The following is a 288,358-nucleotide window of genomic DNA, read 5'->3' as shown; positions in this document are numbered from 1 at the left end:
TAGTAGTGAACTTTACTAAATGAAGTGTGTGCTGCTCTGTGAGTAATTCAGATTAAATCAGCCTAACTTCCATATAAGTTAAAGATATGCTAGATAGAGGCTTTACACTAATTGAAGGCATTACCTGATGCTGGTAATTAAGATGTGAGAGGAAAGAAGGATCTGTAAGTTTCGACCAAAGCCAGATATGAGGAAATGATTGAATGCTATCATGTGTTATCTGGCAGATCTGCAAAGAGCTTGTTTTGCCTGGAGCTGGGTCGAGAAAAAAATGTATGACATCTTAGTCAATGGCTAAAATGAAGTGATGGTCCAGTCTTACCCCAGAGTTGACTGTCCCAACACAGTCATTTAACTCTAAATGGAACAGAGAAAGTTAGGCAACTTGTGACAAGTATTGAGTTAACACCGCAGAAGTGTGTTTCCTCTTTTGCCAGCAGATGAAGAAGGAGCCCAGAGTAGCTGAGATAAGGTACCCTCACTGGGCGTATCAAGCAAGGTGGAGGGTGTCAAACTCTGATGGCACACAATGTGCCAAACAGACCTTGCAGCAAGGCCAGAGTGCAAAACATTTAACAATCCAGGCATTGTTTTGGCATCAAACAGACCAGAAAACCTGAATGGGAATGGTGATACCAGGAAAGTGAAACTGGTAACACCACTTCGTGGCAGCAGCTGGGCAGTACCCACACTACCCACTCCAGCAAGGGAGTGAATTGTTTCTCTTTTGTACATTGTTTCTCAAGATCACAACAGTGAACTGCTTGGCCGAAAAGGACATTTTCAGAATCGGTGAGTTTTTGAGGCGCATATTAGGAAAACATGCTTTCAGAGTTTGTAAAGGTATCCATTTACAGTGTAAACCACACCTTAAGTTAGGTCAGCTGTCTTCATAGAATGTAGTGGCAGTATTATCCCCATCAAAACCAGACAGCACTGCTTGTACTCTAAAAGAGATGAGCATAGAAAGTACCACTCTTCATGAAACATAGAGTATGACACATCTCTTACCATGAGCAGTTTATGAAGAAAGGCTTTGACCTTCCAAATAAGTGAGCATGTATTCAACCTCTATCACTTTGAGCAAGGTGAGCCAGTGGGGTTTTCGAATATGCCAAATGTAGATGTGTACTCTACCAAGACTGGGGTTTAAAGCCCTAGTCCTCCAAATACTTCCCTGTATGTGAGGACACAGTGAAACCAGTGACACTCTTCATACTGCCAGAGATGAAGAGCTGAACAAAACAGCCTTTGCTACATGCCAGGGAGGGCTAGATTAACTACGTGGAGCCTCTGACAGACTTTTTGCTCTCCTGATTGAGCTTACTTATTGAAAGTTTGGCTATCTTCACTTAAGATATTTCTCAGCTTTTCAGACTGACCTGTTGATCTGTATTTTCTGCAAGCAAGTGGCTGTAATAGTGTCCACCTTTCACTGCAGTATCTTTCTAAATATTTTTAATAGTCATTGGATCAAATGGATAACCAAAAGTATGCACCATGTGGAGGCTGTTGATTTCCACCTGGCACTATGTTGTAATCCTGAAACACTGTGTACCTCCCCCACTAAGACTTCGAATGTGTAGCAAACAGAGCATGCATGCGAGAGCTGCATGCAAGAGTAGCTGGAGTTTGGCAGAAGAAACTGAGACAGCCTCCCAAAGAACAGTCCATAACACACTCAATAGAGTATTCACTAGGGACACAGGAGATGCCAGTCCATGCTGCTTTTGTGAGTGATGCTTCATTTCTAGATGTTCATTCATGCTCCCTCATTAGAAATTTGTTAAGTGAGAGTGAGATATATGTTTTGGGTCAGAATTTTTTTTCTTTTCTTTTTTTTTCTTTCCTTGACCTGTAAGAGGCATTTTTGGGGTTTTCATTTACACAAGAAAACAAAAATGCAATTTCACTTTGGGTCAGTCTTGAGTTTCTCTGGCAATTTGATAATCAAACCAAAAAGTCAAATATTCAGACACACTTTCTACTAGAAAACTATAGGTCTCAAATAGAAAGAAAATAAATTATAAAGATAACTGTTTTAAGGAAGTTTACTGAATATCTACTTAGATGCCATTATGTTCCCATAAAGTATGTAATTAATTTCTTGTTTACCTTCCCGTGGAGTATGTGGCATTGGGATGGTTGCTCTTCCCACCAGCACAAAGTCTCAAGTCCAGGAAGTGAACAGTTAAGCTTCTGCAAAACAGGAGTCTGAGCAGCTGTGTACGTATCATATTGACTTATGAAGTGCTTCACTTACTTATTGCGCTCATTCTTCATACTATAATGAAAATAAGACCCATTGTCTCTCCTCAGCCATTTTTTTTCCTTTGTTGTCTTTCCTTTTATCTAAACACAACTTTTAAAGGTCACCTTCACCCCTTCTGGGCCAAGCTGACCTTCTGCAAACGAGTCAACGTGTAGGGACCGATGGACACACATCTGGAGTTGTGTCCATTCCCTGCTACACCCATAGACGCCGGAGAGGAAGCCTAAGCAATTAACCCACTCCTAGCTCCAGTAATAGGCCAGGTTCCTGTGCCTGGGACTTGTGCTTGTGGGTGACTTAAATGGATGTTGAAGGCTTCCGGTCCGCCTTCCCTTCAGCAGGCTTTTGGCACTGTCAGGATGCCTGGAGGGGGAGGTGACTGTAGGTATGACTCAATGCCTGCCACAGTCACTGGGAGCTTTTCCAAGTTGACTTTAATTGGGATTATGCTTGAAGACACTTGCCCAGACAGTATATGCCCAAAAAGCCACCACAAGTGAATCTAGATGGGTGTGTAATATCCGAAACTAGCTGGTGGGCAAGTTTCCATCGACACTGAGGGCTAAATCCCACAGACAGCTGGCATGCCCTGCCAGACCCCCTCAAGGCAGGGGTCTTCCTGGGGACTTTTGTCTGTGTCACCTGCCACCGCTGCTGTGCCAGCAGCACAGGGACGATGTGGCAGCAGCCAGGCTGGCAGGCAGAAGGGACAGCCTTCACCCCCTCCTCCATCAGCATGCCCCAGCCCCTCTGCTGGAGTTACGAAGAGCTGTAAAGAGGTCAGATGCATCATGCCCTGTGGGTTACAAGTAAAGGCACTAATTAATGCTTGGGATATGTATAAGATCTTGAATTTAGCAGAAGACACACAATAGACCTAGTCCCACTGCAAGCAGACTCTAAAGAGAAGAAATGGGTTGTTTCTCAGTGAAGTCCTTGGTGGAAATGCAGTTGGCCTCACCCTCAAGCTACTTTAGTAGCACCAGGCAATCCTTTTCACAAAGCAAAAGCCCAGCCCTTGCATGTGCTGGAAAGGGCAGTCTTGAGCATTCATGCAAGAGGCTAAAAGACTGCCTAAGCTCCCAGGAGGACTGGGACACCATGAGGAGCTGAGGGGGGAAAAGAGAAACACACATGGCTCTGAAGCTAATGCCCAGTGCTTGCGTGGCACCCTCTTCCATGCAGCTGGGGTGCCATGACAGGATAGCCCAGCGGCGGCACAGGGAAGGAGCAGGGGGCACTTGGGGGCTGCCCCAGCCTCAGCTGCCACACAGGGAGCCAGGACCTTATGCAAATAGGGCTCTATTCCCCTTGCACTGAGCCCTCGCTCACCTTGTTTTGTGTCCACACTTGACACAAGTCCTTTACAGCGACTTCCAAATGCTGCTGTAAATATATTATTAGAAGCAAGTAGACTTGGATCTCTTTATGGAGTGTGCAATTGCAGGCTGCCCAAGCCTGAGGGCCCTGGATTGGCTGGCACCAGCCAGGGACCACAGGCAGGTCCGGGTGTGAGGGATGATGCTGTGCAGCACTCTGCCCTCTCCATGGGGCTGACATTGGCCCCACATGGCCAACCCTGGTTTGGCTCCATGTCGCTCATAGCTTTTCAGCCAGCAGGCACACCTGTGTGTCCAGGTCCCCCGGCCAGCCCTCTGTCCACCCCTGACACCACCAGCTGCTGCAGGCTGCATCCAAAAAGTGTTTGCACCAGTGTGCTGTTGAGCAATGTTTCATGGCCACGGGTCTGGCTGCAGTGTACCTGAGGTGACACATCCTTCTGAATACATTTCAAAGCAGCGGGGACAGAATTTCAGCCTTTCTTTTTTTTTTTTTAATTGTTTTAATTTCTGTCTGTAAAATAAGATGATCTCAGTGAAATCTAGACACCAAACCTGTCTCTTCTGGAAATATCAGGGTTACGCTCTGTGTTCTGGTGGATCTTTTTGAAATGCAAGTTTTTGAAATACAAACTACGGGAGGTATTGTTTTAAGTACGGCCAAGGAAATCACAAAGCAAGATAAAGCTGATAGGAGATATAGTTACATTCATAACAGTAAATTTGACAAGGAGAGGAGGAAGGTTTGCATCCTGACACTTCTAATACAAGCAGAAAATTGTTAGGAAGTATTTACTATGCATCTCTGGCTCAAACAGCTTCTGGACACCAATGAGTGTGAACCTCTGTATGTGCTTTACTGTTGAGCTGTTTGGCCATCACATCTCAGACACCCATTTGAAGGCAAGTTCCTCAGGAAAAGCAGCCAGGGTTGAAATAACAACACTGAGGAGGAGAAACTGGCAGCTCTCCATAAAGCTTGCTTCAGCTTACCACTTGTTGCAAGATGCCAGCCTGATGACTGATGGCAGGAATGTTGAGGACGTGTGGTCCAAACGGAGCCGCCAGTGACTCTTTGGCCAAGGGACAGAAAAAATAACTTAGCTACCAGCCCGGCTTTGCTCTAATATGTATTTATGATCAGCTAGGGGGATGGCAGTCAGCTAAATAATTGCAGACTTTGTTTGCACATTGTTCTGCTCGTGTGACTGCACAGATCTAGCTCTTTTATTCCTGAAAAAGGAACCGCTCTGCTCTCACTGCAGTGTCTGCCACTGACATGCATGCCTACTTGTGCAAGGGGTTTGCCGCTGCTGCACGGAGAGGGGACCTCGGCTGGGGTCTCTTTGGGGAAGCTCCCCTGGGGGAATGGAGCAGGTCTGCACTCCCCAGCAGACAACATGCTTGGAGAAGTCAGCCTGCATGTGGAAACGTGTTCCTGCTTGTCCCACAGAAAATACCAGCAGGAAGCAGGAAAAAGGAGGGAGCCTCTCCAGAGTATCGCTTTCCACATCCCACCCTTTTTCACCTCTGACCCAAAGATGGGTCAACACTGACACAACAACGAGGCTGAAAAGCCAGTTAACTGTTGCATCATAAATTCTTCCTTTGGCACCTGCTTCTGCATGCTTACAACCTGCAAATGATCAGCTTTAGGTCTGTGCACCACTTTAAAGGCTATTAAACAATTGTTTTGAAGAGTTTAATCAGAATGCAAATTGCAAATAGACTGCAATTGGCCACCTGAACAGAATCAATCTCACCTTTAAGACACAATCCTTTATTTTCTTTTAAGCCTCACAGTCTCAGCATTACAATATTACTCATATTAGTGCATAGGCTCAAGCAGTATGAAGTAGGACACATAGGCCAGTACTGCACAGAAATCTGTTTTCTGACCCTCCTGCCAGCAGGGATTTTCTCACATGCCTGCCAGCATGCAAGCACTGTCACGTCATACTTCTGTATGTGCCATTCTTGCTCTTGGGATTATGAACAGAGAGAGAGAAAAGTCACTGAACAGTGCTGGAGATCTAGAAATGAAAGCTGCAGAGTTTCCAGCATGACATGCTGCTCTAGAAACCTGAGGACTTTTTGACAAGGAAATATGGGAGTGAGGGGTCATACAAGGATACAGCCTGAAGTCCTGTAGCTCACTATAAACCAAACAGCAGACAAATCCATAGACATCCAGCAGCAGTGAGCAAAATGCCAAAGCCCGTCACAGAGGAAAAACATTAAAACCATTATTTTGCGGTGGTTTTGTTCTGCCCTACAGATATGTTCTTCACAGAGCTGACCAGATTGCATTTTATCATCACCAAAGTCTGTTGCAAGTTTAGCAGTTTGCCCTGTTAATGAATTTAACTTATCTTCTTGCAACATCTTAATAATTCAGAAGTATTTGGTAAAGGGTTCATGTGACCAAGCCTTTGCCTTTCTTTGGTTCATGGATTATTTACATAAACTATTTATTATTGCAAATAGTTGCTTCAAACGCATGGGCTGTCTTTCTTCTGTGATTACACAACTGCTAATTTTTAAAGAAGATAAACAGAACCACAGACAATAATGCAGCACCTGACCAAAGAATCACAGATGCAGGGAGAACACTGCAAGACACGCATGCATCTGGCTGACATTTGAGAACTACAGATACTTGTTGTGAACTATGTCAAAATACTCATGGACAAATAATATGTCTGTGAGTTTATTCACAAAAATATTTACAAATCACGTTTTGTTATTTGGCTGGTTCTATCACAGCTAGGTATGTCTTGCTGCTGAAAAAGTGAGTAATCTGAGCTCATTTTTCACTAACTACCTACAAATAAGTGTAGATCAGTACAATTGAGACTAGTGTTGTAATAAGCCAAAATAAAACTGCTGTAATGGACCGGTGTGATTTGAGAAGGCAACGTGTGTTTTCCCACAGAAGGCAATATATGGAGCAGCTTTTGAGTGCGTCTTGGGAACTCCCGGTCTACAGCATGTAACATGAACATCACTGCACTGTCCAGGACTGACACCATCCACGAAAATTTAGAAACATTGAGGAGTAAGGCATGTCTTTCTGCATTGTACAAGAGGGGAAAGAGAAAGAAAGGTGGGACCAGGGCATTGCCAAAACTCTGTGTCTGCAGTTGCAGGGGCTCTGCCAAGTGAAGTGAGTCCTGGAGCCAGACAAGAATTGGCAGGAGCCAGCATCAGGGGACAATGGTGAGGCAGAGAAGAGAAAGCCATCAGCAAAACAGTGTCAAGTTAATACAGGTTTCTTGTGAGGCTAAGATGCCTTCAGTCTGGAGGGAATGCTGAGGGGACAAACTGGGGAGGCAGGAGTGGGATGGAGTCCTCCCTGCACATCTGCAGACCAGCCACTGCAGGCTCCTCACCAGAAACACCCTCCAGTCACCCATCAGGTGAGAGCAACCTGGGCCAGGGGAAGTCTGTCCTTCATGGATACACGCTTTAAATAGTTTTTCAAATGCATGGCCACCTACTTCCATCAGCAGGCTCAACTTAACACACTTAGGGATGCTGAGGGCTGATTTGTGTTTCTCTGGCCTTAAATCTGTCATTACCAGACAGCTGAGAACTCAGGTGTGAAAGGATGAATTAACTCATTGCAGCCACAGGAGATGGGTCAAAGAGGGTGCGATCTAATGATGCTTTCCTCCTCCATCCACTCCATCCAGTGGCCATCACGCAGTTTAGTCTCCTTTGAAGATCAAGGCCCAGGAATAAGCACAGCCTGAGAGCACCTGCAGAACAGGAAGGGGCCACAGGATAATCTAGATTGGAAAAAATGGCTGGAAACCATCCAGTGCACCCTCCTGCTCAAAACAGGGCTAACTAACTGCAAAGTGAGACCAGGACCATTTTCTGTCAGGCTTTGAGTATCGTGAGGGACGCAGACACCCAGCTTGCCCCTGTGTCCAACACCCTCATGGACAAACCATTTTTCTTTACATCTTGTTTCAATCTTCCATGCCAAAATTTGCCGCAGTTTGCCTCTCATCCTCTTTCTATGCAAGACCCAGCAGGTCATGTCTCCCACCTTTACTACAGCCACCCATTAAGGAGTTGACAACAATGACAGAGCAAGTGCTTCAGCCCCCTCAAACACCTGGAGTCACTCCAAGTTATCAATGTCTTTCTTGTGCTGGATGCAGGACTACAGCTGCAGCCTCACCAGTGCTGTGAAGAAAGAAAAAAACAGGTCTCTTGGCACAGATCAGGGAGCATTTTGCTTGCTGGCTGGTATGCTCAAGACGCCAGCCACCAGGACCCTCACCACACTTTCTTCACCGATGTTGCTTTGTCTGGGCATAGTGTTGCTGAGGGGATCCTTAGTGCCAGCACTGCCTTCCTGGGTAGAAGCCACTCCTCAACAAGTCCATCCTCAGACTTTGTCAGGATGCTCTCGTACCAGCATACAATGCATTACCAAGACTGGGACAAATAGCCAAATCCTTGGATGGCGGGAATTAGACCAGCCACACTTAGCCCATTGGCTTTGTGTGTCACTTCAATACGTAGTAACTACAGACTAGCCCTTCCTTCGAAGGCAAAGGAGGGGGAAATTCATGCATAATAAAGCTACTTTTCTCACTCACAGGAAATGCTTTATGGAGTATTTTCCTAAACACAGAGTGGGGTTCTCAAATGAACATTTCCAGACCCATTTCTGGTAAGTTCCCAATGCTTTCAACTTTCATGGTTAGTGGTTTTATTATTTATGCATTTTTTACTATCAAACAATTTCTAGAAAATATTTGTTGTCAGTTTTATAAATTGACTTCATATCCTCTGAGAATTTTTGCTACACACAGAATTAAAATCTTCCTTTAAAAGTTCTTCGCAGTCAAGTGCAAATCAATTGTTTACTGCTCTTCTTTCCTTGGAGGCACAGCATCCCAAGAGCAGAAGTAGTTTTCTATTGACTGATTTCCTTCAATATTGCACTGTTAGTTTTATCATTTCTCATTTTTAGGCATTAGTTTCTCTTTAGCTGTGCCCTCATATTTTCAACTTATTTTCACAATGAAATTTTAAATAAATATTATAGATACTATAACCCTGTAGTGTTATGGGCAGGCATTCTGAATTAAACTTGGCTTTGTTACTAAAGTGAAGTGAACTCATAAACAAAATTCATGTCTAACTACACTTCATAGTCTTTTTTTCCCACAAACTAGTTTAAAACCTTAACATGTAATGCACCTCAACATGTTAAAAGAGAGAGCACTAAGTTGTTTTCCTCATTTCTCTTTCATTAAGGTGAAATATTGAATCAGGGTCATTGTTTATATAACTGCAGACCCACCACTTTAAGGCAAAAGTTTTAATTCTTTTTCACTGAGTGTAGTTACTGAAGAGTATCAGGCTCTGCAAGCGTGCTTTTTCTCTGAAATGTTGTTTCCAGTTAAACTGATGCAGGGCTTCAAACCCAGAGCTGAAAAAAATTACAGTGAGCTCCAGACCCTGACCTGCAGGCAACATCCACTAAACAGACTGTTTTGTAAGAAAGGTCACCTTGCCTTTGGCTTCAGCTTAGCCTAAAGAGAATACAGCCTGTGGTTTTGGCCTGCGGGACTCCATTTCTGCAGAAAAGGTTGTAGTGACCCAGGGATTTGTTAGGAATGCTCAGAAAGCCAAGTCAGCCTGGGTGCAGAAGCTCTCTTCACGGCATCCACAGTCTTTGGGCAAGCCAGATACAAGTGTCATTTACTACAGTTCTTCTCCAGTGAACTAGAGAAACATATGTTATCCAGTGTTTCCTCAGAAAACAACACCAAACAAACAAACAAAAAAACACAACGCACACACACAAACCCACCGAACAAACAAGAAACAACAAAAAATATCCTTAGCAAAACACAATGTTGGAATTAAAATTATCTACATTTTATTAAGACTTGCCAGGACATTGCGCCCTTGCCAGGTCCTATAAAACCTTTGGAGAACAAAGTCCTTTCTGTGTGGGTTAAATATCCCTCTGTACACAGCTAATAAGTAACACTAGGACCAGATTCTGGGTGCAGGGCACGAATAATAATAATAAACTCTGCAAGCCTTCCCAGCATGTCCCAATTTAGAGATCTAAACAAAGAGCATCACCTCGCAGCCAAGTGGTTCACCCCAGCTGCCAAGCCCCACTGGCTGTGCTTGGCATCCGTCACAGCCCGAGCTCATCCTCAGCCCATGGACCTCATGCTGCATGCAGCATACGGGGCAGGTCTGCATGAAGAGTCAACAGTCCCTAAGTTTGTAGATAAATAGCTTCCCAAACTCAGTGGTTGTTTTAGTAACAGTGAGTCTTGTATGGCGTTATATCTACTAAAGAACTTGCAAGCCCTTTGAAGACAATCGTGAACTGCAGTCACCTACACAATGGTTACATTTCAGTTTTATGTCTCTTCCCTGCTTCATTTTTAATTGCGGCCACATTACTGCCATGCCAGCAAAACATGCCTTTGTCTTTTTCAGCCTGCATGACTATGTGTGTGGGTGAGTGTGCATAGTTGGAGCAACAATCCACATGCTTGCAAGACAGATACGCTTGTTGGCTAATCACCCTCACTGAGGAGAGAGGACAGCAGCTGAGGTAACTCTCTAGGAATGCAGAGTACCCAGCACTGGTGCCATGCTCAGTTTCAGTCCCCCACACATGTTTAAAAAACTGTAAGGGCTCACAGTGCAATCCTCATTAAGGTAGAAAGAGCAAACCAGACATCTTCGAAGAGCAGTATTCCTTTCCCTACAAAAAAGGTGTGTGTGAGTCCAGATGTAGAATCAGAAACCCACTTTCCCCTTTCCTCTTTCACACATCATGTAGAAAAATCTGCAGGTGCCAATGAAGGTGGGTTTTCTAGTTCTGCTTTGCTTTATTAAGTGAGCTGCACAGAGTGCATAAGGGAACCTACCATTTCAACATTAAGACATGGGTGTTGCCTCTGATTAAATCTACATACCAAAGGTAAACACAGAAACAGTTTCCAGGAGGGATGGAAGCTAAATAAAACTGAAGATAACTAAACCATAAGGTAACATAATGTAAGACTTTTTATCCCACCAAATAAACAGGGACGTATCTTTACTACACCATGACCACACCTTGCAAAAGGGTATCCAGCTAAGCATGGGCACTGAGTGTTTCAAATCCTTCAGTGTCATGGACTGCACTGCCCTGATACTTGTAAAGCAGCCTGGAGGCCACAGTTCTTATTATCACACAAATGACAGGGGAAGTTAAAGATGGGAGAAATCTCTCAGGAGTTCAAAACCTCCATGCAGCCTCCAAAAGGAGACAGTTGCAAAATGTCAAATTTAGCTCTCATCTAATTCCATTGAACTGGATAGAGCTACCACCAAGGTAATTTGGCCCAATGTTTACAGCTTCCTATTAAAGTTAAGCACAGCATCACTCCATTTTCAGCAGCAGCACATTCTCTGTGAATCACGTAGAGGTGGCAGTTTGCAAAGTTGCTTTCAGTGGCTGCACTTTCCTTCCAAGTTTTCACTCTGTAACTGCCTCTTGCTATATAAATACATCCACAAACAGAGGGCCTATGCTTGTTTCAGCATCTGCAAAGTTCACTGTTTCTCCAGTGTCATTGCATCTACCTGATAATGAGCAGCACCATATGCAGAAGGAAGGTTCTTCTAACCTGTAGTGGATTTTCCTCTCCTCCCAGGGGAATGCAAAAATCAGTGGTTCCAATGTCCAGACCTGTTCTGTTTATACCTGAAAAATAAAGGTCAAATAACAAAATCTACCTGGAGAAAGGGCAAGACTGCCTCTGTCTTGGAGAATTTGCGACAACAAAAGACTCACACAAGGGGCCAACTTAAAGTTAACTCTTGTGCAGTTTCATCCACATCTCTCTTCAAGCCACATAATGATGACTAATATGACCCATGTTCATGTACATGTAAAGTGACAAGCCCTAAAATAACCTTGTCCCTGTTGTATGATTTGTGTAGGAGGAAAAACCTTTCAGGTTCACTCAGGTTTATTTGACTTTATTTGACAAAATGTTGTCAGCTGTTGCCTCTTCAGCTTGGGACTCCTGATACTCAGGGCTCCCTGCTTACTTACCAGCACCTGGGCTGTATAAAATAATATTGTCTTAGCCAAACACCTAAAGATGAAAGCATTTCTTGGGAACCAATAGAGATGACACTTTGCTACAGGTAACCCTTAATTTTGGTTTCAGACAATGGTTGCCTACTCCCATCTTTGCTCAGTTCCACAGGTTCAGTTCAGAAATTAGGGAACAAGTTGCAGCCTTTGCCTTTAAAGTCTCCCTGACCTCCATCAGAGGCCCTAGTGCTTGTCTGGATACAACCATATTGAGACAGTTCACTAGGCAAAGTTGGCTGAGAGCCAGTCTGGTTGTACACCTTGCCAAAGTGACTTCTAGGTAGTGTAAACCCTGCATCTCTGGGGCTTTCCAGCCCCTATAAGTTAGAACAAGCCTCCAGCCAATGCAATGACATGACACTGAAAAACACCTGGACATATCGCTGTGTTGAACATAAGGGAGAGCATGAGGGACCACTTTTGCAGGAAGAGAAGCAAATTTGCCCCCTCAAGAACGAGCATCTCTTATTTTTGTTCAGTTTTCAAACTGCAAGGAATTCATATCTCTTCTCTCAACATGCCCACATCCTGGTCATAGTATACAGCTTTTCACGGAGACCTCTCCCTGCTCGGTCATATGGTGGTGGACTTGGTGGTCTCCGGTTAGCAGTTGGACTCGATGATCTTAAGGGTCTTTTCCAACCTAAGTGATTCTATGATTCTATAAATAACTTCTTTCTGACTCACACATAGAACTTCACTTCTGGTGTCTGTAAAGAGTTGCTTACTGTAATTTCTACTTTAATGGAAGATAATCCTCCAAATAAAGTTAATTTGTCTCTTTTCCTGTATTCTGAGTTACAATAAAGTGTTCCTGCATTAACCAGATAGCACCAAACCTTGTTACCTATCTTTGGCAGTAATAAGGCTGTTATGTTTGACTTTTTTGGCTTCTGTGGCAATAACAGGCATTAAATAATTATCAAAGTACAACTCTCAAATGCATACATTGAACTGCAATAATTTTTCCTTAATAGGTACTATAGCCCTCCCTGAGTTCTAAAATATTACTTAATCAGAATAAAAGACCTCCCTTCCAGACAAAATTAGCACTCAGATCTTGAGCTCCCCTCCTGGAAAAGGGGATAGGCATGATCATTGGAGCCTTACAACAATATCTCTGCCTTTAAAAGCAAACAGAATACGTAGATTTCCCTTCCACTCTTCTAGTGAAGAGAGGATCTATGGAAGCAGAATGCAGGGAGCTGAACAGCCCCCTTGTTGGACATCTCTATGCACTTCACCTCTGTACTCTTGGGAACTCTCTTTTTCTGTACTTCTGGGGGTATAGTCCCTCTTCAGGGAACTTTTTTGTTGTGCTTTTGACCTGCCTGTGCACTTGCCATGTAGCAGCTGCCAGTGCCTGAATTTTAAGTGTATGGCCTCTAAGCACTATGTATTGAAAATATATGCTGGTCCCACAGTTTTAGGCACAGGAAGTCCCAGGACTGTAAGTTTTTTAAGAGTAGCAGATAGAGGAAGGATCCCTATGTGCTTGCCCTTTCCTAGTACTCTTCTCCAGACATCTGCTCTTGGCTACTGTCAGAAAAAAAGATTTTAGGCTGGCTGGATCTTTGTTCTGAACCTGTATAGTTGTGTATTTTGATGAACTTCGTCCAAAAATCAAGCTACATTGCTCACTGTTCACATATGTGAATACTGTAAAACATATTTTTGAATGATACTGTATTGCTGCAACATTATCTGCTAAGGAAAAAAAAAAAGGGGGCAGGGGGGGAGTGGGGAGGGCACTGATAACCTGGAAATGAAGCCACAAAAGTCAGTAGTGACAAAGATGTGTTATATTATCTAATCTGTTCTGCCAATGTACAGTTTAGCCAATGACTTTTTTGTGTTTTTTCCAATTTAATCTTAAAAATTGTTGTAATACGGCACAGAGAGTCTAGCATTGGTACATCTAACTGGTATCTTAGGAAAACAATGAACACAATGAACTATTTAAAAATAAGAATACACACAAAACAACTGTAAGTAACTGGGAGAGCAATAAGACTTTTAGGAATAGGTCACATTTCAGAAACAAAACTGTCTCTTTTTCTCTTTTTTTAAAATTATTTTTCTTAATAACTTCTTAGTCACCAATAACAGCATCAATGAAGGTCTTCAGATAGTAAAATCCTGCGTTCTTCAACATTACTTGTGTTTTCTAAATGTGTGGAGCCCAGCTCTGGTACTTGGAAGCAGAAAGTTGGTAAGGAGACAAGCTGCAAAAATGAGAAGGGCTGGAATTAGCACACTTTTAACAGGGATGATTATTACAGGCAATTAGGCTAGATAAGTGCCCTAGGAGAGGAAATCATCTGCTGCTAAGAAACAAAGAAACCTTAGTTTCTAGTAGCAGCCCCTACCAGCTGATGCGCTGTTGCTCTGAAAGGCTTTATATAAGCGTATTTGGTAATCTCAGTTGTGGGCTATATTCAGTTTTCATTTCAGTAAACAATATGCCTGCAGCAGATCAGAATATTACTGTGAAAGAGAAATCAGGTGGCTGCTTTTCTTCTGCACTTACCAGGAAAAAGAAATTTTTTTCCAGCTTGTGGAAAGAATTACAGCTTCTTAGGTTTTCCCCTAGTCTTGTGTTGTTCCCTGTAGTGTCAGACAGCTGTAGGGAACCTGTCCGTGCTATACTTTCAGCAGATAAGTGGTTGGCTCAGTGTAGCTAAATCCCTTGAGTGACATAGAGCTCTGTGAAGCTGAGGCAGGGAGGAAGCCCCTTCCCCTGAGGCAGGAGAGTAGGTGGGCTTGGTGGCTTGGCCACCTCAGGATCCCTGGGGCCAAAACACCTCTGCAGGCACTGCACCTTGGGCATCTCAGGAAGCAGCAGCCAGTGACATATTTCCAACCTTGTACTGCTTTTGCTTCAGCTCCTGTCAAAGAGGCACTGAGGAAACATAAAGAAGATAACCAAATCTTATAGAGAGTCCCCCTAAAAGCCTGGAGCAGCCTGCTCCTGCATAGAGAAGCTGCACAGATATGTCTGCAGCTGAGGGCTCTGTGGAGGGCAGACATGCAGGATGTAGGCCTAAGGGGGAGAAATGCAGGTTTGGGAAGTGAGGAACCAGTTATTGCAAAATGTCCTTAGCCAGCCGAGGCTTGAGGGGTAATGTCAGCGCTTCTTGGAGCAGAGCGCACTCCAGCATTTTCTCTGCAGGGTCCTCCTGGATCTGGCCTGCATGGGCCTATTATCATAATTAACACTGCAATTTGTTTTAAATGACACACCATGGTAAGTTATTAGTAATTCAGGTGAAGGTACGGAGAGGCCAGTCAAATGTTTACCTTGTAAACAAAGCACCATATTAGTCTTCAGTTCCACACGGATGATCACCTGTAACTTACGTGATGCAGCAGAGCTGTTACAATGTCCACGAGCTCTGGAACCTGTTTTCCTCTGGAGGTGTGCCTTAATGGCTGATTGTGCATGCTGCTTGGCACGGTTTCTACAGCTGAAGCATGTAGAAATGCTTTTTCCAAAGAGGATTTTCTGGAGTCTGTAATAAGTTATGAGCACACATGGCAGGCTTGACATCATGCAGGGTACTATTGCTCTGATCTATCTGATCAACAATTTTTAGATCTTGATGACTTAGTTATTTTCAAGATCTCTGGTGCTATGGCCTGCTGGTTCAAAAATTCAGTGTGGACCTCTAAGGGCTTCAGTGCTGCAGTCGTAGGTATAGGACACCTCCTCCTGCCACCAAACTCCAGCGACCACGTCCATATCTGCTGCCTTCCACTCAACCATATGTCTCTGGTTGTGCTTCCTCAAGAGGCATTTTCTAATTCTTCCACATTCAGGCTAGGAAAACCATCACTGATCTCCTCTGGCAAACCAGGTACAGAGCAGCATGTCCTTCTTATTGGTCAGATATGGAATAATTAGGATGTCAAAACTATTGCTTTAAAAAGCACCAAGCTGTGTTGCCTTTAGCTTCTTTGCAAGACAATCTCTCGCACAACTCATTCCATTCCTGCTTGAATAGATTAATTGCTACCTCATCAGCTCCTCTCCTGCACCTCAAATCCAAAGTCATGAGCCCTCCATACCAGTGAATTGACAATTATTGAGAAGTGTAACATGAGACAAATATTTATTTGAAAATGCAGCCCAGAGCCCATGGGAGAAGTAGGGGTAGAGAAGGTGCAAGAGTTCAGAAACCCTTCGCATAGTTTTCCAAGTGCTGTTGTTGTTTTTCCACTAAGGGACCTGCCCCATGGGAAATGTGTAAAACAGCCAGGCCTTCATAGCACAATATCAAGTTTGTTTGTTGGATTTCTTTTTCTATTAAAAAAGGCAAGCTTGCAGAAAGTGGTAAGCCAGGGAATTCCATTCTGCAGCAGTGTTCCAGTAGTAATTTATCCTCCGACAAAGGATGGTGCAGTGCACACAGAGACAAAATACAACCCTATTTATATACTGTCGGATCTGAATCATTCTCTATCTCCTTCCTGTATACATATATATGCAGCGATGCTTAAGGGTGAGACACTCTTTTGTATACGCACTACAAGGATACGTGTACTTTGTTTAGATAGATTTATTGTATCTCTTCTAGAAATATGTCTGAATTATTTTACAAGTACAATTATCATGTTTCATTCCTAGTATATTTGTCTATCTATTTAATTTAGCTGTCCAGGTCCTCTAGTGCTTCTCAGGACTGAGCTCTAAATTAGGAATATTTTCATATATTGCACATAGCCTGAAGTGAAGGTAACTTTATAAATTTCAAAAGCTACCTTACCATAGGAATACAAACATCACATCCTTCCAAATTAAACAATATTTTCACATGTGCTTATGCACCTGAAAGCTGGCTTAGACATTACAAAAGCAAACAAACAGCACTTTAAAAAAAAGAAATATTTAAATCAAGAAAGTAGGTTCTGGATTGAAAAATGCCTCTTTCTGGAGAGCCACACAGTCTACCTTTGCTTTAAATTGCTAGCCAGATGCTAGCCAGATGGTTAGAGACAACTGGAACAACTTTTGTTGTCGTGTTTACTAGGCAGAGAGCATGCTTCTGTTACCCATGGCCCCAAAGCACAAACAAGTACCTGTTTTTAAACTTGCACAATTCAGTCCAACTCGGTGAGGCAGCGGTCAATGCAAGGTTGGGCCTGGCATCCCTGGGAGTGAGCAGTTCCCACCCCAAACAGGACAGGCTGTGCAGAGCCCATCTGTTGTTCCCCTGCAGCACTCCAGGAGTGGTAGTGTTCAAATGACACAGTCATTTAGTACAAACCGTGCAGTGCCTGTTATTGCTTTCTTCTTCAGCAGTTTATTTGAAGGACTTTATAGTGCTACATAAACAGAGCAGTATGTAAAACAGAGAACATCTGTATTAGTGAAGGATACAATTGATACTTTGGAAGAAGTTATGTGCTTTACCATCCTATTTTACACTGCATCGACTAGCTTGCACTTCATTTCTCACTTTCCGCAAGCATGCCTTCAACAGCATGAAACCACCTATAGAAACCATTTGTAATGACAGTATGCATTTTTTTGATCCAGAAAAACAGCTTACAGTAAGTAGTTTGCTTTTAACATAGGCAAGCTTAAAGCACAGAAATGTTGTACGACAGCAATAGACATTGGCACTGGTGTAAGATTTCATAGTCTACCGTTCAGTAGCTGTCTCCTACCATGAAAGAGGATGCATCACCTTGAGCTTATCTATATTTTAAAAAATGTTTTGTGACATTGTAACAATTTAATCCAGTGATTCATATATTGATGTATATCTTTCTCTTGGGGCACCATCCTATTCATCCTTACATCATCTGGAAATCATCCGCAAGTATTGCATACCATTGTACCTACAAAGAAGGTCCGGCTCTATAATGAGTGGCAACTGAAGAGGACAGGTTCCACAATGCGGACAGTCCCTGCTGTGGCTGGCACAGGGCTCACAAGGTGCCCTGGCTATCCTATGGGGTGGCATAGCAGTGGGGCAAGATCACCACTCATGTCCCATTGAGCCACCTGCTCCTCAGGCACAAAGGCAATGGGCCAGGCAAAGCTGTTCCAATGCTGCCAGTTGGGCAGTGCTGGCCTATTACAAAAAATAAAAAAAAACAACTTTGGCAACCACTTCTAGAAATAGTCCCATTCATCGTTCTTGCCTCAGAAACAATTAAGTTCAGCAAGTTGCTGCCAAAGCAGATTTTTAACCCTGTTAGTTCAAGAGCATGCAATTGTTTAAAACACATCAGTATGTGTATTACACTAAAATATCTTCTTTTGTGGAAAGTAGGCCAACGTATTTCTCTTCTTTTATTGCCAAAACCTGCCTATTTATTCTTAATCAGCAAATAATTGTGCTGTGTGTACCTCAAGTGTGGTCCCATGAACTGAATGCTCGGTAGCAGCTGGAAAGCATTGGACAATCACTTAGAGCAGAGGTGTCAAACTCATTTTTACTGGGGGCCACATCAGCCTCTCAGTTGCCTTCAAAGGGCCGAATGTAATGTTAGGCCTGTGTAAATGGAGGAGTAGGTACTTAGTAGGTACTTAGAGAACATCTTCTGGCTTGGTTTCTCCCAAGTGAAATCCTGTTTGCATGTTTCATCTCTGTTCTGCCATGTGAACCAAAGCAGGTTAGCAGGCAGAGATCCACAGACCCATTTCAGCCACTCAGCTGACCCAAGCTTAAAACATTCACGCAGCTGTGCCCTATGCTACACATTCTCAAACGGAAGAGTAAAGCCTGAAGTCTGGTACGTAAGTTTATGGTTATACAGGTAAATAACCCGATGGTTTTGAGCTGTAGCTAGTACCTGCTAGGTGTCTAACAGAAGTGCCATGTTTCTGGAAGACAAATTTGAAACTTTGGGACGTAGTTACTTTTTTAGGCATTTAAATAGACATTACTAAGCACCATTGCTTCCTGCTGACTTCAGCTGGATGTGAAAGCTAGGCTGCTATAGCTCAGGTGCCCTGAAACAGAGAGTAGGAAGCAAATGGTAGATTCACCATCCTAAAAATTCATAACTTCATGGTGGGGACAGTCAAAATGGCTTCTGATACTGAAATTGATCTTGGGTGTTCTTTGTTAAATTTTAGCCCTATTCTGCAATGGATTATAACATGTGGGACTTTCTACACAGAGTCACAACAGTTTGTCTTGGAAAAAGAGTAGGATTTTCTCATCAGTTGTAGTAAAAAGGAAATATTCATTCAGTCAGTAAACCTCCCATTATATCGCTATAGCTAACTTTTCAAAGCGGAAAAAAAAAAAAGTTGCACAAACTAGTTTTGAATCAGCAGCATGCATTCATAATAACTTTTCAAAGTCATGATTTCAAAGTAAAGTCAGCTCTACAGAGAGGATTAGACATACAGTAGAACATAATTTTGTTTTCCTTCCTTGCATTAAAATCAGAAAATACGCATGGCAAACTAATCATATGCCAGTGCAGTGGGAGATTGGAGGAGACTTTGTAGCCACTACAACTGTTATGTCTGGAATCTGATTATACTTTTAAAGATACCAATATATTCAAATCAATACTTCACACACTGCAGTATTCTGAGTACCATGTATAAGGGTATCTTACTGCAGCACAATAAAGAACAATAGGAGTTTTCACTCATTCAATATGAAATAATTACACACAAAGTATTAACTCAGCTTTTCCAATGTCCTATCATTGCATGTTCAGACTTCACAAAGTGAGCAAATCACACCTGCCATGATGAAATGGATAAGGAATGAGCAGGAATGAGAGGCAGTTTTCATAAAACCCTGTAGAAAGACCGGCTCTGGTGAGGCGCCTGTACTATCTGTACAGCTCCATTCCTCCGCCAAATTCAGTTTCTGCCACTGCTGCTTTGCAATGAATGAGGCCCTGTGGATGCACAGGCATGAGCACAGCTGTCCACAATGTGAGTCAATACAAGGAACACTATATTCACACATCCTTCTCCACACATCTTTCTTGCTCACACGTGTGATGACATTCACTCCACTAGTCATATACTGTCTGTATACTTGCCATGGTCTAACCTGGGCACACACTGCTCTTTGCTACTGATGACAGGAAATTTGAGAGCCAGAGTTAATAGATTTGCTGACATGAACCGAGTCTCCCTTATGTGTCAGACAGTGGTGCTAGAGCACGTTTCTGCCACTAGTATTTTTTCAAAGATTTTCTCCTTGCAGAACATGCAGTAATTCAAACAGCCTTCACCTAAGACTGAAACTCCTTCAGTTTGCAGAACTCCAAGGCTCAAAAAGGGCACGTCAGTGCTCCTTCCCTGAGCAACCAGTGCTACAAATGCTGCTCAAGCCGATCATCCAGCATACACACAGATTTTATGCAAACATTATTCTGTGCAGCAGTTTGCCTGACTTTCTAATATACTCTATTAGCCTCCTTTTTGTATTTCCCACTCAATAGCAAAGAGGAAGCATATACTACACCCTGTGTGCCAATATACGCATATATCCTGATAAGACGATAAGACACTTGACTCAATATAGCACATACTAAAAGCATCAGGCATCTAAAGAGATCACCATCTATAACCACAAGAGAGAGAAAAGTAAAGTGATGCGCAGAAGTGTAATAGGAAGAAAACACCACTAAGAGAAGGAAGCAGCATACAAGGGGAAATTCCTGTCAGCCAGCGCCGTTAGATGGTGAAACAGATAACCAGGCAGAGAAACATAAACCTATTTCTCAAAAAATTTTAAATGAAAATTTACACCTCACTTCATTAAAAAAAAGTACTTAGTATAGACAACACAACACGTCTATGTTTATAATATTTAAATACACATTTTTGATCACCTATTGGCACACAAGTGAAGGGCTTGATGGAAAGGAGACCCTCAGAATCAGAACCAGAAGCACCACCTCTCTGTGACTCTGTCCCATGTCCTGCACCTCCTGGTCTGTCGCTACGCTACTTCATGTCCTGGAGAACCACCTTTATTATTAATAACTACTAACCTAAATCTCTTCCCCAGAGTGCCTTGATGTGTCCCACCACAACACAAAGCAACCCAGCCTGTGAGACCACACGGTATGGTTGGGTTGGAAGCACCTCGCAGAGGTCCCAGCAGTCCTTGTCAGCCCTGCAAACCCGCAGTGCCCCTGTCCCAGGCACTTCTGTTTGCTGGGAAGGTGAGGTACCTGGGCGCACTGCTTGCAGACACCAGAGGTTACTGTCCATGCCATCTAGATCCCCCCAATACCTGACAAAACACTCCGGACATCTGGTGAGCCAACCACCACCTCCCAACCAACTGTCCTCACCACAGCCAGTAACGGCCAAGTCTGTTGCCTGTCTTTAATAACTATATAGTTGCTCTTTGCATAGTTATATATCTGAGCACTTAAAGAGTTAAGTCTACTTGTATCAGTAGATACCAGCTGCTGAATTTTTCCTACATTAAGTAGTGTTGATTGTTGCATATATTTGCAGAAGCACATAATTTGCAAGTTACAGCTGCCTTTAGTTGCAATGCCGTATTAATAACATTTGCAGACTAACTCAGTTTAATACTATTTGTGTTACAGTGTATCTACATTGAGCCAGAAGGGATTTCACGAGAATTGTATGGATCCCTAAAATAAGAAATCGTGAACCTCTCATGAGGCACAGCTTACAGCTTCACAAGTCTACTGAGGAGGTGAAGGTCAGGTTGCTGTCTTCTATGGGACTAGAGGCAACAGCATTTTGGTGTTGCCTCATTAATTTCATTGTTTGCTGCATAATACATTTCTTCCATAAAAGCTGGAAAGTTAAACTTCCTACCAGGTACAACTATCTAGCATAGCGTACTAATATAGCCTACTGTCTCAGCCAAAAAATCAGCCACACTTCTCCTCTGCTATAGTTTAATTATATATGCGTTTGAGGACTTACTTCAATCTTCTCAGGCTTTTGTTTAAACCACTCAAGGCTGTGAAGTACTCCTTACCCTTTATGTAAAAGTTGATTTCAGGACAGTTCACTTTAATCTGTTCTTGGCTCTGAGTACATATTAGGCCTGAAGCAAAGAACAGAAATGTGTTTCTTAGCTGTAAAACCATTGAAAATTAAGAAACCTGCAGTTGCTAAGGGAAAACTATAAAAATTTATAATGAAACATCCAGGCTTGATATTCTCTGTGTATCAAGGCAATTACCTTCAAGGCAGTTTCTGTTATGACAGCTGCCAAAGTTGTTTATTCCCTTAGCTCCTGCATGTGACTTTTCTCAAAGTCCTAGAGCAGACACCAGTTGATGAGTGCAGGTTAAGTAGAAAAACAGGCTGTGCAGCAACTCCTGTATCTTAAGCAGGAACGGTTAATCCTTAAGAAGGAACAGTTGCAGAGGTCTGAGGCTCCTATAGTTTTTGCTTCAGCCTAAATTCTGGTGAAGTGGCCATCCTACAGCCTCTCACGACAGTAACAGAGGCCAAGCAGAGCTCAGTAAGTCCTGTACAAGGGAGCATATTCCAGGAATGCTGGAGCTGCATTTGAACTTCCCTTATCAGGAACAACGAAACCGAGAGCAAGCAGCTTCCCAGAAACCACAACTGCTCAAGATACCCCATGCAGAAATGACCACTTTTCAGCAAATGCTACTGTCAATCACTGCAAGCCAGCTTAGAGGAAATGTAGTTGTGAAAACTTAGTATTTTTAATGTCTACAGAGGAAGTGAGTAGTTCAGCTTTCTTGCTTTCTGGAGAGCAGACCATTACTATGCCATTTTAATGTCAAGTACTGAAGCACACATACATAGCTTGTGCACACAAATGGGATGGTGTTTTCCGTCTTAACATAGGGCCAAATCAGCCCACCCATATTAACTTTCCATGACAGGACCTCTAAAAAAAAAAAAGAAAAAAAAAAAAAGCCACAATCCTCAAATTGTTTTGGACTTAATTTGGAGTTGTCATGCAATTAGGTTTTGCAAAATTGGCTTCTGAAGTGACAGCTTCTATTGTCACAGCATATGGCAATCAGAGATCAGCTTGTGGCAGATGTGATGTTTATTCACTATTAGTGAATTAGTTTTAGATTTAACAATGTCATTCTAATCAAAGTAAATGTTAGATGTATTTGACATCTAAGGAGTTTTGCAGCCCGCCATCATGTTTAATATGCTTCTGTCAAGTGGGAACACTGCAGCTCTGAATGTATCTTACCAAGTCATATTGAAGAACTAATGATGCAATTTACTGAAGGTCTGTATTTCAAAAATCCATGTTTCTAACATGTGTTGTGTTCCTTCAGTAGACTACAAAGACCACCTATTACAATAAGTGAGCTCATTAAGCATGCAGCTCCTTAGTCTTGCAAGCTGTTGCGATAAGCAGCTGTTGCAGGAGGGTGAAAGGTTGAATTATCAACTTGGACAGCATAGCTCTTCATTCAGCTGGCCCAGGAGAGAAAGTATTTGAACAATAGCTCCATTACCATGGAGCGTACCTTTGATTACAGCACATAAGCAAAACATCAGTGGTATTTCAGTAACATGCCTCCCCACCCAGTAATCGAGACACTCCCAGGTATTAATTGTCAAAAATTTATTATGAAAGCTTCAATAGCAGCAAATATTTCAATAGAAATTATTGCATTATTAAAACAGTTCTGCAGAGTGACCCAAGAGGCCTGTTGAAGTCTGCCTGCTTTGGAGTCTCAGTAACCAGTCCCTAGTAGTCCATAAAATATTGAAACTTAGTCTTCTCTGTGTTTTGTAGACAGAACCAACAGTTCCTAGTTACAGTACTCTGTCCAGTCCTCCTGGAAAGTTTTGGCCCACTTCCCCCAACCTTCTCTCTGCCTTCTGAAACAGCTCCACTTAACCAGGAAACTTGCAGTACTTCTTTCAGTTCCATGGTATGCCAGCCTCTCCACGGTTGCAGCCTACTGGGGCTCACTGGTGAGGCGAGCTGTTCTCCTCTTTCTCCTCTGTAAGAGCCCACTGCATGCCAGTCTGAGTGACTTTAATCCAGTCTCTTGACCAGGCTAATCCATGGAATCAGCAGCTTGTTGCACATTTCAGTGAACCTATGCCACGCTGAGAATGCAACAAAGATTTCAGCCTCCTTAATGCACTGGGTCACCATCACTCAGGCAGGGTGATTGTTGGCACCCAGTCATTTACATTTCGGCTCTCTTCACAGAAAAAGTTCAGCTTTTCTAGAGCTGGGTCCTTCCAGCCATCCTCATTTGGATTCTGCCAGAAAGAAAAAAGGTTGCACATCATTAGTGCTGCCGGCCAGCTGAGGTCATCACAATATTTACAGAAGCATTATACTAGGAAGCAAGGCATTTGTCCTGACACAGACAAAGCAGTGAGCAGAGACATGACCCTTGTGGACAACAGAGGAAATCCACATTTACGAGAAGTGTTGCCTACTACTACTCAGCTGACTTGCTGTACAGCATGTGCCAAGCCCCCTCTCTTTGCCCAGAAGAGGATCTGACCACCAGGGGAAGATGGGTCCACCCTGAAAGGCTCTGACTGTCCCATGCAGAGAGGCCAGCAGCAAAAGCACAGCCCCGGCAGCCAGAGCCCCGATCAGCACCCTTGTCCCGCAGGACACTCACCGTGATGAGGATGCAGTGGAGGTCCCGTGGCTCCCCAGATTCCTCGCTGGGCCCCACGATGGCCGCCAACTTGGCCACGTCGTTCACCCGCACAATGTCAATGTCGTTCTCGCAGCAGAAGGCCTGAATGAGGGTGAAGTGGATCTGCAGGGCGATGTCCCCCTCGTCCTCCTCGTCCGCGGCCAGCACGCAGAACGCGACGTTGTCGGGATCGCTGCAGGAGAGGAGCGGCACGTTGAGCCCGGTGTACGGCGTCACACGGCCCCGCAGCCCCCGCCAGGCGCCCCCCGGCCCCCGCCCGCCGTACTTACACATTCATCAGCTTGGCCGACTCGTAGACGCCGGCGGTGAGGCAGCCGCGGCGCTGCGCCGACACCAGCAGTTCGTGGAGGGCCTTGCCGGCGCCCTGCATCCTGCGCCGGGAGAGAGCGGAGAGTCAGCCCGGCGCCGCAACCGTTCCCGGCGGCCTCGCGCTTCCCTGCACCTTCCCCCGTCACACACCGCATCCCCGGCCCACCCGCCGCCCGGACGTACCAGTCGTGGCCCGCAGGCACAGGCTCCTGTCCGTGGATCTCCTCCAGAGTCATAGCAGCGAGTCCCCACAGCACGGCAGGCAGAAAAGCTCCAACAACACCCTTTCCACACAGCTCTCCAGCCTTATGAGGCAGAAGCTCCCCGGCCGCTGTATTTATAGACCGCGCGGCTGCGGCTCCGGCAGCTGGCGGAGGCTCCTGGACTCTCATTGGCCGGCAGGAGAGAAAGGGGGGGGACCATTATTATGCTAATCAGCGCGCGCCGGCGAGGAAGCGTGTGGGGGGGGGAAGGAGGAGCGGGTGGCTCGTGCCCGGAGGCCACGTGGGGAGGGCGCGCGGTGGGGGCGGGGCGCAGGCACACGCCGGTCCGGCCGCTGGAGCCAGCGGTGCCAGTGGGGCTTCACCCACGGAGCAGTGACGGGGAGATGCTGTTCGGGGCTTGGAGCTGACAGTCCAAGCAGTGCAGTGGGGGGAATTAGAAAAGGAAAAAAACGTTTATAAAAGTTTTATCGATACGGTTTCAGTAAATGCAGATTCCCTGCTCCTGGGAAGGGACGTCCCTTGCAGCAGCCCAGGCTGGGGAGCAGCTCTGTGGGGAAGGTCCTGGGGCCACTGTGGGCAGCGAGCTGTGCACGGCCAGCAGTGGCCCTGGCTGCAGGGAAGGGCCCCCATGTACTGGGCTGTATGAACAGCAGCGTGGCCAGTCAGGTGAGGGAGGTGATAATGCCCCTCTGCTCAGCACTCGTGAGACAACAGCTATGTAGTTTGTCTGGTTTTGCCACCCCCAGTAGAGAACACACATCAATAAACTGGAGCAGGTTCAGATGAGGGCACGGAGGTGTCCAGGGCTGCAGCACGGTCCTGCCCTGCAGGCAGAGGGACCGGGGCTGGTTCAGTGCGGAGGAGGTACAGTGCAGAGAACACCAAACAGCAGCCCCCAAAAACCTACAGGAAAGCCGTGGAGAAGACAGGGATAGCGTCTCCATAGCAATGCCTAGTGGGGACGAAAGAGACACGAGGCACGAACATAACTGAGAGGCTCAGACAGGCTATAAGGAAAACCCTTTTCCCCCTGAGGACAGTCAAGCAGTGGAGGAGGCTGCCCAGGGAGGCTGTGCAGAGTCCATCCTTGCAGGCCCCACTGGGACAGAGTTCTGAGAGGCCTGGTCTGAGCTCTCTGGTGACCTGCTGCAAGCAGGAGATCTCCTAAGGTCCCTTCTGGGCTGTATTGTCTTATGATTCTACCTTTTTTTGTTGTTGTTGTTCCAGCAAGTAGGGTTTTTTTTTCAGTTAAACCTTAGGTTTCAGTTAAACTTAATTTGGATAGTAACATGAGCTTGAGTGTACCTTTAAAAATTGTGTGAAATGTGTATGATTGCTGAACTTAGATCTGAACCTATTTCTCAGCAAACCAAGCAATAGCAAAACAAATTTTCCCACTATGAAGGAATAGGCTCTGAATATTAAAGAAAATATCACTTCCCAAGTCCTTTTAGTGTCTGACATCTCAGCTTAGGCTGCCAGTTACTACTTGCCCACCAAGTCACTGCTTCAGACCAGCACCAAGTCACTTCTCAGAGGTCGTGGAGAGCCACCTTGAGGTGGACCCATGTCCATTGCAAACCTGTGCTGGACAGAGTCCAGCAGGTTGCACAGAAAGAGCTCTGTCACCTGTCTCCCTTGCTAATGTTTTGCCCCTGGTCACATCATCCCCTTTCAAATGCCCAGACCCCTGTGATGTCTTCCCAGTACTTCACTGGGGGTTCTGGATCAAGCACAGCTCATCTGTGACTCTGTGGATGGTGTACACTTGTCTGCTCAATAGTTTCATCCTCTTTGAGCAGTGTAATTTCAGAAGTGCTCCTCAAACTGAGCCACTTCCATGGCTTGCTATGTTTCTGGTTATTTCTAATTAGTGTCTGCGCCTTACTACAGGTGACAGCTTTGGACCATGCAGCAATCTCTCAGTAAGCTTCCATTTTAAACTGATGGCAACAGCAGGGTCTGCAAGATGCATCTGACTTCTCTGAGAACATTTCTCAGGTGATATCTACACAGCTCTGAAGACAGCAGAGACAATTCTTTGTCGTAACCACCAATTCTCAAGCCTACTGATCATTTTCACCCTACTAATGTGCAAAGGCATTCTTGACTTGAACCTCTGCCAGAGACCTCACACAGTGAATTTACTTGAGCAGGACAGAAATTCTTCATTTGTTTTCTCTAAAAATATGGGAGATGTTTCAGAATATTATCTCCTAGCCTGTATTCATGAAATGGCAACTGTGTCTGCTTGTTGGAAGGAGCACGGTGTACTCAGCCCGCACTGTTCATTCTCAAAAGGTAAAAATCTTTCATACATCTGTCTTTTCTTTAAATATAAAAATGGGGAGAAATGAAGAAGAATAGCTTGAGTGGTAGATGGTAGCTTCAGGTTTTCTCTTGAAATTGGGTGAGACATGCTAAATGGTACATGTCTAAGAAGTCTTGAAGGGTCTATTTCTGATGTACTACAGCTTCAGTGCATGATGAAATAGGTGGAAAATCTAGGAATGACTCAGAGCTTTGAAAGATGCTGATATTAGCTATGCCTTTGATGAGTTTCCCATTACAGAGGAAATGAAAATTACTCAAAATGGATTGAAATCAGTAGGCCAAAGTAACTCGTAGTGTATAATAGTGCATATGTAGCAGCATAATGTATATAAGCACCTAAATAATAAACTGATGTACAGAACCATATTAACACATTAATCCTTTCACATGCAAGCTTCCAGTTTTGGCTTAATGACACAGCACCCTGGAGCTAAGACTTCTTGTCATACACTTTTCAGTTTGCCCCATTATTCCTGGGTTTCCTAGCACAGATGGTACTGAAAGCCACAAAGCATTACCAGACACCTGATCCAGCTTATTTTGAACCATGGTAACTTCATAAATCCCCCAGTGCAGGAGAGGAGGCGCAGGACGGGAAGCTGTGGAGAGCTGTGCTTGCCCCAGTTCCTGTCCCCGTTTTGAAGGTGACAGCTTCAGAGATGTGATATCTTTGATGTCTAATAAGCAAAGTGAACTTCAGTAGAGGCTGGGCTCCAATGGTTGCTTTCTTGGTCTTTTCATCCCATGTCCTTAATACATCCATGACAAAAGAGAAAAAAAAAAATCATTTTGATTTTTCAGTATCCCTGGCCATGAACACCAGAGTAGGGGTGCTGAATGTTTCCATCTGAATGTGGAAGTTATGTTTTCCATTGTCACAGGACATTTCAGCACCCTTACATGTACTTAAGTGTTCTTAATACACTTATGTGGCCAAATAGTGAACAACAAAATTCACTTCTGTAAATGCAGTTCAATATAATCTACACATCTGATGGAAAACTGGCAGGCGCCAGCCTGCTGATGGATCACCTGTTGCATGTTTGAAGCCATCCTGTAGATCAGAGTTGGAACGCCACACAGCAACAATACTCAGACATGATTATGTGGGTTTTGATATTATATTTGACAGCAGTAGTATAATGCCAGTCCCACTTACCCGTGCTTTCCATAGCATGGAAAGGCTCGCCTGCAAACCTTTTTTTTTTTTATACTGGCCCCTTCGGCACAGGACCAAACGTGCCCCTGCCAAACTGGTGCTGCGTTCACAGTAAAGCTGTGACATCTGGTGGACATTTGAAGTATTACTGCTACAAAAGTTAGCAACCCACTGGCAAACGGTACCTACATTCCACTCCTGTTTTCATATCCTTAATGTTTTTAGCGAAAATTTAGGGAAGAAGGAAAAAAAAAAAAAAAAAAAAAAAAGTCAGTTAGATGTTGGTGCTTCCTACGTGAAGAAAACCTCTAAAACAGCCCCCTAATCTCATAAGAAGTCAGATGCAGAGTAACAGGGAAATAAGAGTATATACAATCACAATGAAGGCAAGTAACCTAGCAGAAAATAACAGATAAATCTGCAGATAGATTACAGCCTTGTACAGCTGGTAATAAACATGATTTTGTCATTTTGTGAGGAAAATAATAGTGTTTCTCCAACTGAAGAGCAGCAGATACAGACATCATCATCTGCCATAAGGAGATTGAAGCCTTCCCCATCAAAAGAGGCACACAAGCAGTGGTAACAGCCAGCCCAGTCATGGGGCTCTTACATTGCCTCAGCCTCCCTGGTGTTTTCCCAGCTTGTGCTGCATTCCTGCACCTCCCATCAAAAACATTCTTTTTACCAAGATACACCAGTCCTTTCAGCTTAGATGGAGTACCGCCAACCTCAAGTCTTTCCAAATCTGTCAGAACTTCTCCTCATCCCATCCCATTCCAGTCCTCCATCCAGTCATCTGCCCTTGCAGCTCTATTGTCCTCACCCAGCAAGCTTCTTTCTCAAGATATAGCACCTCAAAACAAACAAAAAAACAAATTAAAACCAAGCAAACAAACAAAACAAACAAACAAACAAAAAACACTCTTAACAAAACCTGTAAGTCTTAGGAAGCAAAGCTGCAATCCCAGCTTCTTCTACAAATCCTCTGGCTATAATCAAGCTGGTTTTGTGCTTCCAACAGACCAACAGGTCACCCAGTCTTTGTATTATTTCCTTCTACCGAACCTGACACAGGCGCTGCTGATGCCCATGCCTAGTAAACCACACAGCTCCCTCTGTTCATACACTTTGTTCTGTGGCACTCTTGTCACAGAATTGCCACCTGCCAAATATCGACATTCTATAGGCAGCAGGGATATTTCACTTCCTCCTGCTCTAAGGGAAGAAAGGATTGCTTTAGAATCATAAAACCATAGAATAGTTTAGGTTGGAAGGGGCCTTTAATCTAGGGATCTAATCCAACCCCCCCTGCAATAAGCAGGGACATCTTGAACTAGATCAGGTTTCTCAGAGCCCCATCCAACCTGAGTTTGAGTGTTTCCAGGGATGGGGCATCTACCACCTCTCTGGGCAACCTGTTCCAATGTTTCACCACCCTCATTGTAAAGAATTTCTTCCTCATGTCCAAACTAAATTTATTCTCTTTATTTTAAAACCATTAGCCCTTTTCCTACTGTAACAGGCCTAATATTGTTCCCATCTTTCTTATAAGCCCACTTTAAGTACTGAAAGGTCACAATAAGGTCTCCCCAGAGCCTTCTCTTCTCCAGGCTGAACAATCCCAACTCTCTCAGCCTGTCCTCATAGGAGAGGTGTTCCAGGCCTTTGATTATTTTTGTGGCCTCCTCTGTCCCCTCTCCAACAGGTCCATATCTTTCTGTGCTGAGGGCTCCAGAGCTGGACACAAGACTCCAGGTCAAGTCTCGCCAGAGCAGAGCAGAGGGGCAGAATCACCTCCCTCGACCTGCTGGCCATGCTTCTTTTGATGCAGCCCAGGATGTGGTTGGCCTTCTGGGCGGCAAGTACACATTGCCAAATCATGTCTAGCTTTTCATCCACCAGTACCCCCAAGTCCTTCTCTGCAGGGCTGCTCTCAATCCCTTCACTCCCCAGCCTGTATTGATACTGAGGGCTGCCCCGACCCATGGGCAGGACCTTCTACTTGGCCTTGTTGAACCTCATGAGGTTCATATGGGCCCACTTCTCGAGCTTGTCCAGGTTTCTCAAACCTTTAGAGGTTTTACAGAGATGGCTATTTTTAGTCAACACTTTTCTTTTATACAGGTGAGAGGCTGAAAGAGGTAATTTTGAAAACACACACCTGGAGTGGACAAGAGCTATCATTACAGAAGAGCCAAGTATAGCAGAGATAAAGGGAAGTGGAGAAATCTGCACCCAGCAACTCGTACTGGAGCAACTCTACATATTCTGCCTTGCTTTTCTTCAGTAGATGGTAGCCCCTACCTGATAATGTACATCACTATCCACAATACTTTGTAATCTGGCATCAGCTAAAAGCATAAGCCAGCCAATGCAACTGAGTGTTTGGGATCAGAACACAACCGACCGTTCTTGAAACCGGCTGTCTGAAGTAGCTTCTTTATCCTGTTTCTCACCTCAAAACACAGTGTTGTTTTCCCCAGTAGGTTTGCTTTCATTGATCCACTTAAACGGAAGTACTCAGCAAGTTTAAGCACTTTTTCATCTCCACAAATGTTTTATTTACATAGCCGCTTAGATTCCTGTACTGCATTTATCTAGCCATGCAATGCCTCAGTTAAAAATAGTCACGTATCTTGTCTTCAACATGGTGTTGCATATTTGGATTTCGTATTTTAAACAAGAAATACATCTCCTGCCTGTCTCCGTCCACCAAGAGTGACTAATAGACTTACAGATAAATTTTTCTTTTCATGCTTATCTTCAACATGACAGTACTACACCAAGTTATGTCCCACAGAGATCCATCATAGTGTACATGACCAAAAATAAAAGAAAAAAAAAGGGCAAAAATCGGCAAACCTGCATTACCCATTCTGTATTTAGACTGTGGTGTGCAGCCTGCAAGTGTGCAAAGCATATGTGTCTGGGATCACTAGTGTCCCCAGCCCCATGCCAAAATCTGCATAATTCACATCCTAATGGGAGCTAAGAAGGGCAGTCTGAAGCAGTTTATGGGGAGGCATCTAATAACATGTCAGGGAACCTTCTGGTACACTCCAGCTCAGGAGTCCCTCACAAGCACTGGGAGGCATCATTATTTTTTTTTCTTTATTTGTTTTTTCGGGGGGGGAGTGTTTGTGGTTTTGGAGGTTTGTTGTTGTTCTTGTTTTTGCTTTTAATTAAAACCTGCTGAAAGACAAGTTTTCTTGGCAATGCTTTCTTTCAGATCAGAATTTTATCAGGGCAAATTTTTCAGGATCCTCTCCTGGGATTTCTGTGTGTCTTTAGGTCCAGCCACTGGAACCTTATTATGCATTCACAGCAGCTCTGACTGGCTGGTGCGCGACTGGAAATCCTAGACACATTCACAGCCCATATGCACCACGGCTGCACAGCACCCAGCTCAGTAAATCCTAGGTTTTCAGGCCAAATTAGACAGATTGTGCATGCATGTTCAATTGAAGTCTGTGTGCCAGGAAGTCTGCGGTGTCAGATTTACTATCCTTGAGCACACACCTTTGTTCAGGAATGCCTGGAAACCTTACTCATGAGTATGACTTCAGACAAACACTCAAGGATATAAAATTACATAAGTGACACTAAAAAGTTTATTTGCTAATAATTCAAGCCGGAAGAATGGGGAAAAACCAATACTAAAAAATCCCAGGTTCTGATTCTCCATTGACTCAGCACTGCAGCCCTCTGGCTGCTGCCAGTAATAGTCTCGAGTGAGGCTCAGTTACAAATAGAGCTAGCAATTTCCTGTCATATAGCTGGTTTTCATCCCCACCTACCTTAGCTGCTTCACATAATTTTTCTGCCATATCTGTTAATGCACGGCATGGGGGGTCCTCTCCTCCAATAGAATAAAACTTCTGAAAAAACAATGTTGTTTTGCTAGATCTCCAGTCCAGCTAGATGACATTAAAGACTGCTTCGAATTATGATGTTGCCTTTCCCAATGTTGATGGCTCCATATGATGCCAAAGGGAATTTTTGAACAGCTGAACATAACTTGAACAGCATAATGTTAAAGAATCTGATTTTCGTTTTGTTTTTTATTGAACTTTCTTAGAGATGCTAATGAAAGCTAAAAATCCAATGCTTAAGAAAATTACTAAACAACTGCCTGTGTGTTATAATGAAAGAAGAATATAGTTTTAGGCCAGATGCTGTCAGAATTATTAATTTCTTTCTGCAGCATGAAGAAATGTAATTCACAAAGAAGGCCGATGAGTTGCCCTATGTCAAGTGCCTCTTGTATCTCAACAGAAGACTGTCTAATGGAACTTTCATTGGAGAGGTGTGCCTAGCTGAGTGAAATAATCTGATTCTTCATTAGTTCTGTGGTGTCTTCTGCCATAGGTGTAACAGAACAGACAACCAGAGAATGAAAACTCCAATGGTCAACTTAGACCTTAAATATGTAATTCTGAGTTTTTCCATGTGCATTTTCTTCCCTTTAACAAAAAATTCTATGACACTGGCTTATATCTAAACAGGTTAGACATGAGATCTGATGGGGATAGGGTTACTTTATCCTTACTCTTTAAAACAAACTGAAAGGTAAGAAAAGCAAAAATCTTTATCAGCCTCGGGTATTTTCCAAGACACCTCTGTACATGCCATTTTTCCTTGATCACAAGCAACATTAAATAAAAACGTGTATAATTCCATCTTTATGATAGTAAAAAAAGAATCAGCTTGAAGCTAGAAAATAGACACAATTTCTCTTTCTTTTTCACCCACTCAAGACAAACGAAGACATCTTCTTTGGATATATATAAGTATATTAATTAAGCTACTACCTAATGGTAGCTAGAAGTTCAGATTTCCTCTTTGAAGTCTTGCTGATCAAATGCTTCAAACATCATAGTGAGAAGTGAGCCAGGAATGACCCCCATAAAGTTAAATCCAGTTGCACTCTTTGATGCATAAGTTTACAAAAAGCAAGGGATGACAGCTGATATATTTGCAGAAACATAATGTAATTTTTAGGTGCAGTTTAGCACTCTATAGGATAAGATCAAGTGGGAGCTATTGATGAGGAAATTACTGCAGTAGGACTATTATTCCTGGTTATCACAATTTACTAGCAAAGAGTTTTAGTCAGTGAATCTTGAAATTCACTGAGATAGTTTTAACTAATTTCAATAAAATATGCATGTGCCAGCTGTCTAAGTTGTTTCTCTTTTGCTTTTTACTTTCTAGCATTCTCCTGTTCCTATCTGTAATTACTTGTCCTTTCTGCACCTAGCCCTATACCTCTGGTCACAGATTATGGGATTTGGGACCAAACACAAAAATAACAGGTTTCACCCTACACATTAGGTGTTCATCTGGCAGGGGAAGGGGGTGGGTAGGGACACAGGTGGGTGTACATAAGAAGAGGGGTGGCAGGTAGCCTTCCTTTGAAGCATGTGTTGTGATTAGTTGCTATTTGGGACATGGGTATGATCCTGTTTTCAGAAAAATGTGGGTACCTAAAACCTCTCTAATTTCAGTCAGTTTATGTATTATGTCAGAGAGGATGCATGGTAGTACTGGTAAATGCTCTTACTGGTGATTAAAAATTCCATATCCAAACCAACAGCATAAGCTCCATTAGCTGAGATTTATGCCTGGTCCCTGACACCTGCTCTGAGGATCACATATGTTGTTTGTAATAAACAAGCCTGAAGTGAAAGAGGCAGTGGTTATCCATATGGGCACCAGAATGTAGTTCTTCCCCCATCCCAGCTACAACCCCCCTAAACAGCAGACAGCAGCATGTCTGAGCAGGACTCTCTCAAGCCCAACATATACTGGGGTTTGGTGAGCCTGCCCGCTGCCCACTTATGCTGGCTGAACAGGGAAAGCCCCAGGTGCTGCCTATGCCCATGTAGCATGTAGCTCTAACCAAAGACACCGAAGGATTGCTTCTGGCAGCCCCCAGGAATGGAAACAGGGATGTATGAGGCCATCAAGCAAAGCTTTTTCTTCCTGGCTGAATAAACGGGTAGCAGCAGCTCCACCACCAGCCCCATTTTGCCTGGGTAGAACAGGTACATTTGGTGTTGGGTCCAGTTTTAAAGATACAGACTCTGTACCCTGGTCTCTCAGAGTTTAGTAGTAGGAGGTGGATTTGGCATCACTGAAAGTCTGAAATTGCTCTAGACATTCTTGTAGACAAGAATTCGGTTTTAGGAACATCTCTAGCAAAAGCTGAGGCATGCACACACAGAGGCTGGAAGAGTAAGAACTTTGCCCTTCAACTTGCCCAGACCCAGTCCCTTATCCTTAGGAGTCTTTCTGTAATTGTGTACCCAAAGCTGTGCCTAACATCTTTAACTGGAAAGGCAGTGGTTCTTCAAAGTCCCAGATGAGTTTATTAAACAGTGGCTCCTCTCCTCATGACTCCACATTTGATAATTCATTTTAGGTCTGAGTATCTCATTTCCCAGTGTGCATCTCTGCCTCTGTAATTTGTCTAATATCGATAAAAGAAGCCATTAGCAAGCTCCTTCAGCTTGTGCCTCCAACATTTTTGAGAAAAAGATGAGGATGCTAAAGTAGGCTTTCATGAACTATCTTGCACAGTGACTTCATCCTCTGTATTTAGGTGTGAGGAATGAGTAGAATTACCAGCAGACACAGACTCATCTAGTCTCTCACTTAGTATTCTTCAGTAATCTGCTGAACAGACAACCAGAAACCAAAACAGTGCATTTAATTATTTAAGATGACATTCTCATACTAGTCACTTAAAGCAAAAGAGATTAGATATTACCTTATTCAAGAGCCAACAATTTTGGTACTAATACTCCGTCCATTCTATACTCTGTGAAGGACTTGTGCAAAACGGACCTCTAGTGGTTAAACTGCATATTTCGTCAAATCCTTACTGCCCAGTGGAGGCCTGCATCCCACAGTTTTGGATAAATCCTCTATTCAGGATCCCACTGAGTACTTCAGACTCTAAGAATGACATAAGATTTTTAGAAACATAATTCCCCTTGGCTCTAGTTTGTGTGGATACACTAGGAGGAAAATGGGACTATCACTTAATAGTTATTCAGCTTAACTCTGTTTCTATTCAGCATTTAGAACACAAATCTGGAGATGTGGCTCACTCAAGGCTGATTAAGGAAGTCTAGAGACATTGGTACCAACATTTATATAACAATAAGAAGACTGAATTTGCAATAGAGATCTTCTTCCACTGCACAGTGCTGTGCAATGAGCAGTCATCATTCAGAAAAAAAAAACAACTGTAAAACATGTCCCCTGAAAAAAGGCAATTACTGAAGGAGGGAAGCCCAGAAATTACACATGTATGCTATCAAGGGTTAGAAAGAGTGCTGGCAAAGTGACCTTGTACGGTGGTTCGAAATGGGGAATTGGCTGTAGAATTCAATCATCTCTGTTCTTCAGAAGAAGAAGACTTGTTTCATAATCTGGGCATCAGGGCATCCAACTCTGTCCAAGATGATATGTAACCCTGCGCAAAATGGTAAATCTCTCTGTGTCTGGCCTACTTCCACATGTGCAAAACAGGATCAGCAGACTGGCTGAATCTCGGCAGGCTTTCTGTCACTTTAAATCTCTCCAGTTCTTGGATTCATGCTAGCGAGAGGAAGATTTTTGGTTTTAATTAAAGGTTTCTGACTCTTAGAGCCTGACAGAAAAGCTAGAAGTCAGTGAACAACAGAGACTGACATTAAAATTTAAAAAAAAAAAAAAAAAGAAAAAATCTGCTGATTTAAAAGTCTTCTAAGCAGCCATCATGACTTTTTGTGGGCCTGACTCATGATTTATTTATTGCTTTTATCACTTGAGGTTGAAAGAGTCTGCAATAGTGTTGCCTTTCTAAAACTCTTTCTTGGCCTTGTCTAGTTTGTTTGTCATACCGTTGGACGGAGACAGTCTCTTACAGTATAAGCACAGTTTCACTTGTACTGTGGTGCCCTGCTATTAACTGGTGCCTTGAGATGCGACCATAATGCAAAACTTTAAAGCAAGAAAATCAATTTAAAGGATTTTTTTTTTTTTTTTCAGTAATAAGGTTATAATGTAACAGTGGCTGTCAAGTTCGGGGTAAATCTCAGCCTTCAATTGCTAAGCTCAGTTGCTCAACTTCTACATAAAAAGAAGCAGCCCACGAAATTCAGTTTTCCTTTGAAAAAATCTTTCAAAAATAAATTTTAAAAAATCCTAAATATGTCCTCACACTGTGTCTAATTATTCTCATCATAATCCCATATTAAAAGCTACTCAGTTTTCAAGTAGATAAGGCTTTGGTTTTGATTTTGCTTTTCTTGCACTAGGCCTTGAAACCAAGCCAAGTAATATATTTTTTCTTTTTCAGATATTATCAATAATAAGAAAAAATCAGGTTTCTTGGTTGCTCTACTGCGACCATGTTGTCAACGGAAAAATAGCAGAACCTCAAAGCAACCTCTATAACCTCACAAGTTAAATCCAATTAGGATCATTGCATACCACCAGCAGCAGTGACTGTTCCTTGTATCCTTTTTGCAGAAACAGAATCACAGGGTGGCTGTGGTTGGAATGGACCTCTGGAGGCCACCTGGCCCAACACCCTGCACGAACAGGCTACCCAGAACCATGGTGAGTTAGCTTTTGAATATCTCCCAAGGATGGAGACTTCTGCAGCTCTCTGAGTAACCTGTGCCAGTACCCTGTCACCCTCACAGCCCGAAAGTATTTCCTGATGTTCAGGAGGAACCTCCCATCATTCTGAACTGTGCCCACTGTCTCTGGTCCTGTCACTGGGCACCACTGGGAAGAGCCTGGCTCCATCCTTGTCACACCATACTTTCAGGATTTTGTATACATGGACGAGATCCCCCAAGCCTTCTCCAGGCTTAACAGTCCCAGCTTGCTCAGCCTTTCCTCATATGTTCTACCAAAAGGGATGTGCTGTCTGATAAAAATGGCTGAACATGTAAAGCTTTTTCCAGCAGTGGGAAACGCTGGACACCAGAGCCCAACAGTGATGTGCTGTTGCTGGGCAGCACAGCAGCGTCTTCCTCTTCACACCCGTGCTACAGGGCAGTGCCACGGTCTCCTTTTTTCTACACATGCCTTAATTTTCCCCAGCGGTATTTTCCCCCCAACTCGTGACAGGTTGGGCAATTAAGAAAAGAGGCAGGGTTGCTCTCGCAATAATTGCTCCACACGCTCTAGGTTACATGGGAGCAAGTAATTGCAGAGTAGTGACTCCAACAGCACTGCTCACAAGGTGTCACCCACGGATCACACTCTTGCAGATCTGCTGAACACAGCTGCTTAAGCGGCTTCTGGAAACCCATGGAAACCCTTCCATTAGCGTTGGGTTTTTTTCTTACGGCCGCAGCTGGTCAGGTCATCCATGTCTCACAGTGAAACAAGACAGAACCTGCACTATTGGTCATCACTACACTGAGCACACCCAAAGTTTTCCATTGTAATCACTTTTTGAAATTAAATATGTATTATATACCTTTCTCTTTCATGCTTATTAATTTAGCTTCTGCATACAAAGTGGTCAAAATAGGATAGATTTTGCATACCTGAGCCTAGTAGGATGTTTCACAGAACCAGGAAGAAATAGGCAAACAGATTCCTTGTTTCGCCTATAAATCCCCTGACTTTAAGAGAGCAAAGCCTGTGCTGAGGACACCTCTGGCGGCCACCTACTGAAAGTATTACTTTTGAAAGTTTAAGATAGTCAGGACGTCAGAAGCATGAAAGTGACCATGACTTGGAATGAAAGACCAAAGAGCAGTTAGGGCAGCAAATCAGGCACGAGACTGCATCAGCCTGGTTTTATACAGTATCCTACTATAATATCACAATTTATAATTGAATGTAGTTAGTATTCCAGTATGTGAAGGCACATGTGTATTGTAATGAGGTGTATTAAGGTTATCCTTACTTTTTGGGTTAGTGCTTCTTTAATCATTTCTGTTCATGGTTTAGGTTATATAATACATGACAGTAACTTGAAAATACTGTTGCAACAGGTTGCAAACGCATCAGCCTAAGTTTGGATTAAATTCTTGCAGACTCAGGACCTAAATGTTTGTTCCATCACACAGGTCTGGAGTGTGCTTAGCACTGTTCTCACAATTTTCTGACACAACCATGACAGACAGAAAGAGGTTAACAGCATCTCATCTGTAGTCAGACAGTCTCAGATCCCTGCAATTAAATGCTTTCATTGCATTTGTGCTTGTAAAATGTCTGAAGTATCCTATAATTTCATTCATTTGCAAACCCACAAGTCTGGTTGAAACTATACCAGGGTAAAAGCTGAATACATATTTGTAATTTTACACAACAGTTAGATGATGATGATTATGATTATATAAGTAATAATTAATAAAGATGAAGGTTTTACACATTGCTCTTTTTCCCAGAGTCGAAAGCCAGGAAAAGAACATCTGTAACACTCGAAGTGAAAGCAGAAAAAATAAGTTTCACATTATAATACTTGTGCACCTTCCCCCCAGCAACACACATGCTCCCTTGGGTCTCCCACTCTTCCTTCCGCCTCTGCTTGCACCAGTTCCCCCAGCACACACAGAGGCACCAGCCTCTTCCAGGGGTCACAGAGCTCTTACTGGAGTCACTCCTCTCCCTAGAGAAACATTGCAATACCCTTCCCCCTAACTTCCTTGGTAAACTCATTGCCTGCACGTCCCTACTCCTGCCTGCACAGCTGGCTGACACACTGTAAATACTCCACTTGCAAGACACAGACCTCACATCAGCATTCAGGAAATTGAGAATGAAGTTTGTGGCTTGACCAGAAAAAAAAAAAAAAAAGGAAAGAAGGCATTTGGCGTGAATAATGTGAAGGCTTGTGTTCTGCTTTCTCATTCAGGCCTCTCAGGCAGCAAAACAGAAACAAAATGGTTTAGGCTTTCTTTTTGCAGTCTTGAGGCCAGTTTTGACAGCATAGCCCTATCTGCACAACAGAACATGTGCTGGCTCCTGTCATTTGTTCAACAAATAGTACATCCCAGAGTCCACACAGAGCCCTGCTGGCTGCGTGCAGGTTCTATGGAGCATCTCTGGCATATGGCAGATGACCACAACTCAGTGCCACTAATGCACCTCAAAATTTCACACAATTATTTCAAAAAGAATTGTCCAGAAGTCTGCGGGAAGTCACTATTAATTCCTCAGATCAAGTCTGCTGCCATACCAAAAGCTGTAATGCTTTTGCACCACATTTCTGGTGCAAAAGGAACAAAACCTCACAACAATTTGGGGATCCTTCAAGGGTGCTAGTGATGTGCAAAACCCCCCTGCCTGGCCAGGCTGCGAGAGGGAGTTGCTTTGCCTCCATTCCTCCTGCCAGAGTCCTAGGCAGTGCTGGGCATCAAGGAGACATTTTGGGAGAAGACTGGAGCTGTCTGTGCCCTACTCTGCACCCCTGTGTCACGGGGGGGCCACAAGCCTGTTCTGCAGAGTCCTCTGCTGACAAAAAGCAAGAGACAATTCTTCAGTCACCCATACAACTCCACATCTGCAGCTGGACAATACAGAATGGACACTGCATGCACACAGACTGGTTTGCCTGTTGGGGGGCGGTTTGGGGCCATTCGATGGGAATGTAGGAGATGTTGAGTTTATTTTAGGGAACCTGGGACTGGAAGTCTGGTCCCTTGTGTCATTTAACAAGGAGCAGTGCTCACAGTCTCTCAGATGTAACAGCCTTCACGGAACATTTCAGCTCATCTTCTTATAATGAATTCAGATAATTTTGTTAAACTAGAATTGCAGACAGCCCAAGGACATACACTAAACCTGAAAATAATTTGCAAGAGCCTGATTTAACCATTTTGTAGCTGCTTAGGCAGGCTCAAGACAAGGAAAACATGCACATGAAAAAGGGAGAAAGACAGTTTCTGAGGAAGATACATATAACCAAATTTTCTGGAACCCTAACTGAGCACTACCCCTTGAAATGAGTGTTCATCTTTTGATAATATAGCAAAAGGCAAATAAAAAGTAATCCACTAGCAGCCTCAGCCATACTTTGTCTGAGGCATAACAGGCAGGGTTGTTCAGCTTTGATTTTTTAATTTGCTGTTGCTCTTGAATCTACAGCAGGAGTAGCATCATGGGAATAAACAAATTACTCTCCTAGCTCAATTTAAAACAGTTTGGGCTGATTCTCACAGTCTAGAGAGTAATATTTAACACATACTAGCAGCTATGTAGTTCTAAAAATGCACGAGATACATGCTTACGTATGGAGCAGCGGAGGGCAGGACCCAATTGCACTGGTTTTCTGCTTAATGCGTAAGACCAGACAGGCTTGTATATACAAATATAATGCCTTATATCACTGACGAACATATCCTAAGCAATGCATGGCATAGGGAGCCTATGTAAAAATACGTTTATTCACAGAGCTCCACTGTTATTTTAGGAATCACAGCTCTCTGTAACGTTCAGCCCCGCTGATGGCCTATATTCTTGTTTCCAGATATGCCAGTTAGCTGCTTTGTAAGGTGTTTCACTGATGGATAAACAGCCTAGCTCAGTGTATTTAACTGACCTGTTCCCATCACAGCTTAGCTTTACACCAGGTGGTGAAGTCAGCCCCACACATGATTCACGATGATTTCAAGTTTCATTTCAGAGAAAGACCCTGTTAAAGGGCACCATGCATACAGCAGATTTTCCTCAGGTTCAGCTGTAAAACACTGTCAGTGGACAACAGCTTCCCATATATGGTTGCTTTTGCACTCCCCAGTAATCCAGTTCTTAATTCGTTCAGTAGGGGACTGCAGTCATTTGTATAATGCCAATTACTATTGGGTTTTAATCAGCATGTGGTGGAGGCTAAGATCCTTCCCTCTGCCAATTGCACCCTGTATCAGCTGCTCTGTTCCCTCCCATGATGGATGTCAGGTTCAGGAGCATTTAGTGCTTCATTCATCCCATTTACTCTTATAAAAGATTGGCTTTTTTCCAACCCTTTTCAATTTCTTCACTGCTCCACCTTTTATTTTTCATTGTGCCGACACTAATGGTTCAGAGAGCTCTTTGGCCAGTTCCTGGAAGTGATCCAATCCTGGAGACTTTTAAATGTTTAAGTTTAATATCTGTCATTTAGTATCCTCCCTAGTCACTCGCTAATGGAATAGAAGGTAATCATCACTGTATTCTTATACCTTTCACACATCCATCAAAGACTAAAACATCTTTTCCACAGAAAAGCTGCTTCACATCCCTTGTCTTTGCTAGCGGCCCTCCCCATCACAGTCAGGTGCCACAGGGCCTCTTTGTCATCTAAGGAAAGCAGCCCAGGGAGCAAGCGAAGACCCTCACAGTCTCTCATGCACTGCTGGGATTTTCCCCAATGCCTTGCCATCTATCCCAGGAGCCCACTCATGGATTTAGGAAGCACTGCATTAAGCACGGGATTAGGAGTGTGATCCCTTCCCCAAAGGAGAGCAGCGGATCCCAGCTGGGTCTGGTTGAGCAGCCTTGTTAGCATGGTCCTCTGCAGCCAAGAGGAACAGCTCCAAGGAGCTCATCAAGCCTCATCTCAATGCAGGTACCTCAGTCAGCCTGGTCAAAAAGTGTTCTGGGGACAGTGAGGGACAACACCAGGGACTCCCAGAAAGCAGCAAGTCAAAATCACATGGCATGCAGGGCAGTAGTCTCCATAAACCCACAGCCTGAAGTGGCATTTGATACTTCTTCCTCCTTTCTTGCATGGCTGTGGTCTCTACTCCCCCCAAAATGCTGATGCCCCAAGAAACTCTTTTTTTAAAAACATGAACTTGGATTAGACATGGGCTGAAACTAGACATGCCCTCAAATTCACCCTGGTTTCTGTCACGAGGATGTAGACATGCTTTGAAAAAGTGTCAGAAACAAAGCAATGTCTACTTGGAGCTGATTCTCCAAAGCTACAACTATGCTGATTCTCTGAAGCTATAAAGAAATACCATTGCTCTCAGACAATAAGAAACAATTATCTCTAACTAGTAGTGGTTTTCATCAGTAGATCTAAATGGCCTTTACAAAGGAGAGAAGCATTATCCTTGTTCTTATTTTACAGAAGGATAAACTACAGTATAGAGAGGCTGAGAGGCTTATACTCACTCGTTTGGCCCATGACGGGGACAGGTAGTCATCTGATTTCCAGTCACATGTCCTGGCCACTAACCTACCTACAGAAGTAATGGTTATTTACAGAATCTTGTTTCCTGGTTGACGGTTAATGACCACACGAATGGGTAACTAACGAACAGAGGAAATTACGATTGCTTTTTTTAGTGCAGTCCATTTTTGTCTTTCTCTCTGTGCAAAGGTCTATGACATCAGTGTTCTTGCATGCAGACAATCTAACAGAGAGGATTTAAACAACCAAAGATCCCCATGGAAATCTATGTATTTTCAAATAATGCTAGACTATCCATTTAATTCAGCTTACTTGTGAAAGAGAGATAAGGTTTTACTGTTAGTTACACTAACTTCAGGCCTGCTGACACATTTTCAAAGCTGTTTGTAGCAGAAAAATCCTGAGACTGGGTCTGATAACAGAAAGGCAGCATATAGCTAACACACAGTATGAGGGGGTGACGATGGTAAAATGCACTCAGTTCCACAGAGCAGCTTCAAGATTGCACATTGTCCTTATGGTACAAGAGCTGGTTAGGAAATCGCTTGCTGCTGACACTTCTGATGACGGGATGTCCATCAGCATCACTATTCTTGCTCTCACAAAGCAGATGGAGTACTCCAGCTCTGCACACTACCTATCTCTGCAGTCCCTGGAAATGGCAGCAGTGATCATAATCAGCTCTGCCAGTGACTTCAGCAAAAAAATTGGTCTCCCCATTCTTAAACATGGATTAAGGAAACCTTCAATTTCTACACTGAGGCCAGACTTTTCTAGAAAACACCTGAAATGAAGTAACAGAGGAAAGAAAAGTTTCCTCCAAATGCCTGAAACATTTAAGCAGGACACAGAAGTACAAATCTGTAAGGTAAGGAGCACTCAGCTTTGAGGGCAAATTTGCCCTTTCATACTTTGATACAAATTAAAAACAATGTTCTTGATATCCATTTATGCTTCAGTGGTGTAACTAGGAGCAAACTTAGTGGACTATTAAGAATTATACATCAACCTTTATAAACACTTTTTGGTTGAAACTGTCTGAATGGGCCGCATTCTTATCCCTGTGGCACAGCTGCACAGCACTGCACTCCAGCAGAGCTATATCACCCAAAATACACCTAATCTGCATGCTTTGTGATTACCTAATCCTATGCAAACTGGAAAACTGGCACCTACAGAAAAGTGAGAGTTTTCCCAAGTGCATTTCAATTCAGGTTTGTTTACCAAATGGCTTTAACTGTAGGAATCATATCAGGTTGCATTTAATAGTTTACGTAACAAATGAAGTTGTTCCCTGCAAACCATACATTTACCGAGATGAGGCTGTGGGCTAGATTCAGCAAAGACATGCACAGAACTTAAGTGCTGCAATGATTTTTAAATAGTCAATCCTTGCAAAAGGACCTACAGGTTTATGCTATATCTCATGGCTACTGATAGAATATACTGGAAGTCCTTGGTGCCTCAGACTGGCAATGTAAAATACGTGCATCATGGAGTCACAAAAAGCAAGACCTGAAGACTGAAAACATGTGAAATGTCATCCCACTCCAGAGGCTGAATCTGGGTCAGGATTGCCAGAATCTACCATCCTGAATCCTATTCCGAAAAACAGTTCAACCTGGTGCCTCTTGGTGCAATACTGAGATCATGTACAGTATAGAAAACAATGCAGGAGCTAACCCTTGGAATAAAACCTGGGAGACTGAAAACCTGACCTTTAGACCTTGCTCCAGAGGTTGTTTCTGTGTATGACATCAGAGACATTAAAGCACAAGACTGGGATATGGAGCTGCCTGGTTCCCTCACCTGTTGGCTACTGTTCTGCCCCCTCTTGAATTCCTTCCGTCTCATTCTTGTTCTGGTTTAGATATGTATCCTTGGTACATAGAAACACTTTTTAATCCTGGTCAGAGTCAATTCATTGCAAGAGTCTAAGCAGACCAGAAAACCACTGCATGTAGAAAAAAACACAGCCCTGTGGCTGACGGACCTGGACATGCTTGAGGGAGAAACTATAGCCTGCTTTTGACTCTGAAGCTGCAGATTGTTCTTCAGGTGTATGCAATTGCTCTTGTGCAGACAGCAGGGATGCCTCAGAGAGTCAGGTGGCTCTGTCTGCTGACACATCCCATGAAACGCCTGGGATGTCAGCTGAATGCAGAACTGCAGTGGGAGAAGCTAATTTCACAGAAGCAGAGCATTCAGTAATTACAAATAATACAGGATTAGCTACATATGTTTGTTTCAGAACATGAAAAGGGCATGGTCTGGAGAAAAGAAGAGGAGAATAAATCAGATTTCACAAATAGGCCTTGCATTTTACAAAGCAGCAAGCAGACCAATCATGGGACTCACCATATTTAATAGGTAAAACGAAAGAGACCTGTTTAGTGAGACTTTCTACAGTAGTGCTCTCAAATAATTATGCAGTGCTTCTGGCAGCCAGAAAGATGTGTTTTAACTTGTACTTTGGCCTCTCTCACATGGCATGTCGGTGTGCTTTTGTCTTGACAAGCTCCCATGCTTTACCATCTTGGAGCCAAACCAATGTCTGGTGCAAGCAGGCTAAATTCCAGATCAGCCACTGCAGAGATGGATTTGGCATCCAGCACTTGAAATTGTTCTTTTCTCAAGCCTGCTCTTGCACAGCCCTTAGCACTGATTTCTCAGTGATTGTAATGCAAGCTGAAAATCCTCAACCATTTTTAGGATTGGACTTAAAGTAATTAAGATGATCTTGAAACCACCAACCTGACCTGACAAGTAGGTTTCCTCCTTCTGATTTCAGGCTTGGATATTAACTTTTTTGCTGATGATCAGATTATTGACTATGTTAGTAAGGCTTCCACAATCCTGAGTATACAAACAAACCAGTTACACTTTTGGAAGACATAGTTCAACATTGTCACGGTTGTTATAAAACTAAATATCTTTGCAGTTTAGACATAAGTGAGATAAGTATATAATAACATGTTTTACTACAGGGAAGGTTGTAGAAAAGGATTTATTATAGGAAAGAGTTCCCATAATAATGCAATACTGGGTGCAATCAGCTTCTGGCAGTTCTTGCATCCATCTGCTAGTCCAAAATGTCTGAAAAGTGTGGAGACACTTAGAGAATTAAGTGTTCCTATAACACAGTAGTCACGTCAAGCTGTCTTTCCCAATGCATTAGCTGACTTCATTTTTGCTAGTCATAGAACTGGAAGTATAAAAATGTACCTGTAAGAGAAACCAGTCTGCTTACACTACATTAAGTACATTTTGAGTGCATGTGGACAACTGCTTTCCTGAGAAGAGATCTGGCACCTCACACCGAGCCAGGAAACAAGCAAGTATACTGCTAAACATTTAGCTTTGGTCGACAAATGATTTAATGTATAGTAATAAAAGTATTAAATGTATACTTTTTTTCTACTGTGTAACTTTCTTAGTTTTCATGCAATTGTTCAGTGATAAGAACATAACTGAACAAATAGTTACCTGGCCAATATTTTTCTCTCTACTTCTCTGGCAATCTACAAGTTACTGAGGGTAAATAGTACACTAACACAAACCACAAATTATGCCAATGGGACACCGCTATAGGTACCAACAGTAACTAACAGGGGTGTGGGAAAAAGTGTCTGGGATTCTCTATTTAACCATATCAGGGATCTGGATAAATTAAAGTGAGATTTGCTGCAGGTTAACATACATACCATCAAAACAAACAAAAAAAATCTTCAAAATAGAGAGGAAAGATCACTTCGCATTATTCTCACGGTACTAAAACCTTGGAAGGCTGCCGTAAAAGAAAAAGCAGGGAAATTCTGGGGAGTGTACAACCAGCACAATGACTCTGTGCTACCCGCCTCTCTGGACTTTCTTCTGCTAGGGGGCACATTAGAATAGGGGAAGAGATGAGAGGAGGTATTTCCAAATTTTCAGCTGCATTGCATTACAGGCAATTGGCTTCTGTGTGAAACGGCTATTTTGAAGTACTGAATGGAAATGTCTGCATGTGACATTTTGAGGCATCTCTTCAGGTTATTCGTAAACCAGAGAGGTCTTTGCAAACTGGAATCCGCTGTGCTGGGAAGAGCTCCGGGTGGTGAGAACTGAAGCGGCTCTGCAGAACTCCCTGCAGTCACGGGTCAGACCTGCACCAGCACTGTGCAGCTAAACCACACCCCAGCGCAGTGGCCCACTGCTCACTTGCCTTATTACTCACAAACTTAAATGTCAAGGCCATAAGTGGGCCAGAAGGAGCAGCACATTTCTCAGCGCTGCAGATGAGAATCTGTCCACCCCAGAGGCAGAAAAAGGATGTAGTTAAGCGTGTCCTGACAGCCGAGGCCACAGTGAGAGGGAAGGAAATCCTGGTGAAAGCACCAGGACCTGAAAAGCAATACAGGAAGGAACACAGCCGTAGGTGCAGTGGCTGCATCCTGGGCTGGTGATGGACAACTCTCCCAGGCACCCTGCGGCTGAAGCAGCTGTCAGATGCTGAGCCAGACCATCAAGCCCCGACCTGCCGCTGCTGCAGCGCTGCCCATCAGCCTCACCACACTATGCCCTGTCAGGGCAGGCGTGCCCTGACAGCCTGCCGGCCGCAGAAAGCCCTGCCGCCACGCACCCTAAATCAGCACAGCGCCGGGGGAGAAACCTCTGCCCCACCACACACTTTGCCCAGCTGCAGCAGGGGTCAGGTCCAGCCAGTGGCGACAACCACCCTGCATGGACTTCAGCACTGCCACCCTCAGCCCTGTGGGACAGCTGGGACACAGCCAGCTGCAAAAAACACGATGGAAAAGCTGTCTGAAGGCTGTGTGAGTCCTGTGCCCTTGGCACACTCTCCCTGCAGGGCAAAGAGCAGGTTTTCTGTGATGGTTAACCGAGCTGTGGGCACTGTGTTAGTCTTTCAAAGTCATCATGATGGTCCATTACTTAAATTTGGATGTTGACATGCAGGACAAACATTGCGTGTGAACAAAATCACACCCTTTCCCTGGCAGCTAAATACCCAAATATGTAATATGCTCAGGTATAAATATGTATGTCACTGTGTGCCTCATAAATATGTTGAAAACAGGTTGGAACTATGAGATTTTCAAATTTGTTTTCTGCATTACAAGCCTTTAACAAGTGATAATTCAGCACTGAAATTGTGCAAAAACTTGCTTTTTTTACTTTGTCACTTACAAAATAAGAACACAGAACAGGTACAGCCAGAACATAGACTCCGAGGTCTGAATCCCACTTCTTGCTAGCAGACCATGTTACTAATCACCGTTATCAACTCAGGTAACCATGGGAGGGACAGAACAAGATAGGACTGCTGTCCTCATGCAACTCAGTCTCCTTTGGGATGCTCCAGTGGCAGGCATATGTTTCTTTTAGAAAACTAACCACTTGTGACAGAGTGGGCGTGTGACGATGATAGATTCTCTTATCACTGTAATTATTATCTTCAAGAGAGATGGATCAGTATCAGACCTAACTAAAATAAAGAGGCATATTTTATCCTGACAGACACCGCTTTGGCTGGGCCGGCGGTCTTTGAAGTCACTAGAAGGACTGGGGACCGGCTGGGGATCCTGCTCTGGCCCCTTTGATCTCAGCAGCTCTGTCACATGATAAGGCTGTGTACGATTCTTGTCTCCAGAAATTTTCAGCACCTTCTGTGGCCGCTGGCATGCAGTAAGGTGCACGGGTGGCCTCCCCCATGCCGGGGAGCTGGGAGTGGCTCAGCAGTGAGGATGCAGCTCCACACCATCCTTGCGAGGACCAGGAGAGACACCGTCCTTCAAAAAGCAAAATTCACCTCTAGGGTGGCAGGGTCTACCACCCTCCTGGATGCTTTCTGGGAGGTGATCTGGCTGGCATCCACAGCTGCTGCTTTGCAAACTATTTTTATGTTCCCGGTCCTCACGCTCCTCTTATCTTCACAGACTGTCCTCTGCCACCTTCCGTCTTTTCAGCTGGTGTTTCTGTTTTCTGTGGCCATTTCCCAGCCTGGGAGGTCTTGGCAGCTTAGATGGACCTGAGCTAAAGCCCTGCCCTGGAAGGGGGACGGCAGCAGGGAGAGGGGGAGGAGGAGGGAGTGGATGTGTGTTGCGATGGTTTCAGGAAGGGTCGATCAGGAGCGATGAGATCTGTGAGGAAGGGCTGCCAGAGGGGCCACCGAGCGAGAATGCCTGCACATCCTCCTCATCCATGCCCTGAGCCTGGTCTGGGCCCCATACCCCTCCCCTGAGACCACTGTGCCTGCCCCCTCCCACAAGTTCTGGTCCCCCATCCACAGCAGGATGGGTCCCACCCAGAAAACATTGCTGTCAAGTGGTTTTCTGAGGCCATTCCTCCTTTCAGGAGGCCATGGCCCCTTTTACAGTGATTATGCAGCACTGCAGCGAAGGCTGCTGAACTTTTCACCTCCCTGGTCACTCATTTTTACAAATCGTGGCACCACTGCAATTCTGCATATTGCACAACCAGAGTTCTGACCAAGGGGCTTGCTTCCAGCATCAGGGAGAACAGAAAGAGAAATCAATATTCTAAAGGCTAAAACAGTCCTCAAAGGCCAAGCACTCAGCAGCTACAAATCAATGCAGCAGTACTCACTATGGGAAAGCTTACATCGGTGTACGATCTGGCCAGAAAACAATTCAAATCATAGAATCACAGCAACAAGATGGAAAAGAACGATTAGATCATCTCCTCTGTCCCTCCAGGCAAGGCCATCAGGCTATACTGAGTGCTTTGTGCTGCGGTCAGTAAAGCTGTAGCTGGTTCAGCCTCTGCTAAGGCTTTCTACTTCTGTTTTCCTAGTGCTTCTGTTCTTTGACAAGTGTGTTTTGAGTGAATAATTTATGCTTGGGATATTTAAAGAACAGAAACCTAAATCCTCTATTTACTGAATTCAAGCAGAGCTAGCCTAGAAGGAAACAGCTGCAATGCCTCATTTCCCATAGCCTCCTCTCCGCTGACCTGCTCAGGACCTTCACCCCAACCCAGAGACAGCATCCACTTCAGGGGAAGCAGCTATTAGAAAAGTAACCAAAATAATTCACAAATGACTGTATTAAAAATGGCTTGCTTAACATGCTAGGGGTCCATGTGGACTACAATATGTTTTGGTTCCTTGCATGTTTTACAACAGAGATTAAAGACATGCCATATCCTCAAAAAAAAAGATCAGAACTGTTGTAGTGAGTTCACATTATCCATTCCTGCAGCTCAAGCCTTGCCTCCCTTTCGAGCACGGACTCCAAATTATTCTGTCTGATGCCATCTGGTGAATCCACAGGGGATGAGTAAACAATACCAAACTGATTTCCCTGTGCACCAAAGGAACTTGGCTTACATTCACATTCCCTTGGAGGTAAATCATTATTATTCTGATTGCTAACTCCGATTCCACTAAGAGAAGGAAAGGAAGGGAAGTGATAAAGAGACCTTCTTTTGCTGCATGGATGCAGTGGAGATCATCAAGACAAGGTGCAATAATAAAAGCAACATGATAGGGGCTGCTCTTTTGATGTGCCAGTGAATTTCAAGCCTCGATTTAAGCAAATAGGTCTGCACGTTCTTTGCAGATAAGCAAAGGGAGAAAAGTGTGGGTGAAAAATTTACTGATTTTTAATAAGGATAGGCAGCGTGATACATTTTGTTCTCAGTTAAATTGTCACATAGTAAAGAAAAAAATACAACAAAAAAGACAAACTTGAAAATTAGGTGAAGTAGATATAGAAATTTATCAAATTGGGGAGGGGGGAGGGATTTCATTTTATACATACTATATAGTAAAATTATTTCCTTTTGTAATTAGATCTTTGTGAACTATATTTTCCAGTCTACCAAAACTGTGCAATAATTTTATAGTGAGAGAGAGGGAGAGTTTTAGCTATACAGTGACCTAATGGTGAATAAAGACAGGCACGTCCATAGGTGTCCTATCATGTAATTGGGCAGCTGTAGCATTTTCAGAAGGTAACACAAAGCACAGGTATTGGAGCACAGTCATGCAAGAAGTAATGGAGTTCGAAAGATGGGCAGAAATGAATTCTTTATACCATACTCATTTTCAGGTGAGGTCACATTTGATTTTCACTCATTCCATGGTTTAAGACGTCAGTGCCACGCTCAGGGATGAGGTTCCCACTGAGTGCCTGCTGCAGACCTCCTGAGCAGTTTGGCTCGTCACTTGGCTCCTGCACCTCATTTCCTGTCCATACTAATTGCATCTCCCTGACAGACCTACTGGTGCTGGCAAGGTGGAGAGCAGTAGCTCCAGCACGCCCCACACCCGACTAGCTGCATCTCCCCAGCAAGGCCAGCACATCCCAGACAGACCAGAAACAGTGCAGGTGCGAAGGGGCTCTGCACCACACAACAGAAACAGATTCTGTGTAGGATACAGCCCAACAGTTGCACACCACGGGCTTTGCTCTCAGCATGTCCAAGAGCACTTCTCCAGGATGGCTGCCCAAAGCAGCAGACGACAGATTGCTGCTTAGCACAGTGCTCTGTTGTCAGAAGGAGAAGGGTTGTCAGACATGTCCTACTTAGGGTATGAAAAATGCACCGTCTATAGACACAAGGATTATATGAGTCATTATGACAGATGTAGGAAACAAAACAATGTTCCTTCTTATTGCCATATTATGGGAAAAATGTAGAGAGAAAAAACTAAAAAGGTCGCTATGTCCTTGTAGGGATCATGCAAGCATCTACAGGACTATTTTGGGGAGAAAGGACAACTGCCATCGTCCTGGAGAGCAAACTCCAGGTGGTTGTAGGGACAGCAAGTAAACTGTTGGGCCCCTAACTACAGCAAAGATATTGAGGTGCTGGAGCGAGTTCAGAGAAGAGCAATGAAGCTGGTGAGGGGCCTGGAGCACAAGTCTGATGAAGAGAGGTTGAGGGAACTGGGGCTGTTTAAAAAAGGAGGCTGAGGGGAGAACTTGTTGCTCTGTACAACTACCTGAAAGGAGGCTGTAGCATGGAGAGTGTTGGTCTCTTCTCTCAAGTAGCAAGTGATAATCAAGAGGAAATGGCCTCAAGATGCACCAGGGGAGGTTTAGATTGGATATTAGGAAAAAATTCTTAATGGAAAGGGTTGTCAGGCATTGGAACAGGCTGCCCAAGGAAGTGGTTGAGTCACCATCCCTGGAGGTGTTTAAAACACGAGTAGATGACGTTCCTAGGAACATAGTATAGCGCCAGTGTCAGGTTAATGGTTCAACTTGTTGATCTTGAGGGCCTCTTCCAACCAAAATGATTCTATGATTCCATGAAAGGGGTGTTTCCTCAGTGTACCAAAAGAAAGCACTCAGAATGTGCGAGTTTTTCAGCTAACCCAGGTGATAGCAGTAATAACATGGATGGGGGAAAAAAAAAGAGTGTTTGGAGGCAGGAATGAAGAAGGTCCCTTACAAGACAGCAGAGCTAACATTCAGGAAGGACATGAAAAATGGATGTCCTGAATCACCCAGGCAGCAGATACCAGGGAAAGAAAAAGAACCCTTGGTGTTCCCTCCAGCACTCACCTGCATCTCAGGTGGTGGCAGAGGGAACCAGTGAAGACAGGCCAGGGAAGGAGAAGAGGGGCCAGGATCGGACTCCCTCCCCTCTACCATCCCGGGGAGAGCTGCTGCAGGCAGGGGTTTGGCAGCCTGTCCAGACAGGTCCTGCGAAAGGAGAGTTCTCCTGTTTCACTCCGGCTTTCTGTTTGTTTTTCAACACCAGCAGTATTTCCCAGTGATTATACTCATGTTTGCACTCATTAGCAGCAGTTAGAGCAGTATCTTTGACTTGATACTTGTGGATTCGTAACTCATCAGTACACCAGAAGCTTCCTTAGCCGTAGGGTGTTTGGTTTGCGCAATTTGGTTTAGGAAATCTCCCTGGATTTTCCCAGGTTTTGTATACGTTCAGTTTTATTGGTGGTTGCACCCAGCACTTCAAACCCCTCTTTGCTTTTGATATGTTTTCGTGGCTCTGCTCTACGGCACTCAAAGGCCAGCTGGGAAACAAAAGGAACCTCTGACATCAAAAAGCTTTCAGCTGACAAACCACCTAACATGTGACTCAGCTCTGCAATAGACTTAGAGAGGAAAAATAAAACCAAAAAAAAAACCACAACAACAAAAAACCCCCAACAACCTACCTGTTTCCGAAATATTTTACAGAGAATTAAGTGATTAAGAATGTAACCTATATTTGCCTCTTTTTTTCCCCCGCGCGTTGATGCCCTTATTTTTATAATGGCTCCTCCAATTAGAAGAACATGTGTGAGCTATGTGTAAAGTTAATCACTTTACACTCTGGACATCACCAAGGCCTGCTAACGTCTTCTAAAGCATTACTGTCCTCGGTTACACTTGTGGATTCGCATCTCATTATCAGTTAGGTCATGTTTTACATTTTCATGTTAGTTAAAACATTTAATAGATTATTGAGACCACACGTTTTCTAGCGCAATGCTTCCCCACATCTCCTCCCCAATATGCCATGTATACAGTTTGGGAGGCTTTTCAGCTAATTCTCCCGTACAGAGAACAAGCAAAGCCCACACTTCTGCCAGGGCTGTATCGGCGCGGTCTGGCTGCCTGCACAACAAAGGCAGGCAGCGGGCTGCTATGTAAAAACAAATTGCAGGCAGGCATGGCTCAAATGCAGAAATGGCTTCCTCCCTTCGCTGTGGCTCACCCGGCCTCCCCGCCGCCCGCTCCGCCGTGTCCCCGCGGGCTCCGGCCGCCGGCGGGGCGGGGGGCGGCGGGGACAAGGGCCGAGGTTTCACCGACCTGCCCCAGCGCTGCAGGCCAAAGGATATCCCCTCCTCCATTGTAACGTGCTCCGGGAGTGCTGGCTGTACCTGAAAATGTCCGTAAACTGGTGCCTGATTTCAAAGGGAGGAATTTGTTGAGGAATATGCATAACCATTAACCTTAAAGGCTAGGGGAAACTGCCTTTTCACATGCAAGGAGACCGGTAACAGACAGTTCCACGTACATGCCGATGCTGTCCCAAAGAGGAGAGGATGTCACTATTATCAGCCTATCCTCTCTTTTTTTTTGTAGATGAGAGTTAAGCTTTGATGCTTTTATGAGCCAGAGCCGCGGAAGATTTTTGGCCATCGGATTCCCGACAGCATTGTTGCCTAGACTAAAAGCTTCATTGAAATTCAGACTCTCAGTTCTACCTGACTGTTCCAGCAGCAACCAGCAGAAGGTCTAACAAGAGCCAGGCAGGGGGCAGCCCCTGTTACTACCAGGTTAACACCTTTGTGTTTCCATGCTGCCGTTTTGGAAAGTGGCCAAGACCAGAACCAAAAGCACCAACATTCAGAAAATAGCAAATGTAACAAAGGTATTTTGGGAAAATAAAAAAGCAGAAGCACCAACATTCAGACAATGCAGAAGTTCACAAAAGCAACTCTGAGGTGCCTTCTGGGCAATCCACATGCTGGAAGTTCCACAAATATTGTTTGTCCCGACAGCTTGATGTCTTTCAGAGATTAAGTTCTTGGAGGAAGAAAGGAAATCTTCCTACCCTTCTCCACAGACTACATATACATCCGAATGGCAGCCAGACCGACAACAGGACAACGTAATGCACATCTGTCTTGGAGATGTTTCTTTCTCATTGTGGCTAAAAAAGAAACATGTTTTGCAAATGAAAGGGCACTTCACCAGGCAGGCAGAACATCTCTGTGGAAATTCAAGGTTTCTATGTTGAACCACTATTCCAAAAAGAAAACTCCCCAAACCAAAATGTCATACTTTTTAAATGGTAGGAAAAGCTACTTTTTGCCACATCCTTCCTTCATGAAAATGGCAAAGCTGAGAGCAGTATCTTCTGCATGTTGCAGTGCCTCCTTCTTTAACAGTCTAAGCTTCATGTAAAAAACACTTTGTCCTCTGTAACTGACACTAGACTCATTTAGCATGTAAGAAATAAAAAATACAATTATTTATTAATGAATAATCATATTAATTCATAAGGAATACTGCTACAGACCTCCTCTGCAAGAGTTAAAGTGCTTTTTTGGCTGCTTACCACTTACCAGCAATTGATGTAGTTAACCCAGTGGGGACTGAGAAGTCTGGCTGGGGGCTGTGGTATGTTTGCAGTGCACATGTAGGATGGAAGCCTGGCATTGTATAAAGAAAATGAAGATGGAGTAATGCAGAATGCTTATTTTAAGTAAGAACTTTATCCCTTTTGAGCAAAAAGGATGAAGAATGTTTATAAATGAACTAGGAAAGCAAGTATTTTAGACTCCACCATAACAGGCTAGCAATAAACAGAGATTTCTGTAATGTTAATTTCTGGTTCAGGAAGTAATTATACACATATGGATGCTGAGGACAATTAAATTATACCAAAATACTTCGTGTGGGGGCAAGTCATTCTTACCATTTTATGGTGGTGCATAAATAGTAAGTAATATCATAATGTAATGGCTTTCTACAAAACCTGATCACACATTGTCTCCCTCAATTTATCATCATGCTGGTTCATACCAATAAGTTCCCAAAGGACCAGCATGGTTATCTGCAGCCATTGATTTCTGAGCTCAGTCTGCATCTTCCTACTATAACATTTCACTTGAGCAATGAGTTTCTGGAAACTGGCAGTGGGGTGACACTCCAGCTTCCTGGGAAGGCAACATTATAAGGCATTCACTGCTGTCAGCACCAATTCCATTTACAAGGCTGTAGCACATGGGAAACTTTTCTGCATTACAAATGAATAACAACTTCTGAAAGATGGGAAATTAGTTTGATAAGCCACCCAAGCCCTTGCAGAGCAGGATAAAGTTACCCAGGAATGCATAAACAGGACAGCTGAATTGGCAAGGTGAAGCAGGAGGGCTGTCAGAGGAACGTAGTCTCACAGGAACAGCCTTTGATTTTCTGAGAAGCTCCTCAGGGAGCAGGTTTCCTGGGCCCTGCATGCCACAACATCAGCAGGGCACTGATTTCACATCCAGCTTCACCTTCTCCACACAGCCCTGCTTGCATCCCTACAGTAGCAGTACGTCTGACAAGAGCCAGGAAGGAACCCAGAGCTTCAGACCTCCCTAATTAACTCCTTAGTCATCAGAGCCCTTGATCTTTCTAGCATGGCCTGTCTTCCTTGTGCTAATCCATGAAATCAAGGGAAGTGCTGACAAAAGTATAACTACTTGGGCTGTCATTTCACGATAGGGAGCATTTGGCAGCAATACTGCCCAGAGGTGTTTCTGTTCCCCTTGCCCGCCCACTGCCTGCTCCTGGTGAGAAGACCACTCCAGCAGCCTTGCTGCAAGCTGCCTGAGGAAATGGTCCAGCGCTAAAACACCCAAAACCTGAAAAAAAACAGACACCACACCTCGGAGAGAGTGTTGTCTATGGGAGAGACTGGGAATGAAGAGCTGATTTCAAGAGAGAGAGCCAGGAGCAGAGCTATCTCAAGCTTGGATTGTCACCAGGCTCTTGGTAGCCTCGTAACATGTGAATGTTCAAGAAAGTTTCTCCTCCAGGAGGAACACCCTGTATTTTATGTGCTAGGAGATAGTCAGCATGGCTTAGCAATAAAACAGCTACCAAGTGTGATAATATTTCCATTAAGGACGACGTGTTTGCATCTGGGTTCAGCAAGTGACCAAGTGCCTATGATAGCTTCATACCTAAAGAGTTATCAGTACTCCTTGCTTTTTATTCTGCGCTCCTGAGTTTGATTGATATTTTTATCTGTGAAGTTAGAGCCAAAATTATTGTTCTTTCTTTCTGATACCATGAAAGCATTGACATTTTTGATGCTTTATTTAATGAAAAAGGAAAATAAGGCATTTTATTACTACAAAGTCTGGCAGGAGGCAAGAACTGATATTACCAAGCTTTGAGAACAATTGCTTTCAGGAAAATCATTCTGCAAATGGAGACTGAGGGCACTGACCACGGTGAACTGATCTGCGACATGTAATTTCATTACTTTGACTGGACTAAGATGCATAAGCTTATTGCTGCCTTCCGCAGCAGAGCACGCTGGTGCGCGGTACTGCAGTTCTGCAGTGGAGGGATGTGAGAGGCCGTGAGAGGCTGTGAGGATTGCTACAATTTTCTCAAGTGCTGTAAAAAAGTGGCCAGTTGGTCATTAGCAGATCACCTTGCAGTTTAAACAGATCACATGCTACTGAGATCTGCGAAATACGCTGGTTGGCACTCAAGGCAGCACTGCTGTCGGGCTTGCTCTTGCAGAATTACCATGCATATAGGAAATCGGTTTGATTCCCACATGTGTTTGGTTTTCAGACTTACAGGCTCCATGGCAGGGTGGGGGGAAAACCAACAATCTAAACCATCATTCCCTTGAGCTCTGTGCTGCATTATTTTACTGTATGTGATCCTTTTTTGTTTATGAGGCTGTGTATACTAGTACAGCATTTCTTGTCCTTTCTGGTGCTTTGAAAGTAAGAGAGTAAGATGAATAGCAATGTTGCACAGTGGGTATGTATATCTGTCTGTATACATTTATATGTGACTTTCATGTCTGTGAATTGTGCTGGACAGATAATCATGAAAACTTGAAGGTCCCTCCTTCAAAGCAGTACTGTGAGAAGCAATTACATGCACTTTGAATACCAGCCAGATAAGCTTCCCACAACATAAAACACGGTATTTCATTTTGAACCTGGAGGAGAGAGTCACATCCTGCCATCTATACTCTGTCTTCAAATAAGATTACCTGTGCTGTGCTCCAGGAAAAAAAAATGCTGCTTATCACTTGCACTAGCTGCAGGAAACCCCAGCTGAAATTCGCTGACCTCTGAGATACAAAGGGTGAGACTGAATGATCAATCATCTTTAATCCCTAAAATCTGCGAACAGAAAGAGGCAAGTGAGCAGCTCCCTGCAATATGAGCTGTTCTGTTATCTATGGCACAAGCCCTAGTACATGAGGCTCTGCACTTTCTAAACTTCCTCATAAAATCCTGCGTTTATAGTGGATGTCAGTACTGGGTATAACTAAACCAGTATGGAGAGTGGTTTAACAACATGTATAAACAAGACCAAGCAATGCAAATCACAATTCCTGTAACTCCTTTTGAGCTGTTCTTAGAACAGGGAGGAGCAATGTAGAATAAAGGGTGAAAAATCATGTTGTTTTTCCCCTTCTTTAGCTTTTACTTCTCATTAATTAATTCATACTGTGAATTAGTTCTGGTTGGTGGATACATTTAGGTGTTTTGTGAGTCTGAGGGCATGTCTTACCTCCATTCAGATTACAAAATAAGCACAACAAGCATGTCTATTGACTGGGTATCCATATTGCATTCAGTCGTTTGAGAAATCTGGCCCCATAAAGGTCAAATGGATGTCTGAGGACAGGAGGAAGGTGGAACTATAGAGGCTCACATATTGCACGGGGGTTGTCAGGGGACAGGAGGTGTGGATGGCCTGGTTTGGCTCTTCTGTCAATCTAGTGACAGAAATGTATTTACCTATATTTATATACATACATATATATATATGTGTGTGTGTGTGTATATATATGTGTGTGTATACATATATATATATATATTTTTTTTTTTTTTTTAAATCAAGGGATATACCTGAATTCAATCAGATTCAAGTTATCATTAATTGGCACTCCAAAACTACCTTTAAGTCTCCATGGACTACTTGCTGTAAGCTAGTCACCAGGGCTGTCTGAAGAACACAGGAAAAACTTGTGTGATTTCTTGATGTAATTTCCTGGGTCTCAAACATCAAAAGGAGTGTTAATTACATGGACAAAAATCCTATTTTGATTTCTCAGGGTGTTAAAACAGGTTATTAAATGGTTATTTGTATTTTTCCGTAAGTATATTTCTAGCTGGAACTGGCAACCCTTAAAATTATGGCATTGTCCTGTGCTGCTTCCTTCTGTGCGAAACCTCAGTGAAGAAGGCTGTCTTTGCTGAGATTTTTGCAAATTCTGCTGAGAAGGGAGGGGTCACCCAGGAGGAACAGGTTGTCCTCTACATCTGTGATTTTTGCCAGGGATGAAGCAATCTGCTCTGAGAGTTTGTTCCTTAGGCTCGGGTCAGGATTTTGTTCAGCTTGCTCTGGTGCAGACGTCCCAGGAAAAGGGTAGAGGGGCTGTGATGCCCTGAAACCCAGGGAAAAGGGGAGAGGGGTGATGACGCCGAGAGGTGGAGGGGTCTCCCTTGCACCTGTAAGGCTCAGCACAGCAAGGGCAGGTTGTCTTGCACTGCCCCCTAATCTAATTCAGTTGATGCTCAGAGACCTAGGAGCAGATGAGACCCTCCTACAGAAATTTTTCGCCTGGCTAATGTGTGAAGACCGCAAAGAGGAAGGTCTTTCCCTTTTGATGAGATCAGCAAATGCCATCACAAGGCCCAGAAATGGCTCTTCTATAATACTGTTACTATTTGCAAGACCCAACAAGGACACAATAAAAGACAATGACGCCCCACAATTAAGACACAGTATTAATAGGCTTAAAATCTGAGGAAGAGCTGTTGGTTACCCCTTTTTTTTTTTTTTTTTTCTTTTAGTGTGTTAAATAATTAGATCACATTAAGCTTTAACAAAACCACGGTAGAACTGGCTATTGTGCCACTAGTCCATGGCACTGACGTTGGAGATAATGTGACTTCTCATCTTGGTCTCTTCCAACACAAACTATTCTATGACTCTATGTTTTGATCAGCTGAGAGGTCAAAGGAAAGCTGGGCATGGAAAGCAATAAATACCATTTTCTTATGTTTTGTTATAGGGTCATGTACTTTTTTTCCAATAAAGGAGTGTATACAATAGAAACAAACTGAATACACAATGCAAGAAGACTATGAGTTGTTCTGAAAAGCATTCCTTTAAAATGCACGACCCTAGGCATATCACGCAACAAATCCAAAAAGGTGGAAACTCCAGGCCTGCCCTAACACTGAAGATGGATATAATAACCAGAAACAACAGGCCCTGAAAGCAACTTCAAAACCCTAGAAAGTCTGGGAGTGAATTTTCTTTATTGCTCCTAAGTACAGACTATTTCTTATCTTCTGCTACATCCCAATGTAAAAATGTATTTTATATGTGAGAAACATATAGAAACCAGGCACAGCCAAGTCATTACATTTTTCTAATGTTTTTCTCTGATAATTTTTTCTCTACCTCTTTTTTTTTTTTCCCATTTTTCTTGGTTATTTTTTAGTAAAGATGCTTGCTTTCTGCTAGATTATTTTTTCTCCAGCTATTTTCATTCCTAAAGCCAAAACAAACAACAGTGATTATCAGCTGATAATGTCCTTCATGATCCCTTTGTTGACATTTTCATAAGCCTTTTTCTTATCTCTGTTGTCCTGAAATAATTAGAAATTAAAAACATTAATCAAATAAAAAGAAAGAGTAAATATTATGTCACCTGTCCTTCGGGGTTAGTCCTGAGGTAACTGTAGTAAGAGCACCTGATTGAATTTAAAAGAGGCAAGGTGTCTCAGCAGTGAGGTTTGAGGCAGCAGTTTCATTTTTGTCCAGCAAATAAGCCCAAAGGTGCAGTAAAGCTCTCCCATGCTCCTTCCTGCCTCCTCCTCTACAACAACACTACAGCAGCTCTGCAGCACAGCAGGTACCAGGACTGGTCCACCTGGCAACAAACCTACATCTTCATCCAAGGAGATTTTCTACCAGATCAGTTCCTTGACCTGAGCTGCCTGTCAGTGCCACCACGAGAGAGGTGTCAGGAGAACGCTGCGGAGGGAAGAAGGAACCAGCTGTTTGGGTCACAGACCATTTTAATGGCATAAAAAGGGGATGGACAATGTTGAACCAAAATCGCTGTCACAAAATCATGAGATGAAAATGTGAGTGATGAACAGACTTTTATTATTTGCTGTCTATCATTCTGTATTACCCAGAAGACTACTATGAACTTTGGACATCTACCGTTTTGCCATAGAAAAGCTTCATTGATTTCAAAGCATTACCAACTCAAAACAAAACAAAACCTAAACAGAAGTAATTCCCAGACAAATGTTTAATCAATTTGCTTCATCTTTGATTGAGGATTATTTTTTTAGTGTTAATTAACAACAAAAAAAATCAAAATATTAAGTCCTCCAGGATAAAAACAGAGGGGAGGGAGAAAGGAGAGAGGAGAGGGAAGGGGAGGGGAGGTGAGTGGAGCGGAAGTGGAGGCGAGGTCCCTTCCAACCCAAACTGTTCTATGACCCTATGATTTTATGAATAATTGAAACTGCTTCTTTGTAAACAGTTTTGATGTTAACCAATGGAGAATTTCCAGGATTATATTAAAAAAAAAATCTGAACTTGTGCTACAATAAAACTTTTGCTTCCTCTTCTTCTAGTACCTTTTTTCTTTTTTTTTTTTAATTTCTCCATATAGTCGGGCAGTTCTGCAGAAACATGAATAAATAACTTCTAAGGGGGATGATGTTTCAGACAGACAAAAGATGTTTTTTGCAGATAGCCAGACTGCTCAGTACACATTAAATGTAGTACCTTTAGGTTTTCACCTTTGTTGTCTTTCTGGGGGGGATGGAAACATACAGATGTGAATTTTGATATTGTGCACTTCTACTGACTGGGATTGTTATGCAAGGCCTAGCGAAGTTAGAAAATGTTCCCAATTTCTGCACGCTTAAAGTAATCTTTTCTGTAAGTCTCTTGTCAAAGACTGTCCTTGGGCCCTTCCACCCAATCTTTTATTTGCCTTTTTGTTACTCCCTGGAACAGAGAGCTGTGTTCCCAAGGGGGTTTTGTTAGTTGCAAATTGCTCATATCAGCTCAGAAAATCCCATCCTGTCCTGTACTGTGTGTCCTTTTATTTAATTTAGAATAGGGAAGCAATTGGATATTTGCTTTTGTTCTCCATACAAAATAAGAGAAACCTAATATGAGCAACTGGTGGTATGGAAAACCTTACTGTAGGGCAGGAAAGAAATGTCCCTGTAACATCACACTGGGGAATCATGACCTCATTTAGCTTCAGCGAAGGAGTGGTTATTAGGGCAACTTAGTTCAAGCAGCAAGTTACATCAGGTTTTTGCATTCTTTTGGAGTAAGAAGGACACAGGATGCCAGCACAAAAAACCCCCCAAAAACATACAAACCAACAAAACCAAAACACTACAAACAACAACACACTGAAAAAAATAAGAGAGCATGCAAGGAGAGGAGTCTGCTTTCACCTTTTACTCATAGTATATTTCCATTGTTGTCTTCTCATTTTGTGGGTTCATGGTTGACTAAGCGTTGACAGGAATTAATTGGCTTGTGCATTAGTTGAAGCAGATGCCCACAACAAGAACAGCAGCAACTACAGGATTTTTTTGTAAAGCTAATATTATTTTCTTATCAAGGTCCAAACTTGGAGTCTACAGGATTTAACTGGATAATTCAGCTGAAGTTACAGGCATTTGTATAACTCCAAGAATCTCACCAGTCTTGTGATCCTCTTTGAGTAGTAAACTGAGATGTGTGGAAAGAAATTGGATTAACATGCTATGCTACATGATAAAAAAGTCAAATTCCTTGCTCATTACATAAAGGAAACAGGTCTGTGGCTATTAACTTTTACAGTCAAGTTTATCACCAGACAAATCCCTTATAATTCTATTTCTGAATTTGTATTTGTGAAGTATGATATGAAGTTACTTGTCTATAAAACTGATGCTGGAAAATGTGAAAAAGTCATAAGGTCTTGTAATGGTGAGGGCAATAAAAATGTAGGGCTCATATAGGAAGACTGCGAGCTTAGTATGAAGTTCATAAAAGTCTCAATCCATTACTGTCAAACCGTACATTTGCTTTTTCTGCATTCACAACAAAACACTTTTGTTACCTCTCTGGTTTCATACTTCTTCATGACTAGCACAGTTACCTCAGATCAATAGTTTGATATTGACTTGCATGAAAAACATGTGATCAGAAATAATTCCTGTGATTAGTGATGACTCCATTTCAAATTTTTCATTAACATTGATCTTTATGGAAATGTAATTGCATTTTTAAAAAATATGAAAAACAATATATTGAGTTTTATTTTCTTCATTATTCTTCATGTACTACATTATTAATGTTGCCTTATTGACCTTGTCCCTTGAGGCAGGCACTGCTGACACATTTTTTATTATTTTTCTCATTAATAAACATGTTGTGCCTCCTCCACTAGCCCATGCACTTCTTCTGCTTTGTGGAGTGGATAGTGTCTTTTATCATTCATTGATTGTTGATCCTATGTCCTTCCATCCCAACTTCTGATGAAAAGACCACTGAAGTGGTTATGGTCTTTATTTTACACCCACACACATAACTTGGCTGTTTCAATAAGAACTATAGGCTCCAAGCTGGGACACCAATAAGTGAAAACTATTAACACAAAATACTTGTTTCAGTTGTTGGTATTTTGTCCAGGACTAAAGCATGTAGTAATGTAATCTGCTAGCGAGTTCTTGTTGCAAATGTGAATCCTCACACAGAACAAGAATGAGGGTAACTCCTACCAGTTTTGCCATCCTTCCCTAAATTCACCCTGTCTCGCATCCCTTTAGCCCTTTTAATAGCTTTTGTTGGGAGATTTTATGGAGACTGGACTACAGATACCTCTTTTGTCCAGTGGTTAGATACTAGCCTACAGTGTAGCTCCACTAATCTTTATTCCAGATTAGGAAAAATATAGAAAAGAAAAAAACAATAAAAAAACCAAAACAGAACATAGAAGAAAAACATTCTCTGTGGCCTTTACATGGTGAATAGATCCACCAAAAGAGGAGGAAGAGATCCTGCTCTCCCACGACATCCAGCCATGCACTTCCTCTGCAGTACATCATCCAAATCCAGATGTCTGTGCAGCACCTATTTAGCTCTCTCTCCTTCTGTCTTAGACATACAAACAGACACATGGTAAATACAGGGAGAGTTTTAAACTCTTGGAGTGAATCTTCTACGTAATTGCCATGTTTATCCATAATAATAGAGGAAGAGTTCAGACAAAAAAAAAAAAAAAAAGCAAAAAAATCACAAAGTTAGGAGATAACGCCCCTTGACTATTATAATTTAGTTCCATTGCCTCTGTAATTGCAAAAGTGAAGGCAATGCTTTTTCTCTGCCTGATGGGGATGTTACAGAAGTAAAAGGTCAAGGTTTTATCTGTCTGTGGTTCTGCCACTGACTTACTGTATAATCTTGCACAAATCACTTTGAGCTGTTGCGTATTATGTTTCTAGCTAGGATAAAAAGTTAATAATATTTTCCTACTCTGAAAATAATTTTAGGTCTATGTAATTTCAGTAGTTTAATAATGTTAATCAACATTAATTTATGGGGCATGGCTTTTAAATGCCTTTCATATGCTTATTTTACTATATTAAGGTTTCAAAATATGTTTTTCATTGTCATGACTGTAAAGTCCATTTAAAATTTGTATTTTTATCATGCAGTTTTCCTCAGATTGTTAGTTGAAAGAGGTTGGCTGTTTTATTTGTTTGTTTTTTCAGGAACGCATGTTGTTTTCCTCTAGCACAGGTTGATACCCATGACAAATGATCTGAACAGTTATACCATCATAGGAGTATAGCAAAAGAATAGTTATAGCTTGAAACTTTGACTCTGTTTAGAATTGCTTACATAGTCACATTCATTCAAGTGAACTGGTTTTTTTTTTTTATGCTCTCATCCATTCATTCTCTCATGTATTCTGCTACTGACGTATTCATTGCATTATATATTGGTCTGCCAACCTCCGAGCACGTTCACTGCCCTTTTCACCGGCTTACTAAATACCTACCACCTGTTCACTCACTCACTCTTGGACTGATCTGCCCTCAGCCTCAGACCGGCTTCCGGGCCAGCTTCAGTCTTATTCTCATTCCCTACTATCCTCCGGTGTCTTCTGCCCTGCAGCTTATTTCTTCTTGAATTTAATTAAGGACTTGAGGTTTAAGAACACAGTTAGTTGTTATAGCTTTCACTTTTCCTTGCTTAATTCCCTTTATCTTTTTTTTTTTTTTTTTCCTGGCACAGATTTAACACAGCTTGCCTAAGCTTAAAATACCCATGTGTATATTCATCCCTCAACATGATTTCTGAACACGGTATATTATGACTGAGGCAGCCTTTACATATTATTACTTCACAGAATGCATTAGGTGTACTTCCGAAGATTATACTTTATTATGCTTATGATGGAGGTTTTCAAAAGTATGTTTCATGCATGTCTTTGGAATGAATACCCATTATAGAGTTGGTGTGGACATGTATCAATAGTTGTTCACTATATGATCTCATTGCCACAGCATGTAGTATTTGAAAGATTATAATAATTTTTAACAAAACAAATTCAGTTGTAATTACTGTGAGGACCAGTGTCTTTAGCCCTACACCACTAGTTCACATACACTCCAGGCTAATGTTACAGAGCTTTGGAAAACCTCCCAAATTTGTTTCTGTCATGCCTCGGAGGACATTTGTTTTTAAATCCTGTAGAAGATCTTGCTTATAATGAGAACTGATAGGAATCTTCAGTTGTGCAATTTATGCTCCTTGCTACGTGCTCCCAACACCATCACTACGAGGGTATTTCTTTTTCTCGACAAATCCCCATGGGTAACCCATTTTACTGGAAAGAGGATCCTGAATGGGACTGAGAATCTGGTATTTGACAAGGTCCACATATCAGTTCCTTGTTTTACCTCTGACCTTTCAGTCTGCAATACTCCACAGGTTTTACTGAGAATGGAGATTGAAAACTACCCTATACAAATGAACACTGTAATTCTTAAAGGTTACAAAATCTACCCCAGATAGAGACAGTAGAAATAATGGAAATTCCGTCTTGGTGCTAGCCTTTGCCCCAGGTCCTTTGTGCCGCTCTGGGCTTTTGGAAGCTTGTGCAGACCACAGGCTCCCTAGGGAAACCTGACAAAACTCCTGTGATTTTCCTATTCCAAGCTAAGAACTGCACTAGCCTAGAATTCGTACAATGCAAAAGAGATTAAAAAAACACCTTTGTTTCTTCCCTTGGAATATAATTTCATAGCTGTATCCCTCAGGAGACGCTTAAAGCCTTTTCTATGCCAGGAAGGTTTTGCTGGTATATTAATACCAGCAGCTAGCCCCAGAGGAGATGCAGCTTATTCTTCTGCTGTAAAAAAATTACAGCAATTCCCCAAATAAAATATGATAAGGATTTTTTTTATCCTGCTTCTGTATTTGCACTAGGGATTTTCTGGCATTAGTTCAGCTTGTGATCCATTTTCATGCTCCTGGCAGACATAGGTAAATCGTTATAAGTGGTTCTCCCCCGTCCCAGCAGACCCTGGATCCTCAGCTCCTCCTGCTCTGCCTTGCTGTTGCTTCCCAGACCCACTTGCTTGTGTGACTACTTGCTTCTCCATGCCTCAGATCTAAAGTTTTGATGGTGTGTGACCCTATTCTGTGTTAACTGTGTGATGGACACTGGTGGCACAGTGTTAAGCCGGCCTAAGTTAAATCACCATTTTGAAAATGAAATGAGAGGACGTGGATTTCCCAGTGTTTTCCACACAACAACAAACTTCACTGGCTCTGCTAATATTCTCCTTCAAACCTTGCAGTCTCAAATACCCTGAAATATCAAGGTAGCCAGGTCTTGCCTTGCATGTAAACTTTCTTCACCTGATGTTATCATCATGACTCTATGTCTCTAAGAGACTCTATTTCCTCAATATTTGCATTTTTACAGTAGTTATTAGCTATAGCAAACATGAATTACAGATATTAGAAATTGACTGTCATGTTATTGTTACAATACATACATGTTGTGTAATGCTGGAATTAGAAGGTCAGCCAATAAAGCAAATGCCAGCATCTGATAAACTAAATATGTTCAGTCTTGCTTAAATGGGTCCTGTTAACTGAGGTATAGCAATTAAACGACATTGGATATAACCTGTTCCACAGTAATAAGAAAACCCACAGTCATGCATGTGCTGGTTCATATTCATCAGAACAGTCACCACAGGCATGCACAGACATGATGGTAATCAATAACTCATCAGTGACTCAGCAGAAGCATCCTGGGTGAGATCTGTACACTCACTGACCTACTTTCTTTCCTATGCCAAGCTGTTCCTCCTTTGATATTTCCAAGCAGTCACCTACGCGGGCCTCTGCTTTCAGGTAACGTTTGCTTCCAGTATAAATCATTCCTATTTCCGTGGTGCCCAGAGGCTGCATCCCGGATGCAATACGTGCTGTGGTCTGCAGCGAGTGGGTCCGTCCTGCCCGGGATGAGACAGAGCAGAGGAGCGTGGCAGACGGCACTGGGTGCGTGGTGAGACTGCTATTGTGCGGCCTGCTTGAATTGCGGGGGCATCGCGTCTGCTTTCGGCAGAAGTGCCTCAACACCCCTCCAAGCCACACAGCCCTAAATCACTAGGGAGAAGCCATTTGCTGGTGCCATTTCTAGAGGTGCCATCGAGTGGGCAACATCGAACTGCTGCATCTCCGGGTAGACCCTGGAAGGATGCTGCCGCCGCTAAACGGGGATGCGCTAGGCTAAGGGGCAGAAAACATGAGTTTGTTGAAAAGAGTGCTGAGCAACCCGCTCCGCCGAGCCCTGCCCGTGTGGGGGCAGCCGCCCCGGGCCCCCCCGCAGAGCCAGGGCCGGGTCCGCCCCTCGGCGCCCCGCTGCGGGCGGGCACCACGGTCCTGCACGCCCGCCCCCGCCGGCCGCCATACTGCGGGGCAACCCAAACTTGTTACACGGGCACCAACTCCTCCTCCTCCTCCTGCCGCCGCCGCCCTGCCCCCGCCGGCGCAGGGAGGAGGGGGCTGCGCCGGCCCAGCCTGCCGCGGGGAAGGCGCCGAGGCGGGTGGGGGCTGGGGCGGGGGGATTGCCGGCAGAACCCTTGCAGGTAGGAGCGCCCGGCAGGGCGGGCTGCGCGCCGCCCGGCGCCGGGGGTGGAGACGGGGGGAGGAGGAGGCGGTGGCGCCCGCCACCGTGGTGGTGGAGGCGGAGGCAGAGTCAGGGCGGTCGCCGCTGGGGTGAGCGTCTGGCCGTGCCCGCCGTGCCTCCTCCCGCCGAGGTGGGTGCAGGGGCTACCGGAGCGGCGGCGGGGCTGGGGTCTGCAGCGGGGCCGGGCCGGGCAGTGCCGCACACCTGCGGAGCGGGGCCTCCCGCCCGGCGGGGCCGGGCCCGCCGCCGGCTTCAGGGAGGGGGGGCGGCGAGGTGGGAGCCGGCGCGGGTGCTGGCAGCCCCCAGCGGCGGCGCGGCCGGAGCGGGGCGGAGAGGAGGAGCCTCCCGCAGCAAATGAGCGAGGGCTGGCAGGTTTATAAATCTGCTTTTCTCCCACCGCCCCCAAGCACTGCTGACCGCGGCGGCAGCTCCCTGCGAGCCTCCCCAACCGCCCTCTGCGGCTTCCCCAGGTGTGTCCCGGGGCGGCGGGCGGGAGCCCGGGCCCCCGCTGCTAGTACTGGCTGCACCTGCCGCAGCGGCGGGGCTGGGCGGGGGCTGGGGGCACCTCTTGGGGGGTGGTGAATTCGAATGCGAGGCGACTTCGCCCAGCCGGGAAGCGGCCGGGTCGTTGCCAAGTGCCAGCCCAGGTTGCCATTGGTGCGTCCGGGCACCTCAGGCATGGCTGCTGCCCGCTGGGAACCGCGGCCTCTGGCTGCACGGGTAGCAGGACGCTGCGCCGGCTGCTTGCTGTTGGGAAACGGGCTGCGTATGTTTTGAAGAGCTATTATATGCTGGTTTATTTTTTCAGCTGTCAGGGGAGTTTAAATCAGGTCTGCACGGAGGTTTGCAAGGGATGGGTGAAGTGACATAAGAGTTGCCTGTCTATTCCTGTCTGCCTTCCAGCTAATTGTAAGGGGGTGTCTTTACTGCTTCATGGAGGTGTGGGCCGTTTGGCGGTGTTTTCTGCATACACGAAACCACGCAGCATCGGTGTTTAAGGGAAACTGAGTGGATGAATGCAGCGATTGTAACTTTATTGTTGCAGCTCGTTTCTATTATGTGACTGCCATTAGCAGGGAGGGCAACAGGAGCTTGTTCATGCACTGGTGTGGGTGGGAACGTGATGGATCTGTACGTTGAAGGGCCTTTTCATGTTTGCTCTTAGGTTTCATGCTGGAACATTTTCCTGCCTCCCTCTGTTTTTTATCATGTACCTTTTGCAATGAGATACTTCAGCTGAAAAATGTGAAACATCACTGTCATGTCTATGGCACCCAAGTATTTCTAGTTTGCTCTGGAAATCAATGTAGTAGTAAAGATACTTTTGTTTTTCTTTTTTAATTAAAGTTCTTACAGTAATTAGCCATAGGCTCTGGACTGCTTTATGACTGTCAGGCTCAGAAATAGCTACTGATCTCATACTCTTTCTGATACCTGTACGGAGGTTTTGTTAGAGAAATGTTTAAAGACTTACTTTATTAGAAAGAGTGCGAGCTTAGCAGTTATGCAAGTGCACCTAAAGGAAGCTGTGCTGCCTGCGTGGCTGTGCGGATGGTGTATGTGGAAGCAGTGCTGGAGCGGGAGTATCATTTACAAACTGGGTTAGGAAGGGGCATTGTAAGAAAGAGAACCAAGTAGCTGGCATAGGGTGAAACACTCTACATATCGTGTTCACTGCTGTGCAGGGAGATGTGTAAGTACAGTGTGCTGTCTGGGTTGAGCATGCTATGGACAGGCATTCGTAATTCTTTGAGGTATCAGACATGAGGAGCAGGCAGCTCTTTGCCAGTGAGAGCAAATGAGCAGCAAGGGAATAGGTTTCTACATGGATGTTCATCAAGTGAAAGAAAAAAAGAGGCTTTGCAAATGTGGAGCTGCATTGACAGATGAAATCTCTCCCTGCTGTGATTTCTTGGCCTAGAGAGGAAATAATTCACACACACCCCCCTCTCCAAAAGCAATTACTCTCTGTACACTTAGTGATGGTCACAGATTGCTACAGAGTCTGCTGATGAAAGCTGCTTGCATTCGTACCTACCAAAACAGGTCTATAGCCTCTTTTTTTTTTTTTTTTTTTTTGGAAACAAAAGCCATTGTAGTTGGTAGGGAGGGTGGTAGCTCCTTCCACAGCAAATGAAGCATTTTATGTGAGTGGCTTAATTTCAAAAACTGGAAGACTGATTCATAGATTTTTCTGGACACTGTAGGTACAAGTGTGCCTGGAGACTTCGTTTAATGTGCCGTGTTGCTTTCTCTTTGCTGGTGTTATGATTCAGTCCCTCTCCTCCCCCAATATAAACAGCTATTACATTAAACACTTGATAACCTTTTGTTCACCTGCTTGCGTGGACACAGCTGTGCTCTGCCAAAAGCGTGTGGCTTTATACTCCCCAGAGGTCCTGGAAGAAGGACAGATGATCTGGATGCCCTGACACTTCCCACGCTGTTCTGCCTCCTGAGCCACTGAGCTTCAGAGTTACCCACTTTGTGCAGCCTCTTGCTGGGGAGGAGCTGGAGACATCTCCAGAGGATCCATGATCTGTCCAGGACCTCTTGGCTGGAATTGGAGACAACACTGTGCTTGTTCTGCTGTGTGCACTCATGCTTCCTCCCAGCTGTCTCAAGGGGTGCATGCCGAATGAACATTATAATGTTAAAATATGTTGGCTTAGATGTTTTCTTTCAGTGAAGTAAGTGGAGGTCTCTCTTAGTCGTGCCAAGATTACTTCTTGGTCTGGCTGCTGTCACTTCATCTAACACTTGCATATACCACCTAGTTTGCAGAAGGTGTTGGATAAATTAGTAGGTGGTAGTGCCTTACTCTCATTCTGAGCATGATGATCCAAAGTGGGACTCTTATTTAAATAAGCAGAAATAGCTATGATAGAAATGTGCCAAGATTTTGTTATCACCAAACATCTCAAGTGTTGAGCTTTTCACTGGAAAAAAATGGAAGCTCAAGCCACAGTTGTTGCAATTTTGTACAGCATAAGAAAATCAAGTATTTCCCCTGAACGTGCAGGGATGTGGTTCTTTATCCCAGTTTTTGCTGTGTAGAGAACTTGAAATGAGTAGTGACAGAGAAGGAAAGATGTAATTGCGAAGGTTGACTAACATTTCTTGTAAGCCTTAAGTGCTTCCAAGTGTTGGATCTTGTAAATATTCATGTTATTCTATGATTTAAATGAGTTGAAAAGGAGATTCTGTGAGTGCATGACCATGAAAGTGTTATTCGTGAAAGGATGCTGATCTACAATGCTTCCCAGTAAACTGAGGTTTAATTACGTGTAGACATGACTGAGAGAATTTTTCATAATGTTTTAATTTTAGATAAATGCATGAAGCAGTAATACATTCCAGGTAGCATGTGACAAGAAGGATGGATACTTAAAGGTGACAACAGAAAGAAGCAAAGCAGGTCATAAACTTCCCTGAATTATCCTTTAAAGTTTTTTTTTTTTTTTTGCACTTGTATGTAAGTTACTCTGTTGGAAGTTTAAAATGAGAATTCAGATTTTCATTGTTGTGGTGATATTAAACAGTTTTGGGGTGTCTTATGTTGTGCCTGGTACTCAGGTACTCTGTGCTGTGTTTAGTTAGCTGAAGAAATGTGTGTCCAGTTGTGAGGCTGTATAATAAATAAAGGAGTTGGGAAGTGCTTTTGGCTGTTTTGATATTTTTTTTTTTTCTTTCCTCTGAAACTTTCCACCTCCTCCTGTCTGACATGTCTAGGTGGATAGGTAGAAAGTATTGAAAAGAGTGAGGGAAGTCCCACTTGTATTACAGGAGTCTTGAGTTTTGGGATGATGAAGTAGCTGCGGAGTTTCTTTTCAGTGTTAGCATCGTGTACCAAGAGGAGCCTGTGAACGCAGAAGGGATGCTGCTGCAGCTGCCGTTTGAAAAGCTAACTGTGTGTTGATATAACAGGCTCGGTGGAAGCTGTTTTAACTGTTCTCCCTCTGATATGTATCTTTGTTTCTCGGATGAGTTAATAAAAGGAAAGAAGATGACTTGTGTTCCCACAACTGCTCAGTTAGAAACCAAACGTCGCACCTCATGTTTCAGGCTCGCGTGTGTCATCATCCTGGATGGGGAAGTTGCAGGTCTTGCTGTCCAGAACTCGACTAACATCTTGCATTTAATTGCATCCTGGCCAAAAGGCTTTTATGTTCTGTTTATCTACCTGTAAATTTCCAGGAATGCAAAGGGCTGCCCAGCTTCCCAGCTGGAGGCAGTGCTGCAGCCTGTAGTTGCTGCCTGTAGCATGAAGGGTGTTGTGCCTCACTTATTCTAAATTTGGGTGTCCAGGAGCTGCTCTTTTCCCTCCTGCTCCTTGTTTTGGTAGTGTTTGTGCTTTCCTATGATGGGATGCAGAGAGAAGAAAGAAAAGACTTCTTTTCAGTTTCAGGGGGCGTGCATGTTATTTGTAGTATGGTGGCTCAGATTTTTGACAAGCAAGTGTTTTAAAGCACCAGACGGCAGACTTTACTTCGAGAGTATGTTCTAACACTGCCTGAGCGGGAAACAAAGCAGATGGCAAATTAATAAAAACATGGACTATAGATGCGAACGGCTAAGGGAACTTTGCTAAGGACAATGAATAAAGCGAAGTCCATGTATCAAGTTTAGAACAAGTTTGTTAGTAATCCAGTAAGAACATCCATTTTCCTGTATTTCCCTCCTCTTCCACCTACGTCTTTTTCTCCCTGATCATCTACAGCAGTGAACTCATAATCCACCAGGCATTTTCTACATTGATCCTCTTAAAAAATTAGTATTAGTCTATATATGAGGCAGGCCAAAGAGGATTGACCACTGTGCTGGAAAATTAGTACCTGTTGGCCTTGTTGCAAGGACAAGCAGGTTGCATTTTATTTGTTCCCTCTCTCTGAAGAATGCTTCTGGTGCTGTGGTGCAGCACAGGCTTGCGAGGAGAACAGGTGATTGTGCATTGCGAGGAGCTAGGTTTGTATGTTCCTGTGCATGACTGTGCATGCCGAGCAGATGGGTATGTGATTGAGCACTTACATGAAATGTATGGAATTAGCAGACTGGGAAATCACGACGTCCTTAATGCACCCGATTACTCAGCTGAGCTGGGAGACAGAAAAGGATATGCAAAGCAGGGGAAAATTCATGGAGGCAGGCATTTCTGCTGGGAAAGCAGGCAGGGGAGCAGAAGCTTCTGCAAACTTTATTAGCTCTCTGCTGGTATGCAACAGAGACCAAGTGGTGTGAGGAAGGTAAAGCAGGTCTGACACGACTGCAGTGAGAGAGCTGGTGTTGCCCTGTGCTTGAATAGGGCTGGACAGGCCCAGCTGGATTTGCATGCATTGCAAATGGCAGAGGGGGAGGAAAAGGGGGAAAAAATGCATGAAACATGATTATAGTTCTTGTTCAAGAGTAGCTTTTGAGGGCAGGCTTTAACTGTGCTTCTGCTGAGTTTTTCCTCCTTTCCCAATATAAAGCAGGCGTTCTTCTTACCCCAAATGATTGTGTTTTGTAAGTGTATGCTTGGTTGTGCTTGTGTGTTGTTTTGTGGGTTTTTTTCTTCAGAAACAAATAATGCTGTATGAACTTTGTCATTGTATATACAAAGAGATGCATAGAGAAGTGGAGGCTATTTTTTTTTTAATAATGTCTTTATTCTCATTTCCACTGAAAGAGAGAATAAGTTATGGTTGGTTGTTACTGGAAAAACAATGCAGGATATAGGGAAGAGATCTAGAGACGTGAAAGTTCTTGGATTTGTGTTTGAATTATCTCAGTCTAAATTTGATGTGTTTTGGGGAGAATGGAACAATATAGACTTTTTTTAAACAAAATGCACTATGAATTTATGTCTTAAATCAGGTTGTTGAGGTTGTGTTTGGCTTTGTTTAGGATTGTTGTTAAAATCCCAACTTTGAAATACTTCAGAAGGAGGTATCTGTCTTTTACACTGTTTAGCATCAAATAGGTTGGTCAAAGTTTGTGTGAGGACACAGAAAATTTGGTAATTTATCGCTGTAAAATGCATTATTGTAACTTCCCAGTTTGCAAATTGTCAGTAGGAAAAAATAAGCCTGCATACATGTTGTGGTGTTTGAGGCTGTCATATGCACGTGGGTAACACCGATGTGTTCTCTGGAGTTATAGCAAGTTTTGAGTATCAATATAGTATTTTACAGATACCTTTCTCTGCGCTTTTACTTCATCCAGTAATGCTTGAATTTATTCAGAAGCCATTTATTAAATCATGTTTAAGAAGTAAAATCCTAGTTGTTAATGCAAGCAGAACACTTGCTCTTTGGTGAAACCAGATGAGGTTCTTCTCTCTCACTGGAGGACAACAGAAAATGGAGTTTGTGGAAAGAGGCCATACCTATCATTGAACCAACTGATGTAATTGGGAAAGTGATGGGGATATAGACAGGCTTTTGGACAGTCAATCTTTTCTTGACCTAATCTAATAAAATATTTATCACCCTTCCTTCTAAGTCCCATCTTGGATGTCCTTGGTGGGCTCTTTATTTCTTGCCAGACATTGTAGTGTGGGCCCTCAGATATTTCTGTGTGTAAATCTCTATTTAATTTGAGTGTGGTAAGAATGGTCTGCCAAGCATTTACAAGAAGAGGAGTGTTCTGCACACAGAAGTCTGTAGTGAAATCCCTGACTTTGCTAGCAGGTTTGTGTGGATGGGGCGTAGCTGAGATTGGGGATGTGCCTGCAGAGGTTTACCTGTAGGACAGGGGGCCTGCACAAGCATACTGGCCTGGCTTCTCAAAAAAACAACAAAAAAATTAGTTGCTCTAGTAACAGGGCAGTAGTGCTTTAATTTGTCATTTTGCATATAGAAATTTGCTGGAGCAATGTTGTGCTCATAGTTTTTTCCCTCTCCCACATTTCTGTTGTTTCTTTTAACAAAAAGTGGGTAAAATGACCCGAGGCAAGAAATTATGCGGTCCTGTTTTCACTCAGCAATTGCATAATTACTCAGGATTTGCTAGAGATGCATATGTATGTGCACACAGATCACCTGCCTTATATTTGTCAGAAAATTAGTCATCCATCAGAACTGTAGGTGTAAAGAAAATAAGTACCTTTGCTATATCCTGCCCCAGCCCCCACAATAACTGAACAACACCAAAAATCCACAAAGCCACTAAAAGTATCTGTCCTTTGCTCAGAAGTAAGATTATTATTATTTTTTAACGAGTTAAAATCTAGTCTTATATAGATGAGAGAATGTCTGCCTTTTTCTTCTTGGAATTATTGGAGTTGTTAAAAATCCGCGGTTACATGTTTAGATGGCGAATTTGCCATATTGAAATAAGTTCACTATTCAGTTGAATCTGACTAGATGTTTACACTAAGTGTCAGGGTAATTGATAGACTGCCTTGGAAAGTCATCCTGATTATTTCCTAGGTGAAACATAAAACAGCCTTTTCATTTTACTTCTTTTGCACAGAATGTAGTTGTGAGGACTTGTGCAGTAGTTATGTAAGACAGACCTTTCATAGACTTAAGAGCTTTTCTCTCTGTGCAGTTCTATCTCCCCAAATAGATATATCAATGCAACCCCAATCCATATGTATACATTCACAGAATACTAGTAGTTTGGAATATTTGACTAGCTATTTTCAGTGATGGTAGATACTGGTGAAATAGTGTTGTCTTCAAATATGCAAATAAGTGTATCTTGAATCTCGTACTTTATACATCAAAGGGATTTTTTTATTGCAATGGCAGAGGGTGTGTTACAAATCTATTTCATATGAACACATATGGCTGTGTAAATTAAATATGTGTATTTTAAAACTAAAATTAGCATTTGCTCACAGATTTAAGATTCTTGGTAAGGAGACATTCTCCAGTGGTTGAATTTGCCTATTTGGAGTGGATTTTTTTTTTTTTTCCCTAAATAAAGGCTTTGCTCGCATTTGCCTTGAAATGGGCCTCCTATGTGCATAAATTCATTGTGCATCAAATGGTGCATGCTGATATTCAGGAATTCCACTGAGGTTTTTAAGAACTTCTTTTTCCTGCTTTAGTACTGACAGCCACCAGGGGAAAAAGTGACCATTATTCAGAGCCTGTCTTCTGTTCTCTAATTGAATTGTTGGCTTTTGTGAGTGTTCTGTTCCTGTCGCTGCATGTCTGCCTCTGTTTTTCTTCCTAGCAGTGCCTTCATCATCTGGAATAGCATGCAGATTTATTATGTCAGTTGCTTTGGAAAAATGTATTTCTCAACAGATGATGAAATGATGCTTTTGATCAGGTGAATCATCTGATGGCCTTTGCACTCTCTGGTTTCTGCTTAGTGTTTGCCGAGAAGGTTGTGGGCATTGACGACCAATTTGCTGCTGTATGGTGCCGAAATAGGTCTGGGAGCGTGTCCAGGGAAAGGGGTAAGTACAGGAGAAACTGGGTTGAGCAGGAGTAGTTAATGTTTGTCTGTGGAAGGTGAATGGAGTCAGCTGTGCTAATTTCGATGCAATAAATGGGCTTTGGGAGTCAAAGGTGTTAACGTGACCCTGTAATTACATGATGCTGGGTAGTGAAGGGAGCTTTGAGGTTCCCACAGAGAGATCTGGGCCTGCGTATTTCCATGGCAACTGCCATGACTTAAACACTTATAACCTTGGATTAAAGATACAAAAAGGAGGGGAAAACCTTTTAAACATTACAAATGTAAAGCTTTAACTAGGTCTTTCATTTTAGCAATATCCCTTATTTACATTCCTTGGAGTGTGGAGGTTTTATAAGGAACACAGCTGTCCCTTCCCTTTTTGGTAGACTTTGAGATGACATTTCAGGGTAAATGCAAGGTTCTGGAGATAGCTATTTGACTTTGATCATAGCTGCACTGACATCACTCTACCAATTTAGTTGCTATTTATTGACATTAGTGTATTTTTTACTAAAATTGTACTTGAAGTCTATTATGCAAGGAAATCTGTGTCTCTGATAAAATGGTTTGAGTAAAATAATTAATTCTGTGTTGAATAAAACTTATTTTTAAAGAGGAGGAACATGAGATATACACAAAATTATAGTCTCAAGTGATATAATGGCTGGTACCCAGAAGCCGTACGCTAGTGGGGAGAGCAAGCCATTCCTGCAGAAACCAAGGTTTGCTGCTGGCTCGCAAACTGTGTGGAAGGGCACGTTTATGCTTCGTGCATCTTCTCATCCCTCCTTCCTCTCCCTCATGTGTGTGTTCTTTAAAGTATTTTACGTGATGCTATGGTGACCAGGTAGCAGTGCTACGAAATAGAAGCTCTCAATTCATGTCAGGTATTTTCACGTCTAATGCTCAGGTGCAGTGTGTTGTGCTTTTGGGGAGTTTCTCACTACTGAAAAGCAGTGGGATTTTGGAAGCAAGTTGAATAATTTTCCATTGTATTTTTCTACTTTCTTTTTAATATATCTTTTTTTTTTTTTTTCCTTCCACTTGCCACTCTTTCTGAGTCATCCTTGGGGAGACAGAAGAGATGCTGAATATGCTTGTGGATGTCATGGTTATGTTACCAAAAGTTAATCTGTAATTTCAGGACTAGCACAGTGGGAGCTCTGAAGAGGGGTGAAATAAAGCTGTGTTTCTTCTGTTCCTCTACTTCAGGCAGCTGAAATTGGGTTTTGCTTTTTACTAACCCGTACTGTCTGTAGGTGAAGGCAGAAGTGGTACAACTGGATCAGTGAAAGAACATCATGAATGTAAAAGTCTGTTTTGCTGGGGCTGTATGCTTCAACATTTTACCATCACTACTTTTCTTTCCAATGAGATGTATAGATGCTACTAAGCTGGTAGCTGGTGATTGGTGGTTTAAATGGACAGGGCTGGCTATGGTTGCCAAAGCAGAGAGTTTTACTGCTGCAGATATATTGTTCCATCTGAATTTCTACAGCTGAGCGGATTGTATGGTTGTTAGCAGTCTCGGGTGTTGCTTCTGACTGTGAAGGGCCCTTCATGCTGCTCTGGAGCAAGTCCTTGACATTCCTCAAGGAAGTTTTTAGCACTGGAAGACCTGGTTGGTTACTGTGGAAAGTCCATAAGGACTATGCAAACACAACTGGAAGGTTCATCACACTGAGATATTTGAAAGCATGTCCTCCATTACAGAAGAGACCGAGAGGAAAAGAAAACTTGGAGGAAAGATGAAAAGGCATTGTGTAATACTCTTTTTTTAATCCAGGCTATCTGTGGATATCAATGCTCTTACTAATCCAGACAATTTTAGGTTTGGAATGGTTTTCAGTAGCTGTTGTGATAGGAGTAAGTACTTCTGGCTACCCTGTGGAATAAGAGAAATAACTTTCCTGGTGACATGTTGCCTGCTTGGGATCTAAATATGCTTTTGAAAAGCAGCAGCCTACAGAGGTCATTGTGATATTGGGGCTGTATGCCAAATGGACTTCTTGGCATAGTTACAGCATTTCCCACTGTTTCCATGAATGAGAAAGGTGGGATTTGTGAATAGTCAATTTTTTGAGTAGTCAGAGGATGAAGGCTATGCAGCCCAGTCTCTGGAAACAGCCCAGAGAGCCCTGTGTGTTGAAGTGTGCATGCACTAGCTTGATATTACATATTCTTGCATTGCATTTTGTATACTTCCTTTCAGTAGACTGAAATGTTTAGATCTAGTGCACATTTTGTAACAGCGATGTCATTGTGAAATGGGTTGGCTCAGTTATGAGGATTGTGAATGCACAGGTGTTACTAGTGTTAAGAAAACTCAGAGCTGTGTTTTTACATGATCTACAAAAAAAAGATGCTGTGCTTCAAAGTGATATATTTTCCTTTAATTCCTTCTTGTCCGATTCCTTTATTCCACTTTTCCCTTCCTACCATTAAAACAACTACCCATTTATAATTTTTTTTTTTTACATACCACCAGCCATTCTACAGCTCGGGTGTCTTTTTGTGAAAGTGGCCATTTGTCTTCAGATGGAAGAATTCTCTCAGTGAAACACTCAAGTGCCAAACCCCGTTCTGAAGATGGTTTTGTAGTAATGGTTACTCACCAGAGAAGGAAAACCATGAGGTTTCCATCTTTCCACTCACACACATGTCCTGTGGTGCAGAGAGTGGATCGGGTCGGTCCTCGAGGAAAGACAACCGTACTTGTCAGCTTGCTTCTGTGTCATTTGCAACTAAGACTTTAACCACTACTTTAGGGTCCTGAAAACTTGTTTACGAGTTTGTGAGTGTTTGTCAGGTTTCATCACTGCCAGAATAACAACAAGCAAGGTCCAGATAAATAATACTATTTGAAACTTCCCAAAAGGCGAATAGAGATCTTTAGGCGTGGGGAACTGAGTTGTTGCAAATTAAAGATCTCTAAAGTGCACGTTGAAGTTTGAAAATGGATACATGAAATATGGGACAGACTCTCAGCATGTGCCTCGGTTTGAGAAGGTGCTGCAGCAGCTCTGAACTTCTGTGTTCAGACCGTGATATTTGGGGAGTCGTGGTGATCCAGATAATGAACGCTGTGTCTGGAGTAGATATGTATGTAGGAGATAATATTGTAGCCTTTGTTAAGAATGTGCATGTTTTATGTTAACTTTCAAAAAATGTTTCAATGGTCTCACTAGAAAGAGCAGTGTGCATTTTTAATGCAGTACTTTCGTTACAACCAGTAGCACCATGAAACTGTTTAGGTGTCTGTGGAGGGTTGTGATTGCTGCAGTGACTTTGAGTTCCTCACGTGTGATCGACTGACTTCAGTAGGCTTTTTTGAGATCCTCTTGCGGTATTGAAAGCCCTTTGTGATTACCTGGGTGCAAGACAGTCAAGCCTTGAGTTCTAAGATTTTGTACCCTTGAAAACTTTAAATGTGGCAGTAATACTGAGGTGCTGTACTTAGTTATCTGAGCAAGATGCTGTATTTAGTTATCCAGGCAATATTCTGTTACTTTTTTTTCATTACACATTGCCACCTGTGAGTGTTCCTCCCCTTCACAGACAGACAAACCTTTGGTTAGGGTTAGAATTAATCAAATAAGGTTAAACTGCCACCATACTAGCAATAATGATGCCTGTTGATTTCGGCATTCAAAGAGGAAAAATATGGAGTCTTGAGGCACTGCATTCACTTCAGCAAACCATTTTTTGAAAATGTAGTGATGGAGCTATTTGTACTGTTGTGAGCCAGAACAATGTCATGTGGGTACTGCCTGTACTGGAACAAGCAACTTTATTGTTTCCTGAATCATCCTGAGTATAGGAATGTGAAGGCCAAAACTGTAATAAACCCGGCTGATTACTTCTTTTCACTCAAAGCAAAAAGCTGTAGCTGAAATTCAGTTCCATTTTAATTCTTGATGTTTCATTTCCTTTGCTTCCAAGCAGTTGATAGAAACATAGTCAATATTCTGCTTTTAAATGTTCCATGGGACTTAGAATTCAGGCTTCATTAAAGTTAAAACCACTTTAGTCTAAATTTTAATATCAAACTGCTTAGAAATTGTTTTAATCTAAAGTTTAATATTAAACAGCTTAAATGTTTACATGGGTAGGGCAAAGTTGATTAATTATTTTAGTGACTAGCATGTTTAGGTTGTGTAACTCAGGTCATATCTGTAGCATTTCTAATACTTAGGACGAAGAAGAATTTCCAATAAAGTTTGCTTTTCGGCAGCCTATAGTTCATAATGTACAACGAATATATACATAGCCGTCTGTTCTCTTTGCAAATTACGTGCTACAGATAGCCACATTGGCACAGATTTTTCCAGACTCATCATGCTGAACCAACAGTGGGATGTGTGCCAAAGGGTTAAGTGTGTAGAATAAGCGGCATGGCATGCAATATCCAGCACACCACCAAGCAGTGTTATCATTGTCTTCTGTGGGCTCTGTTGTGATCCATAAAGTTTGTGCAACAATCCTTCAAAACCTTGCGTTACTACTTTCAGTGCTTGGGTTTGTGGCAGAGGCAGGGAGTGGTGGGAGGGTGAAGGCTGTTCATTTTCGTGAAATGCACAGCAAACCACAAAATTCGGCTGAGGCTCTTTCTTGTTAGCCCAGCTGCCAGCCAGTAGGTACTCGCAGGGGTAAAGTACTTGTGCTGGTTTGGGAGCCAGCTTTGTGGCAGGTGGGAACTGGATTTTGCTGAGATGGCCGAGTGTTTGCTGCAGCAGTTGTGGAATGCTTCTGGACTTTGGCTGCAGCCCCCTGCTCAGCTCTTTGGCAGGAGGACAGAGCGATCTGGTCCAGAGCCTGAGGTCAGCTTACTCAGGCTTTTCACATCTAAGAGCTGTGTGGAACAGCCAAGCCCTGAAATCGGTAAAGGGGAAGAAACCATGATAGCAGTGAATATGGGTGATGAAGCTTTATACTTCTTGTTGTGGCCATCTGCAGAGTTGAGAACATGTTTGTGAGCCTCAGTGCGTGTTAACAGCTACCTTCGTATGTGGGGGGGTCGTGTAGACGTGCATCATAAAGCAGCACATGGATTAATCCAGGAAGCGTTCCGGTGTGAGCAGGAAGCTGTTAAACCCGTGGCTTTTCAGTAGCGCTTCCCCTTCTCTGTCTCAGGTCTGGCTGCTGAACTAGTGCAGTTCATTTGCTTCTCAACTCGAATGTTTCAAGCACTCAGCAAAACTTGCTTGTAGTCACGCTTTTTGCATCTGCTTACCTTGCTGCTGTGTTTTTTCCCACATGTTAAGTTTCTTAACATCCCTATGATAATTTTAAGGATATAAAGCACTTCTTATTTCAGATGTCCCAAAGCAAGGCTTGCTTTCTCAATTTTCAAAACTCCCTGATTTACTTCTAATACCTAATTACACTTCCTTGTCAAAGTTTGTCTGAAGAAGTTTAAAGGTTTCTGTGTAGCTGTGATGTAGGATTATCTATATATAATTAGTGAAAATATGAGCTTTTAAAGATGTTTGGGGAGCAGAGACAAAATCAATCTGAAATTTAATTTAACTGAATCTTTGAAAGGTTATGGAGGAGGATATGAAGTTTCCTGAAACTTTCATCTGAGCAATCAAATGCTATCTTAATATAACCAAGTCAGGTAGTTCCCTTTGCGTGGAGAGGAGGAACTTTGGGGTCGGGAAAGTTTGTCACTTCTCAATTAAAGATTTTGATTTCCCGCAAAATCTTGAAGCTGCTAGATGCAAGGGTTATTGATGGTCTTGCAGTACTACCAGGGCTGTTTGTATGCTCGTGGCATTCAAGGGCCCCAAGCAGAGCTTTGGTGTGTTAAGAGTTTATGGTATAAACATGCATGGGAGACATAGTCACTTCCTTGGGAAGTTTGCAGCATAATTTGAAACCAGAAGAAAGTGGGTCTTATGGAAGGAAGAGAAGCAGAATTTGGAAGAGCTGGTTGAAGATAACTTGCATGGTCCTGCTGCATCCAGTCCTTGAGCTGTGTCTTTGCCTGTTGCATTGGAAGATGATTTCCTTGAAGTCTTGCTGCAAACGTGGATCTTAAACACGTGGAGGAGAAAAGAGGGGCAGTACCCGTTAGCTTATTCATTAAGTTACAGAATGAAATGGATGTGAGACAGAGAATACGGAAGTCTGCCATGGATCTGAGCTGTGGCTACGTGTCAAACTTTTAAGAGTGTATAAATAGCAAGGAGGAAGAATTGGGAAGGATGGAAAACTGGATAAAAAGAAAAAAATACGGGATTTAAGTGTCCTTACGTGAAAGGTGATTTTTGGTTGCTCTTTGAGGATGATGAGGATCACATTTAGATTTTCTTTTTCAAGTAAATGTATGATGTGGGGAAGAGGAGGTGGATTGTTCTGAAGAAACCTACCCGTGCAGTTTCCAGATGCTGACGTTTCATTCTGGAGTGGAACTACAGCATGTGTTACTGATCTTATAAATGCTTAAGTTTGTATTATTCTGATTCACACATCTGCTTCTTGGTCTACGACCTGCAAGTGTATCAGAAAAGCCTACGAGAATGTTTTTTCTCCCCATCTCTCCAATTTATTGAGAAATGGAGATCTAGTTTTATTTTCCAAGATATTTCTGCAGAGGGGTAAATTCATCCCATTTTGTAAATCTAGTGTAACTTTACTGGCATTCTTCCTCTGCCAAGGCATGAGAACTTGCAAAGCCACTGCTCCTTGTTATTATACTGTGTTCACATTGGTAAGAATTTAAAGAGAACACAATTGATTATTGCTTGCATACATGTATCTAGGTATACCAAAAGTGCTGTGAGTTCATGTCAACAAATGGATTTTCCCCGAGGTTTGCATGCAGGCTGTACTGATTGATCTGTGGTCATAGCTGTATTGATAAGCTAGGTCCTAACAGGCAGCTGGTGTAATAGCATGAGGTGGGTTTTTGGAGGGTGACCTTATTGGAATATGGTTCTCATTAGGGGAGAGCACCTCATTTAAAGTCATTTTAGTTCTTGATGTTGCAGTACTGCCTTGTGGAGCTGGTGCGATTACTCCAGGGAGAAGGTGGAAATGCCTCACATCACTCAGCTGTCCTCCAGCTGATTAAGGAGTGACACTGTCCGAGATGCCTTTTGGAAACAGGCAATTATTTTCAGACGAAGAGATGTTAACCAGGAACTGAAGCCTTAGGGGAGGAAAGCGTGAGCAGTGCTGAAGAGGGAGGGGGACACTCACGAAATATGTAGCATTTAAAACATGCTTCTAAATATTGGGCTCTCTTTAGAAAGCTTTCACCATTTGCATGGTGAGGCTTTTAGTGCTTGCGGCTGACTCTGCAGAGCTGTGTTCTCTTATTCTCACACTTTCTTAAATATACAACAGCTTAGTGCTGATTTGCATCCTGCAGTGTAGTTAGTGAGACCAGTACAGATGCTTGTTATTCTTTCTAATATTTTCAGATAATATTGGGCTTTTTGTTATTTTGTTTTGTTTTAATATTGATCCAAAATCTAGTTGTAAGCAGCAAAGAGATTTGTATCCAGCAGGCTGCTGCCATGCAGTCATTCTTTTTGTGGCAGACTCATTACGTGATAACAAGATTCAGGCCATTGCCTACTGCTCAAGGCAACCTTTTGCTGTGGCCTTTGTAAGAGAGCTGTGAGAACAGCCATGCAGCTTGGCTTACAGGTAAGAAATTATTTTTGTAGCTATCTTGAAAGGGAATGTAAGTTAAAAGCTCATTTGAAGGTTCTTTATCAAGTAAATTAGTTGTCACAATAAGGAATAACTTTGTAGCAGCAGAAACTAATTTTCTTAACTTGTAAGGTACTGTAATCTAGGCTCCACACGAGAGAGGTTTGTATAGTGTTCTCGCTGTTGACTGATTTAATTACATCATAACCAATGATGAAGACGTATGAATTACTCAGCAGATTGAGATTTCTTGAACTGACTGTGAGTCATATTGCCTATGTGGAGATTCATGGTAAATGACCTTATTTTTATGTATACATTGCAGAGGGATCTCTTTCTCTGACTCGTCTTAATTTCTGTAATAGCCTTGGTCCAGCTTGAGCGTACTCGGATGCACACATGTAGGTGTAGCTGCTGCAAAGAGCAGTGCCTGAACAAGTGCCTTGGTGGTCGTGTGATACAAGCTATTGGGAAGATGCTTTTTATTTGATGGTACATTGTATATAGATACCGTGTGTTTTCTCTTGCCCTCCAGCTGAAATATGGAGAATTTACAAAAAAAGTCTTTGATGGGTATATTGTATAAATTGTAGATGAACAGGCATCCACTTTGTTTACATTGTGAGTGTGCAAAACTGTAGTCTGAATCTTGAGATCTGTTTTGAAGACACTAGGTTTTGAAGTGGTCTGTATTAATGCATACAGGCACTTGAATATCAGTATTTTCCTCCCAAAGAACAGCTGTGCTGAAGTTAGAGGAATAATGGTGTGTGGGGGGATGGGGACAGGAACAGACCTCAATTGTGTTTGTGCTCTCGAAGGTATTATTAGGTATTCTGGTTATTGCTATTAAATCATGCTGATGCTTTTGTTTTTTAATAAAACTTAGTGGTTGTATTGCATAACTAGTAAATGCTTTTTTCTTTTTTTTTTCTCTTTTTAAATTTAACTGTACCTTGGATTATCAGCATCACTGAAGCTCACTTGAATAAATGAATGAAACTCACTCCATGCAAATCCAAAATCAGTAGGGTGTTGTTCACAAATATGTGCAAAACAAAAGGCAAACCAAGAATAAAATCTGACTTTTAGGAGACGTAAGAATGATCTTTCATGCTTCTAAAAGTTCTGTTTTCCTTAGTAACAACAAGCTATTAAATATTGGAAGTTTGCTGTTATATTTTAATGACATTGATGCTTTGTCTAAAGAGAAACAGAGAAAACAAAAGGGGAGGGGAAGTTTGTGAGCATTTGAGAAGCCAAGTAGAAGCTTGCTGTACGTTCAATTAACAGTTTTTTTAATCTGAGGGAACATTTTATTACTTCGGTTAACAGCTAAGGGAACCTATTAATTCTTAATGTTTTCTTTTGTTGGATTTGATCAGGAAAAGAATGTCAGAACTGTCACACTGGGAAAAAATAAGTGGATCAGGAGAAATGAACCTTTGTCACTTGAAGTTGTTTTGTACCTGTTCATGTAGTGCTGTCTGAGGCTTGATGCGTTGAAATGTCTTTTCACCTCCTACTATTAAAAAAACAAACAAACAAAACAAAATCCCAAACAAACAACAACATATGTATATAAATATTTGTATCTGGGGAGATGAGCAGGTAGACAAAATAAGAGCTGAGCATGTAGAGTGCAAAATGGGGAAGGCTTTGTAGTAAGCAGGACCATGGTGCAGCCAAAGAATGGGATACCTCTCTCAAGGAATTCCACCCTTGTTGAGAAGGGAAGTTTTCCTGAAGAACTTCGTGACTGATGGTGGCCATGGGTTAGGGTGCAGCGAGCTCAAATGGGTGCTGGTGGGAAAGCAGCGTTTGGCCCTGGAGGTGATAGGTCCTTCAGAAAGAGTTTGCAGCAGCAGGCTTTCTTTGGTTTTGGTTTGGCTTTTGGGGCTGCCGGGAGATGAGGTTTATTTTCCTGGGTGCAGGTAGCTCTTCTCTGTGCTCAGCCTAAGTGACTCAAGAGGGTAGTCCCATCTATTGGTAGGAGAAATGTTATGATACAGACTTGCTTTTTTTGTGGAAGGCTGAAAACTGACAAGTGGCTTAATTTTGGGGAATGGTAAACCTTATACGTCTGATCCAGAGTAGCTGTCTTTGGTGTCTTACTCTGCAGTTGGTGCTGCTCCACCTGTTTTCTGTCTGGGTATGTGGCTGTGTCTGCTTTTTTTTCTTCTTTCTTTCTTTCTGTTTTTAAGCTAATCTGATGCCATGTGACTGGTGTCTTGTGTAACTTGTTCTTTGTAGGCCTGCTTTATTAATACACTTCAGTACAGACTATTCTGCCTTTGCTTTTATACCTGTCCCTTAGGCTGTGGTAAGTTTTCCCATGAGCTTTGCAGGCACTGGAAGCCAGGGGCAAAGGTGCCAGTGCTGGAGAAGTGGCTCAGTGGCTCCTCCGCTAACCTGGTGGCAGCGGCTGCTGCCGTGGGAGCCTCGGCAGGGCTGCCTGCTCTGTGCGCACGAGCACACAAATGTGATGTTTTGGAGGCTTCAGAGAGCCCAGGCTGTTGAGGAGTGAACCTCAAGGAGTGGTGGTAAGGAGAATCGAGAGCATTCTCTCTTCTCATGCAAAGCACATCTGCTGGGGCATTTTGTTTGTTTTAAACCTGCAAGCCCTTGTATTTGAAAAGTATTTTTCATTATGCAATTTTTAGTTGTGTACTGAGACTTAGTGCTTTTTAGTGGCAAAGTTGAGCTGTAAGCTGAAAAAGTGTAGTTTGAGATTTGGAGTGGGCAGCGTTCAAATTTCCTTTTTCATTATTCTGTCTAGAGCTAAATGGTTAAAACAATGAAGAGAAGTTTCCAGTGGCCATATTTGTATCGGTTGGCTACATATTTTTCTTATTAACGAAATGTGGTTAGTTGGCATCTACCATGAGAGAGTTGGCATCTACCATGAGAGAGGGTGAAAAGGAGAGGGAAATATCAAAGATCGGGTTTATGACTTTGCCCTGTAGACCAGCGATTTAACATAGTGCAGTAAAACTTAGCAATTCCAGCCATTCAGAATGATCCTTGTGTTTCCACGTTGTTTTATCATGTCAACAAGTAGCTCTTGTTCTCCTGGTTGTTGCTGTTTGCCTTCATCAGTACAAAACAGGGTCCACAAGAACTGCTGTGAAACTAAGGATCTCTTCTGAAAAAATCACAGACCTTTGGGGTTAGTCCAGCATTGCTTCAGCAGCGTGAACAAGGACCAGATGGGGGTGTGTAGCACGGTGTGCCGGAGCAGGAGCCAGTGGTGCATGCTGGCTTTCGCAGTTAAAATGGCTTGTAAACATAACACTGACGAAGTCATCCCATTGCATTAGCTCCCAGAGATGCAAACTGAGGCATGGGGAGGGCTGCAAGGGCTGAAGTAGCACATTTTGTTTGACCTTTGAGAAGGCTGTGGCATAACCAAACATGAAATGTAGAAGTGTGTGTGGGGGTGGTGTTGGTTTTTGTTTGTGTGTGTGGTGTGGGTTTTGTTTTGTTTTGTGGGTTTTTTTTTTTTAAGATTTACGGGACTTTGGGTGATAGCCTCGTGATCGTGAAATTAAGTTAGGTGGACAACATAAATCTGCAGTTTGAATCCTACAGCTGTGAGGAAAATTTTCAAAAACTCTATGAAGTAAGGTGCTTAAAATTTGCATGAAAGACCAAAGTAGAATGAGTGCATAACCTGACTTCTACTCCTGTTACATTTTCTCCTTTTGAATTAGATGTTGCTTTAAACTTTAAAGACATTGGTCAATTAAAAATGTCTGTACCTTTCTAAATGTTTTATATTACCTTATTAATATATAAATTATACTACCCAACATAGAAATATGCTCATATACATTATTATAGATAATTATAGTAATTACATTAATCATACAAATACAAATTCTCTTGCCTGGAAATGTAGTGGAGGACAGGATCCCTATTTGCTTGAAGCTCAGATGCTGTTCTGAGGATGCATGAGGAACTTCAAGAAGAAATAACAAGTTATACCTGTTTCTTTGGTTTGAAAAGCTACTAGTTACAAGCTCAGAAAGCTAACAGTTCTTATTATAATATCTGCCTCTTGCTTTGGATTTGTGGGTGACAGAAGCAGACGAGATATTTCAGGAAGTCGTCAAGGATGGAACAGAGTGGCTGCTTGAGCTCAGTGCCAACTGATCAGGTTTTGTGCATCTTTGTAGGTGGTGGGGATTAATTATTTCCTGAAGGGACTACCTGTGCCCATAAGGCTTGAGGCTCGCAGGGCTCCTGAGGAGTATGTTTAACTGTACGTCAGGAGTAGCACTTCTGCATCGGGCTCAAGATCAGCGGTCCTGCTCTGCTTGAGAATTTGTAGTGTTGTGGAGGGGGACAGACTGGCAGTGGAGGAAGGATTCTTACGTTGTCCTGGCACATACTGTTGGCTTCAGTCTGGCAGATGGTTTCCAGAGCAGTGGGTTCTGCTCGTGTATTTTCAGTAATCCTTCAGCCTGTGTGTCTTCATCAGAGTAGTAACAGTGGCAGTGCAGATGCTTTGGTTGAATGATAATTTGGGCAGAAATGCGCAGTACCTGCAAGTCACATTGCTACTGTTGGCAAAACACTCACATACAGCTGCTCTCCTTTTGCTCCAGACCATCCCAGATGGTGTCAAGTTTTACAAGAAAGTTTCCTGAGATCTGACATGAATGCAGAACACAGTGTCTTGAGGCTGAAATCTACCTTCCCATTAATTTGATTTTACAGTCTATCGCTTTCGTGGCCTATGATAAGATTTTTCTCCACATGGAATTTCTCATGAAGGTTCTTAATTATCATGTGCAATTTGGGGAGTTCCCTTTGCATTACCTTCAGCTGAAGTTCTGTCAGTGTACTCAGGTTGCATAATAATTTATATTGCATTAGAATTGCTGTTTATGAATTGCCCCTGGACTGTGCTAGAGGTTATCTAGAAACTGAGAAGTAAATGGTATAGCAAAATGTAAACATACCATATGAAGTAGATGTGTACTGAGACATTTCCTTTGCATTAGAACAAACTGTGTCTCATTAAATATGCAAAGATATGCAGAAAGAACATTTGTAATGAAGCCATGCAAGGCTGAGAGAGAATATACAAGGTTGATGTAGAACTTGGATTGAAATGATTTCATAGCAAATAAGAGCAGATTTAGAGGAGTGTGGCTTTGGGAAGGAGACTTTTTGAGATCTAGGTGGGATTTTTCAAAGCTGTGTATACAACTAAGGAGAAATGGAAAAGATTTTTTTTTTCCAAATAAATTTCAGATAGGTGACTGACTGGAGCTTTCCTCTATAATGACTAGACATTTTGTTTCCAAAGTGTGTATGTACTGATGCTTGGCTTTAGCTTCCAGCTTGATAACGGATTGGGCAGAGTCATGATGAGAAAAATCTGTGCTGTAGAGCTGAATCTTTTCAGTACTTCATTAAATGAAAGACCATGGTATTCAGTATCACCTTCTCCTATAAACTTAAAAAGCTCCAAGTTGCTTGCATGTTGCTTAGACTGTAATTAGCTGTTTTTTTTCCTTAAGCAAATGGTTTACTGTTTGGAAGCATTGATCTCTGTGTTCAGAGGAGTATATAAATGTCTATTGTTTGCAGTGTTAAAATTCTGGAATATAGTGTTGCAAAGCTGGAAGTCTTCAAATATTGTAAAATGAGATTATAGGAAAGAATAAATGAGCAAAATCAGTAATAAATCTTGGTGGTGGTTGGTGGTGTTTGTGTGTGTTGTGTGGTTTTTTTGTCTCTGACTCATGAAATGTTTTAAATACAATGCTGAGTGGCTCACCACGTAACTAATATTAATGCCAAATAACTCTGGGAATGAATTTGTTTTTACTTAGTGTGAATAAAGAGCTGTAGTAGTTACATGCTATATTAAACATGAAAACAGTGTTTAAATACAGGTGGAGTAGGAATTTCTGAACCAGCAAGTGCAGCAAAACTTGAATCAAGCTTCCTGTTCAGTTAATTGTATGTTGGTACGTGTATACTAACCTGTGAGCTGGAGCAGCATGCTCTGCTGCCTCTCCTCACTGTGAAAATAAAAGCAACGTGTACCTTCTGCAAACTCAGCCCATGTCTGATTTAAGCCTTACTTTTGCTAGCAAGGGGGAGGGAGGTGTTTTAAAGAAAACCAAGCTCCAAAGAGGGCGGCAGTTGACCTGTGATAGGGTAGCACACTGCAGCTGGCAAGCGTATGTGGTGGCTGGAGTCAGGATTAGGGTCCCTGAAGATGTGAAGTGGTGCAAAATGAGTGTGGTTTGCTGTTGGTTTGCCTTGCAATGAAGTACACCCAGCAACAAAAGTCATAATTATGGAGCCACAACCTTTCATTTAGTTTTTCTATGATTATTTTAGTATAGGGAACAGTTCCTCTGTTAGCGATTACTCTTTTTTTTTTTTTTAATAGATCTTAAAGTGTGTTTCTGAATCTGGAACCAACCTTTGTTAGTTCATGAAAGCTTTGCAGAGAAGTATGTATAAAATCAGTTTAGGAGGAGGAAACCATTGCTAGCAGGTGATGCTGACTTGCAATGAAAACGTGCAGTCCTGTATGTATGCTCTTAACTTCATGATGCTGACATTCTTAAGGGGCGATTCTCATTATATGTATGTTTCAGCCTCAAGTGTCCCCCTTCACAGTAGCTTTTAGTGAGGTACAGTCTGTTTTTCAGTGCAATTTACCTTGATGTTTAGTCAAGGGTAGGCACCCTTGAGTAGGGTTTTCTGTTGAAAAGGGTATTTTCACTATCTTATCGTAAGGTTTACAAAAGAATTGCATTTAATTGCTCACACTGAAGTGCTTGCCCCTCCCCACTTGCACACACTCTGCCCATGAAACGTGTTAATCCCTTCCCGCCCTCCCCCCATTGAAGAAGCCTGATACGTTTCCTTTTGCATTAGTTAGGTCTTCTGGGAAATACGTGCAGAAATAAAAGGCTTTTCTATAGCCCTTTCTCCCTCAGGAATGCATAGAAACCAGCTCTTTGGATCTGGTCCACAAACTTGAAACTTGATTTTAAGGGGGGGGGGGGGGGGGATCTATAATCCTGTGCACATGTTACTGAGAGAGTCCTAATTACAAATTGAGGTAGAGGTATAGGATCTCATGGTACTTAAACAAAAAAAACCAAACAAAACAAAAAACCCCCCAAAAAAACCCCAAAACGATGCTCCCCTCCCTCCAAAAAAACCCCCCCAAACCAAACGACCAACCAACATGTACGTTATTTTGCAATCTCTATGTTGTACTGAGGTTTCTCTCCAAAGCAGGTATTTGAACCTCTCTTGGTTTTGTGACCTTTTTTGTCCTTCATCTTTATTAGCAGTGTGTACCCAGACAGTCTACATTACGATGCTTTTTTTGTTTGCAAAGTTTACTCAAGTTATGATGATGGTTTCTGAACTACCAGTGGTACTCAGACATTTCACCTTAACTAGAACAAGAAGCGTGCCCTTTGCCTTGGTGTGACTCTTAGTGCATAGTAGTTACATGCACACAGAAACCCATGAGAAAAAGTGCTGCATGTTTTTACAGTGTTACTTCTGTGTTGATAATTTGTATGAGTACTGCACCACAAGGAGAAAGACCAGGCTGAGCCCAGTGTAGTTGCTACCCCGCTGTGCATTGGGACGTACAGGAATGCCTGCAGCTTGGGGTGGACTGACCATCATGTAATGAAGGACCCTGAGCTTTGGGCTAACTATTTGCGTTAGAGGCTCTCGGGGCACGTAGGTGCTGCACACTCCTGAGAAAGACCTTGTGAGGAGCTAAGCTGGGGTTAGGCATGATGTTGCTGCCAGGGTAGGGAGAATACACTGCGGCTTGGACGCATGGCCTGTCCGTGTCATTAGGGATGTGCTGGTGTCTGTGCTCTCCTCCTCTGGGCTAAGTCAGATGTCAGTGTGGCATAAGGCTTGTGAAGCATGAACACAAGCCCTTACTGGAAGGATAGTGTAGTTGTTCCAAGCATAGGCTTACCTGTGAGTTCATCTTTATCATGGGCAAAACCAGAATTGGTCTTTTCTCCACCGTGATTATATGTATTGTTTGAATGTAGCTGGGAAATCACACAATAAAACTGTTTTATTGTGAACACACATGCATATATTTAATGTCTCTGCTTGCTCTTTAGACTGACTAGGGTGCAGCAGTGGTGGTGTTCTACATGATTCAGATGGTCATCCCATTCATGGAGGCCTGTGCTTCTCAGTGTTGGTGTGCCACTGTCATTGCATACGCCAGGAAAGCCAGCCTAAACTTCTTTTGCCAGTTCTCACTCCCTCCTCTTGCTCACATGCAGCCCCTTGGGAAGCAGTGGTGCAGTTGCTCGACTGTGCCACGTCACTGCTGATGGTGTAGCCCCACAGCGATGGAGTAGCCCTGCTGATGGGGGCAGGAGCTGTTTCAGCTGGTTTTGCCAGCAAGAGGAGTCTTGGTGAAACCGCGGTGTGATCTGCGCTGTGGTGAGCTGGGGCATGCAAATGGGCATCCACAAATTAGGGGTGAATCCAACTTGACTGAAGTGACAGTTTCTTTCAGCTGATAAAAATATTTCATAAACACTGGCTTTATTTCAGTTATTATCTAGTGTGGAATTGTAGGTCATGTTCCTTGGCAGCCACCAAAGGAGAAAATGATTTTAATTCCCCACCTCACCTTGAAGCAAGAAATTATGATCTCTGTGATGACAAATTGTAAGGTTATCTCCTCCCTCCCCCCAAGTTTTAGGATGGAATTGCAGAGGACGGGGTGTAAGAGACCCGTTGCACAATGTCGTCTTCCTTTCATGCCAGTGTCCCTGCCTCATGGTTTGGTGATCTCTGCTCCTTGGCTTCTGTTACGGCTCCGTTTAATAGCAGCAACAAGCACCCTAATGTCTTTTGCTGACAGTTTCTTAAAGCAGGCTGTGTATTTTGTTTTCCCTCTTATTTTCATTTCAGGTTAGCAATCGATCTTGTTTGTTCAGGCACAGATTTTCACCCTCTGGTTTGCTCTCAGTAGGTGGCATTTTGTTCTGGAAGCTGTCTTGTTTTAAAAATGGGCTTTCGTCCTAGAGGAGGGCTCTCCATAAAGTGGGCAAAGATGGTGTAATCTGGCCTGTAGGCTTTTGGGTATGCTTTCCAACACTGACCAGGTCCCTGCGATTAATCGCTTTACTACCAGTGAGCTGGGGGGCTTATTCTGTGTTTGCGTGCTTGTCGGCGGGTGGTGCTTTTTCACCGCTCACATTCTGCTGCTTAAGTAGTTTCCCCGAGATCTAATATGCTGCTTCCAACCTATATTCTTTTTAATTATGTTGAGGAAGTTGCTGATTTTAATAGGGAATAGTCATTCAGTAATGACTTTGCAGACAGTAGGCAGTGGTTTGCTACAAAACTATCTTGCTTTAGCTCACCCTTATGTGACAGTTGCCATGAAATTTGTTGGTCTAGTTGACTTAATACTGGGCTACTTACTAGGTAAGTAGGCTAAAAACAGAAGTTTTTGTATTATTATAATTTTTACTTTCTGTGGATTGATATGCTTTTCATGTAGTACATAAATATAGCATGATAGGTCTTATTTGAGAGCAGTGGTTGCTTTTGGATAGTGGAAAATTTCTAAGAAAAATGTGTTAGAAACCACAGCGGTTTAATTACAAGGGTCTTAATTTACTCCTTGGTTTGACATGTTTATTTTTAGGTATACAGAAACCTTTTTGTATCAAAACTTGCATCATAGGGCCAGAATGGTGTACAGCTTCTTCTCTGTAATCATCTTCCTGAAGGAAGGGATGCTATAGGCATCACGAGTCTTGAATCTATGTGTTGAAATGTGCCTGAAGAACAAAATGTACTTGAGTATGTTTATCTAGCACTTTAAACTTCTAATTTGTTGTCTTTGTATTCTTTGGACTGTTTTTATTTCAAATGATATGTTTGTGGAATAAACCTTATTTTTTGGGATTTTTTTTTTTGATTCTTAGTTCAAAACGTGTTTGTTAGTCAGGTTCTAGGTGAAAGGCAGGAGTTTGGAGGTATAAAATGTGAACTGGGAAGAGCTGTCTTTGTCTCTTAGGAAAAGAAAGCTGATCCTGATGAGTTAATGTATTCAGTATGGATAAGATGTCCTTTAAGGGTCCAATAAATCAGTTGCATGGTTTAATATTGAAGAAAGCCTTTTTTTTTTGAATTATAAAACTGTCTGATACTGTGCCTAAATCAATGATAGATAACTGCTGCAGACCTCCTTCTTCTGCGAGGTATTTCAGTGTCTGTTGCGTGGAGACTCTGATTGTTGCAGTAGTGTTGGCCAGCAGCTGGTGGTTCAGTGTGGCCAGAGTCCTCTGTATCAGACAGAGGCTGATCATGGATGTGAGATGTTGTGAGGACTTGGGGTGGCTTTGACCCAAAGTCTTCATCAAACAGAAACACGACAGGGCATCCATTAAGGAGGGAGTAATTACTGATGTGATGGCAGGCTCTTCAAGTTTGTATCATCTGAGGAATTTTTTTTTAAGAGCATGGATTTAATTTTCCTTCTAAATTAGATGTGGAGTTACTTAACTGTCTTGCATTCGACAGTGATGACACTTTGGTATCGTGATGCTAATCTTTTGTCCCTCCTTGTAAGTGTGTGGATTTGGATGTAGCAAAGTCAGCCCGGTGGCAGCAGGGCTGGCCTCTGTGGCCTCTGTGCCCTTCTTGCAGTCATTGAGGGACAGGGAGGAATGGCCACTGGAGAAGAGTGGCCCTTCCCTGCTTGCGGGTGGTATGACAGGAGAGCTGTGCCCCCGCAGCTGTCTCCCTAGCACGGAGCTCTGACCTTTTGAGGGGCTGATGGAGCTGAACCGGGCTGGCAAGACCCTCTCTGATCTGATCTGACTGATGGGCGGGAAGCATGTTGTTTTCCTTCCCCCTCAGTTAATGATTGAGAGAGGTGCAATGCTGCTGCAGCTCCTTTCAGCACCACTACAGAAATGGCCTCTGTTTCTAGTAATTTATGCCTCTTAACAAGTTTTTACGCGACACGGTGTTTTCTGTCTCGAGTGCCGGCTCGATGAGCGTGTGTCCGCACGCCCCTCTGCTCCCTCCCAGCTCCTGCTGGCTGCCAGAGGGAGCAGCCCCTGAGCCTCTGGGAGGTGGGAACTCCATCTTTTGCCCTCCCTGTGTTTTCTGGGGGAAGGGTGTTGCGTGACATGGTTTGGCTTGTGTAGCAAGCAGCTGACGTGGTGGTTTGTGAGAATGTGGATGAGGGTTGGCCTGTGATCCAGCACGGAGGAGGGAGAGTGAAGCAAAACCTCTGGCGTAGGGCTTGGCCCAGGAAGGTGGGACTGTGTCCCTCACAACAGCTTTGGTGGCCTGTCTCCCCTCAGTGAAGAGCTGTGAATTGCCTCTTTGTGTCTGTAGAAACAGGATTCATCTGACGTGGCATCAAAAAGCAGGTTAACAAGTAAGATGCCTTCTTGGAGGAGTCAGATGTGGTAGCAGCTGATGACAAGACCTGTTGTGAGAGCTGGGCTCTCTTGCTTTTGGGTAACGATGCCATCAATAAGGTTTTCTTCTGTGTTGTTTGGGAGTAGTCTTTGTCCAAACTGATGGTTTTTTTCTGAATGCTGACTTGTGCAATTTGCTGGGCTCTCCTACAATACAGTATTGTGTAGGATTTTATTTCTGCTTTTTGCATTTTGGTATTGCTGAGCTCTTCCCTGAAATCCTTTGGGTTCCGCAGCCTATTTTTTTAGTAGATATTTTAACCTGTATTACTGAGGAGCTTTCTAAAGCAGACATGGTAGCCGCTACCTTAAATCCCTGTGGCCTCTGCCTTCCTGTGCCACTGGAGTACTGAACTGAGATGACATCAGTTACTTCTTAAATAAGCCATATTCTAAACAAAAGTGGTCCCCCAAACCAGGAAAACACAACACTCTCTGCTCAGCTGAGAGGAAGGTGCTGGGATTTGTGCTACCTGAAGACGGTAAGTGCAGGTGGTAATTAAGCAGAGTGATTTCTGCTGAGCGATGAAGGCAAGAGGTTTGGCTTGTAATGGACGAAAAGGGAAGAAGGAAATGAGTCAGAAAATTTAATTTTTGTTTTTCTTGATCCTGTTTGCTTCCCTTCCTCTTGGAAACTTTTGTATGTGTTGTAAATGATGGGAATAGGAGGATGAAGGACTTTTTGTTTGTCTTTTAGCAATATGAGGATTGGACTCAGCTTGAAGAGAAGTATGTGTAGTCATGGTATGGTCAGAATTGTGTCATGAGAAAAATCTGTTGTAACTGTCTCAGTAGCTTGTCCCATGGCAGTACTTAAACAGAAGTGCCCTAGAACTTACTTTTTGCTTCCTACCTTAGGAATGCTCGTTCTGTGCTGATCTGGCTAAAGTTACATTACTTAATGAGAAAGTGGGATAAAAACCACCACCAAAAACAAACAAACAAAACAAACCCACAAAAAAAACCCCAAACAACACCACCACAGTAACAACAACAGCAAAACACAAAAAACCTCAAATCAACAACAACAAAAACCAACAGAACAAACAAAAAACTCAAGATGTGGCCTTACTTAGGCTCCAAGAGCATCTGCGTCTTACAGATTCTGGAGAGTAAATGCTTGCTGGAGGCTTCTTACTTTCAGTTATTCTAGAGTTACTTAAATTGCTTGACATCGGAGGAGCCCAGGACTGACAGGACTGGAGGCTGCTGGTCTGAATCACAACTTTTGGCTCTGAACCTGTTTCCTTTGGGAAGACGAGGTCTTGGACAGCCATTATCTGAATGTCTCAAAAAAATTAAAAGCCATTGCCAAGGACACAATTGAAAGTTCAGGGTGTTTTGTTTTGTTTTTATTTTTTTGTAGTGTCTTAATCATTGTGAACCGTCTCTATGTATCTTTTTATTTTGTCGTGCTTATAAGACATATCAGTTTAGCTGAACTCATAAACAACCTGGTTTAGTCTCTGGCTATTATCTTGTTTGTCTGTGGACAAGTACAGGGTATTACCCAAGTCCTGGAGGGTTGGTAAGTGCTAGAAAATGTAGTGGGACAAACTCAGGAAGCACTACCCATATAATTTAGCCATAAATTGATAAATACAAATGATGGGGAGGAGAAATTTAGGTGACTCCTCAGAGTGAGGTACATAGGACCCTGATATTTGGAAGCTGAAGGCAGGCATTTCAGACCAGTAAGAAAACCACCCTTATGTAGCAGAAAATTGGTGATGGATTCTACCTCTGCTAGGGGCTGTGTGCTAGGGACTGTCTCCTTTCCCAAGAACAGATTTTCACTTCAGCTGGTTTGTGGAGGAATTTAGACTCTGTTACTGAGTAGAGCAAGCTGATTTTTCAGTGGTGGGTTTTGGCTGTATAGCTACATGTTTCTTCCATCTGTATTTTCCATCCTGCAAATGCTTGACAGGTATAATTGTCCTTTTGTGTCTTTGTCTCATTGGTTACAGGTTTCTTCCCCTCTAATTCAGGGCCATTTTTTTACCTACCTCTGTGTTTCAGCTTTGTACATTATTTCATCTGTACTCTAATATAGAAGCGGATATGAGAGAGAGATACTTGAGAGAATTACAGCTTACATCTATTCTTCTGACTTCTTTTGGTTTGTTTTGAAGACAACATTAAAGCACACCTCCATAAACTTAGGGTCATAAAACATAATGAATTTTAAGTCATTGTTTAAAGTCTTCATCTGTCATTTTCCCCTCTTAACAGGCACTTGACATCAGCCAGCCTAGATCCATATTGCTAACTGGAAAACATTTTCTCCCCACATGAATTCCTAAACCATGTGGGCTCATTACATAAACTGACACTAACAGTCTGTGATAGAATAAATCACTATCATTAGAGACCCTTTACTTGTCTTACCCTGTTATTTATTTTTCTTCAGAGATTTCTTTCTTTGCTCATTTCTGAAGCTTTGGAGGTTCTTTGATCTGTTTTGGTTTTCTCAGGGAAAGTGGGATGAAAGTATTTCTTTTGCTCTTCTGAGTTGGTCCCCATGTTATGGCAGCGGTGATTGCTGTTTGTTGTTAGTGTGGTTGATAAAACTTCAGGGTTTAGAAACAATGTTGATAGAAGTATGAATTGTTTTTTGTTTATAAATGTGTTGCACAAATTCATGGAACACCACCACAAGTCTGAAATCCCCCATACGTTTCTTTACACAAGGAATCTTCTCCTGGTGTTTTCCAACTTGTGATGTCTATTTTTTGTTACAGAATAACTGTTGTATCACGACTGTTTTGGAAGGAGTGGATATCTCATTTCTTGAGACATTTGTCTCATATTAAAATGTCAAAATGTTGTATTTTATTCATATGTTAGAGAGCTTGCGAAAGAACACTAAATGTGACAATGTGGGAGGAGGGAAGGAGGGTAAACTGTCCTTCCTTGGGAGGCATTTTGTGCCATCTTTCCTGATAATGATAGTAGCTAAGTGGTATGATGTCGAACTTAAAAAACTGACAATGCTTTTAAAAGGGTGCTATTCAGTAAAAAATCATAATAGAAAACTCTTTTTTCCTTCTTCTTCTAAGGTTTTCACCTCATCTTTCAGTGCAAGATTTTTTTTTTTTTTCCGGGTGAGTTAGTTGTTGAGAAGCAATGTCACCTGCAGAAGTTCAAGTCCTTGTTGACCGTACAACCATCACCTTTTGTTCTGCAGTTGAATATATAAAGGAAAGACTAACAATGGTTTCATTATATGATGGCTCCTGAATGGCTGTTGCCTGATGGGCAGAGAACCGTCAGCTTTAATTAATGGAAAGTCTGTTAGTACAGTGGAAATGTTAGTACAGTTTGTTCATTTGAACTGTGCTAGCAGGCCCGTTGCTCAGTGATACACTAACCTACAGGAATATTTAGTCCTCTGCCTTAGAAACCTTTCGGACTACTGTATGAATTGCAACATCAGAAATCCACTAATAGCAGAAAAGTTAGACTTATGCCAGAAGCTGTGAATGATGATCTCTCTGCTCTCAAACTCCCCTTTTGAGTGACAGGCTTAGCTTCCAGCTCTTGTGACAGGGAAGTGAATGGGTACTCTCTACCCTTAGACAGGCTTTTAATCACGGACCTCCTGTTTCTACTTCTCAAGATGGTAATACCCCACCTAAATTGACTTAATGACTGTAATGTTTCCCTTTGGGAACCCCTGATGGTGTACATTTGTAGTGAGGTAGACATACCTTTTGAAATGAAGTATCACATATCCGTTACTCAGAGGTGCATAGCATGAAAAGGAAAGGTTAATGAATTGCCTGTGTGTGAAGATCTGAAGTTGTATGTTAACTTTGGCAGCTCTAAGCTTTCGTGACTGTGACTTTGGGTAGGAAGCAGTGCTGTCGTCTGCAGCTGCTGTGGCTGTACCATACGTCTTGGTCAGTCCGCCACTGTTCGTTGATTACACATTGCACTACCTGTGTCTGGCTTTTAGGATCTTCTGATGAGAATACCAGCCCAGCTTTGTGTGACTGAGATGGAAGTAGTGGATTAAACATTCGTTTATTTCAAAATAGGTTTGTTTGTTTTTTTTCTTCAAGGAATTGTTTCTCAGATAGATTTCTTTGTTTGTTTGTTCTTGCACTCTGTACTTGCTCCCTCAAGTTGCATCAAGGTGAGGGCTGTGAGACTTGTGTAATTATAATGCAGATCATTTGTGTGTTTGCCATGCCAATTGCCTTGGCTTTGTAAATCATGCTGTATGGTACGTTCTTGGTCTTCGACAGGTGGCGAGTAAAGTTAAAACATGCAAACAGTGCTTGTTAATATTTCTTATGATGATATCTGAGCAGCAAAACCAACTTGTGGTAGGAATTGTACTTGTAGACTTGTGGTTCAGGGGTTTATCTGCTCCATCTCACAGCACTCAAATGGCTTTCAGCATTCCAAAGTCAGTGAAGTTGGAAGACAAATAGAAGTAAGTAAACAGGCTTCAGCTCAGGAGACTTATCACTTTCTCTTTCTCTTCAATGGTCATTTTTGGGTCCTGCTGCTGTCCATTTTGAAGCAGTAGGTCTCTGCCACAGGCTGCTAACCTTCACCAGTATGGGAACTGAAGGGGGCTGTGGAGAGACCTGGTGTTCAATGGTATGTAATCCTTTGTGAGCAGCTCATGTTGAGGCTGGAAGTGGGAATGGAGTAACAGTCTGGGCATCCCCTGTGCGCTGCTGCAGAGACAGGCTTTGGAGGCACCTAAAGCCCACACTGTCTGTCTGTTTAAGGGACCAAAACAAGGTCTGGGGTGGGAAGAGAGCAGATACGGCATGATCTGTGTTATAGTGTTGCTGTCTGAACTCCAGATCTGCTTTTTAGTACATCTGCGGTACAGGCTTTGACGTGTTGTCGATACTGTTGTAGATTAGAAGCCTTTTAGCTGTGGGTGACGAGTGTGTTTCAGTGATGCTCAGGTTGGTGTTTTTGAAGTAGACTCTTACCTGTGTGTCACAGAAGCACAGCTCCTGCATTTGCACTTGTGTTTATTCAGTCCTCTGGCATTAGCATGGGACTTTCAGAGCCTGCGTAGTCCACCCTTTCTGTATGCTTTTCACCTTCCCTGGAGCTCAAACACAACTTTATACAGAGTTCAAATAAAATAAGTTGGTGTTTGGCAGCACTTTCTCACTTGCTTAGCAAGAGCGCCCTGGGAGCTGATTAACCCCATGTGGGCTGTGAGCTGAAGAACTGTGCTTCAGAGTTCATGTCAAGTTTCTTGTGCAAGTGCCAGAAGGAAAATTGTATACAGGAGACTGAAAAGGTACCCTTATGCAAGTACAAATTAAAGAGTCTGGTGGATCAATGGAAACCCCATCTTGTGAGGAACGCATTAAAGATGCTTTGTTCTATGGCAGCAACTGGTCTGGTAGCTTCCAATCTATTTTCTCTGGTTGGCAGAATTTCAGTCAAAACCTTAACACTTTCCAAAACTGTAATTCTACACAGTGAAGGAAATAGAGCATATTTTTCTTGAAAATCTGCAGTTAAATGAGTTCTTAGTTGTTTCCTCACACTAGCATTAAAACTTGTCTGGCTGTACAGTGGCTACATTCAGAAACTAATCTGGCAGAAAAATGATATGCTACAACCTCTGTTTCTCCCCGCAACAGCAGATGGCTTAGTTTTTCAGTTGGCTAAATTTCTTAAACCAACAGAAAACTTTAAATTTACTATTTTCATTTGTCTCTAAGAACAAGGGGGAAAAAAAAACCCTGCACACACTTAGTTTTCTACATCTCTCATACTAGCATCTAAGTTTTCTGCATCTCTCATACGAGCATCTAAGGTATGTAGTTTCTGCTGTTGAAATGTCATTCCAAGCATTATCGGCCTGGTGACTGTATACAGTCTCCTATGAATTTTTCTGCTTGTATACCTGGTCCTTTTCTTTCGGTCCCTTGGGTGATGACATTCTGTCCCAGGCTGTGGAGATGGAAAGGTGATTGAGTCTTTTGTTGGCAAATCTCTGCATTGCCATTAATACTTTGTTAATATTTATTCAAATTCTCTTCACTCTCCTGCCTGACACACTTTGAACAAGAGAGCTTTGGGGTTTTTCTGACTGAGCAAACTTCAAGCAGTTGGTAGTTTACAAACTCTTTAATCCTTGATAAATAACACTGATCAGACAGCAAGGGAGGGGAGGAATTTGCGTATGCAGATGTGATTCTAACGCTAACCTGGAAAATCTGTTTTTTTAATAACTTGTTTTTATATATCCCAGAACATATCAGGTGTGAGGATGGCTAAAAAAAAAGTAGCAGTATGGGTTCCTGCCTTAATCCTTTTAGCTAGGATGCCTGGTTAGAAAGGAGGTGTGTGAGGGGCAGCACTCTTTCTCTTTCTGCTGTGTTTGTAGAGAAAGCCACCTTTTCCCCCATGTAGCTGACACTGGCACAGTATGTGACAGGGGATGATGCTGGGAATTTCCTTTCTATGTGAGGAGAGGAAGAGGAGTTTAATGAAGGTGCTGTTTGAGCATAGTTTGCTAAGTAGCCACCATCTACCAAGCACAGACTCCCATGGTACCTTTGGGAACATCTCTTGCTTCCGTTCTGCACAGTGATGAGGTGTGTGTTTTTGAATGCCTGTTGTCTGGCCTGAAACCAAGAGTGTTTAGGGAATGTCACAGAAATGAAGGGCACAGCGTGTTGGATGTATCCACAGTTCTGGTGTCCTGATGATATGCAGCAAGGCCCATCCTGCTGTCTGTCTGACAGATGCGCCTTAACGCATAGAGGGTGAGGCTGAAGCAGGTCAGTAGGTAAAGCTTTTACCATCAGAACACGATTTCTCAGGCTACTGTAGAGGAAGAGAGCTGCACATTTGTGTGTAGCAAACACTACTCAGACCATTTCCTGCTGATTTTTGGGGTGGTCTTGCTGCTTGGAACAGGTGATGCTGTGCATCTTCAACATCCATGGTGCTTTCTGCTTTGTTTTTCACAAACCTCTTGTTTCAGGCACTTAACGTGCAGGATGAGGAAATGGCACTGTTTGCAGTAGGGCGAACTGACTTCTCATAGAAGTTGAGTTTTGAGCTTACAAAGTCTCTTTAGCAGCTTTGGCCTAGTTTAGGAGCTGTGTGTGTCAGAGACATTATTTCAGCTGAGTTAGCTATGCCTGTGACAGTAGCAGCACGCTTGCTTTTGGAGAATCCGGGTGCTGGGGGGGCAGGGGGAAAAGATGTCTTAGTCACTGCAGTACCATTTCTACTTTGCTTCTCCCTTCTATGAAATCTAAAGATGACAGCCTTGCTTTCATTGCTCTATGAATGTAGAAAGGCCAAAACTGGAAGGCACACCTTTTTAATAAACACAAGCCAAGGACTGTTTTTTATTACTGAGAAATCTGGGAGAAAAAAATGTAAATTGAGATCATTGTTTGGTTTTCTTCATGCTCCAAGAGGCTTGGCTCTGTGAAGAAGCAGCTATTTGACAAAATGTTCTGAAGTGTGAGCACAGAACTGGGATTTTGTCACCCAGTGCTGCAAGAGCAGAGCAACTGTTCACACTCAAGTTTTGGTGTGGAATTTTGCTGAAATTTTTACGGCAGCTTTACTCCAATTTTTGCCTGTCTCATGCTACTGCCATAACTGTCCTGGGCACCAGATGATTACTGAAGTTTTTAATATGTAGTCTTAGTATGTTAGGTGTAACTCCTACTGAGAAACTATGCCTTTTCAAAACTACTATTAAAAACAAAAGTTTAGAGGAGAGGTTCTTCCCATTTCTTGTTCCTTGCCTCCCAGAAAGTCTTGCTGTGGAAAAAATGTAACCCAAAACATGCGTGTTGTGTATTCAGGCTCTTGTTCTTGGTTGGTGACTGTATGCTCCGCTGCCCTACAGATAGAGTTCTCTCTGGTTTCTTTATGCCCTTCATGGCGGGGTTTTGTGTATTTTTTGGTGATGTGTTGTTTGTAACTGAACACAACAATTAATTGTGTTGGAAAGTGATCAGGAAGCCCCAGGCAAAATTGAAGGCTCCATTGTGCTTGGTGCTGTGATGAATGTGTTTTCTGTTCCTAGATGACTTACAGCACTATTAATTTCAGAGTTGTCTTGGAAACACAATGGAACAGGTTTTTACCTTTTTGAACTTGCATTGTGAGTAAAGGGTGTATTTTTTCAGTTGGAAAAGCACGCTTGCACTTATTTATACTGCCAGGTGCAGCAGAAGTTAATCCTGTGCTGCAATATATCTCCTTGAAAAATTGCGTTTTAAGTCTGCTGCCAGAGGGGTGCTAACAGATGGGAAGATGAAAGTATGGAAGTGTTAAAAGTCAATACATGTTACATATCTGTGCTCTGTGTAAAAGCAGTAACTTAACGTAGGAGACCTACCTGTGCTCAGGGTTTGTTCTCACCTGGGTGTACCTCTTCAGTACCCTGATCCTGTACATCCCTGTATTTCAGGCAATATCTGGACAGCTGGAACTGGTCATCACAGGTGTGTGGCAGATAAGTTACATGAAAGCCCTTTCCCATAGCCTGTACAGCAGTTGTTTTAAATGTCTCTCCTGGTTGGTGTTTTGCAGAGGGGTTGGACAGAGATTTTGGAAACTAGATGAACATAAGTTCTTAATTTCTTGGTTGTGCTTATACGAGGCTGTAGCACTGAGGTAATTTAGAAATATGGATCAGTTAGATATCTTCCTTCATTTGACATTTGTTTACTTTACCAAATAGCATATTCAAATACTTAAAAACAAGCGTTTCAAGATTCAGTTTCATATGCACATTGCAATTTACGATTCTGTTGTGTTTCTTCAAAATACACATATTGCCAAAATGTTGTCAATAATTAGATACCTGCATGTGATATATGCTGACACTGAGGCATTTGAACGTACATAAGAGCAAAATGTTTTCAGTGATGTTTCTTTCTGCTTCTTGCTTTGCTTTTTGCAAAGGTTGTAGCTTGGGATGCTAGCCAGGATTTGAACTGTAAAAGGGAGCATGAAGAATGCAGGATGTTTTTAGAATAGCCTCTGCCACGAGCAGATGGCTTCATTAAATTCGCTTTAGGAGCAAGGAGAGCAGTTGCTGCTTTTGAGTGAAAATTGGCTTGAGCAACTGCTTTTACACTGCCATCCTGAACGTGTGGCAGGTATCAAGAATATTTGCACAACAATTTTATTTAAAACAATTGGTCTGTGTGCCTTCAAACAATAGGTGCAAGAGAGTAGTGCCTCTGTTCTTTAAACCGATCGGCATGAATTAAAGCAAAAGACTGAAGATTTAATAGTTAAACTTCCTGCACGACTTAAATCTTGGGAAGCTCTGCTAGCTGCTTTGCTCTTTTGCTCCTCAACCGTGAACATTTCATATAGTTCTGTTCTTTGCCACAAAATCTTCTGGTTTCTGTTGCTTTTTTGCCTTCTTTTCTGGAGAACACTGAGGGAAACTACATTTATAACTAAATGTAGTTATAAATGCCTAGTGAAGGATAGTGGTATACATAAGGTAGCTTTCTTCCTGTAAAATACAGACTTGTGGCAGAAGCCTGTAAAGAGTCTGGTTGCTCAGAATTTCAGTATTTCTGTGTGGATCAAAGTTAAGCATGGACAGTGTGAGCAATTTTTTTCTTTGCTTGGACCTAAGCTGTATTTAGGTACTTTATGTTCAATGTCTTCCCTAGCCTTCCACCCCCCAAGTTAAAAACCAAATTTCTGAGGAGGTTTGGGTCAAGGCAAATACTCTTGAGTGGGTTAATAGCCTACTAAAAGCAGAATAATGTCTGTTAGGCTTTAAAGATGGGAATAGATTTAAGGAGGAGAAATTGAAGCTGGCTTTTGTTCTTGTAGGTGAGAAATCAGAGATGTGGAAAAAATTCTTTATCTGTTGAAGTCCTTTCAGAGTTGTGTGTTTCCTTTAATTTGTTATTTTAAAAATTAAATTTGGAAGCAATAGACCTGGCAGCAGGGAAGGCAGTATCCTGCTGAAATTATAAATTTTATCAGTATTGATAATAATCAATTCATTGTTTTGCCCCTTTATTACAAATTAGGTATTAGCCTGTCTTAGTAGCAGAAGAGGACTGGTGAGTCTGCTGCTGGTATGTCTGAACTCCTGTGTAGGGGCTTGTCTGTTGGTATATGGTATATCATGGCAAAGACCTGGGCTGTGACTGAGCTGCTTGTCTGATTTCAGCTCGTTAGTCTGTTAAGATGCCTCTGGCAGGTAATCTGGGACAGTGACATTGAGACGTGTTATTTGTTTGACATCACTGAGTGAGGGGAATGCCTTTATTTATGAAAGTGGTTGTGGATCGATTTGGTTTACCATATTGAACCAAATACTTCTGTGTGATAGCTGTGCAGGAGTTTGTATGCGCATGTTTACATGTTTGCGTGATAGAGCAAGTTCATGTTTTTTTTGCCCAAGTTGCATTTTAGGGTAAATTCGTAGTGTACACATGTGTTGCAGAAACTGTCTGAACCAGACAACATATTAACCACTGTCGCTGCAGGAAAATTTGTACTTAATTAGAATCAATACATCGCACAATGAGAGAAGAAAATGACCTTGTATTTGGAAGGATGAATTACAGATGTGTTATTGACCACGTTCAGAGGTTTTCACTGCATTATTCTCACCCCGACTTCTGTTTATGGTTGGACTCGATGATCCTGAGGGTCTCTTCCAACTGAAATGATTCTATGATTCTGTGAAGTTTTGTATGTCTATGATACTTTCTTTTAAAAGGCTATTTTTTGGTGTGTGTTCTCCGGAACTGTGTGGTACTAAGAGGAGCTGGATGGTACTATTATTTTAATAGAATTATGTGAGCAGAACCACTGTAAATGCAATTCTGGCCATAGTTATCTCAATACTTTTTGGACTTATCCTCTTACACGTTTATCAAACCTGACGGTCTGTATCAAGGCTCTAAGTGGAACACTTATCCCCACCCCGTGGTGTATCGTGTGCTTTCCAAGGCTCTTGGAATTGGCAGCGTTTTTCATATGTCATTTCTGTGCTCCATCTACTTGTTGCTGAGAGGTGCAGCAGTGCTGCACAGAGGCAAGGGAACCCCGATAGACAGGTCTTTCACAGCCCAGACTGTATCGCATGGTCCCCTTTCCTTTGAATAAGAACTGAATGTTGTGTAACTACAGTTATTGTACATCAACAAGTTTAGCAATATGTGCCACCACAAATAGTCTTGTTAAACTACAGGCCTTGCACGTCTGCTGGACAGGAACTCGGTCATGTATTTGTGTTTGTCTTTTTGTTTTGTTGTTTTTCAAACATCTCACAACAAAGACTTTTAAGCCATTTGGACATCTGGACTGAATCACTTTTAACCAGCTTATGTGAGTGAATGTTTCTACCTGTTCACATAGTGAAATGTTAGCTGTGGAGCCTGGGACGCTCTGCCACAGAGATGAACAGCTTAATGCGGTTATGATTAGCTAAATTCACTCAGCTTATCCTGACTCTGGCTTTTCCCCATGAAGGCAGAAATTATTACCGTTCTGCAGTCTGTTTTTCTTTGAGTTTTAGAGTCATGGACATACTCTATTTTTGCGCTTGCTCAGTTTAGCTTTTGTCAGCTGTAGAACCTTAATAAGCAGAAGAAAAGGGGTGACTGTCTGCAGACGTGTCACAGATCAGGCGCCTCCTGTGTCAAGTCAGCCTTGGTTTGGACCAAATAATAACAACATCTGAAGACATCTTTTGTTGGTGATAATGATGTTTTTCTGTGCTGGTAAATTATCAGCTTCCTTGAGACTGGTATAATAAAAAGATAAAATGTACACTGAGACTGGAGTATAAATAATCCTTACTTGGAGTTAGTTTGTCTTGTTTCCAGAGCTTTCATAACATGCAGCAAAAGGACTGACATTTTCACGTTCACTTCTGCAGCTCTGGAGCTCACAGGTAGGAACAGCTTCACAGCTGCTGTGGGAAGCGACCCCAGAGCCAGGCAGAAGGAAGGCCAGCTCTTCAAGAATACAGCCTTAACTTGTAGCTTCAGGTTGTGCCTCATTCAGTAACTGCAATTGCCTGTTCCTTGTCTTGTTCCTTCTGTGCTGCTTCCCTTGAATGAGATCTTAATGATGATGAGATTGTAGGGTGTGCCAGTTAAAAATGTATTCTTTATCTTATTCTCCTGAAATAGCTTTCCACTGAAACAGCTTGCTGATTTAGTTTTTATTTCCCTTTCTATCCTCACTGTACTCTTTGTCTATCACTGTGTGGTGGATTACTTGCCCAAGCAAGCTATGCTTATTCTGTTCTTGTATTGCAGTGTCTTCTTTAGTGCTGAATGCAAAGTCTGCTGATAAGCAAGAAGTTGTTTACTGTCCAGGTAAAAAAAAAAAAAAAGAGGGATTTTTCTCTCACTTTCTTGAGTCTGGGTTGATGGGCAGCATGCACTGTGTAGGTTGAGAGTCTGAACTGAGGTCTGTGCTCCCTGTCCGGGATGCTGTCTAAACCCTATCCTGGCTCGAATCTTTCTCTGCAAGAGTTGACTCATACTTGACTTTCCAGCCTGTATACTTGCCTTACCCTCCCTCTGCTGGTGGTCAGCCCTTTGCAGTTTTGTGGATATAATTGTCACAGCCAGGCTTTTTGAAAACTGACCTGTGACCCTTACTAATCCAAGTGAGTTTCATCTTTTGGACTATGAACAACTAACATTATTGAAATGGGGTTTGACAATAATAGGCATACTGTAAGCATTTTTATTTGCAATCTTCCATTTAAATTTGGCAAACCAACAGCAGAAACAACCTCCCACGCTCTTCTGCTGTACTCTGCACCTGTGGATTTGAGTAACAGGATTTGTGTTTTGGTCATGTCTTCCAGTTTGCTTCAGTGTCCTCACACATTGAAGTGTTTGCTTTGTCTGCTTTAACAGATAAATTTAAGATCTTGTGATCTTATTTATCTCAGTTTCATGGCTGTCGAGGACAAGGAGTGGAGGACAACAGGATTTTTATGTTACGAGCCTTTCACCTGAGAAACGTGGTCCAGCTCTAGATGTTGTAGTGGCTTTGTCCTGCCTGGACAGTGAAGTGATCCAAATGATAGTGTGTTTTTCTTGAAAACACGTACCTTTGCCTGTTGATGACAGCAGGTGTCCCAGAATAGGCTATGCGCTTTGCTGTCTGAGAGATGGCTCATCTTGTTGCTTGTCAGTCTTAAAATTTATCACCCATCCAGGAGTCAAAATGGTGAAACAGGACCCTGTGTCGCAGCGGAAGAGAGTTGCCCACCTGGCTCTTGGCTCTTTGGTCAGCGTGGGAGCCAGTGGAGGAGCTGGCGTGGGGCCCTGGCTTGCACCTGCACCTCTTACCAGAAGTATGTGGAAATGAGTTTATTTAGGGCACAGGGGAAGTCTGAGGTTGCTGTTTTAGCCACAGCTCCTTAGGAAGCAGACACCCTGCTGTTTCAGCCACTTCTCTTTTATGTGTGTTATCCTGATGAGTTCAGAAGGTAGGCGATACCCACTCTTGTAAGGTGGTGGCAGAACTTGATTGCTGCTGCTGCTGTGGTATTTGTATGCAGTGCACTGTTAGTCTGCTTGTTTTCCATGTGCAAGCTGTTAAAGACCAGCCTGTGAGAACAGGCACCTTTTCAAACCTGCTTGTATTCATATGGATAAGACTGCAACGTCTTGATGGTGTTTTTTAACCTTGCTGGTAAATACTGAAAGTATGGTGACCCAGCCCCATGGCAGGCATGAGGTGCTGGTTGCAGCTGGCAGAGTCCTGTGGTGGTGAAGGAGCAGCTGCTGGGACAAGACAGCTCTAGGAAGCATGGAGGATGGTGGCCAGCTAGGAGATCCTTGCAGGCTATGCTGCCAACTTCTTAGCCTGTTAAGGAGCCAGAAAAATCATGTTTATTAAACTTGTTTTCCTCCCTGAAACCTTAGGAAGTAGTTTACATGTCAGAGAAAATTGTGTGGTGATTGAAACACTGAAGTGTTTAAGCTGAAAGTGGTGCAAACTGTGTGTGATGCAGACTTTCACTGAAAGGTGCAAATTGTAATTTTTACAGGAGACACAAAAATCCTTGTTACGGTGCTGTGGATGTCAGTAGACAGTCCTCTCACCTTCTTTTTAATGGAGTTACTGAAGACTTTTCAAGTCTTCCTCGTAAGTGAAATTTTTCGTGTTTGAACTGTTGCTCCTGTGCTCTACCAAGAAGAGCCGTTTTGAGTCCGCTGTAACACTTCTCTTGGCTTCCTGAGCCTGGCTTTCACCAGGAGCCTCTGGTGGGGCTTTTTGCTGAGCAGCTGTTTTCCCAAGCATGGTCGCCTTTTCGTGGTTTTGCAGTTACCATGCTTTTGCACTTTCTCAGGCATGGAACTGACAACTGCACTGGCATGTGTAAGGGAAGGTTAAACCTGACATGTGTCTGTGAGAGCTGGAAACCAAAGCGTGGGACGGGAGATAAATACCATTGAGGAGTTCTGGACCTTGAATGGAAAGACCCATCACCCACAGGGAGATTTAGTCAGCAGCTCATCTGGGTCAGGATCTGACCAGATTGTCTTTAAGATGTGCTTTCTCAAGAAGTGTCCTGTGAAACCTCACTCAGGTCAGGAAGGACTCGTGTAGGAAATCCTGCAAAAAAAATCCTGTAGTAGAGGGAAGGAAGCAACCCATTCTCCTACCCTGACAAGCAGCAGGAGGTAGGAGATCTTTGGATCCCTGTGCATCAGGAGTGGTGTAGTGAACCTAGGAGAATGTCAACAAGGTGAACCATCTCACGTATGTTACAGCAATGACATAAGTAAACTTAAACCTTCTACAAGACAAACTAGTGGAAAGCTAAAAAATTATCTCAAGCAGTACTTTCAAATGTTAACATTTGTGTTACTTGTTTCATGCTAACAAAAAGATAAGTAAGCAAGGGTTTTTTTCCTGCTGAAGGGTGATGTCAGTTCATATCATCCGAGATGACCCACAGTGTGACAGTGTTTTGCTAGAAGTCTGGAGGGATGGGTCAGCTGTAGTGAAATTGTATAACCGTAGGCTGTCACTTAAATGTTGGATGTGCCACCAGTCTTTCAAAGCCTGTTAGAATTTTAAAAACTTTAACCTATTCAGATATATTTGAAGTGCCGTGGCTGAAAAGAGCTAGCAGTAAAACGCACAATACCATGTTAGAAAGAGAAGCTGTTGAGCATAGATACTCAGGTGTTTATTTTTTCTTTTTTCTGCAGATTAACTGTTAGTTTCAGAAGAGAGTCATGGAAGTTTTGGGGTCAGTAAGGAGCAGCTTGTGTCGTGTCTTGAGGTGTGCAGTCGGCCGACCTTGCCAGTGGCCTTCTCAGGCCATTGCACGCAAACTGTAGCTCACTTTCTTGTGTGTCACTAAACAGTGAATCTGTTGTTACAGACGACAAGCATTTTTGCCAAGCAGAAATATGTCCGCAGCCTTTAAGAACAAGGAAGCTTCGATGAAGCTTGCTATTCAAGATCTGTTGCAGTAAGTGAGAACCATAAGCAAACGGTCCAACAGGAGATGGGTAGTGCAACAAAAATAATGAAAACTGTCATTCAGTCTTTAATTATAGAAGAACAGTAGCAAAACAGTTAATAAAATGGTTGTTAATCTGGAGTACTGATGTTCATCTAGTAGTCTATGTACTCCTGGGTACTGTGGATTACTTCTAAGAGATCTGCAAAAGCTACTTAAGAAAAGCAAGCTGATTGTTAGAAGGCTTAAGTTCTCAATGCTAGTCTGCACATCCTGTAGCAAACTTGAAGATTAGTGTTTTTCAATTTCTAAGAAAAAAAATTTCTAGACTTCAAGAAGTCCAGGTAATAACTTGCTGGAAAGAAGATGGTGTGTGAGAAGTTCCTCTGTTCATAAATAACATTACATAGTTAAGCTCAAGTTTTAATACTCGGGTGTTGGTTTGCTTTGAAGTTACATAATACTCTTGCAGTAGTTTAAAGCTAGTATTCCAGTTAGAGAAATTTGGAGGAAGCATCATGGGAGAGTGAGAAGATAAGTCATGCTTAGTAAGAATCATTATTTTGTTTACTGTATTAACTCTGAACTTTTTTAAAAAGGGGGCAAACAAAACAAAAGCAAACCAGCAAACTTTTAGCAAATGAGCTCTGTAGCAGTTTAAATTTAGGAAATTAATATATCTACTGATAGCTTTGAATGTAAAAGTTTAGTTGATTTGAATTAGTATGGAGTGATGATTTTTTTGTTATAGAAAAGGCCCATTTATTTTACAGGCTGTAAGGGGACTTTGATTTCTTACTTGCTTCATTAAGTGCGCTTTGGAAGAGAAAGGTATTTAGCAATGCAGAATGACTCTCAGAGTAGAGATGATGACAATTTCTTCTTGAGTCCTGTCTCTGCCTATTCTGGCTCATGCAGCAGGAAGGAGTATAACTGGATGTTGTCTTTCTTTTTTCTTTTCTTTGTATATGTTTTGGTGATGTGATATCTGCAGCTGCCAACGACAGAAGGTTATAAAGGGATATGGGGAAGCAGCTTGAGCACCTCTGCAAAATCTGGCTCACAAGTAACATTAGTTGCCACTGAATTCTCTGACGTATCTTTCTAGGTTGGGATTATTTTCTTTGCATGTGGGTGAGTTTAACCTAATTTTTCCACCATGACATTTGAAATGCGAAAGCTGTGAGAGGTCTGGGGTGGGGATTTCTGTTTCGAGATGAGATGTGGATGGGTGCTGCTGCATTTAGAGGTCAGCTTTGCTGAGGAAGGCTTCGGGTTTCACTTTTGAACCCTGAGACTTGAAAGAAGCACATAAATCTTGTCTTGCCTGTAATGCTTTAGTATCATTTTACAGTTCTGCTTTTCTGTAATAGTAAAATACTCAAATTGAGCATTCAGGGGCTAGAAACTTGCAGTAGTTACATGTTTTGTCAAAAATCTTTGAGGCAGAACCTCTGTACTGTGCAGCTGTCACATCTTAGTTTCATAATGTCCTTAATGATAGAACAAACAAGATTCTTAGAAATTAATTATCAAGTGTAATAAAGACTCTGTCTGCTACATTTCATTTGGCATAAGAAAAAGCTCATTTTAGGCTTGGCAGGAGTTAAAATCCCAGTAATGCTCATGAGAATGTTCTGCAAGCAAAGCTTCTGTTAATCCTGTTCCTGACATGCTCACACAGAATTTGATGTGAAATCTGAAGCATTTATACTGAAAGATCTGCACCTGTGTTCTCATACAGAAAGTGGTCACAAACTGATACCCAGTTACTAGCTAAAGGTCAAAGTGACCTTTGCTTTATTAATATCAACACAAGGGTTGTATTGAGGCAGGAGCAGCTATGATTGATGCTCTACAACCTCATAGAGTGGATGTAGCAGCATGTGATAAATTGCTCACTTCATTTGTGTAAGTTCTCCCAGAGTCAGTTGTTTTTTCATATGGCAGAGTTAGTGAGCACACTCACTCCATTGTTGCTAACCAAATTCTGCCAAAAACTCTCATGCATAACAAGTTCTGTTATGCACAAACTTTTTTGTAGTTACTGGTATGTATAATTTATTTGTGTCTCATACAGAAGTGTGCAGACTCACTGGCTGTACACAGTTAGTTTAAAATATAGCAAAGAATAGGGAGTGGCAGTATAATAATTTAATGATGTTAACTAAAATCTGTGTCTGTGCTGTCTGTAGAAAGGACTAGCAGATCTTTTAAGTATGGTTGTTTTACTTTTCAGAATAAAAAAATGCCGGAGTTGCTTCGAAGGTTATAACATGGGAAAAAAAGGAAAACTGTTTTCTGAGCTAGCATAACCTTAAACACAGCAAAACCCTGAACCTTTTAAAATGCTTGACACTGAAGCTGTTTGCATTAGGTGTTTTCGTTATGGTGAAATGATTTTTTTGAAAAAAATTTCAAGGCTATTTTACTGCATTTCCATGGTGCTTGCCAAGAAAACATGAGTTGCAGTCTGCTGTTGGAGATTAATCTCCTGTTGAGATCTTGGGTATTTAAAATGACGTTTGCAGTGTGGTGTGAATTCTGGATTTTGACCCTAAATGTGGTATATCCTGATTTATGTGGGATTTGCTGGGGCAGTCAGTTGTCTCATGGTACATACTCTTTGCCAGTCCTTCAGAGGTGGCTGAGTATCCTGAATATGCAAGTAAATGTAAGGGTAACACCCTTGTGGCCAGGGTTTAGCTGATGAGAAGGAGCTGTAGTTGGTTACTCACTGCTGGCAGAATAAAATAAATTGTTTTCATAGTGATGCTGCAGCAGGAAAAGAGCAGTGTTTACTGTTGGGGACATAGCCTTACCCTTGGGTGGTTCTGACTTTTGTCTTTCCAAGATCTCGTCCAACAAGCAGTCCTGCAGAAGGTGCTGTCCCCCAGTGTGTGCTGTGCTGCATTGTGTCCATCACAGGCTTAATCCCAGACAGCCCTCAGTCCTCCAGGTGGCTGGTTTTTTTTGTGGTTTTTTTTTTTTTCAGGCCACAATCCCTCAACTCTTCCTTACCTTTTCTTTTTTTGGCCCTGAGATGAGGCTGAGGACACTCAAAATGAGTGTAGCACTTACTGGGCCTTCCACTCAATTTTTTTTTCCAACAAAGGCTCAGGCTTAATGTCTCCAATGGTGCTACACATACGTTTCATCCAATGCAATCTAACACTGCTACTGAAAGAGATGTTATGGATGGATTTAAGATACCCTGACCTTTCCCCTCCCCAAAGTAGGCTTTAGCCTGTGAAAGTCGATCAGTTGACTTCCCTAACTGGTTCCACAGTGGCAGAAGTTAGGTCTGGTGGGGATGGGTGGAGACCAAGGGACACAGAAGCGGTAAGAGGTGGCAGGTAGACAGGACAACTTAAGTAAGCAGGCTGGCCTCCTCATAACTATAACAGCCCTGTTTTGGGGATGCAGGAAATGATTTTTTAAGCCATTCACCCTGGCACATAGCTAAATTTCTGATGTGTGTCTTAAAACTAAGATTTCTTATTAGTGTACAGTTGCTGTCTAGGACCTATGAAGCCTAAGTGTGCTGTAATTAAATAAGAGTATGGATAGAAAAGTGGGTTACTGCATACTACAAGTGCGATACTGCAGGAGAAAGCAGAAAACAGCAGTGACCTGGTGACAGGCCAGGTGTGACAGCCAAGCATGTCAATCTCTGCTCGTGTCAGTGCAGGGAAAAGTGTGTTGCTGCTTGGCACCTGAAAATAAAACTTGTTGTTTGCTGTCCGATGGTCAGATAACAAAGAGTGGGAAGGAAAAGTAAAAATAAGATGTTTCTAAATTTTTTTTCCGTTAGTACGGGATGAGAAGACCTGAGGGAAATTACAAGTTTTAGTGGTGATGGTGTTGTTAATCTTTAACCTGTAGCAGGTTCTTAGTGGAAGTAAATTTGGAAACTTAACTGGTTTTAGTTTGAGAAGTTTCCCTGTGCAGCTTCCATCCCATGACTTGTTGACAGGGAAGAAGAAATTGATGCTCTGTGTAACTCAAAATGCCTTATCTCTCTCTCATGCAGAAACATGGGTGTTGAAACTTGCTGTAGAAAAAGTGGATTACAAAACAACAGCACCTGTATGAAGGCACTGCCTTCAGCTCAGTACTCACAGAAGAGAATTGACAGCGCTTGATGGTGACTCTTCAAGCAGCTGTCATACAAACAATATTTTTCTTAATCGGGGAATAAAAACCTGATATTAAAAAGCAAGGCTTTACTGCACCATCTTCAACATATGTACACACCCAGTGTAGGAAAAACTGTGCAGCTTTTACTGTTTAGTTGGTATGATTCACATCAAATGCAAAGCTGGTTGCGTGTAGTGGGCAGCAGAAGCAGCTTCATGGAGTGACAGGTGACGCTTTGGGAGCAGCGATGCTGCCATCTCACAGCAACTGAAAAAAAATTATCGTCTCGCTTCATCCGAAACTGAGAACTTGAAATTATTATTGCAGATCCAGTTGTCAGTTCCATGTTGTCTCTGTCCCAAATGAAACTGGAAATGTGAGATGGTAGGATTCAAGAATGTATGCATTTCCTGCGGTCCATTCTCATGGCTTTGCTTTCGAGTGGGCATGTTTTTAACATGATACGAAGTATCACCCTAACCAGTCTAATGACATTCTCATTGTGTTATGACTTTGGGCAATTGGACATAAGAGAGAGAAAGATAGCTTTAGAAGGGGTGTGTGTGATAAGGGAGTTGTAGTGCATGATCAGTAAGATAAGCATATTCAGAAGCACAGCAAATTTTACCTGTATTCGTAAGTCAGAGATGGCTTTACATAACATGTAAAGCTTGAGGAAATCCCTTTTATTAGCTTTTTGGGAGTTTTTTTTGGACATGAACAATATTGTTGTATTTTTACAAAAAATGGACAAATTCCATCTGTGAATTTTAATTGTTTTTTAATAGCAAATACCGCTGCAAGGTTCAAATTCTGAATTTCATATATCCAAACACAGTGAAGTTTTGTTTTTATTATTTGTCCACTGTTTTGAATAACTTGGTTCAAATCCCTTATTTCAGCAACCTCGCACTTCTCCCTCAGGGGCTGTGCTGTGACTTACACAACCAGGGAACTGACTCTCTGGCTCCTTGAACTGAAGTCGCCTGTTTTCTCAGCACAGAACCCTTTTCTTGGTATGAACAGGTAACCTCTACCAGCACTACTCTTGTTGGAGAGTGTTTTGTTGTGCAGGCTGTTTCTTTAACTTGTGTGCTAAGATGAAGATTTGCTCTTCTTCTTCTTCCACCTAAAATTAATTCATTTTAGGAAAAATAAGTAAGAGGAAGGCAGTGGTTTGGACATACTTTTAAAGTTTCTTTAAAACCCATCTTTGCTTTATGCCTTCTCACTGGGAGTGCCCCTGAGTACTGCATGCTATTCACAGTGCATGTAGTACGGACAACTTAGTAAGTGGGGTGTTTTCAGTGGGCAAACTGGCTGAGGATGTTTTGGTACCAAAAATATCTGCTGTGTGGCCAAGGGGGCTTTTGCATTTGCCTCCTCTGAGAGTCAAGGAACTTCAGAGTCTGGCACCTGTCAGTGAAAGGCATAATTTGTTAAACTGTCTTGAAAGTCTAGAAAACTTGAACCTGTTACTGAATAACAGAAGTTTTCTACACTGTCATGTGAGTTAAAGGTTCTGTGCTTTATGTGTTAAAGACTCACTTCCATGTTTTCTCATTGCTTGCGTTTTTTGTGCATTTCTCAAGACCAGAGTGAGAAAGAAAAATACAAAGTATGGAAAAATGCTGAATATGGAACACTGTGACATGTTGGAACACTTTATGGAACACCTTGGAACACCTATGGAACAATGTAACACCTTGGTGTTTTGCAATCTCAGTGTTCAGGCAACTCTCTTGCACCTGTCACCTGTAAACAGTGATAAGTGCAGTTTATGTAAAGAATCAGAGAAAGTAAAAAAAGGATATACTGGGGGGTACTAAATATTTGAAAACTGACTAAAGATGTGATCTAAACTCTTAAGAAGTCAGGTGGTATGATGCAGCATATTGATTTTAGCTTTAGCTTTTCAAGGTTACTCTGTTGTCATAGCCAATATGGAAATACGTGACATTCATTCACTTATCTTTTTAACATTGAGGCAATTCCACTTAACTGGCAGCTTACAGACTTACGGGTAAGACACAGAGCTTGTAGTACAGACTTCCTGGTGGTTGTTGTGTGGTGTTTGTTTTTTGTTGTTGTTGTTGTGGGTGTTGTTCTTTTTTTTAGAAACTATTTTCTTATAGTGTGCTTCGTTCATTCTGTTAAAGAACATTAACCAACAAAAGAGGCAGAAATTGAGCTTTTTTTTCTGTTATTTTCCATTGAATGCTTTGGGTAAGGTTTGGATGCTCGTCTGCTGTTTCTTCTTTAGGTTTTAGCACCGGCAGGTTGTTTTCTGGATTGCTCCTTTCTGATAGAAGAACAGGGAGATCTTGTAGAATAATAAGGGATGAAGCTTGTATGGTGAGAGGAGACTTAATTTCATCCTTCATACTGACCTCGTTGAAGTAAAAATGTGTTGAATATGAGGATCCTCCCAGTTACCTCTGCTCTTCAACAATTGTTATTTATTGACCAAAATATTTTAATGCTGCCTCTGAAAGAACATTTGCTTCCCTAAGCAAATACACCCAGTTGTGAGTACGTGCATATTCTACATGTCCTTAAAGTGGTGTTTTAAAAAGTTCAATCTGAAGCCAAAGTGCTGGTATTTGCTTTTTTCTTTCTGCAGTTGTGCATCTTCCTGTCCTTTCTCTAGTGCTCTGTAGCTTTTGGTCTCACACAGTTATAGTGCTGGTGGCCTCCATCTTGATTGGGATTTGATTCAGAACCACTACCATGTTTTGCTTAATTTTATTCAAATAATCTTGTCTTGATATTTGTGTAATACTGTAACTGTAGGAAAGATAGAATTCTGAAATACACTCAAATAGTTTCCAGCTGGGCCAACCTCATTATTCGTGTTTTGTCAGTGCAATGCAGGAAGGCTTTGTAGCAGTCCTTTGCTCTCTGCCTGCATGATAGTATCCATGCTCTTGGCTTTTTTAAGGGTGCTTGAGATCTGAGAAGTGTCAGGGTGACTGGGGAATTGGAAGCTGAGGAGTCTCCAGTACAGTTTATGCTAAACTAAAATCTGACAGTTTGAGACACAAGAGGGCTTTTGTGCTGCTTGTTCCAAAACCTGGTTTAACAGGGGAGTCTGTTGCAGCTTAAAGCTCATGCATACAAAGTCAAGCCCAAGGCAAATGTGTCTTTCCTTAACATGACGTTTAAAAAAAGTTGGGGAATGTTGGTAGGCAAAATAAAGATGTTTCTATGAAGAGTGAAGCTTCATGAGTGGGAAAGGGGAAAAACATGTAAAGTTTTGCGCTGTAGAGTGCTTGTTAGTTGTTTTAGGTGATCAATAGATATCAACACCAGTGCCATCGAGGGAGGATGGGAGCCATGGAAATAGTCTGCAGTCAGCAACAGTTATTTTGATATGGAAAATATCCAGTTATCAAAATAAAGTGCTGATAATACAGTTCTGGAATTTTGTAGTCTAGCTTGCCTTTTAGTGTAATTATTTTAAAACCGCACATAGGATTCGTGGGAACATTTTCAGTTTGCTGTCTCTGGGCAGCATACGCAGCCTCAGTTATTCATAGATATGTATTTCCTTTACCTGTGGCTTCTGTCCGAGCATTTAGAATAGTTTTTCTAAGAAAACTAGCACACAGAGATTGTGGCTACCTTGAGGTATGAGTAGCAAATACACCTCTATTTGAAGTCATCAAGGTATTGATCTGGAAATGGTGTTTTGGTGAGGTCAGTGAATAATGGTGTAATTCTACAAATATTCTCAAACTTGTAATTTACCCTGTGGTCTCCCAAAGGGTTCTCTGAGTAATGAAAATTTGATTATAAGATAGTTGTGTTCTGTATTTCCTTTCTCCTCCTTGTTTAGAATCCCTGGGACCTGGTTACAGCAAGCATATGCTTGAATAGAGGATTAAAGAAATGCTTCTGGATGATAATTGATATGCAGAAGGAAGTAGTACACATTGTGCTGGGTTTTAATGTGGTGTTTTTTTCTTTTGTTTTTTATGCAAGTAGGCTATGACAGTCAGAAGTACCTTGTAATAAAGTAATATGTTTTGGAATTTGACAGATTAGAAGAAAATCCTCAAATAAATAATTATATGCAAACACATACATATGAAGGATTGTGGCTCTTTTATGAAAAATTTCCTTAAGGTGACTATCATGTTATTCTACCTAATATATTCCAGACTGCCTTTCATTTATAATCTAGTAGGTGTTCTCTTTAATCTTTGAGGACTTAGTCACAGTTGTCAAAATAATGAGCTTTTCATAGTGTAATTTTTCTGTTGTCCCTGTACCTTCCCCCGAAGCTTAATTAATTGTTACCAGAAGAAACAGGCTTTTTTTCCCTTGAGTTTACCCTGAAATACAACTTCCATTCTTAAAACGCAACAGTGTTTAAGGTTCTTTAGGGAGCTCCTGCAGTGCCAGCTTTAAAGGATCACCTGCAAGGGCTGGGTTGAACAAGAGGACCCAAAGGGTGCCTGCAAACCTGCAGTGCTTACACAGGAGTTAATTTCATACTTAAGTCCTCCTTGGATTAAAGGGTTTAATTATGTCATAGCTTTTGGCAAGCTGTGAGTAGTTACTCATGTGCATAGCGTGACTACAGGCGTTGTCCAGACAGGCAGCCAGTGGCAGCATGATCAAAGCAGAAGAATCAGCCCCTGCTTGCAAACATCCTTCACCTGAGCCCAGCCTCCCTCGCACCCAGCCCTGTGCTCTGCCCGAAACACGAAAGGTTAGTAGCCCCTTCACGAGAGGCTGACCAGGGAGGGATACGCTGCTCTTGGGAGCCAAGTTCTTGAGCTGTGGTGCTATGACTTTGAAGTCCTTGTGGCTCTTCTGCCTCTTCCCACCTCCATGAGATCCAGGGACTGGCTGAAAACTGGCCTGGGCTCCAACCACCTGGTTTTAGGGTCCTCAGAGGCCTCAGACCTCGGCTCATGAACCTGGAACCACTTCTTGGGCTGTCGATATCTCCATGACAGGCCATTTTGGCAGCTAGTGAAGCAGGTCAGCTAGTTTGCTGCAGGGGTTTTCATGAGCAGTTTGACACCTGCTGCACCTATTTATTTAGATGCAAGTGCTTTGTTATAATGAAAGTGCTTGTACAAGCCACAGGCTGCTATAAGTCCTTTCTCAGCAGAGGCAAAAGAGAATTTTCTTTCCCCCTTAAGGTACTTGCTGCTAAAATGGATTATTATACCTTTGTTCTGCAAGCAGTAAGCCATCAGGAAGCACGCTGGGATCTGAAAACTCCAGTTAACAATAGTGACTGTGGTTAACGATAGTGACTGTTGGTGATCGATGGCCTTTTATGGCAAGCAGCAATTTTTGTAGATTCTAACTCTCTGCTTAAATATTGCGTAGCTACAGCCATAGAGATGATCAGGTATAAACTGGTTCATAGAGAGCTTCATAACCTATGGGATGATTCACAGTTCTCCTGTTCTGTTTTCTCCAGCAGAATGAAAAATATATAGTTGTTTTATACAGCAAAAATCAGTCAGTTCTATCCTGTGCTTTTGAAAAATATCAGGCAGGTAGTAGCTTAGATAGGCAACAGATTTCCAAGAGCTATCTTGTTGAGAAAACATTGTGGGGACCATTAGACTAGGCTCTCCCCTTTATAACGCAGAAGGACCAAAATACTTCGAAAATGGTTTTTTTGTAGGCAAAAGTAGGTTTGATGTAGCTGTTTGATACCTACTACCACACAGACAACCACAAAACGTGCACTGTTGAAGGACGAGGCAGACACAGTGCCTTAGTAGACCCTGTATAGGCTCTCCCTTTCGTTAGAGACCTGCAATATTGAGCTGTTTCTCGTGATTTTGTCTGACCTGTGTCTTTTGAGGCCTTCTGTCCTGTGAGCCTTTCATTATAATCGTCTAGATCAAGAATGACGCCTTCAGACGTGCACTGAGAATTTTTTTTTAGGTGCACTTTCTTTCCATTTGCATCTGTGGGATGTTGACTTCAGTAAAATCCAAATCAGACCTGCGCTCACTTGCAACTAAAAACCACTTTCCCTTCAGGTAGCCCACACCCTTCTAAAAGCAGCTGGGTGAACAGTAGGAAGTATATATGCTAAACGCAATGTGATGTAACAGTATTGTAAGTCTGCATATTCAGAAATATGTTACGTAGAATAGTGTTGGGATTAATGCATTGTGTGCCCTGTTGTGATTGCTTCCGAGTGGCCCACTGTTCTCCTTTGATTACACCAAGATAAACACAAACACACAAGGTTTCATTGCAAATATCCAGATATTCTTGTTCTAAGCTTGTTTGTAATGCAGTTGTTCAGCAATGCAGGAGAGTATTGGGACTACTTTATACAGATTTAGTAAAGGTAATTGTTTGTGGGGCTAGATGATGTCCAAACTGAGCTTTCTTTGTACGTCCCATACCTGCATAAGAGGGATCCCAGACTCTTAGCAGGGTCAATAATTGCTACTGCAGTGCAAAGGATGAACAATTTTGTACAGAGTAACTACCAGCCAGCGTGGGATAGAGGAATCAAATTGAGTTTAAAAAGGGCTGATGTGTATGTTTTTTATCAGGACTGCTTAATAGTTTTTTGTGTTAAGTGCAGCATCAGGACCTTGGCTTTGTTGACTGCAAATGTTTCTGGTTTCTGTCAGGAACAGTCTGCCCTGGTAATCTGGGAAACAAGAGCCAGACTATTGGGGGAGGATTTATTATAATTCCCGTATCAAAATTTGCCCTTCAGTTTTATGTGGTAATGATGTCAAACCACATTTCTTATCTCTTTGCAGAAAGGACGCGTTTCTTGTGGCTCCGCAGCTCCAAGGGTGTGCGGGCGGCTCCAAGGGGAGGCAGGTACGTACAGTGAAACCAGGGGTGTCCTCCTGCAGCAAGGGGGCTGTGGTGGATCCGTGGTGGCTGTGTTACAGGTGTCTTGTTAGTAAAATAAATACACTTCAAGAATACTAGAGACTTAATTCATATGGGAAAACGAAGTAAGGATGTAATGATAAGCTTGATTTATTACTTTGTTTTGCTTCAAGACCACAATACTTCTCAAGAAACTTAATGAGAAAAGGGTCTTTTTTCACTTGGGGTCGTATTTTATGTTTACCTGCGCTTTAGTTACCACTGAAAGGTCCTGTTCAGATTTGCAGCTCTCCGGTGTTATGCAGTTTATCTGTGTGAGTGGATACTGGGCTTGCTTTTGGAGTTTATATCTTTGAAAGTGTTGCTGGACACCTAGGATAGTTTGGTGGTGGTAGTGGTTTTTTGATTGTTTGTTTGTTTGGAGTTTTTCTGGTGTGGGTGTGTGTGGTTTTTTTTTTTTTTTTTAAAAAAGTGTGCTTGTTAATTTAGACACACAGGTACTTTTGCAAATGCCATTAGTTGGGAGTGGGCATTTTCAAATAACTTTGAATGACTAACTCAGTCCTATGAGCACAAGAAGAAATCAAGAAGAAGCCGAGCAGTACTTTTTCTTGTGAGAATATGTGTAAATGGTAGGGGAAGATGGACTTGGAATTTCAGGGACTTTATTTCTTGGTCATTTGAACAGTTTTCACTGCAGTACTGACACTCTCATAACCCAGGTTCTGTATCTGGGAAAACTTGGTGAGACAGAAAAGGATTTTGAAACACATCTCTCCTCTGAGCAGCTCTTGAATTCTGAATTTGGGATAACTCAATGTCTATGTTAACAGGAGGTGCTGACATGGGAGCTGTGGTTGGGTCCTACTGACTATCCGTGTGGTTTTACATTAAAAATTTCTGTTTAGTTTGTTTCTATGCAGCCCGGCTAAGGATCCAGGACAGTTCCTACAACCTCTGGTAGCTCAGAGGTCAACTTGTTCAAGGCCAGAGTTGGCTTTCTTTTTCTTAAAGGAAGACAAAGCAAACAGAAGCAAACCCAACTGCTCTTTCATGCTGCTCTTTGGAATTGAAGGCTAACGTGATATTTCTAACAATCCACCCATAATAAACTGAAAAATAAATTTTTAATCTCCTATTTGTCTTCTTGTAATTTTTGCTCTTTTTTTGTCATAAAACTTTGTCATCTTGTAATCTTTGCCCTTGAAAAAAGTGCATGGTAGTAAAGAAAAGAACAGGAATGTGAGGTTAAAAAAAAAGGATCTCTTCAAGTATTCTACTGACGATTATAAATATTCTCTGCTTTAAGGTCAAGCATTAGTTTCCTGAGTACTGCTTGATGGCATATTTATCATGCAGAATCAGGAAATTATCAAATATATGTCTTCACAGGAGATTTTAGACTAAAACTGAGACTCTCATTTTGCTCCGAATTTTTATCCTCTTTTAGCACTTGTACATCTCCTCCAGCAAGCTTTGTGATTTAGGTAAAGACCACATCAAATTATCTTAAAAAGCTTAAGTCTAATTTGTAAGCACCGAGCAACTGCAAAGTATTTTTATTACAGTGTGAAATGTAAATAATCCCATGCTCTACCTGTATGTTAGTCATAAAAGGCTACTGGTCTGCTAGTTTGCGGTTTTAACTAACCTCAGCAGAAGATGAGTCCGTACATGATGTATAGTAAGAAAAAGATTGTAAAGATGATGTTTTACGTGAAACAGTCTAAAAATTGCACTGTGCTTGAGGTTTTGAAAGGGTGAGAACTAAAGCAAATAATATATCCAGCCTGGTCTTACCAGGCTAAAGTAAATAAACTGTGTAAATAAAACTCAGCTGTCAAATTGTACACTTCTTACCGTGTAATTTTGCTTACTTAAAATACAAGGATTGCTAGCTTTTTCCTCTGTTTTTGGACACAAAGCTTTGAGCAAATTGGAAAAAAAAATCAGGTTTAAGCAAAATTTCGCACTGGGAGTTCTGTGGTTTGGGTTTTTTTTTGTATGTGAAGCCTTAAAATCTTTGCTATTAAATAGGCATCAGTAAATATTGAAGAGGGTCTGTATTCTGTTAAAGCTTTCAAAAGCCTTTGAAGAAAGTTATTTTGGGAGAACTTGCAATTTATGCCCTCTGACAGACAAATCTTTTAAACCCCCTCACCCCCCTTTTCTGCTGGAGGAAGTAATTTGCTTGTAAATTTTCGTGTCTCCGCATATTGACCTTCATATCTCTCATTATAGTAGCTTACAAGTTTTACAAGTGCCTCCCCACCCCCCTTTTTTATTTTCTGTTAAATCTAAAAATAGCAGGGAAGGCTGCCTGGGAAACCCGCTATATTTTATTGCTCCTGGTGGCAGGAAGGGAGGGTGCCTTGTGTTGGTTGACACACACTGTGAGGCCCTTGTTTGTTGTGCCTGGACAGTGTGAGTGGTGTGAAAGTGATACCATGGGGTGGAAGGGAAGTATACACATTAGGTCTTCCTTCTAGCCCAGAACAACGTGATCTTTTGTTGGGCAGCCTCACCGGGGCTTGCATCACCTGTGCTCATGTAGTTGTGCGCTACTTGTGCTGGGGAGGAGGGGGCGGTGGCGGCAGCATAAGCACTGGGTAGGTGGGGGATTGCAAGACAGGGTGACCCTGGGGAGGAGAATAAAGTGCCATATAAAAGGGGAGGAAAATGATGTGGACACTTGGTATGCCTGAAGAGTCGTGAAAAGAGTGACTGGATTAGGCCAGGAGGGCCAGTGCCCTTCTGGCTTTCTGCAGGGAACAGCTGGATACTCTGATGCGAATGATCACTTATTGGGAATCACAACGATCCCAGCAATAATGCTGACTGCTGTGGGCATGTCAGCAAATTCTCATATGATTTTGACTTTTGTAGAGAAGATAAAGATAGATGCATTTGGTAATTTGTGTAATACTGAGCAGAATTCCAAAGTTACACAATGCAGCTAAGTATTTATTAGCGGGAGAAAAAAAAAAAAAAACAGATTTCAAAACCAGGGTTGCAAAACTGGGCATTTCCTAACTTTGAAATTCCAGAATCTAGATAACTTGTGCAAGTATCGTGCGTACAAGATGCCCACTTGAATCCAGCTTTACCATGCTGGCTGGGGTAGGAGACACTCACCTCTGAGTTTTTCGTGTTGTGTTTCATTACTTCACAAAACACTAATTTGGTACTGATAAGGGCTGCTGAGTTGACATCTGTGAAATATGACATTTTATGTTCACAAATACCTCTTTGTGCTTACTTTGCCTCTGTGTCCTGCCCAATGGGAAGGATGCAGTCTTCTTCCAGTTAGTTTTTCAGCTTCTCCCATGGCAGGGCTAGTGTTTTTTCACATTTTTCCAGTAGGTGGACCAGAGCACTGTTAATGTGGTGCCCACTGACACAGGCCATGTGACAGCCAGATGTTTTCCAGTCTTGCTAAACAGTCAAGATATGCCATCATAGCTCCCTGCTTTCATAATTTGTGGTAGTATCCTGTATCAGCACTTAGGCACCCTGAAATTTTTCTTTCTAACAGTTTTGATTTTCTGTCCTTTGAGAACAGAAGAACTTAACTATTCCCCATTTCTCTGCTTATGTGCTAAAATTATGCGTGTCAGTGGGAACATTCACAGCTCTGAATTTCCAGCTGTGCTCTGTGGAACTGATGGGAGTGGTGTTGATTATTCAGTCTTCTCCAGTTGCCCTGTTTTTAGTCACCATAAACACAAGCATTATGGAAAACTCATTCAAGTAGTGTACATGTTATTTTACTTCAGTTTGTCATGAGACATTGATTTAAAATCAACAGAAGTAGAGTGCCTAAATTAAAATTACTGGTTTAAATTTACCTCAGAAAATTTTCAGCAGTTTTACAGAAAGCAGAACAGTAGACTTATGGTCATGTTTTACAGTTTACTTAACTAAGTGCAACTAAGTTTCTTTCTACTTTACTTCTTAAATATTCTTGTTTTCAAGCAAATTGTGGTTCATTTTCACTAGTGAAAATTAAAACATTAGGAGACCTAACTTTTCAGAAATGCAAAGCACTCAAATGTAATCCAAACCAGTGAACACTGGAGCTGAGCTAATTTGGAAATCAGGCCATTGTCTGGGCTTTTGGTTTTGGTTTGTTTGGGTTTGTTTTTTTGTTTTTTCGTTGTTGTTTTTGTTTGTTTGTTTTTCTCCTTCTACCCCTTGTGTTATATGAAATCAGGTTCTTATTAGATTATGGATCACTTCCAAGTGGATGTCAGTGAAGGAGTTATTCCAGATAATTTTCAGCACAGGAAAGAGAGGGCAGGGAGAGAGTAATTAAGTTGAAGGCTAAATTAAAGGACAAGGTCCTGAGTGCATTTTCTTCTCTATTTAGACTAATAAGAATGAGAACAAAGTGGATCTTGCATGATTGGGCATGTAACGTTCACTATAGTCTGCCTCACTCCCTTTTTGAACATGCAAAATTTTACCTTAGATCAACAAATAATGTCAGACAAGTCAAACTTACTAATGTGAAAAAGGGCAGGTCTTGCAAATCTGTACAATGGGAATGAAATTACAGGTTTCTGCTTTGCGTGACCAGAGCAATCCTCTGGCCACGTAGCAAAGTAGACACTAACTAACCTCACCAGATCTTTTGTCTTCTTCAGAAGGTAATGTGATTTGTTTCAGGATGTGTTTTTGTTTTACATTTTCTGAGGTAGCTGAGCTGGGACAGGACTGTAACTGTGGCTGTATGGAGATTCAGGAGTTTCCTTGGTGAGGACATAGATTTGCTAATCCTATTTTAAAGTTCAGAATATTTACAGGACTTCAGAAGTCTTCTCTGGACACACGTGGTATTATACATAAACAGTTGTTGTTGGGACTGTTACTGAGCAGTTCAAGATTTAATGGAGAATTGATTATTACATGGAGTTTTTTCAGTAACAATAGGTGGCGGGAAAAAAAGGAATTAGCAATGTGTAGATACAAAGGCTCAAAGGTCTTTCTACACACTGCTGGTTTTCACCTTATATTTCCTTTAAAATAAAATTGCTAAAATATTTTGAACTTCATCGTTGAACTACTGTTTGCTCTATGAATACTTTACATGTAAAGCTGTTTGCCTCATAGTATATTTATGTGATACCTTGCAACCCTGAAGAGTAGGCATTTTAGTGTGTTGGAGGGCAAAATGTGGAATTGCTTCTGCGTGGTAATAAGCAGGAAGGGTACAAGGCGGACAAGCAATCCTAATAAGCCTAACGGAAACTATAATGGTTTAAAAACCAAAATGATTTATATACTCCATTACAAACAGTTGGATCTGATCCAAAGTGCTTATCAAAACTAAAAGAAAAAGAATCTAAGTCATAGGTTCAGTTTGAGCAAGTTGTGGTTTTGTGTGTGTGTGTTTTTTTTCCAGTAGACAACAGATTTGTAGGAATAAAAGAGAGATTTTTTGTTTTTAAATTTGCATGTGATCATGTAGTGAAGCAAGTGTAAAAGCTTTTAGTCTGTTTGTCCATCTTCTACTCAGCCATGTTACTCTGTGTTTGTAGCAGATGTGTTGGCTGCACTTCCCAGCGGTTCCTTGAGGCTTCTCTCCCCCGCCAAGAGCATCACATTTGTCCTTGGAGACATTGTTGCTGCATCTTCACTTTAGGTTTTTACTTCTGTCCTCCTCAAGTGCTCCCTCCTTCCCCTTGAACACTACTATGGATTTTGCAACCCTCCCTTGCTCTCATGAGGGTAGTATGGTGATCTTGGATTGTGGCATGTCACTTAGTGTCACACTGGCATCTCAGTCTGTGGCATGGTGTAAATCTAGCACCTCCTGAGCCCTGCTGCAAAGGACAGTGTGCTCTTCTCGCACCGCCCACCCCTACTGAGTGCACAGCCCTCAGAATTTATCCATCTGCAGTAACAGAGTCATTGGTTAATGTGCTCACTTCTGGTAAATACTTGCATGAGTCTTGACTTGGGAGTGATTGTAGGAAGATGGTAGCAGTGGAGACACAGTGGAAGATGGTGTAGAAAGCAGTGGATGGTTTTGTTGATTGCTGAGGGCAGAGCCCTTTCTGGACCCAAGAGTAATGGGTGACTCAGGCATAGAAACTTTCATAGGACTAGCAGTTTTAAGATTTAAGCATTTTCTCCCTTTAGTTTTGCATGCAGTGCATTAGCTCTTTGTTTCCGTAGCTGTATTTCTTTCTAACTCTGCACACCATGAGTGCATTAGTAGCACGAAAACACTTGGCTTGAAATGACACTTATGTTTGTAAGAACCTGAGGATGGGAGGTGCAGCAGGTTTGTATAACTGCTGCTTAAGATTAATGCTGCACTTCTCATGTCCTTTGCTCTCTGAACTTAGCCATAGTGATTTTTGTTATCTTGGTTTATCATTTATCAGAGAGGTGGTATTTTCTTTGACTCTCTTGTAAACTTAAGTTTAATGCACAAAATTTGAATTAAGTGACAGTTCAAAATATTTATACTTGGCATTCTAAATTGAAATGATTGCTTTCAGTTATTGCCTATTTGATATTTAATGTGTGGCTTGTTTTTAAGAATCGTATTTTCACCAATTAATGTACTCTTTATCCAATTAAGCTATGCAAACAGCTGTGGAAGTGTTGCAAGATCAGCTCTTACAATGTGCTATTTGTGGCAGTACTTGATTTGCTTTCCCTTCTACTATTTGCTCCCCTCCTCTCTCCGCAGCATCATTTATTTCTGCAACAAAACAGAAGAATGTGCTCAGTTGTGCTTCTAAGCAGCTCTACAGCTTGTGGAGAGTGTGGGCAGTTTCTATGTGCAGCATCCTGGAAAATGTGCGTTCTCTTGAAGAAGTGACCTGCTGAAAAGCGTGTGCTTGCACAGTTGTTCCAGCCCGCCTTGTTGCACTGCTGTGGAGGCCTGGAATGCCTGGTCTCTAATATACTCCCTGGGATTTGCATTTCTCCTGCCGAAGAAACACTACCTGCTGCGATTACCCAAGGAGCCTCGAAGAACAAGGACGCTGAAGATGGCTCTGTGGGCTTTTTATGCAGTTTGGGGTTTGTTACTGGAAGTAGCAGTAGCATTCGGTCCAGTACCAAGGATCACTTGGGAACACAGAGGTAAGAAAAGAAACTTCAGTGGTGTGATATGGGACATTGCCACAACATCTGTGTTTCTGTGGGATCTAAAACGCATTGGGGCTGTGTTCTTCCAGCCTGCTTGCTGCAAACTTCGTCAAGTGTTGCTGTCTTTGCTCAGTTTATGGCGTTCGTGGGAACAGAATATTCAAAGCTGACTCAGGCACTGGGTTAACTGATTTCTGAAAACATAGCTCTTTAAAGGAGGAATTTTGAATTTGGCTTTCTCAGATGAAGGATCTTGCAGGTGAAGCTTCCTTCAAGAGAATAACCCAATGCATATATTTTGCTTTAATGAAATTAAAATATTAAAATGCAACTCTCCGGCTAACAATTTTTTTTATACTTTCTCAGGCTGAGATGTATTTTGGACACTAAGCCATAGTGGGCACCAAGTAAATCATGAGGTGAAGTAAAGATGAGCATTTGTTCCTCTTCTGACAGCATTATATGATGCCTAGAGTTGAAACAGTCTTTTTTACAGAATACCACTTGCCTTGTGTTTGAAATTGGAGCAAATATTCATAACCCCCCAATACAATTAGCAGAGTCAGCAGATGTGGCACAAAGAGAAGTAATAGGGATCAGAGCAATCATAGTGGAGGAAAAGGCAGATGAAGAATATAGTAGCAATAAGCTGATTAGAGATAACCGCAGTAAGTGTTTTTCTTGTTTATTGATACAGCAATTAGAGGGTTGCTCATGTACTCGTGTAACTTTTCAGAAAGGATGGTCTAGACAAGGCTTATAGTTCCTGCTTATTCTCCTTGATGCTCCTATCTTTTATAATAGTTAAAAAGTGGCAAGTTCGTGTTTAATGGTATTATGGTAATACCCTGCAGACCCACATCCAAATTACTCAAAATAAATGAAATTTATTTTTATTATTGCTCTTTCTCCCTGTATTTTTTTTCCCTAAAGATTGTTGCGTTTAAATATGGAACCCTACTTTGAGTAGGAAGGGGAAATTTAGGCCAGTGGAGGAATTAATGTGCGGAGTTCTGTGAACTGGTTCATCCATTTGGGGAAAATTTTCTTGCCAAGTAGAGGACTTTAAAATCACATGCTCGAGAATCTAGTTCAAATGAATGTTTCTGCAATGTTATAGTTGAAAATGTGCAGTTTCTAACATTAGAATTTTGAGCAATAATACATTGCTGCCTGTATGGTAGAAAGCCGTTAATCTTGTGGTAGTCCCTTGCACAAAATATGGTCTCCCAACCTTTCAGTCATTTTTCCATTATGATTGTACATGCAGAAGACATTCTTGCATATTAGTCATTTTGTGTCATCTTTCTCCAAGCCATTCTGTTCCAGTCTGCATGCTTCCTCATTCCACTGGCATTTTCCCTGTTTCTCCCTCTTTCCCTCTGCTTCCTTTTAATGTCGATTTTTCCTCATGTTATTTCTTTCTGTTTTGTGCGTTTCATCTGTGTTCTCTGTTCAAAATCAGCTTATTGACTCTCTGTAAATGGTTCCTTTTTAGCTTCTCTATCTCCCTTCTGCTATGGTTATATACTAAGGTGTTGTCTTTTAAAGTGCAGGGTTTTTTATGTGATTTGTTTGAGGTGGTTGTAAGGGACATGATGATTGATCTGATTCCGATGGGTAGGTACATGGAAGGGAAGAAGTGAGGAAGGACCTGACTGACAATGGACGTGTAAAATGGAAGATTAGAAAAAATGGAATTAACAGGTAGAAAAAGAAATGAAGGAAGATAGGAGTTACAGGTGTCACTACAAGAGGAAATATTTAAGCGTTTGAATCAGACAGTGGGGACCAGTGATTTTGATGTTGATGATAGAAGCTGCTGCTTCTGCTGAACCAAGCTCCTGAGGGGTCTGTTGTCTGTTACATGGCTTGTCTGAACTAACCTTTCCTGTTTTCAGGATATCCAACAGCTCTTAGGCAACTTAGACCCATAAACTTGACCCTAAGTGATTGTGTTTCCTCACGTGGTGCTATTTTTCTTTAATTTCAACAGAGGTCCAGCTAATACATTTTCATGAATCAGAAGTGTCGAACTATTCAACCTTGCTCTTAAGTGGAGACAAAGATGTCCTGTATGTAGGAGCCAGAGAAGTGATCTTTGCCCTGAATGCAGTCAATATTGCTGAAAAGCAGCACGAGGTATGCATTTGAATACACTATCACCCTCCATCTAAAAATCGTACTCCAAATTTGACTTAATTTCCTCATATGAATAGCACTGCACTTCAGGTGGTATGTCCATATACTATAAATTGGTAGGTAAGTTTTCTTTGGTGTGGTGGTTCTGTGGTGGTGGCTTTTTTTTTTTATTCTCCCTCTACATCCCCCCCCCAGTGTTTTTCTTTCAAGTGTGGATGAAATTGAGAAGTACTTAAAATTGAGAAGCACTTAAACCAGTTACAGTTGCATTTCCCTAATGTGTATGGTAATGGGAGCTTCATTAGCAACTGAAGGGGGAAACATCATGGTAAACCCAAAAGATAACAGCAGATGTTTAGCCCCGCCTAAGGCACAGGGAAGTGCCACTTCCCCAGGAAAGAATGGCTTTAAACTTTTGAAAACTACTTGTGAAATGGCTTGCATATGCTCTAGATGGTTTTAGGATTGTCTATTTGTGTGTGTTATTGTGAGACTTTTAGACCTCGACGTGAATTAAAGTGCTTTGAATGTGGCTGTTTGTTGCTTTGTTTTTTAACTTAGTTACACTGGGAGGTCACCGAAGATAAAAGGACTAAATGTGCAGTCAAGGGCAAATCAGAACAGGTATGTATGTTCATTGAACTTTGAGAACGATGTTGTATGTTTCACTTCAAGAGGAGAGATGTTAAAAGAAAGGCTCCAACTGTTTGAAATTAAATTTTTCAAATAATTACCTGAATTCTTAACTTGAGCTTTAGAAACTTCAGCATACTTAATCTTTTTTTTTTTTTTTTTTTTTTTTTTTAATTCTTAGTTCATTATTTTTTGCTGGTGAATATTATTTGAATGTTTGAAAATGTGAACACACCCTGATGTGCTCAATGTTACAAGTTTTTCCATTAAAATGATTAAACAGTATTACTTTGACTGAAGGAAGTGATACCAACTGTTGTGTTTGGTTATTGCAATGATTCCTTCCCGGCATTTGATTTTACAAAACGGCTGATAATTCTGTTTGCTTTACTTTTAGGGCATCGGGTTCATTTATTAGGCCAGTGCTGTACCACCGCTGTATTTTTCACTGACCAGAATGTATCCTAATTGTGGTGCGCTTAAGGTGGTCGACTGTGCATGGTTGTACCTTTCACCTTCTGTCGTGCCACTTAGTTCAGTGATACGGTAAAGTGAGGGTTTACTGGGCAAGACCGGTGGTCAGGCTTTTAGCACAGGTTTGAAATTGGAAGTCTGCAAGCCCTGTGAATACAAAAAGCGATCCTACTCTATACTTGCAGGGCGTTAACATCCGCACCCCCGAACCTGCAAGCTCTTTTGTTCACATGGAAGTCCGGGTGTAGCATCCAGGGCTGATAGACATCTTGCATTTGTGGGGCTCCTCGAGGTGGGAATGAGGGCTCTCTCTTGTTTCAGCTCTCTGCCTTTCCTTCTCCTTCAACTGACGATCATCAGTACTTCATGCTAACAGCAGTTGTGATGGGTATTTAAGGGCCATTTCCTCTTTGCCTCGCCTCTTCAGGATGCACTCAGAGGGCATTCATTTTCTTCAGGTTCAATTGAGGTTACTAGTGATAGTAACGCAACCACGATGAATATGAGAGATGTGAATTTCTCGCATGCGAATGCAGTTTGACAGGTGCTGTGTGCATTTCCATTAGTCCTCTGCAGTCATTATTGGTGTCAGATAGATGTTAGACCCCACAAATAGGTACTTTGCCAGAGCTCCAAATTTCTCTTTTTTCCCTGCCTCCAGTTCAGCAAGTCACACTTGGCACCAGCCATGCTTTTTCCTCACCATGCTCAAAGCTTTTACTAGTAACTTTTATATTGTAGCAGTGATGTTTTGCATACTGCAATAGTTTCAAAAGTGTCAAGGTGTTAAACCACTACTGCTATTTCTTACATTAAAATGGTCAGTCCTCTCCTCCACTCATCACCAGTATGCTGTTTACTACCAGCAAAAAATATTTGTGCAGCTGTTCAAGGACTTAATTTGACAGAAAGCTGGTTTGTTGTTCTCCTCTCCTCCCCTAGTTTTCTGCCATACAGAACTCAGCACACAGTCACAGAAATACCTGCTTTGGCTCATAAGAGTGAAGAGTAAGGACAGTGTGTATAGTTGGTTAAGTAGTTTATAGAACTGCAGTACAGTGGTGATATCTGGCTGTGTACCAGCAAGAATTAAGAGGTCATGTTGATACTGATTTTTTTCCCTCTCTCACGGTGGATGTTGAGAGGTGTTTTTCCTGGTTGTTATTCTGAAACTTTGTCATATTCTTTATGAAGGCTTTGCTCAAATTCCTTGTTCCATTTCAAAGCCAAAGGAATTAAGAAGCTTCCTTGGATGAAAGAGCAGTTGGTATCAACGACTGAAAAAACAGAACAAACAAACAAACAAGACAGAAGTGACACAGCTATGTAGCTAATTTAGTGGTAAAACAACAACTATCAACACTTAACTGTCTTTACTATCTGAATAGAGGCTATCACTTACTGTTTCATTTAGGTTTACAAGGCGTGGCAAAGTCTAAAACTTAATCCATTTCTAACTAGGTGTTCCCATGGATTGGATGTGTCTTTGGAGTTTATACTTTTGTGGAACAGCTTAGGATGCACTCTGCTGACTGTATGGTATTTGGTCTTGCCACCCTGATAGGTATTCTGAGGCACCTGCACACTACTGGCTGTAGGAAACCAGATGCTGCAGGACTAGAGCTCCTGGAGATGGTGGGGCCATGGTGTTCCAGTGGTGATTGTGTCCCCCAGCCTTAGTGGTGTGGTGTGGCATAAGTAGCGGCAACAGGCAAACTGATAGCACAACTTTAATTGTTTATCTTGGAATGTGAAAATTGTGGTTTATCAGACTGGTCCTTTTCTCATCCTCTACTACAGACGGAGTGTCGTAATTATGTGCGTGTCTTGCAACAGCTGAACGATACTTTCCTCTACGTGTGTGGAACTCATGCATTTCAGCCAACATGCGATTACCTGGTAAGAATGTACATACATTTTGACTCAATAGCAACTACAGCTTAAGAGCAGCTCATTTAAACAATGAGTTAGTCTCTGTTCCCAAAGACTGTTGAAATTTCAGTGCTGGTTGTAATGTTTGGAGCATTTATTACACTATCCCACAGTAATGATGGAGTATGGAAATAAACCATGTTGTTTCATTTTCAGAGTGCTTACTGAATTATTGATTCGTCTTGTTTAATTGTGGATTTGCCTCTTAGCTTTCACAATTGTGTATTGTGTGTTTGCATAAAAAGCAATTTCTGAAATTGAAATAACATTCTTTGCAGTTTTCCTTCATTGCTGAATCTCCCTGAAATTTCTCACATTCCGATTTCTGTTTGTCTCGTCTCTGCTCCTGGATGTGCCATAGCTTCATAGTACTGAGTGCTTCAGAGTGAGATCTTGGCACAAAATCAAAACTCCCTTTTCTCACTGACCACTCTTGTGTCGTTCTCGGCTCTTAACAATTCTGAAATGGAGAAGTCTTGTAATTGTTCTTCTTTGCCTCCCCCGCCTGCAAGGCTGCCTGCCATCTCCTCTGGAACATTGCCAGAAGTCGTTGCCCTTGGCCTCCAATGTCTTCATTGCACAGTATAACCAGTCACTTCCCCAGTGCTGTGGCTGCAGTTCTCCGTCGTCTTCCTGATCCTCACTCCCTCGGCTTTTAAGGGATTTATAAAGTAGCAGCCAAAGTACTCTGTGGCTTTTTAAAGTTGTAGTTGTATTATGCCTCACCTCACAAATTTGACATAATCTCAAAAATTACTAAAATCAACTTAAGAAAGCCTTCTGAATTTCTAAAACTCTCACTTTTTCAATAATTGTCAGCTTTTTCCATATATCAGTCAACTTCTCTGCCTTTCCTTCTGCCTGGCGTTTTGGATGTTCTTTCTTGAGGTCTGTCTGGATTTAACTTTTTGTTTTCTGTTCTCTTCTCCTCCCGCTTTCACAAATCATAGGATCAGATTTTCTTTGTCTGCTGAAGTCGACAAGATTTTCTGAAAACACATACGCCTTTTATAATCTTACCAAAAATGCCTTTGATGCTGGAAGTTGATGATGTGTAGTCCATTATTTAGTGTTGGTTTTTCAGTTACCTTTGCACAGGTAGGAAAAAGTGCTAACAGTTGTTTTGTGGTTTTCAACTTAATTTTTTTTCAGAATTTAATTTCGTTTGAGCTTGGAGGTAAAAATGAAGATGGTAAGGGCAGATGTCCGTTTGATCCTGCTCAAAGCTACACATCAGTTATGGTTGGTAAGTTCAGACCTTGCATATCTCATTGTTATGTATAAAAATGTTCTCCTGCTGTCAGTCTCCAGTCTTTCAATATCGAAATAGTAGATTGCATCCATATTTTTACATCTTTACTATGTATATAGGTAGATACTAAAATACTTACATAGTCAGCCTTAGGAGAACTTAAAACTATGTTGTTTTGGAAGCAACTTTTAAAATACAATTTTTAAAATTGTATTTTCAGGTCTGTGACGTATTTAGTCCAGGTTGTCTAAACATACTTTGGCTGCCTCTGTAGTACCAATTACTGTCATTTCAGTAAATCTACAAGTAGATTTTTTTTTAGCTGTCCTGAAGACATATCCATGAGATAGAATAGGGATGCAAGAAGTTTATGGTAATTATATTACTGCATGATTGGACTCCACTGAATCTTGATTCAGTGAAACCAGAGTTCATGTGTGTACCCTGGCGTCACAAGATCAGAAAAGAGAAGCTCAAAGTAACATGAAAGAGGAAATGAGGAAGAAAAGAACACACTCCCTCAATGTTGCATACATTCTTAAAAGTGGAGTTTCAGTAGTGGTGGCATAGAGAGTAAAGTAATTACTTCCAAAACTCTTGTGGCATTTCTTAAATAAATTTGAATGATTGTGCATGAACTGTAGGTTTACACGTTAAGTGTTGAAGTGCCACAAAAACAGTGGTGACTTTGGCCAGTTGCTTGTGTTACAGCAATAATAAACCCGAGTGTGGAAGTGTTAGCTTTGAGAATGGTCAGCAGAAATGTAAATATAGAAGATGTGTGTGGGGCAACTTAGAGGAAATCCGTGTTTATAATTTCTTGTGGGAAGTTTAAATTTACGTAGTCTCCCGAAATATTTATGTACCCTTTTTGGTATCCAGTGCATAAAAAAGTCTGAAATATTTGTTTTTGTGTTAAAGATGAGGAGCTTTATTCCGGGACTTCTTACAATTTCTTGGGAAGTGAACCTATCATTTCACGGCACTCTCATCAGAGCCCTCTGAGAACAGAGTATGCAATACCTTGGCTTAATGGTAAGTGGGCGTGAGAACTGACCCAAACAAATTATTTTTTCTTCTTCAACATCACACAGACACAGGGTTTAAGTGCCTTACCTCGGATAAGGGGCAATTGTCTTAATATCACAAAGAGAATTGATTTTGTTATACTGGCATACACTGACATGTGAGTGTGTGCCCTCCTGTATGCTATCAAGAGATTTTATTTTGAAGCTTCAGAATTTTTATCAGCTTTGAGGATGTAAACATCTTCAAGACATACAGGCTTCAACTTGGTGCTAAAGGGCTACAGTTTATCTTATATATACTTGTTCATCCTTGCAATAAAGCAGCATAGTTATATCATATCGTTTTGGTTTTCAAATTGAGCTCATCATGATTCCTGATTATTTCAGTTCCTGAATTTCAAAATTCAGGTTCTGTGAATGCTCAGATGTCTGTTGCTTCCTGCTGAAAAGGACCGAAGTTAGCGTATTCGAAAAGATGCATTATGTCCAAACCCTACAGGATACTGAGTTTTGTAGTACATGTTGTAATGATACTGTCATTTTTAGTGTTTCAGCTAATTACTGAAATAGAGGAGAGGCAGGCAAGGGAGGGTACATCTCCAGGTCCATCAGAAAGCTACACTTGAGTGTGAAGGATGTTGAAATAACAAGATATCAGACTATTGAGATGTCTCAGATATCTTAGTGCTTTTGCATAGGGTTTGTGGTTTTGGTTTTTTCCTCTATTTCTGTATTTTTAGAAATGCTGTTCATACTTTGTACAGTGGACTGTGTAGGCAGGTCAGTGACTGGAGAGCAGATAAATGCAGTGTGAAATTTGGGTGAAAGAGGACTCCTAGGGGCACTTAGAAGAAATCAGGTTATTAGTCATATATAATATAACATTCTTCTTTTTGTATCTGTAGAGCCCAATTTTGTTTTTGCTGATGTGATAAGAGCAGATCAAAACAGCACAGATGGAGAAGATGACAAGATATACTTCTTTTTCACTGAAGTGTCTGTGGAGTATGAATTTGTTGGAAAACTGATGATTCCAAGAATAGCTAGAGTGTGCAAGGTGGGACATATTTCAATTTACTTTTACTAATTCAACTGGAATTTTGTGTGTGTGTGTTTAAAAAGGGTTTATTATTGTGGACTTATTGCCAGTTAAATGGAAGTGGTCAAACTTGGAGAATCTTAGTGAATCATCAGTTTCAATCAATTCTTCAGAACTGGGAAAGCCTAATTGTTACTTTGGGAAAAAATACTAGATTTAATTTTTCGCAGTGGTGAAATATCAGTATATCTAGGTGTCCTGCCCACCCCTGGGGGGAAAACACCAACCACCACAAAACACAGCAACAGAAAAAGTGTCTCCTCTGGCTTTCCTTTTTATATATATATATAAAATAAATTGAAGTTCAGCTCCTTGGGAAGAATTGACTTTGGTTGGAACTGAGCAGATAGGGTGTTTGTCAAGTTACTTTGGAGGAGCTGTATACAAGCTGAACTGTAGCTGTGTCCACAGCAGAACAGCTCTTGATGGTGGTGCAGCAGATGGGGCTTCCATGAAGCTGTTAGGGCTGCCAGAGCCTGAAGGAAGAAAATGGTCACCAGGAGCCTGATTCTGTCACACTCGCTGTGTTTAAGCCTCAATGTGTTAGGCTGGTTCGTGCACACACTCAGGAGTGTTGGTTAAAAGTCTTGCTGATGAAGGAGGTTTTTTTTCCAGTAGAAAATGTTGATTTAACAAAAACCTTGTCAGTGGAATGCATCAATTTCCTCAGGGTTGTTTTTTTTGTTGTTGTTGTTTGTTTCCAGCAGGAAATTTATCTAGCTCTTTCATTTTGATGGGGTTGAAATATTCTATTTTGACTTTACTGTTTTATATTTAAACACGGGAGTCAAAACATCAATAACAAGTTAGTGCCCTTGAGATTTCTGTTAAACAAGCAGTTGGAGGCAGGTTTACATGGCTCTTATTATTATGGCACTCTGCCCACTGACAGCTTGTGCACGCTTTGGAAGGGAAGTATTGCAGAGTATGAGAGCTTTCTCACTGCTGTTTGTTTGAAATAGGAATCAGTGGCAGGCTGCAAATATATGAGTATTTATACTTAATTGTTTAAAAAAATTCTGCAGATTCCCTTTAATATTTTGCATAACAGCATTGGTAATGAAATATTAACAGTGTTCAAATATACCTGTGTCTTGAAGAGAAATAACAGAGCTATAGCTTGAGTACCAAATATTTTGAAACATTCCTAGTCAATGTATCTTAACTTCTTTAAGCCATGGTACTGTGAATCTTTAATAAAGGTGGCAACTGCTTGCAAGTAGGCCATTGCTGCATTTCTTCTAATGAAACTAACTTATTTTCCTGTGGCTTCCTTACTTTTCTGTTTGCGAATGTGTTAATACTTATTGGTGTTGCTGTAGATGAAATGTTAGAAAATAACAGGGTTCAGTAATTTCATGCTGTGTAATAGTGGTTTTTAAATGCTGCTAATTCTCCTCACAAACAACTTGTTATTTTTCTCATATCAAAAGAGGGACCAAGGAGGATTAAGGACCTTGCAGAAAAAATGGACTTCCTTTCTCAAGGCCAGATTGATCTGTACCATCCCTGATAAGAATCTGATTTTCAATATTATCAATGATGTTTTTATTCTCAAGTCTCCAACTTTGAAGGAACCAGTGATATATGGAGTCTTCACCCCACAACTGTAAGTTTGGTAGAGCCTTCATCTGGATACTTTTAATCTCAGTTACCTCAACAAGTAACAATTACTCCTGGGTTTGTGTTTGTTTTTTCCTTCCTGAACTTTTAGGAATAACGTGGGACTGTCAGCAGTGTGTGCATACAATCTGTCTACTGTAGAAGAGGTTTTCTCGAAAGGAAAATATATGCAGAGTGCCACAGTTGAACAGTCTCATACAAAATGGGTACGATATAATGGGGAAATTCCTAATCCTCGACCCGGTGCGGTAAGTTTCTGTAATCTTGGGTCTGATTACTAGTCATCTTTTTTAGTGCTCAGGAGTACATAAACTAGAAAATACTAGATAACCTACTAAAGCTTAATTTTTGTTTGTCCTGCATACTTTCTGTTTTAACGACTTTGTAGAAAAACACTTAAGTGATCTATTCTGAACTTGGTATCCCAGAATAAAAGTGGGATTTTAAAATTTGTAATTGAGTTATTTGCTGATTTTGTATTTTTTTAGTGCTGAAATAGATGTCAGTATACACTAAACAACATCAAATACTTTTTAGTTCAGATGAACAGAAGCATAGCAATTGTTGCACGTCAGTAGGTTCAGCAGGTTTATCCAATGCAGTGCATGGCTCTGCAAGCCAAAATGTTCGTAGTACTAAGTGTTTTTCCTTCCGTCCTTCCTTCCTTCCTTCCTTCCTTCCTTCCTTCCTTCCTTCCTTCCTTCCTTCCTTCCTTCCTTCCTTCCTTCCTTCCTTCCTTCCTTCCTTCCTTCCTTCCTTCCTTCCTTCCTTCCTTCCTTCCTTCCGACCAGAAATAATATTTTCCTGGAATGTGTTTCAGGTTCAAAGAAAAATGTAGTCTGAAGTGAAGGGATTAGTACATTGCAGAAGCCGAAGTGCTACAAGACTTGAACCTTTTATGTTAGAATTAATGTAATGTAAAGGTGTCCTTACTGGCCAGATTAATGCAGGGGAAAAAATGCATGTAGCTGCTGTTAATTATCTCTGTTTCATACAAGTAAATGATATAAATTGGTTGTCTTCTTTTGGTTTGTTCCCCCCACCCCCCCAGTGTATAAACAATGAAGCCAGAGCATCGAACTACATGAGTTCTCTGAATTTACCAGACAAAACATTGCAGTTTGTTAAAGATCATCCTCTAATGGATGACTCAGTGACTCCAATGGGAGACAGACCTCGACTAGTAAAACGAGATGTGAAGTACACACAGATTGTGGTGGACAGAGTCAGAGCACTCAATGGCACCGTATATGATGTTATGTTCATCAGTACAGGTGAGTTCTGCAAACCTTTTTTAAGTGATACTCTGATTCTTCAGGCTGAAGTGTGTCCTAAGAGAAATTCTGGACTTTTCCATATTTACAATACTTTTACTCCAGCTAATGTTTTTGTTAAAAATTAAGGGACCATGTTAAGTGGAGAATCTTACATGCTTTGAAAAGGTATTGCAGGAAAAGAACCACAACACTGCATGTGTACAGCAAAAACACAAATGAGATAATCTCTCAGTCATTTTTCTTTGAAAATGTTATTTCTTGCTCAGAATTCCTTATGATGGTGGGTTTAATGGTTGCCATTGACACAGAGTTGTGTGATGTCTTCAGTTGAACAGCAAGCAGATTAGTGAGATAGTTTATAGGAATAGTGCAATATTTTTCCATGCCTTTTTCTTTTAAGGATCTTATTTAATATATTGCTTTGTTGTTTCAGATCGAGGAGCCCTGCACAAAGCCATCAGCTATGAAAATGGAATGCATATTATTGAAGAAACACAACTTTTCCCAAACTTTGAGCCAGTCCAAACTCTCTTGCTTTCATCCAAAAAAGTAAGTGCTAGGCAGCACTCATCTCATTTTGCATTTCCACAAAACGTTTTAGTGCCCCTTGTAACTTGTGTCAGTGGCGAAAGAAGATGTCACTGCGCATGGAGCCAAGGGCTGCATCTTACTCCTCACACTGCAGTAATATTGCCTATTGGCTGCTGCATTTCAGTGGGTTTGGTAGGTGACAAGCTTCTGAAGGTATGTAGATGTGGGGAAGGTGGTGTTGTGGGGCACAGGTTTGCAGGTCTTCGTGTGGATTTCATGCACAGGAGAATGCTGCATAGTTTCTAAGGTACTCCTTTTCATATTAGGAGTCATGTAAAAATCCTGACCCCTTGTGGCCATTGCAAATCCATGTAGAAAAATTCTTGTGGGTTTAGCAGGGAAGTCCTGCATCTTTCTGAGGAAATAGACCTAGAAACAGAGAGAACAGTCTTGTCTAGCAGAGAGGCTCATAATTGTGTAACTAATTGGTTTCTGCTGTCCCAAATCTCGCAGGCTTTTGTGTGCTAGGTATATTGTGGGAGCTGTCATGTTGGTGCACCTGGGGGTGAGGACCTCTGAGGTCCTGTCTGCCTGACGGGCCACCACCTGCAGTTGCAGCTTGGGCACACGAGCCTTGCTGCAGGCTTCAAACCCAGCGGTCGTTTTGTGCTATTAATCAGTCGCTGGGTTTAATCCTGGCGTGATTTTGTGACAGTGGGAGGATAATCAGTGTGTTTGCTTTGTATGCTAGTTAGGCTGTTGAACCTAGTTATGTTGACCTGCAGATCCATGAGTGTCCATGAAATTATTACCCTGAGCAGTAGCTCGTAGCATCAAACCACTCAACTGGTGAAATTTTGGGATCTCTTAAGGAAAGAGTGACACTCTTGAAGTGTCTGTTAGGTAGTACTGGCATTCAGTAGCAATGGATAAATGCTCTGCAGCTAGGGATTTAGGAATACTGCCAGGATATCTTAGACACAGCTTTTATTTTTGTGTGCTATTTAACAAACTGCATACCAACACAGTCAGCTCAGTGGAGGAGAACTTTACACCATAAATCTTTCAAGCTCATCTTGCACGCTTATTTGTCCTTTCATGCTCCTAATTGGAAAAAGTCTTGAGACCAGAGTATGCCTCTGATAGTCAAATGAAAATCAGTGATTAAAAGCTTCCAAGCTCATAGATTTCACTGGAGACGTTTGCATTATTTTTGTATGATGCACTACACTGGCAACTTAGTATATATATGTGTGTGGGTGCATCCCATTGGGCCCATGGATTTGTGGATGTCCAGTTTGCCTAAATGATCTCTACCCTGATCCTCTTCAACCAAGGGAAAGTCTTCCTTTTTCCAGACTTTTCTGTCTCCATGGTCTGGAATACCTGAGGACTGGCCTTGGCAGTAAAGATGGAATTGAGCGAGGAAGGCATTTGGTAGCTCTGCCTTCTCTGTGCCGTCCATCACCAGGGATCCCACCTCATTTACCCGCAGACCTATGTTTCTCTGACCTTCCATTTGCTGCTGATGTACTTGAAGAAGCCCTTCTTGTACTTTACACCACTGGCCAGATTTAATTCCAAGTGGAGCTTGGCCTTCCTCACTACATCCTTACATACTCTGACAACATTCCTATATTCCTCCCAACTGGCCTGTCCCTTTTCCCACCTCTGTAAACTTCTTTCTTCCACTTGAGTTTTGTCAGAAGTTCCTTGATCATCCTTGCAGGTCTCCTGCTCCCTTTGATTTATTTCGTGCTGATCTTAAGCTTGGAGGAAGTGATGTTTGAATATTAACCAGATCCCTTGGACCTCCCTACCTTCTAGAATCCCATGGAATTCTTCCAGACAGGACCTTGAAGAGGTCAGAGTTCACCCTGCTGAAGTCCAGGGTTGTAATTCTACTTATTGTCCTGCTTCCTCCACGCAGGATCCTGAACTCCACCATCTCGTGGGCACTGCAGCTGAGGCTGTCCCCAGCCCTCACGTCTCCAACCAGTTCTTCTTGGTTTGTTAGGACAAGGTCCAGCAGCACGCCTCTCCTTGTTGGCTCCTCCACCACCTGTGTTAAGAAATTGTTATCAGTGATCTGTAGGAGCCTCCCAGACTGTGTGTTTCTAGCTGTGTTGTCTTCCCAGCAGATGTCAGGGTGATTAAAGTCTCCCATTGAGTCTCCCAGGGCATGTGATCGTGAGGCTACTTCCAGCTGTCCATAGAAAGCCATATTGACTTGTCCCTCCTGATCAGGTGGCCTGTAGTAAACACCCATGACAGGGTCCCCCTTGCTGGCTTGTCCCTTAGTTTTTACCCATAAGGACTCAACTCATTCGTTATCCCCTGCTAGGCAGAATTCAATACATTTGAGTTGCTCTCTCACACAAAGTGCAACTCCTCCACCTCATCTTGCTGGCCTGTCTTCTCTGAAAAGCATATAGCCAGTTCTTTAAACCTTGACACCCTCCATGACAACATTCCAGTCATGTGAGCTGTCCCACCATGTCTCTGTAATAGCAATGAGATCATGGCCCTGTGAACATGCACAGATCTCTAATTCTTCCTGTTCATTCTCCATGCTACATCTGTTGGTGTACAGACACTTCAGAGAAGTAATTGAGCCTGTGGATTTCCCAGAAGCTGTGTAAGAGGATCTACCGTAGCCATATAGTTACATTCATGAGGCTTGTTTCTGATGTTGAGACTAGAAGTCCATACCACAAACATGAGGTTTTTAAAGAATGTTTCTCTACTAGAAATCTTCCTTGGTTGTCTGCTGGTCACTTTGTGACCATAACCATCCTGCCAGCGTCAAGCATTCTCACTGCAGACGCTATCCCTGAGTACATTTCTACATACTGAGATCTGTATTGCTGCCATACAGACCAAGTCACTCTGTGCTTGGATCCGGCTCATTTGCTATGACAACTGCAGTAGGGTGCTGATAAATCCACTCGGTATTCGGCTCAGGATGAAGCCGACGCACTGCCAAGGTGGGATGTGCTGTTCAGCTTCGTGTGCACAGCCTCTCGAAAGGACTAGAGGCTGTCACTGGTGGTTTTGGGTTGCAGTGCAAGCCCCTTTCTTGAAGGCTTTGTATAATAATATATAAGTTCACAATTTACCTTTAGCTGTCGATTTCCCTGACCTTTGAAACAGATGAGTGAAATAAGGCAGCTGCCCACCTTTTGTGAGAAGGATGTTTGGGATGAGTGTGGTCTTTTCCTGCTGTGCTCAGAGTCAGACTTGTTTGGGATTCCCCAGCAACAGCCAGTCAGACAGCCCTTCTGTTTACATCCCCCTTTTCCTAGGTGCAGTGCTGGTGCTCCTTCCTTTGGATACTATCCAGTGCTCCTCCTTGACTAGTGAGCAGGCAGCTGCACTTGACTCTTGGAAGGCTGATGCTGATGTGGTGGCAGAGACCTGACTGGTGGAAGAGCTGACGGCTGTAGGGCTGGTTTGGCTTAACAGGAGCAGGTCCTGCACACAGCAAGCATTGCCTGTTCAGGCTTGCCTGTGCCTACTGCAGCCATGCTGCCAGCACAGGCTTGCCTCACCTTCTACGAGGATTGCTGGTGAATTGTTATTTGTGGAAAAAAATGTGTGCCAAAGCTACAGTTAGACATGGTTATTTTTCGCTCTCACAAACTGTTTCAGGTTTTTTGTTCTTTTGTCCTTTTACACTTCCAGGATTGCTGAATATTTTCAAGATAAGTTTCCTTTCCAGAAACAAAAACTAATCAAAATGCTTATTCCCTCATGCTCCAGTTTTTACAAACATGGCTGTATGCATGCAGCTCTTCTAATAATTTTTAAGTTGTTTCATGGATTGGATTGTTCAGCTTCGAGAAAGTGACTGGCTGTGTTTTTTTGTTGTGTGTTTTTTTTTTCTAGGGCAGAAGATACCTCTATGCTGGTTCAAATTCTGGTGTGGTTCAGTCTCCAGTGGCATTCTGTGACAAGTACACCACTTGTGTTGACTGTGTTTTAGCAAGGGATCCTTACTGTGCTTGGAAACCCCTTGAAGCTTCCTGTGTTTATATTTTTAAAGAAAGTGAAGTTGAAAGGTAATGGTAGCCTTCGATTACCTTACAATTACAATTGATGTTGCATCAGTCTTGCCCGTTACCAATAGCTGGCATATCTTTAACTGAATGTTTTCAAATGCAGACTTTTTCCTATCCATCTGTGCCTGCTTATGCTACTTAGATGAGTCTGTCTTAGTACAAGAGCATGGTCAGGCTGTAGGAAACAAGATTTGAAGTTGTAATACTTGGACTTCCTTTTACAGGAACTGGATTCAGAACATAGGTGGAGATGCATCATCTTGTTCTGGTGAGTTGGTCTTTGAAGAGCTATTTCCATGTCTAGGTGAAGTAATGAAAGAGCTGCGTTTAGTTCAACTTGGGTTTTGTGAATATCTGGACGCTCATTTATATTTTAATAGGTATGAGATTCTGCTTTTGAGTATTTGAGCATCCGTACAGCCTGCACGTTGTCTTAAGATGTCTGTTTGTGTACATTGCAGTGTGCAGTGCACAAACCTGTGAAATGAAGGTGGGTCCCTCAACAGCGACTTCTGAATGAAAGCAATATTTACCATAAGTACTTCTAGGGCAGAGGCTTCTGTCTCTGTGATGTAGCATTTGACACTCTACTGTGAGCCTTGTTAAGTGCTTGGTTATTGCTGCCGGATCACATGAAATTATCCTGAAAAAAGCTGGTTTTATGGTGAGAGGGGCGGGAGACTCAGGACGTGATACAGAGCAGCTGAAGTACCCTCCATAGTGCTTTAAAGCAAGTAATCACAGGTCCCTTCTTTGTAGTCTGTGCTGCTACCATGAGATCAAGGAGATCTTAAAAAAGAACAGTGTAACAGGAGATTTGTAGTGCAGTAAACAAAGCTTAAGACTTTGAGTTTTCTCTATTTTGGATCCGTTTTGGATCACTGTGAGAGTTTTGCGTGTTCGTTGTTTAATTAATTTATGGATTTACATTGTGGGTGTTCCGTAAGTGCTCGTATTTTTTTAGGAGAGTTTAGGTTGAGTAACAGCACTTTGTTTCCTTCTTGGATATTTTGGAGTTGCTGATTTGCTTAATGCACTAATTGCATATAAAGTGATACCCAATACAGCATCTTTTCTCAAACAATGACTCATCTCAGGTGCATGCTCAGTTGCGAGTCAGCAAGTTCTCATCTTTACCTAAAGGTGGAGGCTGTCTTACAGTTCGAGCTGTCCTGTTTCTTAGTCTGTCTTGATATCTCGCATGCAGCTGTAGCTTGGTATTTCACCAAGATTCTTGCATGCTGTCATCTTGGTCTTGTGAGGTAATCTGAATGCCATAATCTTTACATTTCTGTTAAGCCTATAGCACAGTCTCATGCAACTGTATGGATTAGACAGGAATCATTGCTGATACTCTGCACATTTATTTTGATGTTCCAGATAAAGTAAGAGAGAATTCCCTACAGCATACGTTCAAGCATGGGAGCACAGCAGAACTCAAGTGTTCTCAAAAGTCCAATCTGGCACAGGTAGTTTGGAAGTTCAAAGATGACGTGCTGAGAGTGGAGAGCCCCAAGTACCGTCTGCTGGAAAAGGCACTGCTCATCTTCAATTTATCAGAAGGAGACAGCGGTGTTTACCAGTGTCTGTCAGAAGAAAAAGTGAAGAATAAGAAATTTTCTCAAGTGCTGGCTAAGCATGTTTTGGAACTGAAAAAGATCCAGCATACCACGCTGGGCCCCACTGTGGCAGCCGCACCAACAGAAGGTAATAGTGATGTGCCAAAAGTATCAGCTGTGTCAACCGAGGGGTCTGCTGCTCACACCTCAACCACTCAGATGGTGCCGGTAACGACAGCAAGGATAGTGACCAAGCCCATTGGCCCTGTCCTAACAAGTGCAGCCTCCAACACTGAGCTCTTCAACTCGATGCCTGATGCGGTCCCGGAAAAGACGATGTTCCTCAAGTCAAATGATAACTTCCTGTTGATGTTCCTCTTCCTCTTCTTTTTTATTCTGTTTTTGTGCCTGCTCTCCTACAACTGTTACAAAGGGTACTTGCCAGGGCAGTGCTTGAAATTTCGGTCTATCATGCTGCTTGGTAAGAAGAAAAAGTCAGATTTTTCTGATTGCGAGCAGAGCGTGAAGGAGACGCTGGTGGAGCAAGGCAGCATCAGCCACCAGAGCGGGGAGCAGCCGAAGCCGGCACACGACACCGGCTACGAGACTGAGCCCGACTGCGGGAACGGGCAGCTGCAGCCTGGGGACCTGCCCGCGCCCCGAGAGGCCAAGGACAAGCCCTTCGATGTCAAGTGCGAGCTCAAGTACGCCGACTCGGATGCGGAGGGAGACTGAAGGACCTCATTGCCCATTTCAGTGGTGGAAACCGGCTGCGGTCCTGCAGCAAGCTGGGCACGGAGAGCATGGGGATGACAGCTGAGCCATAGTGGGGTTTACATGCTTAAGCTGTACAGCAAGCCACTTTGTGTTCAGATCTCACCAGATTAGAGCAGCGGTGTTCTTGTCTGCAGAACATAGCATCTTGTGTTGTACTGTCCTTTTTTTTTTTTTTTTTTAGAAATGGCCAGTTTCAGATCACCATTTGTTTGTTCCCAATTTTTCTCCCAGTGAGCGCTTTGCTCTGAAGTTACTTGCTTGTTCTTCAGCCCTGTTCTTCTAGAGGATAAAAGTAACTTTCTAATTCGGTTGGCTTTAAAAAGTACTTCAGTCTACACAGGTTTTAGCCACCATTAAAAAAAGACCTAGTTTCATTTTAATTCCAAATTGGAAATTAAGTTTAGTTTATCAGATTGGTAAATTATAGACTTTTGTCCAGATTGGGACATTTTTTTTCTTTTTTCTTCTTCTAGTGATTAATGTTACACTTTTGTTTTGACACACCTAGGTCTCTTTAGTTGGTTAAAGTTAATTTTAACTGCATTTTAAGTATCTTAGACTTTAAGGTATAATGGGGATAGCATTGGCTTGATTTGTGTAAGACTCTCAGGGATAATCTTGTTTAAAGGCTTTGTTCTTTGCTGCTTTCTTAGAAGTTTAGATACAACAATATCAATACAAAACATGCAGTAAGCGTAGAGGGAGGGAGGAAATAATAGATTTAGGAATGCTTTTTTTTTTTTTTTTATTTCCCCCTTAATCAGCAAGCTGGACATAGTTGTGTTCTGTTTTCTATACAAAACTGGATTTTTTTTTAATTTTTTTTTTTAATGAAACAGTACAGGCAAGCAGCTGTCAGTTAGCAGTGATGTGGAGAGAGGTTTTTTGCACTGTGGAAGCAAAACAGGAATCAAGAAGAATTAACTACAATAATTCAGCTAGTGACTCGCTGGAATGGACTGTTAGGAATACAGCCTGATGACAAAGCATTGCTGATTTTTTTTTTCCCCTTTTTTTCAGATTCAGAAATAACTCAGCTTCTTTTTGTGACAAATCTTTGCAGTGTCACCCTTTCTGGATGACACCTTCCAGTCTCTGGTGCAACTGGAGACTGAAACTGGAGCTGCTCAATCAGTTGTTTGAACTGTTTATTGTGAATCATGCCTGCAAACGTGAAAGTGTGCATTTGTTCTCAACCTGGTTCACAGCAGCGCTGTTTGTCTGTAAAAGCATTTTGTGCGGTACAGTCCTGAAGAATTGTTCCTCTCACGGCATCTTTCTGTAAATATTGCTAGAAGTAGAGTACATTTTAACAGTACATAGCGGTGTGCCTGGGCTGCTTTTCTATGTTGAACTTTCATGTGAACATAATTTTAGACCATCTTAGTGTAAACAGTTTATATTTTATAAGATTCAGTTTGGTTTTATTTTTCTATTTTTAATTATGTACATATAACAGAATAAATATTAAAATAAATTGTATTATATCTTGACTTTTATGAAACTTGACACAAAGACGCTGCTTTCCATATTGCAAGTACTAATGTTCCTTGTGGTTTTGTTTAAGGGGGAAAAGTGAAAACTTTTGTAATTAATTTGAAGTAGATCCTTTTCTCAGCTTTATTTGAATGGGTTATTACCAGGGGCGAGGGGATGGGAAGGGTGGAGAAAGAAATGCCAGTGAAGGAGGAAAGCTTTCTTCTCTAGGGGCCTAGGGACACTTCCTCTTATCACCCTCCTAAAATTCATTGTCTTTTTGCATTATTTCTTCAGTGTGTGATGTATTTCTTACAACTTTTTTCCTTAGTACCCTCTTTATTTTTCTTTTCTGTCCTCTTCTGTCACACAGCCTCATCTCCTATACCTTTCCCTCCTACTGGTACCTCCTTTTTGTCCTGTGTGGGAAGTGGTTCACGTTCACCCACCAGTACCCAGCCTGACGCGTGGTCTGGCACAGACCCTGTAAAGGTCATGTTGTTGCCACCTTTCCTAAGTGACCAGGCACAGCATGTTAGTGTCCGGGGACCCTTTCACCTCTTCTGCCAAGCCACAGGTAAGCTGGAGGACCCCTGTATAAACAGCATTTTCTGCATTACAGGTTTAGATATATGTGGACGTGTACTCTGTATGTTTTACCTTTTTTTCTTTGAGATTTCGGGGTGTATGGTGAACATGCTGTTACCGATAATCTGTCACTGTGAATTCTGTACTGTAAAATGCCTGCCCTGATTTAGCAGCCTGCTTTAGTATATTAGTAGTCAATCAGCTTTAATAGGCCCGCTCACATGCTGAAGGAGTTCGCTGAATGACAATTGCATATGGATGTGTAGCAGGTGAACATTTTCACTGTCAGTATTTGTGCCATTTAAAAAATACACTTCAGTTGGATTTGAATTCAGTGTACTTTTCTGGACCAGGTCAGTTACTCCTTTTTAGTCTTGACTTATTTCAAATGGTAAAGTACTTACAGTAATGACAACTTCCATTTTATGAAGAACATGTTGTCTGAGGTGTACAGGAGAAAGACAAAGTTTGTTTGTTTTTTTTACTAGAGAAATTCAACATTTGTCTTTCAGCTTTTGTTTGGATTGTAGTTGCCTCTTTAAGCTAGGTGAGATTCAAAGGATCTAAACAGATCTTAAAATGTAACTTTATTCCTTGAAAGAACAGACTGCAGATACAGATTAATTCTAAGAAGTAGCATTGTTTCATATTGGTCTGTGAGTCAGTGTGTGTTAGTATTACGTGGAATCAGATCAAAATGCATAAAACATTACTAAAGTAGATGTTAGCGAAGGCACGATTTGTATTTCCATTACTAAAAAGAACAACAGCTGGATCAAGATTCTTTCAGCAATAATTTGTTCACTGCTGCTATAGACAGTTCAGAAACATTTTGTTGCCCATCCTGAAAAAAATAATAAGAATAGCATGAGTGCTACGGATCTGAAGTTTGTTTTAACATTTTCACCTAGCAATGTCTGTTTTAACATGATACTCACATGCTGCTTTTTGAAAGCTGTCAGTGTTGTAAGTTCTCTCCCAGACCTGTGAAGGACTGGACTTGGTATTGTGGATGGAGGTTTTACTCTGTTTGGAAAAACAAGGCATTTGGCTGATGCCTCACACCCTTCTCTTACGCAGAATTACAACTTTATTCCATTGATTAAAAGAAAAAGCTAACCAGCATACCAAACTGACATAGATCTTTTGCATCTTTCTAGGACCTGCATGTCAGGATGTATAAATTTACCCTGGTGGGTCCTGGCTAAGCGAATGCTTTTTCTAGGAAGCTCTCTACTTGGGTTTGTTCACATTTCTTCAGTACCTGTTGATATTTCTTTATATAAATACAACTGTAGTGGAACTGTTTTTCTCTTAGCTGTGAATGCAAGGTAAAATGTGTTTGCAAGGAGTGGCAGGGCAAAATAAGACTGACGGAGTTAAATGTTGTACCTCTCCTTCTGCTGAAGGATATGGTATCAGCAGATGTATGATGCAAATACCTAGATTGCCACATCATCCAGTCAAAAACCTGCAGCTTGTTTATAAATGATTTCTAATGCTATTTTTATGAGAATTACTGAATCTCTTCATTTTCTATAATTGTAAATGTCTGCTTCAAGCTGTCTGGAAACTCAGCAGGAGTTGGTGAGTTCTCTTACTCCTCTCTTACTCATCCCACATGTTTTAATCTGAAAGCTCTCCTAAGGATAATATTTACAACTTTGTAACTGGCCCATTTCAAGGATGTGAAGTTAAAGTGGATACAGCACAAACAACCACTTGTCACGTATTGTTATTTTTTTTCTGCAAAATTAGTTTTTCAGGAACAGAGTACTCCTGCCCTTCCTGAAAAGAAAGGGATACATTTCCCCTCACTAATTGCCTCCCAGTTCCTCTACTACCCTGACCCTGAAGAGTCTCACTTCTTCCACAGGTCTCCAGAGACGTGTCTGCAAGATACACACTGGCAAACATTAGGTTCCCTGTATGCTTTCTCTAATAGAATGTGTTTCTCTCCCATTACAGAATTTTAAACTCCTTTAAAGACATTTGAGGCAGGCTTCAAATAATATGAAGAAAATACTACACAATCCGGTGCAGGGGGGAGGCAATGAGTTGATGTGTGCACTTGCTTCTCTGGGATGCTCTATTAAATTTAAGTGTAGTAGAAACAGGCTTTTCCTAGCAGTTTTGGTTCTGCTTAAAGATGTTTTTCTGACACCTCCTGCCCCAGCTGTAGGGTGGTAACATCCTTGGCCATCACTTCACAGACAGTGACACACTAGAATATCCTCAGTATGCTGAGCAACAATTTAAGTGCATTTATAATCAGAATCGGTGCAAAACATTATACTTTACATTAGTATTTCTGACCTGCAGATTCAGACTCTCCCTGTGTCCATGGCATCAAGAACTCTTACCTCCTCCCTTAGTCCATCTTGAAACTGGAGTTTTTCTTAACTTTTCAGTCTCATTAAAATAACCCTGGGAGTGTGAATGTAAAAGTTCTGCAAACTCAGCAATGTAGTTTAAAGGAGTTCGCTGTTTCGTGGAGATACCGAGATGGGTACCTGATACCACCCACGTACCATGCCTGTTCCATGTGGTCATGCTGTTTTAAAGGAAGAGCAAGAAAGCTTCCCCATATCCATGCAGGAAAAGATCTGTAACTCGCAAAAATCAGAATCGCAAGTGATTCACTACAGGTTTTCTCTCTTTGAGGAGGAGGAGCTTGTCCGACAGAGATTGACTTGCCTGTAGAAATGAGTGAGCTTTTTCTCTGGAAGTGGCTTTGCAAAGTCATTCTCGGGCAAGGTTTTTTAGGTCGATTGCATCACCTGTGATGCCCTGGGGGAATCTGATTGTTTGATGCGGTGCAGCGCGCGAAGAGCTGGGTCTGGAGAGGCATGGAGGTCTGCAACACCCAGAGCAGAACAAGCCTGCCTAGGAAAGTGCTTTGTGACAGACAACAAACCGTTCGTCTAGGACTGCAAATTACAGTGTTTAAGTTAGAGCGTGTCAGTGTCTTAAAATGGAGCTTACTTCAGCTGTTACTTTGTTCTACCTGCAGAAGAACACAAATATCAAAGAGCCGTTTTCCATGGACATACACTTGTGTTTTTATAATCAGTTGCAGTTTTCCAGCTTTTCTTTCTTTTTGTGGACTGTTGTATAAAATAATGCCCAGAACATTGCCTCATCCCACCTTTGTTAGTATTTCTTAATAATTATGCCTGTGGACAGATGTATCATTAGTTTTTGAAACCTGAAAGCGGTTTAAATGGTAGCCTAGAGAGAAAAAACTGCATCTCCCACAACAGTTCAATCCACTGCACAAACATTGTAGAACTTCATAAAATAATTTTAAAATTTGTATGCAGTATATTTCGAGATCTACCTGGTGATGCTTTGTTGAAGTAATACTCCTGACTTTTAATCCGTATGGTTGCTTAGTAACCCGTGGTTGTTTTATCCTCACATGGAGATGCTCAGTTCGTACCTTGTTAAACCGTTCCACATCCCACTTTATAAATTATCGCATGCTGTCTGCATCCAACTCATTTCAGCATCTTTGGCTACAGTAATCTGATAGTAGCTGTTTTGTAATTTTGTACCACGTCTCTCGGGGATTTCTGCACTGATTTAAAGGCATCTTGGTACGATTAAACCATTCCTTTCTGTAGATCTGTGGTATGCCACCTGTTTTTTATTATTTTGAGATGCACCTAGAAGATAACTTGAAAAATGAAGATTGTTCCTTTGGTACATAGACACGAAGCTTTGACTTCAGGTTACAGAATCAAGTAAATACTGCAGACCCTTTTTGCATAAAAATCACAGACATCAAAAGTATCCTTCTTGTTACTTTAGATCGCAATATCCTGGGGCCGTAATTATCTTACTAGAACATTGGCACTTCTTTTTTCAGACATCAGAGCCTGCTGTGGCCCTCTGAGATCCAACTCTGTGCAGGAACAGTGGCGTCAAACACCTTTTTGAGAGTATGGGTGTTTCCCTGGCTCTGATGGCTTTCTCCATGGTGACTTCTGTAAGACAATTGGAAATTAATCCCTGTCAGGACTAAGATATAGATGCTGCATTCTGAAATTCTGGCATCAGCCGCAGATTTTGAAAAATCTCTGTAGAAATTTATTTTGCTGTCTACTTTTATATGTAAAGGCTATGGTCAAGCTAAGAAATACATGGAAAGGCATGCAGGAAGAACACCTTTTTTTTTTTTTTAGTACATTGTTATCTTGTAAGGACTGTAATAAGCTCAGGGTAAACACATGTCAAGCTTAAGGCACATCAAGGTAAAAAGGGGAGAGTAAGGAGGATGAGTAGAACCAAAAATGTCATCTTAATTCTTCAAAATATTTCCTCTTTTTTTTTTTTCGTCTCCTGCTGGATAGAAACTTACCTTGCACAGCGTGCAATTGATACAAGCATTGATACAAGCGTTTCCTGTGCCGCAAATAACAAGATGCAGTTTGGAAACCTCTTCTTGTGGCTTTTGATAATTTATAAATGCTTAAAACACAAGAAGAGACACTAAGGTGTCTTCCTCCCCATGAGGAAATCAGTCCAGTTAGGACTGGTAGTTGTAGCTTGCACGTAATTATTAGCATTGTAGTGTATTTAAAGCACTTCAGACTACATAGTTTGTCCCACATGCACCAGTTAGTAAATGTTTTTGTACACCCATTGGTGAATTTTATCAGCTGCATCTCATGTCAGCAGAGGCCTTGGGTAAATTAAGCCTGTTGCACGGTTTTAGAAGTTTTTGATTGGTATCTGCACAGTTTGAGTAAGTCATTCTTTTGAGAAAACACTTTGTCAAGAAGCCTCTTGAGACGAAGGAAGATGGGTGGTACACACATCAAGGAGCAGCTTTGCTGCTCAGTTGTTCAGTTCAGCCCTTCAGCTGACTTCTGGAATCAGGTGCTTCATGGACCATTCGGAGAGACAAACGGAAGTAAGTCACAGAACAGGCATTACTCCCAATGGGAATTTAAGACACCCATGATTAAGGGAGGATTACAAGAGAGCAAGAAAAATAAGTATTGCAGAACCCGTGGCAGCTTTTATAGAATATATAAAAAGTTTGCTTCACATTGGGTCTTTGAGAACCAAGTGTAATTTCTAAATTACTTTTGGCATGTGTCTTCTCTCAGAAGAGAGGTTCACCTTGCTGTATGTTTGCTTCTATGCAGCGTTTGACTGCAAGGTTTTACTCCAAATTTAGCCTTTATTCTTTTGCAATGCAACATAAATATTTACGCTGTTTTTCTCCTCACTGATACACAACACTGATTCAGTGATGTCTCAGCTTGGAGCAGTACACTGGTACTAACTCCTAGACCCTGGCTGTGATTGAGAAGCTGGATTTCCCAGTCCTGCCTGGTGAGATGTGATGAGTTTACTGGTGCCGGCGTGTCTGGAGCATAAACTCATATTTATGCTTTTTTCCTCAGAGCTCCTTGTTGCCCCCACCAGCCCTGTTTGCACACTGACTACCTGTACATTTATTTTTCTTGTCTTCCCCATGAGAGCTACAACCTGTAGACTTGTAATAATTATTCCCTCGGTGTGATGGCTGATTAACTGGTACTGATTTGGAACATAGGTGTCACCATTTTTTTTAACCGTTTCAGCAGAAGTTTCTTGCCAGAGCTTTAAAATTCCATCCTGAGAAGGCAGATGCTGTGTCCTACTTTCGTCTGCACACACAGTGCATCGTCTCCGGCTGCTGCTTCCAGCTTTTACGTGGTTCGCATCTCACAGGAGGCAGTTCCTGCTTTTAATCTGCCTCGATAAGGCTGCATCAGTTTGCGTTGTAGATGTTGCACAAAAGGACTAGGAATTCAACAAAGGCACCCAGGTTCTTGAAGGAGCATGTCATGCATTCTTCAGTATGAATTATTTGGTGTTTGAAGTAATGCTCTTTGGCATTTCAGAGACATCTGTTTTCCTTGACTTTTAAAGTTTTTTCTTTTCATTGTTGTCAAGCTTTTTCCAGTTAGTTTTCTAGAATGTATTGCCCCTACAATGGAAAAAAAAAAAGACCAAACCAGTTTTCTTTCTGTAGGGTTTTTGGTTTTTTTGTTTGGTGTTTTTTTTTTTTTTTTTTTTGGTGCTTGGTTTGGGGTTTTTGGTGTCTGAGATACAGGTTACCTACACTGTACGGTATTTTCAGAAAACTGTGAAGAAGCTTGTCTAAGTTTGAAGATTCTTACTTCTACGATCTGTTGCCCTCCCCTTTGCTTCATTTACTATTTATTTGTTATTTCACTAGCTTGTCAGCAACAGTGGCTCAGACTCTTTTAAGAAACTGTGATGAGCCTTAAATGTAACTTTTATTCATGGAGTGGGTAATACTGGGGGTTGTCTTCCATATTAATGATTGACTAAGCTTTTCCTGTGCTAACTTTGATCTCCGATTTCAAATAATCTTCCTGCGCCCAGATTATACTGTCTTTTTAAAACTTAATCCCTGCTCTGCATGAGAGGGCATCCTATATGATCTCGGTTTTCTGAAATCTGGGATGTTTAGTTCAGTAGCATTCAGTACAAGCCATAGCTGCAAGCTAGATAGCAAGCATTAAATCCAGATGACACTTTTAATCTACTGTATGTTGTGAGTTTTGGAAGGGGTTTTGGTATTGAGGAATACAAGGGGGTTTCTTCCCAAACCTAAACCTCCTGTCACCGAGGGTAGCCTCTGTTAGCACAGTTCTGTGTCCGGAGGACAGGAATCTGTGACAGAGACTGTTTCTGACCCTGCTAGAATTTCTCTGTGGGATACCTGTCAGTTATCTTCACTGGCTCTCCATTTGCTGCCAACCTTCAGAGATCAGAAAAGTTTTAAGAGGTTTAGCCTTGCTGATGGATCATGCTCACCTGCCTCTATCTTGAAGTGCTTCTCTGAACAATCTATAGGGAAGCCTTGCTTTAACATAACCCTTCAAGAACCATGATAAAAACTAGGGAAAACAGTGTGCTATAGCAACAGCAATGGGTTAGCGCTTCTGAGCGTCGCAGGGCACAGGTTAGCGGGGTTGCTTTTGAAATGGCAGGTTGCAGCATTTGGAGCTGGCTTGGCTGGGACTCCCCTCGCCCCACGCCCAGCCCTATGTCACTCAGCTCTACTCAGTCCCTAATCTCTTGCTTTTAAATACGTATCTCAAAGCTCTCTTGAATGCTGTGTGTTACAATTTGACGGGTATATGGCAAACGTGTGATTTTGTACAGTTTAGCAGGGGACATCAGCACGCTGCCTGGAATCTGTAGCTGTATACTAGAATTCTTACAGCTGGATTTGTTGATTGATTTTAACCTAAAATCAAATTTATACCAACACAAGTAGACTGTGGATAGAAATTTACAAGCAGCTGCAGTGTTTTTTTAACTCTATCTGTAGCGGCTGAAATTTTTCCCTGTGGAATATCTGGAGGTGAAATCATCTGTTATTAAATATATGGTTTGTACAAACCTGCCCAACTTGATGTAGGTCAGAAAACCCATTTTGCCAGCAGAAACTACCTGTATAGTACCTGAGCTGTTAGTACCTAGGCAGTACCATTTCACTCAATTGCTGAAAGCAGAGCTATAGAAAATGAAATCTATATGGAAAAATCAGAAAACACTTCCACAGACACTGGAAATTATGAAGGGCTTATGCAGAGAAAAGGGGGTAGTTCAGGCAACGCAGCAAGGCTTTTTTATTTTGTATTATAATTGCTGAACTTCCTCCTTCTAAAATCATTAAGGTAGTGAAGTTGATTAGTAATATCATATTTATTGAAACTGAAGCAATGTTTTGAAAGTTAACTGTTTGTAATATCTTTCATTGTTGCTTAAATGTAGCTGCTTGCATATCTAGACTGACTTGCTGTTTCTCCGCTTGAATATTGTGTTTTAATAACTTCTTTTAAATCTTTCAAGCATTCTTAAATCGGATGGCTAAGTAAGTAGACCAAGTATGGTTGAAATTCATATTTAAATCTTGCACTAGAGATGTAATTAATTTGTAGTGTAGTAAATGCAGAGTGTATGTTCATAATAATTTCCTTCGTCTTAAATTCAGACTCAGATGTAATGGTTAGAGAATTTTTTTATCTTACTCTAGAGTTGTACAAAATCCGCATTTAGCAAATGTGATTCAAAGTTTTTGCAGACTAAACTGTTTCACAGTGTATTTTTTTTTCTGTTGCTCCATCCTGAAAAGGAAATCAAAGTAGAGAATAGCACAGTGCCTGAAAATCAGGAATAAACTGCAGTAAAACAGTGCCCGACTAGTGCTTGAACCCAGATTTTGCTGTCAGATAACTTGTGTGAGTGTTACTCTGTGGGGATTTCCACTGCCTCTGACTGCACAGGAAACATAAGGTAGGGTAAAATCGCCCAGTTGAAACTTGTTTGGGCGCCAACCTTAAACACCACAGCTTGCAAAATTTCCCAGATGAGGAAATTGTTGGATTTTAATCTTTTGGTGTAATGTGTGTTTAAACTGAGCTGTTGGCAGATTTCCAGAGCAATTGTTGTCTTTAGCACCAGAAAACAGAGCAGGTTCTCTGATGTGAATAATAACATCTGTAGTAAGCTAAAGGAAGTGGCCTGCACTGAACTTCCTCGCATGGCCCCAAAATCATGTTTTTCAAGCTCCTGGTTTCAGGTAACGGCCGTACATGAAGGAGCTTGAACTACCGCAAGTAAAACTTGTGAGCTTGTGGGTTTACTCAAAGCTTCTAGCTTTACAATGCTACAGCAGTAACTCTGCCAGGCTTGGAAAGTTCATCCCGAGGCTTCTGCTGCAGTGATTCCCTCTTCTCGTTGGTCTTCACTGTGGTCAAGTTGGTCTTAACTTCTGTGAGACAGCTTGAAATCTGCAAATGCTGTTGCTTAATTTTATTGCTGTGTTAATGCTGTGTCAGACTTCAGGCATCTTTTAGGAAGTATAATACAAGGTGGGAGAGTGGGTTTGAAGGTAGGTTTCTATTCTTCAAAGCCCCTTTTTTTTTTAGAAATTACTATTTAACAATTTCTGTCTTTCTGCTGTGCATGTATTTCCTTACCATTCCTCCTGTTTGTCCCAATTCCAACTTCAGCGTTAGTTTACTGAAATAATTTGTCCCTGGTTCCAGACTTCCCATGACTTTAGCAACATGTAACCTACCTACAGGTAGTGGTAGGGTAAGTACAATCATTTCTAGAACACTTCTTTTTTTTTTTTTTTTTTTTAATGAGTTTGTGCTTGCCCTCCCCACTTGCTAGAGCTGTTGTCAGCCTTTCTTGAGAGATGGTGCCACTTCCCTCTCTCTTTTTCCTTCATGTTCTCTATCATTCACCCTTACTAATGTCTCCATATTTGTAGTATATTATTTCCAAACGATTTAATAATTCAACACAATATACCGAAGAAATGCACAGATGTAAAAGCTACCTTTTTTTTTTTGGCCTGCCTGCATGATTATCTAAAATGTAATGAATTGCAGGACACTGACCAGGAATCAAGTCTTTTTCTAGAGGAAAATGCCACATTGATTTGCAATCTGAAATGCTCACAGTAAAAGCTGACTTCTGTAGTAGGTTACCTGTTCTCTCAAGACATACTTGCAAAAATATTTTCTTTTTACCCTGAATTTCTCTTTACATCTTCTCTTGCTAAGGCTAGTTTGGATCCTAGCCTGAGGGAGAAATAGGCATATTTTAAACATCAGAATTATTGCAAAGTACTGCTTGGCCTGGATGTCTTTCTTTCAAATGAAAAGCCTCTGATACTGCCAAGTACACGCTAACCAACCTTGCTAATTTTCTGGGAACAGCTGTTCTGTCCTCTGGGCTACTGTCAGTCTCTGATTTATTCAAATTCTGTCCTCACAGGTTAAGATGAATAATATAATAGCAACGAGGCTAAAAGATTAGATGCTTCTTTGTTGTTGATCCAAACTTCTTCCACGTTCTGTCTTGCCTTATTGCCTGCTGTGACTAATGTTTCTGTGCTTTTCCCCATTCTGCTTCTTTCATAATTAATTCTATGATCTTTGACACACTGAGTTCTTGAGCTTTCTCCCCTCCTGACCTTTATTTCAGATTTTGCAAGGCATGTCTCAGACAGTTCCAGCTTTGTACCAGAAGTTAGCTTGATCAGCAGTAGGTAACGTAGCCTAGTTCTAATTGTATAGGCAGATGGTGGTGCTGCTGTTCCTCATCTGCTTTATCATGTTTGTGAGGTAGAAGTTCCCCCTTGTGAGGATCCAGACAGAATTCCTTTATATAATATACCTAAGTTCATTTATAACTTTGGCTTGAACCGAAATGAACAGCACTAGCTCCGTTTTATCCCACGTTTTTGGTACCCAGAATTTCAGCTGAAGAAACCTAAGAAACATTGCAATCAACTATTTATGCTTTTGAGCCTAATCTTGAAGCCTTAAGCTTTTGTTTTCTTTTCAAAACCTCATATTTTCTTATGAAATAAGCTGACATTTTTACAGGTCCCAGTGGCTCCTATTTTGTTTGGAAGAAGAATGGAGAGAGGATGAAGGCTTGCATCACCGAGCAATCTCATATGCTGTTTGATGGCAGAGTGCATGTTCTGAGTTGGGTGAAAGATTTGGTATCAGAAAATACAGAATATAAATGTTCATTCACCTCCAAAGCTGGGAACATAACATCCGAAGTGCGCATCACAGTGGAAGAAAAAGGTAGGTTGGTTTTCAATGTGTGCCATGTTTGGCCTGACCCTGGTTATGAGAAAAGCTCTGCAATTGTCACCCATAAAAGGTGCATATCTGAAGACTGTAACTCTTGCTTACCATATTCAGTTGTTTATGAAAAGATTTTAGAGCCATAAAATTTCCTCCTTCCACCCACTCCCACAAAGGACTAATGTATGGTGTGGAAATTAAACGAAACCTGCTAAACTAATGGACACAAATTGGAAGTCAGATGAGTACTGGAGAGCTAAAAACAGGTACCCTGCCAGAACTCTACGGTGCAATGTAGAAAAATTCTTTAATGCCAAGGTAAAGGGAAATCCCCACCACCCAGGATTTTAAAAAAATCTGATGATTTGTAGATTTCCTGTAGCTGGGTGAGGTCAGTTCCTACCTCTTCAATCAGACACTAACTGGGCAGGATGTCAGTTAGCAAATCTCAGCAGCAGTGCAAGGTCTGCAGGTACCAAGGACTGACCAATGCAACTTGAGTGTCATTCACAACTAGATTTTGAGAACTTATCCAGGCACGGAGAAGGTCTGAATAGTCTTTAAAAAGACAGCAGAGCCAATGAAGGTAACAGTATGGATTTTCTTAGCAGGGTGAAGGAAAAAGTGAAATATTTTTAATTACCTGGTTAGTAACAGCTCTGAATTTTTTTCAGTGACAAAAGCAGTAGGAGTTACACAAGTTGTCTTGCCATCACTCAGTTACTTTGAAGTCTGTTTCAGGAGTAGAATAAACAGCATCTCCATGAAACTACTGTAAATATAAAACAGGGAGGTTTTCGCTGTGCTCTGAAAGCATTATATGCTGTTGCTAGTGTCCTGAAGGATAACCACAAAATATAAGGATAACCACAAAGTATTACATTTGTGTATGTCATCACCACAGTGTTACACTCTGTGAGGAAAAACTGGCAAACAGTATTAGACTTTTATCAAGATGCAGTAGAATAGCCCTTCTTAAGTTCTCAATGGAATGAGGAATAAATACATAACTTTACTGGAAAATGGGGAAATTGCAAATTGGACAGTCAGCTGTGTCCTATCGTTCTTCTCCCCAGACTTGGTATTATCAAACTGTAGTGTTCCTGTGCTTCTTAGACAGGTTTAAACTCTTAACTTGTAGGTTGTATCTTCTAGACCTTGAATCACAGATAAAGGCACTGAAACTGTTTAGTCTGGAGGCTACAAAGTTTGCTGCAGAGGAGAAGCAGCATGACCATTTGAATAGAACTTATTTCCAAGTAACATGAAAGGAGTTAGAGCAAAATGAAGGACGAGAGGGTGGCTTTGGTCCTTCTAGCCCAGTCCTCCACAGGAAGTGCTGCAACTGAATAGACACCAACTTACTTCTTATTACATACTTATGTAATCATTCCGTGTACAATTCTCAGATAGTGCTGGTCAGGATGGATGGACCAAAGAATTTGATGCCTGGAGAAGTGCCATCAGTGAGCATGACAAGATGATGCAAAACTGGCAGAGAACATGGGTAAGAATTTTTTGGAAAAGGTATCTCCTACAGTGTTTGCTAGATGATGCACTATGGTCCCAATTTTATAAACAGCCCATGGCACTTCTGCAACCTGGTGGTTTAACCTGCCAGGCAGCTGAACACCACAAGCTGTTTGCTCACCATCCCCACCCCCCTCAGTGGAATAGGTGAGAGAACTGGGGAAGAAGTAAACCTCATGCATTAAGACAGTTTAATAAGGCAGAAAAGGAAAATAATGTGGTGATATTAATATGTAAGTAAGAATATGTAAATAAGTGATGCACAATGCAATTCTCACCACTTGTTAAACTGATATGCAGCCCCTGCCTAAGCAGTGATCCTACAGCTGACTTTTCCCTAGTTTATATGTTGAGTATGATGTCACATAGTATGGAATATCCCTTTGGGCAGTTGGGGTCTCCTGTCCTGGCTGTGCCCAGTCCCAGCTTCTTGTGCCTCTCCAGCCTCCAGGCCCAAAAGTCCCTGATGCGGTATAAACATTGCTCAGCAACAACCAGAACATCAGTGTATTATCAACATTCTTCTCATACTAAATCAAAAACACAGCACTGTACCAGCTCCTAGAAAGACAACTAACCCTATTGAAGCTGAAACCAGGACACAACCCAATCTATTTATATAAGAGTGTTATGTGTTCCTGTACACATTGTCATTCTTGACCTTATCAGCAGTAAAATCTATTTTATCAATGACATATGTCAGCTTGCTCCTTCACCCCACTAACCAAGTGCTAATCAGTCAGTAGTTTTCATCCTGCCCCAAACTTTAAGTCTGTGTACGCTGAATATAGTAGATTAATTTAATCATGTCTATAGACTAATCGGATTGCAGAGATTACTGGACTTCATAAACGGTACTGTCAATCAAAGCTGGCCTTCCTTTAAAAATAGTCCATACTTAGCTTTTAATGTTTTTCTCCAATAGTTATGAAAAGTAATATTGGTTCTAACTTTTGGATACGACAGATGCTGCTTTCATGTGGAACTGTTAGTATAGGCAGCCTTTAAACCCCAGTTTAATTTTAAAAGTAACATTAACACCATTCTGAACTTTTTCTTCTTCAGGAGAGCTGCAACAAGAAAAACAGGCTCTAGTGGACAAAGGAAGAAACAGGCCTGAAGCAGAAATGTATGCAAGTTAGAGTACCCAGTACTCTTAATATCACAGCATTTGAAGAGGTATTTACAAGCACTGCTGCTGGCATTAAAATTGATGTTGAAGAGAATCACCTGAAGCTTGAGGTGGAAGAGGATATCCACAGTGCACCAAAGAATAACTAACTTACATGCTACAAGAGAGGCCACCCATCCAGTGCTGGAACTCTCCCTGGTTTCCTGATCAGTTTGGTTTTTTTTTTTCAGCTTAATAAGGAACAAAAGTGGTCTCAGTAAGACTTGTGCTGTTTAAACAATGTAATATGATGTCTGGCTTCTGTTTTGAGTTAATTAAGCAAAGTTAATTTGGGGCTTGAGGATCTTGGCATATGATTTATAGATTAATAATAAGGTGTGGATCACATTTATTTGAAGGCACTTCAACTGGCCCATTTATTTTCTTTTAATGTGTTTGCCCTTACACTCTGTTTCCAGTGTTTTAAAGAGCATTCCTTTCTGGTGTCAGCAAGTTCATTTGTTAAAACACATTTCCCTTGGTAATAAAGTTTTCATACTTCTGACTAATGCTCAAAACACAGACAGGTAACAAAGCCCTTCAGTTAAAGCAGAGTCCTGATTTTTTGCAGATTGTTCTTCTATATTTGAGCTAACAGTCTTAGCTTTAAAAAATTCTATGTTGAATGAATTCTTCTTAGAAGTTGCATCAAGTTCACATACTCCTAGTGAACAAGTGCAGACTGAAAATGTGAGGACCTACTAAATCCACAGTGACACTGTTTTACTGCATTGCTGTTCAGTTTTGTCCTTCTGCATCTAATAAACAAGTCTGAGGTGTAATTCAAGTTCTCTGTCTTAATTGTCTCAGTGGTTTTAAACAACCTGTAAGCAAGTAAGATGCCACCTAAGACTCACTGTAGCTTGTGTCCATGGGGACAGCTGCTCCTAGCAATAGCAGAAACCTTCATACTTACCTATAAGTTATCCCCTAACTGGTAAGATTTAAATTTTTCACATTAAAGAAAGAATTCTCCTCCCTCTAAAACTTTTCTGAAATTTTTTTTTTTTTTTTAAATTAATACCAGACCACCTTGTGGTCAACACATGAAGGGTGATAATTCTGTTACACAAACCATTTCCCCTATATTTCACATTGGCTATCATAATTCCATGCTGATGCAGACTTCTGACACCAATGCTCAGGGGGAATTTTTTCCCCAATTGTTTTTCTTTTATGACATCTTTTATGGCTAAGGAACAACTATAAAAATACTTTTCTTATAGTGTCCCTCCCCTATTTGTTCAGTACATTTGGAGCAGATTTGAGTTTAATTCTGTGGTGCTGAGTGGGAAGGTAAAGTGTTCTAAGACTGAGCACAGCAAAGCACTGCCTTGCCTCTGCAGCAAAGTACTGCAAGTAGTAAAAGGAGGTTGCCATATTTTTTGTTTAGCTCAACTTTGTAAAAACATATCTGTGTAATGGAATTACTCAACACAGCTGTTCCCCCTTATAGTGATTATTTTTTCTATATTTTAAGAACAGGAAATAACTCCCTAAGATTTTGAACAATAAATATTTCCAAAGTAATTTCTCATGCTCTTCTATAGTCTGACAAAATAGAAAATACAGCCAAAAAAAAAAAAAAACCAAAACCTCTTAATATGATCTTCACCAACTGGTCCCCATTCCATGTTGTGGTTGGGTTGGCCTTGGCTGGACACCAGGTGCCCATCAAGCCACTCTTATCACTCCCCTCCTCAGCAGGACAGGGGTATAGAAAATGAGATGGAAACAAAACCTTGTGGATGAAGATACAGGCAGTTTAATAAAGCAAAAGCCATGTGTGGAAGCAAATTAAAACAAAAAAATTATTCTCTACTTCCCATCAGCAGGTGACGTCCAGCCACGTCCTGGGAAGTAGGGTTTCAGCACATGTAGCAGTTGCTCCAGAAGACAAATGTTGTCATAAAGAATACCCTACACCACCCTCCTTGCTCCCTTCTCTTAGCTTATATTGCCGATGTTGTAAGGTATGGTCAGTTTGGGTCAGCGGCCCTGGCTCTCTCCCAACCTCTTGCCTATCCCCAGCCTACTGTTGAGGGCGGAAATGTTGGAGAGGCAGCCTTGATGCTGTGGGAGCACTTGCTCAGCAGTGACCAAAACACTGGTGTTACCAACATGTCCCTAGCTCTGCGGGCTGCTGTGGAGAAAATCAGCTCCATCTCAGCCAGACCTAGTACACATGCAGTGGCTAGGTTTAGCAGTTTTTGATGTGTATCAAAGTGGCACAAGTAAGTCACAACTTACCTTTGGACCAAGGATAGCTGCTGGCCAAAACCATCTTTCATCATTGAGATGCTTTACCTTTAATTTCCATTTAAGATTAGAAGAAACTAATATAAAGAGATCATTATCGTAACTAGTGACCAACTGTGCATTTCAGCTTAATGATGGCTTCCCTTGCCAATGTTCTTACTCAAAACTCACATTTCAAGTATCATTAAGTGTCCGCCCAGAAGAGTTTATGAAAGTGACAACCATGGCACATTCCCATTAAGGCACTCCACCACCATTATTGAGCACATTTTGTTCTTAAAATTTTATTTCCCATAAGATATAAATTTTTATTTCCTCTAAGATATAAATTTTCCCTACCCTACATACAAACTGAGATTGATCAACACCTCTTACATATATACACTAACTCAACCCCCAACTGAAGGAATGAGGAGTCTGATGGCATAAAGAAGGTTCAGATAGGATAGCAGGCTCACACATTCGCTGCCCTTGAAAGCAGGACCTATGATAAACTAGTCTCAGTAGAATCAGATACATCATCATTTTACACTTAATAAACTTTATAAAATTTCTAAGCAGAGCATTTTCACTTCAGGGATTTCAGACCTTTGCAGTCCATGCTCTCTCCTTTACACCTGCTGTATGATCCCAGAAGAACAGAACTTTGACATCATGGCCTTCCTTAACTAGTTTCAATTAAGCTGCCTGCTCAGAATTAATTTCTTGCTGACTGGAAGAAAGCGACATTGATGCCAGCCTGCCCACCTAAGGTGGTTTATTTAGAAGAAAAAAAACCCCAAACAACGAAAAACAAACCAACAATCAAAAACCAGCTTAAGTTCTTAAAACAAGAGTTAAGCAATCCCCATAACATCATGACTTTCTCACCCATGGAATCTCCTCCCAAATAAAATAATCTTTTGAGTATACTGCATCACCAAGATATCAATGCTAGTTCAAGAAACCATTAAAATACACCAAGCAAATTCAAGTGGTTTGAGACTAAGACAATTTTCTGTCGTCACCTGCTATAGTAATAATCCAAATACATACACCATAGAAGCACTAGCCAGTGCCTCATGTGCTCCACTGTTTATTTTACTTAAAGGGATTCAGAGTACTTTACTTAACTGACTTCATAAATTTCTTAAAATATTGTATTTTGCTACCCTCTTCCTATGAGAAGAAAATTAGAAGCCCAATAGAATTGGATGTGGATTTACTGATGCTCTTCCAGATTTGCTAAAAGCATATCAGCAGCTGCGCTCTTTTCCAGTTCCAGTGCATATGGATTATACTCTTCTTCAAGTTTTCTCTTCCAGATTTTAACTAGGGAATATTAGAATGAAACAAGAACAGGTTACTGTTCAATACTTGTAGAAAAACTTACTTACACATGGAAAGTCACATGTATTGTCTGCTTCCCCATCTAAGTAATTGCTGAGATGGCACATGAGCATGTTAGCATGTACACCACAAGACATCAGATGACGCATGAAAGAAAATTTCAGGAGTAATGGGATCCATTGAGGTCCTTGTGTCCCACCCCGTACTCAAGCAAGGCCAAGTCTGAAGGTGGATCCAACTTAAAAAAATCCTCTGAAGTTTTCAAAACTTTCCAAGAAGATTCAAGTTGCCTAGTATCTGTGATAACTGTCATTGCCTGGTGACTGTATAAGCAGAGCTGAAGGAATATTTTTCTGGAAGTGGAAGGCCTTACAAAAAATGAACACTTTTGGAGAGCACGATGCATCTCAAACAGGCTTTGATATAAAAACATAAGCCCACCATAGGGTATTAACAAATAGAAATAATAAGAAGCTTTGTTAAACCTCCTTGGACAAAGGAATGAGTACCACCTGCCATCAGTGGATTTCAGAGAGGAATTTTCTTTAAGACTTCCTCTGCAAGAGCTGACCTCCGGTTTATAAAATCAGGGAAGTGTGTGGAAATCACAGTAAAGCAGAATTTCCCATGTTACTAATCACTAAAGTGTCAGGTGTGATTTGTTTCAGTGAAAATGGCAGTATTAAAGAGCACTTTGAATAAAAACTGAATCACAACCAAGTCAGTAAATACTCACTATAATTTGGTACATCCTCATCAGAGTCCTTGGAAGATGTTTTACCAGTTTCTGATAAGCCATTTTTTTCACATTCAGTGGTTAAGATGCCAGGTTGAGTTTCTCGTAGTCCTCCTTCAGCTTCTTCTTCTAAAGCTGCTATCATATCTTTGTAGGCCTTTCTGGCCTCTGTTGTCAATTGTACCATTCTATGAAAATGGTCCTATGGAAATATAAAATATTAGCAGAGCTTAAATCATACAGGACGTTTTAACATCTCCATGACAATCTGTAGTGAATACTCCTTATTCAGAACACATATGTTAGTATATAAAAGTTGAACACCTAAGTATAAAGACATGAAAAAACCACATTTGTACACATTTATAAAAACACCAATTCTCTTGAAAAAAAAACAAACTGCAAAGAGATCTGGATAGAGAGGATGTCAGGAAGAGATGGCCAAACTACTTTTTTTAAACAGTGCTGTGTGGCTGTACTTCTAAAATAATTTTTTTGTAGAAGCCACTGACCTGAGATGAAGAGTGTAAGTATGCAAAAGCAAAAGAAACAAACAAAACCTTAAAGTCAGAGTACTTTTCTCCCCTTACAGGTAAAATATAAAGCTAAACAAAAACATGAACCTACATATCTCAGCTTACCTGAGCCCCATCATAGCTAAAAATTCCTACCACGCTCACTGGCACTGCTTTGTTCACACAGCGGCCCAGGGCCTTGCGATTAAGGGCAAAAACAAATGGGATATTCTGTTCGCAGGCACAGTCGATAATGTTGTGTAGAGTGTCATCCAACCCACCTGAAGCAGACAACAGAATGAGCAAAGAATGACACTATTCAAGCTGATTATAACTAAAGGACAGTACTGTTAGAAGAAGGCAAAAAATGCCCAAGATTACAGATGCATTTTGAAAGTACATGAGTTCATACAAAAAAATACATGGACCTCAATAAGAGAGTTAGATCTCCATTTTCAATGGAGAATTAGACTTTTTTTTTTCTTTATTCATAATTAGCAGTATCCTTAGACTGCTACTACTCAGTATTTTTTTACATGTGTAGTACAGTCTAATCTAGTATAAAAAAAAACTCAGCTGTTAAAAAATTATTTAAAAGTTAACAGAAAGTAATGACAATAATTACAACATATTTTAAACAACTTATCACCAACAACTTAGTGCCAATCTGTGGCAAAAAAGAGACTCATAGAGCAGGACTTCTTGTGGTGGCACACATCAGTAACCTTCGTCTCATCTCAGCTGTGCCAGTGCAAACTTTTCTGCAGCTGCAGTGCAAATGAATAACTAGACAGATACCCATGTCAGACAACTTCCTCTACTCCAGGTAGTCTTGACTCAGCTCACACTTCAGCTGCACAGCAGTACACTATCTGAAGTAGGAAGGCATATTTACATGACTGGAGTTCAAAGGCTACTCAAATAAATTTCTCCAACAATAATAGTGCTGCCAGTATACCAAGTCTGCTTTTTTACATTGCTTTTTTTAAACATTTTTTTAAAACTTATTTACCCTTTGACTGACTCTTTTCACAGTTAGGAGAGATGATGACACACTTTAGTTTTTTCAGCTTCAGATGTTTCGAAACCTCTCTAAGACCCATAACAAGCCTCCGTTTTATCTTGGCCTTTACTGGGTCTCTCTGATACAAGCGATCTTGGAAACGAACCAGTTCTTTCAAGAGGTCTGTCACACAACTGTCAACTTCTTTACTAAGTACCTGGCTGCAATAACTGGAAAAAAGAATCAAGTAACAGTTAAAAAACATAAAATTACACATATATAACGCATTAACATGTAACATGTCAAATATAAACTATAAACAGTTTACCATCTATTTTATGTCTTTGTTACTGTTTTTACTCCAAACACACTTGTGATATACAAGAAAACAAACATTTACTTAAGATTTTTTTCCTGTTGGCTGAGATCTTGCAGAAAGTTTTGATATTTGTGGTATCTGGCTCCCCTGTCAAACTATACTAAAAATATACACACATATGTACAAAAAACTATTTATATATCTCTTATACCATAAATATATACGTACATATGTTTTTCTATTGAAGACTTTTTCTGAGGGCATTTCTTTTGACCTATGTAAATCTAAGTACAGCAACGAAAATATAAAATTCTCATTTATTTCTATAAGCACAAGGCTACTTATAACAAAGATGGAAATCTGGATCAAATTCCTTTTCTCCACGCTCATCCATTTGTCTGTCATCCTGTTTTCACTTACAAGACTACGGCCTTGTGATGTTCATAAAAAAAATATATATAAACAGAAGTACTTCAGCCTTGTAGTATTCCCTGGGAAAGAGCAGGGTTACAAATTATTTTTCCCCATCTTTTACACAAATAATAGTTCAGTAAAGAACAGTCTCAACAAGAAAAACTAAAGATATCTCGACTGCACAGTCAACAGATGCCAAGCGGCATAAAGTTAGGGGAAGAGATTGCAAGATCTATCCTGGATCTTAGAGATAACAATTATCTCAAAATTTTATTTTAGTTATAAGATTTTTTATTTACTATTTCCAGTTGATTTCACTAAGTCTCAGAGACAAGACTACTAAACTACCGAAAATCTAATCTAAAGACACAAAATATTCTAAGCTTTACTGAATGCTCTACATCCTGTAATCAATAGCAGTGAGTTGTCTTGCACATATTCAACCCAAACTGTGCTTTCAGTAAAACTGTTGCAAAGACACAAATTAAGTAACTTCTAGTGCAAGTTAAATTAGAACTAACAGGTAGCATCGGAAAGATAAGGAATGGCTGTACCAATATTAATCTTTACTATAACACAGACTGCAAAAAGGCCAGTAGTGACTTTATGGGAGGAAAACTAAAAATTAAAACACTGCTAACCTGATGTAACTGTTTTAAACTGTCATGACTGGATCTCTGACCTCTTCATATACAGTAATAACTATTTCTTCTTTTATAGGGAAACATGCATATACATCTGTTTAAACAAAACTGAAAGTGTTTGCACATAATAACCCATAAATCTTCCCTGTATTCTTCTGCCTAGCCACAACATGAAAATGTCACCTGCCCAGTCCTATTCTTTACATTTTTGCCATTTGGTCTGGCAGCAGAAAACCAAAGCACACACTGAAAACGAATAAGGTATACTACCCTATTTATTAATTATTAGGCTGGTACTACATTTACTTAAAATAAGACACTTATCTTTTAACAGCAGCTCCTTCTCCTTCCTTAGCCTCTAATCAATTTCTGATTTTTTTTTCCTTCAAGGAACATACATTTTGCAGTATTACAACAATGTACAGACTGTTTCTCTGAATATAATTTATTTGTGTGTCAGCCTACAAGAAAACTGAAAAGAATTTAGAACCTGCACTCTAAACTCCACTTCAGTGTTGCACAGAATGTAATTGAAGTATCTTGTCTGAAAAATGCCATATCAGTGGTACTGTGGAAAAAGAGACATTACTACAATCAATACTTACTCTCTAAATTTCCTACTATGGATTTTTGGAAGATTGGAGGTGAGCTGCTTTGAAGTCATAGAACCTTCTGTAGGTTCCTTGATCCCCATGTTCTCCACAAAGCCCTCAGCAACTTGCATTACAGGAACAGCTACCATGTAAATAAAGATATTTCAACGAAAAGACAGACCAAAAAGCACCATAAAGAGGCTAAATTGTCAAGTATCTCTTGAAGAGTCCTTACTTCAGTGTTAAAAAACCTGTGGTAGCAGGCAGACAGGTCATACATTTTTTATCTGTTAGTTTTTATTGCTGTACCTCTTTTTAAACATATTGCCAGAGAGATGCAGAGACTCTCATTATGACATATAATAAATTCAACGGGCATAAAAGTGTGCAACGGTAATCAGAATCCCAGTTACTCTACTACATTGACTATGAGCTTTGGCACACTTGAAACTCTAGATAGCCCAAGCTTACAGTTTTCATTTGGCAGTATTTGGTACACATTTTTGAAAGTACTAAGTGTGCTTGTTCTCACATCTCTACCTATGTACTGTATTATAGCCTTCTCTTGAAAGATACCTGCTTGAGTATCCCGTAGAGGTGTTTCATCTTCAGTAATATTTTCTGCAGACTGGCAAATATTATCTTCATCTTTTGGTACTGCTGTCTGTTCTAACAGGCGTTGCTGTTTTCGTTGTTCTCTTTCTTTCAGAATAATCTAAATATATATATATATAGAAACCAAATCAATTCAATGTCACACAGGTAACAAAGCAGTTTCTCTTACAAAGTGTTTACCTGAAAACCATTCATAAAGAAGTTTGGCACTATTGTTCACAGTTTACAACATCGGTTTTGGTTGGTTTGTTGTTGTTGTTTTGTTTGTTTGTTTTTAATTTGCACATGAAAAGAAGGAAAGCTATTCCCTACATTTATATAGAAAAGGACATTTCTCTTGGTTACCATTGTCTGGGTAGAGAAAATAATTACTAGGGATCAACTACAAGGGCAGAACTACAGTCAGAACGATGAATTGCTTCAATGCAGAAATGCAGGTGAAAAGTGTCCCTCTTTACCTTTATTGTTCAGTTTATCAATTTGTAGAAATTCAGCCAAACACTCAAGTACATATATACATACATGTGTGTCCAAAGTTACTCTTTTTTTGCCCTGTTAAAAATCTTGTGTCAGTCTAGCAGGCCACTGTCTCTGAATTCGCTGGTTGAAGAAAAAGAGAAGAAATCACCACGGATAGCTAAGCTGTATGGTACATGGAAGGAAGGAAAGTAGGATACATGCGTGATCCAAACATGCTACCATAGACAAAACCAACAATTAGTTTTCTGGAACTCATCTTCCTTTTCTGCTTTCATAGCTGCTAAGAAGCAGTTACTGTATATAAAGAGCAGCAGCTCAGCTCATCTACCCAAAATTTGTAATCAATTACAACACAGAATCTAATTGCAAAAGTAAACTTCTCCACTAACAGTTGTTGATCAACAAAGAACAAAAATAAGCTCCCTACCATACTCAGAACACAGACATTACACAGACAAGGCAATTTTTGTCTTCTAAAACCTACTCTGGAAAATAGATGGCATGAAGATAGAACAGCCAGAAGACACAGTAATTGGTATGACCCTCCACAGCTTGTTGCATGCTTTTTGTATTGTATAGTTCTCAAATTCAATTAAGCAGCATGGAATAACCACCAAACTACCTTTATGAGCTCCGTAAGAATTGTTCTACACCAAAAAGTGATCTAGTGAAGGAGTGGTATCTCAAAATCCTCTATATAGACGACATGACAGGAAGCAACATCAATGGACAAAGAAAGAAGATACAAGAGAAATTCCCGGGGATCAAACACTGGTTGCAGCATAATTAGCTGAAGTTCTGGCCTGGCAGAGTACAGTAACATTAAATGCTACCTTTGCTTGATACATTCTCCCCAGTCCTGCAAACAAGCATATCTTGTGCAAACCAAGTTAAGTATTTGGCTGACCCCCTACACCAATGACGTGTGGACACTTATGTAGTGGCACTTCTTCAGCTATCAAGTGATTTAAGTGAGAAAATACATTTGCGGGGGGACAACTTTGTATTAAAATATACTATTTAGCAAGACTCCCCTCTTTTCCTCTGCCACCCCCTCCACTTTCTTAAACCAAGGAAAGCTAAAATTGAATTTAGACAAGTGGATGCTGAGATGCAGATCTCCATACCAGAAGGTTTAACAGACTCATGGTGTAATACTGAAGTTACATTAGCCTATACTGTAGTATTTAAAGTAAAAATATAAGCACCTTTTTAAGAGGTGTTGGTCTCTTTGCTTTAGGGACTTCTCTCTGTTTCCCTTTCTTTACCAAAGGAGCGCTGGAATCCAAAGGGTTATGAGGCATCTTCCCTTGGTTTAACCGGTGACTTTTTGTGGCTGTAGCGGGTTCTTTAGAAAGCAATGGTATGGCACCACCAACTGAGATAAAAAAAAGAGTCTGCATCAGATAACTGTAACAAATACCTAAACCAGAATCCAATGCAAATTTAATGACTGGATTAGGACTGCGTATTAACACTAATATACACATATTACGTTTGTGTTGTGTTGCTATTAAGAATATTTATAGGTCATTAAACAATGTTATTTAGTAAAGATACACCTCCCAAAAGACTGACAATGTCCTCTGCTTTTATTATACAACTAGAATCACAAGCTCTGTCCCTGAATTCTCAAAAGCAGGATTTGACAAAACTTTGCTCTCCAAGCTACCTTCAACACCATGCCCTGCTGGCTTGGTAAACCTTCAGGAATCTCCCGTGTTTCATGGTAATGGTATTTCCTCCTCCACATATTCTATACTGCATTAAGATAAATACTGAGTTGCTGTATTACAGATCTTAGATTTAATTGCTGTAAATAATGAAGCGCTTACTCCTACCATTTGTTATGCCTTAATGAAGTTGGATGAAGTTCATTTGCAGATGGGTAATGAGTAATTTAAAGCTACAGCTAAGTTTCTTTTGCTTAACCAGCACAGCTCTAAGGAGATGTCTACTTTACTTGCACTTTTCAGAGTGTTTAGAGCACTGAAACTTTAAATGACTGGCCAAGTCACTGAACCTGGACTTTCCAAACCATGACACCACACCCTAAAAACTACTCTCCCTTTTCAAGTCTCTATCAGTAGGAATGGCTGTGTCATGTGAGAGCACTTTTCTCAGACTTCAGCTACCTGCAATACAAACGAGGTTACATTAGCAAGACAATGAGGGGGATGACAGGAGTATCAGTGAAATGAGCTTGAAACTTTGTGCCTCAGGCAGCCCCTCTCCCCCAAACACTCAAAGCTTCTGGCAGTTTGTCTTAAGCCATCTTCATTTACTGCTTCCAACACCACATACAGTATTATAAGCATAAACAGTTTACATCATAAAACTGCTACACTGCAACCTTCCTTCTTTGGATCTGTGTAACAAAGGCAAATTGAGAACAGTGCCAAGAACACTGTGCAGTATGTTAGCATACATGGCTACAAGAATTGAAGCTGGATTTGAAACAAGGCATAAGTATACATCCTGCAGACATATCATATTACCTTTACCTCTTTACTTCAAATTCACTGAGTTCTCATTTTCCTCAACTTGATGGCTGTAACAGTTTGTTTCATTTCGCACGACTAATGCATTCCCAAAATGTAATTTAAATTAAAATAATTACTGCTTTACTATGCTGTTCCATCTACACGTTATTTACCAAATGAAGCAGAAGTAAGTGCAACAAAATAACTTTGTCCACAGTCACACTCCTTGTCCTTCTTGTTCACTGTGCATCACTTGTCATTACAGAGGTCAGCACAATGCCACTTCACAAACTAAAGTTACATTTTGGTACACACCAATTTAATGGGTGCACCCATACCTTTGTGCTCCACCATTTACTTGCCAATCTAAGCACTGTATTAATTTTATACAAACAAAACTAGTTATTAGCACTTCTGCAGCATTGAATTTGACTGACTCAAAAAAAAAAGAAGAGATTAATTGCAGAAAAAGAACTTTAAAAGGCATCTTACAAGTTCTCTCAGCTAATGAAGGAAAATCTCACCAATGCTTGGTATTTTGAGCTTTTTATTTAAAAGCTCAGCTATCATATTAAACACTGTAAGATGAACTCTTGTGTGACTGGCCATCTTTCTGAAATATATTTTTTAAAAAATTCTTTACTGAAATAAGGAGAGAACTTTTATAATAATTAAATTCTAATAAACATAATGTTTCCTTTTGTAAAATATACTGCACTAACACAGCCAAGACTAAATTTTGACCTTGAGCTATTTGTTTCTGCTTCCTGGTTATGCATCCACAAGGTCTGAAAGATTCTCTCCATGACCAAAACCTAGCATTTTGTTAGCAGCAATTATTTCGCAATTATCAGACACGGCAGGACTCATCCTTTGGCTTGGGCTGATTGACTCTCACATAATTCTTACATTTGCAAAGGAGCTTTTTCCCTCAGGTTACAGCTCTAGGATTTCTAGCATCAGAGGAGATTAAGAAAGTAGTCGTTACTGTGTAGCCCCTTCCTGCAGGTTCACATCGCAACAGTAACACACCTATTTTAAAAAAAGCAAAAACTGCCACAAACATCAGTATTTTTGTCAAAGCTAAATTTCAATCACCGCTCATATTCACCTACATTGTTTCCTGTGAACTGTGCTCCTGCCTGCATATTCAGAGATCATTACAGACCAGAAGTCATGCTACATTTAACATTTCGATACTTGAAAACAATTAATGTTGAAAGAAAGGAAATTTCATTGTAACGAATACCTGAAAACACGACAGGCTTAGAAGACTGTTTTGACTTCTCGGTTTGCTGCTTCTGCTCCAACACTGCCAGCATGCCACCCAAATCCAACTGCACGGGAATTTGACTCTTCTTACCACTGCTCCTGGATATTTCCTGAACAAGTTCAATACCAATTAGTAATGCTCTCCATTTCAGAATGTAAAGACTGGGTTTTGTATGGTGTGTAATACATTCAACATCTTCATCTATCATACTTTGATTTTTAACTTCATTCACCAAAAGTGTTTTGATCTTTAGATACACATCAACTTTAATGTGAAAAATAAAAAAAATCAGAAACAGTTTAAATAACTTTTGAATAGCTATTGGAATAAAGCATAAAGGTATTAAGTCTTTAATAAAGGAGTGCTTTATGTCAGGTTCCCGCTTTGGTAAGACTGCCACCTATCTTTGGAAAATAAAAAAGGCTTCCCAGAATTGCAAGTTTTGTTAAAAGTAGAGAAAAACTACTCTGTGAATTTGTCAGGGTTTGTGATTGCAATACACATATATCATTATCTTCAATGCCATATTACAAAGAAAAGTTATAATCTCTAAGCACTAAGCAGTAACCTGTCTGCTTTGAAGAGAAGGCAAAAGTATTGGGCCATGCCTGGCACCACATTTAATGATTCAGAATATAAATTATGAATGAATAGTCTAACAAAGACTACAAAAGGGCAAACTAAGACAGCAAAACATGCTAAGAAAATGACTCTCCGATTTTGTACTTTTAGAAGTGCTGTCTTGGAGGATCAATTCATTATTGCTTCTGTTACAATACGGTGAAGGAATGTGACCTGCTTCTCCTGAGCCTGGGATCTCACCTTGCATCAGAGATACGCCAGAGCATAATCACCAACATGGAACTATTACTGAGCTCACTGCTGCTCTGTACTTCTCCTTGCCCAAACCTAAGTAGATCTTCTTGTCTCTTTGCATTAGTCTGGCAGAACCACCTTTAAGATGTTCCCAGCTCCTTAAGTCAATCAGTTTAGACTGAATTTATGCCATGATCAAGTAAGATAGGTAAAAGAAAAATTCTGACATTTGAAACCTGCAGACATTAATGAAAAGCTAGTATTTTTCCCTAAACACTGTATCACCAGGGGCTAGCAATTACTACCACTGAGTGCTTCTAATCAAGAGGATCTTGTCACATCTCAAATTATGAGTAAGTATGAATACAATCACAGATGAACCTGGACTTAGTCTTATATGCAATATGCTAATTTCCTTAGTCGTTTTGAATTGTAAGCTTATTTTCAAACATTAATTCATTTACCTGCATTTTCTTTCTCTCTAGTATAGAAGATAAAGCTTGTTTCCCTGATAGTCCATCAACCCTGGGAGTTCCATCCAATATGGGAGACTGACTATCCCAAGGCTCTTCAGGGAGATGGATCTTTGAAATTTAGAGACAAAAAGTGACAAGGAGGAAGAGAAAATATTTGAAGACACATGGGAAAGGGTAAACTGAAGATTATATTAAATTCAAATACACACAGACAGTGGGACTGAGTGCACTTTCAGCAAGTTTGTGAATGACACCAACCCGCGCAGAACAGTTGATCTGCTTCAGGGAAGGGATGCCATCCAGAGGCACCTGGACACACTTCAGGTATGAGCCTGTGTAAACTCCATGAGGTTCAACAAGTCCAAGTGCAAGGTCCTGCATCAGGGCTAGGGCAGCCCCCAGTATCAATACAGATTGTGAGATGAAGGAATTGAGAGCAGCCCTGCAGAGGAGGACTTGGGGGTACCGGGGGATAAAAGACTGGACATGAGCCAGCAATCTCCACCTGCAGCCCAGAAGGTGGAAGGTACCCTGGGCTGCGTAAAAAGAAGTGCAGCCAGCAGGTCAAGGGAGGTGATTCTGCCCCTCTACTCTGCTCTGGCGAGACCCCACCTGGAGTCCTGTGTCCAGCTCTGGAGCCCTCAGCACAGGAAAGAAATGGACCTGTTGGAGAGGGGACAGAGGATGGTCACAAAAATGATTAGAGGGCTGGAACACGTCTCCTGTGAGGACAGGCTGAGAGAGTTGGGGTTGTTCAGCCTGGAGAAGAAAAGACTCTGTGTACATCTCATAGTGGCGTTCTAAAAGTGTAATCATTTATTGGCTGCCATAATACATCAGATTCCTGATTTTTTTTTTTAAAGAAAAAAACAGCAAGGCAGTTTCATCTTCAAATATTTGTTGCAGAGGAGCATGAATGGCCTAACGACCACATGTTTCTACAACTCACAAAAGCTTTGAGAGGTTATAACTCACTTAGGACTACAAAGCTATAAGCTTTCTCTCATTTGAGGTGCAAGTCTGTATAGCACTTCCTTTATAATGAATCTGGTTTCAGCAGTTCCTGGGCCTTTTGTTGTTCCTTGTCAATGCAATTTACTGCCTCAAAAGAAGGGGTTTGGCTTTTTGTGTTCTGTTTTTTAAGTAACTAATATTCATAGTGAAACAAAATGAAGGATAAAAATTTTCAGCAGTTAAACCAGTTTCAAAGAAACAGAAGCCTGGAATTTCACTTGTATTATTTATGTTATTTGGTTTTCCAGAGCAATCATATTTCCAGTCCATGCGATTTATGTTTGGGATTCATCTCTATATCAAATGAATTTCCAAATTAATACTTGAGATTCATTTCACTCATGTAAAAAACAAAATAGCTTGGATTTATAACTGATCTTAGACCCAAATTCTTACCCTTGCATGGCTTGTGAACGAAGTATTACACTATTCAGATTCCTGTGAAATTTGTTTATATGAACAAACAGCAAAGGCAGAAATTGGAAATCTTAGTATTATTTTGATGAAATGCAAAATTAAACCAGAGCACTATCTGTAGGAAAATAAACTACACCAAGAATATTCATCTCAACTCACTTCAAGTATCCACAACAGAGGTATCTATATTGGAATTAGTAGCCCAGAGCTTAGGCAGTAGTTCAGAGACCAAAAAGGTTATCTCCTTTAGAACAACATGAATCTACTGAATACAATGAGTAGCTCTTCGCTGTCCACAGAGTACCTAAAAGGACTGCTATGAGCAGAGCCCCACATCATAAGCACCTACATTTAGTCAAAGGAATTTCACCTTTAGTCTCACTTAAAACTTGCAGTCTTTTCCTGCTTATTTTCTTAACACTCACAGAATGTCATAAGATTACTCACTTCAGACTGCTTTCTGGCAGCAGGAGCAAATGGTGACTTCTGAGATCCTAGTTTGTTTCTTCTATCAGAAGCAGTTGCCAGATCAGGAAACTCCTCAGCATCCTAAATAATCAGAAGGCAATTTTATAAGAACTATCAAGTTAATATTCTCAAAACTGAGGTTTCTTACATCCAAACTATTTTCTTCCTGCTTATCAAACATTAATCACAATTTGTTTCACTGTACAAAAATTCAGAAGGCAAGTGCAGTGCCACCAACTATACTCAGCACTAAAATGGTTAAGTCATCTATGTGGCAGCTAATTGAGGGCTGAAAGAGCTTACAACAGAGACACTTCCAAGGGCAGCTTGTTATTACTGTCAGCTGATAAAAATAATTAGAGATAAATGGCTCCTAAAGCAGTGTTTTTCAGATCATTTCACAGCCTTGCAAACAACTTCCCTCTTCTTCCACTACAGTCTCCAATCTTAAACAAGTGAGCAGTGAAGGACAAAAAAGGCAGGCAAAAGGGACTGACTCTTGACTACAGTACGGAAATACACAGATAAATCACAAAAGTGATTATGTATGCTTAGGTACAAGAGTAAATTTTATTAGCAGACGATACATTATCCAGAGTCCAGATTAGTTAAGTACAGACTGTCTGGAGCTTGCTGCTCCTTACACTCACTACCTCAGTCATAATGACCCTGATCCACCAGCTTGGTTCTCTTTCCACATTCTGAGAGGCCTTTTTAAGGAGTGATACAATACTATTGAACATACCAACTGTTCTTCTGCAGCCCAAAAGACTTCACATTTAAACAGCTCAAGCTAGAAAGCTCTAGCATAAGGACAGACACACCTCGCTCAAAGAACTATTTTTAGAGAAGCTCATCAGTATGCCAAAAGATGACAGCAAGAAAGGAAAAAATGTTTTACGAATACACTCTTCCAGCTTAGGGACTGCTTCAGACAGTGGCAGTACCTTCATATTTAAATAACCATCACTAGAATAAACTTGAATTCAAGAAGTGATTGGACAGACTGAAATAAAAGTAAATTTCTGGCATTTGCAACATCCTGTAGCAAAATGAGTAATTAAAATCTAGCACTCAGTGCGACATTACACCTCCTTGTATTCGCTCTTAACTCAACACCTATAAGAACCCAAAGACATCAAACAAAATTAGGAGGAAGATCAAATTATTTCCTCTTTATTTGTCACTTCTGATTCCCACTTAGTCATCTGTTTAACAGACTTAGAAGTCCTAGTTTATTCAGTCTTGCTTCCCACAGAAATTGCTTCATACCTTTGATTATTTTTGGAGACTTCTGTCTAACTTTTTTATTTATGTATGTACATTTTTAAGGAGTGGGGGAAACAGAAGAAAACAAAATCCACACCATGTTAGATTGGACACTTCCTGGATTTATGTACTGTCACAACCCATTTTCTTCTCTGTTTTCTTAACAATTCCCAGCACTGATTGCATGTTTGACCAGTACTACCAGCACTGACTCTTCCCCAAATGCATCCGCACCCATTTATGCTCACTAACAGTATCTATAAACTAGTGACTTTTATAAGACTAGTAAGCAATCCAATATATTGCTCTGATGAGCTGCTGCATGTAGCAGAACCTTCTTAAATCTCCTGGATGCCCAGAAGTTCCGTGTATAAGACCCTTTCAGGCTCTTCTGTTTCAAGAGCATCATACAAGTGTCGCTCCTATTTTTCAAACTGATGAGCATGAGGAGGACCATAAATAAACATGTCCAGCTGAGGTGTAGAAAAATACATACATCATACTAACTGTTGTTTAGCCTGGTGTGTTGGACAAGTAGAAAATCTATGTTTTGGTAACACGGGCCTGTGATAGACTCAGAAGCAACTTATCAAACGTGCTCTGCTGTGGGAAAGATCAAAGCACGGTGGTAAACTAAGCCTGTGTGAGTCCCTGAAACACAGGCAAAACCAGCAGGTTTGCTGATCCTCTAGCACAGATCAAGCTCCGCAGTGCCTCTGCCCGGGTACTGCTTCAGGGATCCCCTGGTTGGCCAGGTAACGAAAATAAATTTATTCTCTGCCTTCCATCCATGACTGTGTGGTTGTTCCTGTGTTCCGCCTGTGCCAGATCACACACAGGTATTCCCAGCAAACCAGGAGGGGTATGAAAGCTGTCCCTCACTGCCACAACAGATGTTGCCTCCACAGCACAGACTTCAGTGCAACATGTATGTCCTGTTCCAGGATTCTATGCCATTTTCTTCCAATTTTGTCCTCAACAGTCCCATTAGCTTCCTATTATTTATCATGACTGCTGTCATTTTCCTTCTGTTTAGATAATTAATTCACAGGTCAGACATTGTATAGTAGAATATAGCAAAAATGGGGATGTTCTCATGAGGGAAAGAACCTGCAGGTCTTTGAATCTACTCATAATTCTCTAACAGAGGTCTATAATAGTAATTTCTTGTGCTGTTCCAGGACAATGAAACACACAACAAAAAGAATGTGTAAACACAGTTCTGCTCCGTTTTCCATGTTATAATGTACAGAACAGAATCCAGCCAGGAAGGCTTCTTTATGCTGTCACTTCCCAGACTGAACATTATGTACACTAAATCAAACACATAAATCAACACATGTACATAGTGCTGTACAATACTGAGCTTTCAAAGAAGAACTGTTAAGCTATGGCCCATACAACAACTCTCTAAAGTGCAGAGTCTAGAGCCTTCATGACACCAACACACAAAAGTATCAAAATACTAATATGCATATTACAGCTATATGAATTTGAAAAAAACCTGGAATTTGCAATCAGGAATGTAAGTAGTGACAACCATGTTCCATAGAAATTGCTTCCAGATGGAAGATGGGTAAAACTTTAATACCAATATCACATTCTAAAAAAATGTGGCACACTATGATACTGAGTACACTCAACATCTGTTGTGCACTTGGCTTTCTGCAACAGTTACTATAGCATATTTTTAATTTAGGAAATCTGACTTTTATTGTTATTTGTTAACATCTAGACTCTTAGATGCATCATTCCAAATTTGCTACTAAGTCTCTTCCGCACTCCTCTGTGCCCACTGAATATGTGGTAAGTCAAAAGGTCCAACTGTTCCCTACTAGTAACTTAGAATCATACAATCATACATGGGTTAGAAGGGATCTTAAATATCCCTAAAGATCATCTTCTGACAAACACCTAAATTGAAATGGAGCTGAACCAATATTCTCTAAAAATGGGATTTGAACTAAAATCTTACAAAGCTGTGTTAACCTCTGGTCTTCCAATACACTCATAACACTTAAAAGACCAACAACAAAGACCTCTTCACTGCACCTCAATCCTTGGTGGTTCCTGTGTTGTAGTAGACTCATTTTGAGGTTTCTCTATGTCAGTGGGTAATTTTGTTTTTTTCTTCTTTTTCTTCTTTCTTTTCTTCTTTTCCGATCCTTCTTCAGGCTCAGTTTCACTAGCATCATTTTTTGTTTCTGACCACTGAAAAAAAATCATGAGGCGTGACCACTAGAAATTGATTTATTCCAATACCATGTGCCAAAATAAATGCAAGTAACCACACTTACACAACTAAAGGGTATTTTAATCAATCCATGTTAGGACATTCAGTGGACAAGGAAAATTAAAGATCTCTTAGAAATACAGAGGAACTGCAAAAACTTTTCATTTGAAGCACACTGTATGGTTATCAGAACATATTGGGACTACTGAGATTTCAACAGGAAATATCAGCCCAAACAAGGCAAGAGTTCTGTGTTTCATGTCTCATTTCGAGGGTCACAAATTTGACAGAAGTCCAGCCTAAAAGTAACATATTCAAATCAGCTATTTTGTAATTTTGTGTTGCTGGAATAGCACTGTCTTTTTGACATCTCGTAATTCTTTTCCACTATAAGAAAAGAAAAATTTTAATAAGGACATGGTAATTCTATACTACTTCTTATAAGCTATGTTAGAAGTGGACACTGTACAGAGTCTAGGAAAAAAATGGCAATGCCTCACATCAAGAGATACAACAACACAATGATGGAAATCAGTTTAGAGAAGACAATTCTCAAGTACCTTTGCTTCACTATCCTGCTTCCCTTTGCCTCTGGAATGACCTTCAGATGCTGGTGATGACACAATTTTCTTTGGGGGCTGTGAAAGTACTGTGGCCCAAGACACACGTGACTGAGCAGAGCCTTCTACAGGTGTTTCAGGAAATGCCATTGGGAAAAAAAAAGTGATTAAAAATGTGTCAAAAATAGTTTTCATATTAAAAATAAAAAGGATCAGTAATGAATTAATCAAGGACTTGCAAATACAGCAGGGATCCATATTCCTTTCGAGGAAGGACTGAGATAAGACACACATTTCCTATCTTCAGAAAGCTTTCTAGAATAGTAACTATTCCAGATATTGTCCAGCACCATATACAAACATTTAGCCCAATCAAATTATAATTGTACATCTATATGTCATACTAACTGCCTACAAATAATTCCATGCTTATTTTCTAAGCTATTTTTCTTTAAAATAATGAACTTCTGCTTTATTAATATACAAAAATCCTTTAATACAGGATCTCAGTCATACAGCTTTCGTGTACACCACATCAGTACTTTCTTTTTAAAAACTTCCCAGTTTTAAAGACATACACACCAGCTGAAAGACTTCTTAATGTGCCACAGTATATGAGAATTTCACCCACTACCACTCAGTGGTATCGATGTTTTAAAAGAACTCCCACATTTAGTTCTGTAAATATTCCTAATACAAACACAGAACAAAATTCTTCTTTAAGAATGAGAAAAACTTTCACTGAACAATTAAGAAGAACAATGGGTTTACATGGCAATGTTTTGGTAGCACGAGGAGGCTACAAGTGTGGCCTCTGTGAGAAGACGGCCATTACCAGCCCCAGTCCGCTCCAAAACAGACCCACCACCACACACGGTTCAGCCCATCAACAACGCTGGTGGTGTCTATGTGGTAACATATGTCAAAAAGGTGAAAACACTGTGTAGGAGTTGTGAGAGGGAGTAAGAAAAAATGTGAGAGAAAATCCTGCAGCCAAAGTCAGTGAGGAAGGTGAAGGACAAGGGGTTTTGGGCATCGGAGCAGAAATTTCCCAACAGCCCCTGCCTAAGATCATGGTGGAGCAGGTTGTTCCACTGCAGCAGAGAGGAACTGTTATGAACTGACCACAACCCCCACCTGCTTGTGCAGGGCAGGGAGGAAGCAGAAGAGTTGGGAACAAAGGAGTGAAAATTAGTCTGGTAAGAAGAGAGGGTGGCGGGAAAGTGGCTTTAGTTTTGTCTTTGTTTCTCACCATCCTACCCTATTTTTAATTGATGACAAATTAATCTTCGCTAAGTCCAGTCTGCTCTGTCAATGATGGGTGAGCAATCTCCTTGTCCTTATCTTGACCCGAAAGCTTTTTAAATCTTATTTTGTCCTCCTATCCTGCTGAGGAGGGAGAATAAGAGGGAAAGTAAAAGAGCAGCTGGACAGGAGTCTGGCTGCCAGCCAAGGTCAACTCACCACAAACTGTTACTCTGTTCTGGGGGTGAGGAGCTGTAGGAAGTATTTGGGGAAAAACATTATCAGATGACTTTACAGTTTCTAGAACAACTTTATCTTTAGAGGACCTCCAAGGCACTTCAGCTGATTAACCTGTCCTTTCTGAATCCTTACTGGAGACAGTGGGAAGATAGGGACTGAACTGTTCAGTGTGGTGTGTGTCTGTAAATACACAGAAATCCAGTGAGAGGCACTTAGAAAACCCAATGCATATAATGCACATGATGCCTCCAAGACAGAAAATTTTTTCACATAATTCTGGATTTAAGTTTTAGAACTAAATTTAAATACGTACTTAATTGAAACTAGCCACTTGATAGTTTGTGGCAATTAAAACAAAACAAAAAAAAAGCTGTTCATCCCCACAGCCAGAAAACAGGTACATAAAACAAAACGTGAATATTTCAGCACCAAAATTCTCCATAGCTATCCTTATTTGTCTAACAGACTTGACAGAAATAACATGCCACAGATTTTTAGGTACATACTAGACTCTAGACTACCAGCTATTTAAAACAAATCTGATTATCAAGACCCCTCATTTGTTCTTGAAAAAAATGTGAAAAATTCGATTCAACAGACTTTCAATAATCAATATACATTACTTTCCTCTTAAAAACATGAGAGGCAACTACAGTAATATTTTCCCTTCAGCATTGATGAAACAACAGAGAATGAAGATAATCCTGGTTTTGATCTGCTTATGAAATCCGTAAGCCAAGAATAACCTTTAAGCGGTCACCTCATGTGAAAGAAGCTGATACAGCTTTGTTTGCTTTTTTTTTCTTTTGTAAGGAGTGTGTTGTTTAATTCCTTTTTTACTCTACACATTAACACCTCATCACAAGACTTCAGTTTTCCAAACTGAAGAGATGCAGGCAGTTAAAATACAGGGAAATAACTTGTGTCTGGAGCACTTACCTCTACCATCACATGAAGAGGGAATTAAGCTGGCTAATGTTTCATCTAAAGTTTTTGATGAAGCTTCATGTTCCACAGAAGTATCTTTCTGTAAAACAGACCGTCAGGTATCATAAAAGTAAGAATAAAATAATGGACCTAAACAGAGTTAAATACAAAACCCCCATAAATTAAAAAATCCTCAATCCATGCACAGATAAAAGTGTGGGGAATTCTGTAGCCTGACTTTCTTTGTTGCACTTCTTAATGGAACCATTATTTTGATTCTATAGCATTACAAAATATAAGCAGATGCCCCTCCAGCACCACAAAAGCAAGACAGTGCCTTCTTACATTTTACAAAATCATCCAAGCAATCATTCTAAGAATGAACAAGAAAAAGGTCCAATGTTCCAAGTACACTAAAAACAAAGTCCATCTTCAAACTAGCAATGTAAAGAGAAACTCAGATGAGAGCAGAAAGGACTTTTTTCCATCACAAGCAGTTTTCCACTGAGGCACTGCAAATTATGCTGTTTGGATCCTTCGAAATTATTCCTCTTTTTTCACTGTTGAAAACTCTGATTCAATATATGTGACATACTGATGAATGCATCAGTATTGTATTTATTAACAAAGAGGGAACCAAGGAAATAATGAAGGATGAAGTTAAATGCTCAAGTCTTAATATTTTTCCTCCTAGAATGCAGTTTCTTATTTTTATTCTGTAATAGAAAGCAACTAAGTACAACATTCCAGACTGTATTGTTTTGTTTTCTAATCTGTTGAAACTACTGGATAAGTGGTGCCTGCCTATTATTTCCAGGCAAGAAAGAAAACAAGAAGCTATTAAGAAACCTCAAGAACGTATGTGCTCTGTACAGGCAAGTTACAAGTCCAGACCATAGCAGCATCAATCTAAATTCTAAGAGTACTTGGCTTTACCCTATCTACTGGTAGCACAGACAAGAAAAGAAGAGTGAGAAACGGAAAAGAGGACACAGCAAGCGCTGACACCACCATCTACAAAAAGAACCGTAAAGCCTCTAGCTATTAAACTCCTTGCTTGCAAGGTACTTAAATAGGTCTTAAACTACCATACTAAATGCAAAATATTTGCATTCAGAAATGCTTGAACTGTAGACAAGTTTTATTTTTATGAGTTCTGCAACATGGAAGTATCAGCTAACCTCTGTGTTCAACAACAGAGACATGTGTGGTTCACTAAGGCACATAATGTTACTTTCTGCTGAACATACTGGTCCATTTTTGTGCTGTACATTCAATATCTCACTGCTTCCCAAACTCTGTGACTTGTGGAAATCCAGAACGGTAGCTTCAAACGTAGGTACAGGATGAGACTCTCGTTTTGGAGTTTGAGTTGGCTTCTTGTTTGTAGTTTTACTGAACCTGTCTGAAGAAAGCATGTACAGTTTAAATAATTGAACTCACTTGTGATAACTCCTAGTTATGTTTTATAGTACACTAGTTGGCATAACTACAGTAATCATACACATAACTTACATTAAAAAAACAACCTAGCAATTATAACCAACATGCGTACACAACAGTGACTCAACAAGCAACTGTGAATTCAGATGCTTGCTTAGGAAATTTTTTTTATCAGTTTACATGAATTTGTTCAATAAGGAAAAATATGTTAGTCACCATCCCTTATCAAAAAGTCACATAGGAAAGAAATTCTGTTACTTAATTATTCTGGATTTCAAAACATTGTCACAAACTGGAGGCTACAGCAGAGCCAGCCATTTTAAGTCTATTTAATGTATTTCTAACCAAGCAACACGTTTGTACCTGGCTTCATGGAATTTCTGCTGCATGCGGAGGTCTGGAATGAAGTCCTGTTCACAATTCCAACAGAAGAGTCATCTCCATCATGCCTTCTCTTGTCCAATTTTTTCTCACTCTCTTTTGGTCTCCTCTGCTGCAAGTATTTGTGATATATTTAGTTGATTTTTACCTTGAGTTACAGTTAACTATCTCTGCATCTGGAGCCTGGCCATCAAGTTAACACAACACAGATACTTAGTATACCATAACCAGAAATAACCAATAAAAACACGAACAGCCAGTTAGAGATTCGTTATTTATCTACCTTGTCAACTGTGTCATTTTCAGCACACATTTTAGCCCAAGCCAGAGGGATTATTCCATATGTTTCTAGACAACTCTACTTATAAGTTCTCATTCATTAGAGCACTTCCAATAGTTTAAAAATGTTTGGTCTTAAATCGTCCAGCCTGATTTTTCTGAGTTTCTTCTCGAACAGGGCTAAAATCTTGAAAGCATCCCAGTCTTTTGACTAAACTATGTATTATGGGCAAAACTAGGCAAGATTGGTGTCACAACATCCACAACAGTTGGAGCAGACAGAGAGTAGGTTGAAAAGCTATACCTGTATGATCCCAGTAAACACATTCACCTATACTGTGGAGTCCTGAAAGCCTTGTGATTCCCACAAGAAACACAGTTCAGCAGAGCTGGACTCCGGAGTCAGTACAGCAGGCACGGAAAAAGCACTAGGCTTGCATTGATGCAAAGTACAATGTACCAACCTAGATGAATTGCCAACTCTGATTATAGGACACTGGACTAAATTCAAAGTACATCTGGCAGCAACATTCTTTTCTTGGGTGGAAGTACAAGGCATTTCCTGACCTCAAAAGATAACTTGTTAATGCTTTAGGAGATGTGATTAAATGAATGCAAACCTGCAAAGATCAGTCATTTCAAGCTCACAAAAAATAAATGACAGGGAACAATGACAAAAAGACTGTCAAAGAACACAAAACCCCACCCAAAAGAGATCACAAAACTTCTCCCAGAAGCTAAAGTAAGTTCCTTTATATTATATCACCTGTGCTAACACTGAGCTAATAATCTCCTTAGGCAGCTTCAGCATTTAACTTTTCTCTCAGCAAGAAAACTACTAATTGTAGGTCTCTAGCCTTTGCATCTTATGGCTAGCAATACATGCTTTGGACCTCATCTTACAAATTCCTCTACACAGGCTTGACCACAGTGAAGTTACCAGTTCTCTGCCTAGGGAGCAAGGTCCACCAGAAGGATGTCACTGGTGAACAGATTACTTGAACCTGTTGGAAACAGTAACAGTCTTACAAATCCACGAAACACAATGTTTAGCCATAGAGAGAAATGGATTAACAACATATTTGATTTTTTTTTCTCTCAGTTTTTAGATTTAGAACAGTTTGCCTACTTTTTGTTTGAGAATATTATCCAAGCTTCAGGAAATTTGTCCCCAGACAGACATATAGGAAAAAATGACAGATGTTTATCAAACATCTGGTTTACTTTCAGCTGAACGAGAACATTTCTAACATGAACCTTTCTTCTCTCTGCACACCAACACAAGTTCCTACTCTCTTGTGAACTGTATTCTACCTGTAGCAGGTCTTGGAAATCCATAAACAGATGTGATCTCATCACTCATCAACCACACAGCTGTTTTCAATCACCAGGTCTCTCTCAACTCAGGTTCATGAAGCTGCAACTGGGCTCAAAAAAAGCCCTTCCCTTCCCCCTCCAAGTTGAGTGAACAAAGGAAAGCGTAGTTCACAAATGAATGGTCTTTACGCTGCTGACAGAAAAAAAAAAAAAAAAAAAATTCCCTTCATATTCCAAAAAGACTGCTTGAAAAATGGTATTAATTTGAATGGTAGAATACCATGAACTTTTTTGAAATATGAAGCTGGATACATTACTACCATCCTCTTTAAATGTCATTCATGACCACTACAAGAACAGAGAGTGATTATTCACTTTAAAAAAAAATGAACAAAACATTTTTGAAACACTGATTTAAAATAATAACTTAATTTTATTTTTTAAAAAACATGTATTTGCTCACCTTAGAAAGATTCTTACTTTCTTCTCTGATTGAATATGTTTGCTCAGCAGATTCACTGACTATTCCTGAACCATTACAGTGTGTTGAGTTGTTAGAATGATATTGTGAGCCAGCTACTGGATATACATTTGAAACAACATCACGTGAGTAAGAGCAGTTGGAGTATTCACAGAAGGCAGGATCTCCCCGAACACTATGTGATGGACATTGAGAAAGAGATGAGAAGTCATCCCAGGGCAAATCTCAAGCATACACTTTTTGCCTAGATAAATGTATCACTCCTTGGCTGAAGAATTTGTTTAACAAGAAAGCTGTATTTCAAAAGAAAACTATTCCATGTTACTTCAATTAAGTATTTACTCACTGCTACAGAGTATATTAAAAATAATTGATTTTGTTTTGGGAAGCCATGCAGCTTATAAAATATTTTAAAACACAGATGTTATCTGTTTCCAAGTTTCAAAGCTAGCCTGCTTTGCAGTTATAGACCTCATTTCTGTTTAAGGTTACCAAGATCCTTTGTACTTATTTTCAGTGGGCTTTTTCTTGTGAAACAAACCGAAAGCACAGTATAGCTAAATGACATGCATTACATACTCAATTGCAAAAATACAAGCATTTAAGAGTAAAACCTGTCTTAAAATGCCATAATAACAAAGTAGGAGTACAGTATTTTACGGGATATAAGATGTATGAAATACAATACAGAATTACAAGATCATAATTTACTGACCTGCATTTAACCATCACAGTTTATGAAACCACAACAGCTGGGGCATGCCTTTTTCCTTCAAATGTATACTCAAAATTCCCTTCCAATTTCCTCCTACACTTTGTGCAGAAAATATATGCCAATATCCAAATTTGAATAAGGAGAAATTAAATTTCTCTACTCAGGAAAATTATACTAAGTCTTCAAAGCTGTTCACCATAAAATGGCCAAACCCTGAGTCTTGGGTAGATCATGAAAAACTGCAAAGCTTTCCCATCAGAACACGAGAATTCCGGTAACAGATTTCTTATTGCCTCTTGCAATTCAGCTAGACTGTAGTCAAACCCACTCTTACAAATGTAGTTTACACACAGAAAAGAAAAGTAACAAATGAGAGTAAAAATTAACTATGGTTCAGTGCAAAAAAAGGCAAAATATTCACCAGAATATTGCTGCTATATGCTGGGTTTTTTTGGTCGCTGTTTGTGTGTGTGGTTTGTTTGTTTGTTGTTTTTGATTTTTAATACTAACTGATCTAATGCTAATACTGTGTTTTTTCTAATGCATAGATCAGGTCACACTCACTTGGATGTTAAATTTCTATTTTCAAATCAAAATGTGTTGAAAATACAGAGATTTCCTGCGGGATAAGACGAAGGCCTACAATGAATTGCTAAGGTTCTGGCTGAACTTGTTAGGAAGCATCAATAACTTCACAGTAATCACAAAATTAATCCAATGCTTAGAGTTCTGAGAGGCAACTAGAAAACTATATAACATCAAAAAATTCTTACAAGCCTTGATTATTTCCTATCCTACTATGTAGGCTTTTTTCTACCTTGGTCTGGGGTTAACAATACTTTTGTAAGTCTACCACAAATTCCTGTTTTTTGCAGGCCTTATTAGCAAGAAAACTTTTGGAAACCTGTAGCATTCTTCCTAAAACTGCCTTTCTGGGGATGCACAGGTTGTGGAGAGAAGATTCACGAGTAGCCCCATGCATTATTTAAATGTTTTACAGTATGAGAAACCTTCTTGGAGGATGTTCCTTTGATAGGGCTATATTTACCCCAGCCTTGTCATAACAGAACGATTCCTTCACCCAAGCACTGGATTCAGGTCCTTCCAAGGCATGAATGAGACAGATCCATTACTACAGATGAACAAATTCTCCTTAACGCTCTGTAATGATACAGGTTCTTGGGAGCGAGAGACAAGGTACTATGGATATGCCCAAAGGACATAAATACAAAAACCTAAATAATGAAGAGAATGCCACAAGTGTTTCTACAGTTAGAATATTAATGTATCAGAGCTTTGACTTTGTAAGAGTATTCAATGTCTGAAACTGGAAGCTTAAAATCCCCCAAGAAATAAGATTCAGAAAATATACATACTTATCCAAAGATGGTTCCTGAACAAATGGGTAGCATGTAGTTAAGTACCTAGGAAAGACACATGCTTCTGAGGGTTCTGACCATGCCACAGCTACCGCCGCATGTTTTGGAACAAATGGTTTGACCTCTGCTGACAACTTGATGCCCTGAGAAACAAAATGGTTTTTGGCTACATGCATTTGGTGATTAATGTTACCAGTGAAAAATACTTATCCTTGTCCGTTTAACTGTCACAGAAAAGCGTTAGTTTGTTTTCTTCTAACAAAACAAGTAAAACAAGAATGCTCACTAAAAGGAAAAGTAGAAAAAAGGAGAAACAAAACCAAGGAATTTCAAGAGAAATGTGACTGCTCTGGAAAGTTATTTCCTTTAACACCCACAACACTCACAAAGGCCAGTTATGTAATGGACAGAGGCTTGCTTATCACAAGACGCAGTAAACAAATTCTTACTTCAGATCTGAACAATATAAGTTAAGCTCATATGTTATGGGCACTACTGTAAAATCAAACTCTGAAAGTATGTAACAATAATGGCTTTGTGTACGTCTGTATTTTAAGGTATACTGTCTGAAATTAATACTTAATTATATACCCTTCTCATTTCTGACACAAATCTATTCAGATGATTCTTCCATTTGTTTGGAATTACCATCAACCTAAACTGGATGTGTATATTTGGAAGGACACTGAGATAACACTCAAAGTATTTATTTCTTTTACAGTATTAAACCACTCTACTTATTCTAATACATGCCACAGTCATTCCCATAGTTAATTGTGTATTTTGGGGTAACTGACACATTACATGAAAACCAGGGGTTTTTTGATTGTCAAAGACATTTTCAAGAACTAAATAACACACAAGACTTTTAGAAATATTTGAATGGTAATTTCAATGCTTGAGCATACGAGCGGGACTCCCTGCATCCTATAGCGGCTTGGCAGTGACAGAACATCCATTGTAAGTGTGACAAAACATGAAATCTGCACAGGTAACTACACCACTATCTGTGAGGTAATTAAAGCAAAGCATTATTGAACAAATATGGAGAATACCCTATTCACTAAAAAAGTAGCATATTACACAGGATGTAACTGTGATTGCAGACTAATCACAAACTTTAAGGACTCCGGAGGCTGACCAAGCAATAAGCCCACGTGCAATGCAATGCCGGTGTTACCGGTTACAATGTGTGCACCCATCTCAAAGTGACTGGGATGTCTGCCTGTTCCTGCAGCAGAACCTCTGCTCCTCTGAACACGAAGCGGTTTTCATACTGAAGCTCCCTGGCAGCAACGTCTGGGGCTCCCCCTCCCAAGTGGTGGGAAATGAGTCGCTGCGCACCGACCCGAGCTCCCACCACCCCCGATTTGGCCCTTACGGGAGGACTCCGCTCCCCTGCCCTGAACCAACCTCTGGTTCAAGGCGCGACGCGGGTCACCCGGCCCAGCGGGGCCGCACGCCCCCGACCCAGCGCGGGCAGACCCGGTGCCGCCAGCCCGGCGGCCGGTTGAGCCTCAGGCCGCTCGCCGCGGGCTCCGGGCGCGGCGCGCCGAGGCAGGCCGCGCCGGGGAGACGGCTCCGCACCCACGTTACGCAACATGCCGGGTAGAGCTGGGGAGGGAGCGGGGGACTGCGAGAACCTGCCGCCTCCCTTACCTCGCCGCCTCGGCCCGAGCCCGGCCATCTCTCCGCGGACATGGCGAGAGGGCGGCGGCTCTCGCCCCCAGCGCGGCCCCCGTCCCTGCCGCCCGGGCTCGGCGCAGCGGCGCGCCGCGATGACGTAACCGCCGAGGGAGAGGGGTCGTGCCGGGCCCGTCCCGCCCCGCGGCCCGGCAAGGCGGGGCGCCGGTGGCCCCCGAATTGCGGCCGGAGCGAGAGGCCGCCGCCGCGCCGGGCGGTTTCATGAGTAGAGTCACGCAACGTGCGGTTGCGAGGTGTGAAACCAGTGAGCGGTGCCGCCGCACACGGGAAGGGCAGCCCCGGCACAGCAGCTGAGAAAACACATACAGACCAGGCCAAGGGTTTGGGCCGAGCCGCCCTACCGTGATGTGCCGTCATCTTCATCCACCGAGAGAAGGGGCAGAAAAGCTTAAGGACAGGCACTCCCAGCCGACAGATCAGCAGAAAGTCTAAGGACCACCACTGGGGCATCGAAAGACAACAGCTCAGATGCTGGCACTAAAGCCCTGGGGAAAAGCAGGGCTAACACCATTGCTAATGGTTCTTCTAATTAAGGTGGCAGCTTGGCCCTCAGAGAGCCCTGCTCCAAGGGTAAGCATATAGCATCTTGCACGTCTGCACTGGGAGCCTACTGCAGACCATTGAGGCACCACCAAGACAGACCTCTCTAGCAACTCCAGAGGAACCCCTACGGTTATTCTCCTCAGAGGATTTGGCAGGTTTCTGACCTCTGTCTGCCATCACCTTAGCAACCACAAGCACACATTACACAGGGAGACCAGGTACTTCTGTCAATTGAGCTGCAGGCACCTGCTGCTGGTGTTGCTGGGCCTTCTGGGTCCTACACAAATCTAAACGCCAGCTTGCATTTGAATTAACCAGACACAACCACGGGTACTACACAGTTCTTCAAACACCGAAAATACTGAAGCACCTTTTCAAAACTCTGATTGTATGGCTACTAAAGAGGGTGGTGGAGCACAGGAACAGGCTCCCCAGGGAAGCAGTCACGACCCCAAGCCTGACAGTGTCCAAGAAGAGACTGGACAACGCCCTCAGACACATGGTATGAACTGTGGGGTTGCCCTGTGCAGGGACAGGAGTTGGACGGATGATCCTCGTCGGACTCTTCCAAATCAGGGCATTCTATTATTCCACTTTTAATAGTACAGGGTCCCAAGATGCCAGTGGCCTTTTTGATGCAATTTATTACCTGTCAGGTCAAGTCCATCCCACAGCTCACCTTCACTGGTACACATCTTCCTTAAAAAGGACTAATAACTTTCAGTGTCTTACCCATGACCTTGTGTATGGTGAGAAAACCAAATTCATACTGTCCTACAATCAGCAGCTGCTTTTATCAGGTGAAGAGCATCCAGTTTACTTTGTCACTATTTCTAACTCATATAGCCTGCACAGGGCACAAGCTAGCTTACCAGAAAAAACAGGATGCAAGACAGGAAATGCAAGCTAAAACCCCAGACTAAAAAGTTTGCTACTACCAAAGTAAATCAAACAAGCATAAAAAACATCTGTATGTAATATTAAGTACTACTTAATACCTTGTCATGGAGGCACCCCGAAGTTAGTTTAGACAGACAACAGGGTCCAAAACAAACTTCATTCGGTAGAGAAAGTGCAGCACATTAACCGGTGGAAGACGGGGTTTTAGCTCTCCAATACTGACATAAATACAGGTTCGAGTATCAGTCAAGGTAATTATTAAAGGTGCAGCAAATAATAACAAATGAGATCCACAGTGTGCATACACGTGGCTCACCAAAAACAATGCCAGAGCCATCCCTTACTCCAGGAAAAGTATACACTTACCTGAATCTGGCAAGGAATTTTTAGAGATAATGCATGTGCTTATATTTAAGCACAGAATAGGCACCCGCGATCCTGTGAGGAACTATTAAAGAAAATTTTATCACTCACCCATGTGGCTCGGTGGGGGAATCCCAGTCCCAGGAGATTACCTTAGGCAGCCATCCTGCCTAAGGGAGAGGGCTCTCGGCTGCAGACTTTGGCCTGCTCTCCCAGAGGTCTGCACAACCGGCCGGTCTCATCAGGGGTCGTGTTTAAATAGCCTTGTTAGATCTGACTGTAGGCATTCCAGAAGCTTCTGTGCACCCCCACTCTGGCTATGGGCCCTCAGCAGCTCCTTGGCACCTCTACGCCCCCACCCCTTCTCTCTTAACAACCCTGATCAGTGGGTTCCAGGGTTAGAACAAAAAAAGCCATTAACCCCATTGCAGGAGAAGTGGGGGGCAGGTGGAAATGTATCTGCACCTTCCATATCGAAGGAAGGGGGGGGAGAGAGGAGGGTGTGCATCTGCCACATACCTTAAGGCAAATGTATACCAAATCATAGAATATGCTTAATTGGAAGTGACCCACAAGGATTAAGTCCACCTCCTGAACACTGACAGGCTCAGGGCCATGACCACTTCCCCTGGGAGCTTGTTCCAGTGCTTGAACCCCCTCTCAGTAAAGAATTTTTTTTTTTCTAATATCCAATCTGAACTTAGCCTGATATGTTGTTAAGCCATTCTCTTAGGTCCTATCACTAGACAACTCATGAAGTAGGATGACGAGTAATTACAGAGTAATTAATCCTATTATAACTGGCATTAACTACAGAGTCTAGTAATTTGAGCATGTCAGAAACTAGTCTACCTACCACTGCCAGCTTTCTTTTCAGATTGCCTGCAGCTCCCAATTGAAATCAGGGTTAGAACTTAAGCCTGTAGGGCAAAATAATTCTTTCAGAACAACAACATAGGTTCACTAAGTTATTTTTTTCTGACCTAAGTATTCCCAGCATGTTCAACAATTATTTTGTTTGGCAAATTAGAACCATAGACACTTTACATTAAAACCCGTATATTTTATTTCATTACGCCTACTACTGAACAGGAGAACATGCTACACTTCAGCAGAAAAGCTGAGTGTGCAAGTTACTGAGCACAGGTAGAAAGTGATCATCTAGTCAGAACTTATATGTAACTTCAATATAACCAAACTTAACTGAACAGTCAGATAAGCGCTTACATTAACAGTAAAGAACATAAAATTTAACACTCTTTGAACATCATAGCAGCCTACATGGAATTGCATTTGACTGAGCTTTGTTGCTGTGAATAATACAGCTCATGCACAAGTATGGATGCATGTTTTGTACATTTTTAAAGTATTCACTGAATACTACCAACATATATACAGTCATATACATAGTTCCAGAAGATCTAGGAGAAAATTTACAGGCAACGGTTCATTTCTGCTCATCCTTTGCAAGAGGTCTTCTGAAGAGAAGAATATGCGGTTCTGTGGAAATAAAATTAAACAATGTGTCAGTCTGTCCCAAGTCTTGATTACAGGTATTGTTTCCATTTAAGAAGGCTTGAACAATAGTTGAAGCTTGCTGTCAAATAATGAAACAGATTAAGAAGTCCACAAGTATGGCCCCATGTGTAGTATTTACAGACCAACCTTCCACTAACCTTACAACAGTCAAGTAGGTGCTTTTGAAAGTTTTACACCATATGTTGGCTGTATCATTAACTTAGGATACCTACTGGGAAAAAATACAGAGTATTTTTAGTTATTATTAGTACCCACTCTGTCTTTCTACATTACACTATTTGATGAGCTTAGTTACTGTAACTTAAGACTACCAAACCACCAATGCTGTCATTGTTAGGTACATAGTGTCAAGCATCAGCCAAAGCCTATTTAATTAGTGCAGCCAACTGACACGATTATTGATCTGATTTAACCGTAAATTCCTCCCAAAAGCCCAAAGTATCAAACGTGTCCAGCTAATGGAAACACTGGAAGGTTATGCTAATTTCCTCACCCATTTTTTCAGGAACTTGGAGCTCCATGCTGCTGCCATTCATTTACCAGCAGTTAACTTCTTACAGAATCACAGAATGATTGGGGTTGGAAGGAACCTCTGGAGATCATCTAGTCCAACGCACCTGCTAAAGCAGACTCACCTGGAGTAGACTGCATAGGAATGTGTCAGGCTTGTCAATGGTAAGTTACCTTGGATGGCTGTTTTCAGTACATCCTAGTTAGAGTTTTAGGGCTTCACACCCCATTAACTGAGCAACTGGTTTTAAATGCTGCTTTTAATAGGCTGTATAACTAGAGTTCAAACTATACTGCAGACTTTTCAGAGCATTAATGCAGGACCTTGTCTATGTGACCATCCATTAAGTTTCTGTACAAAAAGTAAATGTGTCAGCTTTGTGACTGAAGGATATGCTACTAGATAAAGTTTGGTTCAGTCACTGAGATACCAACATTACTCAAGAGCTCACAAGAAGCCTATTTCTGCCTATCAGATGTGAAAGTTTGAGACAGAGGCTGTTGAAGTTGCCTTTGCTGGCACACAGCTAAAATAGCAGGGAGATAAAGAGAAATCAGATAAAGAGAAATTCAGTAGTGAACTCCATCTGGATTCCACAATAGGAGGAACTATGCACTATGCAATTTCGGTAAGCAGCAGGCAGTTGATATTTTAGACTTTTTTTGTTCACTTAATTCTGTTCAGATATGCTTACCTGGCTCATGGATCATATAGTGAACCCAGCCAAGGCTTTGCTGAACACCAAGTCGTCTCCACTCCTCTTCAGACATTAGATGGGATTTTGGCACTTGCTTCGAGAGTTCTCTTGGCAGCATCACATGCCTGTAGAGGTTTAATTATTAAACACATGTTACATACACCAATGCCTATGTCTAACTGAAAGACAATAAGCAAGTTCAGTTATAAGTACCAGCATTCCCTCTAAAGAAGCCTGGGGTGCTAACCGGTACCACTGATTTGATGATAAAGCCCCTGTTCCCAGAATCCAGTTTTAAAACAACTTTGGCTACTAAACATTGCATAGAGCTTTGAATATAGATAAAGCATGTGTTTTGATATACGCATCAGCTTTGAAGGCAGTTACAAGGCCAGGTCAAAACACAGAAATACCAAGTGCACAAGTGTAGTTCATAAAGCCCGAGCTCCGTGCCCCAGATCTTTAAGGCATCTCGGCGAGTAGGGCAGCAAATCCCGCGGTGCCCACAAGCCCTGGGGCCGCCGTCTCGCGCAGCTGCCGCTAGCGCCGCGAGCGGGGGAGCGTGGCGGAGCACACGCACCCGGACCTGGCCAGCAGCTGCTGAGTGCACTCTGCGGGCAGAGCTGCCCTAGCAGCCGCTCCACCACAGCGGCTTCGCCGGGGAGGGGCAGCGGCCTTCACTCCTTCCCCCCCCCGCCTCCACCTCCACAGCTTCGCTCAGCGCTGACTGCGGCTTACATTGTACGGCCGCCACATGGTCGCCCTTCCCCCAGCCGGCCCAGAGCGACGCAGAAACCCGCCATGAAGAGGCGAGACAATGCACGCCCGCCCGCCCCCCTCCCCCCCGCAGGCTTTAAGCTCCTCTGACCCCACAGAAGCCTGAGCCGCCAGCGGAGCCGATTCCCTAAGGGCACCGCGCGAGCCCCGGTAGAGGCGCCTGCCCACGCGGCCCTTCTCCGAAAGGGCCGGCCGGAGCCCCTTGCTACTCCCTTCAGCCGACTCCCCCCACACGCTCGTACCGGTACTCGTACTGCTCGTCAAAGTACTTGTCAGAATAGTAGATCTGCTTGTTAGCCATGGCGAGAAGCGACAACACGCACTACAAGCACGCCTCCGCTAAGGAACAACCGCCCAGACTGACCACCGCTGCCGAGCCCCTCTCCGTTTGAATCCAACAGCTCCGCTCCTATTGGCCTTGCCCAGCCAGCCAATAGCGAGCCGCCCCGCCACGCCCTCCGAGCCGCCGCGTGACTCAGCCGTCCGCTGTCACACCAATCCCCTGAAGCTGCAGGGGGGCGTTACGTAAGAGGGTGACGGTTGGGAGAGCGGCGGGGCGGGCGCAGTGATTGGCCAGGTGCGGGCGGGGGATGGGCGGTTCCAGCAGTTTCTGGACCGTGCGGGACGGGGTGGGGGGTTGGGGTTCATTGGGTGGTCGCGTTTTGAGGTGCGTGTTTGGGGCCTCGGAGGCGCAGGTGACGGCGGTACCGGGTGTATGGCGGACTACTGATGGCAGGCAGCGGAAGGGAGCCTTGTCCGGTCTCCTAATAAAGCATCAGGTCAACAATAAATGTGTGCTGTGCCTCCGTGCCGCTGCTGTGCACCCTGGGGATGGGTAGGCTTTGTGAACTCGTGCTGGACCCTGCCTGTTACACAAACACGGCCGCTCCCCCGATTTGAAAGCGTGGGGCGTCTGTAGTACTTGGGTGGTACTTGTTCAGAGTGCAAACAAAGTAAACCTGGGGTGCAGGTGTGTTGAAAGCTGTGTGTGGTCTGTGGACAGAACGTAAGCTTGCAAACATTGACCCGGCAAAATGGATTGGTAAATACATTCATGCTAAAGTCTAAGTAGCAACTTGGCCAGGATTTGATAAGCACTGTGGTTCCTACAATATAGACGTTATTTTTCACATCAGACTTTTTCAGTGGGTAAATACTGAATTCTCTGCCATTTCAGCTGCATCTTTCATAATTTCTTTTCCCCGAGAATACTTAAAAACATTGGTGAATGATAATGCAACAGTACCAGAAATTTGTTAAGTTCTACTACTACATTTGATACAATTTTCTTAAAAACGTTAGCGTTATGGTTTGTAAAGTTACTGAAATAAAGCAATAAGCTTGCTAAATGGTTAAGCTTGTTGAATAGTTAAGCTTGATAATAATTTCCAGGAACGTGAGTGTTACAGTCAAATATGACTCAAAAAAATTTAGAATTATTAAAGATAAATGAACAAAACAGCGCGGGGCAACAGAAGAGCCACTGCTCCACCCAAAGGCACGCATGTCGAATTGCAGCACAAAGTATTTATATATCGTCTGTAAGTACACGCCCCCGATCTTCTTCCTGATTGGTTAGATGGGTTGCTATGCTGTCAATCAGTCTTCCCCGCACAGCGAAGCACATTCTCCCTTCCCATAAGCACACATCTTTCCCGCCAAAACTTGCAAAGCAGAGTATGCAACATCTTTCCCGCCAAAACTTGCAAAAACAGAATGTGGCAAACTGTGGCGGTTTAACATTTACACAACTCAGTGAATCGTCAACTACTAACATATTCTTGGTTTGATTAGCAAATTTACTTTAGTTATGCAATCTATAACAGTGAGGAACAAGAAAAACACCGGGAGTAGTCAGTGTGGATCTACCAAGGGGAAGTCATGATTGACTAACCTGTTAAACTTCTGTGGTGAAATGGCCTGGCAGAGCCTGGGAGTGACTTGTGGTTATTGTCCACCTAGACTGGAGTATGGCTTTTGACACTGGCTCCCATAACCTGTTTGTAGAGAATCTCTTGGTACCTTGGCTGGATGTGCACACAGTGAGGTGAATGGCCAGGTCCAGAGGCCGGTGATCAGTGGTGCAAAGTCTAGCTGGGGGCCAGTAAGTAGTGATGTATCCCAGGGGTCAATAGTGGGCCAGTTCAACATCTTAATTAAAGGTCTGCATAATGGACAGAGTGTACCCTCAGCAAGTTTGCAGATGACACAAAGCTGGGAGGGGTTGCCGATATGCCAGAGGGTTGTGCTGCCAGGTTGATGGGCTGAGGGGAACCTCCTGAAGTTGAACAAGGGTAAGTGCAAAGTGCTGCACCTGTGGAGGAACCACTAATGTCACACTCCTTAGTGGGAACCACCCAGCTGGAGATCAGCTTTGCAGGAAAAGAGACTGCACCTGGGAGGACCTGGTGGACACCCAAGTTGAGCCTAAGTCAGCCATGTACCCTTGCTGCAAAGAAAGCCAATGGTATCCTGGTCTGTATTAGAAGAGGTGTTGCCAGCAGGTTGAACAGTGATCCTTCCCCTCCATTTAGTACCAGTGAGGCCACACCTGGAGTACTGTGCTGGGTTCTGGGCTTCTTAGTACAACAGAGAGATGGACATACAGGAGAGGGTGCAGTGATTGGCCACAAAGGTAATGAAGGGACTGGAGCATCTCTCCTGTGAGGAAAGACTGAAAGGGGTGGGGCTGTTCAGCCTGGAGAGCAGAAGGTTCAGGAGGGACCTTATCATTGTATATAAATACCTGAAGGGAGAGTGCAAAGAAGAGTCAGGCTCTTTCCTGTGGTGCCCAGTGACAGGACCAGAGACAGTGGGCACAAATGAAACATGGGAGGTGTCCTGTCCCAACAGACGGGATGAGGGATGAGTTAACTCTAGACGTGACACATGCCCTGACTCAGCAGATGAGACCAGGTGTGAGTTAACTCTGGGTTAATTCTGCACGGTTATGTGAAGTGAATGACAGACAATCACCTCCGGGGTCCAATTCAATTGTGAGTTTTACTAAAAGTACTTGTTGGAATATTGGTTACAGCAAATGGTGACTTGGCAAAAGTATAACAGAACTTATCAACACATTAACAGCTAAAGTCCTACAACAAGCGGTGTATTGGCAACCATCAGTAGCTATAATATGAAATTTAACCAGAAATCAACAGCAGAGTTTAGAGATGGTGTTATCCTCATATGTTCAAAAGGGAAAGGGAAAAAGAGAGTGGTAGAGAGGGAAGGAAAACTAAGGTATAGGGGAGAGAAAAAGAGAGTAATATATATATATTGAAGGAGAGACAAAGAAATGGGAGTATAGAAAAAAGGAGAGAAGGAAAGAGCAGAGAGAAGGGAAGAAAGGAAAGAGTGAGAGATCCAGTCTCTTAGGGCCCCACAGTGTGGATGACAGGACACATACGATGATGTGTAGCCTTGGTGTTCCACGGCGAGGATGCTGGGGTCAGGAGCGCAGTGTCCTCCCATGTCTGGTTCAGAGTCAGGGTCCTCAGGGTGCTGGTATTCTCTTGGTGAGGCCGAGCTGGTATTCCCTTTGGTGAGACTGGTAGGCCCCTCCGGTGAGGACGAGCTGGTATTCCCTTGATGAAGACTGGACAGGCCCTTAGATGAGGCTGGTATTACCTAAACCATACTGGTTTAGTGAGTTTTTTATAGCTCCCAGAGTAGAGGAAAGTCTGGGCGGGGGCAAAGTGGTGATTGCGAAAGAGGGACAAGTCTGGACAAGTCCTGGGCCACACTGAGGGTCTCCGCCTTTCCCCTTGTGTCATGCAGAAATCAGGGGGAAGTGGTGATTGCAAAAGATGAACAAGTTTTGCCAAGCCCTGGGCCATGTTAAAAGGGTCTCAACTTTTCCCCTTTGTTTGCCGAGCTGGGCATATCAGGAGATGGGGCTATGTGCCCTCCAGCACGTCCTCCAGCACATTAGGTTGGTCAGCTGGCCTCATCTGTGGCTTGTTAGCTCCTTGTTCATGTGTACATCGCAGTTCCCCCTGCTCTGAATGTGTCTTCTTCTGGCTGAACTAGTTTTGCCACAATGTTTTCAGCCTTGATCCTTATCAATACTCAACAGGAGGTACTTCCTGAACATTGGGAATCACTTTTTTACTGTGAGGGTGATGGGACACTGGCAGCGGTTGCCCAGAGAGCTGCTGGAGTCTCTCTTCTTGGAGATCTTTCAAGCCACCTAGACATGGTCCTGGCCTTGAGCAGGGATGTCAGACCAGATGACCTCCACAGGTCCCTTCCAATCTCAGCCATGCTGTGTGATACTCTGTGAACCAGGGCTGTCTATTTTTTTTTTCGGAATATTGTTAAACACAAAGGCTGTGGCAGTCACACTGCAAAGAAGAGAACGAACTGTTCTTTATCCAGTGGGGAGAGAACAAAAATGCTTAAACTTTGTCAAGGCAGCATTGTGGTAGGCTTTAGGAAACATTTCGTACCAGTACCTAATTTAATTATTTAAGGACTGGAATAAGAACATTTTAAACAATGTTTTAGAAAAAAATATGTCCTGTAGAGCTGGTCCTGTCCCAGATCAGTGATTTCTCTGAGGCCTCCTTTGTGTGGTAGTGTCAATTATGCCTTCCCGTTGTAACTTTTGCCAATATTGAGCTGTAGAAGGAAAGTTGTTTTTTTTTTTTTTCCTCCAGTGCTCTAGAATGACCATTTAATTTTAATTGTCATGTATTTTCATATTCAAATAAATTAGTTTCTGGAATTAGGATTATTAGCTGGTGGATACAGCTCCTGACTCTGAAGTGTCTGAACTAGGTCGGAAGTGAATGAAACCACAAACACATTTATTAAAGAAAAAGCTGTTGACTACCTGTTACCGTACACTCATGCCTCAGCATGTTGAAGGCATGTATTGAAGCATATATCAAAGAAGTTTGCCACAGTACAGACTGAAAAGGGTTTTGTGTAGCCTCAGGGCATAGGTCACTTAGGAGGAACATGAGCTGCTCAGATGGAAAACATGCTCCTGCTCAAAGCTGTTGGATTAGTTCTTGCTGCTGAAACACAATGTGAAACTTTTAAATGGCAAAAGCATGCAGAAAATATCCTTGAGCTTCTCTCTGTCTTCTGTAGCTGTTACGGAGGCGCATATAATTTTGAGCAGCAGTAATCTGCATTCTATGTGAGAACAGCATAACTAGTCCGGATAGAATCTCTTCAGGTCTAAAGATGGGCTATGAAGATGGGGTTTTTTTTTTTGATGTTTTCATATATTTAGACAGGAGCAGTTTTAAATCCTCTGTATAACTTGTTGCGTGTGACTAAGGACATCTACAGAACTGTGTGGGTTATGATAAATAAAAATGTATCATAATGAAAGGCTCTTGTGCACCTGACTGTTGCATATAAAGAATCCAAGATGTAAATTATGGTGGATAAAAACATTTTCCATGCTTTTTGACAGAAGAGGAAGATGCAAAGTTTCCCATCTGTGGTGTGCATAGCAGTTTCTGATTATAATTCTCTGCATCTTTTTTCTGTTCTGTTCTTTGAGGTATTTGAAAAAATTAAGTTGTACTTCTGCAGTACTGTTTTCAAACACATTCTTACAGAGTACTAATGTAGGATACTTGAATGTATTTTCCTGAACAGAACAGCAAGATCATGGTCAAGGATCCTTTTCTGTTGTCTTCATGAGTCATCATAATATAAACAGTTAATTGTGAATCATTTGAGTGTGAATCACATAGCATACATTGATGAACTGTTATCTGTGCTTTTATATTTGTAATGTTTCATATGGAAACAAGGCTTAAACAATTTTACTTTCTGTTGGTTTTGATTCTCAATTACCTTTTGAACTTACTGTCTGGTTTGTTCAAACTTAACAGAAGTGTTTATAAATAAATTATTACAGGTTTTATGATAGCAGGTCGTCATATAGAGCAGAAGCACTCTAACGGGGGATGACTTTATAATCAAACTCATACTTTACTAGGCACCAAAGAATCTACATGGGAAAAGAGACTTTATATAAATACCTCAGTGGTAAACATCCTTCAGCCTTTGGTATGCATGTCTTCTGAAACAGTAAAGTCAATAATTCACAAACCGTGAGTCAGTAGAACATCAGTTCTCACTTAGTTCTGATATTCAGTAAACTAACTTTTTGTTTGACTGTGATTTCTGGCTTTACGAAGTATTTGCCTGTTATTTCACAACCCAAATAATCCTCAAAGCACTGATCCTCCAGACTTAATCAGGTTACTGATATGTGTAAAATTAACAATATTTGTCTTTGCAGACTTCATCTTCAAAATCAGTTTGCTTCAATTTACATACTTAATTTTGAGTGTATTGCCTTACTCAGTTTGCAAAACATTTTCATAAGTGTGGATTTACTTGTGTGTTAATTAGCCTCCCCTCAGTTAATCAAGAAAATGGATTATTTTTGTTTTGTTTTTCATTTCACACAAAAATGTGAACCAGGTCTCGGAGAGAGTGATGAATGATGCTCTGTTTTGATGGTGATGGTGATGTCTCTAAATAAGCTATTTTAAGTATTGAAAATGACCTAGCTGAATTACTGAGGATTTCCGTGTGAGGATAAACTTATTTAAGAAATAGAGCCAATTACAGTGTATGCTTCTTCCAGCACCTGTGCTCGTTTAAGAACTGCATTTTGAAGGCGTTTTTGAATAAATTACTCCCAAGTCATACAAGAGCCTAGCCTGCAGGGGAGGGGTAGAGACACTGGGTGTCTGTGATCCATTCAGATCCTTGCAGAGCTTGAAGGCTAGTGTTGATCTGTGTCATTTCATTGAGATCTAATTATCTCTGTCTTTCTATGTGTTTTCCTGTGAAAGAAGTGATCAGAACCTTGTCTAAAGACTACAGCTCAGCTCTGAAAAGCAGCCACACTGAAGTGTTCTTATGTTAAACAAAATCAATAGTACTGAATTTAGCAGATGATGATTTCCATAGCAACCAATGCTCATATAACAAATTCAGGATGATACCATGTAATGACTGGAGAATCAAGCACAAAAAGATGCTGACAAATGAGGCACAATCCTGCTTAGATTTTTTCTGTAGGCTGTGCAACGTGGCAGTATCTCAAAAGTGGATGAATGACAGAAATCTGCAGTGCAGTCCCAGAATCCTTCTGTTACTGGTTATTTTTGACACAGTGGTTAAATAATTTGAGCAAAGGTTTTATTTAAACTTAAACGTGTCAGTGCTAGACCTGAGAAAAGATCCTTTTAGCCAAACATATCTCTGTAACTTTTATAATGGATGCCTTCTATAAGCAAAGAGTGTAAGAGTTAGAGAAGCATGTGAAAGTACATTCCCAGATTACTCTCAGACTTTAGGGGTTACTGATGAGGGACTTCTTTGCAAATAACAGGCCCAGGTGGATTTTTGTTTAATGAATTTTTCAGTTGTCTTTGGGCCAAACATCCTGTCTTCACAATGTCTTATTGCAAGGAGTTCCATGGCTGAACCAGTTCCTTTATGAGAACAAGCATCTTTTGCTTATGTTAAATCTGTCACATCCTGGGGTTTGTATTGGAAGAGCCTGGGAGTGATTCATTCATTGTCCCAGGTGTTTGTAGTTTCCAGAGGTAGGATTTGTATTCTAGAGGATTATAGGCTGAGATTTTGAATTTCAGCCCAATGCACAGACCCCTTTGTATTCTTCACTCCTCTTAGGTAAATGTTCCTCATTGATTTCTGTGAAGTTACTTAAATGTTTAAAAGTAATCACTTATAAATTCTGTACCTACACAGGAACGAAAGCAAATGTGTGTGAACTGAAAATACATCAGTTTGCAGGTATTATAAAACCTTTTGATAGGTTGCTAAAATGTGTTGTTTAATTAAAGTAGTAGAAGATTAAGGCAAACTAAATTGAATGGAAACTGAGTGAACCACATATATACAATTTTTATTATGCTTATTGTAGCAATGTAAGAAGGTCGCCGCTGGAGGGCTCACTGATTTCATTTTAAGTGATGAGCTGGTCTTTGAAAGCCAGTACTTTCAGTTTTTGGTTGAGACGGTATTAATGTGGTGAGTTTACCATTTGAAGAAGACTGGATGATAGCAGAATTTTTGCAGATAATAGGCAGAAAGCACTTATATTTTCCTCTCATGTGATTTATATCCGTGTCATGGTGTGGGAATATTTACAAAGGTTTGGAATGTAGGAGGATCTCAATGTCAGAGAATAAACATAGAGGACCAAATTTCTCGTGCCCTTACCATAAAAATCTGAAAGGTTGTCCTGTTGGGCAGCAGAGCTTCCCCATTTTGAGGAGCCACGGACACATCTGACAGATTTCCCCTTCCCTTCTCTGTTCTGCGGGTGACATGGAAGCCTCAGCAATGGGTCAGGCCCAGGACTGCGGCCTTTTTGAACCAGTTGTTAGAAGGGGGATCAAATGCAGCACATTTAATTGGTATCAGTTTCTCCTGGCATTTTGAATCAAGTCTTTCATTGGAGTTAAACAGAACTTAATTTTCAGAGAGTTTGGGAAAAATGAATTCTGTTTACATATTCTAATATTTTTGTATTTTCCTCTGCCCGATTTTTTCCTTTGTCGTTGTGTAGTTTTTTGTTTGTTTTTCTTTGTCTTTTTTTTTCTTTTAAGATAATCTTTCTTGGATGTGTAGATTATTTTCATAACCCTAATACAATAAATGCAGATAAACAGTTTACATTAAATATTGCCATCTTGCTTGAGCTCACATCACTATTTACCACTCTTCTGTGTGATAAACACATGCTGGTCGCAACACACTTCCTGGAGTGATTTTGCCAGTCAGTTGTGGGGTTATATTATTCTTTGCTCCTATGAGTATGTATTATCCCAGAACTTCACAAAGTCTGTTGCCTTATTTCAAGGAAACTCATGTGATTTGTTGTTACCCAGTGGTCATTTTCAATTCCACTTATTTCCAGATATTTCCATTGCACTGAATAGCTATTTGAATTATTTTCCATTATTTTGAATCTTGCATTTAGCAAGTTAATTCTTTTTTTTTTTTTTAATTTTATTTCTTTATTCTTGCTTATATGTCTCAACTTCCAGTGTTCCTGGTGACTCCTTTCTTTCTTTTAGGTACTAGAAGAGTCATCTGTTGCAGGGGATACACAGAACTTTGAATTTGTCTTGGCACGTGAAACTATTTTTTCATTCACAATTAAGTACACATATTTTTAGTTTCTTAGTGCTTAAACCACATCTGCCTAATGATCAGCTTTTTAGTCACTCATGTAAAGAAAAATAGCCACCCTTTAAACTCTCCCAGTATACTTTACCGTGCAGTACCTATATAGAAAATAATTTAACAGTTATAGCATAGATTGGAAGAAGATTCTACCTGGAATTAAGTTTTGTCAGTGTCCATCCTTCCTACTACTCAGACTAAAAACATTCATTGAACTCACCTCTGCATTGCATTTGCCTCACTCTTGCTGTTCATGCCACGTTGCAAATACGATACGAAAAACATCTTATTCAGATGACCTCACTTCTAAAAGTGATGTATGTTGGAAATATGCTCAGTATGAAACCTTGTTCTTTTTTTCAGCTGTATCCCTTTATGTAGAGAAAGGGATTGCCTCAGCTGTAAACTTGCGTTTACAAGAACACAGGTGAGCATGCCCTTTTTTCAGTCATTCTCAAAATATCCTTAACTAAAGTCTTGCTTGCCCATACTTGAATCTTACATCATTACGTACATCTATATACAGACTTATCTTAAAAAAAAAAAACAAAACAAAACCAACAAATTAATAGAAAAAAACACAGGAAAACTGATCTGGCTGGCTTTACAGGTATTAAAACTTAATCCCTTTTCTTGTTTTTAGCAGCACATCAGCAGTGTTGTCATGGATACTGAGCCAGGTGCTGTTTTACCAGCTTGCAGATGTGCTAAAAATGGGATTTTCCCTTCCCACCTGTTAACCATTGTTATGGACTTGATTGAGGGTCCACTGAAATCAGTGAAAATTCTTTGGTCATCTCAACAGATTTTGGATTAGGATGTAAATGAACAGTTGAATGCCGGCAAATGTTCTGTTTGATAATAATTGTCAGATATTTTTTACGTCTTGCTACATGGTTGAAAATTAGATACATGTTCTCACGCTGAAACACAGCAAACTTCAAGCCTCTGCTGGCTTAGTCTGGTAATGCAGCTCCTGCTTGTTGCTATTCCTCCCATGGTGACCCATCATCACTGTAAGATCGGTGTGCAGCCTCAAACTCTCTGGTCTTGGGGTTGCTTTTTTGGAATCCTTTTGTTTTTTTTTTAATGTGTTTTGGAGCATGATCTTTCTATCAGAGGTCCAAAGTGTGGACTGGCAGCAGACTTGGAAATAATTCTCCAATAACTGTTGTATCTTCTGATGCTGTGGGCTCAGTCCAAATGCCCCAGAGTGTGCCCCCTCGCTGGGTAGAGGTGGCCATGGGGCCCAGGGCCACCACAGGACCAGCACAGGGCCAGTGCAGCCCAAGGCAGCACCTTCCCACTGATTATGATGGGAAGAAACTCCCAGGCAGCACTGTAAGGAGAGACATTATCACATCTGTAATACTTTTTTTTTTTCTCATTTTTGTAATTCCTTTTTGTCTTTTACTGTAAATTTCAACCCCAGCAATACTGTGTGCCAGTTTGCAGAGGAAACTGTTGGGATTTCAGTTTCCCCTCTCCCCCAGCTCCCCACCTCTCAGTGATGCTGCTGTTGCCCGCCTTTGCTGCACAGGACTGCTGCTCCAGAGTCACTGCTCCTGCTTATCCTACCTGCTGTATGGCACAAAGCTGGAGTCTGTGGGATTCTCTCTGTCCTTAGCCTCAGGCCAAATGAGGACCCCCATGACCCTTTAGTTGGTCGTTCTCCCCCATGATGTGTCTATGCAAGATACGGCAGAGCCATCTCCAAGGAAGATGCCAGACCTTCCAGATCTTTGCATGAAGACACTGAAAGCCTGGAGTTATCTCCCCTTCAGAAATCCCAGCAGCTGAAGAAAAAGGATTCCCACGAGGCATCAATTGTCCATGTGTCCCATTAACCTTGACCTATGTGGAAGCATCTTATGTTTCACCCTGCTTGGTCCTTTCATGTTGTGTGATGCTCTGTATCTCAAAATACTGCTAGGAGCTTAGACTTCATGAATTATCTTTTTTTTTTTTTTTTTTTCCTGCTTGTTTGTTTGGTTTGTTGGTTGGTTTGTTGTTTTCTTTTGTTTGTTTTGTTTGTGAAATACCCTGAACTTACTGCTGACCGTGCTGATTTTAATCTTAAATGAAAGAGTAAAGGCTATGGAAAACACCAGCTTGATTCTTTGTGAAGACAGAAAAATATTGTTAGTTCATCTGTTGATGTGCATTGTGGAATGTGTTTGGTACCATAACCACTGCAGTACCAGTATTTAGCAGGGGGATGAGTGGGAATGTGTAAGCTTGATTCACATTTTTGACTGAATCTACACTGTGACATGTAGGTACATCTATGCCTGTGGGATGTGCCTGCTGGAATGCATCCTGGGCTCTGTCTCCCTATACTGCACCAACTGAGGATTGGCCAAAATGTGGCACAACTTGTTCTTTGTGGAAACTACAGTGCCTTGTGGAAATGGCTAGCAGCCACGTCTTTACTGAACTGTAATCTGCAAGACACAGTTGCCATATCCATTCAAGCCTGGTCAGAGCTACTGCTTTCAGCCTCCTCAGCTTAGGTAACTCACCTTACAAATTTGGATATAAAGACCATTGCTAGGCCTTTGGTATGTGTAGTCTTCCAATAGCATATAAGTTTCATATCAAATCTTACAGCTGTCTTTAGAAAGGACTGGGATAAATATTGTCACTGCTTTCGGTTAGCAACTGCAGTATGGTAAGGATATAATCTGGAACAGTAGTGTTTAAAAAAGCCATAAAATGTGTAAAACTTTAGAAAGGTACTTGGGTTTTAGACTTAAACTCTGTTTTGAGAAGATACAGGAAACAAAACTGGGAGTAAGTAGGGTGTGTTTCAGGATACCAGGTAAACTGTTACCTGATATTGAGTACCTGATATTGGTTCAGCATTACAAAAGCTGCTTACAAAAATTATTATGCTTTCAGTAGACAGTGTTGTACTTGGAGTTTGGGTCTTGACAGAAAACATTTCATATCAGAAAAATGGATTTCAAAGACCTTGTGTCGTCAGGTCTATCATCTTGTATGTATGCAGAATAGGAAAGCAAGTCCGAAATGAGTCCCATTCCTTTGGAAAAATTCAGATTACACCTGTCCGTTATTACTGTTATATACTATTATCGTCACACATCAGGTGCGTTTTCAACAGAAAGAAGATTAAATAGTAAAGGATGAACTCGGACTTGTTATTCAGCCTGAAAGCAAGAGATGGAGTTCTTTCTCCTTGTTGACAGAAATATGCAAGCACAGTATGGATCTAGAGGTGTGCTTTTTCTTGTGAGATAGAAGGCTGCGTACGGTATGAGTGCTCTGGACTGATCATGCTCTGTTTTCTTCTGCTTGATATCAACTACTAATCTCTGCTGCTGCAAGTGAGCCCCCTGTGAAGACAGGGCTAGTTTGGTTTCTAAGGGCACAAGAGCAGTCTAAACTTAGTATAGCTGGTCATTTTTGATGCTGCTCTATTTGATGACACAGATGGACTTTTTATAAAGACAAATTACTCTGTGCTCTCAATTTTCCTATAAAGGAATTTTCGACTGACTGGAGAGGAAACCTAAGCAGGTTAACCCATTGTCCCTCAGAGTTAGTCATTATGCGTATCGCTTGTCTTCCAATGACATTGATCATTGACATCTGTAGTTGGATGCTGAGCAGTCAAGTTTTTACTTAAAAATTGCCAGTTTACACTTTGAGAGCACTTGAAGTGTATTTTAAACACCAAAATGTGTTGCATCTATGAAATACCAAATTGCCTTTTATCAGGTACAGACACTTTTTCTACTGGCCATGTTATTACATGTTTTAGTGTAAAATATATATAAATAACCGATCTATGAAATTTCCTAAAACAATATCTCCAGAGCACTTCTCTGACATTGTGCAGTTTTGTCTGTCTTAGTTATGCCTGAGGAGTCTGAAAACTTTCTTCAATATGTCTTATAGCACAGCAAGTGTTACCATGGTACCACGTAACATTTTTCCAATCAGCAGATGGAGCTACAAGGGGAAAAAAAAGATTCAAGAGAAGAATTTTGGAATGGTATAACGCTAAAATAAACTTGTTATAAAAATACTCCATATGATTGATCATAAATTAAAGCAAACAGTCCTGTAATGTATCATCTGTTAGTTAAACATGTGCTCTCATTTATCTGATCTGTACATAACCAAAGTCAATTACTGTAAATTAGTGACAACTAATGACAGCCTTAACTTAAAGCTGTATCCCCCTTTTTAAGCCCTCACCCTAATATGTGAAAGAGGGGAAAAAATTAACCTTCAGGATGTTTAATATTCTACTTTCTCAAAAGGTAAAATTAGAATTGAACCACTGGATTGAATGTAGCAATTGGGAATGTGGCAATATGAGATTTTCTCAGAGTCAGTTTGTCGATGCAGTCAGCATCTTTTTGGAGATAGAGCTGGAGTGTGAGAGGGAAAACATCTTTTAACCAAATGCATAGTTTAACCAAATTTCCCAAAGCACATATTCTTCATGACTGCCAAAAGACATCAGTTTTCCCTATTGCAGAGCACTATACCGAGTGTCCCTTTGGCTATGTTTTCAGGAGATGAGCTAGGCTAGGTAGTGAGGCCTTAAATATGTTTAAATATGTTACTTTTTGAATATAGTCAATCATATGATTGTGCTTTTAGATCTATGACATACTCGTTGAAGACATACTGCTCTAGCAGTATGGAATGCTTTCTATGCTCCAGTTTTAACTTGTCACAGAATAAGGATGTTTTTTTTCCAACTGTGGTTCAAGATGTATTTTTTTTTAGATGAAGCTATATAAACTGCAATATGGATTGCACAATTCTGTAACCAAGTGCTGAACTTATTCTACTCTGGCATTTCAAAGAACAAGAGGACAAGTTAGACAGTAAGAGCATCAAATTATTTTTGTCCTTTTGTTTGCCTCACGTTTATGATGACCAAAATAAAAGCATGAGGGAAGAATCTGAAGCTAAGTCTAAAATCAGCAGTTCTTTAACATGTATTTTGGCTCCATCAGAATTCTTCCTGCTGCATGAAGCAGATTAAAAGGTCGAAGCTGGGTATTTTGCAACACTCCAAATATAACTGCTTAAGTGTACCTCAGATTTTAACTTGGAAAAACAGTAGTTTGAACCTCATTTTCCTTGGTGATTTGTCTTACATTAAGGTGCTGCTGCATTAGCCATTATTACTGTATCACTTCTGTGAATGAACAGAGAATTTCAGTATTCAGGGTGACACCTTTGGAAGCACTAAATGCATATACAGGCATTTTAAAATGGCAGAATGTAATTAGAGCCATGAGTTTGACAGTAATTCCAACAAAATAACAGTATTTTTCACTGTGCAGAAGGCAGAACTAAATGAAATGGATGTTGTTAGCATCTGGTAAGCATGATCACAGGTTTTTTTGAGATAGTTCGATGACAATTTATGGCACTCTGAGTGAGATCTATAACTGTGACTGATTATGCCTTGGCATTAAATTGTTACATCTCAATCTGCCCCGTTTATAATTGGGCATTATGGAGGATGACTCTTTCTGCAGCTCCAACATATGAGGGGGGAAGAGGTCAAGTTCCCTTTAGTTATTCAGCCAGGAGTGCTATGGTGCAATCATACATGCAAACACATGCTCAAGATCTTGTATAGAAAGAGCGTGGCCAGCAGGACTAGGGAAGTGATCATCCCTCTGTAGTCAGCACTGGTGATGCTGCACCTCGAATCCTGGGTTCAGCTTTGGATCCCTCACTACAGGAAAGACATTGAGGTGCTGGAGCGAGTGCAGAGAAGGGTGACAAAGCTGCTGAGGGGTCTGGAGCACAAGTCTGATGAGGAGTGGCCCAGACAACTGGGGCTGTTTAGCCTGCAGAAAAGGAGGCTGAGGGAAGACTTTATAGCTCTCTACAACTATCTGAAAAGAGGCTGTAGCATGGAGGGTGTTGGTCTCTTCTGAGTAGCAAGCGATAGGAAGAGAGGAAATGGCCTCAAGTTGCACCAGGGAAGATTTGGATTCACAGAATCACAGAGATTAGGAAAAATTTCTTCTTGGAAATGGTTGTGAAGCATTGGAACAGGCTGCCCTGGGAAGTGGTTGAGTCACCACCCCTGGAGGCGTTTAAAAGACGTGTAGATGAGGTCCTTAGGGACATAGTTTAGTTCCAGTGTTAGGTTAATGGTCGAATTCCAGGATGTTGAGGGTCTCTTCCAACCAAAATGATTCTATGATTCTATCTTCTCACAATGCAAGTAAGAAAATATAGTACCTCTTCTGAAATGTTTATGATGTATCTGTATACCTCTGCAATAAATTCCAATAAATGTTGTGGGGCCTTGTGCAGGTAAAAAGGTCTCTTGCAAGAATTATTGCAGAGTTGCCTCTCAGATTCTCATAGGATGTAATAAAGAAGAAGTTGAACTTTTTTTTTTTCCAAATAACAGACAGTTTATAGCAGGTATGACAGGTTCTTTAATGGGCAAAGTAACTGCTTGGTATCTCATAAGTATGATGTTCCTAGAATGCAGAAACTGATAGTGAGGAAGGCTCTGTAGGTAGATCCAAAGCTGCAGGTATATAGTTTTTCTTCCAGGAGATAAACTTTTTTCTTTTTTTCATTTTCTGAAACAATTTTAGGAAATAAGTATGCATTGTAACTTAGCAACCAGAAAATTATTATATCTAAAGATATTTAAAATTAAACTATATTTGGGGGGGTTGTTTTTGTTTTGTTTTTTTCATGTTTGCTTGATTCTGCTTTTGTGGTTGCACTTCACGTTTTTGTCTTTATTTAGTCAACTACAATTGGCTCAGAAAATGTATAATTACTTTATATACACTGACTAGATAACTTCCTGTATTCATATTTTTAAATTGCAGATGGTTGAAATGGAAAAGGCAATAAACGCCATTACTTTTCCTGTTACCATTTTCCAAGACTTGCTGTATCATTCTGTAAAATTGTTAAATTGTAACCATCAACAAATTCTTTGTCAGAGATTTTGCTTTTTGGAATTAAATTCATAAATGATGATACCTTTCCAGGCTTCCTTCTTACTAAATAGCATGTGGGATGGAGCAAAGTTTTTAACTGTGAGAACAGAAAATCCTTGAACACCATTCAAAATATTTGGGAGTTACAGGTATTTTTAAAGTATGCTAAGCCATTAGGTGGACAAGCTTCTCACCCACCTGTAGTTATCAAAAACCACAACTCTGTCGTGCTTGTCTCCTAGAGAAGAGATTATTACTCATTTGCCACCTGAGGAAACAGGAGGAGAAAAGAGGAAGTATTCTGTCTTTAAAAAGCTACTAAATATGGAAAGAATTATGATTAAAAGACCAGTGAGTTGCTTTTCACAGAAACAGCTAATAAGAAGATTGAATTAGGGGAGAGAAGTATACAGCTCATTTAATGATTAGATGGAATTTATTTGTTCCAAATGTTATTCAAACATTTGAACTGCTAATATGCAGATAGCTTCAGTCTGAATTACTGAGCAGGCATTCACTAAATGTAACTCAGCTGTGGTAAAACGTAATCAGCCCTCTACCCCTGACTGTCTCTTCCGATAGCCTGTAGAGAGAGTTTAGGATGACTAGGTTTCTAACTTAAGCCCCTCCACTGGGTGCCTAAAATTAGGTATGTTGAAAATGGATTTAAGGGACATGCCACTCATTGACAAAACTAGCTTTGAACCTGGAAACTCCCACCTGCAATCTGTATAATAACGTGTCAGAAACATGTGCTATATATGGGTGGGATAAAAACAGTTGTGCTGTTTATGGTCACGTTGCATTTCTGCTGAGATAGAATAATTATGCTTGAGATGGCTTTCTGTGGCTATTTTAAACACATCGAATTCTCATTAACATATCTGAGCTTTCCAAGCAAACGTTCATAGAGGTCATTCATCACCTTTGTTGTGCTGAAAAGACTTGTTTGTGTTGATCAGTCTCCTACTATCTAGGAAATAATATTTCACAAATACCACAAATGGCAATCATTAATTATAAAAACTACCTGATCTTAGCCAGCTTTTTAGAACTGAAAATCTTTACCTTCCTTTTTTTCATCTATATCTCTAACATTGAGAGAATATCCTCTTTTCCATAAAACATGCCGTCAAAAATCTGGCTCCCAGCACTGTCAGCAGTGCCCTTTTCCTAAGTCAGTAGCCTCTTTGGGCCTAAGCCCTGAAATGAACCTATCGTGGATATGAGTAGCATTTTATGACCTGACCATGCAAAATGGAGAATTAGTTTTGTGTTACTCTTCCGTTCAGTTAATCATTTTGCAATTTTGGAAAAGTAGAGGGAAGTTAATATTATATTTTTTTACTGACATTAGGAAAACTGTTTTCTCCTGAGTAATGTCACAGAGTTGTTAACATCACACAAATGTGACCTTACCTAGGAGCTTGATGATCTTGGATTCCAACATTAATAAAGTTTAATTATATAATATGATTTATCATTAGTTGATTCATTTCCTTCAAAATGTAAGGCAAATGTTTTACAACACTGGTAACCATTAGTACTACATCATTGGGACAAAGGACAATTTTATATTCTTTTGATTAATTGTATCTCATTTTGTCCTATTATAGCAATATATTTTTGTACTAGAGATTCAGTGAAGAGGGTGACCAGTGAAGAGCACAAAGGACAGACTTTGCTGTTTTCAATTTGCTATTTCAAATTATCTTCAGCTCTCTCTTTAGCTTTAATGCAAGTGAAGGAGTCACTTATCCAAACTTCCATGCTGATGCCGAACTCCATATCTGATATCAGTGCTTTTGAAAAGACCATTCTCATCTAACAGAGCCTTTTCACGCTCTCCAAATATAGCAATAGGATATTTACTCTATTGTGTTTTACGAATTTTTCCAATAAATTGTTTAATGCTTTGTTGCAGTTTGCAAGCAGGAATACTATCTAGGAGTATACTGCTTTTTTTGCCTTTTTTTTTTTTTTGACTAACACTCTTTGAGAATATTTTCAAGTCTACATTAAGAAACCTACTTGCTCTGTCTGGGCTAAGAAAACTGCTTTTCTTTGAGAACTTTGGTATCTTAAAGATTACCAATTATTTCTAAATTAAACTTGTCCTATTACAACCCTTAATGTATTTCCAAATTTTTGCAGAGTCTCCTACTAAATTATTGTTCAGCTATGTTCTGGTTTGTTTTCTTTTTTCTTCCTTCTGCTTTCATCTTCTTGACCGCCTGTGTAGAATTTTTCTGTTTTCTTACTCTTAGTCTGTAAGTGGGGACCTTCATGCTTTTTCTCCTGTGCATCCATTCCTTCTGCAGATACAGCATTTCATTAGCCTTCCAAGGAAGGATATTTAAATAACAAGGTTTTTAGTTTTTAAATCTCCTTCGGTTCTTTTTCAGCTTCTTTTCTTTTTTTTTTTTTTCTGTGTGATAAGAAACTAATTAATTTCCCTCATTCCTGTATGCTTTAAATTTGTGGACAGTGTTTTTGGATGACTTCTGTCTTTCACGTAAAATAAAATAAGTTTTTATTCTGATAACATTTCAAACACCTACATTTGTCATTAGGGGATTCTTCAGCTTTCAAGCCTTTCTAAGGGATCATTACTTTTCATGATAAATAAGAGTTAAAGTCTTCAATCAGTTGTGCCTATGCTTGTATATAAGATATGAAGCTGTAACATCTGCTACTAAGAATGATGTAACTGATTTGGTATTTAAAAATGCCAGAGTGAGTAGGTAGTTGTGGGAGATTATATGAACACTTTTAGCAGGTGCCTTGCTTTCGAGTAACCATAGACGTTAATATGAGATTACAGATACCTGACTTTTTAGCATTTATTGGTTGATTTTTTCACTAGAGTCTTGTCTGAGTTTCACCTTTTGTATGTGGTATCCAAATATTCAAGCAAGTAAACAATTACACTTAACGGAGTATTTAACAAGCATGTGAGGTATTAAGTCAAAGATAGAATTCACAGTGAGTAAACACGGGACAGAAATAGGAATGTGAAGGCGAAGGAATCTATTTTGGAGCAGAGACTTGTTCTTGTGCTTTAAAAACCCTCAGGAACACACAGGGTTTTTTTGAGCTTCACAGCTAAGATCACTTTGTTCTGGATTCTACATCTTTCAGTGTTCACTTTGTTGAAATATTTTGTTTTGAAAGTTTTGTACCACAGGTACTACCATGTATTGCATTTATTTTGCTTTGCCAATTAGTGAATACTTTCATTTGTTGTTTGTTATGTCTTTTGGTGTTTTTTTTTTTTTTTTTTCAGCTGGAAGTAATCATAAACAACACATGGGAGAACTGAAGAGAAAGTGAAAAAGTTGTTTCACTTTAAGGTTAATATTTGCTATTTTTATTGCACCCAAAGAAAAAAATTCTGTGAGAAACATGATTTCTGTGTCATTCCAGCATTAGCCATAAGAGCTATAGCGTTAACCAAAGGCTGCGTATACACCTACAGTGTGGCGTTTTGCTCTTGTGTGCTGATACCATTTGAGTCCCCTCCTGGTTGCCTTGAATGCAGCTCGATTCAGTGCTGGATGCTGCAGTCTTCTATTATGGTGCAGGTCACGTAGCAGTGAATGAACAAGATTGCATGAATAATGTGCTTTTTATTCAGCGATTGGATAAAAATGAATGCCCTCAACACCTACGTACATCCAATCTCCACCACTTCCTGTGTACTTATTCTTCCTGAAGCTTTAATTATTTATCCTTGGAGAGAATTTGACAGTTAGAAGTAGTCACGACTCAGCAGGTTAACCCTACAAATACCAGAACCACTCTTAATTTCAAGTACATTCAAATGTCTCATGGAATGAAATGTTGATTTTTAAATGATATGATTTCCAATTAACAGGGAAAAAAAATTGCATCCCTAAATACTATGTGTTTTAAAACCTGACAGTGTCCTTAATGAAATTAAAATTGGTCCAATATTCTTGCTAATTTCGAGAGGTAGTCTTTAAAGACCTGAGAGTGTGATATGCTCTAAATACTGACATTGTCATTCTGCAGCGAAAATGCTTTTTCAGGAAAGAATGGTCAAGTTATGGGGAAAGCAACATTTGTTAACAAGCCAAAATATGTGCGTAGTTGCCCATCATACACGAGAAAAAAGTTAATTACATAAGATGTCTACTGATTTAGCTACTTGGTCTTTATAAAATGTGTTCAAATCACAGCAAAATTACATTTATAATAGGAGTCAGTATATCAATACACACTAAGAGAAAAAGAGCCTTAGAAATAGACTGCTTATTTATATTAGTTATAGAAAAAGGGAGGGAGAGTGCGTGAGTGTGTGTGTATACATGTATGTAAATATATATGCTTCTGTCTAAGAGCAAGAAGATCATTAAAGAAACAGTAAAACCATTTTTCATGTGAACATTTTGTTTACTAAAAATATTTGTTACGTGGCTGCATTTTAGAAGCCAATGATAGAAAGACTAATATTAGACTACCTTGCCAGAGTGCATTGTCTCCCCTGCCCTCTACTCTCCCTGGCAGTAGTGCCATGCACACACTTAGAAATTTTTTTCATTCTTCTTTAAAGGAGGGCTTCCACACTTGTATATTAAAATTAGAAGTAAGAGGAGACTATCATTACTCCTGTGGTCCAGAATCAGGATTCAGAATAGCACAGAGAAATGTGTAGGTTGTACCCTTGCTCTGTTGAAAAATGTTACTGTATTATCTGACTGGACTGCATGAATCAAGGCAGGTGGGGGGCGAATCTGTCTGTATTGTTAGGCTGCATGGTGTAGGAATATGCCCAGCACTAGTAGATACTAATAGACTGATTAAAGCCTTCGAGTTACCTAGAAAATCTACACATGATACAGACGCTGTTTATCTCTCTGTGCTAAGAACAGACTCGAAAGTGTAATGTGAGGTGGTTTTGTTTGGTTGTTTTGCTTATGAACAGTAAACAATTGGGTGACTGATTACAGTAGCAATTTACCTAGAGTTGTGACAGGTTTTCTAAAGTTTTAATAAACACTAGGTATTTTTCTTCAGAGTAACATGGTGGTCCAGTGAAGAATTAATTTACAGAAAACATGAAAGCTCCTTTTTACCTCTTGTTCTAGGAATTCTTAAGTGTGAATATTAGAGTTAAGCTTATTTCAAGGCTGTCAGTAAACTGCAAATTGCATAGTGTCATATTTAGTGCTATTGGAATGAATGTGCAACCAAACAGCTGGACCAAAGATTGAGATTTGGCAAAATACTGGTGAATCCTGAGTTTTGTATTCTAATTTGTGATAGTAATCGTGATCACAATGAGATGGATCTTTGAGGAATGAACTGAACAGATTCTGATTGCTTTAGTATATGAGACTTGGCAAACTCAGATTTAAAATTTTTAGTGTTAGGGTGAGAGATATTAACCGAGATAACCATAACAAAACCAAGTGTCTGAAAGTACAATGATGTGCTGAGGTACTGTCAAGTGATCCTTTTAAGAATTTATGACAGGTTTATCCCGGTCTGCATGAAGATAAGAATGAAAGGTAGGGTGGCATATTTTAGATAGATTAAGGGCATATGGACAGCCTCAGGATTTTGGAGAAAGGAGAATGTGTTCTGAAACCCCAAATTAGAAAATCATGATTAGAAAATTGTTTGTACTCCTAAACTCTGCTCTGTGACATAATACAAAGTCTTTTCACTCCATTACAGTGACAACAAAACAACTCCTGCTTACCATTTTGATTATATTGCTGATGTCTTGACATTATCTGTGAAATTTTGCAATACTGGTAATATCTCTGGTAATATGTAGAGCGTGCTTAAAAGCGTTTGATTTTAAGAAATATGAGCTAACTCTATGGTGCCTTCCTCTCTGGAAGCATGGGTAGATTTTAACCTTTTCCCCTGCCTGCTAACTCCATGAATGTGTTGTTATTTAACACCTTTGAAACCTCCCCTTCTTTGTACGTTTTGGCTGAATTTGGTCAGTGGTTTCATTGATTGACTGATGATACACAGATAGAGCTACAGTTACAGAGGAGTTACAGAGGTAACCAAAGAATGGAAATCAGGCTAAAGGGTCTTGAATTTGATAGTCACTGCATATAGGTAAAGGATACTTTTATGGTAGTTTCCTAGCAACGAATTTTAATTTTCTTTGGCCAAAGTTCTATTAAAACAAACTAATGATGGTTTAGAAAATAAGTAGTTTCCTCAAAAAGGCATTTAACAACCCTTAAAGAATATTGTCATATTGGTAAAGTTCAGTAAAATCTCTGGTGATGCCAAGTGAATATTTTGCTGGTTCAACCAACTGTTTATTTATTAATGAGATTCTGGGCATCTGCTATACTGGGAAGTTTCAAATTTTGTTATCTTGAAGTAAAAGTTAATTGATAAAAGAAAAATATTGTTATGGTGAATAGAAAAATACCTCTTTATTTTTGACTGTTACTATCTGTGTTATGTAGAATTTAACTCTTTTTTTAGACAACCTTTTGATCTGTTTGCTTGTTCATAACTACAAGATAATTTTGTGGATGTAATTAAAAATTATAGAAAAGTAAACCATATGATCCTCCTTACACTCCTCACGTGTCATCCTTCTGTTCACTGTGCATCACCTCTCCTGGCAGCACATGTTCTTCGTTTTCTTTAAGTGCTGGAAACATCATTTGTATTGGAAAAGACCCCCTTGAGGCTGAGAAAGATGGTTTATCTATTGGTGACCACTTCCTTTGAAAAGCACAAAAAGCTGAAGCAGCAATTGGAATAGGGTTGCTAGTCAGTACAGTACTCTTCTGAACAGATTAAGCAGATATGTGGGACATTGCTGCCCTCTTAAATAGGATTAAATCGTGGTCTGTCTTTCTAATGGCCCACACTCACTTCTTGCTGACATGATTTAGCTGCCTGTAGATGCTAATGCCATGGAGTTAATGAGCTCTGTAGAAAGGAAAGCTCCTTCCAGCTCCTTTTGCATCTTGGACATCGGAGGGCAGGTGTTAGTTTTCTGTGACTGGAAGTTTATTGTATGGAGTGGCTGTGTATGATGATAGCATCTGTGTGCTAGAAGAAGTTATAAAGATGTAGAAGACTGAAATATAATTTGTGCTTTTTGTGCACATAGGAAGTTTTTCCTTGCAGAATATTGTTTTGCTTTTTCTTAAAAAAACATTTGTTTTTGCAAGAAATGTTAAAACAAAATTTAAATGGTATTGACAAGGTAAGAGTGACAAACCAGGACCATTACCATCCACCCACACATCACTATACTGAAATCTTCAAAAATCTTCCTCTTCTGTCATCTGACCATCATAATGGTGGTCTGTGAACATTGATGTTGGTATTTGAGTCACTTAACAGGAGACAGACGTGTGTTTTTTCTGATACAAAATTTTGTGCAGTAGAGCTTTTTTGGCATTAACTGTTGAGTTTTAGTTTCATTGTACTTAAGGATTTTGTAGCTGCTTGGAAATCCTAATGTTTGTATCTAAAACCAGATTTCTGCCAGTTTAGATATGCTGGTGAGGCATATCTTGATCAGGTGGTGCGCAAAAGCAGGCTCTCAGTATTTACGGAGTGTTATGTGCAAAATGTACTTATTAGTATATTTTCTTGCACTTGAGTAGACTAGCAGCTTTAGTAGGACAAAGCACTGCTGTGCAATTGTTTTGGTACTCCTAGAGAGATGGAGTGGTGCCAGTCATATTAAAATAAAGTATTAGTTTAGCGGTAATTGCAGGTCATGGTGGTCAGTAATAGCACCGAGAGAAGAGGCTTAACATGTTGCTTCAGTGGGACATAATAATTTCGTAACGGCATAGATCCTTACTCTTTCCTATCCCAGTTGAAGTACATAGGAAGAGCAGACAATCAACACTGATACAATGCTAACATGTTAACTGTAACAGTAGTGTTCAGTTAGTCTCACAGATGTGCTGTCACTTAAACTTGTTGAACTACCTGGAGATAACATCATTACTGTTGCCAACAGGTGGTACAGCTGATTGTTTTCAGTGCCACTTAGTAGGATTTTTCCTTTTGCTTTACTTATTGCTGTAACAGACCTTCTCAGGCCACATGGTGGTTTCAGTGTCCCTTTTCCCTGTCTCCCTTCTGGAACTGTGGCCTGGAGTCAGCGTCTCTGCCAGTGACATTTCTTCTCTACCTCTTTATCATGGCACCAGTGCTTCATTGAAGCCCTGTTCTTGGTGAGCACCATACAACTCCGGAGTCACCCTGCTGATGCATGCATTTCTTAACACACCATCATAGCTGACCATTTTTTCCCATTCTTGGATAGCTCCTCTGACCTGAATACCCATCAAATTGCTGTGCTTGGCCAGTGAACTTCAGTTTCTGCTTGTCTGTTTGAACTCTGGCCTAGTTTTTGGCTCCAGTCTGTCTGTTGTACATCATTGTTAGATGTCTTCATTGTTACTGAAATCTGGTCCTATCTCATGTGCCCGAAGTCCTTTGGAGAACTGCTGACCCTCAGAATATCAGGATCTCCCATTCTGTCTCAACCTTGCTTGTACTGAAGCTTCTCAAGGGCTTGTCCTACTTAAGCAAACAAAACAGATTTTCTGAGGGTACGTAGAGAAAGTTACTATATGCTTTTGTTATAACAAAGAAACACACAGGTTGTTGTGGATGACAGTAGAGCAGTACACACATGCTTGTCTCCATTCCTCTGCCGCTCAAAACATTTTTTAATCTTGGAATTATTTTTAAAGTGAAGGATGCTTGCCTTTTGGTCTGCATCAGTGCGTGGAGCTTAAGACAGATTTTCATTTGCAGCTGTTTTACTTTTTGCCTGTCCTCACAATTACTAGCAATGGAATTTGTAAACTTCATTTAAACAGCTACTTAAATCGTGCCACTCACACCTGCTTCATTACTGAGCCTTTCGCAGGGTGGCCACCCTGTTTTGCCATGCCTATTGTTCTGAGTAGTCCCACTCAAATGTAAGGAAGGCAAGCAACCTAGCTGAGGAAAGAATACATCCTTAATACACACACACACACATACACACATATCTGCAATGCCTCTGCCCTGTGACTGTACCCATAAAGACGTTAACCACCACTTCAGGTCAGATAACAAGCAGCATTAGCGTAAACAGGTACAGTGACTCACACCAGTGATCTGTACAAATAATGCAGAAGTACCCCACATTCTGAATTCACCAGGATGAGTGCTGCTGCGAATAACCCTCCATTGGTACTGTTATCCACTGCTGCAGAATTGTCAGAATTCTTTCAGGACAAGCACTGATGGGTAATAGCTTTGCTATAAATATATCATGGTGTGTAACTCTTTCTTTGCCAAGAAAATCTACAGTTTGTTGACACAAGTTAATGGGTTGTATTTCAGGGTAAAGCTGATGCAAGTGGGTATTAAACATTTGTTCTGGCCTATGCAATTAATGCATTTCCTCTCCTTCTCAGTCTTCTCTGCTTATTGCTGCCCTTGCTCTGCCTTCTGTTTGTATTTCTTTTGTGAATCAGAGTCTAGAACTGAGAGTCTAGAACTGATGTGGTTGAAAAAAAACTTTTTTTTTTTTTTTCAGTGTTATTCTTCAGTCAGATGCCACAGCATGTGTTCTATGGCAACATAGTGAAGATGATGCAGTCAGTGACAGGAGGGTGAGAGCAGGTGCAACAGCTCTGCTACTGCCACAAAATCTCTGTACATACTGCTAGAAATTTGGTCTGATATGCAATGTAAGATGAAGATGGCCCTTTATATTCTCTGTTGGTTTTTGGTTCTTATAATTTTGATTATATACTTTTAATTAGGGGAGCGGGAACATATGGATTTGGGAAAGTTTGATCTTTTCATTGGACAGATGTCTACTCGGACAAGGTACAATTAGCCCTTCCTGATGCCAAAAGCTGCAAAAAAGAGCAGTGTGCATTTCTCCACACCATCCTTTGGATTGGTGCTCTTCTTGTTAGTAGTTAGCTGTCCTAGTAAAAAGTACATGCTGGATTATAAATCTTCTTGTGGAGGTGAAACACATACCTGTATGTATGCTGACTATGTAATAATTTTTTTTGTGTATTTAAACACAGAAAATATCAATAAAACAATCTACATTTTCATAAAGATAAGCACGTTTTTTGAACGGCAACCAAAGCAGTAGAATTTATTTCAATAATCTATACATTGTAGATATTTCTCTACATTTTAATCCATTTACCTAAGAATTCTTATACAAAAATTCAGACACAGTTCCCAGACTTATATTTGAATTGGGGAATGTGGAGTAAAATTCCACTCCTATTGAAGCCAATAGGAAACTCAAAAAGTTAGAACTTCATATACAGTGTTTTAAAAACAATTTTGCAAACTGTTCCTATGAAAATAAGATATAAACACAATAAAAAGAAGTACACAAAAAGCCCCCAAACCCAGACCCACCAACCAAACAAAAAACAACAACAAAAAATCACACACAGTGAAGACCACCAGACCACTTTATTACAAAGTAGAAAACAGAACAACTGAATTATTTTATGCATCTCATGAATAAGAACCAAAAAGATGTTGGGTTAATAAATAAGTAGTTGGCTGTCTCTCCATCAAAATAAGACAGCAAAAAGAGTTCTCGAATGATTTGTCGGTAAACTAGATTGCTGTTTACTTTCTCACTGAAAACTCTTTTTTTTTTTCTAATTTTTTAAAATATCAACACTTGGAGGCATTTGAACGTTAATGCATATATGTGCAGAAGAAGTCCCATTTCCATCAGTATGAGTGCATCATAGGACCAGAGAGAAGGTTTTGGGCCTCTTATTACATTATTCACAATACAGTACAGTTTGTCAGCCATGTGATGGTTTGTGGATGCAGAAGAAAGTGTGACTGGGAGGTGTTCCTTTGGGAAGCAGAGTCCCAGTCTAGGGCAATGCTCCAGCTGGAGTGTGGCTCCTGGTGCAGGGGTGGCAGTAGCGTGGGACAGGGAGAAGGAGCCTACAAAAGGCTGTGGCAGGTGCAGGGAGCCACGCAGATGTGGCTGAGCTTTAGCTTGTACTTGGAAAATATGGCTCTGTTACACTGCTGCTGCTTCTCATTCTCACCTCAGGGCCCGGCTTAGAGAAAGGAAGAATTTACTGTCAAAATTTGGGTTTTCATAAGAGCAGGTCCCATGTTACAAAGTTGATTTAGTGCTGATTTGCATATTTTAATGCACTCTCCTGTCTAATCCTGCCTTGCAAAATCTTAGTGTCGTGTTCTGATTCAAATATTATCTCCGATCCATCTTTACGCCGATCTTTTATAGTACGTTGACTTTTAACAATAGGCCCCCAGGAACCACTAATAGAGTGGAAGGAGTTACAAGTTTCATTTTCTTCCAAATATTTCATGTCATATTTCACAGGGTTAAAGTGTCTTCAGACAAAATTCTTTCAGTATTTTCAAATAATAGAAAAAACATCCTCCTGGTTTAGGGTTGGCTTCTGGCTCAAGACCTAAGCATCTGCGCTGAAATTTGCAGACATATTTCAGACCTTAATTTTAAATTCCACTGATGTAAATTAAGTCAGAAGTGGATCATTAATGATTAATGATAACTGATTTAGAACAGCAATACTGGCAACAATGTGTTTTTCCAGAGAAATAACTTGCAAAGCTGCAGATAGTGCTCCCATTTATTGGTGCAGCCCACCCTTAGCAATAAGGTTGCCACGGAAACAGCAAAACTCTGATCTGGTGAGAGAGAAGGGGTGAGAATGAAACGGAGATGGGGGCAATTCACAGCAGTTGTTTATTGAAATGAATCAACTAGAATTTGTAAAAATTTTACCATAGCCTTTGCCTACAGGCCCTGGGGTTTTGTTTTGTTTTGTTTTTGTTTTTTTGTTTGTGGTGGTTTTGTGGGTTTGTTTTTTTTGGTTGGCTTGTTTGTTTGCTTTTGGTTGTTGTTTGTTTTTGTTTGGTTTGGTGTTTGTTGTTGTTTGTGTTTTTTTTTTTCCGTAGGACAGTAAGCTGAGGTCTGACTCAAACACCCAGTATGGAAAAAAAAAGCCTAACTGATGTGAGCCCAGTCTATGTTTTTTTTCCTGCAAAATGTTCTGAAGTATGGGTAGATACACATGGCTCTTTTTAATGACACTGATGGAAACTTCAGTGCCTTTCAGTATTTCTGTCAACTATGTGACGAGTCTCCCTTGAAATCACAGGAATGTGTAAATGAGTTCTGTGTGCAGGTATATCAGAGACACAGAAGAAGACAGAATATGATGTATTAAGTATGTACAAACAGAACAGATAAATCAAAATAATTTAGAATTTTTTTTTTTTATTAAAATAGCTAGATACCTTCTCAAGAAGGTTACGCTTTCTAGCTTGTCTAGATCTTGCTTGTCTGTAAGTACACAATTGGAGATTGTCTCACATAATTATAGCTGATTTATACATTGATAAGAGATTTCTGATATATATCTAGCTCATGCAAAGAAAGCTGGTATTTTTCCGTTCTCAATTAACTTAGCAAGAGAATAAATGGCCCCACAAGATATTAGAAACCTTTGTACTGTTGAAATGCTATCTCTTTATGTGAGGAATTGACCATTTGTGATACTGAAGATTTGGGAAGATGATTTACTAAAGCAGAGCATTAACCCTTGTGTCCATCATACTACAATGTAAGAAATAGCATCCTATTTGCTGATGGCTTCATGCCACATCATAGTAAAATAAATTGTTCATGGCTTATTGTAAAAAGGAAAGTCAACTCCAGTGGTCTATGGCTACTTTTTGTGTGCTGCAATTAAAACTCTTAGCAACACCTGCATTTAAGTTTGTCTGACATGTTTATTGTTTCTTATAACCTAACCCAAATTCAGTTTGGATTTTTTTTCCAAAGTCAGTGTCTTTCTCATGCTCATTTTTTAAATATTCAGCTTACTCCATGAGCAATTTTAATGCTGCTGGGCAGAAGCTGTTGAAATGCATATGGTCTTTCTGCAGAATTTTAACAGTTTCTAGCACTTGTTTTTATAGGGCGCATGTTTAACCACAATGTGTTACTGGAACTAGATATTTTTGGTGATTCTGATTATACGATTAATATTTCTCTAAATACGGGTGACTGAAAGTAACGTTTTTTGCATCTGGAAGGGTTTGTTACTTCAGACCATGGAATATAGCAGTTTTATTGCCTGAGCTTCCTCTTTGTGGTGTTTACATCATTGTACCTGGTTTAACTTGTGCATTGACAGTGCCTCCTACTGCAGCAATTCACATCCTTTTAAACCTCATCCTAACAACGGAAACTAAACTGTAGTTTCTGCCTTCTCTCTATTTCTCTCCCCGCCTCCCGCTTTGCTGCTAATAAAATTTACTTTCTTCTGAAATGCGGGCTGCAGAGGTAATCAAGATACAGAAGGAAAAAGAGTGACAGCTAAGGATGAGCCCCTGAGAGCCACTTGGAGGAGAAAAGGAGGAACAGTCTCATGAAACATGGGCTATGCCAGGGTGAGAGGAGGATCCATGAAAAAACAGAACTGAAAAAACAATGGAGAAAAAAAATCTAAAAAAGAGGGAATGGTCAGAGATGCCAAAATTACCAGTAGTTCGTGTAATACACACTGTGTGTGTATTGCTAGGATTATGTGTTATTTTGGGTTTATCAACATTGCATTTCCACCTACCATTTTATTACTGAGTCAACAATGAGCTCCTTGTTTCACGGCCATTTGTAACTCAGGTGGCCATGTCTGGCTCATACCCCTGCAAAATGAAAAGAACCTTCGATCCACTTTACTAGCAGATGTAGCATAGGTGTAGATGCAGAGATTAGAGAGTTACGGTGGCTTGAATGTCTTGCTGCCAGTAGTGCTACGATAATAGTAGTATTATAAAAAACTTGTTTAAGGCTAGCATGGTGTAGTCAGTGTGCAAGCTACCGATGTGTTGTTGGAGGTGCCAAAGACATAATACTCTGGCAATAGCTAGATTTCACTAGGTCTTAATTTTAATTGCAGTTTATGCCTATTACAAGGTCTCCTAATTGCATTCATCATCTTCTGGAGTTGGATGTGAACCTTCTGCCTGTATGGCAAATTTATCTGCCTTTTCTAGTCCCAGGAATTATGAAAGGCAAGGTTTTAAAATGTCCAGTTCTCCCAATTTAGGGCCAGATTTATAAAGGAGATTGGTTCTCAACCAGACACTGAAATGAGCACCAGATTTCAAGCACTGAGTAAATCAGTGGCTGCTACTCCTCTGCAACATATGATGTCAGATTTCTGGGATAGCTGAACATCCATCAGATGTCTTGGTAGCATTTATGTGTCCAGTGAAGCTATTATCCTCTGGCTTTCCCCCTGCCCCTCTTTCAGTGAACTGATGGTTGTGCTGTTTTTAAATATTTACACTGCTAACACAAGGTAAATAAGTTTATGCATTTTTTTGTCAAGCAGGTGGTGGTGGTTTTTTGTTTTTTTTTTTTTTTTTTTTGCATCAGGGGTCTCTGGAAGCAAACATGTAAAATCTGTGAATCTGCTGGTGCACACAGAGAGCAAGTGAACATCAAGCAAAATGTGCACATTCATGTTCCTATCCTGGATGTAAATGAACTGGCTGAATGAACACATCGGGGAGAAACCCAGACCTGACTCCCCGGTTTTCCTCCCCTGCCGCGCCTGTGGATGCCCCATGCATTTATCCATCAGCACCCTCTTTTCCACGGGGGCTTCGCAACCCACCCCTGTCCACTCAGACCCTGGCTGCATTTTTTTGGCGTTTCCGCAAAAAAGGCGCCGCCTGTGCTGGAAAATGGGATCTTCCACTATTTATCAAGGCTTTGCTGAATGAGTCATCGGAGGCGGCTGGTATTGGCTGGGCTGGTGAGCACCCGAGGGATTGCCTGGCAGAGGCTGCGAGGCCTCGCTTCATTCACAGAAATGTGGGGATGCTAGCCAGCCTTTTCATTCACACGCACAGAATCTCATTCACATTTTTGCAGTTTCGCTAGCCGCTTCTAATGAAGAGAGGCATTTGGGAGCAATAGGGTTTTCTGGGCAGTAGAGACACGTAAAAATAGGCTATGATGTGTTTATTTGCTGTTGCTATGCTAGGAGAATGAAGAGAGGAATGAATGCTGTGTGGATGCTGTAGCAGGTTCGCAGTGTGGTGATGAAAGGCTATTCTGCAGATCACTAGAAAAAACCTGCTTTTACACTGACTAGGACATTGCCATTACTCATCACTGCTGGGATAAAAGGTGCTGACTTAATTTAATGTCATGAATATACTAATTAAATACCTGTATTTGAGCTGGCTGTTTCACTGTATTTGCACTTAGTATACTGCAGCCTTTAGTCATGAAAGGGGGAAGGAATTCCATAGGATTTTTCCTTTAAATTGTGCTGCACTTAATCATTTGCTTAAAAAATAACTTTGCAGTATGCAACATGTCTGGTCTGAATTTGTTTATAATGCAGTGTGTTGTCCTACACCAAAAATATGTTTTGCAAAGATCAATTTTATAGAAGAACCATATGTCTTGTGATGGACATTGTGTATTACAATGCTATACACATTTTGCATTTTAAAAAAAAGTAGGATAAATTAAAAATATGTTTTCTGCATGTTTTACTGCTTCTCAGATCAATTGTTTGCTGCTGACATTTATGCTTAATGAGACATGGTGCATTTTTTTTTTTTCATTTTTCACTGTAGGATGTCAGTTTGTTGCTATCTGGACTTTTCACTATTCTTTTAGGTTTTTCAGAATTAAACCAAACATGCCACTGAATTGAAGATCCTCTTTATGTTTTCCTTCAGAGTGAATATCTGTGGTGAAGGAAAACCATCTGTTAAGCCTGTTGTTGGACATCAGAAAAATACTTTTCTTCACACATAGGTACTTTATGTAATTCCTGAATTAAAATAGGAGGTTGTTGTGGACTAACAAGGGAGAACGATTTCTTTCTCTATCCAAAATTAGATGGAACAGTTTCTGTGAGAGACAGCATTGACACAAAGGCACTTGTAAGATCTGTTAGGCTGCTTTTGTGGAAGAAAATGTCTATATTCTTTCATTCTGTTGTCTGTTTTTAAAATACTTGTGTGCTTAAAGGTATTCTGAAACCCTTTAAGGTGTCTGTGTTTTGCTGGGGTGGGGAGAGGAGGGGAGAGAGGGGATATTTATGTGTAAATATTATCCAGATATTTGCTATCTAATTGTGACTTCTTTATAGATTCGCAAATATGTGACATAGAAAAGCCTTCAAACAGAAGAACAAACCGTGGTGTTTCATAAAGGCTGTCAATTCAGTTTTAAAGGTAATTGCCTTTGGTACCAAAAGGGTGGTGGTGGGGGGGAGGAATTAAAGGTTGGAAGGAAATATCTGTTTGAGAAGACAGGAAAAGGAAATTTGAGAATTGATTGGTGGTAGTGTGCTGTAAGTGGGTGGATGGTTTTTTTTTTCTTCTTCTTCTTTTTTTTTTTTTTTTTTCTACAGGAAGTGATTTGCAGTGTTCACTGAGCCTTTTGTTGAAAAGGGTCCTTCTCATTTGTGTGAGTCATGCTTTTGCTGTGAGCGAGTTGGCAGCTCTAAGCAGGACTGGGATCTCTCTCACAGAAAACTGTTACTTCACCCAACCTTAACAGGGAACCACAAGAAATTTCTTATATATATATATATTTTGTTTTTCCTTACAGTCTTTTATTTTTTAACCCAAAATCTTGTTATCCTTCTGTGTTGTTATGAATTGCCTGCTATGTTAGCACAGGCATCTCCTGCGTTGGCATCAGATTTGCCAGAACATATGCAGGAAACCAGATAGAAGGGCATGCTTCAACGTACCAAGTATAACCGCTTCAGGAATGATTCGGTGACATCAGTTGATGATCTTATTCACAATTTGTCCATGAACAGCAAAGTCTCAGCAGTTGCTACGACTTCGACAGCACCTTCGTACCTGGTCTCGCCAGAAGTTCTCCGCAAGGACCATGAAGATGGACCCACCACCCTGTGTACCCTCATGCATAAAATGTCCCACTTGAAACTCTCTCACACAGGCAGCCTTTTGGGTATCAAAAACCTCTCCTCTGCAGTAAAGGAGCTTGCTGTCTCCAAGTTGCAGGGAAGCTCGAGTGCTTCTAGCTCAGCAGCAGGGGCTTCAGACAACACATGTAACCTTGTCTCTGCCACTTCGTGTTCTCAGCAGGACGTGAGCAAGATGAGTATGGGGAAAAAACCACGGTCAGAGGAAGTGCACCCAGGAGGTGAAGACTGGAATCAAAGTAGCAGCTTTGTCAATAAACCCTCTCGAGGATGGCTGCACTCGAGTGAGAAGATCCTGGGACCTGGTGTGACGTACATTGTGAAGGTTGGTCTGATTTCTTCCATTCTGTGTTTTTGTCAATGAAAAATTCTCTGCTGGTTTTGATGACAGGCTAGACAGGCTGAAAAGATCTCTATTTGTATATTCCTTTTTTTTTGTGCATAATGCATGGTATGTAAATGTAGGAAGGCAGGTTTGGGAAGCTGTGTTAATTTGTTAAATTAGAGCAAACCTGCAAATAGGTTCTTTGTCAGATAATGTTCTACAGCTGTGTAAAAATACAGTTCCTAAGCTAAAAGCTGTTTCTATTACTTTTTGTTTTGGATTTTTTTCCTTCTTCTGAATTTAGGTTTTCACTGTTAGCTAGCATACTGTATATATCTCGGATACATAGGCTTTCAATATGTCTGGTGCAATATACAGAAGGAAGGAAAGACCCCTTTATGTTTGAAGTACGGTTAATTTTGCATGATATTTCAGTTTGAAAATACCTCGAAGGACATGTGTGTTTTTAAAGTGAAATTATAGTTTAAATCTTAGAGCAATAAGACACAGAGCGCAAGTCGTATCATGTTCCACAAACAGAAATACTGTCTTGAGTAGAGCAGGAAAATGGAGCTTGTTTTACATAATGAAAATTCAGCCACCTTAAATGTTGTTGCTATTCTCAGTTCATTGATACAGCATGTCAAGAACAGAAAATCCTAAGTTTACAGGGCAATATTTCCACCTGCTTTGAATGTATTTTGAAATGACCTGTTAAATTAGAGCCTTTGAGAGAAGGGTATGTGTAATATTTTTGTAGTCAGTAAGATTCTGGTTACACCTTCCAGCACAGTGTGCAGAAAGTGCAAAAATAACGTCCAGCATTCTTTTCTCAGTCTATGCTTATTTGCCAAGTGCCTTCTGCATCTTAAGTGTTAAACTGTTTTGTAGCAGACTATAAGTAAGATTACAGATCTATTTTTAGTCTCATCTTATTTTATGTATAAAAGTCACAGTGTGACTTTATATCAGGATACTTTAAAACTGAAAGGCAGCCCTGTTGATTAATTCTCCCTGGTTTTTCTTGGGTCTCATCATCAAAAGCAGAGTGTATGTATGTTTAACAGTTGGAGCACTAGGAAGCAGTTTTTGATTTTTTCTGTTAGTGGTGATGGTAGATTTTGCAAGTGATGGTAGACTGAGTAAGTTGGTAAATTCAAAGCACTGTTGAAATTATACTGTCCTTTTTACTACTCTGAAATTTACTGGAACCACAAAAGAGTCAGTGCTGCCTTTCAGAACACAAACTGCTGCTGTGCTTCTCTTTGAGCAGTGTCTCGATAAAAATAACCCACTGATGCTAGATATAGTGGTATTGAGACCCCATCATTCTTTTTCACAGAAATATTCTGGTTAACGGAAGGTCATTTACTGTTTTCCCATTAGCTCAGGGAACTCAGCTATTTTATTTTTTATTTTGCTTAGAACATGGTAACTGGGCAGATAATGACTATGAGAATTCACTGCTACTGTTCATTTTACCTGAAGTGATCATTATGAAGCAGAACAAACACAGTATTAATTTTCTTAATTTTTTCAGTGGTTGACCTTCTGTATGCTAGAGGAAGCTGGTATTCTTGAATTGAAAAGAGAATTAAAATTACTTATGAGTGGACTTACATTTAAAGTTAATAATTAACCCATATCTAAAAGTGACAGTAGAACAAATATTTTAATTAGTGCAGCTGGTGTCAAATACATGAAAGTGTATTTATACGCATTACGTATATTAGAATTTTCAAAATAAATCATTAGCACCATACAGCTTGTGGTTTAGGTGTTTGTTAATGTCAGTAAAATGTATGGAATCTAGATTATTCTTTCTGTTAAAAAATAGGTTGATATCTTTAACCTGATATTCTCTGGCATATTGTCACAGAACAGTGCTCTAAATGAAAAAGCAATGGTTAAAAATAAATATAAAAATCAATGGTTAATGAATGAATGAAAATATACTGGTCCTGGTTAGTTCATAATTTGCCTGTTCATTAAGTATCTCAGAATTTTCCTCAGCAACTGCTGCATTATTTAGATAAGAATAGAAGTGCAGTTCCCACATCATTAAACATTGTTAGTTCCAAGCACTTTTATGCATTCAAACCATCAAATCCATACATAGATAATGTACACTGAAAGGAAACATTTCTTGGATACCTCATGGCTGTATTGACTATGTGGGGGACTTGTACCATGTTTAATTAGTACCATATGCCTTGCAGAAAATTCCATATGCCATTAGTTAAATGAGACAAAAATTAGATTTGTTGTTAACCGGCAAAGCTTTTATCATTTTATGTGTAAATGTGCACTGCATTACTATTTTCTCGTTAATCCATATTCAAAACGTTAAAATTATCTATGGGATATTGTCAATTGTAACTACTGGGCAGTCTGATAACTCACATTCAAATCTTCTGAAGTAAAAGACACAAAGTTTCTATGTGCAGTGCATGATAAATCTGTAACTTTACTGCTGTCACCACATTTTCACGTTACCCATTTTTTTAAAATGCGTAGTGTAACTCTGGTGCTTAAAAAGGGGTGTAGGATTATGGTAAACGGAACTGTGTTCTGATCTTCATGGTCTGCTGCAATGGAATTATTTTCATCCATAAAAATGCTGGCACTTACTGTATTTTTTTTTTCTCCCTCTGTTTTTCACATTGCATCACTTTAATGGGAAAATTTTCACAAAAACAAACAAAATATTTGGTAGCAAATTAGCAAATGACCATAGCCATATTACGGGATATTAAGTCTGAGGTACTGATATTTTGCTTAACACTACTGCTGAACAATTTAACAAATTATGGATTAATAATTAAAAAAGAAAAAAAAAGATAAATAGTTTACTGTGATGGAAGTCGTTGACGAGCTCAGTGTTTTCCCCATAGAGGGACTGATTACTATAGGGAGTGATTATAAATGTTCATGCTGTCAGAAGAAACAAATACATACAATAAAAAAAGTGTATAACCGTTTAATCTAACAGTAGTTAAATGTTTCAATGAAATCAGTTTTTTTACAATGACAACTGTCTACTGATGAGTTTAATTGGGTAATGGCATAGACATTTTGGGTTTTGTTACGTTTAATGAAGAGCACAATCAACAGTCAAGGCAGATGTATGTCTGTCTTTAGGTAATTAATGGCTGGCTTTTGTAACAAGTGTTGATGACCTTAAAATGCTGTTTTTCAGCACTTCAAAACTGAATAAACCCAAAATACTATAGAATAATTTTATAACCCTATATACAGTATATCCAAAAAACCTAACAAACTGTAAAACTAAGGTGGTGGCATAGAACAGACCTATGTAAATCTAGTGTTATAAAGACAGGTACAAAGGTAGTACCTGAGAGGTAGGAAGGAAAAAGGGACTCCATCTGAAAGAAGCACTGCAAGCCAGTGAAAAGCATATTAAATTATTAATATTACAGCAAAGTATCTAAAGATTATAATCCTAAGTACAATTATTTCTTTAAAATTTTAACACTTTGGTATCTTGGGAGGGGAAAACAACAATTTCCATCTGATGAGGAAAATAGACATCTTTTGTGAAGCTGTTCAAACACATCACCAAGTGAAGGCTTCAGTTCTGCAAACATTTCTGCATGACAGAGTTTATGGGAATATTCTCATTCAAATAATTGAGGCTATTCCTATATGCTCAAAATCAAGTATGTGCTTAGGGAAAAACTGAATTGCTTTGTTGCATGCTCTTATTGCATCCTTTTATTCTGTACTATAGTATCCCCTTCAGCATATATGCAGGGCTGCTGTGATTTTTATCAGATCTCTGCAAGTAGACACAGAATTTACAGATTTACTTTCCTCTTTAGTGGCTAACTCAGACTGCGAAGTACAGCCTTAAATGGAGCTAACATGGTGGAAACTGCAACATATATGGCCTTCCCCTACAAGATTTTAGGGCTCTTTGGAATAATGTTTTTGATTTTTTTTCCTCTCTGTTCTAGCCAGAATTGATTTCTTGCTGGTTTAAAGTAGGAACAAGGTACCAATGCTTCATGGCTTTGTGGTGCTATCTTTTGCCCACCTGTTTGAAATGTATCCAGTATAGCCTGTAAGAAAAAAGAAGAGGGTTTCTTGCTTCCATCTTATTCCTTTAAACAAACATGAAGTCAAATTTACAATCTACTATTTTAAAAAAATTAACATTACAGCAAGACTTTTTAGTTTCTCTTTCTGATTGATGCTAAATTTATCTTTGTTCATTACAGAAAAATTAGTGCAAGGTATTTTTTTTGTCGTTGGGGGGTTGTTTGTTTTTGTTTGTTTGTTTGTTTTTTAAAAATCAGATTTAAATTCTGCTTCTATCAGTCAAGTTGCAGTACTACAAATGGTTAATCACTGATAGTTTGACATGGCCTGAGTAAAAACATACTCAGCAGGATTTCGTGCATGTGATTCTAATAATAAGGAACACAGTTCCAAAGCATCCTGTTTGTAATGAGGTTTCCGTATTTAAAAAGTAGGTTGTGTGTTTCAGCCATATGATGATAATAGGACTGAATACTGATCCTTTAGTTCAGAATCAGCTATCCTCAACCCAGGTACCCAAACACTGTTACCCAGAGCTCAGCTTATCACCGTGGATTTTAAAGCTGCATGCAGTCAAGATAGTGGAGAAAGAAGTAAGTGACAAAGATGGCATTGGTTTTAGCAATTAATCCCTCCTAGTACACCATATTACTTTGCAATCAGTTAGTATTCTTTGCATTTTCATTCACTGTTATTAGGGCTACGAAAGAATCATACTGATGACTGTTGCTTTGTTGAAAACCTCTGTTTTGAGCTCCATGGATCTGAAGCACTGTGGGACTTTTGTAGAGCCCATTGATACGAAAAGAGTGTTTCTCACAGAAATTAAATCAGATCCTATGAACAAAAATCATACAGTAGAGTCTTTAATTACAATATTATTCTAATTGCATGAATCAAGTCCTATTACTGTACATTTGCGCACCTTTCACTGAAGGCAAAGCACATAATGATTTCGGTGCTGGAGGATTCAACTCTCAACATGAATATCTGGTGTACAGTTTATTTGGAGTGTTTGCAAAATACCTTGGAAGCTTTGGCATAATTTCCACACCTAGGGTTATTTAGTGAGTGACACAATTTGGGCACTTTTAATGTTGATTTGAATAGTTCAAGTGAGAACTGTGGTTTTTTAAAGCAAAAATTATACAGTCCTGCTAGTTATGTACAGTTTCAAAATCCACAAATGAATTTAGCTGGTTGGTTTAGAAGGTAAAACTTCCTTCAGCCATAATTCCTTTTTTGCTTTTCCTTGGAAATTGGATTGTTGATTTTTTTACTTGTCTTCACATAATGGTTACAATAATAATACCATGTGCCCAATGTAAATATCTGTCTCTACAAACATAAAGAAAACACACAGTTGAACTGATTTCTTTAGGGAAAACTCATACTTTTTCTGCTGGAGACAAGGTGTTCTTTTGTCCCAGTGCCAAGGCAGTCCTTTGTCCCCTGGCCACATAACCCATTGAAGAACCTGGTCTCAGTTAACACACTAGCAATAATTGTGCTGTAGCCTAGCTTGTTTTACAGTAGAATTGAAGTGATGCACAAACTATTGATATTAAATTTTCTTACATTTTTGCAGTGGGAAAAATGCAGATCTGCCCTGGGATAGTGCCAGAGACAACCAGCCTTCTCAGCTGCTGCTACTCTTTCAGGGTGATTTAGTCCTCTAAGCCATGAAACAAATTCCATAGTTGTAGAGGAAGGGGTGGTTCAGTGTTGCTTCTTTGCAGTTCTACATAGTCATGCAATATTCATATTTCACTTGATTGTATATATTTATGATAAAATGCAATGCAGCACTACCTTTGGCCGCTCCAGGCAGGTCTGAGGCAGAGCCTGTGTATTTAAGTTGTGATGGGAATAATGAAGGGACTCAGTGCAATGACATTTCCAGTCATCACTTGTTTTCAGAAATGGATTTGGCACAATTTAGTAAGGGTAATCTAGAATGTTTGTTTAATAAGTGATAGATATTCCCCTAGATTTTTTTTCAAATAAAAGGAAATATTTCAGTCTCAAAAGGTTGACTCAGACAATCCAAGTCACAGCTAAAAGTTAAAAGACTAAAAAAAGCCTTTTGAAATGAGACAGTAAGTGCAAGCAAAAAGATAAAAAGTAAAAATAAACACTCTATAGAGAAACACAAAAAAAATAATGTGAGATAGATAGAAAAATCTGTCTAGGCCTTTTTTTTCCACAGCACCATCACATTGTATTTTCTGATACAGGGATTTTTATTTTTTTTCTTTTGGTTTGAACAAATCCTGAAATTAGAGATGTAAGTTGACCAGATACCTCAAATAGTAAGGACAAGACTGAAAGAGAGATATTTTATCTTAAGGTTTTATCTTAACTTTCTCAGCACCATTTTCATCCTTCTAGATATGTCATTGTATTAACATACCTTTATTCAAATTTTTGGCTCTTATTAGCATAGGAATTATAAAAGGGAGTTCACTTCTCATTGGACACCAGCATCCTGACATTTGACACTGCATACCTCTGATGAAGTAATTTTCAGAAACAGAATTATTTCTTTTCTTATAGACACATTGCTTTAATTAACCACAGGACACTGTAGAAGTACCCTTAACTTCCCAAGAAATTAGAATGTTTCAGAAACACTGCATTTGCCATCGGATAGAGGGGCCATGTTCTGTCACCACATGTTGAGTGCAGATGCTACAGTGTCATTCATTTTTACTTACTTTTTTTGTGAAGTCTGAGCAGGAATGAAAAGGCCAGGCAGATAAACTGTGCAGTCTCCTTCTGAAAGGAAATAAGTGTGAAGCTGCACTGCAAACAACACAGTAATCTGTTAAAAACATATCAGGCAAGTGTTTTTAATCTACCCAAAGTGTTTTCTTGGGTCAGAGACAGAAACTATGAAGACAGTCCCCAGCATGTTCCTGTTCCTGGATGACTGTTATCCTTAGCAACACTCAGGCGTGATAAAAATCTTCAGAATTAATGAACTTTACAAGGCCCTGGTATGAAATCAAGCTATGCTGGCAGATGCACTGAACCTGTTTCTCTTCATTTTCAGCAGTGTTAAGAAGACAATGAAGTATGTATCACTTTACTTTAGGATTAATAATAATAATAATACCAGCTTCTGTGGAATACTTATTAAGAGATCCTCATGCTCTACAAAGTGTTGCTTGTTTAAAAGCCTTAATACAAAGCATTATTTAATGCAAAATATCAAGCTTTTGATTTTTCTGAGGAAATAATGATGTAGAGAATTTTAGTCATTTGTTTAAGGGTGTCCAGGAAGTTATTGACAGGGATGAGACTTACACAACACCTGCATGCAGTGCTCTTCCACCAAACCCAACTGCTCTGTAAAGTTGCTAGAATGAAGACCTGTTGCTGTAAAAGGTCTCAAGCTGGGTAAGCAGAATAGGCAAATCAGAAAATACCTTTTCAGGTTGCAAACTCAGCACATTTATGACAGAAATTAGAGCAGAAATTTTGGAGAGACAGAAAGATAGCTTTTTCTGGATCAGCAGACACTACCTTTGAATCGTGGTCTTCTGTGGCGCACCCGTAATAGCTGTCAAAGAAGGTCACGCAGCACACATGCATGCCACACCAAACAGGGAGAACAGAAGATTGCATACCTAAAATTGTTTTGTAAAAAACAATGAATTATTTATAAGCTCAAAGTTCTTACGATCTGTGGATGTTTTGCAGGACCAGAATTGTGGAGAATGCAGTGAGATATGAGATAGGTTTTGTTCATGTTAGAGCCTTAGTCTAGTATATGTTGCTAGTTTGAAGTGAACAATATTTATGAATATGTTTTTTAGATGTGTTATGCATTGCAATTCAGGTTGCTCAATGACAGGCAGAATGAGTAGTAAGATATTTGAGAGACATCTGAAAAAGTAGAATTGATGCACAGCTTACAGAGTTAGGTGCAGCAAACGTTTCAAGTTGAAACGAGATTGTTACTACTTAAAATACTGTTATTTATGTAGTATAGATTACCCTGGGATTCGAGACTGTTGTGTAACCATTCATTTGGTGCAGTAGTAGTTACACTGGATAAACAGCCTGCACATGAAGCAGGCCTAATTTGGAAAACTCAAAATAATGATTGTTGAAGATGTATTTTTCTGTGATTTTGAACCTTTTGTAAATTAATTTTATAGTCCTAAAATAAGCAGAGAGCAATAAGTAAATAGGAACATTATATGAACCACCTCTTTCAATTTATTTATTTCTACCAAGGACCTGGAAGACCAGGGCTGCTTGGTGCAGGTGCCCATCCTGACCTGACACTGACCTGGGGGATTTTGGGCAGGGGTGGTGGCCCCAGAGCGGCTCTGCTGGGATTCTTTGTGGCCTTTATGCTGCAACAAGACCTTTTAGAGATTTTTTTTTTTTTGTGCTTTAAATCCAACCCGGAACATCTCTCGCCTTATTCCTCTGCTCTGCACATTGGAGGTCATCTTTTGGGCATTCTTACTGCGAACACAAGTAAGTATAGCTTAAGCATTAGAAAGTTAAATATTAATAAATATTCAGGAAAAAGATGTGTTTCAATTGCAGGGCTCCCATGATGAAGACCAGAGGTACATGCAGCCCTCTCCCTCCTTCTGTGTTCCATATTTTTAGTTTTAGGAGTGACAGGTCATTCTTAAATTACACCTCCAAATGCACAATTTTGAAAGCATAGCTGTATAGCATTTCAGATACTTAGCATTGATTTATATTTGGCATAGTGGGAAAGCATGTTACATCTTCCATCTTCTGGTTCTGTGCTTTAATAATACTCTTCATCAAGCAGTTCTATTTAATGACAGAGGTAGTAGAAATCCATTGATAACTGGATGTATTCACAGTGTCCACTTTTATAATTTCAGACGCCTAATGATGTTTTTCAACTTTTGAAGCATATTGTTTTGGCTGCAGAAGCTTTTGCATGTTTGTGCTAAAGGAATTCTGATGCAGAACATAAGTTTCTAGAACTAATCTGCATGATGCTTTAAAGGGGAATATAGCTTAGTCAATATTCAAGGTAGCAAGCAAAACAGTCTGGAAAGTGTTCACTGAATTAAAATGTGAAACTGTGAAAATGAAGCAATTAGTCTGTGATACTGCTGTGCATACTCTAAGTGGTTCACACTGATTAATATCCCGCTGCATTAATTGCAATCACCCTGTATTTTTAAAATTAAACCTGAAAAGTATAGAACTGAAGTTTTTTCCAAATGTAGCCTTTTTTAGAGAAAACTTTTGGCACATATGAAAAAGTTGAGACACAATGCAGGATGTGTTTACATTTAAAATAGTAGAATAAATGTTTTTCCAGTGTGTGCACTTCTGGTTCTAACATTTCTGAGTTTTTGCATGCAAAAACATACATCTGTAAAAAGAAGAACGTAAGAAATGTCGTACACACAAAACTACTGATATGGGAATTTTGTGGAAACTTGTGAAAGCCCAGTCCATTTAGCATCTGCACTCCATCAATATTTTTGAGTGTGATGTTGACAATCTTATTTCATCCACATCCGAATAAGAAATAAGAAAAAGGTATTTTCTTTGAAGATGTCTTGTTTTCAACCCCATTTGAGATGGAGATTAGAAAATTCCAATGGTATCTTTCCCCTTACGAGCAAGTAATGAGACCTTAGAGTTGACTTAAGAAATTGCTTTTCAAGAGAAGATAAAATATATTAATCTTCCCCTAGCTGAATCCTCGGTCTTTTTCTTTTTTTTTAAGGAGTTCTGAATCATTACCGTATGATTTGATTGTGAGATGCTGCCAGAATGCTCTCACAGGGACAAATGTAAAACCACTGTTAATATCTAGTGGGAACAGTAGACATATTCCAAGTAGAATGGATTTTTCTTACGGAGGTTTATGGAATAGACATTTTAATTGTTTTCTTACTGGTAAGGTGCCCCATATTTTCATGTTGTCTGGAGATTTCTACAGCTACTCCTGTCTGCATCTATGATACAGGAAAAGTATATAAAAAAATCAGTTTATTCTAGTATAATCAAGTGAAAATACATTCTACCAACAGAGGAAATATATACTTTGCAATACAGTGAAAATGTTGCATGTTGCTGCATGCTTTTTTTCATGTATCTCCTTGCCCAGCAACTGATAGTATTTAATCATGTAAGATCCTCATGATACTTCACAGGCGTTTTAATAGACATAGAAACATTGCTTCCTTCTGTCCTGGTATTGGTGACACATAATTATATTTTCTTTTGAAAATGCTGTGTTCTCTCTGTGCCTCATCTACAAGATTTTGAGGCGTTCACAAGTGTTCATCTTCTCCAAGACCTCTTTGTTTATATGAATCCCTATCTACTGAAGAAGGACTTCACAGATTTTCTGATCTCTGTGGGAGAAAAAAGAATAACATATTTGCAGCTTTTTTAGTGTTGGAAAATCTTGAGATCTTTTTATGTATAATCATAATTGTCAGTTTATTAATAGATACATACAGCTGCCCACTGAAACTTAAAATAGTTGCAAATATTTATATACTGCATTTCAGAAATTAGTAAAAATTAGCAATTTTTTTCAGACTTAAGGATTCTAGATAAGCATTTTTCATAACAGTGGCACTGTATATTTGTGCACACTTGAAGTCAATAGATAGGATTTCAAGGTCTGTATATATATAAAGATACATATGTGCATATATATATAAGATATATAAATAAAAGTAGGTATACAGTTTTGGTTTGTTTGTTTTATTTTGGTTTTTTTTGGTCATGTCAAGGCAGATTGTTTCTTTTTTATCATTTAAGCAACTCAGTGCCAACTCAGTGCAACAACGATGTGTGAAATAGAACAATATAGTTGCCTTCCTTTGTTTAGAAGCTGATTTTTCTACCAGCACTGGGTTAGACTTAGGATTAATTTCTTTAGCTGAAAAAGTTTCACGGCCTTTCGAGTATTAATTAGTCAATTCTAGGCACTTTGTTTCATAGTTGATCTCAGAATCCCTCTGGAAGTCCATCTTGCTTTACTTATGACTGAAAGCTTTTATGAAAATCTTCAGGAAATTCACTGTAAAAGGATTTACATGATTAAAGCTAGATGTCTAGCAAATATGCAGTGACTCACAGTCATGCAGTGAAAATTTTAAAACGTGGCCTTTCTTTTTATTATTTTGTACTCTGGATGCTAAACAAACACTATTTCTGTTCGGTGCATTGAATCAAAATATATCAAGACACAGATATGCCGAGACAGTCTTATTTCGCTGCAGTTTCTTCTGAAAATGTTTTATAAATCTACCATGGTGATTAAATCAAGAGCTTATGAATGTTACCTCTTCTACCAAAATAGTTTAATAGTGTAATTGTTGCAGCATTCCTGTTATTGAAAATCTAATAATTCAGTTCAAAGAACAAAATAGAGAAGCAATACATTCCAAACATCACAAATTGCGAAAGTAGCCTTGAATGATACTAAAAATAATGTGTTAATTAACAAATTGAAGAATATAAATTGAAGAATGATTTCAAAAAGGTACTGATCTCATTCACAAAATACACGTTTGCCTCCTGAATCCCTTTATTATTACAGTTTGCACATACCTGAGCCTTGTGTTCAAACAGGATAGCCCAGTTCATTGAAAGAGCCGACTAAAATTCACCAGTTAAGAATCATTGAAGTCTGCTATATGCAGGGGCATTTGAAATACTTTTATACTACAGAAGCCAGTTGTTGTACAAGAGGAAACAGGGAAGAGCTAGGTGTTGGCCAAAATTGGAGGTATTTTTGTGAAAACTGTATTCTCCTCTCACTCATCACTGAAGAAGCGAATGACCAGTTTCCAAGAGAAATGCAAACCTATTGACAGTCATATCCACCATCATTGGTACTAGTTCAGAAGCCCTGTTGGTTTACTTGTTTCATAGAGCAAAATTTACAGCTGAAGGGTCAAGGCTTATTTGTAGTTGAACCCCGAAGAAGACTTGTGTTTAGATTTTTCCGTTCCATTTCCATTCAATCAATCCTTACTTAGGGTTTTCTGTCTGGATTAGGACACGCATCCTTTAATGAGAAAAAACCCTTTGAGCGAAATATTGATTTACTTTAAAGGTCTATAGATGCTTACTGGTATGAAAATCACCAACTGCAGAAATATGAAAGCACAGAAGAGCGCCTTTCTGTTTTTCATGGAAGCATATGTTTATGACACATTTTTGGTGTTAGATTCTGACAATCTCTAAATATAGGGCCTTCTCCTCATTCAAAACAAGGCTGCCAGTGTTTCTTTCACGCAGCATTGCTTCTCCCCCTAGCAGGCTTGTCATTGTGCAGAAGCATGGGGCAGAGATACAGAGCAGGTCCCTCAGCATACCCTGTTAGAGCACAGTCCTCAGGTACCCTCAGAGATCTGTGTCTTCAAGTAGTCCCAAAGGTGTGTCTTAGCCCAACGGAAGGGAAGGGCAGGAGATTATAGCATGGCTGGGAGAATAACACTTGTGTTAGGTAAGATCTCACCATCATGTTACTTGATAGCTAAGCAGAGCATTTAAAAGCAAATATTCATATCCCAAACTACCAGAGAAACGGAAATTTCTCTCTGAATATGCAGTCTTGCTTCTGCCCATGGCTTTTTCTAGTATTCTAATTCACCCTGTATTAGAAATGTCACACGGAATTAATCTTCCATTCTATCCTTCTGCTTAAAATATCTGTGTACACTGACATAAATCCAAATGGTTGTGTGCACATGAGACCTTCTTTCCACTGTGGTACTATCTGCTCAGTCAGTGGTAACCAGTACTTACCAAAGGCTGCCTCTTCTGCTGGATGAGTGCTCTGCGTGACCAGCAACACTTGCAGTGAAAGGATGTCCTGCAGACTTCTGTGGTGCCAGAGGCCAGGTGGGATGTTTGCCACAGTGATGGCAGGGCAACATGCAGGTGTTTTCCACCTACCAGGAGAGGTTTGCCTGAGGTTTTGCAAACACCCTTTTAACACTGTTAAGGTTAAAAAACAAACAAAACAATCAAACTAATAACTACAAGCAAAGAAAAAAGTTTATTATTGCACATTAGAGTGCAGGTCTTCAGAAAATTCTGACTTTTTGGTGATGCAAAGAAGTATCTCCCTACATGGCTACCTTTTGTTTAGTTTCAGAAGTAGCTCCTGCGTTCCAGTGGCATGGCTGACTCTTGAGTTCAGGATTTACCAAGCCTCCACGAAGATCTGTGTCCCACTCAGGTAGCTCAGCCGCAACACTAGGTCAATGACTATCATTGTAGGTGTGAAGTCCCTTTATATATACACTCTTTTTCAGTATGAACACAGTGACTTTATATTTAACAGATATCAAGTGTAAATTCAACCTTAGGAGCTTCCCCCAGTCTTCAGTCCTCATAACTCCTCATGAAATCAGCTCATATCCTACCTCTCGTTTGCTGTACTGATGGTATATGCAAGACAGCTTCAGTCTTTGCTATGCAGAGATGTCTCCAAAGTGCCCTTTATTTTACAGCAACCTTTTTATTCAATGTGAATTCAAAACATAGTCTTCCTCTGTATTTAGCCTGACTAAATAAACCATTTGCCTGTTTTGAAAAAGTTTGGAAGACTTTCTGGTAGCTGGTGAGAGGATTTATGCTTTTCAAGGTGCTGTACAAGCACATAATATTTTAAATGATTACTATTGGAAACAAAATTTTATACAAACTTATGTGAGTCCTGTAAATACTGGTCAGTATTAGCTGTTGTTAAAGACTAAGCATTATTAGCAAATGATTGCACTTAAAGGTAACTGAGCTTAAGAGGATAGCCTCTGAATAAGCTGCTTCGGTTTGTGGGTAACATGCAATGCGTCCCCACTGATACTTAGCACACTCTCCTTCTCTCCTTTCCTTCTTTCCTCTTCATTTTGCGTTGCCAGTAGGAGAATCTAGATGAAGAAGAACTCAGGAAACTCAGTTTTCTGTGTCTGGGCCATTTGTTGTGATCAGGATGAGGAGCTGCTATTTCACATTAAAAAGATGATTCCCATATCTACCTGGATGCAGAGCCATGCCTCCAGACCTTCCCTGGCTCCCACAAAAATCCCTTCAGGTAGCCTGGTACAGGGGTGTGCACACTATGTCAAATTCTACGGGTGCAAACATATTGATGTGGAGGCTTAATGTCCTCCTTGTGTAGGCTGTGTGAGTAAGGATAGGTGATTTGTCTGCAAAAATACCAAGCAGTTACCTTTCCTCCTGAAGATGTAGAAGGAAAGGTCCTCCTGCCACATGCCAGTATCTTTACAGCCTTCTGTGGAAGTGCTTTACCATAGGTAAGACATTTTCCTAGGGGCAACTGATAGGATAATTACATATTTCAAATTGTAGGTATAAGTCTGTACCCAGTTTATCTTAAAAAAATATCAAGGACTGCATAGTTACTGTATTTCTTTAGAAAGATTTTTGTCAATGCCTTCTTACTGTCTCTGTTACTGGATAGATACTACAAAGTACCTGGCAGACTGGCAACTGCCAATCAGAGGATCATTTTATGGGTTGGCAAGTATTTTGTAATGCCAGATGTCCTTGAAGTATTTCAGAAATATGTATATTACTATGTAGTTGAATCAAATATGTATATCTATGCTATTATGTCCTTATGAAGTAAAAAAGCAAATATATGTTGTGCTTTTGTGATTTTTTTCCCTGCTGATTAGCTGAGTTAAGTAATTTATGGTGCATATCTCAGTCAAATTAGTACAGCATCCAAGCTAATAAATGTTCAGTTAAAGCACAATTTAAAAAATCAGGAAGTATTGTGGCATTTGTTATTTTTCTTTTACCTAGTTTATTTTAGTAAAAGGAACATCTTCTGATTACTGTTCCTTTTTTTTTTTTTTATTTTTTGGTTTAGTTTGGTTTTGTGGATTTGTTTGTTTGGTTGGTTTTTATTTATTTTTTTTCCGATTCAGTGGTTTAGAGAGTAGCTATTGTAAATTTAGTTAAGGTGGGAAATTCATCTAATATGAAAACTAAAGGATTCAGCTTTACTGTTTCATATTGATTTCCTAAAGATAAAAACCTCATTTTGTAAGATATTTGCAATTATCCATCCTGCAGTGTCTGGCTATGACTTTTTTTTTCTTCTTCTGCTTTTCATGCATCAATATGGATATTGAAAATACTGACTAGGTCCCCAGTTACATGAGGACAAGCTTACTATTTTGAAATCAATTTGAAATACTATTTTTGTGTTATGCCATGCGTGTTAGGGTGTATTTAGGCTTGAATCTTAATGTGATTTAGGACAGATATCAAATTTGAAAGTAAGCTGTAAGTATTGCGGAACATTGTCAAACTCTTAGTGCTCATTTCACAAGCCCCTTTGACTGTTGATAATATCTGAAATTAGGAGGAACTGCTATTTTGATACATAAATAAATGTATTTTGCAACAGAAGCAACATAATTGAAATTTGAAATAAAAGTTCTTGTTTTTAAATAAGGGAGTCGTCAACTGAAATTAACTAGCACTAGTCAATTCATACTAACTACTTGTTTACTTTCATGGCATACTTTAATTCTGGACTAGCTCTTTGGCTAACAAGAATAAAATGCAAAACAAACAAACCAATCAACCACAAAAACAAATAACACCCCCAATAGAGAAATCCTAAAAATGTAGGAATATGACTTGAGATACACATGAAGAACAGATGTGGCAAGTAAAACTATATTCGCTTTTGCATACTTGCTACCTAAGCGTGTGAGTTAGAAACTTGCAGTGAATCAACCACTTTGTTACAGGGTATCTTATGTTTCAGAGATTTCTGTTTTCAAAAATTGTAGCTACATACACCACCCAGAACCCTGGGTATCTGAATCTATTTTTTGAGCCCCCAGGCCGTTAGCAGCAGCTGTGCAACATTAGGGCAGATTTCAGATACATCAATGTTTGAAAGCACTGGCTAATCTTTGGCTAACAATGGAAGTGCATGTTTGTTTGCTGATGTAACCATGTTATCCCTTACATAACTTGCATGAGGCTCTGTGTGTTGCAGGTACAATCTGCAATGTTATGAACCACTCAGATTTGATGATGGGCATCTGGTTACACAGATTAAAACCAGTCTATCTTAATTTGATACAAATACCCATGCAATTTTGCTGAGCTAATGATACTCCATTAGTTCAGATTTAGAGATTAAGAGTCATTTTATTTGGGAATGGATGATGGGCAGATCTTCCTGCTACCTGTGTTCTGGGCAGACACTCATCGGCTATCAGAGGTCCCTATGTTGTTCAGGTGTTCAAGTATTCAAGCATTTGTCACTCCTAGTTTGAACTGCTGCAGTATGTATGGGGCTACATCTTGCTCCGTTTTTATAAAGATACTTGTTGCTGTTGTTACTACAAGCTTCTGAGTCAAAAAATGGAATATTTCTTCCAGTAACTTGGTGCTTTGAACGAGCTTGTTAGGAAATGCTGAACAAGATTGTTCGTGTTTGTGGGGCAAAAGGCATCTCTAAGAGCGACGACCTTCATTTGCCTTTTCATTCCAAGTATATGAATGCACCCAGTGCTCCTGTGTTGAACTGTCTGTTTCTGACAAAAGTTGGGTGAATGCGATACCTTTTCTTACACAGGGTACAGTAAAAAATGTTAGTTGTTAAACAACATTTTTTGATTGTGTCATAGAGAAGGCAGAGATATTTTAGGGAATATGGAGAAAATCTTCACATATGAGACAAACGAGAAACCTAGGATATATGTCCTGCTCTTACATTTATCTGGAAAAAATATAAATAGTAAAGATGTTGGAATGTCATGCAATGAGAGAGGTATAGTCCCAGGAGTATGCGTCGCTTTGCTTTTAGATTTACATCATACTCCTGTAAGGTGCTGTTTAGCGTGCAAAGTACTAGTTATGAATTGAAAACCTCTGAATAGGAAGTTATTTATTCATATGAGAGACTTCTTCCTCAGGTCATAGCACCATTCAATGAAGGTATACAATCTGCAAACCCATTCAAATATCAGAAAGTAGACAGAAAGCAGAATGTTATCTGAGAGAGTTATGAATTGGTAGTCTCAAATTTTCATTCTTCAAAGTGGGCTGTATCTCATTATATTCTTTTCCTGAGCAACGAGAGGGAGGATGCTCGTGGTAGCTCATAAATATCACAGTGCACAGTGGCTGATTGGTTAAAATATACAATAAGTGCTGGGTGGAGCGGAGCTTTTTTAGAAGTGGACTGTTTTATAACTGTATTTTGAATGTTTCATGGAATGCCTAAAGCAAAAGATAGCATTTATTTTTAATCAGGATATTTATTTATTGAAATAAATGAATAATTTATTTACTTGCTATCTTGGTTGTATGTCTTCTTTCTGTGGATCCTTGTCAGGATGTACTTCAAATGGATATTTTTAGAGAGCAATGTTGGTCTTGGGGAATAATTGAAGCATAGCAGTAGGTGAGTTATATGTCCCTGTAGCTGGCCTTTGGACCTTTTGAATGTCAGTTTTTATAGTAATTTTGTTACTTGAAAACATGCCGTGGTGATTAAGTGTTCACATCTCTTATCCCAGAAAATCAGTTGCCATCTTTGCCTTGATCAGTCAGGAATACTGCAAGCCTTACTATGTTGTGTTCAATTGTCTCCATGCTAAACATAAAAAAAGTACAGGATAACTTTTCCATCTGACCTTCCTTCAGTCTGGTTTTGTCTCTACTTTTGTTAATGCAGATCAGGTAGTATGACTCAAAGGAGTCTAAATGCACGCCTTCTAAGTATGTTTATGGGTATTTGTCTAATTATTTGTGTGTTTATTCCAACAGTGACTTGTGTGCACATGTGTTTGTGTATTTACTTGCACGCCTGCATGTACTTGTCAAACTACCTTCCAGAGTTCGCTTCTAAAATGTTGGACCTGGTTCTCAAAAGTGTACAATTACTTTGCTTTAAAAGACTTGTGGCAAAGATAGATAAGTGAAGGAACAAGTGAAATCCAAGAGGATTTTAGTATTGAGTGGTCTAAATGAACAAGTTGATGAAATAATGAAAACCAAGCATTTCTGTAGCAAAAAATCACTTGGATACCTTTGAATAGTTATACCATCGACAGCATATTTAATTACACAAATGTCTCACATGAAATAAATATTTGGAAAAAATTGTGTATAAAAGCATCCTAGAACTAAAACAAAATGACACAAAAAGAGTATAGGAAAACATCTTTCATTGCTATATGTTGGCATGATTTAACTGACTTCAGCTGATTATCTCAATTGATGTTTAACGAACTTGATCTCCAAGTAAATCAATTCACCCTCTGAGATACTTAAAAATACAGTTAATAGCTTAACTTCCTGCATCAGAGCATGGAAATGTTCTGGATGCTTTAAGTACTCAGACAGAAGTATATGTAAAAAAGGAATCTACCTGTAACAAGCTACAAGGGTTAAATAATTTTCCACTGATAGAAGAGTGATGATAACCTAAATGACTTGAGAGTATGACCTTAGCTTGAAAGGTCTATGTGCCAGGAGATATTTTCCATGTGAATTTTACAAGCTTTCAAAAAAACATAAGATAGCTTGCAGGACATTTCTAAAAAAGTCTAGGAAATGGATCTTAAAACAACTCTTTCCAGGAATTGTGGGCTATTATAATCCAAGGTAGAGCAATTTAATGAATAGGAGTCACTTGATATTCTAGTTCAGTTTATACAGTGGTCTAATGACTTTGTAACATTTGATAGCAATAAATTAAATAATAATGGATATGTGAAACTAAACTAGATACTCTCTCAGCTTGTACACAGTTTGTGACATGGATGTTTCTGCAGAAAAAGCATTGCTGAAATTCTAGATTCTAATATAGTAATTTCTAATCAAAAGATAATTTTAAAAAAATAAATAAAATTCCCAAATAGACACAAAGTGATGGCCTCACTTGATTTTTTTGCACCAGTTTCATACCCAAATAGTTTGCATTACACTGCAAATAGATATTAAAACTGGTATAAAAGCTGATATAAAACAACAATGCTAGGACAGCATTAACAGGCTTATTATGTAAAGACTCATCCCTGTTTCTTCTGACTTTCAAAAGTCAGGAGTGTGGCTGAGTACTTAACCTACATGCAAAGCAACTGCCATGGGATGTGCCAGGCATGAGTTGACTTGTACAAACCCACTATCCAAATATCTGATGAGAGCTATAGCTGCATGTAAACTTTAGCACATGCGAATTATGCCCACTTTTGGAATTGAGGCCAGAAGATTCACCTGAGTTTTTCTCACTCGTGTGATAGATACTGTCATATTTTAACCTATTTTCTAACAATACTCCCTCTCTTTCATGGAGATGCAGGGCAGAAAACTGGGTCAATAAGTCTGGTCTGACCCAGTTGAAGCCATCTCCTAGCATGGGTTATTAATATATTTTGTTAGTGCTTTCCTATATCTTTATACTAGTATTATTAATGAAAATATTAAAACACATCTATCCCTGAGCTGTTTTTTAAGGAATTATTTTTTAATTGCTGGTGCACTTTTCAGCTTTCCTTGCAAGAATTTACCTTTTTTTTTTTTCCTGTACTGATGAAGCTTAGTTCTCTCCCTCTTTAATAAGATTTTCCTACTAACCAGTGCTAGATTAATTTGCTATACCACACTTCCTTTTTCATTACTATTACTTTAAAAATTTGATCAGCTTTATATCTAAAATGGAACAACTAGGATGGAGGAAAATTAAAATGCACAGCAGCACATTATGAACTAGGTGTATTACACTGATCAGATTAAACATAGAAAGACAGATTGAACCAAATTTGACACTTAAATGAAATGTTTATGGAATAAATCTATGATAAACATAAAAACCTACCTGACACATAGGATAAATCAAATGTAAAAATAAGAATTGTACAATACCTTTTAATGGTTATCTGCACTTTCTCCTAGAACTCAATAATTATAATGTGTTTTCCAACTATTTCTTTTTCCTTACAGTACTTGGGGTGTATAGAAGTCTTACGCTCAATGAGATCTCTTGACTTCAATACTAGAACACAGATTGCAAGGTAAGACTTTGTACAAGAATGTTTTTTAAAGTAACTTCTGGATTGTTTCCCCAAAGATGGAAGGCCAGGAAACTGGCAAAACATGTAGTAAATAACGCTTGGATACTGTAAGTCTACTTTTTAATTTTGCTTTTACAGGTACATCTCTCATCTGGTATTAATATAGCTCCAGTGGGGCTTACAGGCTTTGTGGTCTTTTGATGTGCCAGGAACTGCATTAGAAAACGTTTGCCATTTGTTATGCCAAATAAGGCACTTATTTGGGTACCAATTTCATGACATTTAAGGCAGCAATAATTAGAATATGTTTAAAATCTGCAATGCATTTGTCAAAATGAATCTAGGAAGCTGTTTTGGAGCTGCATATTTAAAGGTTTTTGTAGTAATTTCTCATGAAAATATGTCAAATTATAAACTGGCCATAAAAAGGATATAAATAGAAAGATATCATCATAATGATGTCAGAGACAAATGAAAGAATGTTGTCTTTTCTGGTCTGTATGTAAGAAACATTAAGCTTGTATTATGTTCTTATTACAATTTTTTGAAGCCTGTGAAGGTTTTTTTTTTAGGAGCGATACAGAAGTACAGCACTGTCTTAAGAAGTATGCATGAATCATATTATTTCCAGGAGACTATTTTCTGGGAACTGCAGGACGTAGTGTTTTCCAGGGTTTTCACTTGAAAAGCTGAGCTCATTGGTTTCAGAGGACTGTGGCACTGATATCTTCTAGCAACTGGATACTGCATTTTCAAATTCTGGCATCAAAATAATGAAGTAATCCTTTCTAAAGGAACACATACAAAGTGATATGACTGGATACAGTGCTTGGATTTCAGCTCTTTGAGGTGTCTTACAGTTGCTAATGGTCTGTTATGAGCCATTTGTCATACCTAGACAACTAAGTATTTATTAAATGAGAAAAATTACTTATTTTTAGTCTTGGATACTGATTGTATGGTCTGTATTCATTGATTTTGAGTTACACTTGCATACAGCAACTTTGAATTTGACCCTGTGATTCCTCACAAAATGTTAATCATTAATTTGTCAAGATACTGTGTTGATGAGGGGTGTAAAAGCACAAGGACAGGTAAATGACAGAATTCTGGTATTCAGGCATTGCAGACCTTAGAGGCATTTGAGAATTTTCCTACTGTACTTTTTTAAACTCATCATGTACATTTCTGTGATATTTGCAGAAGTGACCTTTTAAAATTATTTCATGTCTAAGCAGACTTCTAGTTCCAGTGCAGGTGGCATATTTGTGTTTACCACATGGAAGCTGAATGACACTGGCTTATAAAACAGTTGTGATAGTTATTGGTTTTGTATTTTATACCTGAAGGTGAACCAAATTTGGCCTTATTTTCCTGCAGTCTCTTTCACTATATGTCTTCGTTGGAATAGTGTTGCACTTTGCTTATTGTCTAGCTTAAAGACACAACTCTGCCATTAATACTTAAGTGTGTTTGCTGATCTAAAGCAATATGGTCTGCACAAAAAGGTGTCTTTGCCTTATAGTTCTTTAAATACAAAAATGATTCTTGGCTTTTACTGTGGAACAGACTTGGAATTATATTTTCTGCTGTTGAAATTATAGCGTATTTGACTACATGGTGAGCATTTTCTTGGCTCATCTTCCTCTGACCACAGGTAGAACACAGGATATTTTTTCAAGCAGGAAGCCACATCTTCCTGTTTTGCTTGTTATTTTGCATTTGCAATTTTCTGTTTATCATAAACCAATGAAGACTCCTTAAGTCATCGTTCTGATTGTGTAGTTCCTAATATAAAGCTTTTTTGAAAGTAGGAGTTTTTAGGTGACTTTTGAATCAGGATTTAGCATCTTAATCTGCATCTCATTAATTCATGTGGTTCTGGAAATTCCCATGCCATGTTTTAAGTTTTAAGCATGCACAGGAAACAGTCTTTGCCATCCTTTGTCATGTAGCATTTTGTAGACAAGCCTATTCTTTATTAAAAAAATATCATTAAGGAATTATTAAAATTCACATTTGCTGATTAGTTTGCTCATGTGCATTAAGAAACATAGCACAGACCTCAAGGTATGTACTGAATTAATAAAGCTGTTCTGATATTATGGGTACCAATTCCCTCTTAAGAAGATGCCTATCACCAAACGATCGGTGCAGCCCTTTGATTACAAATAAAATCAAAATCAATGTCAGTTACATTTATATCTACTTTGTCATAAATTTATATTTAGCCATGTCCTTTGCTGATTTCTCTGCAGTCTGCCACCAGTAAGAAAACTGTTCTCATAACCTAGTGGCTTATGATGGAGTTCAGCTGAGGCTTGGGTCTGTAAATCCAGTAATGTGAGCTGTGACTGCTCCAGCTGAGGAACCCAGATCCATAGCTGCAGTCAAAGCTTTTCTGCCTGTGGTGCTGTGTAAACTTCTCTGTGCTGTTTCCTATAACTGGAGAAACAGATGTCAAAGCAGCTCTGATCTCTTTCAGACTCATCATTACAAACTGATCCTACTGCATGTGTTACACCTCTTTAATTCATTATTTTTTTCTAAGACCGTGCAAAAACAGTAATAGAAGAAAATTATCTGTCTTGGGCCAGTATGACTTCTGGCAGTATTTACTAAGCACAACTAAAAGACAGTTAGAAAAGGTGAACCAAGTTACCGGATTCAGTGTGGAAGTCTGAATGCATTTCTTCCTAAAAAGAGTGCATCGTGCTTGACATAAACAAGCACTTACTCCTTTTGTCACTCAGCATCACATCCCTGTCCATGCTGCCTCCTTACTCTTGCTTTTCCTCCACGTTGCAGAGTTCAAACATAGGAATCCTATGTTTGCCCTTTTTCTGTCTTCTGGTTGTTGCATATATCACTTTATCTCTCTGCTAGCCCCGAAGAGGAACAAAATCCAATGTAAGATGAACAGCACCAATTCATAGAAGAATAAAAATCTTTTGTGTCTCAGTCATGGGAGGGTGAGGTGTGTAGTCTCTGGCTCTGCTGCAAACAGTGGGTGTTATTTTGGAGAAACCATTGGCCCCAGTCACAGATAACAGTGTAATTAAATTAATTAGTGCTTGTAAAGGGCACTTAAATCACTGGGTGAACATTTAGAAATTACTTAAAAATTTGCCTAACATTTCCAATCATCTAGTGAATTAGATACCTATTTGAAACAAGAAGTTAATGGGAAAACCTTGTCTGGATATTTTGAATGGCTTTGAAAATCTCAGCTGTTATAATTAATACAATGGGAAAGTGTATACATCGGTGTGTATGCATGGACCAGTCTCACCAGTGAAGAGCTGTGACTTCGAATCCAGGAAATGTATTGAGGCTCCAGCATAAAGAGTTTGATCAGCAGTGTATTCTCCTTGTCGTGGTCATGGGAAACATCAACCTGTGCCGTCTAACACTGTTGTACCTGGCCTGTGACTTGTTTTGGTTTTGCTTTTTCACTTTTTGTAAATTAAAATGTTAGAACTTGCAGCAATACATTTATCTTCATGTGAAATCAGTGAGCAAGCACTTGTCATACTCTTCATCAGATCTTAACAACCATTGTGGTGCCTGACAAAAGGTATTGTTATTCTGATTTTGGATTTGATTTGAGGAAAAATGAACAGCTATGTACAATTTATAACAGATTTTCCCATTTATCATTACGAATATGAGTCTCAAGATTCTTCCACTGCAGGAGAAACAGGAGAACTAGAGTAGTATTAATCAGTTGTGTTGTGTTTATTCTTTTGTGTAATGAATGTAATGTCATGTGAATTATTGAGTAAATAAATGGATGTGCAAGACAAAGGTCAGCAGTTATGCATACTGATAAATAAAAGCCAGCTGAATCCACCTATTGCATTATTAATTATCCAATGATAATTCTTGTAACACATGTGAAGTCAGGATAACATTCTTGAGCAGCAAGACAAACAGAAGCACTTAATTTTCAAGATAGCAGAGGAGCAGGAGGGCTAGCAGGCGAGATTACTGAGCAGGTGGCAAGTGATCCTAAGTTCATCTGAAACCTACCATCATCGTCACAGAATGGAGCCACTCTTAAGCTTGTGTGGCCAAACCCTTTCTGCCCTCAGGCTGTTTGTAAAAAAAAAAAAAATAATCAGGTAACATTCTTTTGCATCATGTGCCATGTTTGCAGTTCATATAATATGTTTGCATGCTTGTTGTTGAATCTGTTGTAGTGTAATGAGTATTCGCTACTGTGCTGAATGCATGAGTATAGTTATGCACTGGACTGAATTAAAATACTGTTACATGCACTGTTCATTGTACAGCAGTATTTGGCTTTATGTTTTTGAATGCCATCAGTTTGCTGCATGCAGCTTCAGAAAGTCACACCTTCCTGTGCTGAGTAAAACATTATATTGCATGTTGTGTTAATAGCAATTAGATCAGAGGACCAAAATACTTTGTATCGGCAGTGGACCCAAATCTGCACTCTGATCCCAGTTGTCTCCAGGAACGCTGGTGGGCTGAACAATTTGAAAGAGATTTCTCTCCAAATTTGGGGCCTAGACTATTAATTGTGAAAACTAAATCCATTTATGCTAGTATTGCAAGCTTCTGGAGGGGAGATGATGGAAATCCAAATTTTAGAGCTGGGTTCAAGTCCAATGCTAAACAATATGGATGAAGTTCAGTTGAAGTTCAGTTTCTTTCAACTGAATCTGTATTTTTTTGCAGACATTCACTGTCAGCAAGCATCACTGAAAAAAGGATGGAAGACAATGAAAAGGAAGAATGTTTTCCTCTGTTATTTTTGAAGGCGGATAGGTAACGTGTTATCTGCAGTGAGTTCTGTATTCAGTCTCCTCCTTAACATGCTGTCTCACTTAGAAGGTGAGTGTGGTTCACCACTGCTTTCTGCTATGTGAACCCTGGATGTGGAGTTGTGCTTAGGGGATGGTGCCTAGGGGGTGGCACAGCCACACCACAGCCTGGATACACAGCTCTGTGCAGGAAACAGTGTGAATGAGAATCTCCTTTCCTTATGCGCAGTTACTTCAGAGCCAAAGCTCTAGGACGGAGAGGGTGCTGACTAGTGCTTAGTTTCCCAGGAAGCAGGATTCCCAAAAGTGGATGGGGGCATCCTTATAATTCATACATCACACCTCTGTGTGGGGCAATGACAGCTATAGTCCCTGATACTGTCAGAATAATTTACATGTGCTAGTTTAGCTGTTGTTAGCACAGAAATGGGTTAGAATAAATAGAGCTTTCTATGTTTAACTTGAAATCTTTCATTTTCAATGTAGAATTAGTGGAGAAAATGTTGGATAGTATTTGGATTAATTCAACTAATATATGGTCATGCAAAACCTGAGTTAGAATAATTCATTGAGCTCCCCCAATTCCACTTGCCTTTTTGAGAAATCAAAGAGCCTCTCAGAGGATGGGAAAGGTGGAGACTTGAAAGCCAAATCATCAGGAAAGCAGTTTTGGTACACCTGTAGGCTGAGTTTTCAGAAATCTGATGACTGCAGTTGGTTCTGCAGGAGCAGAAGGACTGAGACAGAGTGGTCTTAAATTGTTTTAAATGCAAATCACAAGGCAAAGTTAACAACTGCCTGGGACCTTGGAAACAGAGACCCTCTCAACTTCTTCCGCTAAGAGCACCTAGCAGTTTGATTACACAGAGAAAAGAAGGCATAAGGAATTTGAGTGTGTTTCATATGACATGTCCAATCACACCACACAGTTCATCACCACTGGACAGTCCTTTTTAGCAAATATAGTTTGTATATTTATAAAATGTCATATATCTTATGGGGTTATTCAAAAGGGCAGTGTTAGAACTTTAATTCTCTGATAAAAAGAGGTTTTGGAAGATATCTATCTCTGAAGTCCTGCTTTGGACGTGAAGCCAATTAGGGATTAGAGAAGAATATTGATTAGACTGAATTTTTTCATTTTACTTCTGTAAGGTTTCCTAGGCCTTCCTTTGAAATACCTGCTATGGGCTACTTTTTGAGTAGATGACATGAGGCTGGACCCAGTTTGGAGGTTAGTATGATCCTGATTTAGCAACGGAAGACAGTTTTTTTCTCTCCATCTCCCTGAACACTACTAGAGTCAACAACTGAAGACCAGCCTGAGTCAGGTCTGAATGTCACAAAAGACTTTAAAGGATTGGAGCTACCCAACAGATCTAAACCTCCAAGTACATTTTTCTTCACTTTCACTTTTATCATTGACCTTGCTCTTGACAGATGAAGGGTGATGCAGAAGAAAGGCTTTTGTAGGTGTGCATTCGACATCAAGGTTTTGTATACCCTCATGTTCATAAATCCTGCAACAAATATTTTAAGAGGTCTCCTCTTTGAAAGGTACCCCAAGTTTTGGACCAAAATTGTCAGAGTCTAAATAAAGGTTAATTGCAGGTATATACGACTGTGTTCTCAGCAGTGGAGGAGCAGCTGTATTACCTCTGTGGCATTGCCTGTTTGTGGCATGCATTTATTATAGCTGTAAAGAAAAACTTGATCTGTTTGCTCCAGTTTTGCTAAGCAGAAATCTGCCTGTGTGTGCATGCAGAGTGAACAGATATATCTAAATAAGGTGTGTTACTGGATAAACAGTGTCTCTCTACATTTCTAAAAATATTCATTGTTCAGAACTGCTGTATTAGAAGAAATCATCAAGATCACGTAGACTTCTATGTGACTGATGAATGAAACAGAGTTTCTGAAACTTACTTTAATGTTACAAAAGAAAGTGAAGATTGTACAGAAATTGCCTCAAATATTTCATGAAGTTAGATCATCTATAAATACTGAGAACAGAGCTGCCATTGTGCATACCAATGGATAAAAAGTTTCTGGGGCAGAAGAAGCAAGGGTTCTCTCAAGTGCATCGATTTCTATTAGTAGATTGATGTGAAGATGCAGGAGTGTATGGATAACAACCATCACACAGATTGTGTACTACATACCTAATAACATGTGGAACTCTATGTCTAACAGTTGCCAAAGCCTAATCTTTTACTGTATAAAGTTTATTCAATAAACCAAAAATGAAGTCGGCCATCTTCCTTTTATTTTCTACTTGTAGATTTTCTACGTGTGAAAAAACTCCATTTCAAGAAACAAAATGAGGAGCTAAGGGGGAGAAAAGGAGGAGTCATCATCTCCTCGCTCTACAAGTGACAACAGCTTGTGTGCCATATCTGCCGATGTTTCCTTATTCCACACACCTTTTGTTCCAGGTTTTCTTTCACTTGTGCAGTCAGGACAGGTTCCACTGCCGTCAGGCTGGTGTAACAAATGGCATTGCTTGGTCTCTGCGCCACTTTCTGGAGGGCTCCCTTCCAGGGGTGCTCCTGCCATGGTACCCTGAATTTGGGCAGTGGGTGCATCCATGCCACACAGCCTCCCCATCCATTCTTTGTTCTGTGTTCCTTGGCTGCTTCTCAGCCATACATCTTCCAGACACGGTCAGTTTGCCAGTTGGCATTTGAAGTTCTGTAAACAGTAATATCATGAAATCTTGAGAGCTTGTGAATTGTTGCCTGTGCTACTTCAGACAGCACACGATCGTTTTGCCTGTTTTGCAAATGAACAAGTAGTATTTCAATTATTAAACAGATTTCTGAAAATGTTTTTTTGGTCTCCATTTTTTTCTTTTTTCAGAACCAAGTTATTTTTATATTTGGTATAACTTTCTTTCTCTTTAATAAATAGTAGTACCACACTTGATAATGATTTATACATTATTCAGCAAAATTGGTGGGGATATAATGCTATTAAGAAATAACTCAAAACCTTCTGTACAAATTTTTGAGACATGTCATGCTTTCATTTATAGAGTTCACCTTTTAATGTTGATTTTTTAACCTGTGAAGCCCTGTGTTTTGGAGGTGCCAAAGACAAATGTGGGAACTATAAGATACTAGAAGATGTTAACAAGAGAATATCTGTAGTTTGAAATTTTATAATGCAAAACATTTCAGACTGAAAACTAGTCACAGTTTCTCGTCTATATATTTGAGATGGCTATACTTTTTCCAAACATGTTGAGAAAATCTGTGTAATTTGTATGTGCTTGTAATTTCCCTGAAATACGGGTTCCAGAATTCTGGTTTTTAATCAATTAAATCATATTAATTTAAAACAGCAACAACAAAACCTAGCATCACAACCAAAATAATCATTGAAAGCACAAGAAGGGAGGGTATTTTCATGTGATGGTGTTTCATAGAGGAGCAGATTTGAGCTTCCTGAGTGGGCTGCTTCATATAACACAGTAAAATATGACTAAAGCTATGAAAAATATCAGGGCATTAGCCTTTTTAATGGAATGAAATGGCAATGCAAAATGTCTTCTTTTTTTTTCTGTCTCAGAGAAGTATCAAGTCACTTTAAAGCAGAATAGGTCAGCCTCTGAAAACACGTATCCGTAGTTTTTCACTGGATACATTTGTGTGCTGAAGTTATATTCAAAATACACAACATCCTGTGTGCCAAGAAAGTGACTCCATGGTATGACCATCTGCAAGGCAGAAAATACTCAGACAGATTTGGAACTCAGCATGTGGTCCCTACTGCAGACAGCACAGTAGCTAATTTTACCAGAGATCAAGATAACTCTACACTGGTGTTTATCTGAGCATAGCTCATGAAACAGCATGTGGCTTAGGAAGGTGTAATGTGTGTCTATGTTGAATAACTTTCTTACTGGAAAGGAAGAAATTGTAGTTGCATCCAACTTTTCCAAACTCTGTGCAACTGTTTAGCCGTGCAGATATGTCCAGAACTTCTGCTTTTGTCTTCCTTACACAAGTGTTTGCATGCACAAGCTGGGTAACAGCACTCTCAACCTAGCAGCAGTATCTATTTCCGGGCTTAATTTGAGGCTCAGGTGTTAGTGCTGAAGATGCATTTGCAAATTCAATTTTCTGAAAAAAAAAAAAAAAACTCATGTCTGCCCTGTGCTGTCTGGCAATGCAAACTGGAAATAAGTCTTTAGGATGTCTTTTCCACATGACCATCCCTGATCATCCTCCACCACCCCCCGATGATCTAGAATATTCTGAACAGAGAGATCCAGGAACCTTCCCCTGGAAAAAGTGCCTATCAGTGTGGTGGCAGATATTCAGCCATCCTTTTTCTTCTAGTTTTCATCAGATACTTCTTTAAGACTCTTTAACTCCCAGGTGGGAAAAATACTGTGCCTTTTGTTGCAGGTACACAAAGTTGCTGCCAGGCTGCTCTGACCTTGCTGAGCCAGAACTGCTTTATGAATATAATTTCTGAGGTTCCCAGCATTTTCACCAAAAGCATTGCTAACTTAAAACCTGCAGTTTCTTGAGCACATCTAGGATTCACAGAGTTTCAAAAACCAAACTCAAAAGAATTGTCAGTTTTTCACTCAGACATCCTGCCTCGTCTGACCTGTATCTCAAGAAGCTGTCAGCCTTTCTCGGGTCCTTCCCTCCACTTCCAGTCTTCCTGCAGACTTTGGGAACATCAAGTTTGGTGAAACCAAGATATTTTACTAAAAGGAAGACAGGTGGTTGGAAAATCTATAGTGCTTTGTTACTGAGCGAGAGGATGTATTAATATATTCTAGATTTTCAAATACTTCATGCTTTGCCGGCTCTGCCGAGGCAGGGCACACACACAATAACTGAGGTTGCCTTGCCAACCCTCAGGCCTGGGCTCCAGCCTCTTCAGCTGGTGCATTTCCTCTCCTACACTCAAGTGGCAGTTTTGATCAACAAGGTCCTTGAGTCAGATGGGTCTATTGAGTAACACGCTTTATGTCTGATTATCAGAAGCTGGCAAAAGAGGCAAAAACCACTACAAATCCCAGCCCTGCACCAGAAAAATAACAAGCTCGTAAATGTGTGTGGGTTGTTTTTTTTTTTTTTTTTGGTCAGGTGTGGTGGCCTGCAAATTGCCTTTTCTTCCTACCTACTCCGTGTTGCTGCTAGAGAGAGAGAAGATGGTGGATGCAAATAGTAAGAAAGAGGAATTTACAGGCAATTTACCCCTCAAGCACAGTTCGTATCTCTGAAATACAAATCCTTTTTGTGAGAGGCAAAACCTATGACGGATCTCAGTGCGCTAATCAGGCCACGGGAGGAGACAAAGAGGATGAAGTGCTGGTGATGCCTCTGTGCAGCCAACATGCCTGGGAAGCTCAGGCACACCTGGAGAAGCGAGTGGCATGGGTCTGAAGGACAGCAGTGGGCTGGGGACTGCCACAGAGCTGGACTTCCCACCCCATTGCCTGCAAAGGATTTGGTTTGGTGCGAGAAAGCGATGGGAAACCAAAAGCTTAAGCTCAGTGGCAAGGCTGAGGGGACAGCTCTGTATGACATAACGCCTGTTTGCTTTTCCTGAATCAAATAAAAGCATTTTTAGTGGAGAAGAATAGTATTTCTTTTTCCTGATTATATTTGAGAAACCTATGTCTCAGTATCAAGATGATCACAAAATGTGATGCTTGTCATATGGTGTTTCAGAGGTGCCTCAGGGCTGCTCCTTAAAACCATGCAATTTTTACTTGCTCTGTAAGAAAAGTTAGTAGCTATTTTAACTAAAACACTCGTTTGGAGTCAAAGAAGCATTGTGTTAAGTGCAGGAACGAAACACAAGTGCTGAGCTGTGAGATGTTTGTAGTGAGAGGCATATTTAATAGATGACCAGATGTAACTGGGGAGAAAAAAAGGAAAAAAAGAAAGAAAAATACAAGCTGTGGAACAAACAAGCTCTCCTCCAGACCTCATGAAAGGACTGTGTGACTGAAAGCTTTTTTTACTATCTCTTGCTATAAATCTCATGATTCTTCAGAATGACAGGACCTTAAACCTGCTGTAGGGGCTGTTCCACCACCACCACAACACACCACCCAAATATAATAAATTCATATGATTCTTTCAGGTGATTCAGGTGACTTGAACTTTGGATTGGGCCCTAGGTAAAAGCAACCAAGGCATAACTATATAGTGATTACTGATTGCAACCAGATAAATCTGTGATGTTTGCTGAGCCATTATATGTTGAATGCTGATATGTATATGACATTTGTCTTCTGACTCACTTGTTGATCCTGTGCTTTCACTTAACATGTAGTTGAAATATCATCCTGCACATGGCATACAATTAAAATAACTTATCTTTTTATCAAGGTGATGTTTCAAAGTTTTGATGATTTTGACTGTTATTTAGCTTGTAGCTCATTGTCTCCCATTCTGTGTGTGCTTTTTATTTCTTTCATAAAATGCATGTAATTTGCATGTCTTTAGGTCTAAATATAATGTGCTGTTAGTCTCAATCTATATTTAAAACAGTTAAACAAAGTTTGGAGTCACCTTTACTCATCCCTGTGCAACTATTCAGTCTTACAGCTTTATCGGGACTGGTCTATTACAACTTTGTAGCTAATGGTCACAGGAAGGTCTCTGCATGCACAGAAGTGAATATGAAATACTGAGCAGATTGATTATTCAGTTAATAAGTTGTTAAATACTGAAAGGATCTATAAGATTTGTTTGTAGCAATATGATTTCAAGAGTTTTTGTAGTACACAGTTACTCTCCTATGAGAGATTATGAATCCAAATTCATTTTTAACATGCAATTCTTTCATTCAGCCTGAGTAGGATGAAAAGAAGAATGAAGCCGTATTGGAAAACTGAAGCAAAATGTTAATGGCATTAATTTTGCTTGCAATGTAAAAATAGGGCCACAAATAAATTATTCAGATTCTATTAAAAAATCAGTTAAACTTTTGTAGTTTATATCATATAAAACATGCATATTACCAGGAATATTTTAGGGTTCTGATATTATTCAAAGCCAGGTGGTTTTGCTCCGACTGGAAAAGTGCATAGTATAGTAGTGAGAAAAATGGTAGTTACTGTTCCTTACGTTACAAGAAATGTGTAAAGCAATGTTGATTAAAGACATGTCTTATGATCTGATTCCTTGTGGCTTAATAATGTACAAAAATGAGGCATGGAAGAAGGTATTAAGACAAATATTCTGATGTATGATGAAAAAAGGTCTTTTTAATAGTGCAAGAAAACTTTTTTATCTTTTGTAGTTCTCAAGATACTCTTTGTTACACTAACATTGACTATTTACTGTATTCCACTTCACACTGAAGTAATCTAAATTTGAATGCCACCTGTTTTTGCCTTGAGAAGAGAGCTAACTGACTTGCTGACTATCCTCACTTGTGAACAGAAATATGGTCCGAAGCTGTCCTCTGCCAGTGCATTTCAAGTATAATGAAGAAACCCCCACGTTCGACATAAAACTTTTTTCTGTCTCTTCAGGGAAGCAATCAGTCGTGTTTGTGAAGCTGTACCTGGTACCAAAGGAGCCTTCAAGAAACGAAAGGTATTTTTCTTTTCTTGTGGTACAGTTGACTGTTTTTTCTAAGTTCAACACAGAGGAGATGAGACACAGCAGGCAGGTGACTTTATAGCAGCTTTGAAAATTGCAGATCATTGATCATTTAAAGTATTGGCTGTTTTCACCCACTGTATGTTGCCTCTCGCCCTTTGGTCAGGATTTGCTTTTATAGGCTTCTAGAAGTACATCTAGGGAAAAGACTGTGGCCTGCCTCTATGTTCCTACTATAGAAACTCCTCCTTTTCTTTCTTTTGTAGATTGCAGGTGGAGAGTTTAAAACAAACAAAAATAAATGCTTTTTCATAGTATGCATAAGTAAATTGTGGAAATAGTTGCTGGAAGCTATTGCAGAGGCCAGAAGCATACACAGTTTTGAAAGTGATTAGATCTGTTCTTGGAGCATAGCTCTACCAGGGACAATTAATGAGTTTGGAAATCAACAATTTCTGGAAATGGAGAGAACGTATCAGGTGGTCATTTCTTCCCTATGCTCTTTCCATAAACACCTGTTTCCGATGCTCAGTGGCCAGCACTGATGACAGGTCCAGCGGGCATTGGCCTGACACAGTTATCCCCATGCTTGTATTCTTATTTGTGTGGTAGGTGTTAGGATCTGCAGGCAAGGAGTGGGTGGAACCTTGTCTTGGCTCCTACACTGATGGCTATCAACAGTCTTTCACTGCCTGCTCTTCCAGGGGCCTGCTAGCAAGGCTGGAATTTAATGCTGACTCTAAGGGAAGAAGCATAGAAAGCAATGAATTATAGCCCTTGTGTGTGTTGTTGGGCACAGGAGAACAAGCAGGTGAAGGGAAAGATCTGTCTGGTTCTCCAGCTGCTCCACTGTCTAGGTAGAATCCCAGCAGAAAGGAATGGGATGAAATGCCATTTGTTTGCAATGGAGACTCTTCCCCTGGCAAAATAAGGCATATATGACAACATATGTCACAGCATGATTGGCGAGTGTCTCAAAAATTAAGGTTGTGGTTTCCCCTCCTATCAACAAATTTATCACATTGGCATTCCTAGGTTCTCTGGCTTTTGCTTTTAAACCTGAAAATGAAGAGGAAAGTATCTTTTTCCTTGAAAAGCAAATTGATGCAAAATATCATTGGAAAAGTAGGTTAAACGGTCCCAAGCGCCTAGTGAGACACCTTGCTGTATAACTTGTTTTGGAAGCAACATTGCTTATTAGTTATTAACAAGAAATAGTGTTTTTAAAGTAAGTCTACTGGCTGAGAAGAAAACTTGCCAAGTAACAAAATTTCAGATAAGTGTTACAGATATCTTTTGCCAATCTCTACCTTCATCATGGTATTGCCACTAGTGGCTTATTAATTTGATTAGGGTGATATGTACTTCTTGAGGCCAAGTTTTCACACTTTTCTGACACTGTGGGCAGGTGGTCCTTAGGCATGAGCTGGCAATGAAGAGGATTTAAGGAAAGAAAAGAAATCACAATATTCAAAAGGGCATGTTTGAAAGAGAAGTTAGTGAAATAAGATGCCAGAGTTAAAATAGTGCACCACAAATGTTACATACAGTATGTAAATAGTGTATTTTTAATTAATTAAACAGAAGGAAAAGAAGCTAAAACTGAGTATATGTAAGGTTTAAGGAGTAAAGTGTCACAAGTGCATCCATCCTCCTAGGGACAAGCTTAGTTCAAATGCAAATACTGTGGCAGAAGAACACTGCCTCCAGTCACAACTTTTTGTATCCTAATGACCAGCATAAATATTCATCAGTGCAAGTACAGCAAGTGGAAGGACTTGGTCTGTTATTGATGGGCAGCCTGGTTTTGCACGGGTTGTGCTTACCTGAATGAGGCTGCTCTCATGAATCTGTGTGGCTCTGTGTAGATGTCAGAGGTGAGAAGTTTGTAAACTTTGCTTTGGCCACATAACTTGCATTGCTACAAAACCTCCTAAGATCTAGTGAAAGGCCTATGAAAGTTATCAATGTTATAGCATCACTTTTGATACATTCCCACACTTTATACTTATTCTCTGAGTCAGGTGTAATCTTTAATACCCCAGTGTACAGACATTTTAGCCTAAGTCTGGGCTTTTACCTACTACTGAGAAGTCAACAAGCGTAATAACACTGTGTATCCCCTTTTGTGAGCATTCTGTTGGTATCACTGGAGTCCCACTTTCCATTCGGGAAGGGAGCAAAGCAGTCAATAGATGCAGAGTAAACAACAGATTTATTTTCAGGAACTGAGGCTGTTTTTACAGCATAAGAAAATGCCATTTTAAGATGCTGACTTAAGGTATTAATCTTAGTCTGCTCATGTGGTCCCTTGGTGAATATTAGACTTTGGTATCTCACAGAAACCCTATTTTGTTGGGTCAAGAGTGGATAAATACCTGCCTAGCTATCATCATTATTATTATCGTTATTAGTATTTGCATTATCAGTCTTACTAGTATTAGTATAAATGAGAAATTATCTCCAGAGGAAAACAGCTGTTGCAATGAAATGATCTTTGAAAAGTCAGTAACTTTTAGAAACCTTTAAGATTGCAGCTAACTCTGCATACAATGAAGGTCATCCCAGTTAAAGAGAGAACAAAAATGTGCTTTTTTCCCCCCACCTCACAGCCACCAAGCAAAGTTCTTTCTAGCATCTTGGGAAAGAGCAATCTTCAGTTTGCAGGAATGAGCATAATGCTGAATATCTCCACCACCAGCTTAAACCTAATGACTCCGGATACAAAACAGGTGAGTGTAACTGCCATATTAATTGGTGGGGCTTTTGATAAACAGCCAACTGCAAAATTATTTGCTGTCTGCAAAAATACTCAGTTGCTCAAAGTTGTTATTCTACAATAGCGGCTATAAAATGAATGAAAGCAGAATATAAAGCATAGTAGGAGTCATAGTTTATTCCAGTATTCAACACAGCTCTGATGAATTATTTTCTTCTATCCATGTTTCAGGTAGCTTTGCTCTTAAAAGACTTATGACATGAAATGGCATTTTCTGGTCGTGGGAGTTCTTGTTGGGTACAATTACTAACTTTCAGAGTGTTAAAAGCAATACATTTGCAGTAAGTGACTAAAGGACTCAATGCACATCCCCAATTTTGTTGTCATTCTTTTCATTTAGAGCCTTAAGGGCAATCTGTTCCTGAGGTGCTGCTAAAAATACAGCCTCAGGGATTTTGCAGTGCAGTGAAATGCCAGTCTTTTAGAGAGACAAGGCAGCCTTTGTCAAGTAGCCCATTTCTTCTTCTTCATTGTGCTGGAGGTACAGACAGACTTTGGGGAATCACTGCAGTGGGTTGTGAATGATGTATGAGATGAGAAAAATCCTTGTTAAGGGTATACGTATACAAGATAAAGCAGACAGACATGCGTAGTCACTGCTGTGTGTTTGCTGTGAGCCACATATTGCGTTAGGGCATGCAACTTCTGCCCAGATACAGCTAGAGAGAAAAAAACCAAACTGACCTGCTGTCCTTAGGAGCATCAGGATTCAAGAACAAGAAGGAATACATACATTGTCTATTAAAAAACATACTGTTTATTATTATGTTTTCATTGATTTATCTTGATTTTGATCCTTACCGAGAAAACATCATAATCTTCTGCAGTAAGCACAGATTGTGGGAGCAGCATTATGGCTGGCTGTAGTAGTTTGAGGCCTTTTAATGGTGTATACACAGCAGTGCTTTTCATAAGGACAGTTGCTCCCAGTCAGAAGCACAGGAAATTGATGTAAATTACATATACCAAAAAAGAGCCAAACCCTGAAAATCACCTTGTGTTTAGCTAATGTCAGAGTGGAAATGGAGTGAAACTGATTCATCCCAGGGAAGAATCCTCCCTGAGATGTTTTGCCTTTTTTTTCCGAGTTAAAAAACCTGTTTATCTTTCTCTCACATCGTTCTTTTCAATATAGGTTTGGACTGAGTACCGCAGGCCTGGGAAACATCTGGTTTCTCAGATTTCCCCAGTCTGGCTGTGGTCTTCCTTATTTCTTCTTTGTGCCAAGCATTTGATTTGAAAATAAGCCTGGCCGAGCAGCTTTGCCCTTTGGGCCCCCACCCAGGAAGATGGCTGTGAACTTCTATTATAGCATCTTTTTCCCAGAGGGGCTGGAAGGAAAGAAAAGACAAGACATTGGGTTTGGACCTTGGGGTAGCAGGAAGGCAATTCCATGTATCCCTGCGCAACAGTTTTGTAGACATTTTAAGCAGGAATGAGTGGAAGTTGACTTTGTTTTGTTTATTTGTTTAAAATGCAGATTTGGGTAGACTAGAATATTCCTAAACTATGTGCTAACATTAGTGAATAGTTTTTTTAAGCAATGCAAGGTGTTGGTAATATGCTATCCTTATTTAAGTATTTTGATATGGGGGGCAGTAGGGAGTGGGAAATAACTGATTAAAACTAAACTAAACTAAACTAAACTAAACTGTTTACCTGTGGAATTAAAACAAAACAAAACAAAACAAAGGTCCAACCTGAACTGATGGTTTTAGGCACTTTTCAGTTTTCTCAAAATTTGGAAAAATAAGTTTAGGGGCAATCTGGAATATTTTTCCTATGTTTTTTTTTGATGCTGAACTAAAAGATCAGGTTATTTGCACAATTCAAGATAGTGACAATATTAAATGTGTAACAAATCTGCACTAGTTCATCTCTATCAATGTGTTCACTTCTTTATGGGAAAAAGAGAGGGAAATCCTCACTGACAAGTAATAGAACAAGAATTAACTGCTGAAAACTTAAAAATTAACCACATTTTCAGAGGTTGCTGTGGGACAGGCAGGAGTATTGAAAATGAAGAACTCTTTAGATGAAAAAAGCACTACGAATATTTGTGAACTCTCTGACTTGGTGAAACAGCAAGATGCAGAGAAACTCAAGTCAGGTTTTTTTCTTTCCAAGGAAGATAGTTGCTAGTTCAGGTCTTTAAGATGCAGGATGGGAAAACATCCCAGAGAATATATTTTAGTCCCATTTTTGCCAAGACAGTTTTCTAAACTTTGAGGTACCCTCTCCAAAGTGGGCAATTAAGATCCATATAACTATTATCACATGCTGTGGGGCACTAAATAAGGGACCTGTCCTATACCAGACTAATTCCTTGGCGTGGTGTCCGTGACTTAAATGATCAAGTGAAATGTTCTTTCAAATGACCTTTTCTTTCTTGGTTGTTACATGATTTCATTATTGAAAGATTTCATAAGTTAAATCTCAGTATAGTAATGGAGCAGAGCTGTTCTCCTTGTATTAGAGGTTCATGACAATTTGTCTCTTTCCAGGGATATATCATATTAGTTCAAATTGTACATAAGCAAATTGAATTTCAAATGCCCTGAAGAATGCCTGAGATTTTGTCCACAATGCTATGTTGCAGCTAGATTAAAAATTCCATTTGCATATTACAAACATGTTGGTGTTTGAAACATCAAATGATGCAGTAGGTATGGCAAGCAATGTTAGAAACCTTAGCTGGTGTGCAGACTGGCATGATTTCATTGATTTCACCAGAGCAGCATCAGCAGAAAAGTACTTTGATGAATAGGACCCTTTGCTCCATTCATCACCATCTGTAATAAAGAAAGTGAGTTTTAGCAGATGAAAATTTCTCTGAATACACTATGTGACATATCTATATGATTTACTGGAGTTCTGAGCACATTTAGCAATTTTGCTGTATCCTTCTAGGTTTTAAAAATATAGAATAGATACATCAATCCTTAAGCTTGTTTATATTATCATGCTACTCTTTGCACTCCTTGTAGGTGAAATGCAGAGGTCATTTTGATCTTGGTTTTGGATTTTCACGCCCATACAAACCAAAAAAGAAATCAAAAGGGTGAACTGTAAGAAAATCTACTGACTCACACATATTCTTTCTAATCCACACAGATCATAGCGAATCACCATATGCAATCCATTTCCTTTGCGTCTGGAGGTGACCCGGTAAGCATTTCTTTAAAGCTTTCCACCACATAGATAGGGCTGTGTGGTAAAATTTATTGCATAGCTTACTGAAAGAAAAATATAACCACAACAGCTCCTGTTTCTTATTTCATAAATTCTCCTTGATTGTTGCCATCAAACTCTTTTTGGTGGAAACAACTGACAAGCAGTCATAAATCCTTCCTTTTGAATGACTGAAATGAAAAGTATTGGATGGCTGTGAGCATTCGTATAATAACTGATAAGCAGGGCTCTGTTTTTCAGAGTAATGTAGTATGTTCCTATGGGTATCGTGTGAATTTTTGTCCTATTTTTTTTTTAATGATAATAGATTATGTTGCAGTTATATTTATAGCAATGTGTGCATTTGTTTCTTTTCTTCTTGTCTCTAAATGTACATTAAGAAGACTGTGCTAAATACAGCCTTCAGGTATATTCACTACACTTATGCAGTTTGAAGACAGGCTTTCAGGAAAAGCCCAGATCTTTCTAGTTTTGCGAAACTTTCAGATACAGCTACGTATGTGGTTAATTTAGATCAAAGGGCAGATTTCTTTGCTTTTCCCTGTTTTTACAAGCAGCCCATCCAAAGACATATTAAATTTGCTTAAAGAGTATTTGTCACCCAGCAATGGGAGAATTATAAAATAGAGACTTTGCTCACCTCTTACCTTAGAAGTTTGAAAGCTTTAAAACCTAGATTATTTGATTGGATCTGCCTATTCCTCCATCATATGATTAACTGTCACTTATCAGCCATGTACTACAGGTAAGGCAATTTCTAGCCTGCTTTGTGAGTTAAATTCTCTCAGTTAAACTCTGTTAAGTTGAAGATCCTTGGCACTTTTTCCGTTCATTTTGCTATCCTCAGAAAACATAAGGGCAAACTTCAGTATTAGTATAGCTCTCCTGAGCTCATTTCAGTTCCAGAAAGGAAAAGGACACCATATCATAATAATTTGGGTAACAAGAAATGGATCAACAGCAGCTTTGAAATCAAACAGATTGCAATGGATGCTGTAAATGAACAATTCCTGAAGTGGGCAGAGGAGTGATTAGCACAGTTCCCTGCCTCCATAAGAAGATTCTTCGCTCCCCATCTGCCATCCCAAATGCTGAGTCCTGGAAACACCATTGCACACTGCCCACTGATAGAGTGATTTACCAGGAAAGAGACGAGAAGCAGCAGTAGGGATTGGATTTGGAGTAAACAAGCTCTTCCAAATGTTTTAGAGAGATAAAAATCATGCTACTGAGTCAGTGAGCTACCAGAGAAATGAAATTGCATGGTGTAAAGGAGCCTACAAGAGACAGTGAAATTGTAAAGATGCATTCCCAATAAGACCACAGCATGGTGATCTCATTCTGGAGGTGGAGAGGGTAGGTATGAGTATCTAATGACGCTCTACGGGCTTGTCTCAGTGGGCTAGTATCTGGTACAACTTTAAATCAAAAGCTTGTTCATAAAGCAGGTGATTCCTTTGTCCTGTGTGCACAAGGAAGAAGATAAGATGCAAGGATAAGATTTAAGTCAGAGCTTTATTAACCCATCTGAGGGTCATCCAGACATAACTGTTATCAGCCCTTAATGATCTCCACTTGTTGGAAGATTGCCACCACCAAACCGTATTCCCCCAAACCAGTTGGGCTCCAGCCAGAAGCTCATCTCCTCATATGAGATTTAAAATGGATGGAGGAAGGCCAAACTGAAACAGGAACCCATATCTGTGCCCTTGTTTCTTCAGGAAATACTTCCCTTATTTTGAATTTTGAAGTTTGTTTTATAGAAGTGACGCTGCCCCACTTCTCAATCCATCCACTTTTCTGCTCTGGGTGTCTGCCACACATTCACACCAGCAATTAAGTTCGCATCTTTCCTCCCACTGCCTAAGCATTAATTACTTGCATCATTCAAAATATATCCACTGGAGAAGTGCTCCAAAGTCTTGGAGAACAGCTTGAGTACCATATATATTTTTGCAATATTCCCCATTGAATGAGTCAGACAGTTTTTGGCTGTGTCAGTACATGGGAGCTTGAAAATAGCTCCACCAAATCCTTTTACATACCATTTCAGAATCACTTTTAGTTCACTTCCAAGACTCTGTTCTGGATCTGCTTTACCTCTCTTCAGCCCCTCCTTATGATACACTAAATATTTTTCATCCATAGGCATTTCAGGTAGCTGTTTCCAGGCTGCTAGATGAGACAGCTGGTTTTGGAGATGCCTCTTGAAATTTCAGAGAGGCAGATCTCATAAGGTCTAATAAGGCAGGTCTCTCAGAGGTCCCTGAAGGCAGTACTTTTTCAGTTTCAGCCCTGCCTCGAAATTTTAACACTGCAATGCAATTTCTTTGAGGTGAAAATTATAGCTCATTCATACTTGTCTTCAGTTCTTGAATGTCAGGGGCCACTTTGCTGCATCAGGCCAACCCTGTATTGCCTTTTGATAGGAGTCTTCTAATTTAACCATTGTGAAATGTGCCTGTCCTTAATGGTTTGTCATAGTCAGCTTGAATCTGAGAGCTTTAGATGAAATAAAGAGTAGATGGTTTCAGTCTCTTACACCCACACTGGCTATGAGATAGATCTATGATTTACTCAGGCATAAATGTATCCATTATCTATGTCTGTACTAGTAAATAAAATTATCTGCGGCCTGTTTCCTGGCCCCAAATCTAAACAGTACAGCACAATTTGCATCCGCACATTCACTCTCTTCTCCCCCAGTGGTCTCTTGGGATCAATGCCCAGCATGTGCTGGTCCCTCAGAGAATTTGAGAGCATGGAGTGAGAAACCAGCACAGCCAGGCAAGGAAGAGTAGCAACAATTAAATGGTATTGATACCTGTGGAACAGGTGTCAGCCTTTCTCTTGGCTCTATTTGCTGTGTCTATAGGCTCTCTGTCTATAGGTATAACCTCTTTTCTCAGCTACTTACTGGTTGATATGCATTGTTACTTCCGCTCAAGTCATTGCCCAGACACTATGTCATTGAGTGCTTAAGAAACTGGACAAAATGCTAGGACTATTCTTCTATGCTCTGCTTTTTTTACAGACCAACTTCATTACTGCTGTGTCTGATTACCTTCCAATAATTCATTACATGATATGGCTACGTATCTGTCACCAGAACCATGAATAGGCTTCATCATTTCCCTTGCCCTCTCTTTAGGAAGGAAGTTGTATATATATGCAGCACAGTGATTTGTTTTGGGTGTGTGGTGGTGGTGTGTGCTTGCACTAAAGAAAGCCAAGCTCAATAAGTCTATCATCTTCTAACTGTAGATTGATGTTTTTTATGACACGAGGTCTTGCTGTAATTGGCAATGGTCTTGGATTGGTCCCCTGAAAATGCTTTGGGTAGATTTATGCAGCCAGCTGTAGTGTATCTTACATATATCTCAGTTAGGTTTAACCATACCTGACGAACCAGGCATGTCAGGAAATATTGGATCTAACCAGGACTTCCTGATCACATCAAGGATATATGGCATCTCCCAGATGTCCCAGCAGGGTCATGTTTCCCAGAAGCACTGGTCTTTCTGTTTCATCTGCACGAAGATAAAAGTCTGTGCCACTTGTGCAAAGGAGTGTGAGGGGAGCAGGAGAGCAAGCAAAAAGTCCCCAAAGAAGATGGCCTGTGACAATGAGGGTGGCTGGGGCCAGCCTATGGGCTGGGAGAGAGCGTCCTCGGAAACTGCTTGTCACAGCTGAGCAGCAGCTGAGCAGCAGCTGAGCAGCAGCTGAGCATCTCTGTGCTGTATGACACTGTCATCAGTAATGTTAGCATGCCTGCTTGTCACACATGAATAAACAACACTGCTCAGTATTTCTGAGGAGCAGGGCTGTGACTCCCACTCTTTCTGCCACAAAACCACTTGATTATTCATGTTCTGAACAAAAATCTCTGGGTATTTTGAGGACAAAGACTTGTATCACAGTAATTCTCCTTCCTTCTAAATGAGACCTGATCCAAATCCTACTGAATTTGTTTAATTGATTTTCAAAGACCTTGGAAGAAATTTTTAAGTTCTGCTGAAATAGATCACACTCTGGAGAAAACAACGTGGTGGTATCAGTACCAAAACCCATAAATATTTGTATGGGGTTTAAATAGTATGTAACTGTAAGGCAAAACATGTCATCTGAGACTCTGCCCTGGTGAGACTACACCTGGAATATTGTGTCCAGTTCTGGGCCCCTCAGTTCAAGAAGGACAGGAAACTGCTGGAGAGAGTCCAGCGTAGGGCAACCAAGGTGATGAAGGGAGTGGAGCACCTCCCTTATGAAGAAAGGCTGAGGGAACTGGGTCTCTTTAGTTTGGAGAAGAGGAGACTGACGGGTGACCTTATCAATGTTTATAAATATGTAAAGGGTGAGTGTCACGAGGATGGAGCCAGGCTCTTCTCGGTGACAAACAATGGTAGGACAAGGGGTAATGGGTTTAAACTGGAACATAAGAGGTTCCACTTAAACTTGAGAAGAAAATTCTTCTCAGTGAGGGTGCCAGAACACTGGAACAGGCTGCCCAGGGAGGTTGTGGAGTCTCCTACTCTGGAGACATTCAAAACCTGCCTGGACACCTTCCTGTGTAACCTCATCTGGGTGTTCCTGCTCTGGCAGGGGGATTGGACTAGATGATCTTTCGAGGTCCCTTCCAATCCCTAGTATTCTATGATTCTATGATTCTATGAATAAGCACACTCTGGACTGTGACCTTTTGCTATGATTAGTGCAAAGATTTTTGGCACTCATTGTACATACCTTATTTTTTTGACAGGATACAACTGACTATGTTGCGTATGTAGCTAAGGATCCTGTAAATCGAAGAGGTAAGTTAGAAATACCTATTTGGCAACTTCTTTCCTTTGAGGAACATGGATTATTCATGGTATAATTGAGAAGATTTTTTTTCCCACCAGAAAAAAAAAATGCAGCCAAATAAAAAGACTGCCTTTTGACAGGGCTATGGAAAGATTGTGTAGTAATAAAGAACAGCCATAGGCCAAGTTCATTCTCAAACTTGGAACAGGTCTTGCCTGTAGTTCATCTCCAAATATCACTTGGATTCTCTTCATCTCTTAAATCAAATGCTTGTCTTATTTGTCTGTGTGAGCTTCTAGGCCAACAGCTAACTTTTGCCTACACCCCGAAACTATGCAAGAACCTCAGCAGTCCTCTGACTGAGTCCTCCAAGGAGGCGGCTGAATCTGTTAGGTCTTCTCAGTACATGCCTAACTCTTCCTGGCAGCATCAGATTCTTTACCAAATAGTGAGCTTTTGAGACAGCTTTCTGGAGGCTTGTAATCCCCTTTCTCAGTGAAGTTTTATTCAAGGTTGTATTGATTTATGAGCAATCAGTCAGAAACAGGGAACCTCTTGTTGATTGTCTTCAAAGACTAAGATCCAGTTCAGATTCTCAAAAACAAATTACAAGAAGTGTGAATTACAGTCTGAAATAATAGGTATGGAAAACACACTTGCTTGTAATGCAAAAAGCATCACAAGATTTTAATGCTAGATACAAAGTGTTGTATAATGTACCTGAGAGTTCATTTATTATTCATAGATTCACAGAGAAAAAAAGCCTAGCTCCAAAAAAAGACTCAAGCATTTTTAACAGGATATTTTTGCAATTCAGACACTTTAGCTACAAAATGCCAATACAAACTCTGAGCTGCCACATTACCATGGGCACATCTAGTGCAAGAGCTTCTGTATTTTGTCATCTTTAATGATTTCATAACAGATACATCAACAATCTGTTGTGTCCATGTGCAGATATGTCCAGACTTGAGAGCATTAGCTCATAACTAATACTTGCATTAAGCATACTAATATACTGAATATTAGTGAAACACCTAGGAAACTTATGCGGAGTGCGAGGTAGGAAAATAGTCTAGTTCTTTGCTATGCTTGTTATGTTCCAGCATCATGCATCCCCCATTAGAAGGCTCTGGCATCAGACTGTAGGTTGTATGATGTAGAGCTGCTCTCCACTCCACATGCTTCAGCAGTACCCTTCTGCTAAACTGGAGACTGATTTGGTTGTGCTGGGAGATCTCAGTGGCAATGTAGTGGACCAGCATTACAGAGCAGACATTTGCACTGTAGAGTCTGGAGGAGCCCTGTCTCTGTTTTCTGTTTCTGTGTGAGTGGATTTTTTATAAAAGCTGTTTCATGGACTGTGTTGCTTATATCTAAGTTGACTGTGTTTAGCATTAGCTTCCACTAGTCTATCCTAGATTGAGGAATCATCAAAGTACCTGGTGTTTTCTTCCTATGGTGTAACTGGTTCAAGTAATTTCTCAATTTTCTTCTAAATGTTTATCAGAGTCAACTCTGTAGATCTCCAGCTGCAGACCACATCATCCATCCTTCAGATAATTTCTATTGCTCCTTCTTTAATTTTTCTGCATTGTTTTAAGAAGGTAAATGATTCCTGTTTTTGTTTGGAGTAACCAAAGGTCAGCAATCTATAACAGAGGCCGCACCTTCCTATTCTTACTTGGTTTTGTCCCCATCATTAGCTGTTTTCCCATAAGAACTTTTTGCTATAGCGAAGCACTGTTATTTTACATTAAATTCATTCATGCTGTGAACTTTAAGCCTTCTGTTTTACAGCTCTCCATGGGAGCTTTTGCTAACTGTATGTGTACATCAGTCATTTGCAGATCAGTGACTTTGTATGTAACCAGTATTAAAACACATTTTTTTAAAAGGTCTAGTTTACCAAGGGATCCATATTGCCCTCTTTCGCCATCACTGGCTATTCTGTCAGTCTTTGTGTTATCTGCAAATTACTTTAGAAGTGAGCTCGAATTTACTTCTGTATCTAGTGAAAATGTTATTGCTGCTGTTACTGACACTACCACTGATGCTGTAGTATACCTTTCACTTGCATATTAAACTCATTTCTTTCCAAGTATGAAAAAGCTCTCTTCCTGCCTCATATTCTGGATGTGGCAAACTAAAGACTGTCTGTCTTCCACTGTAACATTCACAAGAAATCATCTCTCTGTGACCCAAACTTTATCCTTTTGCAAGAAGCACATCTCCTACCTGCTGAAAGTCTATTCATGTATCCAAGGAAACTGGTTACTCATTATGTCACCTACTGAAACTACTTAATAACTCATGCTTCATTTCAGCTCCAGATAGCTTTAGTGGTTAGCAATGTAGCCTCTTTAAATCCCGGCTCAAGTTATAAAGTGCAAAAATGATAGCTTTGTTTGGCCTAACTACTTTTGGTCCATGTTCATGGAGATAAGTCTGCACCTTATTTGGGGGCTGATTGTTCACTGCCACCAGCAGTGATGCAGAGAGTATAAACAGTAAATATCCTGCTGCTGGCCAGGGATGTCTGTCTCTGCCTTTGAACACATGAAGGTCCTGGTTTTGTCTGCTTTCAACATACAGCTAAGGACATTTCCCCTGAATCAACCATTGCCTCAGTGTGCTGGTCGGCACAGCAGGTGCTATAAGGTGAGAAGACAGCATCACTGCATCTGTTTATCTGGGCAGCACTGTGACTGGTGCCATCTCCTGCTGCATGAGTTGCTGCTGTTGAGGGAGAGACAGTCTGGTCATTCCATACCTACAGGTTTCTTGGCCCTTTACTGTGGCCTGTTCAGAGATCTGTCCAGCAGATCAGCCTCTGAGAAGTCATTGCTAAACCCCCTTAGTCTCCTTATATTGCTTTAACTAAAATTATCTCACACAAATGTTATGATCAATCCTTATTTATAGGTCATTGGCATGCAAATCGCTTGATTCCACTGAGCCGGATACTGGGCATATACTATACTTCCAGCCGAAAGATTTACATTCAGGTTATTAAAGAAGTCAGGGGTGATAGAAATTAATAGCTTTGAACAAGGTCTCACTGTACTGCAGAAGGGCTTGGAAAAGAACCAGAATTTCAAATGCAATCCAGGCTCTAGCCAGTAGACTGTGCGCTTGTCCAGCACTGAATAGGGAAAATGAGCTTTCCTGGGCTTTCTTGAATATCAGTGAGGTGTTGTTCATTCGTATCTTTAGCTTCCAGCTCTTAACAACTACCCATGTTCCTGCAGTATTAGCTGAAATCTTCACAAGTTCACCTGTTTATGTTGTGACATAAGTGGTACCTCCGAGCCACTCTCAGATTTAAAACTGGCATGGATTTGGCTGCTCAGGCAGCTGGTAAAGGTTTCTTGGTCTCCCATTGGAAGAGAGCTTGTGTTGCCAGCCTCCCTTCTTACTGCCTGTCACAGTGGGTTCAGAGAGGTGGCACATGGGGGAATGCTGGAGATCACTGAGATCCTGGGTCAGTGCTTCCCAGGGATCCTGCAGTTTGGTAGGAGTGTCTGCATACAGACAAGCAGGAAAATGCACCAGCCTCTGTATTACCGGAATCAGACCAGGATCTGGGATCTAGGAAGTGTCCAGGAAGTATCCTGGTTACTGTTCCTTCTTCAGACTGTCATTTGGAAAATTCTGGAAACTCAAATGAAGTGAATGGCTTGCAAACTTGGGGTGTTTAGACATAAAACTGAAGTGGGGATAAAATTGAGGAAAGCAAGGAAAGCTTTTTTGTTATTGTTACCATCTACTAATATTTTTATATTTTCAACTTAAAGCTCAGAATTCTCATATAATCTATTACAAGTGGAATTTTATGAGATTTCCTATCTTCACAGACTTGCTAAGATTGTGGAACTGATTTGTGGTCTTGCCTATTGCAGTTACACACCAGAGCAATTTTCTTTAACCTTTAAATAGATCACATTGCCTGAAATTCACTGTGCCAGATCTGTGTTTTATTGAAATGTAGATCTGGGTTTTATTGAAATGTGTATGCCATGACAGGGCAACTATGAGTGATGTGTAGATGTTTTGTCATAGGTCAGTGCATCCCACCATAATATAAACAACTATTTGCATGTGTATGTGTCATATCTTTTTCATTTAGCTTGTCATATACTGGAATGCTGTGATGGCCTGGCCCAGGATGTCATCAGCACCATAGGGCAAGCATTTGAGCTTCGATTTAAGCAATACTTGCGGTGCCCCTCTAAGATACCTACTTTCCATGATAGGTGAGTATGATTGCAGAAGACTCCTAAAGGATCTTCTTTAGCTTTGTATTTACTTAATAAAATGTGCTGTGGACAGTGTTGATGGACAGGATTTAAACACTTTAAACAGAGATTTCAGCTGAAATAGCAAAGCAGGGTTTCTTAATGAATATGAAAGGAACACAGCCATTTTAAAAGAATGGGCTAAATATGAATTTCACAGAGAACTTATTGAAATGATCACGTGCTTTCTGTTGTAGTTAGCAGGCAGAGTTGGATGGTCAAGAATGAATGTTATTAGTGACATTTCCTTGTTGTTGTTACTGTCATAGCAGATCTATCAATTTAGATGAAATAAGCTAGAGTTGCTGGTCTTCCAAAATGACTAGTGATGTTTCACTATTTCTGATACTAGCCAAGGTGAAGTTTTCAGGGATGTCATGTATTCTACAGAGGCTTTGACTGCATTGTTCTCTGGAGGATACAAAATATGTCTGCTTCTGTATGCTTAAAAGGCTGGAATATAGCATTCTGTTTTCTTTGGTAAACTGTGTTTTTGATATGAATTGGTATATACTTGCTAGCAGTATAAATCACAGTGAGCTGGTATCCTGTATAATCTCTTATATCAGAGTAAAATGAGTGTGCAGTGAATTTAAAATGCTAGTATCCTAATCTGGAAGCATTCTATACTCACTTTAGTCATGTGTAAATGACTGTTAGATGTAGACTGAAACCACAGATCTGATCTCTTGACTTTTTGAAGTTCTTCCAGGTTTATATTGGTGATGGAGCAGCCATAATTAAAGACGAAGTTTTAGGGCTTAGTGAATCAATCAAGTAATATTACAAAAGCTACTGTGAGGTTAAATAAAATTGTTTGTTAATGCAGTTTATAGTGGTCTTTAAAGCTAAATAAAACATCCGTCATGCAGCATAAACAATTTCATCCATTGCAAAGGAGGTTTAGATCAAATTTATCTAACAGAAAGGGTCTGCTGCATGATCCATCATTGCTTTCTGCCTTATGATGGTAGCTGAATTGTCAAAACAGTATGCCATAGTGATCCCCTGACAAGCAGTCTTAACATGCTGCAAGTATCTGTAAGTGCTTTGCAAGCGAGGGGCAAAATAAAGCACTTACTTTCTTACAGGATGCAGAGTTTTGATGAGCCATGGATGGAGGAAGATAATGAGGCAACAGAACATCCGTATTACAACAACATCCCAAATAAAATGCCCCCCCCTGGTGGCTTCATTGATGCCAGGCTCAAAACAAGGCTTCCCACTGCTGCAGATACAGCTCAGGTCAGTGCAGTTGCATCTCTGCTCTCCTGCTGATGAATCCAAAATTTAATAAAAATGTGTATGGGTACATTGTGACTGTTTATAGCTCACAGCCCTTTCTGTGTGGTAAGTCCTTTTGAATGGGCATTGAAGGTCCACGGGGCAGCAAATTAGTCATGTTCATAGAAAACAAAGGAGGAGAGCTCCTCATGGTGTTAAAAGATTACACACATTCAAGGAAAAGAAATTCACTGAGCGTTACTATATTTGTAGAAACCATGTCTACTGCACAGAGTATCAAACAGTGCACACTAACTCAGAAAGATTTGATGCAGAACTCTTTAAACAATCTGGTGCCATTGTTACTAAGACTTCATTATGTTAATAACTCAGCAGCAATCAGCATTTGGCCAGGTTCCTAAGTAGGATTGCACCTTGCTTAGAACTGAGGTCAGCTTGGATATTTCTACCAGCATTACTGTCAGAAGTTTGACTGCAGTATCAGTGTCGTCACCTAAGCTGAGTTTTCAGATTCAGCACAACCCTGCTTAAATCCAGAGGGGCCTTGACTGTACACAACATCCTCCCTTCGGTACCCAGGTGGATCCCCTGGTGTCAATGTGAGTCTTTCAGCTCAGGCTTTGGAGGGTGCTGGGGCTGTCTTCTGGTCCCAGGTGTGTTTCACAAAATCACAGAATGTTCTGTAGAACACTTTTGCCAGGCACGGTTTGTCAGGGCTTGCTATGTACTGGAGAAGATGATGCATCATTTGGGATTGCGGGGGTTAATAAAAGCAGGAAGCAGGGAAGTTTACATGAAGGTCACCGGTAATATCTTACTCCTACACAAATGCATTTGTGAGATCTATATTCTGACACTATGATGAATCAGAAATGAAGAGTGGGAGTACACAGAATACAGCCAAGGAAATTGTCAGAGCCACTCATAATATATCTGAGCGTTTTAAAGGTAATTGAACATTTCTTTGCACATGTGTCCATTCTAGTCTTCAGCAGGAGTGGGGGGAGACCAGACCTATTACCAGAGTCGTCACTTAGGAGACAAATTCAGTGAAGACTGGCCTCATGGGCCGGTTAAGCAAGGTGAGTTTTGCAAGTTTTCGCTGTAGTACTGAAAGGAGGTCTTGGGTGGGCAAAGCATGTTAAAGTCTGGTGCCTAAAAGTCTTAAGGCAATGAACTGCACTTTGTTGATAGATTCCTTTTGTCTGAATTTCAGCATTGATATCAGTAAAAAGCCTTTGGTAATTATCCCTGGATGAATTATTAAATGCACACCTCCATAAAATCTTATCTTTTGCAGAGCAGTTCACAAGTAGAACTGCCCCAAACTCTCTAGCTTACCATGTCTTAAATCCCCATGGTCTGTTCTGAAAATCTGATCCACTAGGCTATGTAAGATGGAGTTTTCAAAGGAAGAGGCCAAAGTCAGAAGCTTTTTTAAAATGTGGAGCAATGCATGTGTTTGCACATGATCTCTGCTCCCCAAATAATAAATAATGCAAAATGTTATTTTTGTTGTTGTCTATGAATTTTAACCAAATCACATAAAAACATATCTGTGAAATTTCACCCCTTCTACCTTTATATGACAGCTTTACTGTGTTTCTGGGGACACTTTACTTTCAAATGCCAGAGTACGTTATTTGTTTTTAATCTCCACAGATTTGCGGATTCTATTCCATTTCCTTCTCTCATGGCTCCCCAGCTGAATATCAGTTTTGAAATTGACCATCTTTATTAACAAAATCTTTCCTCCTGAATAACAACCTCCCCAAACCCTCATTGAAACACAGTTCTGAATCCATTCATCAACATTTTTTTTTTCCTACTAGATCCTGCAGTTACTGACTTTACATCTGCCATTCCAGGGAATTTTATACTGATGGTGGTGGGGTGTGATGATATTTGGTCTTTATAACACTGTTCTGTCAAATACAAAAAAAAGAAGAAAAAAGTCTTGAATTTTCTAGGATCTCTGGATATCTGTAGTATGCCGGAAGGGAAATCACAAGTAACCCCAACAGCGGAAATGCCAGCATATGTAAACACCCAGCATATAAATATAGAAGCTCTATTGGCACTTCAGGCAGATGCTGACATTACCTTCAGTGGAACAGCAGATGACACCAAAGAGATCAGCCCAGGAAAGGATCTATTTGACATGAGTGAGTTCCCTTCCTATTTACTCCCTTTCTAACAAGCAACCAAATATGTTTATTAGTTCTGTATACAAATAATTTTTAAATTCTCCAAATTTTAGTGTTTCTGGTGGAGTTATGGTGAATTTCAGAATTCATTGCGGCTTCATTTCTGACTGAGTTAAAATAAGGGTGGCCAACGATTAGAAGCTAGTTTGTATTATACCTGAATTAAGCTGAGTTGCAGTCTGTGTTGTTCTTAGCATCACAAGCAACAATGTCAGAAGGAAAATAAATCATGCAGGAAAGTGAAGGCTGCAGAATTAGCTCCTGCCTGTCCTGTGAATATGTCAATGCATATTACAAAATCTTTGTGGAACAAGGAAGCTGGGAGGGAAATTAAAAGGCTGTGTTAGCCCTTGCTCTCCACAGGCCTCCTATCCTCTGCAACTATCTTTTCCAACTTTGAAGTCAGCTTCTCCATAGTCAGAATCAAGGCCATAGCCATAAAACAATGGTTTAAGCATCAGTCATTATTTGATGTTGCTGCTACTGATTGTTTTCAGCCTTGAAGATATACTGAACATGAAGTATGGGGAAAACAGTTTTATGTGCAGAAAATTTTCTTCATTTTTCTACTCTTCCTATCTCAAATCAGTTGCTGACACATTATTTATTTAATTCAGTTCACATAATTAAAAGGCAGTGAGACAAAGCAGTTGGTGTCTGTGTGTTCTTTGTAATGTAACATATCTACATTTCAATTATCTCAATATATGTAAAACTCTCCTCCTGGCATGTTTTTGCTGAGATATGGCTCTATTTCTGTGAATTAGGGAGATTTTGGGTTGAAGGAAAGGGAAGAAAGTTGAGGGAGTATCTATCTGTGAGTATAGATCTGAAATTAGAAAGTTCTATCTGAAATCAGGGATGCTAACCTTCATTTCTAAGCTTACGTCTATTTTATACACATTCTCTTCCTAAAAACAGGGGAAATTGATTTTTCACCTTCCAGCCTTCAGAATCTTTATTAACCATTGGATCATCAGAGAAAAGTAGTATCAGAAAATGTGTCAACATTCGCTAAGTTAATGGTTTGCCAAGCTAGACGTGTATTGAACTTTGTGCAGACTGCAATGTAGTGAAGACATATATTGCTGATTTTGAGAATTAGCTGAGGCATCAACATGCTGTGACAGCACAGTTTTTACACTATTTCTCTGAGCTAAGTTAACCCCTCTGTGGCCCCATGCAGACACGGCTATGTACTTCTCACATCTGAGCAGTCTGTTTAGAGCTGCTGTATTGCTTCATGGTAGTGCTCTGCAGATGTCTTTTAGTAAGTCTAGTGGGCACGGAACAGTATCTCTTTGTAATGTGCACTAGTTGGTCAGATGAAGGAAAAATAGCTTCCAATAGTTCAGCACAGCATATAATGAAGTATACACTGACCTATTTACTATTTCTGTAAGACCGTTTGGATCTGTAGTGATACATCTTTTCATCACTCTGCAGAAAGTAACACTAAGTTCAGGATTTAGCTGAAGTTTAAAAGATGCTTCCCTGAGGCTTATTTCAGCTAGGTAAATCACAATAAAGGTGTTGGCCTGTGTCTGTGTTGCAAAGTCCTCTTCCTAGGTGGAGGCTAGGGGTGGGCTGAGTGGTAAGGGTGACTGATGCCTTCTAGACATACCCTTGGGCTGGAGACTCAGTAACAGATAATTTTTAAATGAATGTGTTGCTTGAAGAGAGACCAGATACGAGTATAATGACATTGAGTACCCAATTTATTTCAAATGAAACTGTCTGACATACCTGGCAAGACAAAAGGACACCTCAGCCCGATATCAGGCGAGTAAATACAACTGCTGACAAAGCCATTACTGAAATAAAATCACTACCTTTCAAAAGCTCCTGCCAAGGTTTGCTCTGATTTGTATCAGGATATTTCTGTGCATAACATACATTTTTAACATATTACATTCCTTGGTCTTAATATAATCCATAAATCAGTAGTGCTAGCAGTACGTCTTCCCTCATTTTTTTCATAAGGGGAAGTGGCTATAACACAAAATAAATCCTGTTAAAACTGATTGGAATAGCACCATTTTGTAACATGATTTTCCTCTGAATGATCTTGCCTTTGTTTCCATTTCCACAATCAGAACCATTTGAAGATGCCCTCAAGAACCAAGCATCTGAGGCTGCATTAAGTAAATCCACCTCCACTGGATGCACCAGTCCTCTTTTATCCAGAGCAGCTGACTGTACTGTAGCCAAAGAGCTGAGTACAGAGCCGTGGTATCAAGGAGAGATGAGCAGGAAAGACGCAGAACAGCTGTTAAAGAAATGTGGAGACTTCCTTGTGAGGAAAAGTACCACGAATCCTGGCTCCTATGTGCTGACAGGCATGCAAAATGGACAAGCCAAACATCTTCTTTTGGTAGACCCAGAAGGAACCGTAAGTGCTGACTCCTTACTAACACAAGACGTTTCTGACTCTACACAATTTCTCTACACGTATTTAATCTTGTTTAAAGCTTATTCACAACTGATCATAAGTACAGCCTCATGTCTCTAATATGCCATCACATCTCTAATTCTCTCTCTGATGCGTGGCAGAAGACCCACTGCATGATTTCTGCACATTGAAGGGAGCCTGAGGGACCTGATTCCCCATCAAGGTCCAGCTTTGGCCACTGCAGTACGGTCTTTGTCAAAAGTATAGCTAAGCCACATTTTCAGCCTTCTTGCTGAGCAGCTGCTGCTGGCTGTGGAAGTTCAACCAGCCTGTGTGCTGGCAATTTTCACATGACATTCTTGTCAGCCAGGATACGACCAGGCCCTCTGTGTGTTCCTGCACATAAGCCTGAGGGATAACCGACATAAACCTGCTCCATATTTTGCTGCAGAGGGACTCCCTTAGCCAACAAAGGAACCCTCCCAACATCTGGATGGAGAGAGTAGGGGAGTTCCAGTTTTCTGCAGCTGTCCTCTCCCACTTCTGGGGACACTTAGTCTCATCTGACAGAATGAAATCATTGCCACGTATTTTATTCTTGGCCTCCGGTAGCTGAGAGTGGACAACTCCTCTTCTTCTGTAAAGGACAACTCTAGATGACAAGCTTCAAAGTAAACAAGAAACTGCTGCAAAGGAGTTGGCCTGTTGCCGTCTGTTTTCATTTGGGAAACCTGCAGCAGAGCAGCTGAATTGTGCGGGTCCTGCAGATTCTGTAGCACTGCCATGAGGAATGCCCATGGTAGTTGCTGTAATTACATTTGCCACAGGAGGGCAGTCAAAGAATGGTTTTGCACTTTTTAGATGCCAACTGCCTGGTCCTGTACTTGACCAGGACTCCAGCCCGGGGAACTGGCTCTATGTCTCCTGGGAGGGTGGCCTCCTTTGCTGAACTTTTGCTAACTGTCTTGTGACTCCTGCAGCTGGGCCCCCTAATTCTCTCTTCAACATAAACCCACACATAGCTGACACAGGCTACTGCAAGTATAAGGCTGCTGTCTGACATGGCAAGTGCAGGGATGCTATGTCCTCCCCTGGAGCTCTGTGGGCTGGCATGGAGTATTCAGGCCCTGTGATGATTCCAGGGACATTTTCCTTCTGCAGGAAAAGGACAGAGTCCCCTTGTCTTTTCTGCATTGCCTTTAAAAGCAGCCCTAATTTGCTGACCACCTTGCATGGGGACATCCTTATTGCCTGCACCTATCACCTCCCTCAGCTTACTTCTGATGTGCCATCATAGCCCAAATGGCTCTGGAGCTCCTTGCTCAAGAGGCATTGCTTCATATCAACAGCTTTTCTGTGGCTGTACTTAGGTTAACTGTGCTGTCTATATGATTTGTGGCATCCTGAGCAGCCCTATTTGGGACATGTCGGAGTGGAGAGTTGTCAATAAAATGCCAGTGTGGCCAGCTGCAGCAGTGTGCCAGCATCTTGCATTTCTTCTGTGTGGCCCCAGCATGGCCATTTGTAAAATCCAGTTCATGCAAAGGCTGCCTGAAAATTCATTTCACTCACAAATTACTCAGTGACACATTGCAGCTTTTAAGGGTGTGTTTTCAGAGCCGAGTTAGCTGTCCAGTTACTTCTGTTCTCATCCAGATGACCAAAAAAAAAAAAACAACACACCCGCTCTAATCTCTAGTTCAGGTAAGAGATGCTTAAAATGAAGGATTACAGGATTTTTGCTGGATTTAGAATTAAGGCTTGCACTCTGGTGATGGCAGAGCTTACTCCTATGGTAAGAAAGGTCTCAGTTGAGTTGAACTGACTGAAAATGTATTAATCTGAATACAGACGAGGAAAATTACTGCGGTTTTAAAGGTATCTTTTCATTTTGAAAATATAGCTTTGAATAACTACAGAAAATGATGTTTCAAAACAGTGTTTTTCAGAAATCAGAGGATCTGTTGGTTTTCTTCAGTGGCACAGCTACATGCAGACTGAGCAGATAGTGTCATATGCCATCAAAGTTGTTTGTTTCTTTTTGTACTGAGAAAGACCCTGTGCTACATTTCAAGCAGTTCTACCAGAACTTAATGACGAAGATGGAAATACTCGAACCGAAGTGTCCACTACAGCATAAGCTGTCTTTGGGAAGCTTAAAAAAAGTTGTTCTGTCCTTCTGAGAAAAGTTCAAAGAAAACAGATGACATGCCTCACTCCAGAGCAGTGCTCACAGGCTGTTGCTTGAAGCAGTGTGAAGCCATCCCAATACAAAGCTTCACTGCAGCATGACATTCTCTTCAGAGAACCTCTGCTCTGCCTGTGAAGGCTGTATGCCTGACTTGTTTCAAATATAGGAAGGAAATGTTTAGTGAAGATGTGGTTAAATAATTAAAGATTGTTTTGTAACATAGATTAGTTTTGGGCCTGTCCTGATTTTTGACTTCTTTACCTTGAAATATCAGTTTCCTTTTATGATGGGTGTAATAATTTACCTAGTGGGATTCTGGTGCAGAGGACTGGCAAATGGGCTAGAAAAATGACTTTTCTTGCCCTGAAGTGTTTCTGTTTCAGAGGCAGAGGGGTGTACAATGCAGCATGGGGCAAATCCACACCAAGCACCATGGTGGCTAGATTGCTTTTGGCGGAGGGAAATTTTCCACCATCTGAAGAAGAAGGTCTTTGTTAAGGAAAGCACGAAGATGCTGAGGTGCATGGAGAAGAGTTGGGTTCTGGCATCTCTGGAAGGACAGCTCTTTCTAATGGAAAAGCTGAAGACATCTAAAAGAAACAGGTGGTTTCTTGAAGAAGAAAATTTGAAGTAAAAATCCAGCTTACTGTGAAACAAAGTGTTGTACAGAAAGCTTTCAAGCAAACCTATTCAGAAAGAGTAATAGCAGTAGACTGGCCCATAGGTAGCATGCAAAATATCTGCTTGGAGAGAAAAGAGGGTGTAAAAGTGAAAAACAGAAGCAAAACTCCAGAAATGCCAAAGTTCCACTGATTTTGATGGGTGGGGCATCAGTGTCTAAAACATTATTTTGTCATCTTATTCTTAGAGAATTTTAGTGTGAAGCTAAGGGAAATAGTATTTTGCTCTTTAATCTGTCTTGTTTATCCTTTTTTTGAAGGTTCGTACAAAAGATCGTGTCTTTGACAGCATAAGTCATCTCATCAATCATCACCTTGAGAATAATTTGCCAATAGTTTCTTCTGGGAGTGAACTCTGCCTGCAGCAGCCTGCTGAGAGGAAACACTGACTTCAGATAACTGTTTTAGATTTTGTAATTTGAAAGCTATAACTGGTGGAGTTGCAGATCTCAAAAAACATGTACATTAAAAAAAGCACCAAACATATTTACATACATTTCACCAGTGTGTTTTCTTTAGGTTTAAAAAGCCCCATTTCACACAGTACAAGTGAAAATTCTCAATGCTTTATGTAGACATGAAGTCACAGCAGAAGGCTTTCTTAAAAAGTAATTTCAATAAAATTGTTCAGATTCTCTAATGTGAATATTGATAGTGTATATATACATATTATATATATAAATACAGTATATATTTATATTTTTCAAGTCAGTCTGTTGATGATATAGAACTATCTTCTGTGCCATGTGTTTTTACCAGAGGAAAAATGCCAATTGTGATTATTCAGATAAAAAAAGAATTCAGCAGTCTCAATTTCTTGAGAAAAAGAATATTGGG

At 40.6% G+C, this 288,358-nt stretch overlaps 5 protein-coding genes across 24 annotated transcripts; 2 read left to right on the top strand and 3 right to left on the bottom strand.

Moving 5' to 3' along the window:
• Positions 1 to 23,292: 23,292 nt before the first annotated feature.
• GADD45G (growth arrest and DNA damage inducible gamma) lies at positions 23,293 to 25,016 on the bottom strand. Its single transcript, XM_065861071.2, has 4 exons — positions 24,869 to 25,016; positions 24,646 to 24,747; positions 24,335 to 24,548; positions 23,293 to 23,960 (listed from the first exon to the last, which is right to left on the bottom strand). Exons 1-4 carry the CDS (start codon positions 24,919 to 24,921, stop codon positions 23,850 to 23,852), a joined length of 480 nt encoding a protein of 159 aa, XP_065717143.1. The 5' UTR covers positions 24,922 to 25,016; the 3' UTR covers positions 23,293 to 23,849.
• Positions 25,017 to 67,257: 42,241 nt separating this feature from the next.
• On the top strand, positions 67,258 to 163,150 carry SEMA4D (semaphorin 4D). 9 transcript variants are annotated; one of them, XM_071802291.1, is made up of 20 exons: positions 67,863 to 67,945; positions 121,373 to 121,436; positions 128,155 to 128,552; positions 130,555 to 130,700; positions 131,262 to 131,324; positions 133,608 to 133,706; positions 134,892 to 134,985; positions 135,913 to 136,026; positions 136,925 to 137,076; positions 138,552 to 138,727; positions 138,833 to 138,989; positions 139,793 to 140,015; positions 140,452 to 140,567; positions 144,438 to 144,610; positions 144,835 to 144,878; positions 145,991 to 146,317; positions 148,796 to 148,999; positions 159,450 to 159,659; positions 161,072 to 161,169; positions 162,258 to 163,150. In XM_071802291.1, exons 3-20 carry the CDS (start codon positions 128,459 to 128,461, stop codon positions 162,285 to 162,287), a joined length of 2,520 nt encoding a protein of 839 aa, XP_071658392.1. In that variant the 5' UTR covers positions 67,863 to 67,945; positions 121,373 to 121,436; positions 128,155 to 128,458; the 3' UTR covers positions 162,288 to 163,150. The 9 variants fall into 9 exon arrangements, with proteins under 9 accessions (XP_065716548.2, XP_065716547.2, XP_071658389.1 ...); XM_071802292.1 differs by lacking the exon at positions 145,991 to 146,317; XM_071802288.1 differs by lacking the exons at positions 67,863 to 67,945; positions 159,450 to 159,659; positions 161,072 to 161,169; positions 162,258 to 163,150 and adding exons at positions 67,532 to 67,605; positions 75,781 to 75,867 and having other exon boundaries at positions 145,991 to 146,873; positions 148,796 to 148,995.
• A 1,740-nt stretch (positions 163,151 to 164,890) lies between these two features.
• SECISBP2 (SECIS binding protein 2) lies at positions 164,891 to 192,762 on the bottom strand. Of its 9 annotated transcripts, none has more exons than XM_065860362.2 (18): positions 192,346 to 192,762; positions 190,684 to 190,829; positions 188,575 to 188,767; positions 186,498 to 186,627; positions 185,873 to 186,096; positions 184,704 to 184,791; positions 182,280 to 182,404; positions 181,539 to 181,697; positions 178,197 to 178,298; positions 176,307 to 176,426; positions 175,003 to 175,135; positions 172,479 to 172,648; positions 170,752 to 170,890; positions 170,188 to 170,317; positions 168,215 to 168,435; positions 167,329 to 167,483; positions 166,688 to 166,889; positions 164,891 to 165,933 (listed from the first exon to the last, which is right to left on the bottom strand). In XM_065860362.2, exons 1-18 carry the CDS (start codon positions 192,751 to 192,753, stop codon positions 165,824 to 165,826), a joined length of 2,955 nt encoding a protein of 984 aa, XP_065716434.2. In that variant the 5' UTR covers positions 192,754 to 192,762; the 3' UTR covers positions 164,891 to 165,823. The 9 variants fall into 9 exon arrangements, with proteins under 9 accessions (XP_065716434.2, XP_065716438.2, XP_065716435.2 ...); XM_065860366.2 differs by having other exon boundaries at positions 185,942 to 186,096; XM_065860363.2 differs by having other exon boundaries at positions 186,498 to 186,624.
• A 2,476-nt stretch (positions 192,763 to 195,238) lies between these two features.
• CKS2 (CDC28 protein kinase regulatory subunit 2) lies at positions 195,239 to 198,125 on the bottom strand. The gene is made up of 3 exons (XM_065860786.2): positions 197,963 to 198,125; positions 196,941 to 197,068; positions 195,239 to 195,696 (listed from the first exon to the last, which is right to left on the bottom strand). Exons 1-3 carry the CDS (start codon positions 198,019 to 198,021, stop codon positions 195,644 to 195,646), a joined length of 240 nt encoding a protein of 79 aa, XP_065716858.1. The 5' UTR covers positions 198,022 to 198,125; the 3' UTR covers positions 195,239 to 195,643.
• A 30,610-nt stretch (positions 198,126 to 228,735) lies between these two features.
• On the top strand, positions 228,736 to 288,011 carry SHC3 (SHC adaptor protein 3). Of its 4 annotated transcripts, none has more exons than XM_071802048.1 (16): positions 228,736 to 229,124; positions 229,688 to 229,766; positions 230,104 to 230,188; positions 231,077 to 231,238; positions 251,291 to 251,361; positions 256,066 to 256,155; positions 263,665 to 263,728; positions 266,347 to 266,466; positions 269,628 to 269,681; positions 274,465 to 274,516; positions 278,638 to 278,764; positions 279,898 to 280,051; positions 281,037 to 281,133; positions 282,022 to 282,216; positions 284,355 to 284,650; positions 287,782 to 288,011. In XM_071802048.1, exons 4-16 carry the CDS (start codon positions 231,089 to 231,091, stop codon positions 287,908 to 287,910), a joined length of 1,599 nt encoding a protein of 532 aa, XP_071658149.1. In that variant the 5' UTR covers positions 228,736 to 229,124; positions 229,688 to 229,766; positions 230,104 to 230,188; positions 231,077 to 231,088; the 3' UTR covers positions 287,911 to 288,011. The 4 variants fall into 4 exon arrangements, with proteins under 4 accessions (XP_071658149.1, XP_071658148.1, XP_071658147.1 ...); XM_071802047.1 differs by having other exon boundaries at positions 231,074 to 231,238; XM_071802046.1 differs by lacking the exons at positions 228,736 to 229,124; positions 229,688 to 229,766; positions 230,104 to 230,188 and having other exon boundaries at positions 230,387 to 231,238.
• The last annotated feature ends 347 nt before the right edge of the window (positions 288,012 to 288,358 follow it).

This window comes from Patagioenas fasciata, chromosome Z (genome assembly GCF_037038585.1).
Source record: "Patagioenas fasciata isolate bPatFas1 chromosome Z, bPatFas1.hap1, whole genome shotgun sequence".
NCBI lineage: Eukaryota > Metazoa > Chordata > Aves > Columbiformes > Columbidae > Patagioenas > Patagioenas fasciata.
The sequence above is the reverse complement of the archived record's forward strand: the minus strand, read 5'-3'. Positions and strand labels throughout refer to the sequence as shown.

Coding starts and splice junctions, on each gene's coding strand:
- GADD45G (XM_065861071.2), bottom strand. CDS start 24,921: ATGACTCTGGAGGAGATCCACGGACAGGAGCCTGTGCCTGCGGGCCAC. Junction 24,748..24,868: donor GTGCCTGCGGGCCACGACTG/GTACGTCCGGGC, acceptor CTCCCGGCGCAG/GATGCAGGGCGCCGGCAAGG. Junction 24,549..24,645: donor TCGGCCAAGCTGATGAATGT/GTAAGTACGGCG, acceptor CCTCTCCTGCAG/CGATCCCGACAACGTCGCGT.
- SEMA4D (XM_065860476.2), top strand. CDS start 128,459: ATGGCTCTGTGGGCTTTTTATGCAGTTTGGGGTTTGTTACTGGAAGTA. Junction 128,553..130,554: donor GATCACTTGGGAACACAGAG/GTAAGAAAAGAA, acceptor TAATTTCAACAG/AGGTCCAGCTAATACATTTT. Junction 134,986..135,912: donor CTACACATCAGTTATGGTTG/GTAAGTTCAGAC, acceptor TTTGTGTTAAAG/ATGAGGAGCTTTATTCCGGG.
- SECISBP2 (XM_065860362.2), bottom strand. CDS start 192,753: ATGAAGATGACGGCACATCACGGTAGGGCGGCTCGGCCCAAACCCTTG. Junction 178,299..181,538: donor AGGAACCACCAAGGATTGAG/GTGCAGTGAAGA, acceptor CTGATTATTTAG/GATGCTGAGGAGTTTCCTGA. Junction 167,484..168,214: donor TGAAAAGAGTCAGTCAAAGG/GTAAATAAGTTT, acceptor TGTCTGCTTCAG/GTGGGTTGGATGACACTCTA.
- CKS2 (XM_065860786.2), bottom strand. CDS start 198,021: ATGGCTAACAAGCAGATCTACTATTCTGACAAGTACTTTGACGAGCAG. Junction 197,069..197,962: donor GACGAGCAGTACGAGTACCG/GTACGAGCGTGT, acceptor AAACCTCTACAG/GCATGTGATGCTGCCAAGAG. Junction 195,697..196,940: donor CTATATGATCCATGAGCCAG/GTAAGCATATCT, acceptor TTATTTCCACAG/AACCGCATATTCTTCTCTTC.
- SHC3 (XM_071802046.1), top strand. CDS start 230,699: ATGCTTCAACGTACCAAGTATAACCGCTTCAGGAATGATTCGGTGACA. Junction 251,362..256,065: donor ACTAGAACACAGATTGCAAG/GTAAGACTTTGT, acceptor ATTTTTTTGCAG/ACATTCACTGTCAGCAAGCA. Junction 281,134..282,021: donor TCATGGGCCGGTTAAGCAAG/GTGAGTTTTGCA, acceptor TGAATTTTCTAG/GATCTCTGGATATCTGTAGT.